General features: G+C 34.6%; 15 protein-coding genes across 23 annotated transcripts; 6 read left to right on the top strand and 9 right to left on the bottom strand.

Annotated features, from left to right (window-relative positions):
* Positions 1–321: 321 nt before the first annotated feature.
* Positions 322–7,187, bottom strand: LOC122401820 (rapamycin-insensitive companion of mTOR). Of its 2 annotated transcripts, XM_043404197.1 has the most exons (10): positions 6,753–7,187; positions 6,490–6,652; positions 6,367–6,414; positions 5,562–5,718; positions 2,289–5,483; positions 2,091–2,220; positions 1,652–2,019; positions 1,096–1,198; positions 903–1,010; positions 322–823 (listed from the first exon to the last, which is right to left on the bottom strand). In XM_043404197.1, the coding sequence occupies exons 2-10, from the start codon at positions 6,539–6,541 to the stop codon at positions 455–457; spliced, it is 4,530 nt and encodes a 1,509-aa protein (XP_043260132.1). In that variant the 5' UTR covers positions 6,542–6,652; positions 6,753–7,187; the 3' UTR covers positions 322–454. The 2 variants fall into 2 exon arrangements, with proteins under 2 accessions (XP_043260132.1, XP_043260131.1); XM_043404196.1 differs by having other exon boundaries at positions 6,490–7,187.
* Positions 7,188–7,376: 189 nt separating this feature from the next.
* LOC122401819 (proteasome subunit beta type-6) lies at positions 7,377–9,160 on the top strand. 2 transcript variants are annotated; one of them, XM_043404194.1, is made up of 5 exons: positions 7,377–7,570; positions 8,211–8,278; positions 8,363–8,494; positions 8,581–8,855; positions 8,931–9,160. In XM_043404194.1, exons 1-5 carry the CDS (start codon positions 7,475–7,477, stop codon positions 9,056–9,058), a joined length of 699 nt encoding a protein of 232 aa, XP_043260129.1. In that variant the 5' UTR covers positions 7,377–7,474; the 3' UTR covers positions 9,059–9,160. The 2 variants fall into 2 exon arrangements, with proteins under 2 accessions (XP_043260129.1, XP_043260130.1); XM_043404195.1 differs by lacking the exon at positions 7,377–7,570 and adding an exon at positions 7,760–7,969.
* A 389-nt stretch (positions 9,161–9,549) lies between these two features.
* LOC122401815 (sodium-coupled monocarboxylate transporter 1-like) lies at positions 9,550–29,163 on the top strand. The gene is made up of 15 exons (XM_043404186.1): positions 9,550–9,867; positions 13,358–13,693; positions 14,688–14,902; positions 15,961–16,012; positions 16,633–16,700; positions 16,807–16,961; positions 18,536–18,676; positions 19,561–19,669; positions 21,200–21,309; positions 21,381–21,567; positions 21,817–21,903; positions 22,533–22,621; positions 24,425–24,538; positions 24,623–24,812; positions 25,044–29,163. The coding sequence occupies exons 2-15, from the start codon at positions 13,435–13,437 to the stop codon at positions 25,119–25,121; spliced, it is 1,854 nt and encodes a 617-aa protein (XP_043260121.1). The 5' UTR covers positions 9,550–9,867; positions 13,358–13,434; the 3' UTR covers positions 25,122–29,163.
* An 892-nt stretch (positions 29,164–30,055) lies between these two features.
* Positions 30,056–93,538, bottom strand: LOC122401814 (period circadian protein). 5 transcript variants are annotated; one of them, XM_043404181.1, is made up of 17 exons: positions 93,112–93,538; positions 75,362–75,445; positions 62,029–62,213; positions 56,458–56,588; positions 53,644–53,842; positions 50,718–50,942; positions 47,504–47,688; positions 46,997–47,281; positions 44,822–44,968; positions 40,132–40,378; positions 38,325–38,713; positions 37,300–37,493; positions 34,987–35,147; positions 34,668–34,912; positions 34,356–34,574; positions 33,383–33,694; positions 30,056–32,022 (listed from the first exon to the last, which is right to left on the bottom strand). In XM_043404181.1, exons 1-17 carry the CDS (start codon positions 93,192–93,194, stop codon positions 31,909–31,911), a joined length of 3,405 nt encoding a protein of 1,134 aa, XP_043260116.1. In that variant the 5' UTR covers positions 93,195–93,538; the 3' UTR covers positions 30,056–31,908. The 5 variants fall into 5 exon arrangements, with proteins under 5 accessions (XP_043260116.1, XP_043260117.1, XP_043260119.1 ...); XM_043404182.1 differs by having other exon boundaries at positions 38,325–38,710; XM_043404184.1 differs by having other exon boundaries at positions 38,325–38,710; positions 40,132–40,354.
* A 593-nt stretch (positions 93,539–94,131) lies between these two features.
* On the bottom strand, positions 94,132–98,644 carry LOC122401800 (RNA-binding protein 45). Of its 3 annotated transcripts, none has more exons than XM_043404161.1 (7): positions 98,499–98,644; positions 97,638–97,907; positions 97,345–97,459; positions 96,461–97,251; positions 96,155–96,387; positions 95,892–96,022; positions 94,132–94,212 (listed from the first exon to the last, which is right to left on the bottom strand). In XM_043404161.1, the coding sequence occupies exons 2-6, from the start codon at positions 97,834–97,836 to the stop codon at positions 95,909–95,911; spliced, it is 1,452 nt and encodes a 483-aa protein (XP_043260096.1). In that variant the 5' UTR covers positions 97,837–97,907; positions 98,499–98,644; the 3' UTR covers positions 94,132–94,212; positions 95,892–95,908. The 3 variants fall into 3 exon arrangements, with proteins under 3 accessions (XP_043260096.1, XP_043260095.1, XP_043260097.1); XM_043404160.1 differs by lacking the exon at positions 94,132–94,212 and adding an exon at positions 95,112–95,742; XM_043404162.1 differs by lacking the exon at positions 94,132–94,212 and adding an exon at positions 95,112–95,742 and having other exon boundaries at positions 96,155–96,381.
* Positions 98,645–98,795: 151 nt separating this feature from the next.
* On the bottom strand, positions 98,796–101,194 carry LOC122401801 (6-phosphogluconate dehydrogenase, decarboxylating). Its single transcript, XM_043404163.1, has 5 exons — positions 101,045–101,194; positions 100,544–100,767; positions 100,101–100,345; positions 99,392–100,017; positions 98,796–99,302 (listed from the first exon to the last, which is right to left on the bottom strand). The coding sequence occupies exons 1-5, from the start codon at positions 101,053–101,055 to the stop codon at positions 98,960–98,962; spliced, it is 1,449 nt and encodes a 482-aa protein (XP_043260098.1). The 5' UTR covers positions 101,056–101,194; the 3' UTR covers positions 98,796–98,959.
* Positions 101,195–101,465: 271 nt separating this feature from the next.
* LOC122401803 (ADP-ribosylation factor-like protein 5B) lies at positions 101,466–106,320 on the top strand. The gene is made up of 4 exons (XM_043404165.1): positions 101,466–101,853; positions 101,938–102,352; positions 103,075–103,519; positions 103,594–106,320. The coding sequence occupies exons 2-4, from the start codon at positions 102,307–102,309 to the stop codon at positions 103,640–103,642; spliced, it is 540 nt and encodes a 179-aa protein (XP_043260100.1). The 5' UTR covers positions 101,466–101,853; positions 101,938–102,306; the 3' UTR covers positions 103,643–106,320.
* On the bottom strand, positions 105,775–132,048 carry LOC122401802 (probable citrate synthase 2, mitochondrial). Its single transcript, XM_043404164.1, has 4 exons — positions 131,898–132,048; positions 109,494–109,649; positions 107,610–108,533; positions 105,775–107,278 (listed from the first exon to the last, which is right to left on the bottom strand). The coding sequence occupies exons 1-4, from the start codon at positions 131,940–131,942 to the stop codon at positions 107,012–107,014; spliced, it is 1,392 nt and encodes a 463-aa protein (XP_043260099.1). The 5' UTR covers positions 131,943–132,048; the 3' UTR covers positions 105,775–107,011.
* A 324-nt stretch (positions 132,049–132,372) lies between these two features.
* LOC122401806 (methylenetetrahydrofolate reductase) lies at positions 132,373–133,938 on the bottom strand. Its single transcript, XM_043404169.1, has 5 exons — positions 133,618–133,938; positions 133,319–133,539; positions 133,003–133,163; positions 132,597–132,919; positions 132,373–132,523 (listed from the first exon to the last, which is right to left on the bottom strand). The coding sequence occupies exons 1-5, from the start codon at positions 133,929–133,931 to the stop codon at positions 132,475–132,477; spliced, it is 1,068 nt and encodes a 355-aa protein (XP_043260104.1). The 5' UTR covers positions 133,932–133,938; the 3' UTR covers positions 132,373–132,474.
* Positions 133,939–134,212: 274 nt separating this feature from the next.
* On the bottom strand, positions 134,213–134,596 carry LOC122401793 (phosphatidylinositol N-acetylglucosaminyltransferase subunit P). Its single transcript, XM_043404149.1, has one exon. It carries the CDS (start codon positions 134,594–134,596, stop codon positions 134,213–134,215), a length of 384 nt encoding a protein of 127 aa, XP_043260084.1.
* A 51-nt stretch (positions 134,597–134,647) lies between these two features.
* On the bottom strand, positions 134,648–135,213 carry LOC122401779 (EKC/KEOPS complex subunit LAGE3). The gene is made up of 3 exons (XM_043404132.1): positions 135,075–135,213; positions 134,868–134,996; positions 134,648–134,788 (listed from the first exon to the last, which is right to left on the bottom strand). Exons 1-3 carry the CDS (start codon positions 135,089–135,091, stop codon positions 134,662–134,664), a joined length of 273 nt encoding a protein of 90 aa, XP_043260067.1. The 5' UTR covers positions 135,092–135,213; the 3' UTR covers positions 134,648–134,661.
* Positions 134,880–135,995, top strand: LOC122401780 (transcription elongation factor 1 homolog). The gene is made up of 3 exons (XM_043404133.1): positions 134,880–134,982; positions 135,437–135,697; positions 135,773–135,995. The coding sequence occupies exons 2-3, from the start codon at positions 135,582–135,584 to the stop codon at positions 135,903–135,905; spliced, it is 249 nt and encodes an 82-aa protein (XP_043260068.1). The 5' UTR covers positions 134,880–134,982; positions 135,437–135,581; the 3' UTR covers positions 135,906–135,995.
* A 2,709-nt stretch (positions 135,996–138,704) lies between these two features.
* On the top strand, positions 138,705–148,674 carry LOC122401777. The gene is made up of 6 exons (XM_043404130.1): positions 138,705–139,101; positions 139,181–144,621; positions 144,692–145,553; positions 145,659–146,033; positions 146,107–147,648; positions 147,723–148,674. Exons 1-6 carry the CDS (start codon positions 138,705–138,707, stop codon positions 147,971–147,973), a joined length of 8,868 nt encoding a protein of 2,955 aa, XP_043260065.1. The 3' UTR covers positions 147,974–148,674.
* A 2,443-nt stretch (positions 148,675–151,117) lies between these two features.
* LOC122401776 (glycine--tRNA ligase) lies at positions 151,118–153,731 on the top strand. The gene is made up of 4 exons (XM_043404129.1): positions 151,118–151,362; positions 151,567–153,247; positions 153,330–153,517; positions 153,595–153,731. Exons 1-4 carry the CDS (start codon positions 151,303–151,305, stop codon positions 153,703–153,705), a joined length of 2,040 nt encoding a protein of 679 aa, XP_043260064.1. The 5' UTR covers positions 151,118–151,302; the 3' UTR covers positions 153,706–153,731.
* A 186-nt stretch (positions 153,732–153,917) lies between these two features.
* LOC122401792 lies at positions 153,918–162,861 on the bottom strand. The gene is made up of 7 exons (XM_043404148.1): positions 162,745–162,861; positions 160,799–160,947; positions 160,150–160,464; positions 155,135–155,298; positions 154,893–155,051; positions 154,149–154,313; positions 153,918–154,072 (listed from the first exon to the last, which is right to left on the bottom strand). The coding sequence occupies exons 1-7, from the start codon at positions 162,859–162,861 to the stop codon at positions 153,918–153,920; spliced, it is 1,224 nt and encodes a 407-aa protein (XP_043260083.1).
* Between the last annotated feature and the right edge of the window lie 80,932 nt (positions 162,862–243,793).

The following is a 243,793-nucleotide window of genomic DNA, read 5'->3' as shown; positions in this document are numbered from 1 at the left end:
GCTGCAATCCGCAACTATGCTATCCGAATAAAAATATAAGTTTTAATCAGTCACATTTAATATGCATAGAAGGTGAAAACTTGAAAACAAATTTTATTTGTCGAACACAGTTACATTATTTTTCCGCAATGAAGTTTGGAGAACACAAAGAAAATTTAGAAATGCAAAATCGAGTGTCGCAAAACATTTTATATCTTTTTTTTTATTACACAAACTCATGTTTATTGTATGTTACATCACAGACGAGGTATAAAAAAAAACGTCTATATTATCCAACAACTTATTTTTACGATAATTTTTAATCGATTAATAAAAGGGGTTTCTTCGATCATCAAAATCTCATAAGCATATCAATTTAATTGGTTTATCATTCAATTTTGGCAGTGTAATTTATTTCATACTTCATTATTATTTTAATACAAAATATTTACAATTGCTTGAGAAATGGAGATTACTAATCGAGGCTGATGGCACTGTTTGTACCTGATACCTTTAACAATTTATCGGAACTCTTTGACACGCGTATCCTTTCTTCCGGTTTTAAAATTTCGGCTATTATTTTCTCATCGCTCTGACGTTCTGGTTTATGCAGAATCTCTTGAGTTTTAATGGATTTTTGCGTTGCACAGGTATCGCCATCTGCCACCTCGACAACGGCGTCCAGTTGAGTTACTTGAATCTCAGAAAAAGTAAGTCTTCCATTGATCTTATTTTCTGAAGGCACGCGGGAATTGGGTTCAGGTGCCGTGGGAATGGGAGATTGCAATGGTTTCTCGTCATTACCATCATTTAATTTTAGAATATTAGCCGGTTCTACATAAAGCTGCATCAGAATGTTTGAATTAAAACTAAAATTTAAATCGTGTTATTCTACTTTCTTCAGAAAATACATATAGACTTACTGCATTGAATTTAGAGTCTAGGAATAATTCTTGCAAAAATCGGCGTGCCGGCATTCTATATGTACCGCTACCTAAACGAGCTGCTATATCCGAAAACAAACAAATATCCTATAACGTAAAACACGATTATGTATTAACAAGACATTTTAATTATACTTTGTTTATATCTTTAAAATTAAATTTCTTGTTATACCTGGAACTTTTCTGAATGAAGTTGTCGTAATCTAAGTAAAGTTTGTCGACTATGCTTATACCATACAGGGTTTGCCAACCGCTGAGCGTGTATAAGTATTATTCTATACAAATAAAGCAATATATTATTAAAATTAATATTATTTAATTCTGTTTATACAGTAATGCATGGTTAACTGACTTAACATTTGAAACTCAACAATGAAAATTACATGTACGGAGTAGCGTATTTTTTCGTAGAAAATGATTATAATAGTAGGAAGCGAGATGAATAGTGATGCCGTAAACATTGGTCGGCATTTAAGGCCAAAATTAACCAAAGTTGAAGAGAGGTAGATCTTTCAGAAAATCCCATCTCTTTTTTCAGAATGTGAGTGAGATAGAGATGCACAACGCGGCACATCAAGAATTGGTAGGACCAGTAACCGACCAATTTCTCTTTCCTTTTTTGCTGGGTCAGGTTTTGTTGAGGTTAAAACGTCAAATGGAAGAATTTTTTTGGGAGGGAGGGGGTCGTGAAAAGTTAACCATGCATTATTGTATTTAATAAATTTTACCTTTGTAATTTCGCGTCTTGGTCTGTAATCGAATCTTTGTTACTAGTTTTTCCGTGATAACATATTAAACATATACGACAATGGTCTGTGTCTACATCATATTCCGAGCAAGACTCTTCATCTACTTCGGTCGATTTTATATTGGATTTAGGTACATCGTCCACTATATTTCGGAGCGACGGTTGTGGCAAATCCGGAAAAATAATTATAAGTCTCTTTGGCAGGGCAATACCCATGTAAAATAAATTATCATTACTATCTTCAGGAGGTGGAGGTGTTGAGGTGAGTACATGTTCCGCAATCCAGCTGCGAGATGAATCGAATTCTAATAAACTTTGCAACGAAAGTCGGCCATCTAAACTATACATCTGAAATCAGACGGTACTATTTTTAATCAAATGCCCCGTGAAATGAAAGTTTAGTTTTGAGATATGATTACCTCTAAGCTACTTTGGGAATAACTTGGCCTACGATGACGTTGGAAGCTACGAAGTTTTGCATATCCTTCAGCATCTTGTTGACTTAATCTTTGAATGCTCGAAACAGGACTTGGTGTTTCTCCTCTTTCTCTGTAAAACCAAGTATAGGATATAAATATGATACAAATACAATTTAAATTAAATGGAAAGTGTCTTACGGTAGAGCATAGCGCCTGGCTTCGAGATCTGTAGCTGCGCTTTCAGATCTGTTTCTGGTTCTCCGAGCTACTGGTTCGGGTAACTCTGGTTTCCCGTCGCTGAGACTTCGATGATGTCGTTGTATAGGAATTGGACTGGGCGCTGGATACGTACTAGTAGGAGGAACGACTGGCCAGTGATCTCCGCGTCTGTGTCTAACACACGGCCAGTCAAAAGTCAATAGTGCGTCAGCACCTGCACGAGTGGTACCGATGAGACTGAGAGTATACATAGCTGTCGCTCGTACCGCATAATATTGACATGTCTCTGCTATAGACGCTATCAGTTCTATAGTGCCTAAATGATTTAATTGTTCAACACCACTAGCCGATGTTCCAGCATGACCGAGCGCCCACAGCGCAGACTTTACTCTTAAAATCTTTTTACTTAAATTAGTACCTTGCTCGTCTCGAGCTTTAAAATCCGATCTCCAACTCCTTTCTGCAGTGGTGCGTCTTGAATCATCTAAGCTTGTTTTTCGACGTATATCGACTAAGGAATCAACTTTTTGCGAACTACATACATCTATTGCTTCTACAGATTCGGAATCCATTATTGTCTCCAACCTATTTGATTCTACCGTCTCATCTGTACCAGACTCCTCTGACATAACATAAACATCGTCGATTACAGAACAATTGGTTTTAGTACATCGTGAGTTTGATTCCGAATCTGTACCACCCATTTCCATTCTAAATCGTTGAACGACTCGAGTAAAGCGTTGTATTACGTTTCGACGTAGCAATAACTGCATACCTAGGTCGTGTTGCGCCAATTGGCCTATCAAGTGCGGGAGAATAAAAATATCGCGAGGTGTCATAGGAATATTAGTTGTTCTTCTATGATAACTTCCAGTTTCATCTCTTTGACGACGCGTTAAAGAATCGTGTATATCACCTTCTATTAAACCGACGTATCGCTCTGCGAAACCACCTGGACAGATCCATTTTTCTAATTCTTCCGTAGGAGATAAAACTGTTGTGAAACCTTGAAGAAGTGAGTACAGTCGAATTTTTAACAAGTACCCCTTGTCACCTAAATCTTCCAGCCATTTATCCCAATCTCGAGATTGGCCTCCTTGTTGCAACAAAGCCTCTAAATACTCTGGTTCTTCGCAGGCTTCGTGCAATATCTCTAAAGCAGTTAATGCTACAGTTTTATTGGAATCTGATAATCGAGCGGACAGTAATATTATCGACCAACGATAGGCATCAGCCATTCTGGCTCTGAGTATCAATCGAAGGAACTGTGTAGCATATAGACGTGTACTATCTGATGTTGCTTCTGTAATAATCTTAGTCATTATTTTTCTATTATATCCATCCCTAGAATAATCTAAACTTGAAACTATCAGTTTAACGTAACAGTCATGATTAGTAGTTAAAGCTAAGTCTTGTAATTTTTCTAATAAATTAAATCCATTCAGAATTACAGTTCCTTTTGCTGAATGGCTCAAATGTCCAAGAAATAGAAAATACTTTTGACAACAAGTGGTAGACATATGACGAGGTGAAAATAAACACTCGTGAGCAGACTGGGCCATCTGAAGACTAGCAATTTGCTCAGCAATATCTCCAATTAATTCGTTTAATAGTTTTGTACCCTCAGGTTCATGAAGTTCCAATAAACAGTTTAATAAATCACAACCAGCTAACGTTGCTTCTCGTGCTAAATTAGCATTTGTTGCTAACTCTATTCTACTATATCCATTTGAACAAGGTTTAAAGTAACGTACAAGCCTTTTCATGAACAACCTGTGATCGGAATCATGGAGTATTCGCATTGTGTCGTCTCGTGATCGTAATATAGATCTTATTACTGGCCAATTCCATGCAAGAGCATCCTTAGAACTGAGTACTTGAGCATCTTTTAAGAGAGGTGTAGTCGGTGATTCTCTACGCAACCAATGTCTGCTTGATGTTCGTTGACGCCTTGGTATGGTTGGCCTTAACCAAGTGCCTGCTTGTAAAATTTTATCTAAGAATAGACTTGCAGGTGCTGGTCTTCGACGCATCATAGTATGCATTCGCTCCAAAATTGTTACAGCAGCTAAGGCCTGGTGCTTTCCAGCACTTGCCTGTTCCAATAAATTCGGTAAAGGTGGTGTCAGATCACACGCTTCGGGGGGTAGTAGAGAATGTGCAAGATGCAATAATGCACCTAAAAGAACAGCTGCACGTACAGAAATAAAGGTATCGCTAGAAATAATAGTTTCCGCAAGAGCACAGTGCAGACCACATTCCAATAAAGTATAAACTAACAATGCTAAATGTATTTCTGTAATATTCGGACAACGTGACGATAAAGATGGTAAAATACATTTTCCTTCAGCTGCAACAAAACCTTCTGACAATTTCCAGGAATAACGTATCCTACTAGGATCTACTGCTGCAAGAGCAACATCTGGTTCATCTGTCCAAGTAGGTAAAGGTAGATTCAACAATTCATAAAGAAGTTCTAAGACAGCACGTCGTACTTCAAGTTGTTCAACATACAATATATCTGCTATAGCTTTCAGTCCTGAATTATCATCAGGTCGACAAAAATGTAAAACGCCGGGATAAGATCTTAGTATGCTCAATAATGCCAACTTACTAGCTACAAATCTTTCTCGTTCGTCTTTTGTTCCATCTATACTCGAAGAATGTAGCTCGCAATACGGAGCCGCGAAACATAAAAGAGAAACGCTGCTCCTGGTTTCAGGAGTATTTAATAATTTTAATAAAACTCCTACAACAGATTCAATTATAGCAGGACTTTGTCCAGTCATAGCAGCTCTTGCTAGGGCACCAAGACCACCGCAACTGATTAACAAATTTGAATTTAAAACACCTAATTCACAAAGAGTTGCCAAGAATGCTCGAAATGCTCCATCCTTTTCTTCAACTCCTCCATTTGTCAAGCTTATTAAAGATCTTGCTAAAATAGGACTAAAGTGTTTTGGAGCTAATACTAAAATTCTTCTAACGAGTCTAAGAGCTTGTAATCCCTCTGTTTCATTTCGTAAATTAATATCCATACTACGAGCAACAAAATATGGATATTGCAATTTATTAATTGCAATAACATCTTGTTCTTTCTTGAGCATATATCGCACTGCTCGCAATGCAGCAGCACGAACTTGTGTTGCTTCGTGGACAAGACCCACACGTAGGCTGGAAAATTGACAAATAGTATAATGATGCCTAATAATAATTGTATATTACTTGTAATGAATATTCTTAACTTCTTACCAGCAAAATATATCATCGATGGTATACCCATAATCTGATGAATCATTTTCACTAATTAACTTAACAATAGCATTAATATATGCTAATTTTTTTATGCTCGAGACATTATGTCGCTGGCAAAGGTTAGTTAAAACTTCTTTTACATTCTCATTCAGTCCTAACAAATAAATAAATTTTTGGTAATTGTTAAAAATGTAAATATATTATATCAAATTTTTAACTATAAATGCAATAAAAAAATATTTATTTATTTCCTATAAAAAAAATAATTCATTTGCTGCTATGTTGAAAGTTTTACAAATCTGTGTAACTCAATTAAATAACAAGGTAATAATGTAATAATATCAAAAACAGATTGAAGGTGAAATAGAAAAATATTGAAGACAATTATTTCAATAAACAATATAATAGTCATAAGATTTGCAGAAATTGTAAAGAAAAAAAAAAGTATATCTGATAAATTATTAACTATAATACATTATAAAATTATACGAACTGTGCCAATAGTTTTGTAAAGTAAAAATATAGATGGAATTATTACAGTTTGTTTTTTTTTTCTGCAATTTTCAAACATAATTTCACTGTTTTATTTTACAGTTTTATTAGTTAAAGATTTAAATTATCTATTTCTTAATAAGAAAACTTTAAAGCTATTTTAATATCCTCTCATTTCGTATATTTCTATCAAATTTTTGTTCGTGCTAATCATTTCATGACTGACTACATATAATTGTAGACCGATGTAAGGTCATGTTATCAAAGTGCTATGGCTAGAAAGTTGCAGATTACAGGTTAGGTTACTAACCTCTTGACAGATCGAGTTGCACGCAGCTGTCTTCACTGTTTTGATGGCCTATAAAAAGAACACATGAATAGAAAACGAGCGTAGTTTTGAAATAAAGAAACTGACAGTCAATGTTCAACGTACGATGGCTCATGCGAAGGTTTCTACCCCAAATCTTCCAACTAGGAATTGCCATTTCTTTACCGGCTGCTACCCACGATCACAATCAACACTTTTTGTCCGATTGTTACTGCAGGTCTTTCGCGTAGTATATGACATTCTCATTGTTAACCCAAAGCTCGAAGCACTATAAATGCACTGCTGATAAATCAAGTGTAACACGAGTCAAGTATTATATGAGAACGTTGTACTCAATGTACCGCACTCTTTGGGAAATTCATAGGTACCTGAGAAAGTTGCAAGGGTCACGACAGATACACGATCGACGAGAGAATACGATTTCTGTTCTTTATTTTTTCATATAATTTACGAAGCGTTACGTTTCGTATTAAGATTCACTTTTAAATAGAATTTTAAACTAAACACAAATTCCATGTAGCAAACGCTTTATTTCGAAGTAGCAATGTATATATTTCCCATCGTCTAAATATACAAGTGAAATACATGCGACATATTCGACTAGTGTAGTCGCTGTTTAAAAGATCGAAATTCTGAAGCACAATGTTGCATCTGGTATTCGTACCTTCCACCGTTCGCTATAGTTACGACCTTATGACGCCTAATTTAACATTTGGTCATGTCTTGTTCGCAGCACAATATTCTTCTAAATTTTGTTATTATTTTTCAAATTGCAAATGAGACTAATCTTTGACAAAATTTCATTCCGTGACGCAAAAATGATTTAAATTGTAAAAAAGAATTTATTATTAAATAATAAGTAACGACAAAATAAAATTTATTTTTCTATATTAAAAGGTAATTATAATGTTCGTAATCTTATTATGTTTATGAAATAATTTATTTTCATCAATTGCGTTTAGAAGGAAACTTCTCATTATCCTTCAATCTTTGTAGATGGACACACTGTAGTCGTGAAGTACACTTCCAATATTCAACAGTCGTGTGCATTAGTCGGCGTAAAGAAATAGTTTTTTGATACTTAAAAATAATGGCTTATTTGGTGGATAATTTAATTCAACCTAATGTGGGTGCAGTTACTGGCAATTTAGTTCCAGACTGGCTTCATTCGGAGCAAAGTACTGGTGTAAGTTTTGACAAAACGTTAATACTGGCATGCTTCTAGGTTAGAATGACAATGCAAACTTAAACAGTTTGCATGATTTGGTGTTTTGAGCGATTCGATCATTTTATCGAAAACTTATATATACTTACTTTCTTGATTTATTTCTTCATTCTGTTATTTACATTTCAAAAAGATGATTAAGACATATTACTGTCGTCGTTCAATTTCTTGAAATCTTCCTTCAGCATGGAACAAATTTGTTGTCATACTGATTTTTTCGTAGTTTTATCTTTGTATAAGTTTAATAATTTATCCCATGTAGCGGGTCTTTGTCTTACAAAACTAATTAGTAGTTCTGAATCCATTTGAACTCTACTATGTGCATACAGGATATTTCAGTAATCATAGTACAACTGGGAAGTGAGTGATTTTTCATAAAAACAAGTTAAAAACATGTGAAACAAAATTATTTTGTAATACCTTCCATTATCAAGAAAAACAAGTTTGAAAAAATAATTCATCGAAATAATATCAAAATAATTTTAATATGCTTGCAACACACATTTATTTTCATGAATTTCGACGTTTCTTTTACATATAATAATTTTATAATTTATAAAAGAAAATTTGTCCTTTGATGGTAAATTATTTGGTTAATTAGACATCAATCATGGCTTGTGAATTCAATGGAGGAGTCGTGATTGGAGCAGATTCTAGAGCAACAGCAGGGTAAGGTGTAAATTGTATTTTAAAACAGCATAACTGACATTTGTAATGTAATAATGCTTGTATAATTGTTGAACATTCTTTTAGAGCTTACATTTCCAATCGGTTTGCCGACAAGTTGACCAAAATAACAGATTATATTTATTGTTGTCGTTCTGGTTCTGCAGCAGATACTCAAGCCATTTCAGACATAGTCGCATATCATTTAGCGCTCCACAAGTAACTAGATTGCATATACAAACCATACATAATTACACTAATTATTATGAATTTATTACATTGTAAGAAACAATAATAATTTTTAGAATGGATTTAGGCACGGAACCGTTAGTAGAAACAGCAGCACATGTATTTCGTGAATTATGTTATAATTATCGAGATTCTTTAATGGCTGGAATCTTGGTAGCAGGATGGGACAACTGTAAGGGAGGTCAAGTTTATAGCGTTCCTCTAGGTGGTATGTGTGTACGGCAACCAATTTCAATTGGAGGCTCTGGCTCCTCATACGTATATGGTTACATGGATTCACAATATAAACCAAACATGTCACAGGAAGAGTGTGTCAAATTAGTAGAAAATAGTAAGTATTTAGCCGACTTTGATCGGTAAGATATGATTAACAATTTGATACTTATAGATCTCTTTAATTTTTTAGCATTGGCATTGGCGATGTCTCGTGACGGTAGCAGCGGTGGTGTAATTCGAATTGGCGTTATTACAGAGAAAGGAATTGAAAGAAAAGTTATATTGGGCAATGAGTTGCCAACTTTTTACGAGGGTTGAACACCTTAATAATTATATATAAATGTTTTACTTGTGTAAACTTTATTTTATAGTTCTAAAAATCTTGTATTGATAATGTCGAGTTTCTTAATTAAATCTAAACGAAAATTATTTTACTATTTCTCTTTAGTGCGTAACCTGTCCCAAAATTAATATTTAGCGAAGATACGGTTTTAAAAATATCGGGTTAATCGTTACAGTTGTAACAATATTAATGAATAATTCATTGATACCCAAAAATCATTCGGGAGCTTTGCTAAATCGCGACCGTCAATGTGATGACCAAACACATCTACACAACTACAACTATATCTAGGTCGTATTATCCACTTACGATTCACTCCGGTATATACCCGGTCGTTTTAACTTCGTACTTAATGTCCATTGTCGGTTTAATGAGAAAATTGTCACAATGGCACAATCATGATGTGTGCAATCGCATCGAGCCGCTTCGAGCTTTTGGCTCTTTTCAGATGAACTGTCACGGTAGTTGTAGTCGGTCTTCCGTGATACCCTCTGCGACCTTCTACGGTCAGCACGCATTACATTGTCCATCGTGTCACAGTCGAAGTCACTTTTTTTTTTTTATCTAGTTCTAATGTAAAACGTAAAAACATTTTTTCATAAGTGTACGTCGTGTGTAGCAGAGCATCGTTCATATATTCCTCCATTAAATTTTATTATACATTTTAATTCACTGTTTTTCTGTAACTGTACACAAGCGGAAGTAGTGGAAGTCCACCGTTGCACGATCTTTCATGATGAAAAAGGTTTAATGGACAAAACAATTATCGAGTACAACAGTTACGGTAAGCACAATTTACAATTATTTCGTCGAAAATGCGTAAAATAAAAAGCACTCGTTTTCATTTGAAACTTCCTCGCGATTTGTGTCGTAACATTTTAAATTAAAGGTACAGCGAGCTCTCTAGTTATGAGATTATGCCCTCGCTCATGCTTGTACACATATTTTTTATACGTATGTGTATTCACATATGAAATTAACTTTTTTTCAATTTTTTTTTATAGATAAATACATATGAATATATTTATCCTGAATTAACTTTTAAGTAAAAAGAAAAATCAATTCTGGCAGGAATTGCTAGTTGCATTGGGTCAGACATTCTTCTTTGTAAATAAGAATTACTTAACATTATTCCAGGGGTGATTCCTTTTTCTCTCTAGTACAATGTTACATTAGTACATTGTGACATTATAATTAAAATAAAGCATACCAGGAATTATAAACGCACAGATACCATAATAAGTAGACGTGATAAAACTTGAACCTGAACAGACATATTAAGTTGAATAGATCTGCTGATGCGATCGAAGTAGTAAATTCACGTACACGTGACAGCGGCCGCCAAAGTATTAAATACAGTTCAAACGAGATCGTGTTTGATCTCATTTTTATTAGTAAAATCTCACTAATTTGTTCATACTACTTTTATGAAAAATAATATGTACATATTGCTTAAAGTTTATTTTAGTACAACCATATCCTGACTTAGTATTCTTGTGTCATACTTACGTCGTTTCTAGTAGCAATACGATAGACGTTTAAACAATCATATTCGTATTTAAGTGCTTAATTTTATATATTTTATTTGTAAGATCAAGTTCTCGATTACCTGCCCTCTCATCGATTTCAATGATTTTCAAAATACGTCATAAATGATAAAATTTCGAACAACTTTTACCTTGGGTAGAATTTTTGGTTTGCTTTAGTTCCCAAAATGTATTTTGCTTGTTTTTGTTTTCTCGTTACAAAAACGATTGAAATAATTGGTATCCTTGAATTCACCTTCGTCGATTAAAAATATTGTATTTTTCGTTGCAGAAGATTCCTTTAAAGTATTTCTTTAAAGTCTGTGGAGGGAATTGTTAAAGAGTTCGGAGAGGGTACACGTGTAGCACTTTTAGCTAATCGGTCTGCAATTTCGTTACCCTGCATTCCAACATGCGATGGTACCCAATAGAATTTGATTTTGTATATCTATGAGATTCATAGAGAATTGAAACACTTTTTTCCTAATCCGGATAATACATGGATTAGATCTTATACTAAGATTTAGAACGATTTTGTTTTAGAGCGAGTAGCGATCTCAAAGAATTTGCAACGTTTGTGAAAAACAATATCTACAGTGTCTCATTTATACTTTTTAGTACTGATCGATTTGACTTTGACTCGAATTGACTCGAATTGACTCGAATTGACTGATCGATACCACTTTCGACTGACACTCTACTTTTGGATATACTCCCATCCGTAAATATAGCATAAGACTCTTTGACTCGAATTGACTTGAAATGACTCGGAATTGACTCGAATTGACTGATCGATACCACTTTCGACTGACACTCTACTTTTGGATATACTCCCATCCGTAAATATAGCATACGACTCTTTGACTCGAATTGACTTGAATTGACTCGGAATTGACACGAATTGACTGATCGATACCACTTTCGACTGACACTCTACTTTTGGATATACTCCCATCCGTAAATATAGCATAAGACTCTTTGACTCGAATTGACTTGAATTGACTCGGAATTGACACGAATTGACTGATCGATACCACTTTCGACTGACACTCTACTTTTGGATATACTCCCATCCGTAAATATATCATAAGACTCTTCTTTTGTTACTAGTTGTTTTATTAAACAATTGCTAGTGTTTGACCGTACGTACTATTAATGTGAATGTTACTTATTAAAGAAAGGTACTTCTGATCATAGATATCGTAATGGGTGGAGAAGTAGATGTTTCACAATATTATTTAAGTCTTCTACATCATAGTAGTCTGTTACTAAACTTGTACTTTCTACTATATTTTACCCTTTTTTGGAACCGAGTAGTGTCGTTTATTAATAGTTTGTTGGAATTTTTGGCGAGATAACTGTTACACAGAATTCTTGACCGTTTTTGTATGAATTGAAATTTCGATTAAGAGTATATTAGTGGGTGTGCTTATTCTAAATTCAAAAGCTAGGACTCGGATTCATAAGTACACAGGGTGTTCGGTCACCGTTGGGAAAAATTTTAATAGGAGATTCTAAAGGCCAAAATAAGACGAAAATCAAGAATATCAATTTCTTGACTGAGGCTTCGTTAAAAAGTTATTAAAAAATTAAATTACAAAATTCCAAATCATTTTGAAAAAATTATTTTTGATTGCGGGGGTTAATTACAATCATTTTTGGTGAATACACATACCCCCGAAATCCTACCCAGTTTCGAGAAAAAAATTCGTTACCGAAAATATAATGTCTGATCATGGATGAATGATTCCCCTGAAATTTCACGTGTTTCAAATCGTTCTAAAAAAATTATTTTTAGTTGCAGGGGTCGATTACAATCATTTTTGGTGAATAGACATACCCTCGAAATCCTGCGCACTTTCGAGAAAAAAATTCCTAAATTCCTAATTTCCTCCGGAAATTTCTCGCAAATTTTTAAAACGTCATAACTTCTGAACGGATTGGACGATTTCAATGTTTCGAAATGCAAACGACGCGTATTTTAGCGAAGAATATGTAGAAAATACAAAAATAATCGAAAAGTTGATCCTTGACCTCGCAAAATGAGGAAAACCCCATAAAAATGGTCCAGTTTTCAAACAGCCATAATTCCTACAATAGTGAATGGATTTGATTGAAATTTTTTTCTGAAGTAGAGCTCATGGATACCTACAAAAAAGTACTAATCAAAATTTATTAAAAATCAAAAACGAATTTTTAAGAAAAATCGACTGGGGTAGTGCTGAAATTTTTCGGTGGAAAAAAAAATTTCAAATCGTTCTGGAAAAATTATTTTCGGTTGCGGGGGTCAATTACAATCGTTTTTGGTCAATAGACATACCTCTGAAATTCTACCCATTTTCTAGAAAAAAATTCGAGAAGTAAAATTTTCGAATAAAATTAAAAAATCTCAAATCGTTCTGGAAAAATTATTTTCGGTTGCGGGGGTCAATTACAATCATTTTAGGTGAATAGACACACCCTCGAAATCCTGCGCATTTTCGAGAAAAAAATTCAGTGTTAGCGGAACTTTAAACGTTAATAACTTTTTAACGAAGCCTGCATCAACAAATTGGTATTCATGATTTTCGTTTTATTTTGGCCTCTGGAATCTCCCATTACAATTTTAGGGGTGGCCGAACACCCTGTATATCGAAGTTGATTCAATCTCTATTGACCGTACTTAAAAAGTTCTGTCGAAATCGACGCGTTAAAACTTTTTATCTTTATCGTTGTTTCTTTTTTTTCTAAAATAAATTCGATCACCAGTTGCTCAGAAGACACGACTCGTGACGCGGAGCGCCTGAAGGCGTTGGATCGATTGCAAAATTCCGTTTTGCAACAAAATGACCGCGGAGAGTTCCTTGGACGACCGACCAACCTGGCTGCAGGATATGCCTACGGTCCAGGAAGTCGGCGAAATGATGCGGAGTTTCGGCATGTGGGACTATTTGGTTTTCGCGTTCATGCTGATGACCTGCGGTTTAGTCGGGATTTACTTTGGCTTCATTAAAAAATCGTCGGGAGAAGACGAGTACCTCGTGGGCGGAAGAAACATGAAGACTTTTCCCGTCAGTTTGAGTCTAATAGCCAGCTTTATATCTGGTACGATTTTGTTTACTCAAAAGTACTGAAATTTGCGCTATTTTTCAAAATAAAATAAATGTCACAATTATCGACACTTTTTTTATTACTAAAACAGGATCAGTTTTTTTCTCTATTTATTTGTTAAATTTTAAATGCAATTCATTTAATTATTCGTTTGAATATGGAAATAGGATAATGGCGAATCCAGTTTTTCATTCATTTTACATGTTTCATTTTTTCATGAGAAAGAAGGTTCAATAATGTATTATCAAGATATGCCATTCCATAAGTTCGTGCTGAGTTTTATATTGCAACTTAAAATGTTGTACAAAGCTGTTATTTAGCACGTTGACATTTTTGAATTGTTTACCGACCAAAAAGCCTGGAGATTATATAAAATCTATTTCACATCTTCAGTTATTAAGCGGTATAGGAAAAGTTCGGTTTTATTTCATACGCGAACAAAAATATTTATGCAATCACCATTTTTACAAATGTCTATGAATCGTTGATGTTAGTATGTTTAACCTTTTGCATTTCGAGAAACTGTATTAATGCGAACAACTAGCAACATCAATCTAATTTTTTGATGCGACTACAAAAAATAAGAAACTATTCTTTTCACCGCAAAAACGTATAAATTCTTATAATTTCAATTTTATTCGTGTAATTTTTAAATTCAATTTGCGTTGCTATAAATGAAACTTGTATTGAGAAATGATACGCCAGAGAAGAGCATAGGATTAAAATTTCAAAAATCTCTAGAACCTATAAATATTGTTTTTCCCGACTAAGTTACGAATTTTATCCTCGTCAATTTGAGAATATCAAATAGCACGGACTTACGGGGTGACCTAATAAATTTCACCCCTCTTACTGCTCCGAGTAAACCTGGATTCGCCCCTGAAAAAGGATAGAATAATCGTAATTCGTTAAGAATCGATAACTGTTATTATTTTAACATTTTTTTTCATCCGATGTACAGAGTTACAAATTATTATTGCGATAACAGGTATTTCGTTATTGGGTACACCGACGGAGGTTTATGTACATGGCACCAGCTACCTTTGTGTCTGCTTCGGCATCATCATCGTCGGTTTCGTGATGTCCGGAATATATTTACCGGTCTTCCATGAACTCAAACTGACAAGTACCTACGAGTATCTCGAGAAACGATTCGATAAAAAGATTCGATTACTGGGATCGGTCCTTTTCTCGATCAGCGTCGTAAGTTACTTTGCTCGTTTTCGCGATAGAAGCTTTTAACAATTTATTTCTTCAAACTATACGATAATTGAGGGACCTGTTGCAATAATGAGGCAGCTTTTAAACACGTTATAAATTTATGGTCAACAAATATTTGTCTTAAGAAATTTTTACACTGAGTTTGAATAGCTCTTTCATTTTTCTAATTTTAAATATTGAATCTCTTTTTTGCACCAAAGTAGGAAAAAGGTAGTGAGTATTCACTAAAAAGATTTATAATATAAATTATAAATTTATTGTCTCAGTATCGTAGACGTAGACATATTAGACCTTCATACTTGTCAGTTTTTAGTGGTAAAATGAGCTCTTGTAAGCTGTCTGAAGATTAGTCATTGCAATGAACGCTTCGCGCCATTTCTGAGTCAAATGAGCTTCATAACAGAACAGTTTATACTTTGTAATCAAATATTTTTTTTCCCCTTTATTATTTGTTGATCTACTGCGAAAAGTCCATACTTTTTACTTGGACCCAACTCCCGTTTATACCAAATGAAAGATCACATTTTTGTTAACGAAATAGAATATGTAACAAAAAATGTGTAGAAAATGGAGCTGCCTCCTCATTGTAGCTAATCTTTCAATTACAATAATTACAACCTACTTCATTATACAGTTAAATTCTTGTGTTATATTTTCAAATTAATACGGTACAGAGAACGATGCTGTCTGAAAAGTATAGCAGAATTTCAAATATCCAGACTTTTAAATTAGACAGGGAATCCCAGTAAAATTATTATCTGTATTGTCTTTTAAACTATGAGAGTAACAGAAAAATTTGTCAAATCAGACTACTTTAGTCGAGTTGCTTGAGGGGACATTCTAGCGTGAAATGTGTTTTTTTAAATTTTCTTGGGGATTTTTTGAGAATTTGGGAATTTTGGGGAAAGAAAAAAAAAGTAGAAATGGCTTTCATACATTTTAAAAAGAGCATCTAGTATGGTTTAACCTTGATAGACTAAATTCAATTCCATTTGCTTCTGTTCCAAACGTCTTTAGAAATACGTTCATTATTCTTTTAGATGACGTGGCTTCCTATCGTTATTTATGTACCTGCGCTTGCTTTCAATCAAGGTACCACACATTGTGTAATTACTGATAAAACGGAGGCACAGGGTGAAAAAAGGTCACGTACGTCAAAAAGACATTTCGAGAAAGTCAATTTCAAACTTTTTATTACGGCGTTATTTAATGAAACAGATGTAATGAGAAGGACTGAATTTTTTAAAGATACAGTAGTATATCCTTAAATGTTTTCTAAATAGATTTGACGATAATACATGTTTTAAAAATTGGTTTATGTGCAAATTTTGCCATAAATGAGATAAAATGTTGCTTGGAGAATGAAACGAAATTAAGTAGAAAAAATTTAATTTCTAAAAATAATTTTTCTGTAGGTTAATATTCTTCTTTCTCGAACGTCGACATAACTAGATCCACATTCTTACGTCCTTTTCTTTACTAGCTTTCAAACCAGGTTTATTGTACATCTTTTTCCAGGATTTGAAAGGTGGAATAACATGGAATCATATAAAGAACATAAAATGTCTCAATTATTATTTATCTCTTTGGAATTTATATATAACATATATTTAAATTAATATAGTCAGTATAAAATGATTTACGGGCGTTTTTCCATCCAGTGTCTCAACCGTACATCAAATGTCTAAACTAATACGTACTGTAACTTACAGTTACCGGGGTGAATGTGCACATAGTAACTCCATTCGTGTGTATCGTGTGCATTTTTTATACTTGCGTGGTAAGCAACAATTTCGTAAATTGAATTCTTTTCCTTTTCCTTTTCTTGTAATTATTATTTCACGTTTCGTCGGAGACACGCGGTAACGTTATGTTATGCCGATTAGGGCGGTTTAAGGGCAGTGGTGTGGACCGATTTCATTCAGACCTTCATAATGTACGGTTCTATGCTGCTGATCGTTATTAAAGGGACAAACGACGTGGGCGGATTGTCGTTGGTATTAAGAAGGAACTTGGAATCTGGAAGGTTGGAGTTTCCCACGTGAGTATCGTAATATCGTAACTGAAATCAAATTGACACTAAACCTACCGACACTTCATGTATAACCATTCTTACAATGGCTGATCAAATAACCAATATTCCTTTTTTTCTTTTATGAGGCAACATACTTCTAATTTTTGCATTATATCTGTAGAAAGTTGTGTGTTTTGAAATTTATTCGTTAGATATCTTTCTCTTTTATGTGGCATATTTTTTCGTAATTTTTTTTTTAAATCTGTACAAATATAGAACAATTTTAATCTAAATGTGTATACTTGGTATTAGCATAATTAGTTCCGGAGATATAACGATTTTTAGGTTTTGGAGCGTTTGTTTACTTTTCATTGTTTACGGGCGCGAGGCCAATAAACTTTCACTACGGCCTTGGCAAGGTCGTTGGCTGCACGTGCACTACGTCACTCACGCGCGTGCGCGAGAGAGAGTGAGAAAGAGGTCCGATGCGGAAAACGGAGACAGAGATAGTTGAATTTAAAAAATTATCCCTTTACATAAATTACGTTATCTCCAAAACGGAAAGTCGTATCGTCAAAAAACAAAAGACACTTCGAAGGGGAGGCCTTACCGTTTCTAACAGTGGTTCAATTATGAATAAAACACTAATAGTTTTGGTATTGCACGCATCTAAAGTTTTATTATTTTTAATGCGCGTTGTTAGACTGTTCTAAGTCAGTGGGAACTGAAGATGCTTTCCTTTTATCTTTGCTACAAATTTCTCATTTATATTGGAAGTTAACCAAAATTTGCTACCAAATTTTATGCGGTTTTTTTTTACAAAAAAATATAAATAATATAAATCGTGGTAGGCAAGACAGGTGCCAAATTTCGCTCAGAAAACAAACAATAAAAATAGAAGTGAAAATTGTGAAATTAAATGGTGCTAAAATAACATTGCATGTTAGAAATTTTAAACGAAATTTTAAAAACGGTCGTTTAACCGGTCGCGGTAGGTTTAGTATTAACATGTTTGCTACCACGCGTGAGTTACATCTATATAACAGCAATTTATATTTAATGTTCATACAAACAAACGAAACAGTTGGCCTATTAACACTATTTCTATCAAAGGTGTTGAATATCAGATCCCCTTGCATAGGAACTGATTAAATAAATATATATAAACAATGTTAAAATGTTAAACACAACCACTTTAATTATTCCTTAAGTATTACGTAGTTTACTGTAAGAAATTACAGTAATGCCGACCATGCAGCTCGAACAAAACGACGCGACTCGACACGAACAAAAGACACGGGAATCCCCGCATGATCTTCAACCTTATAGGTGCCGCCACTTTGGCCGCGTGCTTATTGCCGCGAGATTATGAACGGCTCAACAAAACGTGTCGAACACCTTTCAAAATTTTAACTTGAAATTATTTTCTATGATTAATCATTTCGCTTTGATAATATGATGCATAAAACCACGGTAGTATTAAAGACATTTAATTTGTATATAGTTAAAAGCATGGAATTCTATTAAATACAAAACGGCGGTAGCGAACGTGTTAATTATGTGCACACTGTTCTTAACTTGTATGAATTATCATCTAATAGGACAGATTGGAATCCTCTTACGAGGCACACAATTTGGTCCCTGGTGATTGGCGGTTTCGTCCACTGGTTGCAAATAGCCGCTATCAATCAAAATATGATACAGCGTTATCTCTCGTTGCCCACGTTGCAATCGGCCAGAAGGTACATCAATATTCCGTAGATCTTATTATTCGCGCGTCACGGATCTGGGAAAACTTTATTTGAAATGAAAAGAAAAAATAACTATATGAAACAATATTTCAATCTTTTATTTCCCGCACGGTAATTCTTTTTTTGCTTCTTTATTTATGTTTTACGGTCGTATCAATTGCTTGGCCTTGAAGGTATTTCATTATTTGAAATAGCAGATATTTAAAACGAACATTGAAGTAATAATGTTAAATATTTTACATGGTTATTGATTATACTTTGTAACAAGCTTTTGGAATGAATAATTAAATATGATATGTATTTGTTATACTAATTATTATTAAATTTGCATTTTAAATACATTTGTTAACCCTTAGCCAGCCGATTCCTATTAATATATTATTTATGGAATTATGTTTCATAAATTTTTACTATTCACAGAAGTTAATGTAAATGTTGCGCTAATATTCATTCAAAGTTTATTCAAAATTTGTCTATAGAATATCTATTGTTTTTCTTCAATCTTCGTGCATTGACTGTAAATATTGAAACATGACAATTTTGTATTGTAATTGTCAAATAATAAAATGGCCTTTCTTTTTGGACATAAACATTGACCGAAGCGTCAAACAGAGGATTGAAATATTTCAAAATATCATACTTCCGGGATACGTCAATTGGTTTAGAAAATAATTATTTCAAATACAGAATTATTATTTTCGAAGTTATTTCTTGAAATAAGATGACGTAATTTTATCGCAGAAATTAAATGATCGTGAAAATGAGATAGCAGGTTATTTAAAATAGTGTCCCGGAAGTGCCCAGGTCCAGCGTACGAAATAGAATGTTGCGAATGGTACAGTAAATAAAGCGATGCGTGAAATTGTGCATTCCAGAGCTCTCTGGTGTTTCATAGTCGGAGTCTTGATTTTAATGGGAACATGCGGATACGCGGGAATGTTAATATATGCCTGGTACCATGAGTGTGATCCACTTACGACGAAGGTAATAATCACGCTTCCCTGATAGTCCAATTTCACAATATATCCTGAACTGGAAGTATCAGATTTCATATTCAACGGATATTACCTATATCACTAATATTAAATACTTGTCGTTCAATAGACGTTTGATAATTTATAATGTTACTTTGATCGTCTATCATGTTGGGCTGATTTCTGTTCCCAAAATTAGAATTTTATATTTCATTAACAATTTCTCGTCAATCAAAACATGATAGTTTAACGCCAGAACTACCAAAGTGGTCAAAATGTAAAAAATATACTCGACTGATTTTTTGCAAATTTACCGTGCTTAGTAGAGGAAATAGCCAGACTACTTATAATGAAACGGGAATTACGTCTTATAACGAGACAATACTGTACTGTGCTTTGCTGACTTGAAGTAGTTTAGTCAAGAAACGCTTATGTTCTTTCGTAGCTATTCGGATTTTGAGGCAGAAAATATGCAGGGTTTTCGAAGCAATGAAAAAAAGAAAAAATACTCAAAATGTAAATACTGAAAGGTGCACTGTGCAGAAAGGCAGTTATACTATATTATATGTATACAGGCCACTCCTGGGAAAAATTTTAATGAGAGATTTTAGAGGCCAAAATAAGACGAAAATCAAGGATACTAATTTTTATTGAGGCTTGGTTAAAAAGTTAGAGAAACATTTCCGGCCACACAGTAAATTTTCGGTAAAGAATTTTTTTCTCGAAAGTGCGTAGGATTTCGGAGGTGTGTCCGCTTATAAAGTATGATTGTAATTGACACCCACAGCTAAAAACAATTTTTCCAGAACGATTTGAAATTTTTTAATTTTGTCGAAAAATTTGTCCACCTTCCTGAATTTTTTTTTCGAAAGTGAGTAAGATTTCGGGGTATATGTATTCACCAAAAATGATTTTAATTGACCCCTGCAACTAAAAATAATTTTTTTTGGACGATTTGAAATTTTTTTTTTCGCCGAAAAATTTCAGTACCTACTCGAATTTTTTTCTCGAAAATGCATAGGATTTCGGGGGTATGTCTATTCACCAAAAATGATTGTAATTAACACCCACAACCGAAATTAATTTTCCGTGAATGATTTAAAATTTTTTAATTTAATTTATCAATAACTTTTTAACGAAGCCTCAATAAACAAATTGATATTCTTGATTTTCATCTTATTTTAGCCTCTAGAATCTCCCATTAAAATTTTACCCAGGGATGGCCGAACACCCTATATAGACAAAAACAATTTAAATTGTAGTTTTTAAGGGAAAATAATGATATGCACTGAGATTTATTTGATTACCATGTTATTACAGTATATCATAATAAAGTAACATAAAAGTGGTGTGCGGTGTTTTAGAAACAATGTTTCAAACGTTTCAAAAGTTTGGGAAACGTTGTTTTAGAATATGGTCAACACTAATGCGTTTGGTAAATAAAAAATGAGTAAATATTTCCCTACAAAATATCAACGGATAGTATCAACGGAAATATATTCCGTAAATTCGATGTTTCAAACGAATATTTTTGGTACAGCTAGCAGGTGCAAAGGACCAATTGTTGCCATTGCTCGTAATGAACATATTGAGAGACATGCCTGGTCTTCCAGGCCTCTTCGTCGCTGGTGTATTCAGTGCAGCATTGAGGTAAACTGTTTTGAGAATGTCTTCCGCGGTTCGTGACTAATGATCGAAAATTATCTGTCTCGACGCTTTAGCTCTCTATCAACTGGTTTAAATTCCATGTCCGCGGTAGTGTTGGAAGACTTCGTGAAACCCTTTAGGAAGACACCGTTTACTCCCAGAGTGGCGGACATTTTAATGAAACTCACAGTAGTCGTTTTAGGGATAATCTGCGTGGCTCTCGTGTTCGTCGTTGAGAAAACTGGTTCCCACGTTTTGCAGGTATACCGTGCGACAGAATGGAGGAAATTTTATTCGCGAACAACGAATACAAATTTCAGACTGATCCACACGCTAACTTTTATATACGTTTTATTCGTAAATTCATAGATTAAAATTTATCGACGGTTTTTAAAAAATCAATATTCAATAATTTTATATAATTCATTATTCGGGAATAAAATTTGCCCAACTCTGCCGTGCGAATACACAATTCGAGGGAACTTTTATCTAAAATAGAGTGTGTTTCAGTTATCGATGAGCTTGGCGTCCATTGCCAGTGGACCATCTCTCGGTATATTCAGTATGGGAATCCTGCTGCCCTGGGTGAATGCCAATGTACGCAGAAATTCAATAAATAACTAGTGTCAGTCGGTAACATAAATCCACATACAGCAATACGCACCTAAAATCGTTCATGGCTCAGTTTAAATGGCCATTGGTTTCTTCTGATGAAAGAAGCGTGAATTTTTTTTTTCTGTTACACCTCAAATCGAATGAAAAATGCATTTGAATATGTTTAAAATATCACTTTTAAATTACCTTGAATACCAAAATATTTTATCAATGGAACATTAAATGGTGAAAGATACGCAGAGGCACACGAAAATGCTAGGAATATTATTATAGGGAATTATAAATGTTGGGATACCATAATAATCACACAATATAATATTTGAATCTCAATAAATACGATAAGTTAAATAGATGATGACATGGTGACTGAAACAGTAAAATCACATATGTATTAGAATACACTTTTTATTAAATTAAATTTTCTAATTACACTTACTCGTATACTACATTTGTAAGGTACGCGTATCTATAGAAATATGGTCTCTATAATTTCTAATTTTTATTGTAAAAAATTTTAAAAATTATATATTTCTCTGTTGCTCGTTAAAAATAACCTTTGGATTAATTTACTGATTGTAAACGTAGGCATAACGATATTATACACAATTCAGGGTGCTCTGATCGGTGGTCTTTCTGGTTTGGGCTTTATGGGATGGATCAGCCTTTCAGCCGAAGCAGCGATCGCCAGCGGAAGATTAAAGTAAGATTTTTTTAATCCAGCTATCATGATTTTGTAACTCGTACATACGCACGTCTGTCGAGAGAAATTACTCATATTATTAGTCCATGTAAACGTCCTTTTATTAAAATCAGAGCTTCCTACCAACGTATTTGGGTCATCCAAATCATACAATATTTTTTTTCTTAGGTACATTAAAACGATTTACAGTTGGCCCTCGAACAATGCGGTTTCCAACAACACAGATTTTTCATAAACTTCAATTATTAGTATACAGGGTGTTCGGCCACCTCTAGCAAAAATTTTAATGAGCGATAGTAGAGGCCAAAATAAGACGAAAATCAAGAATACTAATTTGTTGATGGAAGCTTCGTTAAAAAGTTATTAACAATTAAATTCAAAAATTTCAAATCGTTCTGAAAAAATTATTTTCGGTTGCGGGGGTCAACTACAATCATTTTTGGTGAGTACACATACCTCCGAAATCCTATCTACTTTCGAGAAGAAAAATCGAGTAGGTGCTGAAATTTTTCGGCGAAAAAAAATTTTTCAAATCGTTCTAAAAAAATTATTTTCGGTTGCGGGGATCAATTACAATCATTTTTTATCATTACACATACCTCCGAAATTGTACGCACTTTCGAGAAAAAAATTCCTTACTGAAAATCCAATTAGGTGCCTAAATTTTTCAACGGAGAAAAAAAATTGCAAATCGTTGTGGAAAAATTATTTTCGGTTGCGGGGGTCAATTACAATCACTTTTTGTCATTAGACATACCCACGAAATCCTGCCCACTTTCGAGAAAAAAAATAGAGAAGATGTGAAATTATTCGAGAAAATTAAAAAATTGCAAATCGTTATGGAAAAATTATTTTCGGTTGTAGGGTTCAATTACAGTCATTTTTGGTGAATAGATATACCCCCGAAATCTTGCGCATTTTCGAGAAAAAAATTCAGTAAGAGCAGCACTTTAAGCGTTAATAACTTTTTAACGAAGCTTCCACCAACAAATTAGTATTCTTGATTTTTGTCTTATTTTGGCCTCTACTATCGCTCATTAAAATTTTTGCTAGAGGTGGCCGAACACCCTGTATAATAAATATTGTTATCTGTATGTTTTATATGCTACATCATATTATTGCAATATAAAATAAGTTAAAAAAATCAATTAGTAAATTAGCAAATACGTAATATACATTTATTCGTACATATTATAATAACAGAATAAAACTGTATACATAAATGTATATGTATACAGTTATAAATCTATATGTATGTATACAGTTTCATTGTTATTATAATATGTACGAATAAATGTATATTACATATTTGCTAATTTACTAATTGAGTTTTTTAACAATAAATATATACTTAAATTTTCTAATTAATTTCTTAACCATATTTTATGTTGCAAGAATATACAGTACATAGTGTGCATGTACAGAATAATACTTGGTCAAAAGTAGATTATTACACCCAAAATCGAAGGAAGAAGGGATAAACAATTTTACACAGATTTTTAATTGGAAATTGTATGTTAACTTTCATTTTTTTATACATGTATTTCAATTGTTTGATACTATGTATTTTTAATTTTTGCGTAATATACTTACAAAAGCATTCGTGTTTTTCCCCAATAGAAAGGAGGAACTTTCGATTTAAATGGATCACCCTACACATATATATTTATTTATTTATAAAATATTGTTTTCATTCCTTGCCAGATATTATTGTCCAATTCCACCGAAGAGTTTTAATAAAGACAATATTTCTAATTTCTATCATAATTTTGTATTCTCTAATAATGCAAAAATGTTTAATAGATTCGATGAGAAACAAGTCACTACGGAAGGATGCTACTACTCCTTTCCTAAGGTAGAGAATTTGTTGCTGTTCGTCCCTCCAGATACAATCTTGGAAGACGACGAGTTTCTCCCGTAAGCTTTCATTAAAATATTTAACGAAAAAACGAATTTCTGAAACGGTGAACGCTTGGATACACTTTCTAAGGTAATTTTCAGAGAACCTTTGGCGTTGTATCGTCTCAGTTACCTTTGGTACACCGTCACCGGTGCTCTGGTAACAATGAGCGTTGGCCTGGCAGTGAGTCTCATATCGTCAGAAAACGTTGAGAAGCTGGACCCAATGTTGTTGGCCCCGTTTATAAGAAAATTCCTAAAAAAGTCCGACAAGGAAGTTCAATTGGTCGAGGTAATATTCAATAATTGTCCAGCACATAAAAATCTTCTAAAAAGATGCAATCGCGCCTTTGGTATGCTCCGTCCACAAGAAAGAAAAAATAATTTCAAACAAAATAAGTAGAAAAAGTTTGATTGATTTTTTTCGAAAACTTTATAAATTGGGCAATGTTCTACCGGAATGCCAAAGGGCTTAGCATTTTTTAAGGGACTCCATTTGGATGGGTTTCGTTTTTTCGTGCAGATTGGGAGCTCAGAAGTTGGCGTGGAAGTATGGAGAGCCAGAGAGGCGAACGCTTCTGAGAACGTTTCATTGATCTGACCTTGACCGATGGTCATTGATGCTGATCGAATCAGAGGTCGAGAAACTGTGCGCGACGAAGTGTTTGGTTGACAAGCTGAAATATTAAATTAGTCGAGCCCGAAATATAAAATAAATTTAGACCAATCATGGATGTAAGACACGAAACGAACAACCGTCGGAGTACGAACGAGTGTAAAGCGGCCATTGTACGATGAGACTCGCCTCGAACAGTGTCTCGCGACGAGCAACTGGTTTGAGAATTATCTGGAATCAGTTAGAGTCTCTGATTTCTAAATATCTGAGATCAGAAACTTCAAATAATCACAACTTTCTTGCAATACAATTCCATTCAACGAAACAATCAATTCTGCAACCTTTTTCCAACGTTCTACAAGCTTTTAAAAGTTGGGTAGAGGCTATTTTGATATTATCATTGTTTTTTAAATGCTTATTTGTTACAAAAATAGGTTCAAACTGTAGGGAAGACGTGGTATAACTTTCCACTCGTGATACTTTATCCATCAGCAGTTTATTCGCATAATTCTTCATTCCTGATGCCTTGAAAATGACTCGTCTTTTAGCGTTTCATTAATTTTTTTAAATCTTTTGAATTATTTTTATATTATTCTAGTTTTTCAATTGATTTCTTATTTTCCGTTTATTTCGATGTTGCATTCTCTATACAAAGATGGAAACGAAAGTGTGTGTCATTTTTAAATAAATATATTTAAATGAATTTTCATTTATTTAATCTTGCAAACGGTACAAGTTTGCCTTGCTAAGGTCGGAGGCTGAATTCCCAAGTTCTAATTCGTGAAGCAAAAAGACACATTTTCGTTTCCATCTTTATTTTTGTATAGAGAATGCAACATCGAAATAAATGGAAAATAAGAAATCAATTGAAAAACTAGATACCCTGTACTTTCCATTGATGTCAATATTGTTCTTAATAAATAATAGTAATAAAGTAAATTTTTTTCGATACCTAATAGACGTATATCTGGACACCAGTCCCCACATAGTGTTAAGAGAAATATGTTTTTTCGTATGTCACTATTAAAGGAAAGCAAAATAAACCAAAGAATTTTGTTAAATTATTTACGAATGAACGAAGGACGATTTAATTTTATTTTTTAATTGAACCGTTCCAGTGTCAGAAACGATTGTTTGGATTATAAAATAGTTTGTAGAGTTGATCAATTGATTGAATCGTTGAGGCGGTGGCATTGAAGACTCATCGTAGGTGAGTGACCACAATATCCAACCGCGATGAAATCATACGTGACAAGTCTAATAAGATGATTCTAAATGGTCTCAAATCCATCGTTTGTCAGGGGACGTGCCCCGAAGCAAGTCTCATCACTGTAGCGATACGAAGCGACAAAGATCGTTTGATACCAAATATAAACAGGAATAAAAAGAAGACAACACAATGTGTTTGTTTGTTTGTTTTTTGTTTACATTTACCCATAGACGTAGTATATTTCGTACGTGTATTTCAACGTTGACGAAGATGTACAAAGATAATATATGCGACAGTATTCTAATATTATGCTAGCTATCCTTTTAGTGAAGTTGTACTTTCACTTGTAAAACGTGTACTATCCAATACGAAAGGGATGAAATTTTACAAACGTGTTTATTTCACTTTCATCTTTCGTTGTGCAATAATAGAAACGAAAAGGAAAAAGAACAAAAGATACAGTTTCAGGGCGAGCCGCGAATTCTACCCGAAAATGTTTTCTTTTTTTTTTCGCTACGTTAACTCGTTAACAGGTATATATAGTGAATTGTGAAATAACTTTTATTTGCAGAATAGAAACGATATATCAAAATTATACATTATCAGGTGATATACAACGATGACAAATTTTAAGGACCAGAAAATATCCATTTCGAATAATAAACGAATCACTTATGCCTGAAAGGAATGCTAGAAAAATATTCACATTACGATACTGTAATGTTTAATATATTGCTATTACTATTATTACGCCATTACAATACAAGTTTGTCGTGTAACAAATGTTTAAGATCACTTTGACTGACTGTAGATGTATTCGCGATCGTGTGACTCGTGCAGTTTCTATTTATTTATAGAATTGAGCATCAGATTATACAAAGATTTCGATGTTAATATACAAATCGTCTGGAGAATATGTTTGCACGGATTAATCATGTCATGAATTAGGCAGGAATGTGATCAGACACGGCACTCTGATATTTTATGCTTGAGGAAGACGACAAACTGCACGAGTATCGTTCGTTTCCATGAATCGCAAGATGTAATGTAATGTAAACGTGGTCTTTTTTGTATAACAGGCTTTATTAATTACGTGTCAAGTGTATTTGATGATGTCTCATGTCAGATAGTCATAATTACTTTACTACGAAAGTGCTCGTTACACGATTCAACCCAATTAGTCGGTATTAACTTATATTAAACGAGTAACGCGGTAAATTGTACGATTAAGTAACAAAATTGGACGAAAATTCGCCTTTTAAATAACTATAATATGTTTCCCGAATAAACGAACATAGAGTATCGATGAATGATCGATAATTAGGATTTTACTGTAATTCTTACAATATTGCAAGCGAGAATAGAAAGAACGAAACACACACGATACAATAAAGATATAAATTTAAAGTTATCTTCTTATCGTTTTCATTATTTGCAATCATAGTATCTCTTTTCTCTCAAGATTCTGGCACTTGAAATGTTAACGGAACGTATAAAAAAAGAAACAACCACGTTAAAAACTAGGAAAACTATGAATGCGAATAAAGTACGCGCACGGAGAGTATAAAATCTATTTCTTTTTTTTTTTTTTGTACTTATAGAATAAACCATCGTCATTAAATGCTCTCGACGCAAATTATTGTGTTCTCATATAAATCATAAAACGCCATCTTAAATGCAAATATAAAGAAATACATACGCTGTCAATAAAATAAATAAATACACGTTCGTATGCGTGCGCGTGCATTTATTTATTTACACGTACAATTCTTTCAAACGGTCATTTTTGTAAAAAAAATCACAAAAATGTTGTGCTAATGTAACGTGATCCAAATTCTGAAACCATCCAATTATAATTATCGCTATTTCAATGGTAATAATAATCGTTAAATATACTGTACGTTTTAATACTAAAAATGGTAATTAATAAACGATACAAGTTATTGATCGCTTCTATGGATGTTAACGGAATATTAACCAGTCGATAATAGCGCGTTTAAAAAATATACAAATATCTAAATTCGAATGATATCGTAAAAAGAAAAATTATTTAACTCAGTACCGATTACCTCGTTTCTTTGCTCGAGGTGTAGTTAATGTTGAAGATCTCACGTACAAACGAACGATGCCACCTCGAACGACAAGCAAATAAATTACTCCATTATTCATGGTCAAGGTGACGTCGTCGGTTTCTGTCTGAAATTTTCAACGTCAGTCACGCAACTACTTTATACAGTCTGGACTAGATTTCGATTTTTTTTAGGACGATGCAAGCGTAAACGTTCGGTTACTTTTGCATTTACAAAATCAACGCCTCGGCCATTTAAAGGACTGGCCACGTCGTTAGCTCCAAAGAATTATTCATAGATCACTAGTATACAAAATATTTCTTGCACCTTTCGAATTATACGATACATCAACAGGCATATCGATAATAGTAATATATGTTTATGTATACAAATAGATGATATATAAAATATTTTTCGATCGTACAAATGCTAGAATGAAGATTCAAAGACGTTTTCCTCCTATCGCCAAGAGAACGTGCGAGCAATCGTTTCAGTTCTGTGCCGTGATCAAAACGAAATCGCAATCTTTTTGTTCGCGTTTTCATCCGACACATCTGAAGAGATTAGAATTTCCATAGGATAAAAATGTTTGCTGCCTCCTTTTGGAGAACTTCATAGATTCACCGTTGTAAAATTCTACGCGTCTTCGTATGCTGGCTATTGTTAGGGTTGATTTTACATTTCTTTGCATTTTGCACCAACGCACAGAAGATCAGATTCAACATTCAGCGATTTAACGAATTACAAAGAAAAGAAAAGACAATTGAAAAATTCATTGTCCATGTGTTTAGTGTTATGAAACATTTGTTATTGTAAATATAGATGATTGCTTCAAGGATGATGAGTCATGTTTCCTTTTTGATATTTACATTTACCTATCAACGAGTAGTGGAAAAATTTCATGACAAACAATCATTTTGCACTAACTAACTAACGGTTACATATTATGAAAAATGTGTATAAAAATTATATTTGTGAATTTATTAAACGAATAATTCTAAAATATTGCATTTTGGATTCCTCAATTTTGATCGAACAAGAATTATTCAATGTGTGGTAACAAAACGTATCGGAATGTAACGCACACGAGTGAAATACTTGTTGAAAAATGAAAGAAATTTTTAAAAATAAAAGAGACAAAGAATTGCAATTTTATTCTGAAATTTATCGAACACGAAAAACAACGAAAAAAGATTTTACAAGATGTTCCAATAAATTTAAAAAGGAGAATAATTGATATACAAATCAAGAATACCAATTTGTTGATGGAGGCTTCGTTAAAAAGTTATTAACATTTAAAGTTCCGCTCGTACTGAATTTTTTTCTCGAAAACACGCAGGATTTTGGGGATATGTCCATTCACCAAAAATGATTGTAATCGACCCCCGTAACTAAAAATAATTTTTTTAGAACGATTTGAAACACATGAAATTTCAGGGGAATCGTTCATTCATGGTCAGACATTATATTTTCGGTAAGGAATTTTTTTCTCGAGAATGCGTAGGATTTTGGGGGTATGTGTATTCATAAAAAATGATTGCAATTGACCTCCGCATCCAAAAATAATTTTTTCAGAATGATTTGAAATTTTTTAATTTAATTTTTTAATAACTTTTTAACGAAACCTCAGTCAAGAAATTGATATTCTTGATTTTCGTCTTATTTTGGCCTCCAGAATCTCTCATTAAAATTTTTCCCAGGGATGGTCAAACACCCTGCATGTACCATTATAACATTTTTCTTCTAATTAACTGGGTCATGCTACTGCTTTTTTTATAGTTAAGCAGTCAAAGAAATAGTCCAATAATAATTTAAACAGTTGCTCAACTGTCAAATAATGTTTGTAGCTTTCAAACTCAAAAAATTATGTATTGACAATGATTTTTCTAAACATTCATATAAATATAAACGTTTGTATTTATTTTATCAAAGATTGTTAGTCATGAAATTTTATTAAATTGTCCGATATTTTTGCAGAAATCGATACCCAAAATCTTTTTAATCATGAAACTGAGTTACTTATAACAACACGAAGCTTTATCTGAAAGATTAAGTTTATTGTAATATAATACCTGTACCTATTAAAATATCTTAACCAATTTGAGTAGATAAATAATTATATATTTTTATTCTCAATAAAATTTCAAAACAATGAAATTGATTGGGAAGTCTCAATAGCCATAATTGAATTCTGATCTACTGTGGGAATTATCTCGTCGTTTGGTCAACGTTTCGAAACGATAATCTGTACGAAACGTTATCGAGTAAATGATATTTAAAATTAAATCGAGTTTAAAGCGTCCCGTTCTAATTAAATGCCGAACAAAATGAAAAGAAACAACTAACAGTCGATGCATTATAACGGTGAAAACAATCATTCGCAAACTGAGCTCCATTCTATTAATTCTATTCAAGGTAACTAATGTAACAAGGAAAGTCCAATTATACGATAATTGTAAAATAGAATGGAAATTATTGAGTATTCGACAAAGGCTTGTTAAAAGGAGGAAGAAAATTAACGCTTGGATCCAATTCTCCGACCGTATACCGTACCTACTTTAAAATTATACGTTATCAATTCCCTTTATTACTTCCCCCACGACCTCTCATTTACATTAAATCTATATTAATACGTTGTGCAGTCGTCGGACTCTCCAACGGGTATCTCATTTTTCAAACAATGAGATTCTATCCGATAACGTTACGTATGAAAAGTCCATCGTTGAAAAGAATCTCGAATTCAATTAGAGGAAATCACGTGGACGTACATGTACGTCCGATTAGGGGAACCCCGTAACGACGGAAAAGTTCTTTCATCCTCGAAGGACGCATCCGTGGTTACAAATTGTCGTCGATACAACGGCCGTATAAAAATACCATCCTAGGAGACGATAACGTACCGACGAGCCACGCTCGATGAAGCTTCCAAGGAACTTATGTCTCGACAGACTAATCCTAAACGTTATGATTTCGATTCCTTATCGTATTAAATACCCTACTTTTAAACGTCTATTTTTAATCGTACAAATTAGCTCGCATGCCTTGAAGAGAAGAAAGCGCGTCTGAGGCAGTTAAAAATGTATGCGCATCGTTTAGTCAATCGACGAAACTCTGACTCTAATTATGTCATTGATCAAATTATTATCCTCGCTCTACGCGCCTCGAAATATAAAAATATAACAATAATAACGATAGGAGTAATCGCAGTGCATATATGTATGTGTATGCGTACGTAAGAAAAGGTCAAATACATTTTACTAAATAGCTAAAAATATATATTGTGTATATAAAAAAATGTGATGCAGACAATTTTACATGCCTCGAGATTGAAATGTAAACGAGATGACAAAACGGTTCGGATGACGTCAGGACTGTGTGCAGCGACCAATTGCAACTGAAATGCCGGAAAGAAATTCGCGACAGCGCACCACGGACGAATAACTCGAACTCGAAGACACCGTTTTGGTCGCAATTGGTCGTAATTAGATTGTTTCTACAACTGCTGACAGGGTACCGTTTGGGGTGGTAACGCCGGTGGCAATGGCGCGTTCTCTTCGTGAATCATGACGAGCTTACCGTATTTCACCATTCTCCTTCTATGTTTTTGCTGTAAAACAAGACCTTGACCCTTTTAGTACAATCGTCGTTAAAGGGATACTTCTCTCTAGACTCTCATTTTTTCGTCCTTTTTCGCGATTCTTTTTCTAACGACAGGTACACTGTTTTGTACTGAGATATATTTATTCGTCTTACAAGTATGTACAGTATTTTTTTCATCAGAATATATTAAAAATTGTGGGAGTTCTTCTTGTTTAAATGGGATTTTTTTTTAACTGACTTCCATGATATTTTAAGATATGATAGATCGATTTACTTCTTTGGAGGGAATATTCAGCAGACACGCCTTTATCGCTGGAACTAGAGATTTTAATAAATATTGAGTTTTACTATTTTTTTTAATATACTAAAGACAAATGAAAGGTTAAAAGATAGAAATTCGAAACTCGAAGTGCAATCATTCCTTTATTTATCGAGATTTCGACTTTTCCCTAGTTCCTACCTTTTTCAAAAGAGCCATAAAACAAGAAATTATAACTTCAACAATTTTTAATATTTTTTGATGAAAAAAATCTTAGTACAAAACAGACTACCTAGCATTAAAAGAAAATCACAAAAAAGGCCGAAAAAAAATCAGCTCGAAGCTGATAAAAGTAATTCTTTTTATCGAACCATAGTACCGAAATACTTGCATCAGTTCGGTCCATACGTTCGTGTGCATTTTTACGACCGTACACGGAATAAAACAAGAAAATGACTATGTCTACTCTAACATATGCTTAACACGTTGACAGACAAAATTTTAATTATAGACAATTATTAGAAACTACGTAATTAAAAATTTCTCTTAACACTTATTTTTATAATCTTGTTATTGGGCAAATTTTATTCACGAATAACGAATAAAAATGTTAGATTCTAGCTTTTCCCTGTTTTCACCCGATTATTTATTCATCGTATTTGTAACAAAAACACAGATTATTATCGTCAATTCCATACATTATCTATCGTTAACAGATGATCGTTTTAACATCAGTGACGAACTACATAAACACAAGTACAAATGCACACAAATTTACAGACTGGCCCCGATACCTTCTTCCCAGATTTATATATTTATATTAATTACACTCTATGATGATATAAATATTCTCGTTATCGAGTATGATCTTAGATCTAAAATTCTCTGCTGCAATGTCTAATTGATTCAATGAATATTAAATTGAAATTACGTGTATTCAGTGAGATACAACGAAGATAAAGTCAAGGTAAATAAAATAAAAATCCTGTGGTAGGTTTGTGCTTCTCTTTTCTTTTTTTTAAAAAAATAAAATACCTTACACTCGCTGTAAAGTTAACGTGTACATACCTATATAAGCTTAACAGAAAATCTCAAGACAATGTTTTACCTGCGACATTGTTCCAGCAGTCCAACTTTCGTTACTGCTCCCACTGTCACTACCGCTGGACGTGATACCGTCTTCGAGAACAAGTTTCGTTTCAAATCCCTCGACTTCCAAATCCAGATAGAGTTGGCCCAGTTGATCGTTGACCAGGAGAGGTTGATTGAAATTTTTTAAGGCATCCATATCGGCTTGAAGTACTTCGTTCAGGGTCTTCGGGTGTATTTGGTATTCGTATATCAATTCCGGCGTCAATTGGACGCCTTCGAGCCACGGCGGTTCTTTTCTTCGTTTGCCTTGATGCTGCTCCGCGTTATCCTGCCGATCAAACGTTTGTAAACTAATTAACTCACGTGTCTAATGATCGACAAATACTTTTCACTTATAAAAAACATTCACAGCAAATACTGCTTGATAGTTTATTCTATTACAAGCCAGTGAATTTTTCGAAAACTATTCTAATTAGAAAAAAATGAAAGAGAATAAAATTTTACAGTTTTCTTGAAAAATGTAAGTGACTCACAATCTTTAAATTGGAGTGTCATATTCATACATTATGTTTAATAAGAGCTTTTTATTAATGAGATTATACAAGATGTTCAATATGATCTCCTTGTGCACGAAAACGCGTGCTTGTTGTATTTTCATTTGTAAATCATTTATATCTGTAAATACAATGTTATAAAGTAATCAAAGTTATTCTTTCATTCTTGACCTTGAAGGTCACAATACAGGAAGGAATTCATTTTGACAAATACTTTCAGATAACATTTAAAAAACATATGACATTCCATTTAATAAATTGAAGGTCGCCTTTATTTCTAAAAAAATAATGTAAATATTGCAAGATTGATTTACACTGTAGTATTAGTCATAAAAAACTGTGAAACACTATCCTTTTTCATTGTTTTTAGTATAATGAATAATCAGACTCTCTATCCACGTTTTCAACTCTGCCCAATAACTGGTTATCAATTACCTCTGGCATATACTCCGTTGGTTTTTGGTCAGGATTGCAGCTGCTGTCGCTGCTTTTGTACAGAAAACTACTGTAAAAGCTCGACGAGCTCGAATCGTCGACGTTGTAATCGTTTTGTTTGCGCACTTTTGGATTCACCGGTGTCGGTGTGTCTACCAAGCTCGAGCATCCTCCATCGTTGCTCAGGCAGGAAGAAAACAGTTCACCGGGCGATAGAACCTAATCGTCGTTACATGATTTTTCCTCACGTTAAATTTACAATTTATACAAACTTCCACGATTATCTAACGGGACACCAAATGTTCGTTTTACCTTTTTGGAGGATTCAGACATCGCCATGGTGCTTCCGGGTTCAGCTTTGACGCTCGTCGCTTGACTCGCTGGTCGTTTTCGATGGGAACACTGGTCGATGGTGGATTGGTTGTTTTCTCGCGTGATCGGTGTCTGTGTAGGGATTGAAAATGGTCTGTACATCATCCCCATCGGTGGAGCACCCAATACTGGAGGATAAATAACTCCAGCCATCGTTGTCGCGACGTACGAGAGTGGCAAAAACACTGGAAAATAGTTCGAACAATTGTTTTGCTTTTTCATTGAAAACTGTTCTTTATCTCTATCAGTATATACATACTGTAAGGATTCGACTGTGGAGGTTGCATCGATTGAGATGGGCTAAGTTTCTCTTGCTGGGACGATAAAACTGCGGGGTCGTTCGTTTGTGGAGCCGGAACATAATATACTGGTATCATCGATGGCAATATTGGTATTCTGGGTATTGCTTGTGAATGGACACTAAAATTTAAATACGATTGTTACAGATTCGTCTACTAATCAGGTCTGATTAACAAGTTCTTCGAAATTTGGAATTTTATACCAGCGTAATTCTGAAGAAAACAAGGCCAGAACAATATATCCTAGTGACTTCTACGAGTTACAATTAATTAGTCATTATAAGTTAATTTTGTTACTTGCTCAAAAACTGATGAAATATAGAAAGAAATGAAATTCCTTGAAGGCACTGGACAACGTACACAAATTTTTAAAAATGTACATAATTTTTTATTAACGATAAGACCAACTGTTACAGAACGAATTTTTTCTACGTGCTCTTCTATCTAAATTAAAATTAGAAGTAGGATAAATCGTGAACTTCTAGGCATATCTACTTCTGTACTTGAAATACTACTTTTTGAACAAATGAATTTGTATACTTCGTATCCCCTATTTTAATTGTTATAAACTAAACGTATAAACAAATATATGTTAATTATAAAGAAACACATTTTTGTACAATACTCATGGAGCATAGAGATACAATACTCAATAGACCAGCTAGAGCCTACTGTCATTGCTTAGAAACAACCTTTATTAGCGCCTACAAACAATTTAATAGTGACATAAGTAGTGATGTAAATAGAAAATATATCTATAGCAAAGACAAAAGAAGAGAATCTTTAGTTTCCACTGTCTTAAAACAGTTTAACAACGCGTATTAAAAATACTAAAACTTTAAACGCGTGTAGTTCCAAAACTATTAGTGTTTTATGCATTATTGAGCCACCGTTGGAAGCGGCAAACCTTCCTCTTTAAAATGGTTTTTGGTTTTTGGCGATCCGACTTCGCGTTTCGGAGATATCGCAATTTATGTAAAGGGGTAATTTTTCTTTATTCGACTATCGCTGTCTTCGTCTGACGCGTCGCGCCGGACCTCTCTGTCTCGTACGTGACTCGTGACTCGCGTGACCCAGTGACCTAGTTTCTCCGAGCACGTGCCGGTCAACGACCTTGACGAGGCCGTAGTAAGAAAGTAAACAAACGCTTCGGACCCTCATATCTCCAGAACTAGCCACCGCATCGACTTGAAATTAAAATCGCTATATCTCCGGAACTAATAAAGCTATCGATTTGTACAAACGCTCATTTTAAAGGGCTTTTCATCCTCTATCATATGAATATACCAATTACTATAATTTATGCTATCTTCTATGTTTATTTTGACATTTACTTTGACGCTATATACCTAAAAAAGTTTCAACAAGTCCTATTGATTATACGACTGGTGTGCGATAAAACTGAATCATAAATTGTTTATTTAATTGAAAATGAATTTAAATTTGTATACAGGGTATTTGCATAATCACTATACCATTTGTTCGTGAGTAATTGTTTTTCCTGGAATTAATTAATGAAAATTTGTTTTCTGTCCGATGAAAATTACTAATTTACTAATACTATTCAAGTACTAATGCACGTTTAAAGTAAAAGTATTGAATATTTTTGTACAGGTTCTTAGAATTCAATGCTTTGAGAAAAAATATGCGACATAAAAGAGAAGGATATCTTACGAATAAACTTCAAAACACAACTTTCTATACATATGATGCAAAAATTAGAAGTACGTTCCCTCGTAAAAAGGAAAAAGAAAGACTGGTCATTTGACCGGTCATGGTAGGAATGGGTATACATGAAGGGACGATAAGTTTAGTGTTAAGGGGCATTCAAGTGTGAACCTTTGAAAAAATCGTTCTTTTTGCATTTTCTTAAAGAATACAGTTTAGAAAATATATCTGCAAACCTTTATGGTTAATTATAAATATTAAGAATTATTCACGTTTCTTTATTTCAAACAAGAAATTTAAAAATATCACTGAAACATGTATAAATAAATCTTGAAAATTTGACTGCAAAAGTTATTATACTTTATTCGGAAAAGATTTTCCAAGAAAGTCTAAAAAAATGCACTTAACAAATAAAAAATAAATAGAATAACTATATTTCCTTGAAATTGAGAAAGTCTTTAAACGAATACCCTATTTATATTGTTTATATTTATTATATATTATCGCGTGGTGGGGCCATAGAAGTAAACCCACGTTTCTCGAAATTAGGAAGAACTTATCCAAACAACCAAATATCGAGTTATTCACGCTGAAAAGGTACTCACTTTTGCGGCGCATTGCATTGTTGAACAGGTGGTGGTTGGGGCACTGTCACTGATAGGGGCTGCCACAAATTAATGTTAGCACCTGTCTGAATTACAGTTGATTGATCGACGCTCATGCTCGTAACCGTTGTAGCAACGTTCGCTGGAAATTGACCCGCGGTACTTGTCCTCGACACTTCGTCGTGTTTCGACACCTGATAAAATACAATCGAACATACGTTTTTTTATTTCGGGCACTAATTATCAAAAGAAAACGGCGCGAAGTCAACCATAAGCGTAATAACATATCTATCAAATCAAAATAGAATGCAAAGTCACGATTGATTCAGATGTGTTCCTGTACTTCACTACAGGTTTTTATCCATTTTTGTATAAATGATAATGTCGTGATATTTTATAGGAAACAATTTATTTAATTACGTTTAATCAACATCAGCAATCTCATCCACCGAAATTCGTGGATTTTCATGTATTAAATTGTTCTAAATATAATTATCAATGACAGAAGCGGAACTTGTCTTTCAAATAAAAATCACCATGTTTGAATTTAAAAAGCTATCTTCCAAATAAAATTTTTCACAGTGCATATTTTTATTATAACACTCAAATGGTATCTATTGCAGTCCATCTTCAATATTAATTTTTAACAAAATTGTAAAGTCGTGGCAACTTTTGGTCATAAATAACCACCGACGGTAGTTCGTTGCCTCACATACAAAGGATTTTAATGCATTATTTATTATTTTAAACGAAAAGGTCCTGATACAGATGTCTATAAAAAATGTATTAAAATTTTTTCACGCACTCAATGCCTATCAAAATAGATAAAGACCTGTAATAAAGTATAGAAACATATTTACAAATAACAAATTGTCTCCCTCCGGGAACATTTTCAATATATTCTATCCTTTTATTTATTATTACTTTGTCGAAACAAGGAATCCATCGATTTGTGGATCGAAATGAAATACCTAGTTTCCTTTCGCTGAAACTCTACGAATCCTTGAAAATAGCGAAGCACTTACTTTGAAACTATCACCCTTCCAGCTATGGCTTCCGCTTCTCTTGATTCCATGATTCTGATTGATGAAATGCGCGTTAGGGTCCGCTGTTTTGTCGGTGGTAGCTTTTATCCGCGAATCCTTGAGCTTGTCGCTGTTCTTGAAACTTGAACGAAGCTCCCGGTGTTTCTGCATCATCAGCTTCTCCATGTCCTCGTTGTGACGATTGAGCAACGATTCGGTCAAGGTGGGAGGCTTCAAACTTTCCGTAGTGGTGGTGTTGCTGGTGGTATTTGACGTGTTTCCTCTGCTCGCCGAACTTGTCTGGTTGTTGGAACCGCTGCTGAGATTTTCCGCGCTTCCGCTTCCGCTCGCGCCGCTACCGTTTATCGGCGACATGCATTTCCTCGCTGCTACGCGTGATAATATCGTATTAAAATCGATGAAACGGCGCTTGATGGATTGAAACAGTCAGTAAACGTAGCTATTTTATAGAAAGTAATTTGTTTATTTATGAATTTCTCTTCATTAACTGTTCAAAGTATTATATTTTCAGTGATGAATTTTTTTCTCGAAAATGCGTAGAATTTCGAGGATATGTCTATTGACCAAAAATGATTGCAATTGCCCCCTGCAACTGAAAAGAATTTTTTTTACAACGATTTGAAATTTTTTAATTTTGTCGAAAAATTTCACACCTCGAATTTTTTTCTGGAAAGTGTCTAAGATTTCTGGGGTATGTCTATTCACAAAATATGATTGCAATTGCACCACAACTGAAATTATTTTTTTTTTTACGATTTAAAATTCTTTGTTTTCGTCGAAAAATATCAGCTCTGTCGATTTTTCTCAAAAAAACGTTTTTGATTTTTAGTAATTTTGTTTGACGCCCTGTAAAAAAGTTGTCTAATACTTTTTTGCAGGTACCTATGAGCTCTACTTCAGAAAAAAGTTTCGTTGAAATATATTTACTATTGTAGAAGTTATGGCTGTTTGAAAATTGGACCATTTTTATGGGGTATTTCTAAATTTACGGGGTCAAGGAACAACTTTTTCAATATTGTTGAAATTCCTACATATTCTTCTCCAAAATACGCGTTGTTTGCCGTTTGAAACATCGAAATCCTCCAATCCGTTCAGAAGTTACGATGTTTTAAACATACGCTTGAAATTTCGAGGAAGCATTTCTGGCCATACATTGTATTTTCGATTAAGAATTTTTTTCTCGAAATTGCGTAGGATTTCGGGGTTATGTCTATTAACTGAAAATGATTGTAATCAACCCCCGTAATTAACAATAATTTTTTCAGAACGATTTGAAATTTTTCAATTTCGCCAAAAAAGTCCGCCATTCTGAATTTTTTTTCTCGGAAGTGCGTTGGAATCCGGGGGTATGTCTATTCACCAAAAATGATTTTAATTGACCCCCGCAACCGAAAATAATTTTTTCAGAACGATTTGAAACACATGAAATTTCAGGGGAATCATTCATACATGGTCAGACATTATGTTTTCGGTAACGAATTTTTTTTTCGAAAGTGCGTAGGATTTCGAGGATATGTCTATTCACCAAAAATGATTGTAATTGACCCTCGCAACCGGAAATAATTTTTTCGTGAATGATTTGCAATTTTTTAATTTAATTTTTTAATAACTTTTTAACGAAGCCTCAATCAACCAATTGGTATTCTTGATGTTCGTCTTATTTTGGCCTCTAGAATCTCGCATTAAAATTTTTCTCAGGGGTGGCCGAATGCCCCGTATAATCAACTTTACATGCAACAAGCGATAAAACGAAGATGATAGAGAAATGTTAGCAAGGAAATCTCACCTCCTGAATTCGGACTGGTCTTTTCGCCCTCGTCGTTGCTGGAATTAATGTTCTCATCGTCGCTGCCGTACATGGTGGCGACCGGCGGTTTGCTCTTAAAGAACCTTTCAATATTCTCATTGTAGTTGAGCTGATTGTAACTGGGCGGCGTCTCGGTGGACGATTTACTGTCGTAGTACTCGTGATGGGGCGATATCTCACCGAGCATCACGCTGTCGTGCTCCTGTAACAAGGGATTGCGTGATCCCTTTACAAGTATATTGTAGCGACTTAGAAAGAAACGTCACACGATTTTCGTCACTGTCAATTGTTTTGCAAATTTGCATTGCGTTTAGCGGTTCGCGTCGAGCTGTTTTATTATTGTTAGACGTTCTACTTGGCTATTAAAGGGAATAACGAAACAGCCGTGCGTGATAGTCTGCGCCGTGTAAGTTTATCATCGACCTCGTGACCGCGGGAATGCAATATTTACAGGGCACGAGCGACCAATCAACCGATTAATATTTCTCCAGCTCTGTGAAAACGTTAGTTGCTTCGACTACTACTAGCTACCACCTTCTTTTAATCTTCCCTCCCCAACCAAATTCACGGTTCACTCACATTTGCCCCCACTACCCATTCCGAATATGTAACAAATTAACGGATTAACCCATTAACGACCAAATATTATTTTTCGACGTTTTTTTGCGAATTTAGAATCGACGCCTCGACTTATTACTTCGAAATTCTTTTCGAACAAAAATTGAAAATGGGAAAATAAATAATAATATTTTGGTGTAAACTAACGATGATCTAGAAATATTTTTTATAATATAAAACCTCCGGTTAAATTTTGCAAACATAAGATTTAAAAGAAATATATTTAAAAAACTTAGTCCCTTCTGAAATAAATACTTTTGATTGTTTTCGCAGAATAAGTTGTTCAAACTATCATAAAGTGAATCAATAATTAATGTTTCACTTTCGCATCGATGGTAGCTAATGGGTTAATGACGATCGTAAGTCTGCGTTCGATAAATTTAGAAAACAGTGCATCTAAGATTCTCTTAATCTCGTCTTTAGCAGTTTCCTAGTGTTTTTTTATCGATAATACGTAAACGTTAATTATGAAGATACTGCTCGATTCGTGCTTGTCTCGCCGTATCAGAACTCTCGAAATATTAACGTCATTCTTATGTGCTCAGGGGATTTGCCTATCTTGGCCATAAAAGAATAGTTCTTTTTTCTTTTTAAGTTTCAACTCATAAAAAAATCAACAAATTTGGAATGTTATACTTTGAACCGAACTCTGTACAGTAAACCGTATATTCATTTTTTGTTAAACGACATTTTTTTTTAATACCTCGATAATCAATGAATCAATTATAAAAAAACATTTTGCAATTTTTAAAGAGTCGTCACAATTTAACATACAAAAAATCGAATTTTTTTGTTAATACGTATATCATTGTTTTAATTTTCCATATTTTGTATTCTTTTTAGTTTAGACAATGATTACATTTATGCGCAATAAATCTTTGTTTATGATGACCAGAATCGGAGTTCTCGTGCAAAAAATTAATTACTTACGCTTGAAAAAAAAAAATAGAGTCTGGCAAAACAAGATTTCTATAAACGAATTTTAAATATGATCCAATTTTTGAGGGTCCAAAATAGACAAATCCCTTTACCCTTTCGTTCATGATTTTCCACTATTACGGATGAAAATTTGATTTTTAAGACACGTTGAATTATTTCAAATTTTTATAAATTTTTACATCGGCCCGTTCAGCAGTTACAAATTGCGCTAAACCTAGCACACTGTGAGTAAATGATTAAATGGTCACTACATAGAAACTTTGGTTAATAACATTATATTAAAAAAAAATTATTTATCCGGTACTGTATATTTAACGATGAGACAAAAATTATTGAAGCTTAATTAGGATGTTTTATCTCAACTATTGCATTGAGCAGACCTTAACCCATCTGATTTTTACTTCTTTCTTACATTAAAAAATTCTCTCAATTAACAATCGTTCAAAAACACCGTAAAAGTAAATATACATTTTATTGGATTTTATATAATTTAATTGGAAACAAGTACTGAACGTGACTTTAAAGTTACACAACCATTACTTGTATTGTTTAAGTCTGATACAAACAATTAATATAAAACAACTATTTCACAATATCTCACACCAGAGTGAGTACAGTTGAAAATTTGTGTTTACTGAAACATACCCTCCAATTTATATCTGGTTGTTAGTATCTATCAATGGTCATACTGTAACATTATTTTTAGAAGTTAAACATGATTTGAGCTATACAGGGTTAAATTATTCAAAAGACGAAAGAAGATCAAAGAACAAAATGGCAGTATTTAATAATCTTACAATGAAACGCGAACGAACTTATTACACAATGTAATAAAACATTGGAATACCAGAAACTGTTAAAAGTCCTCATTGTTTAAAACCATACAACATTCAGTGTGCTAAATTTAACGTGTCACGATCGAAAGGGTTGTACGTGTTCCTCTTCCAGCCCCGCTCGCGTTGCCTCGTTAGTTTCAAAACCTTGTAAGTGACGAGACATACCGGAACTTTACTCACGAACATCACATTGCAATAATTTATAGATACACTTGTAGCCTTTCGCGTTAACGATCGCGAAACATTTCTCGAACGTGAAGTCGGGGACGATCGAATTCTCGGTTGCATCGTTCGATCGCGAAGGATACGATATTCGGAGTTCCTGGCAGAGAGATCCCTAGCCTTGCGAAAGGAAAGAGACACGACAGAGTCGTTTAGAGCGATTGTTCACGAAAAAATCGGGACAATGGAATGTGCGAAGCGTTCCAATGACGAGGATAGAAAAATTGTAGAACGTGAACAATCTCTTAGCAAAATGCGCATGAAAACGATGAAAAGAAGTGACAAAGCATAAAGAAACATTCTCTTTGAGAGTTAGTAACCGTTCTTCGGACAGAGTACGTTGTGGATCAGATAGAGCAAGGACCATACAATAAGACAGATTGAAACAAACGTGTCTCGATTACGTTATCAGTCCACTAGATTCGCTGGACGTAGAAATCAGTGAATTGTACTAATAAATTCAAAATTCAAGGTCTGGGTTACCAATTAGCTACTGTATGATCCAAACTGTTGCAATCGAGGTTTGTTGTTGTTTATTTTTTCTTTAGGAAAAAAATGAAGTGGAGAAAGATTGAGGTTTACCATCATTAGCGAGTAGTAATATTGAATGGAAATGTAAATAGACTTACCAACAACGTGCCTACAAGGTTTTGAAATTGACGCTATCCATTAGCGGATCTACACAATTTTCACATTGTCCTCCGTCCGTGTCTATGTACAAAACAATTTGGTAGATCGTTCTTTTTCTTTTTATCGTGATCTGTCGTTCTTACTTACGACTAGCCACGCTACAAATTACGGTAGCAGGTGTGCGTGAATACCCTACACTAGCGACAAGTGGCTTTCGAGTTACTTTCAACGCAACCATCCGGTTAGACGTGACACCAGGCTGTAAAATGTTTAATCAATTGCTGTGTACCTTACTCACCTTGCACCTTTAGTTTTCCAAAAGATCTAAACGAATTCCAAGGGCGTATCGTTCGGAAGCAGATCGACGATCTTAACGAAATCGAACTCTTTATCGAACATCTTCGAAAAGTTTAAGGACTGCTTCGCAAACGGATACGTCGGCTCAGAATTTTCCCAGCCCTCTTACTTACGTCATGCTTTTCTGAACGGATCAGCAAAGAAAAAAAAATAAGAAACTCTGCATGGTTGTAACTCGATCGCTGTGAATACTACATCTACGAACGTTACGTCAAAGCGATACTTAGCTGTTCTCAAACTGTGCTTTATGGAGCAAATGATGGAGACGTTTGTCACTTTAATTTTAATCCTTAACTCGTATCTACTTATCATAGGAATTATCCTCTTCTAACACGATAAAAGAAAAATTCAACCAAGTAAAATGTTTGGGCTATAATATTTTTAGCTAAAGCGAGCTCCACGCTTAAAAAAGTTTGGGAACTGCTATTCTAGCGTGTTTTCAAAATACAAGTGCACACAGATATAGTTAAAATATCCGAGTACTGTTTGATCTATAAATAATTTAAATAATTACAAATAACGTAATAATGCAAATTATTTGCGTGAAACATAAATGTTCGAATATCTACATTTAACTGTACGTAAATAGCGACACGAAAGAGTATATTAAGAAGTACACGGATATAATAACTACACGTGTGTACGTGTGCCCGCCAGTAGACAAAATTGCGGTCTCTAACAAAAAGTATCACAAGTAATTACAATGAAAAGGTTGCAAAGTTAACACGTTTACTGTCTTCTGATCCACGGTACGAATATCGTCTAAAAAATTTAAAAACATTGCAAGACAGTCGACGTGTTCACATAGAAGACAGACGCCCGTAGGATTCGTTCGATCGAGTTTCAACTTAAATAATAATAAATCCGTACCAAAAACAATATCGTACAATTCGTGCGTAACAGTAAATTTCGATACCTTCCACGTTGAGTCGCCATAAATTGGAACGTGGCATTATGTACAACGAGACTGTTAAGTATACTTTGCAGCATACCACCATAGCACGTCATAGCGTACTACTAGCAAAATAGATAAGTGTCGGCGATACTAAAACGTAGCTAATAGTCACCGAAAAACTCTTGTCGTCCGCAGCGAGCACATCTTTGCCAAGACCGGATGCCCTCGTCTCTTGCAGCAGATTTTCCATGAAGGACGCGAGGTCCTTGCACCTCTTTGACACGTCGTGCTCGGTAATATCTGACTTTCTTTTGATGTTCTGCGCAGACGTACGATAGAACAAAAGAGAAAAAGTTTGGGTGTGAACGGGCACATTTGTCGCGATTAGCGTTTTCGTAGATACAACGCTACGGTGTGAATCGTTTACTGTAACGTCTCTCACATTTCCCCCCTCTCAACATGGGGCGAAACTCTATTAAAAATGTATTAGGGGATTCTCGTTAACCCCTTGACGTACAGTAAAATTCCAAATTATTTTTCAAACGTTCGCGAAAGGTATGAAAAATAAAATAGATTTGTTTCGCATATACCTGGTGAATGTAAAAATGTGTTGCTGTTAATATAAAAGACTTGGTGACGACTAGATAGATTTATGATTGTGAAACTTGACATTAAGAACTTGTAATGAGGCTCGTCATTGTACGGCAAGGGGTTAAGTGAACATATCAAAACAAAAAAATAGTCTCCAGTCGACTAATTAAAAGAAATTGATTAAGGCTTGATGGAAAATGTTATAAGCGAAATGAAAACGAAAATTTTTCAATGAATTTATCGTCGTCGATCAGATGCTGATTATTAAGAACAATTTATATTACGAATAATTTATAAATAAATGGTTTTTAATAAATGAACTTATACTTTTGTTCAACTTGCGAACAGCATTTCTCTTAAAAAGGCAACTTCATCGTTTATCTGAATGTTGCAAAACTTTTTTCTAAGACATTTTGTGTATTGTTTACGTAATTTTACAAAATAAAGAAAGCAATAATTCTAACCTTAACAATAAACGAATAAAAAATAAACCAAACTTGTGATGTTGACCAAAAGTTTAGTTAAGACGTGCATTTACGACAGCCTCGTGAAATCTAGTAATACTGACAAGGTATACGAGTGGACTTACATTTTTCTGGGGCTCTAGAGCCCCATTACTCCAGTGAAGACCAAGAAAATGTCAAGAGATAGGACTAATGAAATACAGTCACTATTGTAGGAGTTATGGTCGTTTGAAAATTGGACCATGTTTATGGGGTTTTTCTTACTTTACGAGGTTAAGGAACAACTTTTCGACCATTCTTAGATTTTTTAAATATTCTTCACCAAAATACACGTTATTTGCATTTTGAAACTTTAAAATCCTCCAATCCGTTCCGAAGTTATGATTTTTTAAAAATACTCATGAAATTTCAGGGGAATCATTCATTCATAGTCAGACATTATATTTTCGATTAGGAATTTTTTTCTCGAAATTGCGTAGGATTTCGGGGGTATGCCTATTCACCAAAAATGATTGTAATTGACCCCTACAACCGAAAATAATTTTTTTTGAACGATTTGAAATTTTTCAATTTCGCCGAAAAAGTCCATCTTTCTGAATTTGTTTTTCGAAAGTGCGTAGGATTTCGGGGGTATGTCTATTCACCAAAAATGATTATCATTGAAGCCCGCAACCGAAAATAATTTTTTCAGAACCATTTGAAATACATGAAATTTCAGGGGAACCATTCATTCATGGTCAGACATTGTATTTTCGGTATAGAATTTTTTTCTCGAAAGTGCGTAGCAATTTGGGGGTATATGTATTTACGAAAAATGATTGTAATTGAGCCCCACAACTAAAAATAATTTTTTTTAGGACGATTTGAAATTTTTTAATTTCGCCTGTCGATTTTTCTTTAAAATTCGTTTTCGATTTTTAGTAATTTTAACACCCTACATAATAGTTGTCTAATACTTTTTTTGTAGGTGTCTATGAGCTCTACTTCAGAAATAAATTTCAGTAAAATACATTCACTATTGTAGGAGTCGACTACTTCTTCCTCGAACCTCTGAAGCTATATGAAGCGCCAGAACTCATATACGAGGTGGCTATGCATTAGTGTAGTGGCCACGAAAGTCCATAAAGTGTAAGGTCTACTCGTATACCTCGTCTGTGCTAGTACTATGACGATAGATCAAACTGTGTCTATTATAGGGCCATCGTACTATGTTTTACCTTAGAAACACGATCTAGACAAAATCTCGCAAACTATACCGCTGGTTCAAGATGGATCATCGATGGAAAACATACCTCGCTGAGAAGTGTACGTATCTCTCCTTGTATGATCTTGGCCTCTTTGAGCACCTCTTCGCTGATGTTGTCCAGCTGGCCGACCTCCGTGGCACGTGGTACACGGAAGATATCGGGATTCGCCGGACCTTTCAGTACCCTGTGTTGACCTACGACAAACTCTAGTTTTTTCGTCCATGGATTGATAAAGGACGACCACTCGGTTTCGAGGACGACGTAGCCACCGTTCTGCACTCCGAACCTGTAGGGTTTCGATTTGAAGGAGACACCTTCGAGCTTGATCACCTGTTTAACAATATAAATATGAGTAATCGGAGGAATAAGGATTCACACGTCGTTCGACGTTCGGTTGTCGGGACTCGCTTGCTCGCACTTTTTCTGCGGATTACATTCTCATTCATTTTTTTTTTTTTTTTTGCTCTACCATTCTCACGTATCATATTTTTTTTTCTCAAGCGTATACTCGATCGAAACCTAAAGTGTTTCTTTTTCTGGGCGCATGCTCACAGTCTCATAGATGTCTTTGATGAAGGGCAGATCCTCGGGATGGTAGAAGTCAAACAGCGATCGACCGACCATATCCTGAGGTAGATAGCCAAAGTATTGGACTACGTCGGGATCAACATGGGATAAGTGGCACGTCGCTGTGTGGCGGGTCGTGAATATCGAAGATATTATTGTTTCTTCTGGCGCTGCGGATAACGATAATAACAAAGTCGAGTTCATTCTCTCTCTTGCTAGGAGTTTCCTACACAATGAAATTTTTTTTTATTTTTAATGATACGCATTAGCAGCCCGCCGGCGAAGGTGGGTCAATTCTGACCCGCATACTGTCTGCCATCGAACAATTTATACATTGTTTATAGTATCAGAATTGAGTTGAAAACTCAGACTCGCTCTTTATCGATTCTTATCGGTCTCTTGACGTTTTCATTGACTTCGTTTGTCACACAGTAACAGATAAGAAAGTGTTTTAGTGGTCTCTTTAGACTCTAAATTGTAAGACTACAATGAGCTCAGTCATTCTTAATTGAAAAATCGAGCAAAGAACTTCGAGAAAAAATCAAAAAACTACTATGTCTTTTTCTGAAAAGCGTTTTCGGTGTTATGTGTGCATTGTTCAAAAGATAACGAACAATTTGTAAACCTTGTAAAGTCAACCTATCGACTACTTTATGCACAAATCGTGGAAATATATAACAAATAGTTGTATATGTGTGGAATATTTTTTATAAATAAATGCTTCTAATTCGAGGGTAAATCGTAAATTCATACTGCATAAATATATGGATTTTATTATAAGTGTGGATAGAAGTGACCCAGCTCCGTCGTCCGACCATCTGCCATTCGATTGTTACTAGCGACAGCTTGATCCGCAGAAAAGCCTGCGCAACTTTCGCATAATACGAGACAATTTTGCGAAACGCAGGACGAAGACATTGCATAAACATCTCGAGCATTTTGGCATTTTCTACGAGAACCTTTCGAACAGGTTTCTCTCAAGATTTGTACAAGCTGTAAAATCAAAGATACATACAAAGAAATGATGAAAAAATTATACGTTACGATCACCACGGAGATCTACCAAAAATTGTCAATAACTAACTATTTCAAAGTAAAATTCTTTTGATGATTGCATAGCATTGCACTAATTATAAATAACCATATGACGCAACTCGATCGTTCTCTTGAAAGATTATATTACAGTTTTATTAATTTATACATTTCTCACATTTTAAAGAAAAAACTGAATCGTTAAGATTAAATCTGTAATGGTCTTCGTATTTACAAATGTGAATTAGTCATCACTGAGCTGGTTTTGTTTATATTGCAAAGTCAGCTTGACTTGAGATTCTAAATAGTGTAATTGTTATCGTCTTAGTCTATTACTGGTATTTGAACTAACAGTTTATCATGGTTCGACGACGATATAAAAGCATGTAAGAAATAATGGAAGACCAATTTTTAGATTTGACGTTTGTAAATACAAAACTATTAGACTCGACATTAATGATCCAGTTGTTTCTTTAAAATCCAGAAAATGTAAATTTATAAATTATTCAAATTTTAATATAACTTTTTCCTTATAATTAGTACAATACGATGCAATCATAACGTAGTTTAATCTTGAAAAAATCGGTCAAGAACAATTTTGCGGGCAGAAGTTTTAGTAGATCACCGATTCAGAGGTGTAAACTCATACTGTGGTGATCGTGATAATTTTAGGACACCCTGTACAGTAGTGGACAAAAATTTGCAACGACAACACATATTATAGGTATTAAATAGCCAACAATTAATAGTTGATTTTCCAGTCATATATACACTAAAATTTTATCTGTTACCGATTTAACAATTCTCAGAACATAAACAGTACGTGGCATAAAGATAACAAAATATTCAATGCTCTGTTTGCTGAGGACTTTAATGTAAGACTATATTTACAGTATGTTTCACAAGAGCGTTGGCTTAAATATCTAAGAAAGTAACAAGTATTTTTGAAAAATTCAAAAATAAGTTTAAAGTACACATATACTTCCTTTAATCTAGAGTAAATGTATACTTTAAACGTATTTTTTAATTTTTCAAAAATACTTATTGCTTTCTTAGATATCAAGCCAATGCTCTTGTGAAACATACTGTAAATTAGCACAAGTAATAAAAATGTTTTAAAAAGCTAATATTTTGCGGAATAACGTATTTTAATTAATTGTAGCATTAATTTTGCACAGTATTCTGTTAAAATGTTGCTTCACTGTGTTTCATTCTCAATGCAAAACTCGGCGAAGATAAAATATCATACCTCTTATCAACTGTTTCAGATTTTCGAATAATATTTGCTAATTCAATATTTTTTTCTTCTTACATGGTGGTACAACAATGTCTCTATATTCTGGTCCGCTACTGTAAGTGATAATATCGAGGCAAGGATACAATAAAGCAATAAGTGAATTTCGGTCTGTCGTCGACAGGAAGATAACATAAACAAGCTTTAAAGCGAATTAACAATCACTGTGCGACTTAAATTTATTTTAGTTTACAATTCCAATGCAACGTTACAAAAATTGGGATTGGCATTTAATATTATTCATCAATATAAAGACACATGACTAGAAAGAGAAAGAAAAATGTTTGGCAGGATTGTTAGTAGTACTGTTTGTAGGATTAGTCAGCTATTTCTCTTCCTCTTTTTATTAAAACACAAAATAAGCAATGTTAACGATAAAATATCGCTACGTGTTTAACAAGCAAAGCATAGTAAGCTGTTATCTATTCGTGAAAAATGACGAATGAATTGTTATGTTGTTTCTTTTTTTTGTTTCTCGTTTAAATGAATAATCGAAACAGTGGTCTCCAAACTGAACGAAAACGATACACTGGCCAGATGATAAGAAAACGAATAAATGAAAAAACGACAAAGATGAGGAACTATCAACATCGTTGCGATTTTCGTGTGAACGTTTCTAATTTATTAAAAATTACCTTCTGTTTAAGGCACGTCGCCATGGAAACCACCGAGTCATTTAGTATCGCTGAGAAGACAGGACCAACAAAATGACTCGATCGTAGTTTCTTAGTGAAAATTGTTTGTTCCCCGATCGTTTACATTTTATCTGTATTCAGCTTATCGCGGGCTTGAAAATTTACCGATCAATTTCAAAGAGAATTTATCGAGTCTTTTTGTCAGTCAGATCTCCTCAAAGATCTTCGATCGTACTACCTTTATATGCAGAATGAACAGGTTGTGCTGTGACCACCAGGAAGATTGCTTTATGTTGTTGATCGGTCACGCGATCTCGGAAATCTCTGAACGACAGGGTCAAGTGGAACGGAAGGTACAAATTCGACCTTGCTTCTTTGTGCTGACAGATCGAGTGATGGTGAACGGCGGATCTAATATATTTCCGCAATCCGCAAAATAAACTTGCTCTTCTGCCATTAATACCTGAAAAAGAGATTGTTCCTCGATAATTTTACGACTAACCGTATGACAATATTGCGTTATCATGCATACACGTGACACGAAATAATATATTGAATATATTAAATGCATAGTTATTATAGACCACTTCTACAGTCTAGCGAAATAATTTTCTGTCGATCACGAACACTCAAACATCGTATATGGTACTATGGTATTCTGCAACGCGTGGTACAACAGACACGGATCGTTAGTCTATGTTCAACAATAAATCGTAAACATAAAATAAATTTTGGGAAAATTACCTTAACACGTAAATTACATACAGATTTCCATTCAATGAGGAAAATTGTCATGGAAAATTTAATTAATCGAGAACAGATACGAAGCACAGATGCTTACGATAATAGGAGAATTATTAGGGAAATACTACGTAATACATCAACAACATATTTTTAAAATCTTTTATTTATACTTTTTTTTATGTATTACAGAGTCAGTTTCTTTTTGATTTGATTACTCATTCCAAAAATTTTAATGGGAGATTCTAGACGCCAAAATAAGACGAAAATCAAGGATACTAATTTGTTAATTGAGGTTTCGTTAAAAAGTTATTGAAAAATTAAATTAAAAAATTTCAAAACATTCACGAAAAAATTATTTTCAGTTGCGAGTGTCAATTACAATCATTTTTGGTGAATAGACATACCCCCGAAATCCCACGCACTTTCGAGAAAAAAATTCCTTACCGAAAATATAATGTCTGACCATGAATGAATGATTCCCCTGAAATTTCATGTATTTCAAGTGAGTCTAAAAAAATTGTTTTTAGTTGCAAGGGTTAATTACAATCATTTTTGGTGAATACACACACCTCCGAAATCTTACGTATTTTCGAGAAAAAAATTCTTTACTGAAAATATAGTGTGTAGCCAGAAATGTTTTTATAACTTTTTAACGAAGACTCAATCAACAAATTAGTATCCTTGATTTTCGTCTCATTTTGGCCTCTAGAATCTTCCATTAAAATTTTTCCCAAGGGTGGCCGAACACCCTGTATATTCATTCAAACCAAAAAGAAACTGATTCTGTAATACGTTTCTATGTCATCGGATTTGGAAATTTCGAAAACTCGGATTTACAAATAAATAAAACATATAGACGACCAAGGTGAGATCTTAAGAGGACTGCAGACAGAAAAGTAATATTTTTTCTTAGATATCGCTAAAGTTAACCACCTGTATACTTACTATAGTAACGACTACGAGCTCGATACTTACGCCCCCTGGATTGGAGCAACTCGATACCGACAACTCTTGCGTCGCATGACTCGATACAGACAATCCTGGACCAATGGAATATAATACAGACGAGCCCGAACTCATACAATTTAATATAAATAACCCTGGTCTCGTAAGACCTGGTATCGACCACATCGGACACGTGAGACCCGTACTCACGATACCGGGTCTCACGTGATACAATGTCACCGATACCGAATTCTGAGACCCAATACAAACGATCCCGAACTCGTGAAAGTCAGTACCAACAACATCAAGAGCAATGCCCCCGCAACACAGATATCGCAGGACTTGTATGAGCCGATGCAAACGACCCCAAACACGTGGGGAAACGATCAAATGAAAAATACCAGGCCCATGGAATTTGACCTAAACTTACCTAAAGTCTTCATGGTTCAACAAACTAACGAGAGAAGTCAGAATCAGACACGAGGCTTATTGATTTTAATAAAACTTGGCAGGGTGATAGACTTATAACTACAATGAATGTAACCATAATTACAGCCGTAGATGGTTATCCAATTTTGAGAAATTTGTTAACAGTAGAATAATCTGAGTTGAAAATAGAGCGATAAATCGTAAATGTAGAATAATTTGGGAACGCGTGAACTAAAGTACGACTTGAATATCGGTGCAAGTAGAACAAGCAAAGCATGAACAGACGTACCAGACAGATATTCGAATGTTCAATTCAATTAGCTCAAAAAACGAAACACTCTACGAACAAATTTTATCGAACATTTTATAAATACGTTTCTCAAAACTGGTTGGTCACATAGTATAATTTTGTACCAAATTTTGTTAAAATTAAAGACCAGCATGGCTACCTAAAACCATCGTGACGTCATATCATCGATCTTTGAGTTCAATAGCGAGTTTTTCGATTTCGGGGTTCTTGTGTAAATAAAGACTCTTGCTAATTTTACAGTCGTCTGTACCAAGTCGTTGTCAGGAGTAATTTCTAACGATACCCTTGAAAATCGTCGGTATCGAGTTTCGTGGGCGTTTGTGCTGAGTGTCATATTGCTGGAGTTACCTGAATCAGATCGTGTGCGTCTTGTGTCGTCAGTATTAGGACCCACGAAACCGAAATTAACGGTATCAAGTTGCACGTGGCCAGTGTTGTTTACATCGTATCGTACAAGTCCAGGATCATCTGTGTCGCGTCCTACAAGATCATGACCGTCTATATCGATTCATACGAGTCTTGTGTGGTCGGTAGCGATTCCTACGTGTTCAGGCACGTCTGTGCTGTGTCCCACGGGTTGCGCTAGTTATGCGAGCCTCCTTTTCCATGAACACATCTTTCGTTCGTTTTAAGCGCTTCGATTATCTCTCGCGTCTTTCACGTTGTGTCAAAGCGAACGCTAACAGTCTCATCGCGTGCTATGTCTATTGTTGGAAAGGAGGACTTTAAATCATACCTTTCGGCCTGTCTTCTTGGGGCGATGCTACTCCGCGGGTGATCTGATCAGCCAAGGTAGCCTTATCTTTAGGATGCACGTAGTCGATGAAGGAACGGCCAATCCACGCGTCCTTTGGGTATCCTAGAGCTGTGCATATCGAGGAGGTCGTGTATAACACGAGGCCGTCGTGCATCGAAATCACTGCGCAAAATCCCTCCTATAGGATACAATATCAATATCAAGTTTAGTTTTCGATAGATTCGCAAGCAATAGTAATCCGTGAAATTATTCAGATCGAATTTAAATCTCGTCAATGTACAGCGAAGATAACTGTGTTGATAACAGCTTCTTTATAGCGTCAAGGTTTGCAAAAAATAAACGTAATAGAAACATTACATCTTTGTATGTAACAAGAAATATTGGCTGATGCAGTGTTAACCCTTAAATGGACTCTCAATCTCAACTGAATTATTTTACTTAGTAAATGAAATTAGTAAATGAAGATCAACTTTACTTTAGAGCATTTAAAAAATAATGAACTAATTGGGGATTACATAAATTTTCAAATAATTACATTGACATATATTAAACAATTATTAGTTTAAACTTCAGAAGGGCCGCAGAGACCCCAGCAATCCACTTAAGGGTTAAAGTTACACTCAGTGTTTCGAATGTAAATATTTATTTATACAATGCCTTATGTCCGTAATAAATTTTGAAACGGAAAAGTACAAAAGTGCTAAAAGATAAAAAATGAAATCAATATTTCTTGCTAATGTTACTGCAAAGGAGTAAAGTTTGTAATACTTTAAACACTCCTTTAAAATAAATTGAATTTAATCGAATGTTGGAAGAATCCAAATTGAATGTTAGAAAAATCCATAAAAAGCATCAAATGTATACAGCTTCCGAGTGGGAATAAGTTATGTGACCAAAACATTGAACACACTGCATAAAGTCTACAAAGTTGGATGAAAGCACAAAGACTTTATAGACATTCTTAAAACGTACAGTGTAAACTTCTTGACCTGCATAGTGGACCAGTAAGTTATAAAATTGCACAATTTTATTGCTAGAAGTATGGTATAAAATTGTATCAGTGAATATTTCTTGTTATAGGCAAAAGAAAAAATCTTGACAACTTTAAAACATTGCTTTTGACACCTTTGTATGTTCCCTGTTATGTTTATTTTCGTGAACCTTAACGCTGATAGCAACAAAAAATGAATTATAAGAAATTGGTTATTGGTACAGTTATGCTCTTTACTGTAGATCGTCACGAAGCTCGTAGAAACAACTCGTCCCTACTTTATTCTATTATACGTGTATTTTGCTGACTTTTACCAAGACTATCACGCAAAGCATCATCTTCGTTCGATGAATGTCATAAGCATAGCAAACTACATAGTTCGTAGATTTTGAGCTTCCTGTAGAGGATTATGATAGAGTTTCGTTTTACAAAATTATTGGTTTTGAGATACTTCGTAATTATAACAATTCTGAACGAAATGTAATTTAGTTCCATTAATTTTTTTTTTAAAACGTACTCAATAATTTACTCAATAATTTATAATATAACTACAAAATTCTGTTTATCATACTTTTTACAAGATTTTTAATCGTACTTTCTTCGATGGTATTCTAAGTTTCGTTGAATGTAATTTTCAGTTCTTTCGCGATTTGAAATTAATGATTATTAATACAAATCTATCAAACTAATTTTCCCATAAATTTTTCATTGGATTCTAGTTTCAAGTCTCAATTTAAAATAATGTGCTACAAATGGTTTGGTAATAATAATTTGGTAATATTTATAAATTATATTCGATAAACTTTCTTTCTTCATACGCAACATTGCTATAATCTGCAAACAAGAGTACTACCATATTTTGTATCCTCGTTCAGAAAGTCATATTACAAATAAAATAAATGTATGTATCTATGAATCGTTTATTACGAGAATGGTGTAAGTTCATTTATCTTTCCTTCGATATACGAGATTTGCAATTCTATTCACTGAGGAATATTGATAAACACTAATTGACTAGTTGTATATTTGACATTTGACGATCATTGATAAATAATTTTATTTTTTTTTTCTTATTTTTCTTTTTAAATTGAGATTTTTCATTCAGTATTATATCATATAAACTATATTCCATTATCATAAACAAATTTTTGACAAGTGTCGTGAATTAATGAAATGAATATTGTTATGAAATAACTATTAATTTTGAAAGTGGCATAGATTACTCAGAATACACACTTTTGTGCATTCATGAAATTTAAATGATCTTAGATAAATTTCTCATTAGCAAAACATTTATTTTAGTATCAGATTTGAATCACGATGGAAAGAGAGCGTTTAAATATCTTGAAACTAGAAATATAAATATAAAAAGCGACACAATTATTGATTCTCAAAGCGTAGATTTATGCCAAAGTTCTCTTTAGGGCTCTTTGAACGTTGCTTGCAAAAGCTCCAATTTAAAAGAGAAAATCGGCTTCCATCATTTTCGTAACTAACGGCTCGTATAAACATGACACGTAATAAGGCTATAATTGTAAATAGGCAGCGTGATGTTTCTCCGAGCATGGTCATATCCAGAACCACCCTGAAATGGGGAGTTCCTCGATCGATCACAGCCGAGAGAGTAGCGAGTGACATACATAATTGCACTAAAAGAGAAAGAATCGCGTCCTGTTGGACGAGTGCTTCGAGCAATTGAATAGTCTGTCAATGAGCGAGTACGCTCGATTGAAAACAAATCGTAAGGAAAGGGGTTAAAGTAATTTCTTCCTCCCCCCGGTTGCTTTGTAACGAATACTAACATTGGCTTGAGAGATGGAATCGTCCAGACAATTCGGACGGGTAGTAAGTCCTGTTTTCACATCTGTGATGGTATCGCCGTTGTGCTCGCTCGGATCCGTTGCGTCCACCAATTCTACAATGGCTATTTCTTCTTGTACAAAATCAATAGAAATTCTTTCGTTAAATTGCGTTCTTTGCGGATGGTTCCATGCACGCTCATTTTCAGGGAAGAAAGCAAAAGTTTCGCAAAGATTCTTATTTTCAAGGATGGAACTATATTAAATCGACGAAACGTTTCTTTAACTTGCAACAGATTAGTTGATTGATACCAATGGCTACAAATATCCATTAAAATTTTATTATACACATGTTATTATGTAGCAAGACGAGAACGAACTTCAAACAAATTTTCTAAAAAAAAACTGGGATGCATCTAAATTAAAGATATTATTTTCACTCTTCTTGCGAAATTTAATCGTTAAAATTAAATACAGAATTATGTTTGGGGCACTATATTTGAATAAGAGCAAATACTGAAATTTTGTATAAAATAATTTAGTGCATAGTGTTAAAATAATTAAGGTTTGATATAAAAATAAATATATGTATACTCTACTATCCGAATATTTTTGTTATTTATTTGCATTCAATATTGAAATAAAAAAGTAAAGGTAAGGAGAGTTAAAAACTGAAAATATTATTGTCTACAGTCTGCTCTATGAATTATAATCTTATATTAATCTAATATATGCTCTAAAAAATTATAATAATAATCAGTTTTTTCTTTATCTTCTCTAATAAAGTTTTACGAAATTATTAAAAATGCAGTGCATTCGTATCTGTTAATTTTTAGTTGGGACTAGAGCATAAGTAACATTATATTTTTTTTATTGAAATACTGCTGCTATAAAGTCTGATCCTGTTGCATATTTTTCCAATCTGCCGCAAACATCCTATCCTGAACAAATTGAATGCCCCAAACAGACGGATTGAAGCAAATTTTTATTGAAATAATAAACAACAAACGAAAATAAAATTTCAGTTCTAAATGGCAATTGAATTTTGTATGTAAAAAATGTTTATTTGCATAATGTCATTAATCGTTGTCTGCAAAAGAAATTATTTCTTTACGTTTCTAATTCTCCTATAATTTATAATCATAATGAATTATTATATGGTTTTCTTATATTTAGTATCTAGTATTCTTTCTCAGGCGTAAATAATAATTAATTTAAACTGTAAAGTAATAAATAATTTAATTAAATAAAAATTCAGTGTAACAATGTTAATTTGTAACGAAATCGTCTCATAATCTGATTCTTCGCTCGTATATCTTGAATTTTGTACAGCTGAAGTGATTTCAGACGTCAGAGTATTTTTATTCGGTGCTTAAAACTTTACACTCAGCTTTTTTACACCACACGAAGTGAAAAAGCATTACTGAATGAGCAGGAACGCAGGAAGAGATAAGAGGCGTCCAAGGAACGCGTAAAACACAAAGTGCTGCATGAGTGGTAATGAATTATCGGAGGCTACAAGGTGGGAATGTTACCTTAGTCCAACAGGACGACAAGTGCTGCGAGGATAATAAAATACTAGATAAAAGAACGATGTAAAAATAGAAATTGAGCCTCGAGATTCGTGGGTGTGTCGTTGAATAATGCTAAGGCGATCTTTGTCGTGGCTTCATTCATCAATAAATCTACGCTAGTAGCACAAAATATTGTATACACATTCATATAATATTAAAAATTGATTCAATCTTTTTTTAATATTCAAATATACATACAATATTTATTTTATATTAAGTAACAAATATTTTTTTTTAAATATGCAGGAAATATCTATTTCATGTTACGAGAAAAATATGTTTTTCTGAATATTAAATGAATCTTTATTCCATATTAGAAATAGAATATTTATCCCTAATATACAGATAATATTTATTTCATATCATGGAAAATATATGTTTTCTCATTATAAAATGAATCTTTATGTAATATTTGAAGTAGAATATTTATTTTTAAATATTTAGGAAATATTTTATGTTTATCATGAATGAATATTTGTTCCAGAATATGATGCGAAGTAAAATGTTTACTTTTAATTTACATTAATTCGTGTATGTCGCTTAATCGACATGTATTTATATTATAAGAACATTAATGCAACAAAGTTGTGTATGAAAAATAATCGTGTAGCTCTTACGTCTTACGTAATATGATTGAACTGTAAGATTAAACATTCTTTTAATTATTATTAATTTTTTCTATGTGTTAATAAAATAAATGAATTAACAAATAATCAAAATATTATTTTGTTAATTGGATAAAATTTATTGTAGTATTATAAAATAAATTTAAATTATTAGAAAATGGTGAACTTGGATCTTGAAAAGAAAATATATTCGCAATTGTAGTACAATTAACAAATATATTGTATGTGTTTCGATGCTTACCTACGATGGAAGTACTTGAGGAAATATATATCTGTATGTCGTTAACATACTAATAATAATATGCGTCATTAAACAAAAGTAGTTTGATTTTTAACTAAACAATTTTTTTAACAGAAGTTTATCTCTTCTAATAATTATATGATTTGATACGAGATATGTATATATATATATATTTTATTTTTATTTTATATATTTGAGCCTCTATAAGTCTAAAAAGTAATAAATGTAACAACGTAGGTTCGCATGGCTCAGCGAGGAAGCACATCACACAGTTAACGGTAGGTCCCGAGTTCAAATCCCGCCCCAGCAGTATAAAAATTTCTGAATGTAACAAGGTTTTTTCGAAGACAAAGTACAATATTTCCTGAAGCAGTGTACAGAAAGTAGTTGATATATATATAGAGATTAATTTTTGTATAACTTTTTCTTAAATTTAAAGATTTTATTGAATGTTATTTAAATATCTATTTTCTATTCTCCGATTATTTAGCTTATATGTTCTAAACATTCAATTTATATTTCTTGAACATGTATACAATATTACATCTAATGTTTATCTAATATGAAAAAGTGTGGCTCAAAAAATATTTTTCCAATATTCGAAAAAAATATATATCCAATATTTTTGTGCTACTAGGGTATGTTGCCGCTGCGTTAACTGTTCATTGCGTTACCATTGTACAGAAGAGATATTTTTGCAAAACGTGCTTCTGATCTTATCGTGACCTCGTTGACTCGTATCCTAACGTGCGTATGGATAACAAACGTGCAACAAACTAGCAGCCGAGCATCGTTATTACGCAACGGAATCTATTCTCGTTCTGGAACGTGTCCTGTTAGAGGACCAGACGTAAGGGCTCGTAACAGGGCGAATCGGGTCCCGACTCGTAACGATCGACGAAAAAAGCCTGTGCGAGAATCGATTCGTTCGAGATGGATTAATAAAAATTATGTAAATAATTACGTAAATCGGAGGCGCTTCTCGACGTTATATAAAGCCCCCGGCTCGATTCGAGCGCTGTATCTGAACTAACCGAGTGCTCGATCCTACCCTTTTATTCGTGGAATAGTATCGCACAATTATACATATAAAACGAAGCGAAAGAGAGTCGATGTTTAAAATATTTCGGGTTTGTCGGGTCGCGTGGCAACTGTCGTCCTCGAACGAAACGTCTTTGCGCAACGGAGATTAATATCGGTATTTTTAGATGATGCTTCGATATTATACCGGTGAATATTCTATAGGAAAGAAGCAGGAATCGTGAATGAAATTTAAAAAGATACGAAGAACATGATTTTAGAATTAGTATTATTAACTTCGGAACCTCAGAGCTAACTTTTGTCGGATCCAACATCAATTACCTAATTTTCTATATTAGATTGTGTTATGTAAATGAAAAAGAACAGTAAGATGGTACATGTGGCCCGATTTCGTGAGCGGTGAACCCGACACAGTCTAATTCTGGAGTCCACATTTTTAAATGTAGAAATAATAAGAAAAATACTATTTAAAAGAATTCTCTCTTTTAATTTATTATTTTTATTTTAATTTCTTGCCAATATTAGTTTCCTACATTGACTTTTGTAACATATTTATTTTTCTTTAAAATATGTCATTTCCAAGTACTTTAGCGTCGATTATAAATTTTTATTAAAACTCTCATACCTAACCCAAAACCTAAACAAAATTGAATCGATTGCGATTTATAAAAAGAAAAAATTATATTTGAATTGAAAGTCAACCTTCTGTAACAGATTCAAATAATTTTGTAATAAATTTAAGAACTCTTTATCGTTATATCGATTTATTTAAATTTTTGAAATAAGAAATTCCTATACTTTTTTAAGATTGCTATAAATTGCTATAAACTTTTTATAACATTTTACACAATTTAGCGGGTTTTTACACTACCAGCACTTGACAAGCTGTATATCTTAGGCGCGCCAAGTACAGTGCTCCGCTGATTAGAAATCTCCTGAGACAAGCGAACCTGCATTAAAATCAGAGGATTTCTTGTCAGCGAAGCACATTACCGCGTTGAAATATTACATAACGTCGATTATGTACACTACGCGCTGGATAATTGTCTGTAATCTTGGTTAACATTGCTGACAATTAGTTGCAAATTGTACTTCTAGCGTGCAAGTACATCGTCGTGCAAGCAGTGCCGAATACATAGTTGCTAAAAAAGCGCATTTAAACTGGCTTCCATGATATTTCAAGATCTAACAGACCGATTTACTTCAAACTTGGAGAGAATATTCAGCAGACACGACTTTATCGCTGAAAGTAGAGATTTTTAAAAGTATTGAGTTTTACTATTTTTTTTTACATATGTTAAAGACAAATGAAAGGTTAAGAAATAGATATTCGAATCTCGAAGTGCAATCATTATTTATTTATTGAGATTTCGACTTTTCCCTAGTTTCTGCTATAACTATGCTCTTCTTAATAAAGATACTTCAACCCCCTCTGTTTCAGATTAGCGGAGCACCTTTTTCAGAAGAGTCATTAAACAAGAAATTATAACTCCCGCAATGTTTAATATTTTATTATGAAAAAAAATACTGTACATGCTTATAAGATGAATAAATATATCTGCAAAATCTCAATACAAAACAGCCTACCTATCATTAAAAAAAATCACAAAAATGACAGTTTAGACAGCAATCCTTAGGATTCGATCGAAGTTTTGGTGGACTAAGGTAACCATGAAGTTCAGGTGGGTCATACGAAGGCTTCGATTATGAAGTGAACGAAATCTAACTGATGGAACGAACGCACGAAACTAAATTGTTACGCAAAAACATTGATCGTCTTCTCATTTCGCATTAAAAGAACATTGCGTTATTAATTTCATCTTTAATCTACTGAGAATAATAAATAACAAAGAAAGTAACATAGTAACGAAAATAAACAATTTTGCGGTTCGAATGAATCTTGAAATCGCGATCGAAAGGATTGGATTCGTCGAACTCGCCAGAATCAGTAGTACGAACAAATAATTGGTCGGACGGTGAAAATTTGCTTGTTCTCGTACGTACACGAGACTAAATTACTTTGACGATTAATAAATTTGAACAATATAGTGAACGTGCGCTTCTTCCCGCCTGTTTCTAGATCGCAACCAACCTGGTTTCTTTTCGAGTATAGGCTTCGATGGAACGACGACGTTGTAGGACACAACTTCCGGCGGCGCGCCAACGCTTTTCAAGGCAATATTCGCCTCGGTGTTAACAGCCAAAATCGTTTTCGACTTCTTCTTCTTGTGCTCTTTGTCCTTTCTTTTGCTGATTGGCTGCGGTAGGGCTTCATTGCTACGTTCGTATAAACATTACATGTACACATGAAAATAAATCATGCTTTACAGCTTTAGAATTCGTCGAAGAGTATTACCTTGGGTTAGTTATGTTTAAGAGGAAAAAAGAGAGAGGGCTTTCATTTCACAAATAAAGCAATCACGATCCACGAAATTGATTAACGCATTGACTGTTGTGGTGAAATTAGAAATACTACGAAATAGCAAGTACTCCATTAAACTATTGAATATTTCCATTTGTTACTCTATAATTTAAGAACTGATATAGCAGTCGACGTGTTAAATTCTATTTTGTTGTTCGTTTGTGGCAATTTTTAATAAAACTTCGATTATCGATGGACTTATAGTGGAGCGAGTTTAATGCTTTCAGCAAAGTTTCAATTTGCACTTTGAATGGCCAGATTTATTCTTACTATTTATTATTATAAACCTCGAGTAGAATAGCAATAATACGACACGGGAAACGTTGATATTTGTTATATAGAATACTGTTGTCAAGACCGATATCAACCATAAACGTTCTAAAATTAAACATGATTTTAGCTGAGTCAACGAACGAGGAACTTGCTGGACACTCATACAAACATGAGTTTTAAGTTGGCTCGTTGCATAAAGGCCACTACTATTAAATAATCAGAGCTTCATTAGAGTAATTAATACACTTTTCCGTTTTTCGATTCATTTTACTTATATGTGTAATATATCATTCTAAAGATTTCGAAATTCTCTTTGGTGTTCTACGTTACTTATATGCTGTCTTAAAAGAAAGCAGCATGGAAAAGTTGAATATTATAACACTTTTACGTCGTTGAAAGAGTTGAATGAAAGACGAAGGGATTATATCTATAGCGTAAAGAAAGAAAAAAAATAATAAGTAAAGAAGATGCAATATATATGTAATAATTTTCGAGAAAAAGCTAAGAAACAAACGAACCAACTTAATACAAGGAAGCGGTACTGCCGGTCGGCGTAGGAGTAAATTGCACCCAGACTTCGTGAGATAACTTTCTCCAGGAAAAGCATCGACGATAAACACGCCGTACATAACAAACGTTTCAGAATGTAGAATTGTGACTGCATTCGTTACGTAAGGTGAAAGTGCATTTGAAAGTGCATTTCTCTAACGATCATTCTAAGCTTCCTAGTACATAAGATCGATCGCTTAACGCGAGCATTTCCGGCTTCAAGATAAAGGTCCCTAAATGGCAAACTTACATCACACGTATTATATAAAAGCTTATTCATAGAAGTTCATAATGTATCTAATTTTTAGACTAAAATAGAAAATAATTTTCTTACTACGCGTGTTTTGAATTAACGATTCATTTCGATTGATACAAATTGATAGAATTTTATTATTGTTAGCAATTCATTCGCGGTAAACATAATTATCCGAGCTAAATTTATCCGAAAATCTGTATCGAACAGCGTGTTTTTGAGCGTCTAAGAGGATTCAATCATTTTCATTTGTATCCAAATAGGGAAATGAAACCCTTTATCTATTTTTAGAATACGTGGAGCTTGTGTTATATAAATAAGACAGCATAGTTATGTAGAACATGTTATATTTAAACGTTTTAGACTAAATTTATCGGTTCTTTTCACGAAGGAAATTATAATTTGTAAATCTAAATTAGAAATAAATATATAGTGAAGCGAATATGAATTCTGTGAAAGCTTAGTCATTGTTATCTGTGGTGTTCGTGTGGTGGATAAAATTATAAAAAATCTTGTGTATATAATATGGTTACAATCTTAATGTTACATTTCCAAAAATGTTAAAACTTCCAGAAAAGAATATTCGAAATCGAATAGAAGTTAGTAAACGATAAACCGTTCGTAGGTAGGGGCAATTTATATTATAGATCTTGCAACTCCAACGATCCATATTCTTTGTACAGATTAATCTAAATTCCACTGGAATATGACTTTGAATCACGTACCAAGTTTAAGTAACTTCACGGTCTGTGAGTAAATCTGTATACTAATGATATTTGATGTATTATTAAATTATAAAATACATTTATTATTAAGTTATAAAGTACATAAAACAATTTCTCAAACTTAGTACTTGACTTAAAATCACAATCCTGTAGGATTAGTGTTAAAAAAAAATTGATCAACCTAAGAAATGTAATTTTAAGACTGTAATATTATTATGCACACAAGAATTTTTATATAACACCATTTTAATTAATTATGACAATTTCGCTTACTTTGACACGTATATATGTCTTTCTAATTTGAGGCTAAAAATCATAACTCCCTTCTTGGAGGAGACGTAACAACCTTGGTTGAAAACATTTAAATGCAACGTGTTTGACATAACTGTCTATGAGTGTACGCAGTACCTATTATGAACACGGTTCTCTGCCTATTGTTTCAAAACCAATAGGAAGTTGTGTGTAGCTAATTCAATCATATCCTCTGGTACGTATTACCCAACTCTTCTTATCTACACCGTAGCCAAAACGGGCTCTTATAGAGGTTAGCTGAAATAATTCTAAATATATCAACGCGTTTAAGTTAATATTAGAAACCTCTAATTGTGTCATACGAATAATTTCGACCATCATCGACTCGAACTATAACAAAATTTCCATAACCAGTACTTCGTCACGTTTTCTTGCAGAATCTTACAGACTGTGCCAAAATCATGCGACAGCGGTGATCGTCGATTGGGATCACAGCACTTTTTTTATTCTCAGTACTTTTCTATTGAGCTTTACCATTGAAATTACTCGAAAAACGAAAGGAACGTTTTTCAAATGCATCGCAAGGCAAAGTCACGTAAAAAATATTACAAAAACATTCGTATCTTCCGATTCTAGCATTTATGAGACAAGTGATAAGTCGAAAATATCTTTCTACAATTATTAAGTATTATAATTTATTATTATTATTATAATTATTGTATTCAAATTGATCTGTGTTAAAAATTTTCTTTAGGGAGCAATTTGGAATTGTAAAACGTCCTTCTTAAAAATTGCAACCTCCATTTTGGAGAACATTGATTTAGATCGTAGGCAAATAAAATTCCTAACTAGATTTTAATCCTTCATGTATTAAATAATAATTGGAATTTTAATGGAATAAAAACTTGGGCATACGATTATATTTTTATTCCATATCTACTGTTGGAATTTCATTCATCTTTGATTTTGATGTGTACAAGTGCAAAAATTTTATTTTATTTTCTTGGCAACATCAGAAATAGACTCCGTTGTAATTTATGGCTTTAGTTTATCGTCACGCTGCACGAAGATTGGTTTATATCTGATTTAGACACGGAAAAATGCGTAGAACGACTGTTTTTCTGTTTCGACAACGAACATTGGAAAAATCATAAGTGGACCGATTTATCGTTGTAATTTACAGATTGGACGTGGATTTATTATTACAACGCGACTGGCCATCCGAATTATGCAACAATACGTGGGGATATCTCATGCCACGTAGGCCGACGCCAATGGCGACATTGCTAGGCACGTGGCAAGGCACATGCACCAATGTTTACAGCCGCGGTTGCCCGACAGTTGTGTGCGCTTTCTCGTAACTGAGTGCAATCGTTCCGTGTACGTAGATGCGTGACGCGATGCTAAAAATCCACGTACGTGCGAGTGTGTGCGTCATGCGGTGTCACCTTAACAAACGTGGTAATCATGGAACGGCTGCATTACTCGCGCACGTACCTACGTACCGCGGAAATAAAAAGCCGCGACGATAAAATAAACGAACGGTGCCATTATGCGGGGACATACCGAGAGACGGACGCTTAATCCCTCGAGGCATTGAATGAACACCAGAACTACTCGACAATTATAGTGTATTTAGTTCTACGAAAGAAATTAAAACGATAGATACGCGAAGAAAAGCTTAAAGACAAAAATTCTGCCGTGTATTAATTTCAGAATTTTTATTCGAGATTATAAATGAGTCATTTTTACTGCTTTGGTAGTTCTAGTGTTAATATATTCGAGGTGAGGCGCGAATTTGTCCTCACGAAACAAATGTATCGAGGTTAATCAGTATTTAACCGATAGGAAACTGCAGTTGCATTAATTTAAAAATAAATTGATTTTCGATAAAGAAATTGAGGTCGCTATTTTTAAATGAAACTAGGTATTTTTGGTTTCGTAGTATTGTGACGAATTCGAAGACCTGCTACACTATGACCTTCGGAATAATTGTCATAGACCGATTGCCACAATATTTAAAATTATTTGGCGATACGTGACACCAAGGCCTCGCATTTAGATGTAAATAATGCTCATTTATTCAACTTCAGAACTTAACACACAATAGAAAAGGAAAACATTATACAAAATGTGTGGGAATGTACAAAGAAATTCTCTAATTGAACCTGTACATAAGACTTTATTACGAAGAATAGAACATTGTATCGTAGAAGGTGGAATGCAGTTCGAACATTTAATTACTAATTACATGCAACCTTTCAACATGCGTGTTTTCAGTTTGGTTTTGTATAAATTTTTACTTTATTTTGTGTGCTAAGTTCTGAAGTTGAATAAATAAGCATTCATAAGGTTTAGGTTCATTTGTTTACGTCTAAATGCGAGGCCTTGGTATTATGTATTGTGGCAATCGATTTATGGCAATTTTTCTTTCAATCTGAAGGCCATAGTCTAGCAGGTCACTGAATTCGTCTAGACGTCTCCTACGATACTATGAAGTTAAAAATACTTCATTCCATTTAAATATATAACAGTGATCTTAATTCTTTATTGAAAATCAATTTGTTTTTAAATTTAAGCAGCTGCAATTTCTTATCAATTAAATACTGATTAACTTCGATAGGAAATATTTTGTTGTCAGACCATCGAAAAGGGCTGAAAAATCGTACCTCACCCTGTATATAGGGTGCTCGGCCAGCCCTGGGAAAAATTTTAATGGGGAATTCTAGAGGCCAAAATAAGACAAAAATCAAGAATACCAATTTTGATGGAGTCTTCGTTAAAAAGTTATTAACGTTTAAAGTTCCGCCCGTACTGAATTTTTTTCTCGAAAATGTGCAGGATTTCGGGGGTATGTCTATTCACCAAAAATGATTGTGATTGACCTCCATAACAGAAAATAGTTTTTCCAGAACGATTTGAGATTTTTTAATTTATGTCGAAACATTTTACACATTCTCGAATTTTTTTCTAGGAAGTAGGTAGGATTTCAGGGGTTATGTCTATTGACGAAAAATGATTGTAATTGGCCCTTAAAGCCAAAAATATTTTTTTCAGAACGATTTGGAAGACATAAAATTTGAGGGGAATCATTCATTCATGGTCAGACATTATATTTTCGGTAAGGAATTTTTTTCTCGAAAGTGTGTAGGATTTCGGGGGCATGTCTATTCACTAAAAATGTTTGTAATTGCCCCCTGAAGCCATAAATATTTTTTTTAGAACGATTTGAAATTGTTTTTTTCGCCGAAAAATTTAGGCACCCCTGTCGATTTTTCTTAAAAATTCGTTTCTCATTTTTAATCAATTTGTTTTCCACTCTACGGAAATGTTGTCTAAGACTTTTTTGTAGGTATCCATGAGCTCTATTTCGGAAAAAAGTTTCATTGAAATATATTCACTATTGTAGGAGTTATGGCTGTTTGAATATTGGACCATTTTTATGGGGTTTTTCTCATTTTACGGGGTGAAGGAACAACTTTTCGAATATTTTTAGAATTTCTACCTAATCTTCACCAAAATACGCGTTGTTTGCCGTTTGAAACATTAAAATACTCCAATCCGTTCAGAAGTTATGGTATTTTAAACATTTGCATGAAATTTCGAGGAAGCCATTCATTATATTTTCGATTAGGAATTGTTTTCTCGAAATTGCGTAGGATTTCGGGGGTATATCTATTGACCAAAAATAATTGTAATCAACCCCCACAATTAAAAATAATTTTTTCAGAACGATTTGAAATTTTTTAATTTCGCCAAAAAAGTCCACCTTCCTGAATTTTTTTCTCGAAAGTGCGTTTGATTTGGGGCGTATGACTATTGACCAAAAATGATTGTAATCAACCTCCGCAATTAAAAATAATTTTTTCAGAACGATTTGAAACACATGAAATTTGAAGGGAATCATTCATTCATAGTCAGACATTATAGATAAGGAATTTTTTTCTCGAAAGTGCATAAGATTTCGAGAGTATGTCTATTCACCAAAAATGATTATTATCGACCGCTGCAACTAAAAATAATTTTTTCAGAATGATTTGAAATTTTTCAATTTAATTTTTCAATAACTTTTTAACGAATCCTCAATCAACAAATTGATATTCTTGATTTTCGTCTTATTTTAGCCTCTAGAATCTCCCATTAAAATTTTTCCCAGGGGTGGCCGAACACCCTGTATACAGGGTGGTCTGTGCAACTTGTGAACCACTATAGCTCCCAAAGTATGCGTTGCCCAAAAAAATTTTATACAAAAAAGTTGCATGGTTTGAAGGTGTACACTATATAGTGCATTTGTATTTTTTATAAATGAAGGTGTCTCGGAAATTCAAAGGTCAACTTTGTTTTTCTAAATGAAATACTGTACTTTTTATACCAAAATATGGAAGAATATCAAGTTTCGAGTAAAAAAGTGTTGATCTTTATTAACCTTAAATCTAATAAATAATGAGTAATTTTACTTTATTTTTTGACAATTTTCTTCACGTAATATCAAATTGGAGACTCAGCCTTATCACAGATTTCTGCAGAACAATGAAAATTCAAGCCAAACGAGATCTGCTGAAGCAAAAATTCAAAAAGTGCTTAAAACCGTAATATATTGTGGCGGCCAAGGCACCACATACGCCTTAGCCGTTCGAAGCCGCTACAATGTATGGTTGCACACGAGACGATGGTTGCACACGAGACGATGGTTGCACACGAGACGACCAGAGCCGCGTGAGCCGAAAAGCCGTTGTCGTCGTCTCTGACCGTCTTTTGTTTTTGAAGGCCTCTTGGTACGGTGGCGATGATCGTACCAGAGAGTCGAGCGTAACCCGCACCACGAGTCACGTCGTTGTACGACAGCAACAATAAAATTGTGCGGAACGGAACAGAGCGGAGTCATTATCTTCCCGATCCCACATTGGTGACCCCGACGTGATCTCGCCGCGCAAGTAAAGTTTTTTTAAGAAAATTTGGACATTTTTCGTATACGGACAATATTAGTTAGGGTAGAGAAATAAGTGTATAGTGTTAAGGACATAAGAAAAGGACACGGTCTGACAAATAGTAAGCGCGGTGTGTGTGTGCGGTGAAACTATTTTTTTTTGTGACCAAGACTGGTAAAATGACTGACCCTAACGTTAACGCAGGGACATCCGCGAGTGTGCCGTTGGCAGTTGATCGCGTCGCTGTACGAATACCCGAGTTTTGTCCGGGAGACCCGGAGATGTGGTTTTCAATGGTAGAGAGAAGTTTTGAGGTATCCAATGTAACGTCGGAGACCACGAAATTCGGGTACATTCTCGGCGCGTTAAGTGCGCGACACGCCGCGGAAGTAAGAGACATTATCATGAATCCTCCGGCCACGGATCCGTACACGACGCTCAAAAATGAGTTTATTCGCCGGCTTAGTGCTTCGCAGGAACAGAAAACGCGACGGTTATTGGAACACGAGGAAATCGGGGACAGAAAACCGTCCCAATTTCTTCGTCACCTGCACGGATTGGCCGGTACGGCTTTTTCGGACGGTGTATTGCGGACGCTTTGGATGGGCCGACTACCTGCTAATATGCAGGTGATTTTATCCACGCAGCGGGACACCCCGCTGGATAAGGTAGCAGAGTTGGCAGACGCTGTCGCGGATACGATGACACCGCGGGTACACGTCACGGAGGCCGCGATTACGAGCGTATCTGCATCCTGCCAAATACCCCCGCCGGGCCCGAGCATCGAGGCCATGTTAAACATTAAGATGTCACAATTGGCTCTTTCCTTGAGGCAGGAAATTTCTGCCATCCGTGAATCCTTGGTGGACCAGGGGCAATCTTCCCGTCGCAGGTGGACCCACCGAAATCATCCAAACTCGCGCTACCGCAGACGATCTCTATCGCGATCGCGAGAGCGGCCCGCGGGAGGACAAATGGACCATCAAGGGAAATGCTGGTACCATTGGCGGTTCGGTCCGGCCGCGCAGAGGTGCGTTGCACCGTGCAATTGGAACGCCACGGATCAGGGAAACGACCTGGGGAGTCGTTGATGGCGGCCAGCGACACAAATCCAGCATCACGCCGCCTCTTCATCTTAGACAACAGCTCGAAGACGGAATTTTTAGTGGATACCGGGGCCGATTTGTGCGTTTTTCCGCGCCGCCTGCTAGGCGGATTGCGAGAAAGATCGGAGTACCAGCTGGCGGCGGCGAATGGGAGTGTAATTAACACCTACGGGACAGTGTCGTTAAACCTGCACCTCGGCCTACGACGGGATTTCGTGTGGCGATTCGTGGTTGCGGATGTTACAAAACCCATAATCGGGGTAGACTTTCTCGATCACTTCGATCTTATGGTGGACATCCGCAATCGTCGCCTCGTCGATCGGACCACGTCGTTAACGGTCCGCGGAACACGAGCCGAGGATGAAACGCCGTCGGTGAAGACAGTAGCAGGGACTACCGTTTACCACCAGCTCCTGATGCAGATGCCGGAACTTACACGGCCTAGCGGCACCCCGATGAGGACTACGCACCAAACGGTGCATTACATCGAGACAACCCCTGGACCACCCGTTTCCAGCAAGCCGCGGCGGCTTGCACCGGACCGGCTCAGGGCTGCCCAGAAGGAGTTCGACGCGATGGTGAAGATGGGCATCGCTTGTCCTTCGAAGAGCGCGTGGTCAGCACCCCTTCATATGGTTCCGAAGAAGGGCGAAGAAGCTTGGAGGCCTTGCGGTGACTATAGAGCGTTAAACGCACGGACAATTCCCGACCGATACCCCGTGCGTCACATTGAGGATTTTGCGCAACAACTGAGTGGCAAAAAGGTATTTTCCACAATAGATCTCGTCCGAGCTTATAATCAGATTCCGGTTGCGTCGGAAGACGTCGGAAAAACGGCCATTACAACGCCGTTCGGGCTTTTTGAATTCCCGTACATGTCGTTCGGGTTACGAAATGCCGCGCAAACATTTCAGCGCTTTATCGACGAAATTTTACGCGGTTTCGATTTTTGTTACGCGTATATAGACGACATTTTGGTCGCCTCAGAATCCCAAGCCGATCACCTGCGCCATTTAGAATTATTATTTAAACGATTAAAAGATTATGGCATTGTTGTTAATCCGAATAAATGCACGTTCGGACAGGAAGAAGTTAAATTTCTAGGCTATCGGGTAAATGAAAGCGGCACTCAACCTTTGCCCGGCAAGGTACAAGCCATAAAGTCATTTCCCCTTCCGAAAAACGCGAAGGATTTGAGGCAGTACTTGGGAATGCTTAATTTTTACCGCCGTTTTATCCTGGATGCCGCTCGCTTTCAAGCACCCTTGAACGATCTTCTAGCCGGCAATTTAAAGGGCAAGACCCCGATAGCCTGGACTTCGGAAGCGCGTCAGGCTTTCGAAAATACTAAAAATAGTTTAGCAAACGCAACCCTGCTTTCTCATCCTGCGGTCAACGCTCCGTTGTCGGTTACCTGCGATGCTTCTGATTACACCGTAGGAGCTGTTTTACATCAGTACGTCGGCAACGAACGACAACCATTAGCATTCTTTTCTAAGAAATTAGGATCTGCCGAAAAGAAGTATTCAGCTTACGACCGGGAACTACTTTCTATCTATTTAGCAATAAAACATTTCAAACATATGCTCGAAGGCAGACATTTCACGATTTTTACAGACCATAAACCCATAACTTTCGCTTTCAAACAGAAATTAGATAAATGCTCTCCTCGACAATTCCGATACCTAGATTACATTGCGCAATTCTCTACAGATATTCAACATATTTCCGGTAAAGACAACGTCGTTGCCGATGCACTGTCCAGAGTGGAAACGGTTAACCACTCGATTAATTTCGAAGAATTGGCAAAATCGCAAGCCCAGGATGAGGAGTTGCAGCGGTTGTTGAATAGCGAATCTAGCCTGCGATTACGTAAAGTCTCGTTGCCTGGCACGTCTTCCGAAATTTTTTGCGATATTTCGACTAAGAATGTAAGACCTTATGTCACCCCTCCTTTCCGACGCGCAGTTTTTAATATGTTACATGTATTATCACATCCAGGTATTAACGCGACGATCAAGCTCATAACGCAACGTTATGTTTGGCCGTCGATTAAAAGAGATGTTCGCACGTGGACACGTTGCTGTATACCGTGCCAAAGATCAAAAATTCCCCGTCATGTGACTGCACCATTGGCTACATTTGTTAAACCTTCTGCGCGATTCGAACACATTCATTTAGACATAGTAATTTTACCGGTGTCCGAAGGTTTCAGGTATTGTCTGACCTGTGTAGACAGATATACGCGGTGGCCGGAAGCCTTCCCCATGGTCGATCAGGAGGCCCAAACCGTAGCTCGAACCTTTTATGACGGTTGGGTAGCGCGGTTTGGTGCTCCCGTACGGATTACCACCGATCAGGGTAGGCAATTCGAATCCAAATTATTTTTTGCGCTGAACAATTTAATTGGATCCACACGCCTTCGCACAACGGCGTATCACCCAGCGGCCAATGGGATGGTAGAGCGTTTTCACCGACAGCTCAAGTCGGCTATAAGGTGCCACGGATCCGACAAGTGGACAGAAATACTTCCGACGGTTCTACTCGGTATTCGTTCCGCCTGGAAAGAAGACCTCGGCGCTACCTCAGCGGAATTAGTTTATGGCGAGCCATTAAGATTACCGGGAGAGTTCTTGTCTTCGCATTCAGCGGAAAGCACAGAAAATGCTTCCGATTTTACTAATAGACTACGCAACCATTTTTCTAAATTGAGTCCCTCTAATGCATCACGCCATTCCGTTAATCGTACATTCGTTTTCAAAGATCTTAGCAGTTCAACACATGTTTTCATCCGAACAGATTCAGCCAAAACTATTTTACAACCCGCTTATGAAGGTCCATACGCCGTAGTGCGCCGAGGCGAAAAAACATTTACAATAAACATTAGAGGTAAGGAAATAAATATATCAATTGAAAGGCTAAAGCCTGCTTATATGCTAGCAGAAAACAGACCGGATCCCGTGAGCATAGAAAATCAGCCGGTCACACAAACAAACGTACCTGACAATGCGCCGGTTATACAACAACGTGTCACGCGTTCAGGTAGACGCGTACGTTTTCCCGAGCGATTTCAAATTACGCGGTAGTACTTAAGGCTTGCGCATTATTATAATAAGTATCATATACCATTTATTTTTTTCCATCACTTTTATGTACTTTCATGTATTTTTAGGTATTACGTATTATATATTAAACTCCATGTAAATTCCTTTTTTTTTCAACTCTGTTCAAATACTGTAATGTAAATCTTAGTTAGGATAACGTATTTTATATAATAGAGTAAATGGTAGTGGTAATGTAGTCGGTCAATTTTTCGTAATTGTGCCAATTACTGGCAGGGGGGTAGTGTGGCGGCCAAGGCACCACATACGCCTTAGCCGTTCGAAGCCGCTACAATGTATGGTTGCACACGAGACGATGGTTGCACACGAGACGATGGTTGCACACGAGACGACCAGAGCCGCGTGAGCCGAAAAGCCGTTGTCGTCGTCTCTGACCGTCTTTTGTTTTTGAAGGCCTCTTGGTACGGTGGCGATGATCGTACCAGAGAGTCGAGCGTAACCCGCACCACGAGTCACGTCGTTGTACGACAGCAACAATAAAATTGTGCGGAACGGAACAGAGCGGAGTCATTATCTTCCCGATCCCACAATATTCTCTAGGGATTGACGTTCGAAAAATTTGGTTTTTGTGAAAATTGTCAAAATGGCAACTATTTGTATTTGAAAAGTCGAATTTGGACGAAAAATTTGTATGTTTTCCAAAATAATTAAGATTTTTAAAAAATGGCTACGTCATTCTTGAGTAAATGTTATAGTAAAGATATCTATAAAATTTCAAAGTAATCGATTGGGTAGATTTCGAGATATCTTAACGCCTTATATCAATCAAATGTTTATTTTCGTTTCTGCAATTGTGTCTTATTGCAAAATTACATTTTACCCAAATACTGATCTCACCATATCTTATATTTTATATCTAATGCAGAATTCAACATTCATAATGTAAGATTATCGTACAAAACTCGTAAATATACCGTTTGTTTTGTCACTGGTATAGTGACGTAACTCCTTAAGCACAAAGAGAAAGATAAAAATTCCTTCGATGACCGACCGTGAAGAAAAGCATTCACCGATCGTAATCTGAATGGAGTAAGTCTTACGTAACCGTTTCTAAAAATTGATCGTAATTATATGCAGAAGTAATCTCAGGTGAGCCCTCTATTATAGTTCTGTTATCGTTGTTGACTCGTTATGCAAATTATAACGTTCTTTCTCTTCTATTGGAGACTACGTTTCGCTTGACTAGTTCACGTTAACGTGCAATGTCGATCCACTGTTATTACAGTTATTACATTGCCTTTTTTTTATTATCTCCTCGAGATGGGCAAAATTCTTATTTTTCGATATAAATTTCGAATAACGATTAACAGATAAACGTTTATCCGTTTCCAACAAACAGACACAAATTCAACTGTTCGGTCGAATAAATTATTATACGTTGGTTTTGTCGATTATCTATTATTCGAATTAAACTTTTCCCACAGTCTACTTATGATATTAAATAGTCTTATCTATCTTTTCTGAATGTTATGCGACAAAAACGTGATCGGGAACTCTTTCTTAGTTGCCCCTTACGTAAAGCTAGTCGACAGCAGAGACAAAGTAACTTTCCACTGGATTCCTTGCTCTTATTTTCTACAATCGAAGTCGTAATTAAATCGTCAATTATTTGTGTTGTTGGATTCGCTCGTTGGCGATGATCAACGCGAACTTTTACTCTGCCGAGGGAAAGTCGAGGAAGGCTTTGCACGCAATAATCAACCAGCATCGCGATTGCTTTTCTCGCGACAAGTGTGCCCCTTTTCTCGAGTGATCGGCGATAGGTAATTTGAAGGTAATTTGAACGATGTGTTACCTGGATCCAAATGTCGAAGGACGCCGTCCGCAATAACCGCTACTTGCGGAATGGTTGCTGTTTCTCGAGATTGAGCTGTCACTGCTGAAACATACGATAAATATGGAACATTAATTCACTGTTGGCTCTTTGTGGTCTTATGGACATTATATTTCGTTCGAGCCAATCTTACAACTCGTAACATTATGATGTCAACATCTCATAATTATTTAGTTAGTATTTTTAATATAATATAGTTGAGACAATATTACGTCGTTCAGTCTTTATACTAGACACTTGAAATTGATTTTCGTCCGATCAGCAACATTTAGACAAGAAACGACTTAGAAAGGTTAGATATAATTATTCAACGTTCGAATGAAAAATATAAAGATTGTGCAGTATGGCTTAATTGCAATAAAGTGCAAGGAAAAAAAAGGGAATAAAGCCTGAGAGGCAGGCTTAAATAATGGGTAAAGCATATTATTCCAAGTTATTGCACATTGCTTCATTTATATTAAATTTATTATTGTAAATTAACATTTCATTATTACAATAAGGGAAAATATAAATGTAATTAAACAGCCATCAAACTTTATTAATGTTGTTATAATTATAAATATTATTAATGTTACTAATGTTTTGGGACTAAAATGTCAATTGCAAATGTGTTGAGAATTTGAGAATATGTTACAGCCCCATTAATGATCCAAGAGCATTCTCTCGGGCTTTCTAGTAGAAAAGCGTCCATAATGTCTGACCATAATTTGACGAAACTACTATATATGCTTATCCAGTCACGTTAATTGCCCTCCTGCACTGGCTTAGCTTTTATGCAATACATACGTCATGCATATGAGTATCTCTATACAGAAAGTTTCTGAATTTGGATCATTTCACAGATGTTCAATCATATGTGGAAAATAAAGTATATTTAAGAATTGGTAAGGAGAAAACTAAATTGGCCATCATGTATTTCTTCAAGTAATTAATTCTTCAAAAAACATCACAGAACATTGGAGAAATGATAAACTGAATAGTAAATAGTAGAACCAATTGAATTTTTTTAAGAAAAATAACGAAAAATTCAAATATAAGACAAATCAAACGACATTAAACACAACTATTTGAGATGACAACTGAGTCCTACATAGGAGAAAGAGTTAATGTTTCAATTATTTGTTACTTAAACAATTTTCATTTATCAAAGTTCAAAAACAAATTTAACCAAATAACTGAAAATACGTGATCCAGTATTGGTTTTAGAGAATAATTTTAAAACGGGAACATCTTGTAGGTTAACAAATGAATTTTCTAAGACAATGTAATAATTAGACTGCGGATCTTTATGCAAATTCATATTTTTATTAATAAAATTAATGAAATGGAAGCCCCCTAAATATAATAATTCGTATCTTACTTTAAGTATTTCTTATATTTTTGCATATTAAATGCATTCTGTAGTTTTTTGAGGATTAAAATTTCCCATAAATGCATAAACATCCGCAGTCTAGTAATAATTCATTGTTTACAGCAGAATTGCTTTGGACTTTTCAAATTGTTCAAATATTTAACCATTAATATCTCCAAATATAGAATGATATCTTCAAAACAAACATCGTTGATGAGTCACTAATTGAAACTGTGTTTATTATAAATTAATATTGTTTTTAATTAGAAAGACGTAAGTTGCGCTAGTATTCAATGTATGGTTTTCAACTTCCAAATAAATAAATTGTGTTCAATATTAAGTGTAGAATACACTATTAAAATATAGTAATTTGTGGGATACGCGTCTGTTCATTATTTACTATTTCTACTTATACTGATATCTAATTCGTGTTTTATTGCACGTGTGCCCCACGAATCTTCAAACTTGATTTTCTCGAAAACAAAGTCCCGTATGAAAAAAATTTATTTCAAATTTCTGACTCATTTTTTGACGTAGAATCAGCCCTCTGTCGGTTGCACCACGATGTACTGAAACACCCTGTGGAGAGTGCTCGATTTTAATCTATAAGTGTAAACTATACAGGATGTTCGGCCACCCCTGGGAAAAATTGTAATAGGAGAATCTAGAGGCCAAAGTAGGACGAAAATCAAGAATACCAATTTGTTGATTGAGGCTTCGTTAAAAAGTTATTAACGTTTAAAGTTCCGCCCGTACTAAATTTTTTTCTCGAAAATGGATAGGATTTCGGGAGTGTGGCTCTTCACCAAAAATGATTGTAATTGACCCCTGCAACTGAAAAGAATTTTTTTAGAACGATTTTAAATTTTTTAATTTTGTCGAAAAATTTCACACCTTGAATTTTTTTCTCGAAAATGGGTAAAATTTCAAGGGTATGTCTAATGACCAAAAATGATTGTAATTGACCCCCACAACCGAAAATAATTTTTCCAGAACGATTTGAAATTTTTTTTTTCACCAAAAGATTTCAGCACTACGCCCGGGTCGATTTTTCTTAAAAATTCGTTTTTGATTTTTAGTAATTTTATTTGACGTCCTGTGGAAAAGTTGTCTAATACTTTTTTGTAGGTACCTATAAACTCTACTTCAGACAAAAGTTTCATTGAAATATATTCACTATTGTCGAAGTTATGGCTGTTTGAAAATTGGACCATTTTTATGGGGTTTTCATCATTTTGCGAGATCAAGGATCAATATTTCGATTATTTTTGGATTTTCTACATATTCTTCACTAAAATACGCATCATTTGCATTTTGAAACATTAAAATCGTCCAATCCATTCAGGACTTATGATATTTTAAAGATTTGCAAGAAATTTCCGGGGTACATTTCTGGCCATACATCATTATATTTTCGTTTAGGAATTTTTTTCTCGAAAGTGCGGAGGATTTCGAGGGTATGTCTATGCACCAAAAATGATTGTAATCGACTGCTGCAACTAAAAATAATTTTTTTAGAACGATTTGGAACACATGAAATTTCAGAGGAATCATTCATTCATGATCAGACATTATATTTCCGGTAACGAATTTTTTTCTCGAGACTGGGTAGGATTTTGGAGGTATGTGTATTTACCAAAAATGATTGTAATTGACCCCCGCAACCAAAAATAATTTTTTGTTAAAGTAATATTGGAAAGCTTGCTTTAAATAAAAATTCGACCAATATAAGATGCAATATTTGGAAACTGTATCATTATTCTTGTTACAATAAAATACAACCACAGTTAAAATAATATTGGAAAACTTGCTTTAAAAAGACAAAAATTCAACTAATATAATAAGCAATACTTGGAAATTGAGAAATTGTCATGATTATGATAAAATACAACCACACTTGTGATAATATTGGAATGCTTTTGATAGATATCATAATCATTAGAGTATATAAAATAAATTTAAGGAAGTATTTTCCGTTGTTCTGAACCTTTTCTAATAGTTTGCAATACAAATTAATAGATCAGGCGTTGCATCACAGTATGTGACGGTGCAGACCTATTGCAACGACACGAATCTACCTCCTCCACGGGAGACGTGTTCGCCTAAACCGTGTCATGCGTCTAACCAGACCCTTCTGTTATGTTCACTTCCCCCTAGCGACTGCATAACGCTGCGCGTAATTGCAAAAGTGCATTTCATTTTTAATTATGCTAATGGATTCCATAAAAAAATATTTAGCTATTTATGTTGAAAAACCATTAGTTTAGAAGATATTTTAATCTCGATGATCTAATTCATGTAATTTATGTATTATACATGTATAAATAGTATATCAATTATGATGATATTATACAAAAAGAATATTCGAAATTTCGATCTAATCGTTTGGAAATACATTTCAAATTCCAAAAGTCTCCATGAAAGAACAAGGAAACTTCAGAGTCCGATGAGACTTGCATTCCTGAAACGTTCATGACGTAGTTTTCGCGTTTAAATTCGACGCAGGTGAATTCTAAAAGAGAAAAAAAATTCCAAAACCAACAGTAGGATAACGGTAAACGTGTAGTAAATAAAATTTTATCTCCACCGACCAATATACATAAGACCGAATGCAACGAAACGAGTCTACCTCCTCCGCGAGAGACGTGTTCGCCTAAACTGTGTCATGCGTCTTACCAGACCCTTCTGTTATGTTCACTTCCCTGGTAAGCGGCTGCATAACGCTGCACGTAATTGCAAAAGCGCATTTCTCAAACGGCCTCGGCCCATTGGCCGATTAAACCATCGTCGAGAAAGTCATGCGATTTGCTGACACAAAATCTGCGAAACCAGTCATGGTGCAGAAACAGAGGAGAGGAGGGGGAAAAAAGGTCCGATCACATGTTCGGCAAACGTGACTACCGCGATCGGCCCTTACGTCGGGGTTCTTTCTGGCCTTTCACTGGCCTCATTATTTGCCAGGGAACAGGCACGGGGCTCCTACATTTGTTGCACCTCGATTTGTAGGAAAAATTATTGCATAAGGTCTGCTTCACGCTCGTGGCCCCGTGACTAGAACCGTCGAACGGGACCGTGATCCGGCTATCGATTCCGTTCAGGGCTCCGCGTCGAATGGTGCCAAGGAAACCAAGCGTATTAACCAAATATTAAATAAACGAAAACTATCATTCTGGCAAATTCTACTCGGTTTCCAAATGATATAAAAAATGGTATTTCACCATTTTACCGTTACAGTATACTAAATTGTTTTTCTAATCACGGGAAAGTTATTTATAGTTTGCTCGTCGTCTTCGTGGTAATAGACGAACAATCGTTAAGCAAATTTTAATTACTATCAAATAAATATATTTTATTTTCCAGAAGGATTTTCTATCAGTGGAAATCGATCGAACTAATGATCTAATAAATACTCATCCAATAACACATTCTACTCGGTTTCCAAATAATATAAAAAATGGCATTTCACCGTTTTACCATTACGGTATACTAAATTGTTTTTCTAATCAAGGGAAAGTTATTTATAGTTTGATCGACGTCTTCGTGGTAATAGACGAACAATCGTTAAGCAAATTTTAATTACTATCAAATAAATATATTTTATTTTCCAGAAGGATTTTCTATCAGTGGAAATCGATCGAACTAATGATCTAATAAATACTCATCCAATAACACATTCTACTCGGTTTCCAAATAATATAAAAAATGGCATTTCAACGTTTTACCGTTACGGTATACTAAATTGTTTTTCTAATCACGGGAAAGTTATTTATAGTTTGATCGTTGTCTTCGTGGTAATACACGAATAGTTGCTTTAACAGTAGAATTATCGACAATTATAGTGTATTTATTTGTACCAAAAGAAATACACGATGAAGTATACAGGGTGTTCGGCCACCTCTAGCAAAAATTTTAATGAGCGATAGTAGAGGCCAAAATAAGACAAAAATCAAGAATACTAATTTGTTGGTGGAAGCTTCGTTAAAAAGTTATTAACGTTTAAAGTGCCGCTCTTACTGAATTTTTTTCTCGAAAATGCGCAAGATTTCGGGGGTATGTCTATTCACCAAAAATGACTATAATTGAACCCTACAACCGAAAATAATTTTTCCACAACGATTTGCAATTTTTTAATTTTCTCGAATAATTTCACACCTTCTCTATTTTTTTTCTCGAAAGTGGGCAGGATTTCGTGGGTATGTCTAATGACAAAAACTGATTGTAATTGACCCCCGCAACCGAAAATAATTTTTCCACAACGATTTGCAATTTTTTTTCTCCGTTGAAAAATTTAGGCACCTAATTGGATTTTCAGTAAGGAATTTTTTTCTCGAAAGTGCGTACGATTTCGGAGGTATGTGTAATGATAAAAAAAATGATTGTAATTGATCCCCGCAACCGAAAATAATTTTTTTAAAACGATTTGACAAAATTTTTTTTCGCCGAAAAATTTCAGCACCTACTCGATTTTTTTTCTCGAAAGTAGATAGGATTTCGGAGGTATGTGTACTCACCAAAAATGATTGTAGTTGACCCCCGCAACCGAAAATAATTTTTCCAGAACGATTTGAAATTTTTGAATTTAATTGTTAATAACTTTTTAACGAAGCTTCCATCAACAAATTAGTATTCTTGATTTTCGTCTTATTTTGGCCTCTACTATCGCTCATTAAAATTTTTGCTAGAGGTGGCCGAACACCCTGTATAATGCAATGGAAATAAGTGTTTGTTCTCAGTCTCTTATGGAAAACCGCGGTAAATATTCATAAATTCAATCCAACAAATTTTTTACAAGTTTTATTAGAAATTACACATGGGTCATTTTGACTGCTTTTTGATAGTTCTACTGTTAAAAAAAAAATGCAAAATAATATGCAATACTTGGAAATTGTAAAATTGTCATGGTCATAATAAAATACAACCACAGTTGTGATACGTAATATTGAAAAGCTTACGTTTAAAAAAAAATTTTTGACCAAAATAATATGCAATACTTCGAGATTGTAACATTATTGTTGTTATAATAAAATACAACCATAGTTATGATAATATTGGAAAGCTTGCATTTAAAAAAAAATACTTGACCAAAAAATATGCAATACTTCGAGATTGTAACATTATTGTTGTTACAATAAAATACAACCATAATTATGACAATATTGGAAAGGTTGCCTTAAAAAAAAAAATTCGACCAAAATAATATGCAATAGTCGGAAATTGTAAAATTGTCATGGTTATAATAAAATACAATCATAGTTATGATAATATTAGAAAGCTTGCGTTTAAAAAAAAGTATTTGACCAAAATAATGTATAATAAAGTAGATATAATAAAATGAAACCACAGTTGTGATAATATTGGAACCCTTATGTTTAAAAAAAAGCAATTTAATCAAAGAAATAGACATATAATACATGGAAATTCTAACACAATGTTGTAACTGCAATAAAATACAACTACAATAAAACCTACATTGTCTATATTCCCGTAAAAATAAACAATGAAAGAAAATAAATTAGTAAGAAATTTTAATCTGTATCTTGATCAACTGTCTTAAATTTTTAATCTAATAGTCTACTTTGCTACCTTCTTTTAATTTGTACATTTCTAGCCTCAAATATTGGAAAAATGTTAAGAAAGCTAAGAAGTTAACAAGTGTGTGGATAGGACGATTGAAAATGAAATGGATTATAATCGATTATCCGTGGTTTTAAAACCCTCGATTAGCACGGACGATAGAGGCTCTATTATATTGCAAAATTTGAAACAATTCAATAATTGCGATAACGAGGAGCGTGTAGATCACAAAAGAAAATGAACAAAAAATTACTCGTCTCATTGAACGACATAGCTATTTAATTGAACCCCTAATTACTTACAAAGAGGTATTATAAGTCTCTAAAACGACGATTTACAAAGGATATCAATTTATCATAATTTATTTCTACAATCTTCTTAGAATTTGTAGTAAATGTTTCGTAATGGATCTCAAATTATGCCAATACAATCCTCATCGTTAAGTCTCAACGTTTCAATGTTGTATGTCGACTACAGATTTTAATTACGTTTCAAATCAAATTCCAGAAGCAATAAGCTCGAATTAAGGTTTCCACTGTATATTCCAGAAATCCAGTCTCTTTATTTGACTTACCATTTGTTTACATTTATTGAAAATAATTGCTAATGGGAAACTGTAAATGAACAAAATGGTGTATCGTCAATTAATTGTTAAGCAAATTCTAATTACTACGAAATAAATATGTTTCATTTTCCAGAAGGATTTTCTATCGATCGAACATCGAGTTTGAAAAGACTCCCGGTTTAATCTTGTATAGAGAACGAGCCCCGTCGTGTTACGCAGTTAAAATGTGAGAAAGTAATAAAATACGTTCGCCAAACATGTGAGGCTATGTCTGGACTTTTTGTTCATCGCGTTTTAGTCTTTACCGAGCATTTGTACTGTACGCGATTTTGTTTGAAAAGCAACACGTGAGAATTCAGAATCTGCATGCCTATAATTATCAGCATGTGTCTTTTGTCCGAGTGAAATCCAGCCAGATCGCCCACGATGCCCGTTGTAATTACTGGAGAATCCTATTATCTATAGCACTCGGAATGTTAACGAAGCGTCCAGATCATCGAAATACGTCGTACACTTTGGATTCATCGAACGACAAATTTGAAACAAACTTTTCTCAAATTTCGTGTACAGAACGTATGAAAAGGAATTTTATTAAAAAATCCTTCGTTAGTTGTTAACACTCGCCCGGTAGAAATCGAGACCATTTGAGCCCATTTGACTTTTTTCAAAATTATAAAATATTCGAACAATTTCCTATGTATAATTACAAGTGTCTCTCCTATATATCCTGTTGTTAATTTAATTCCACTCTCACTCTTTTCATTTTATGTTAGTACGTATTTATATAGTACTCAAATTTAGTTTTAGATATAACTATAGTTTTTTTAATTAGATTTAACAACAGCTTACATTTGTGTTTGCACTAAAGACTTCTGCACAACAAATTCTGCATGATCAAATAGACATGCAACGAAGCCAAGTGTTATTGATGTGCTTCTGTGTTTAAGTATAATGATGCAGAGCTCCGTATGGGCACGTTGCATATGGATGCACGTTGCAAATAGGGAAACAGTTACATGTTTCAGAAACGTGCAGACATGTTATATCTGGGTTGGTGACGATGAAAATTGTATGCAGATATGCGACGAACGTCTGAAACAGATTTGTAATAATCGCATAATAAAGGAATCGAATAACGGCTGCGTATTGTTCAGAAACGGAGTAAGTATCGTCTAATTGCATTGTATTCCACAAATATGTATACTTCTTCTTCTTTTCAACCGTTATGTGCTACCACTGCAATTTTAAATCTCCTACTAGTTTCGTATCGTTTAAAGATACCTAAAAAAATGTATATTTTTTTAAAGATATTTATTAAAATTAATATATTTCTTTTCTAATAAAGATGACTTAACACTTTTTGTATTTTATCGTAAAGCGTATTGTATTTTATATAAAGAAAAATAAAAAATACAAAGTAAACTTAATTTCATTTATTTAAATATATTTAATTCATAATTAAAACAGTATTCAATTTTCTTTTTAATTTGTTGTTTATTCGTGAAGTGTTTCCCTCCTTAAATGTTATATATAAATGTACAATAACAACATTTGTCGAAAAATATAATAATGATTAAGTAAACGTTGACCCCTACCTCTCTAGAAATACAAATAATCGTTATTTAGTTCATTATAAGACAAGGGGTTCCTCTCGTCACGTTGTAAAATTATATATTCGGACACGTGTTGAGCGACATGTTACGATCGACCAAAACACGTGTACGAATATAATTTTACAACGTGACAAAAGGAAACCTTATCTTATAATGAACCAAATAACAGTCGTTGAATGTTACGTATCTGAAAATGGAGGCAATATTGATTTCATCTTACAATGTCCTCAGACATTTATTATTACTTTTATTAAAATTTATTATTATTATTATTATTAGAATTTACAAAATATGTTATTTTAAAGGATAGTTGAAAATTAGAAGTCTATAAACATTAAAAAAACTAATTTTAACACTATTTCTATCAAAGGTGTCAAGGGGCACCTTTTCAAATTTTAACTTGGAATTATATTCTAGCAATAAGTTTGATCAGATTTTCTCAAATGACTTTTTAACTTTTCCTGTAATGATTATTCATTTTTTTTAAACAATTATTTTCACAGTTATTTGTATCCAAATGCAAAGGTGTCGACAGACATGGTATTAAATAAAGTTACTCTGTATGATCTAATAAATACTCATCCAATAACACATTATCAGTGATGTCCAAAAGAGCAATAAATTAATTCAATCTATCTTTTGAAAATATAAACATTTAAATGGTTTCTTTATGGTTATTTTTTATGGGAAATAAAATTAGTAAAAAGTTAATAAGACAATCGGAAAATCATTTTCTCCAGCTGTATGCTCAACATTTTTGAAAAGACCCTATGCTGAACTATTTTTATTTTTAATTCACAATTAACTGTAAGCAACTATATTTTGAGATAACGTTGCAAACATTGTTAGGGATTCTTAACGAACCTTAACATCATTTTTGAGGATCAGAATTTAGAGACATTTCTTTGGCAAATTACGTTATGGTCGTTTAAAGAATCTCCAAACTCCACACGAGACTTGGAGTCCTTGGATCTCTTCCTCGTCTCAATAGCGATTAACGTACCGTAAACCCGTCTTGGGGAGCCTTGGACGACCTTCCCCTAATTGTTATTAAAAAGACAACGTTCTCTAACTTTATTAATAAATCATTGCCTTTACGAAACTAATATATCATTTGTTGTAAACCTCAATTTTAATCGCTTTAATTCAATGGCATGGTTACATGTCTTCAAGTGATTTCGAATCAACTAAAATTAAATAATTGAGATCTGGGTTAGGTTCAATGTCCCACGTGGTAGTTTATATATTCAACATACCAATACGAACACACGAATTATTAATTTATATTTTTATGGAATAAATTCAATTGACGTGTATATTTTCAGTTACTTATTTACGAAGCACATGAAAATGTATGTACCTATATTTTTTATTTGACATATTATACACCTCAACGTACATAAGTACATTAAGGCCAAATTTTGTTAAATGGTCGAAACGTGATTAGGTGGTTTTAAAATTAGGGTTGAGACTAATCCGAATTTTTTCCCCAAAGCGCTATATCTTTTTCTTTAAGTAAAAGTGTAATTGTGTAAATCTTATTTAACAACGCAAATTGTATTCTAAACTCAGACTTACGATCATGCACAAATTTATTTGTATTTAATTTTAGGATTATATTATATTTGTCTCTGAAACGTAGTATCGCGATAAGATTTAAGTCATTCTTTTTCCTTATTATTCCAGATCGTACGTACAGCCCCACTTGAGACGTATATTTTCCTAAAAAAAAAATTTTCGAAATTAAAAATTGCTCGATCGTGTCTAAGGGTGAAATCAGGAACTTTCGATAATGCGGTAACCGGCAATCTCGAACACGTCATGTATTCAGCCGACCTGTTTTCACTGAGTTTTGTAATCTGTTAGAGTATGGGTGTATTAAATGCGAACGTGGAAATGCAACCGGTATGCTTCGCTGAGAAACTAGTTAGCCTTAACCGCAGTGTCCGAGTTTCCATCTTTCTCGTTCGACGAGCTTTCCGTCTGCCTCTCACCTGACCATTACCATTAACAAAGCGTGTCAATGCCAAGCATCCTGTACTACTGTGTGCCAGAGGTTTGCTAGATATCCTAGCGCCTTGCAAAGTTTTTAGATCGCCTCACTTGTGACGCCCCTTTAGTCCAAATGTAACAAAAATTAAACTAATTTTCGAATGACGACTATTTTTAAGATATTAAATAAAACAGGATTGTCTGTAGATTCTCTGAATAGTTTGAGAAACTAAAACCAACATTTCTCTTCCTAGAATTTTCAAAATTTTAATTTACACCCCTCGTTTCTGTACAGTTACTTTGTCGAGTTATTTGGAGATTCAAATATTGCAAATAAAGAAATTTGTTCGGTCGTCGGAAAAGTTTTTAGATCGCCTCACTTACGACGTCCCTTTAGTCCAAATGTAACAAAAATTAAACTAATTTTCGAATGGCGACTATTTTTAAAATATTAAATAAAACAGGATCGTCTGTAGATTCCCTGAATAGCTTGAGAAACTAAATAAAACCAATATTTCTCTTCCTAGAATTTTCAAAATTTTAATTTACACCCCTCGTTTCTGTACTGTTACTTTGTCGAGTTATTTGGAGTTTCAAATATTGCAAAAAAAGAAATAAAGCAGAAATTTGTTCAGTCGTCGGAAAAGTTTTTAGATCGCCTGACTTGCGACGCCCCTTTAGTCCAAATGTAACAAAAATTAAACTGATTTTCGAATGGCGACTATTTTTAAGATATTAAATAAAACAGGATTGTCTGTAGATTCTCTGAATAGTTTGAGAAACTAAAATCAATGTTTCTCTTCCTAGAATTTTCAAAATTTTAATTTACACCCCTCGTTTCTGTACATTTACATAAAGGGATAATTTCATTCTAATTTGTACAATTTTGTTAGTTTTATACACCATCTCAGGATTCTCCTAATTCCTCCTAATGATTATTTACACGAAAATTAATTAAAATAGCTTCTTATAACTCCTTCCTTGAAAAGGATCACCTATAGTGACCAAAATGGCGGAATTATTACGTAGTCTCGGCAAAATTATTGCGACGACAAAGCAAATTTCTGCTTTATTTGGAACTCCAAATAACTCGACAAAGAAATAAAGCAGAAATTTGCTCGGTCGTCGGAACGATTTTACCGAGACTACGTAATAATTCCGCCATTTTGGTCGATATAGGTGATCCTCTTCCAAGGAAGGAGTTACAAGAAGCTGCTTGAATTACTTTCGAAGAATGAGGAGAATCTTGGGGTGGTGTATAAAACTATAAAAATTAGAATGAAACTGTCCCTTTATGCTACAAAATATTATTAGATAGAAACGTGCAGGACTCTAAAATACGCATGTCATAATCACGGATAAGAGAAACAATGGATGTCTTCTGCAGATGGTTGAAATATTGTAGATGTTCGCCTTTTTGTATCCAATCAGAAATATTATACTAATGGCTTACGTATCATATCTCCCATAATAATAATCCTGAAGAGAAAGAATTCAATTGTCCAGAATTCGAATTATTATCTGATATATTCCAGTTACGACACGCTAAATATTGTTCAAAAGGTATTTTCGAATATTAGAATGAAAATGCCTACATCAGCAGACTCCGAGTTCGATGCAAAGTGTTTTTTTTTGCTTCGTGAAGTTTTGATTTTTAATAAATAATAACGACATTAATATAGAAAAAATATACAAATACGATAACAAAAAAATTCAATCAGAAACCTTGTACTGGTATGCGAAATAATAAAATTCAAATTTGGATCAAACTAGACCCAAAGTCAAGAAACTCCAAATAACTTATTTATGCGATCTTCTTGAACTACGATCCACGAATGGGGATACTTTTTATTTAAAAAGATAGAGAAACGATATATATTCTTACGGTTGTTGAATTTTGATAATTAATGTATTAATAGTAAAAAATATTTAAGTCGTCTGTATGTTTTTATATGAAAAATTTACTTTTGCGCCCTTTTCGGATAAGTTTCTTTTGTTTCTAATAAAAACCACTTTTTTGTATGGAAGGTTGTTAAAAAGAAACCGTTCTCTATCGTGTATGAGAAACATTCGCGATAAGTTGAAGATGATTAAAAGTTTCTTAAACTAAACAGAGTATACGAGACTTTCTAAAACCTTTCGTCAGATTTTGGGTCACGATGAAAAGTCGCAAAACTTCTAACATACCGAAACGTCAGATTTTCTATCGTATAAAATGATTCACAATCCATCGCCACCGTATACGAATTTCATAAACGTTTAATTGAAAGTTGCCCAATTAATATGTAAAGACGTATCTTCTTTATTTATTCTCAGGCATATTATTATGAATTAAATAATCATTCTTTGGTATACACGGTGTTCAGCCACCCCTGGGAAAAATTTTAATGGGGGATTCTAGAGGCCAAAATAAGACGAAAATCAAGAATACCAATTTGTTGATGGAGGCTTCGTTAAAAAGTTATTAACGTTTAAAGTTCCACCCGTACAGAATTTTTTTCTCGAAAATGCGCAGAATTTCGGGAGTATGTCTATTGACCAAAAATGATTGTAATTGACCCCCGCATCCGAAAATAATTTTTCCAGAACGATTTGAAACTTTTTTTTCCGTCGAGAAATTTCACACATTCTCGAATTTTTTTCTAAAAAGTGGTAGGATTTCGGGGATATGTCTATTGACCAAAAATGATTGTAATTGACCCCCGCATCCGAAAATAATTTTTCCAGAACGTTTTGAAATTGTTTTTTTCCGTCGAGAAATTGCACACCTTCTCGAATTTTTTTCTCGAAAGTGGGTAGGAATTCGAGAGTATGACTAATGACCAAAAGTGATTGTAATTGACCCCCGCAACCGAAAATAATTTTTCGAGAACGATTTGAAATTTTTGAATGTAATTGTTAATAACATTTTAACGAAGCCTCCATCAACAAATTGGTATTCTTGATTTTCGTCTTATTTTGGCCTCTAGAATCCCCCATTAAAATTTTTCCCAGGGGTGGCCTAATACCCTGTATAAGAACAACTAAAATTCCAGACGTAAAAAGGACGATTCCAACATTTCATTCTCTATGATTTTTATAGAATTTTTTGTGAACATGTCTTATTACCAAAGCAGACCAAATCTCTAGTGAAAATAATTAAATTTAATTTGTAGTCGCGAAAAGTATGAGAATTTGGTCGAAACGTTGATTAGTTGTTTTTATGAATCAAAGAATATTTATGTTTAATTCGTGCTGCTCAATTAACTTCGAACGTCCATTTGTAATGGATGTTAACACTTTGACGGCCGCTGTCACGTATACGTGATTTTGCGAACTAGCAGATGTTGGCCACTGTCACGTGTTCGTGATCTACTGTATCAGTCACCATTTCATCATACATTCAACTTATTACGTTTGTTGAGGGTACATTTATAATTCCTTATAATAATATTTCTAGCATCTTCGTGTATCTCACTTTGGTCTACGATATCAGTGGTGACGGACAACGGTCTTCGCGTGATACGTGCGGCCATTAAAGTGTTAAGTAGAAAAGGGGTTACAACGAGAAATACATATATGCAAATGTTCCAAGTTGTTACAAAAATAAAACAGAAGTTAAAATTGGAATCGATCGATTGAAAACCAAGGCAAACTGCATCTCGAGATCGCGAGAAAGATCATGTACCGCAAGGTCTACCCGTCATTTGTCTCATACGTTATCAAAAATAGCACCATAATTAGCATTCGCGATATACTTCTCAGCTCCACCTATTGTGCAAAAGCAATCAGTGTGCGTGATCTAAGGTAAACGCTCATTAAACGTTCGCATTCCACGTAATTGGATAAGAACAAATTAATGAAGCATTTAAATAGAATGTTATACGGTCATCTTAACAATTTGGTTTGTTATTTCATACAAGATATTCTCGTTTCGCTGCTTATCCTTATATTTAGTAATAATGGAATATTCCAAAAATATTTTCACGTAAGATTTGAAATATTTTATCAAATATTTCTCAGATGTTATTACAAATATATATTAACATCACATGTAAATATATTACAATATCACGCAATATGCTGAAACACTACAAAAACGTTGCAGGAAAATTTTCAACGTATTTGAAAAATATGCACATTTTTATTATTTTTAAATGCACGTAATTATGTCTTGGCCACTTTCTATAAAAAGAACTTATGTTATGACATTAACAATGTATTTTTATGTAATGGAATATTATGTACATTATAATATTACTCTTAATATAATTCATATTTGAATTACGTATGCGTGTTTTAAATTATAGAAAACACTGTATACTGGTATAATGGTTATTATTATGTGTATACGTTATTAATATATATTGCAACACCATAGTTGCAATATTGCTAGAATGTTTTCAAACTATTCTCAACCAGAAGAAAAACAAATATATTATTTAGTGAAATAAATAACTGCGTCCTAGTATTTTACTTTTATTTTTATTGTCAATAGTAAAAATATCAAGAAAAACACTGAAGACTGAAAAGCTGTTTGGAATAGCTGAAATTTTCTGTATATTCTAATTAATATTGTGTTATACTTATTATATGTTTCTGTTGAAAATGATAAAAGAGCAACCTATATTGAATTTTTCTTTTTCAGTAAGACACTTGAATGCAAAGTAATAAAGATCTTTTAATAATATTCGATACAAAAAATTAATTAATTCATTATTAAATAGTATTACATAAATAAAAAATTGTTGAGTAATGGTACATTTTCCTGAACAGTATGACTTGCACTCTCCTTGTTAATTATGCTTTCACAGAGAACGTATAAAAAGTTCAAATTACGAAACACAAACCTATGCAAAATAAAATAAAAACATTTTTAAATATTGCATGAATTTTATTTGATCTTTTATCATTTGCAACTGTTGTAAAAATTCCTTAACAAACTTTTACAAAATTCTTTTCCTAAATTTCCAATCAAGGGAGTACATTCTACTGCAAAACAAATATTTTTAAGTCTTTCTAATCATTTTTAAAAAATTAAATTAAAAAATTTCAAAGCATTCTGAAAAAATTATTTTTGATTGTGGGGCTTAATTACAATCATATTTGGTGAATACACATATCCCTGAAATCCTACCCAATTTCGAGAAAAAAATTCGAGTAGGTGCTGAAATTTTTCGGCGAAAAAAAATTTTTCAAATCGTTCTAAAAAAATTATTTTCGGCTGCAGGGATCGATTGCAATCATTTTTGGTCATTACATATACACCTGTAATCCTACGCATTTTCAAGAAAAAAATTCCTTACCGAAAATCTAATGTGAGGCAAGAAATGCTTCCCTGAAATTTCATGCGAATCTTTAAAATGTGATAACTCCCGAACGGATTGGGGGATTTTAATGTTTAAAAATGCAAACAACTCGTGTTTCGGTGTAGACTATGTAGAAATTGTAAGAAATTCCGACAAGTTGTTCCTTAACACCAAAAAATGAGAAAAACTCCCAAAAAAAGGGTCAATTTTCAAACAGCCATAACTCCAATAATAGTGAACATATTTCAATGAAACATTTTTCTGAAGTAGTGCTCATGGGCACCTACAAAAAAGTATTAGACAACTTTTCTGTAGGGCGTCAAATAAAATTACAAAAAATCAAAAACGAATTTTTAAGATAAATCGACCACAGGGGTAGGTGCCTAAATTTTTCGACGAAAAAAAAATTCAAATCGTTCTAAAAAAATTATTTTCCGTTGCAGGGGTCAATTACAATAATTTTTGGTGAATAGACATATACCCGAAATCCTACGCACTTTCGAGAAAAAAATTCGAGAAAGTGTGAAATTTTTCGACAAAAGTAAAAACTTTCAAATCGTTCTAAAAAAATTCTTGTCAGTTGCAGGGGTCAATTACAATCATTTTTGGTGAATAAACATACCCCCGAAATCCTGCGCATTTTTTAGAAAAAAATTCAGAACTTTAAACGTTAATACTTTTTTAACAAAGCCTCCATCAACAAATTGGTATTCTTAATTTTCGTCTTATTTTGGCCTCTAGAATCTCCCATTAAAATTTTTCCCAGGAATTAATAATTGACTATTTTATACGTTCTAGAAAATAGAAAAATGTTATGTTTTCAGCCGTTCTACACATTTTAAACGAAAAATGAAAAGAAATTTTCAGTTAGAATAAAAAGTTTCGCTATAGCAGGTGGCGTTTCAAACTTGCAACGTATCTTCAAACCCCCTAACAATAAATGAGCTTTGATACTTGCAAATCTGTGAATAATATCATTGACATTGAGAATACCATAAAATAACAAGTACTCCATTGAATTGTTGAATATTTGTTATAATTTGAAAAAATATTGAGAATATCCCTAAAGAGGGGAAAATAATGTGACGTGGTGACGCGCACAACCTGTGGATCATATTGACGAAATGTATAGTGTAACGCGAATCTATCGATCAGAATCAATGTTGAAAAAAATTTGTAATTCGAAATCGAAGGCGGTAGTTTCAAACTATTTATAAATTAAATTAAATAAATTTTTTTTTTTTATCATTTAGTAATTTTTTTGTTAGTATGACAGAAAAACTAGTTCGACGTTCAAACACAACAAACGAAATAAATTCGACACGTACCTCCGTTGCGACTGACAATTGCTGCAGGTATTAGAATATCCGGAATCTGACACCTTAGCATTTTCAGTGGATACCTCTTCCATTGTTTTCTTTCCGGGGTAGCGTTCCTTTGGGGCGATATCCGTTTGGTCACAAGCACTTACTGCTAAATTAAACGAACTCGCTGTTCTCGCGACATGTTTACAGTTCTTAGTAATAAAGTGGTTAAAACCGGTTAGAAAAATCGCGGCGGCAAAATGACCGCAATATCGTAAAAAAGGGACTAAAGTTTTAAATATATCGTGTACCACCGTCAACAATTTATAATTTAAAATGACGTGCCGTCCGATTAATTATAATAGAACAATACGGTTAGATTAGCGAAGAAACAGGTGCTGTTACTAAGTTAGCCGTTGGTTCATAGTAAATATAAACACTCTATGCTACGTTCCAGTCGCCGATATCTATGAAGACTGAAACCGCACCGAACATCACATATCTTTCGCGTGTAGCGGCTGTTCCGCATTACACAGCACGTTTGGTAACACGTGAGCGCTATCCCCTCTATTTCTCTGTTAACCTATATCGATGCAAAACGTGCCCCACTTAAGCCTCTCGGACGCCGAACGCGATTAAAATAGTCTCCTCCCAATAAATTCGCGTTGGTATTCGCGGTGGAAAAAAAATTTACTGGGCGCGAAAATTTTACTTCACGCACAATTCCGACATCTACTGGTAAATAAATAGTTCGGTGAACGGCCGAAATTATTTAGCGTCCATGAGCCTACGAATAGGAACCGGGAAGAATTTTAATATAACGTGTCGCTTTTTATGTAAAGATTTATTGTACAGATTTTTATGAATATATAAAAAAAATAATTGAAAATTAATAAATTATAAATATCGTGTACTTTAAAAGCACATTATAAAAATGAATCAAGTACAAGTACAACTGTTTCCTAATTAATGTAACATTTTTAGTCTAGCAATAAAAAGGGGAAACAATATAAAATTGTAATTTATTATTTTGTATCTTATGCGTCTGATATACATAATATCAGAAATATCTTACTCTGCTATATCACAGTCATCAGGTACACATCTTTGAATGCTTCAGGTATCCTGCAAGCGAAAGAAAAAAATACATGTCAGATTAGTAAGTAATATACGTGTATAGCAGGACACTCTGTTCAGTGTATAAGTGAAAGTCAGTGTGAGGTTTTGAATACTTAATGTGTATTTAAAATCATCAAACAAGTCAGTTACAGTCTCCTAAAACATCATTGCGTATGGTCATTAAGTAATACAGTCTAACACACGTACAAAAGTGTCCATCATAAAACGTTCATGTTGTGCGTCAATCATTGGTGTTTGACGAAGTTGTGATTATGGACGTAATATTAATTGCCTAAGAAAACGTATTTCTCTTAATCACATTCAACCTAATTGTAGAAAATAACATAGTGATATATTTTATGCAAATATATCTATACATGTAAACATACATAAAGCGAAGTATTTTCAAAACAAGATGTACTCGCATCTGAATGAAAAATTTGATAGTTTACTTTTCCTTTTGTTACTTATAGTTGCCAGTTTCTTATAGACTAATTTTATGTCTAAGGACATAATAAAATATTGTTAAACTTGCATGTATCATTAAAACAATTACTGCGTCCTTTGATAAAATGTAGCAAATAAACTGCAGAACTTTAATTTTAAGTCTGATTTATATAATTTCAATGCACATAAATATTTTCTTTGAAAAATGTGTTCCGCATTATATATTTTTCATCAAATAACCTTTATTAAATGTAAAACTATATCTGCAAAGTGTCAAAAAGTAAATAATACTTTGAGAATATATCTTGTTTTGGAATAAATTCTACGAGATTTATTGTTATGGAGATTCTTGAAATATATGCAAGAAATAAATTACTTTACGTTTTCTTCAAAATTCAATATAGCTAATAAAAGAATAGTACAGAACTATTAAATATAAATTATAAACAAAAGTTGGTTTTATTAACTCTAAAGTACAGGTTGTGTTTCAAAGCCTGCGCGAACAGTTAAAAAATAACTACTATTTTCTGTTCGCAAACAAGAACATAAAATTTTGAGAAACATCTTCTGTTTTCTCCTTTAAATTTTCTCACTTCTCGTAATCTATAGAGGATATATCTTTTTTCAAGAATTTAGCGGGAAAAACTTTCATCTGAATATGATTTTGATATAAAAGTATAGATATATAGAAATCCTCTTACCTCTGGTCTAATACCTGTAGTATATTAATATAACAACAGTGAACGCCTCAAGTATATTGCGTCATATAACTTCTTTATGCTAAAGGAAGAAGTTTCAAATTTATCTAGTTTTGTGTGTTCTACATATTCCTAAATCGAATCTTTAAGATTACTTTTCGCACAGGCCTCTTAAAATAATAAAATCAGGAAGTCAGGTGTATGTGTAACGATATGTAAGGATAAAGTAAAGTATCGTTAAAGTTTCAGTAACGTTGAAATCGCGAACGTAAGCGATAGTTAAAAGTAGGTAGTTGGAGTAGTTTCCTTGGATGCGGGCCCGACGTGGTCAAGTGAGTCTTAAAATTCGTCTCTTTTATTGCGTGCGTCCAGCTTGTGTATACCAGTCAGTCTGTGAAGACAAATAGAAAAATTACATTTTCTCCTGTTTTCCGAGTATGGTAATCGTCAGTTACAACGTCAGGATGTTAATATTTAAATGCCTCTCCTTTTCTCTCCTCACTTTCTTTCTCTTTGCCATGTGCTCAGCGATGTACTTACGAGGTATACAAAAATATTTAATTTTCATCTTCATCCATTCGTAGTCGTTTTCTACGATCTTCACCGACGTTACGCTCTTCAGCTTCTAGCACTTTCAGTCGAGAACCACAAATTTCTTGTCCGTGCAGAACCTATCGTGAAAATGTATCATTTCACGATCAAACTGATTTCTTAAATGTAGTTTCCACTTAGTAAACTTCGTTATTAAAAGTGTATCTTAAAATATAGCTTGAACGTAGGAGTAAAAATATTACAACACATACCTCGATTGCTTCATTCGCGCTTTCTACGCTAGCATACTTTGCGTAACCACAATTTTTCCCTGGCAGCATATAAACGTCTATAAGGTTTCCAAACCTGCAGAAAGCATCCTTCATGGCATATATAGGTGGTACCGGAGGCCCACATACAATGAAGCATCTTTTAGCAACCTCTGCGTCTATACTAGCCATTGGTTGTGCAGGTGGTAACTTATCACACATTGAATGTTCTAGACCTAATTATAAAGAAACATAATTATGCAATAAAATTAAATATTACCATATTACATAGATAAGGTAAGCCCTCACTTGGTGCAGTTAGTCCTGCAGCTTGAATTAAAGATGTAGCTTGAGCAATTGTTTCTGCCAAATGAGCTAAATCTGTCCTAGCATTAGCTATTCCGCCAGTAGAACTTCCAGGTTTTACAACACTTTTTGGAGGCACACTAGACAAATCTGGTTTAACTATCATTCTGTGACCAGGAGGATATTCAAAACCATGAAATTTTTCTCTTGCATACGCTGCTGCGCTAGGATTTGAGTACACTACAACTGCCTGACCCCTTGGCATTCTATATCTGACATCATTCTTTAAATGACAATAATCTAAGCCAGGTACGATATCGAACAATTTCCATAATTGATCTTGATTTAATGCTGGATGAGCAATTACTTGCAAGTGCGTATATCCTTCAGAATTAGGATAATTCGTAGCAATTTCTAAACTAATACTACTCTTTCCAAAATTAGATGAACTATAACCTCCGCCAATGCCATCGTAATGAGAAGATAGTTCATTATTATATTTTACATCGATGTGTTCAGGTTTTGGTTTTTTAGGTTCTGCAAATACAGCTCTGTATTTTCTATCGCATTCTTCAAATGCACTCGCGGCACTTGATACTTTTTTAAATTTCACATAACCAAAACCTTTTGATTCATTTGTATTTCTATCTTTGACCACAGTCGCGTATTCAATAGGTCCAAATTTGGAAAATTCTTGTTGAAGTTCATTGTCTGTCATAGACTTTGGTAATACGCAAAACAGACGAACCCACCTTTCTTCTTCGTTAGTTTCTCTCACAGAGCCCTGATCTCGACTAGAAAGAATATATACATGAGCATGTTAACATAGAAATAGAATATCAAATTAATGTTTAAAAGACAATTAAATTAATACTTGACATCCTTACTTCGAAGCAATCATTACTTTGATAGGTCTCCCAACTGAACCCAACATTTTTCCATTCATTTCTTCAAGAGCAAAAGCTGCCTCTGATGTTTTCGAAAACTTAATGTATGTAACTCCTATATAAACAATACGTATGACTTAATAAATATTTCGAATAATGTATAAGAAATGTGTGAATAGTGTAAAGCCACAAAAGAAATATATTGATAAACTAAAAATGCAAAAGACATGTATAAGCTAAATTAAAAAACAGTAAAAAGATTATTGATTTTGTCTCTAGATACGAGAAATTACCTTTATTTTCGCCTGTATTCCGGTCTTTAACTACCCAAATATCTTCGATTTTTCCAAATGTTTCGAAAGCTTTCCTGAGATCATCTTCTTCTAAACTTTTGTGGCATATAACGAATAAACGTGAATTCGGTGGATCATCATTTTTCGATCGTAAATCCGTTTGCGAATAATATGAATCCCTTTCCTTGTGGTCAGCCATTTTGCAAATGAACGCTGCAGAGACTAAGTCGCCCGTCTACGGTCAGTAAAACCAAAACGTTCCAGGGACGGCTTAAAAAGAGTTCCATGCTATCAATTTTCAAATGTTATTTTCTTTATATTTATTTTGCAAGAAAACAAATCTAACAATTTTACGTATGTTCTTAATATCCTTGAAAATTTGTTTTCATGCAAGTACAAGCAAAAAACTTTTTTTTTAAATTCTACACAATTCTAACTAGTTTTGGAATAAATCAATTTCTATGTTACCTTACAATATTAATAGCTCGAATAATTTTCTAGTATAATTATACCAATTAATTATGTTTTTGTATTTAAAAGAAAACAATACTTAATAAAGTTAGATACGTATATTTCTTAGTTTTCTAAAGTTTTATTTAACTTTTGGTGACTCATGGCGCGAAATTATTTTTACTCAGATTTCTATTTTAGTCGATGCAGATACTATTGTTCGTGCATTGTTTCCCCGTTAAATTGTATTAATAAAAAATATGTTTTCTAAGTTTTATTATTACATGAAAGGAAGTATTTAAACGCATGAATATATATATGTATATATCACAATTTTATTAAAAATGTGATATAAGTAATCATAACAAAAGGTAGGTTAGTTTGGATTACTTCCGCATTAATTTCACGTACCCATTACTCAGCAACTTAACAAGTCATGCTCTAGTCATTTTCTCGCAATAACTTTCTCGACATATAGGCAATGAAACATTTCACCTTTTACCTTCTTGTAAAAATAGGTTAATCATTACATCTACATTCATCATCTATACTACATTGACTTTCATTTATATTAATACCAATAATGAGCAAAGAAAAAATATAAAAGAAATAAATATAAATCAGTGATTCAACAATGTTACTTTCCTTTTCCATATATTAAAGTAAGATAATCATATATACAGTAATACACTTAATATATATTTTTAAACAAAACTGTGTGTTTTCAACATAAATATTTTTTATCAATTTTTCATAATTCATACATTATGATATATAACATGTATTAAACTATCTTTTAACCATAATAGTAACCTTAATATCGCACCATATATACAATCTCTTATAAAATGTTACAAAAAATGTTTTGATTGTTATACATCGTACGTGGAAGCAGAGACATTACCACCATGTCCTGTCCAATTTGTGTGTACAAATTTTCCTTCTTGATTAAGTAATTCATAAGTGTGAGCTCCAAAATAATCCCGTTGAGCTTGAAGTAAATTGGCTGGTAGTCGAGCAGTTCTATAGCCATCATAGAAAGCAAGAGCAGTTGACAAAGCAGGAGTTGGTATACCAAGTGTTACGGCAGTGGACACTACTACTCTAGCACTGGCTTGACATTCCTTCATCGCGTTAGCGAAGAAATCGTCGAGCAATAGATTGGAAAGTTTTGGATTTTTGTCAAATGCTGATTTTATATTTCCCAAAAATGCACTAAAAGTTAAAATTACAGGTTATTTTGAAATGTTAACAAACAAATCATTATTTGAATAGCTATAGGATTTAATAAAATAGAGATGTACCTTCTTATAATACATCCTCCCCTCCACATAAGAGCTATACCACCATAATTCAAATTCCAATTATGAACTTTTGCAGCTTCCCGTAGTAACATAAATCCTTGTGCGTAGGAAATAATTTTGGATGCATACAGAGCATTCTTTAAATGCACCAAGAACTGTGTTTTATCACCTTGAAATACAGCATCTGGACCCTTTAATATGCTACTTGCATCTATTCTCTCACTTTGCAGTGCAGAAAGACATCTGGCAAAAACTGATTCACCAATTAGCGTTACAGGAACTCCATACTCTAATGCAGCAATAGCTGTCCATTTGCCAGTTCCTTTTTGACCAGCTGTATCTCTAATTCGCTCAAGCAAATAACCTTTCGCGTCCTTGTATTTAAGAATGTCTCGAGTGATCTCAATTAAGAATGAATCTAGTTCTCCTTTGTTCCATTCATCAAAGACTTTACTCATCTCGTCTGGTTTAAGGTTCAAACCATTCCTCAAAATATGGTATGCTTCACAAATAAGTTGCATATCACCATATTCAATACCATTGTGTACCATTTTTACAAAGTGCCCTGCACCTGTTTCTCCAACCCAATCGCAACACGGTTCTCCATTAGATTTTGCAGATATCGACTAAAAAATGAATATTATATCGGTTTAAGATATAATATAATTGTCTCATAAATTTATTAAACAAACGATCATATTTTACGCACCTGAAAGATGTGTTTAATATGTGGCCAAGCTTTTGGATTTCCACCTGGCATCAAAGACGGTCCATACCTAGCACCATCTTCACCGCCACTAACTCCACTACCAACAAATAAAATTCCTATCTGTTCTAAATCTTTAGTTCGTCTTTCAGTATCTTGGTATTCAGAATTACCGCCATCAATAATAATATCTCCGGGGGATAGTAAAGGAACCAACTGTTCAATAAATGCATCCACGGCAGCACCAGCTTTTAATATGATAAATAAGTATATATTATTTCCATTATGTAAAAACAAAATAAAACCTTGTCATATTAAGAACTTTTATGTATCTTATATAAACTAAATCTTATCAAATATAGATTTCCAATACTACAGGATAAAGAATATACTACAAGGTCAAACTTCAAATGTCCTATGATACATGGTACATAACCATAACTTACCTTTAACTAAAAGCATTACTCTCCTTGGAGATTTTAATTTATCTACCATTTCTTTTAAGGAATATGCACCAATGACTTTTGTGCCTTTAGCTTCATTTTGTAGGAAAGATTTTACTTTATCCGTTGTACGATTATATGCACAAACAACAAATCCATGATCGTTCATATTTAGGATTAAATTTTGCCCCATGACGGCTAAGCCAATGAGGGCAATATCTGCAACTCTATAAAATAAAATTGCATGGGCATCGACAATTATATATTACATAATCACATATAATTACATGAAAAATGCAATAACGTAAAGTACAAGACATTACATGATGAAATCTTCACAAACCAATTCTGATGATGTAATATTGCTTTATAAATCAATGTAAATGCATACATATTTGATTTACTTTCACAAAAAAGAAGAGTGAAAAATGAATTTTGTAAAAGTATAATTTTAAGTATAAATTTAATTAAAACTTTACTAAATATAATAGGAAAATTACTTACGGTTTGCTCATTTTAATGAATAGTAAATGCCGATGAAATGGAATGCGAGAAATTCGTTCTCTTTAGCGTAATGTGAAAGAGCAACAAGTGGTCAAACGTTTTTACCGGGAAGATCGAGAATGAGCATTCATTCTCAAGTATCTTCGGCATCAGCCGACGTCTCGCTGACCAATCACAACGCACCCAAGGTCAGCATGGGAGTCAACACTATGTGAACACCATTACTCACACACATATAAAAATTTCATAACTTCACTACTACAAAAATATACCTTAAACGCCATATAATATTATACAATGATTTAACACAAATTCGAATTTTTACGTACTTTGTTACACAATTTTCCTAAAAACTTTATTGGTATGTCGACAGTTCCGTTTTACATTATAAATAAAAATGAGAAAATTTTACATAAAGTTTACACCATAATTTAGGGGCATCTAATTAAACGTAATTAATTTCATTGAATTTTATAATCGTTTATAAAGAAATTATATATTTTAAAGTCCAGATTACATTTTATCTTATGCAACATAGGTTCTTTTCTTAGTAAAGGAAGTATGAGGACAGTTAAATGAACGACTATATTGCAATAAGTACTCGTAATTTATTCTAATGTAATGCCACATGAAGTATTTGCAATTTATTAATATTTATTGCCAGATAAACGTAATACTAAGGTTAAGAAGTATGCATCTAAATAGTTACTTATTTTTTCATTGTAGAAATAATGAGAATCTACAATGATTCAGCAAAATCAACTAGATAATCTTAATCTTGCACGACTGTGCACTAACAATTTTAAAGGGTGACATTATTTTACGCGCGCTTGATCAGAAATTCTTTACCTCCAATCATTGTATAGTAGATACAAGACTGACGTCATTTTCAGGTATTGCCGAAAGATGATTGGACCGATCGGACGTATGGATGTTTTAATTGGAAACGCAACATGTCGCGATTTGCTTGATTAGATTAGGGAAGGTCCTCGTATATTTCTTTCATATTAGTATTACTTAGTGACTTTTCAGCAGTTCGCAGCGATTCTCAAGTATATTTTTTACACATTAATGCGCCAATAATGACGCTAATTTCTCAAAAACATGTTGGAAAAAAACTTCATGGAAAGGTGAACATAACCCTACGACAATGAGATGCCCTAATTCTGAAGTCAAATACATCATTTTTATCGAGAATAAGACTGTGCAGTGATACAACTAAATAAATATTATCGTCCGAATTATTTAGTGCTTCTAGCAATATGGGACTATTATTCGCAAAATTGTGGAGTCTTTTTGGCAATGAAGGTAAATTTAGCAAATGTACTAACAGTATTGTGTCACAATTATTCTATTGCTTTGTGTTGTCATATGAAAAATGTTACTGAAATTTATTCGTGTTTAATAATTCGTAAAAACGATACACGTTTTTTTCAAACATGTTAAATATTTATGAATAGTAACTGTATATTTATTGTTTTCAGTCTTCATAAAATATATAAAAAAATGATTCATAAATTTTACAAATTTTATGAATCATTTTTGTTAAATGTAATTTATGATATGTAATAATATTGATAGTAAGTCTAATATAGATTACATTCTGTTGTTTTCATGATTGTTTTCTATAAAGTTTACACCTTAAAAATAAAGTGAAAGTCTATTCCAATCACTAAGATCACTAAGAAATTTATATAATATTTGCAATAGAAAATTTAAAACAAACATTTGTACTTCTAATGCATGCTCTAATAAATTATTTAAAAAAATAGAATTATGTTTTATGTTTAATATAACTGATTTCATATGTAATATGAAATATTTGGTTAAACCCTATGTTATCCTACTTTAAACATATGCTAACATATGTTTTTTCCGTTACTTCTTATATAATATTTTATGCAGTCTTTTTACAGTACAAAAACGTTGTTTATAGAATATACATTTGAATTTTATTACAAATCATACAATAGTACTAATACTTTTTGTTGATAATTAAATAATTATAAATATGTTGTTTTATTTTTCAGAACATAAAATAGTTATGGTAGGCTTGGATAATGCTGGTAAGACAACTATATTGTACCAGTTTCTAACAAATGAAGTTGTTCACACATCACCAACTATTGGATCTAATGTTGAAGAAATAATTTGGAAAAATATCCATTTCATAATGTGGGATTTGGGTGGGCAGCAAAGTCTAAGAGCTGCATGGTCCACTTACTACACTAACACCGAATTTATAATTATGGTCATAGATAGTACAGATAGGGAAAGACTTGGTGTAATCAGAGAAGAATTATACTCGATGCTAAATCATGAAGAATTAAGTAAAGCAAATGTTTTAGTTTATGCTAATAAGCAAGATTTAAGAGACAGCATGACAGCTGCTGAAATTTCTAGACAGCTGGATTTGACATCGATTAAAAAACATCAGTGGCACATACAAAGTTGTTGTGCACTTACTGGAGAAGGGTAAGATTATAACTTGTTGTTGTAATTCCATTAGTTTGTATGGCAACACAGTTTAATTGTCTACAATATTTTAGGCTTTATCCAGGTCTCGAATGGATTGTTGGACATTTAAAGAAAACATGACGTACATTATGAGAACTCATTTTAAATGTAATAAGATATCTAAAATGTAAAGTATATGTTCATTGTAAGTTACTGTGCCACTTTAACGATTGTACAAATGAAATGAGAATGAATGATCATTTTTCAAATGGTACACTAGCTTCATGCATAACTTAAAGTGTAACTGCATATGTTGATTACAATTTTTGCTGCAGACACTTAACGTATCAAATGGTGGACGGGTAAATTTTGTCTTATCTATTAATGTGATATGAAAATATAATGGGAAATGATTGTATCTATAATATAAGAGTAAAATAATGTTTTAACTATTATTTATGTAAAAGATATATAAAGAAATCGTATTGTAAAAGAAATGGAAAAGATTTAGAATGGCAGGAGTCCTTTATGGAGGGTATTGTATTAAGAGGAGTATGTATAGAGAATACTTTTTTTTAATCTGTGTGTAGAAAGATGTGTATTTGAACATTCTATAGCAGAGATGCTAAATTGAATACATTACCTACAAGTTTATTATATTTTGCTACTTTTATCTATAAATGCTGCATTTAAATCAAATATTATTATTGATTTAATAACAAATTTTAATGAAAATTCTGCATGCTGTGTGAAAAATATAAAGTTTAATCTTGATCCCGTCCACCTATGTTTATAGTAAAAGAAGACTAGATAATTTATTCATTCTATTTGATTGATATGCGGACAGAAATTGTTTGGCCTGTGCGACTTCCAAAACTATACCTATGTACATAGTTTTTTATACTCCGCATTAATAGTAAACAATTGTAAAAAGTAAAATCCGATTTAGCACCAATTAAACCACATATTTTTCAAATTTCTGTGTGAGAGTTTCAACATTTTTTTTAGTGCTTGATACAGCAAACATCTTGTAAAATTTCATGGCTAGGTTATTCAACCAATCTAACTAAACATTTAAAAGCAGACTATTAACTACTCTGTGATATGTGGATTCAACAGTGAGACGGTTGTTTGTTGGGAACATTGACTCTGTGTTCTGTAGAAGAATGGTAACTATGTATTAAAAAGTGTACTTCACATACGTACATAAGAGATTATTTTGTTGAAAAAGAAAACTGATCGTCTCATTGTAAATATTATGAATCGTTTTAATGCTTCAATCCATGAGTATCCAATTAACAGCTGTCTCATTTATTTTATTTACTTCATAATTAGAATGACTAACTTTTGTGTAGCTAGAAATACTCCAATATTTAATATCTATTAAAATTTAAAATATTAATAGCATATGCAAAAATCATTATAGAAATTGTTAAGATCATTGTATGAAAGATAAATGCCGTCTAAAGCCAGAGTGAGATAATACATTTAAAGTTTCATAAAAACAAACAGTAGTTTTCTCATATTGAGAAACAAAGCAATGAATTGTCTTGTATATGATATAATACTGCAAATTATACTTAATACTATTATATATTCTCATTAATAGTTTTTGTTATATAATAATTCAAAAATATGCAGTACAAGTTACAGGTTGTTTTATTTCATCAGAGTTGTACACAAGTCACATGAGTCTGATATGCTTGTGCACATTTAAATTTCACAAATGGCTCAAATTTAATTCTAATTAAAAGATGCAGAAAAATGTTTACTTCTAATTATTCTGTCATTGTTAATGAATTTATGTAATAGAAATTGAATAATTGCGTACAAGGTTGTTATTTAACTAAGGACTGAAATTAATGTAAAATAAATTTACCAAATTTTCTTTTGCAGGAAATAGGCAAAGAATCATGTATTGTAATTTCTTTAATACACAGTTTCCTATTTTCTTTAATTATTTTTTTGTTTCTAATCATCTTATATTGTTAAATCTTGTTGACGACGAACGCGGTGTAATAACATTGAACTATGATAAAGATTATGTACATGCTCCATTAGCTAGTTACTTCATATAAAAGACTCGAGAAATTTTTCAATTTTTGTAATGAAATCTTTTAAATTATAATAAATATATTTTATCGTATTTTGTTTTTTTCTTCAATATTAACATAATAAGTACTTGCTAAAAAATTTTTATTCATTCTTTTAAAAAAGTACTTATATGAAAAAAAACAATGCACTAAGTCATGGAAAAAAGGAATAGATAAGTATAATTTTCAATGATCTATTTATTTTTACGTTCGTTATAAATGAAGTATCGCACACACTCACTCATTCTTTTAACAATGGATCTACCACTGGTCATATTTTTTAATTTACATAAATTGTAATGACTCTGCAATTGGGCCATAGTTTTCTTTTAGCATATTCGCAGAATTTAAAACCAATAACTGGTGCGCTAACACTTGCAATATTGTTTACATATTTCATTAGCCCTATACATTTTATTTTCTATTTTACGTAGTTTACTAAGAGCAGTTGCGTTTCGCGAATATTCTGCTGGAGAAATTGATTTAATTCACGCAATGTCTTTTTACTACAATAGTAGAAGTAAAGATGTTTATTGCGATTCAATTGTATTCTAAAAATTTTGATACTTTTTGGCAGTGTCTGTTTAATTTTAAGACATTGTCTATCTAATGTTGACTACGCACACAGCTAACCTTTTTGCCGAATATTTCAGTGAATTAACTAGTTTTTATTACAACGATTATTATTATTTTTTTACTTCTAAAATTGTCACTATTTAAGTTAAACATAAAGCGACAAATATATTTACAATGAACCGTGTCTACTGTTAACGCATGGTATTATGTTCTTATTTAAGGGCTTGGCAGTTGAAACTATGTATACTGGACCAATATATATTTCTCATACGTGGTTTCTTATATCACAAAAAGTTTATCTCATTTATGTATACAGTATTTACATCGTTAGCGGATGAAAAAAATGTAGATTAACATTTTTACGATACAATGTACCACGAACTTTTATTTTAGAATGTCTACGTTTGAACAATATATCATTAGGTGATATGATTATGTATTGTTTCTAATACCTAGCCTCGTATCTTCTTAATAAGACTCGGCAGTTAACTCTTTCGATACGAACAATGACTATAGTTGGTATTCAGAAATTATTCGTAGTGGACGAGTGGCCCATATGCTGTAGAAAACGTAATGGCCGACTGACGCCTCGGCCACTGGGATCACTGCGCGATTTAATCGACTCAAATCGAAAGAGTTAAAACGACTTCCTTGAAGTCAATCAAAATGAATTCGAAATGAGTTCGAGATTAACATTTTTTCCGTGCATCGATAACGTTCGTAACATGATACAAAGCAGTCAGTTCCTTGTTGCTGAAGGTTATGATGATGGTGTGACACGAATTAAGAGATTTCAGTGATTCTGATATTCTTTTCTTTTTTTCATAAATAAAGTTGTCGTTTAAGCTTTGCAAGCTTTCATAAGGAGGTCGGTGCTAAGAGATTTGGGCCTTTCGATCGGAAGTCCAAGAGCACGGTCCCAGACCAGGGAAGCGAGGACACCAAGAGCACGCGATACTCCGAAAAGGACGGTGTAGTAATTCATTTCCTTCATTCCATAGTATTGCAACAAAACTCCCGAATGAGCATCTACGTTCGGCCACGGGTTCTTTACCTTGCCAGTTTCCAAGAGTACAGGGGGAACAATTTTGTATACTTGAGCAACGAGCTGAAAATAGAAATAGCAACGGTTATTCAAATATTATTAGGACATTATCGAACAAAATACTGGACAAAATGATAAGACACTTTATATATTGTGTCACTCGAAACGGTTCCACATATTTCAATATTTTATTCGTAGCTATCGAGTGAGACTTAAAAGCAGCAATTCGTTCTTACTAATACGTTTTTGCTTATTTTTATGAGTGCTATGTGTACCTAAAGGTTGTACTATAAAGTTTAGAACAGCTCTATATCCAGTAAGAATAATTAATTTTTAGTTTCTTAGCATTGTGTCCTGAATTGTAGTTTCGACTAAACTGTATAAAAATTTTTACCTTGAACAGTTTGTCGTCCGGCAAATGTTTCATCGCGAACTCTCTCTGGCAAGTGTACCTAGGATCAGTCTTTCTGAGTACAGCGTGGCCGTATCCGGGAACGACTTGGCCGCTCTTCAAAGTGTTCCAAATGAATTCTTTAAGTTTGTCGTCGCTGGGGCTGTCTCCAACTTGAGAGCGGAGTTTCTCCAGCCATACAAGCACTTCTTGATTCGCGAGACCGTGAAGAGGTCCGGCTAGGCCGTTCATACCAGCTGCGAACGACAGATAGGGGTCGGACAACGCCGAACCCACCAAGTGGGTCGTGTGCGCCGAAACATTTCCACCTTCGTGGTCGGAGTGGATCGTCAGGTATAAGCGCATCAGTTCGATGAATTGGGGGTTATCGTAGCCAAGCATGCTCGCGAAATTCCAGGACCAATCTTTGCCAGCATCGACGGATCCCAAACCTTTGCCACCCTTATAAATGTTTCTGTAGATCGTGGCGGCCACTACTGGCAATTTAGCGATCAAATTCATCGAATCCTCGTAGACGGTCTCCCAGTATTTGGTCTTGTGTACACCTTTGGTGTAGGCCTTTACAAATTCACTTTCGCTGTTTAACAGAGTGATGGCCGCAGAGAATTGAGTCATAGGATGAACCGATTTTGGGAAGTTGTTCAGTGCTTTGACCACATGGTCGGGCAGCGCGCTCCTCGACGCCCATTCTTGGGAAAGAGCTTTCGCTTGGGCGTCGGTGGGAACGTCACCGGTGATCAACAGCCAGAAGAGACCTTCTGGAAGAGGCTCTGCGCCACCGGAAGCTTTCGGCAATAGCTTCTGACATTCGGGGATTGATTTTCCTCGGAATCTGATACCTTCTTCCGGGTCCAAGACGGATGGTTCCCATACGAGACCTTTGATTCCACGCATACCGCCATACATCTACAAAGTAATGATATTTGAATATATCATATTGGGACAATTAAATTGCAAATAATATGACACAAGAGAATATAACAGGATTGGCTTTACGTAGGAAAGACTTTTTAACGTGAAAGATAAAAGGAAATTTCAAAAAAACTTTATTACAAAAAATATAATATCATATTTGAGTAATTGTGTAATTGCAATACTTACACGTACAATTATTAAGAAATTTAATTACTCTCAATCCTAAGTTTTTTTTATTTGCATTTTAAAATCATTTTTTGTCATTAATTGCGAATACTTAATTGGATAAACCAAAATTCGCTTTTTAAATTAATTGCAATAAAAATGAAACTTTTAGGTTTACAATTTTATTACGTACTGGTTGAGAGATATTGAATAAATAAGGATATGGATTTTTCATTTAGACTATTTTTTTTTCTCAAAACGATTGAAAAAAATTGTTTTTAAAATGACTAATTTTCAAACTTTTTATTTTAAAACCTACTACTACATAAGTACCTATGATTGGGTAAGTAATCGCACGAAAGACTTTGCGCACTTGAAAAATGCATTAAGATGTTTAGATAAATTACGTCCAACGATTTTGTATTAACATTTATTGCCACAAATATTATTTCTACACTTAATATTAAATAAAAAGACTATTTATAATGGACAGTTTGTATCATGTGCTTTCAATAAGTTGAAGTATCGCAGCAAATTAATGATATGCGTATTCGTGATAAGCGATCACATGATAAGCACGCAACGACGTATGATCATTCCACGTTACGGTTCTTGTCAATCTTAAAAAAAGTAACTCGTTACACTATATTTGCTATAAAAAGTCTTTCCTTCGTGATGAGAGGCTCACGTAACGTCGTATACTATGCTATTTCTTTGTCGAAACGATCTATTACCGATTACGATACACGCGATGCATCTGAAATTGCATAACGATAATGTGCATACCATGTCAACGGTAACTTCGCCAACTTTGGTAGATCCATGCTGTTTACGGAAATTCTTGACGCGTTCTTGTTCCTTCGGGATCTTTTCGGTTAAAACTTTCTTCAGATCGGTGGAGCTATCGGATAATTGTCTCAAGAAGACTGTGGAAGTTAATTTCTGAAAAAGAAATGCGGACAATTAATCGATGATCGAATGGATTTAAAATTGTTATATCGCTTCATCTACAATTCTTTGTATGAAAAATTAACAAGTTACGTGGCTGCTTACAATAGGAATGTTTGAATTGAAATGGAGCATTGAATTTTTTATTTTCTATTATGCGCCAATAAATCGAAATTCAAGTATAATCCACCAGCTAAATATTATTATCATCTAATATTTTAGTTTTTCATCATTGAAAATAATGAACTGGTAATTTATATAATATTGGAAATAATTTTACATTGCCTGCAACTATATAACAAATGATTTTGTTAAGAAAAGAGCGACACGCAATCTATAACTTTATGCAAGTTTTTGCATTGTAGATTAATATATAATTTCCAGTAATATAAATATACCAACTCGTATTTCTTTTACATCTTTTTGTTTCTATTCACTGTTAATAATTTTCATTTGTTTTTTTTTTTATAACAACGGAGGACGTAATAATACGTTCTGTTTAGAGCGGATGAACGTCATTAATTTCGATAAAAAATCACTTGTAATTGACTTTTGATTATTTCGATAAAAGTCAATTATGATATTGTTTTGATCAGCAGAGGCTATCTGGTAATGAAAGTTCTGCGCTTCATGCTCTGGTAAGTTCATTATTCCATAAATTAAATTAGTAACGAGATACTTTCTTGTGCTTTCAAACGTTGTGTTTGGAATAATAATAAAACGAGTATGCATTTCATTTTTCCAATTCGTGATAATAAATTAAAATTATTTGTTTAGTTTGTTATAATTTGTGAAAGAAAAGAATTAGTACCTATTTAAATTAATAAATAAAAATACAGATGAATTCTCGTTATGAATCTACCAACTATCGTCGTATTGCTTTTCGACGACAATTGTGTGTCATTGCTAGATTACGTAAATTTTACGTCGTAAAATAAAGGAATAACACATAATGATCATTTGATTAATAGAGCTTACACGCGAAGGACATCAAATGAATTCTATCTGGAAGTACAAAAATCCCAACGTAGAGTATTTTAATAATAATAATAAGAAAAAAACCTTCTGTTGTTAATACAAATTATCTATTATATTTACGTATTTATATTATAATTATATTTTAGTTATTTATCTATAATATTCATAGTATTTAATTCTATCAATTTTTTATACATTTTTTTAAATAATTCATACGAAACTAGATTCGATAATATTACATAATGCGAATAATTATAAATGCTGAGCGAAAGTTATAATTCAGAATGTATGATTCGAAGCACACTCGAATATTCAAATGCTGTAGATATCGTTTTCTTTATCGGAGAGCATCGAAGACCATGAGAACTCTAATAAATCATGAGCTTCACCTCGAGGTTACGGGGTCACGCGTTAAAGTTCATTATCAGAATGCAGACCTTGGGGAAAATCACCGTAAAACTTGAATTACAAAAAATTATTGTGATTGACATCTTCATGCAAACCAGTTATTGTTGTATTCGCGAGTCTCGTGCGATAGATCTGCAATAGAAAGATGCACGGTAATAACTTTTCAAATATCTCTTCCCAAGGACGGATTTATTTTTGGCAGAGTATTTTGTGGTTATTACATCGATAAACTCAGTTCAACGATAGCGTGTCGAAATTAGGCCTATATTCATACCATTTGAATAATATATTGTAGATTATACACGTTTTTTTTTAATTCTTCGTTCTTCTTAATTTCGTTCTCAATTAAAGTATCTTATTAACGACGTGTTATACAATCTGGGACAAGAGGGACACGTTTTTCAAAATAAAAGAATTAAATTAACTATTGTAACGCTATACCTATTATTTCTAAAAATAATATCTTAATAATCAATTCATCTGTTATGATCCAAAACTTTTGAGTTATGTTTTCTACTTTTCTACCTTTTTATTTTCAAGTCATTATGTTCTCAGAGAGAGAGACATTAGACAGACCCAGCGAAAATAGCTTTACCCACTGAGAATAGATCGAAAATATGTATTAAAATTATTAGTTTGTACGACTGCGTAAAACTTTTTCTTCGGTGTTTTCAGAACACCGTGGTATTTCACGTATTATTCCACTATCTATTGTTTCTATCCGACCAGATGACTGATTGTTTACCTAGCGATACAGAAGTGTCTAGATACATAGCGCTAAGCTTGTGGGTGAAGCTTGGTGCAAACATCGATGTGCGACCGCGTTTTGCGACGTATATGAGGAATTAGGTCGAGGTGAAATCTCTACAGAAAAAGGTAAAGGGAACACTGACCGAGATGGTCCTGTTCCATTTCGATATTCATCGTTATTTGAAATACGGGAGAATCTGCCAAAATCGTGTTTCGAGACAATCAAAGTTAACACTCTTTTCTTTATGGAGGAACGATATCGATGTGAAGCCTATGTAATCAATACTCTGTATAGACCTCATTCTTAATAAATAGAGTATTCGACAGAACGGAGGCAAGCTAAAACGCTTGTAGATAGAGAAAAATGTCATAGGACGAAGTTAACATTAGAACTACTGCAGAGGTTAAATTGGCTCGTTCGTAACTTTTAATAAAAATAGTAAAAAATTTACTCGACTAGATTTCTGAAAATTTACAGTAGTTTTCTATAAGAGAATGAATAAAAATTTATTTATTAATTTAATGGAATAGAAAACGCGTCACTAGCTTTTAGAAAGGGTGCACTGTAATTAAATAAATTTTGAAAATTTACAATAAAGCTTTGAATGTGAACAGAGTTCTTTTTATTGGAAAGTTAAAGTTTCTTCTATCTTACACACATGCGGTTGTCACACGTAACGTAATGCTACTCAAGTTCATACAAGGTCAAGAATAGAAAGAATCATTTGATAGACTATTTAACGTAGGAGCAATAATCGATGTAACAATTTTGTAATTCAAATGTTCGTTAAGAGTTTGAAGACCGCAAATTGAGAGTAAACGATTACTAATAAGTAATACATTCGACTAGTTAACCAATCAAAAACGGCATTTCAAACGATCAATGCTGATTGTTCTGTTCTTACTGATTGAAAACATTTTTTAAACTAAAGTATCATTTAGATAAATATTTATTGCGACCTGTACTGATTCAACTCGAATTTATTTCGATAATTATTCTTCCGAGTTATAATGCAATAGGGCGAACTTTTCTAATGAAAGATGATTAAAAAAATATTATTATTGCTTAGATAATAAAAGAAATATTTTTAATAAATGATCAAATGTTTGGATATTCTTTAAATATAAAATTTAGTTAAAAAAACGTTCACTTTATCCTATTTGCTGGTATCATTCTCTGTTAAATGATACGGTTTCGATCAGCGCTATTTTTACATAAGTGTAATAGTGTATAGTCATACAGAACTCCGGACGAAACTGTCTTTAGTGTACAATATGCTCTTGAATATAAATTGCAAGTGGCCTTAACCTTTCCAATGAATATGCCATTCATCGGTACACGTATTACGAATTTTACAGATTACTATGGTCGAAATATTAAATTGGTCCAAAAGTACATAATACGTTTCTCCGGCGACTATGAAATAAAGCAATAAAATTTTATATACAAGTGTTAGAATTTATTATGGAACTTTGTTAATACGTTCTACTTAAATAGAATTAATGGAACAAAGTTTGACGATTGCAAATCTTTCGCTTATTTTAAAAGCTTAAATTGCAAATTATAAGCGATGAAAGTATACATTCAACACGTTTTACTGAATTTATGTACGAATGAAAAAAAGGAAGTAATGTAATTGCAGTGACAAAAAATGTATATAATATATACATAGAGAATGCAATTAGATAGACAAAATCAGCATTGCAAATCGGTTAAACAATTTCGAAGAAGGTCGCATTATTTATGAAAACACTAAATATTTAAATTTTAATCATCTACTTCCCTTCGTGAAATATTCAAAATTCTAACCAAAATATACGAATGCTCAATTCTCTTATATAACAGCGTGATCTGTAAGTATCATTAGGAACACGTAATCATAGACAGATAAAAAACAGTTAAAGTAGTTACTTATCCGTCCAATGCTTTATAAAAGGTTACTTAATAATTTTCGGAGCACAGTCTATTATTAGACAAAGAGAATGCCACGTGTTACATCAATGCTTTAGTATAACGTATGCTCTTTCCTGATCAGTACCTTATTTACGAACCAGAAATGCAAAAATATGTTCAGAACGCTATTTGATATGTACCTAGATTATTTCATATTTGGAAAACGGCCAGAGCTTCAAACGATCCGTCGACTATAAATAAATAATTTCACGTGTTGTTTAATTTAAACTACATAATGCACTTGTAACAAGAAAATTGCATCCTTTGTATTACTGTGACATTCAATGTTACAAAAGAAGATTACATTCAATTTGAAACAATTTGGAAATTAGCCAGTGAATTATATTTATTAGACTCGACGCGTACGATATTACCTAACAAATTAAAAAGTATATATATTTAAATGAAGAACGTGCACTGCTTGGAATAATTAAGTATTCATGAGTGAGAATAATTCAACAGATTAGATCAAACGTGTATTTAATATGTAGCAATTTTTTACTGAATATCTAACGCATGTTCCGTACAGATTGTGATCGTTTATAATAGTTTTTGCTACACAATTAAAAATTCTGAAAATACTTCTGTTCGTATTTCCAGGTTCAATGGAGTCTTTCGCGCGGCAGACAGGGTATTGTTAACGAATTCCTAGAAACAGAACGTCAGCTCGTTTCTTTTTTTTACGCTCATTAAACTTTCATGAAACGTTTTAATCTATTGTCGTTTCGGAATTAAAAAAGCAATTTTTACTGTTTCCATTATTATTGGAGTAATGAACTGGTACAGTATGTAGGACATCTTGTGTAACATGCTGGAGTTTTTGCTCCAACTTTCATTTCAACAATGCCCATTTACTTTCTTGGGAAGGAAATTCATTTAAGTATTGGGTTGGCTAAAAGGTTCGTGCAAATTTTAGCGATTATTTCGACCCTCTGAAATGCAACTAACATAAAATGTATAAAATCACGTATTTATTTGATAGATAATATTTAAGGGAGTCTTCTAGAACCTCTGAACCTTTGAAAAAATCGATTTTTAACCATTTCTTAGAGAATATAGTCTGGAAAATATATTTGTAAAACCTTATGCCTTTCTTTAGGGCCCTGAAATTGAAAAAAAGTTTTTATTCTACTACCACTTATAGCCAAACTCATACTAATTAAGAATCTTTTACATTTTTCCATTTCAAATAATTATTGGAATTATAAACATCGTGAGACAACCCTTTTTAAAAACGACTACGTTTGAGAGTACGTAGGGCCACCAATTTCAACTTTTTTTCGCCCAAAAAATTTTAAAATATCACTGAAACATATAGAAATAAACGTTGTAAATATGATCGCAAAAGGTGATTTAGTTCCCCGAGAAAGTCTAAAAAATGCACTTCATACTAGAAGATTCCCCTAATCGTATATTTAAAAATTGATAAAAAGATGGATAGATATCCAAGAAGAAGTATTTTTGGCATACATTGCATTAATTTTTTACAAAGAGATGAATTTTTAAGAATGCTCAATTATGAAGCCGATTAAAAAATGAAGAAAAAGTTATATTTAAATTAAAATAGAAACCGCATTATACTAAGAAAAACATCACTTTCTATTGACGTGTTGAGAATTGTACGAACTTTTTGTCCAACCCAATATATGATTCCCTAATTACTTCGAGCAGTGTACGAGTATTATTATCGTTGAATAATATTTGCCAAGAATAGCAATTAATTATACGCGTTATAGCATCTGTCATCGGATTTCAACGTGAAAGTAATATAAGAATATATCTCACGCGCTGAGTGTCGCGGCACGACGAGTTAATGTCGGGAATTTATCGTTTGAAATGCAGGTAACAATATACTTGAAATGTAACGTAAGACGGATCTCAAGTTGTATCAGCAACGATGTAACAAAATACTAATTGAACAGATTGACGGTGACTTTTATTCCTGTTGCGGGTATCGTTGCAAATCAAATAGAGATTTAACCTTTTCTGATTCAATTCATTTACTCAGCGCGGACTCATCGAATCTAATTAGCATTTGAACGATATTGTCGGTTCTACCTCTCCTCGTTTCTCTTGCTCGTAAGGAGAGTCACTGAAATATGACGTGAACACAGTTTGCCTCGTGGAATTAATTCTGTTAACATTCATATTTGTTCACTAATGAATTGGATCTACCAGAAAGTTCTGGCCGTTCACCATACATTTCAATTACAGGCATAGAAAAGTATCTTATGAAAAGTTCTTTTTCTCCATCAAGATGGGAAGAAGTTGTTAATATTAATAATCAGTGTACAAATTTATTATTTGTTTTTACTTCAAAGAAAAGATCACAACTTTCTGGTAGACCTAATATGTATAAGCATATCGACGGCTTACAGTACAAACATTATATAACAGGGTGTTCGGCCACCCTTGGGAAAAATTTTAATGGAAAATTCTAAAGGCCAAAATGAGACGAAAATCAAAAATATCGATTTCTTGATTGTGGCTTCGTTAAAAAGTTATTAAAAAATTAAATTAAAAAATTTCAAATCATTCTGGAAAAATTATTTTTGGTTGCAGGGGTCAATTACAATCATTTTAGGTCAATACACATACCCCCGAAATCCTACACATTTTCGAGAAAAAAATTCCTTACCGAAAATCTAATGTGAGGCCAGAAATGGTTCCCCGAAAATTACATGCGAATCTTTAAAACGTCATAACTTCTGAACGGTTTAGACAATTTTAATTTTTCAAATAGCAAACTACGCGTATTTTAGTGAAGAATATGTGAAAATCGCAAAAATATTCGAAAAGTTGATCCTTGACCTCGCAAAATGAGGAAAACCCCATAAAAATGGTCCAATTTTCAAACAGCCATAACTCATACAATAGTGAATATATTTCAATGAAACTTTTTTCTGAAGTAGAGCTTATGGGTAGCTATAAAAAAGTATTAGACAACTTTTCTGTACAGCGTCAAACAAATTTATTAAAAATGAAAAACGAATTTTGAAGGAAAATCGACAAGGTGCCTAAATTCAGCGAAAAAAAAAATTTCAAATCGTTCTAAAAAAATTATTTTCAGTTGCAGAGGTCAATTACAATAATTTTTGGTGAATTGACATACCCTCGAAATCCTATCCACTTTCGAGAAAAAAATTCAGGAAGGTGGACAAGTTTTTTAATTTAATTTTTTAATAACTTTTTAACGAAGGCCCAATCAACAAATTAGTATTCTTAATTTTTGTTTTATTTTGGCTTCTAGAATCTCTCGTTAAAATTTTTATTACATTTACGTTTTTATATGCTACAAACAGTTTTTGTCGCTGTTTTTATGCCGTATAAATATTATAACTTCATATGATGTATAAATTTGTTATAACTAGACTGCGGATGTTTATGCATTTATGGGAAATTTTAATTTTCAAAAAACTACAGAGTGCACTTAATTTGCAAAAATATAAGGAATACTTAAAGCAAGATACGAATTAATATATTTAGGGATTGAAACAACCCTCTACAAAGCTCTCATTCCGTTAATTTTATTAATCAAAGTATGAATTTGCATAAAAATCCGCAGTCTAGTTATAACGAATATTTCTGTTTACTGCATGTCCCTGCAGTCATTATTATTGTTTTTTGTAATTTATTTAGACGGTTTTGAAGTGTAAATTTATTACAATCATGCGTATAGTACAATAGTTTCATAAAATGTAAGGAAGTGTTTAGATGTGCATTCAGTACACAAAAATAATAAAGAAATTCGTTCAAACATCTAATACTGTAATCGTTCGCCCGCCTCTCTAGAAAGTGGAATTGTAAATGTTTGCTACGTACTTTAAGAGGAGAATGGATTGAAACGATTCAATGGATATTACGAAATCGTTCCATGTATTTCAAATCCATGTATTTACACACATAAAACGCAGTCTCGTTCGTTACTGCGTCATAAGAAATGGCTGGAACGATTGTAATAATAGTTTGAGCGAATTTGTGGATAGATCGATTTAAAATTTAAGTTAAGTCTCAGAAAATAAAACGAAAAATATGTATCAAAAAGCGGTAAAATGAGTTTTGCATTCTAATAATATTTCCTATCTCGGATAATCTTAGATACAGAATACAATTGGAAGTGAACAAGATCATGTTAAAAGGTACTGAATAGGATATCTGAATAGAACGAGCTATGCTTTGAACTATTGGAACATTCATTTGGTAACAAGGTCAGATATGAGCTTTACTAATTTTGTACGACGATTCAGCCTCGAAGGTATGTCCATATTTTATGTACAGACTTGAACTCTCGGCCATTTATAGACGAATATAAAACCAGTGAAGTTAGACATGGAAATACCTGAATATAAAAAAATTATTTTGTCCAGAAAAAAATACAGCATTGTCAGGAGCTGATATTAAATGAAATAAACTCAAATCCAACCATAACACCACATGGATTCCTTATAACAAGTTATTTTTTTCTTGACGATATAATTTTCTCCACCTGCAATGCCTATTTCGACTGAGCTATAAAGGTAAAATGGCAGAATCGTTAGAAAGAAAAAAAAGGAAGGCGAAAGAGGGGCGTCGACTCGTAAATAGCAATAACCAATATAATTTTTACAGTCTGAGCTTTTTATGATGCGCGATAATTAGTCGGTTACGAACAAAGTTCAACACGCGTTGTAGCTAATATAGAATACGACCCATGGTATCGTGTAATTAATAAGTGGTATAACGTAGTACATATTAATTAACTCGCACGAGCTCGTAAGTTAATCGCTGCGTAATTATTATTCAAACAATATAATGAAGAGAGTGTCAAATTTTCACGAAATGATTAATCAACTATTTACGAATAAATACGTTTCCGTTTCAACTTGTTATATTATTACTTGAATGAACAAACTGATATACTGATACTACTGTCAAAGTATGTTAATATAAATAATTGCCATGATTAAAATTATTGACCTTTCGAAATAAATACTAGTACAGTTTTGTGTCTAGATTGTTTATGAGCTATTTATGGTAATAAGCCATTTAAAAATAAGAGTCGTATGCACGTGTATAATTTCTAAATTACACAGTGAAACCAAGAATTCTAATAGAATTATATACAAATTGTTTAAAAATAAATTTACCCATATTTAATGTTCACTTTGGTAATAATCTAATTAAATATTTGATCGAATCGCTTCGTATAGAATTAACCCTCAAAAGATCAGGGAGAGATATATCGAACCCACCAATCAGAAGTTCTTAAAAATATGCTGTTTATTTCGTAGAAAAAAATTTCCAAAAAGTTATTTATTGTATTTAGGATTGATATTTAAAAGTCGATTTTGGTTTAACGAGAGCACTGCTGTATAAAAAAAAAAAGGAAAGAAAAAGCGATAGAGTATAATAGTTACGTATGCAAGCAAGTTGATTTTCCAAAAATCTCGACTTTTTATTTTGTTGAAACAAAATAATGATAGAAAAGCTATCTAATATTTTTATCTTGTTTTTTTAAATAGGCCCTACGCGACTGAACGCGCGTGCGGCCAGCAATGGGTTCAAGTTACGACGCGACGACCCCGTTGCACTCTATTCGAATTTTATTTTCGCTGCGATACCAGCCGCTCGACGTTCGACAGATCCGACAATCATTATCAATAGTGCGTACGCTGCAAATGAACTAAGTTCAAAGGGACAAAATTACTCTCGAGAGAAGAAAATATAGTATAGAGTGTAACGGGGTCGACGCGTCGTAACTTGAACCCATCGCTAGCCCGTAGTATCGTGTAGGGCCAACTTTCAAGTTGGAAAGATTTCTCGAACGATCGACTAACGAGGTCCAATTTGATGTGTTAGCAGTTTTATTCCAACCATTAAACTTTTCCTTTAGTTTTTTTCGCGATGACATGCGACTTTGGTTTTTTTTTAACGTTAGGAACATGTGTAGAAAAAAACATACAAGTGGAAATTGTAATGGCACAATAGCAAACGATAAGGGTTTTTAATGACTAGACAACGTTTATATCTACATAAAACTAATGGCATAGATATGATATACACATTATTATATACTCAAGAATACGTAACATCGCAATTTTTATATCATCGCGTACATGTTACTTTTTCCATCGTCTATATTTAAAAGAATTTTTAATCGTCGCAAGAGTGATTGAATATGACATGCGAAACTTTTATCGAGCGATACAATTCGAATCGATACGTAAAATCTTGATCATGCGATTCAAGTCGTAGATAAAATTCCTGCGTCAACAAACAGTGCAAAAGCAATGATCTACCACAATTTAATTAACACGTTGGTAAACAGAAAGCATCGTATTTTTTGATAAAACTGAACTTCCCGATGAAATCAAACGCGAGTCGTTGAACGAATTTTGTTTACGAGTTGAACGTACATATGGTATATTGATAAGATCAGAGATTTAAAGAAACAATTATTTTTTTGTTTAATGAAGAGCAATATACAGGGTGTTCGGCCACCTCTAGCAAAAATTTTAATGAGCGACAGTAGAGGCCAAAATAAGACGAAAATCAAGAATACTAATTTGTTGATGGAAGCTTCGTTAAAAAGTTATTAACAATTAAATTCAAAAATTTCAAATCGTTCTGGAAAAATTATTTTCGGTTGCGGGGGTCAACTACAATCATTTTTGGTGAGTATACATACCTCCGAAATCCTATCTACTTTCGAGAAAAAAAAATCGAGTAGGTGCTGAAATTTTTCGGCGAAAAAAAATTTTTCAAATCGTTTTAAAAAAATTATTTTCGGTTGCGGGGATCAATTACAATCATTTTTTATCATTACACATACCTCCGAAATCGTACGCACTTTCGAGAAAAAAATTCCTTACTGAAAATCCAATTAGGTGCCTAAATTTTTCAACGGAGAAAAAAAATTGCAAATCGTTGTGGAAAAATTATTTTCGGTTGCGGGGGTCAATTACAATCAGTTTTTGTCATTAGACATACCCACGAAATCCTGCCCACTTTCGAGAAAAAAAATAGAGAAGGTGTGAAATTATTCGAGAAAATTAAAAAATTGCAAATCGTTGTGGAAAAATTATTTTCGGTTCTAGGGTTCAATTACAGTCATTTTTGGTGAATAGACATACCCCCGAAATCTTGCGCATTTTCGAGAAAAAAATTCAGTAAGAGCGGCACTTTAAACGTTAATAACTTTTTAACGAAGCTTCCACCAACAAATTAGTATTCTTGATTTTCGTCTTATTTTGGCCTCTACTATCGCTCATTAAAATTTTTGCTAGAGGTGGCCGAACACCCTGTATATAGGAATATTATAATTCACCGTAAACACAACTAGGCCTCAAGAATTTCCTTTCCGGAAACACAATCGTATCTCAGATAAATTTTAATAATAATGATTTCCGGGTTTGTAACTTTGAAACTCAATATTATTAAAACTTCTTGTAGACATGATTGTGCGTTTGGAATGAAAATTTTGAAGTCGTAGTTATGTTTTCGATAAATTATCCGATAACCCATTAATTAAAATTTTTTATTTATTCGTTAAAGAAGCAATGATCTTCGACGTTTGCACTGTTCTTATATTTCTTGTTTAAAAGAGATTTTTATTATTAAAAATTATTTTAAAAATTGTTTTCGTGGAACAGATATTTTACAATTTGTATAATGCAAGTTACAACGTTTCTATCATACCATATTTATAATATATTATTATAGTTTTATTTGACAACGAAGTATCATATTATACACAATTTAATAATAAATTATTAATATGTTTATTTTGAATAAATGACACGAAGATAATAAGTAGATTTAATTCATGCAACTTTTTTGGAATAGACGAACAAAACATCTGCTCTCGTGATAGAAAAATTTTAATTTTTATATCGCATAAATTCTATTCGAACTAAGATTTGTGATTTATCTGTTCTCGCCGAAACTTATAATGTAAGAACTTTTATTTAAAAAATATTCCATTTAAGATGTTTCATAACTGTTTCGACCATTAGATAAAATTATTCACATCGAAATAACGAAGGTAATGTTTGCAAGCAGTGTTTACCAGTCGCACATTATTCAAGAGTAGAAGTGACGTTGATTTATGCAGTCGTCTGATGGAATCTACACCGGAAAGATTGTTTCAGTGACGAGGTTGATATCAAATACTTCACAAGAAATTTATCGTCAGCGATTATCGATTAGAAATCTTTGTATCAATATTTATTCAAATGATAAACGAAATCAACGTCTCCAATCTGAATTGTTGTTCCAATTTATTACGTACGATGCATGTATCAAAATTTACAAAGACGATAATCCAAATATTAAAGTAAGTAACGATACTGGAGGCTCAATTAAATTTAAAATCAATGAGCATGTTCTGTCGCAGTGAACTGACGTACTGTACTGACTTACGTCAGAGTATTGACGTTATTCTGATTGCAGCGTTACCTGCACGCTCACCGTAATCGTTTAAATTCCCCTTAATTTTTGATGATTTGTGTGTATTGTTTCTGGCTTTCAGTGTAATTTCAACGAATCCTCACCAAAGGGTCCTATTAGCCTTATTAAAGGCTTTCCTATTGAGTACACCTCGTGGTATTTGCGTCAAAAGCAACGCAATTCGATATGTTTTTCAAAAAGATATTCTGGAATATTCCGTTCACTGAAATGTAAATTTAGCTCGTACGAAATTTCGTTTTCGTTCTTCTCTTTCATGATATATTTTTCACAATAATAACGATTATTATTTAGTAAACATTTTGCACGTACGTATTAATTACTTTGTTCAATTCTTTTTAATTACTATACAGGGTGTTCGGCCACCTCTAGCAAAAATTTTAATGAGCGATAGTAGAGGCCAAAATAAGACGAAAATCAAGAATACTAATTTGTTGATGGAAGCTTCGTTAAAAAGTTATTAACAATTAAATTCAAAAATTTCAAATCGTTCTGGAAAAATTATTTTCGGTTGCGGGGGTCAACTACAATCATTTTTGGTGAGTATACATACCTCCGAAATCCTATCTACTTTCGAGAAAAAAAATCGAGTAGGTGCTGAAATTTTTCGGCGAAAAAAAATTTTTCAAATCGTTTTAAAAAAATTATTTTCGGTTGCGGGGATCAATTACAATCATTTTTTATCATTACACATACCTCCGAAATCGTACGCACTTTCGAGAAAAAAATTCTTTACTGAAAATCCAATTAGGTGCCTAAATTTTTCAACGGAGAAAAAAAATTGCAAATCGTTGTGGAAAAATTATTTTCGGTTGCGGGGGTCAATTACAATCAGTTTTTGTCATTAGACATACCCACGAAATCCTGCCCACTTTCGAGAAAAAAAATAGAGAAGGTGTGAAATTATTCGAGAAAATTAAAAAATTGCAAATCGTTGTGGAAAAATTATTTTCGGTTCTAGGGTTCAATTACAGTCATTTTTGGTGAATAGACATACCCCCGAAATCTTGCGCATTTTCGAGAAAAAAATTCAGTAAGAGCGGCACTTTAAACGTTAATAACTTTTTAACGAAGCTTCCACCAACAAATTAGTATTCTTGATTTTTGTCTTATTTTGGCCTCTACTATAGCTCATTAAAATTTTTGCTAGAGGTGGCCGAACACCCTGTATACCTAATAGCTTTTTTTGCATATTTACTATGCATAATATAATCATTCCAATTTTGAGTACATGTTTTCACCGACTGCTTTTAATTCAAGATCGACTTTTGATATTTTGAATCAATAAATAGACATTTATTTCAAGAATGATTTTTTTTAAATATACTTAACCAAAATAGTTTTTATGGGAATTTAGTCATAAGCTTCTCGAATAATTACATTATAATTTCTAAAGTCAAAATTTATTTTGTAAGCAATGATTCAGAAACAAAATAATAAAATTAGAGGAATAAGGTAGGTTCGATAAAATGCTCGTGTCATCATCCTTAGTACTCGAGTACCTGCGTTATCGTAAAAGCTTTGCACAATATATTTCGTAAAAGTATTATTCTGACAGGGAAAAAGCTGTCTTATCAGTTAAACCTAATGTATACGTGTGCATAAGATACATCTTTTCGAAATATCATTTAAAGTACACACAAGATTAAAGCCATAATTTGACAAATTGCCCAAATTGAATACAATCTTGCAAGTTTATTTGTTACCAGTTTGCTGGCTGATCATTATCTAAAGCATCCATTATCGTTAAAATCTCGCGTTCGAAAAATATTGTCGCGTATCACTGTTTCCTGCGATCGACAGGCCTGCCAGTATCATTAAAAATTCACGAAAGCGTGACCTCGAGCAAACGTCACTGCATTTCTCATCCGCATCACTATGTCATCGTTGAACTTTGGGTGCACGCGTCAATGGTTTCACGTTGTCTGTGTGTACTGGGTCAATCGTATCGCTCATTACTCTATTATCACCATTATAATTCAATTTCCTATTGAGCTTTCGACAAAAATTCAAAGAAACAATGAACTTTCGTCTCTGCCTAAGAATATAATTATTAACGAGCAACATAGATATTTGCCTACTAGATCTACTACCACAAATCTAACGAATCATCATTATTTAATACATATAACTATCTATTAGTTGAACGATAGAAGTCATTTTTGCTAATAGTTTTTTTGTCAGTAGTGACTGCGTATTGAAAAAATCGTTTAATTTAACTTCTAACAAATTATATCGTACACTTTATAATTAACATAATTATACGATGCTATATAGCTAACATTTTAACTTAATTTATTTTAGGAATACGTTATAAATTTCGTTAAGTAGGTGTTTACAAAAATTAATTTTAATATTTAAAAAATGAGGCTCCTTGGATGTTGAAGCTAGGAGCTCCAGCCTCCTCTTTAATTAATGCCTGGTCACAAGTCCATGTCCAAATTATCACTGAATAAATGTAGAATCATAACTGATTTATTATCATCACACAAATTAATTTTCTACCATGTTACGTGTCTTAATAATTTACAATAAATTACATTCTGTATGCCAAATACAAGTCTGAGACACGTCCTTGATTATTTTATATAGAACATTGAATATTATTAGGTAAATAAATTAATGCTAACAAATTTTTTTTGTAACTACATCGATCTTTTCAATCCTTCCTACGACTCTTTCAGACTATTCGTTATTAATAATACAGATGACTGTATCGCAGCATCCATTTTTATTCTATCTATTCTTAACATAATTTTTATGTATCTGTATACTTTTATCATATGTTCTCTTTCCTTTTGTACATACACGTTTCTTTTTATTCATTTTACTTTATTTTAAATTATTTGTGGACGTAGATTGAATTCTTTAATCGAATTCCTTTCAAATAATATAATCGTATAAAATTTGCAAACAAATCGTTAAATGTTGTTTTGGTTTCATTATTTAGGAACAAAAATGTTGATCTCGATCAGCTTTTCAAGAAGAATTCTGGTTCTTACACTCGAGGAACGAGCTCGGGATTTTTCCTCGAGGCACGATGACGTAACACAACATCGTTCCCCTTTTACTCGTTTCATGAAAACAAGCGAACGATACTTTCTATGGTCCGCGGGGAAATGATATCAAATATATTATGTCAAAAGCCGAGCTGTGATCACTTCCGTGCATACGCATATTTCAGCGACATAAACGATCTTTGACCTTATTTCCTTTCTTGGCCAAATGCTCGCTGGCATAATCGAAATCTTCGCTACGAGAAAGGATTCCTTTCTTCGTTTCATTAATTCCCATTAATTTCCGACCTTCTGACGCATTTGCTTAGGAATTTCAACTTTCTGCGCCTCCGTCGAAGTTAAGTGGAGTAAGTTCTTTACATAACAACTTTATTTTACTATATAAGAACTTACTCCGCTTAACTTCGATGGCGGCGCAGAAAGTTGAAATTCCTAATCAAATACGTCAGAAGGTCGGAAATTAATGGGAGTTCATGAAAGGAAGAAGGGAATGATTTCTCGTAGCATTAAAAAGCAATAAAAAGCAATTGGAGTACTAAATGTATTTTTATTATACTTACGAACAGTACAAAGTTGTTGTTTAAGAACAGAAGAAAGAACAGCAAAAGAAGAAATTGATATATAATAATACTGTTTATGTTTTTAAACAACTTCATACTGTTCGTAAGTATAATAAAAATACATTTGGTACTCCAATTGCTTTTTCTCAACTTGACCGACGATTCAGATCAACGAATCAATCTATATCAATATAATATGTTACTATTTCCATGCCGGTATAATAATATTCAAAAAATATCGAGAGGTACCACGTTTACGTAACGCATTTTAGAATGGAACATTTTGTTACAAATTATTCCGGAGCAACAATGGCCGTCAACAACTTAACAATATAATTGAATATCTTGAAATTTTACAGGCAATGACATAACACGCAACTTAAAAAACCGAGTTATTTAAAATAAGAGTAATATAACTTTAAATAAGTTGAAGAAAGTTATCGTGATGATCTTGATCTTGATCAAATATCACAATTTAACCCTTCTCTGCATAATTTTGCAGAAATCCAAAAATATAACGAACGTGAAATAAGCTATATATATCAGAAATAATAATAAACGAAATCTGTCCAGCAAAACTCTGTTTATTTCTCAAACGAAAATTGTTGTAAATAAACAACTATATGAAAATTTCAACAAATGGAAATAAACTCCAAATTATATACTCCACTAGTATGTTATGTTGCACACATTTACACAATTTCGTTCATACGTTTAAAACCTTGTATTTTACCTCTCCATGCATTGAAAAGCTAAACGTTAATATTTTTTAACGAAATTTAGAGATCCAATTACGGAATCGTGAGTTTGAATAATTTTCGAGAGCAAACAAACTATGAAGAACAAAAAAAGAATACTGTGTTTTAAATTTGAACTATAGCAACGGCAGAATATCATTTTTTTAAATTCATAAAATGAATTTCGTTTATACAGTACTGGCTCGTACAATATACGTTAGGGATGCGTGCCATGGAATCACCCTAACTGCTCCCCGTGATTCTTCAGCTCAATTATCCGTAGACTCGAGTGGCTGGCGCGTAATTAAAATCCCCATTTGGTCGGTCATTTTGATTGTAAAAAAAGAGCTAGTGCTATATTCATTTAAAAACGGTAATAACACACTGTACGTTAATTATTTCTACAGAACCTACATTTTTCAATTATCGACTACTCGATTGAGAAGACGTCACGAACGAATTTCTATACCATGGTCTTATTGGTTGTCGAATAAAATTTTTAAGTTTGATTATGAGTGACGAGGCAATTTTCGAAATGAAGGCGCTTCCGCTTACAAATTCGAAACAACTCTTTCTCGAGACCTACTCTAGAAAGTAAAACTCTCTAGTGAACACCAAGAATAATATGGAGAATGTATACACGGTGAACCTCAGTAATCGTAATACAGCCGGGAAGTAAGTGATTTTGTATGCAAAAACAGGTCAAAAATATAGAAATAAATTTGTTTAACCCCTCAGGTATGGGGATTCGTACTTAAAACTTTTGTCCATCGTTCAGCTACTATACCGTAGCTGTACTATACGTATATCGTAGGTTTTGCTTAATTGTATCCTCAGAGTATACACACCAGCGTAAAATTCCGAGAGGAATCATATTATGAGATAAGCTAGCCGGAATTAGAGACAGGAAATTATTCTGTGCGAATGTATGGGGGACAGTGGCGTTTGAAGAAACTATAGTATATGTATACAACGTAAAGACTCCGTCTTTCAAACTTGTTCTAAAATTTTCAAGGTACATAACTTGTTGGTCCAATTTTTGCCATATCTGAGGGATTAAACGTCCTTCTGTAATCGAGAAAACACATAATTATGAGCCCCGATATGACGAATTTCAATATAGACTGCGTTTAATTAGGATGATTCTGTAAACCAAAACAAGACCTTCTAAGGTTAATTCTGTTAGAACTATTAGCCAAAATGCTGCCACATTGCTATGTACAGAGTTGTGTACACTATATCCCACAGGATTCAAAGTTGTTTTCTTTAGGTAACAGAAGGTCATATCAAGTATTTTATTTTATATTTTCGACTTGCTTTTGTATAAGCAATCATTCATTTCCCGGTTATACTACGATTACTAGGATGGATATCCTGCATGTAGATACCTACTGTTAAAGTTCTGGCTAACCAGTAATTCAGAAGACTAATTTAATGTTTTATTGAATACGTTGATACGTTGAATGTCATGACAACCGGATATGGGTGACAAATTCATAGGGGACCACATCGAACGAATATGACTAACGCTTGTATTTTACCACGCCACGAATGATACTAGCCCGCATTCCTACCAAAATGTAAGAAGACTAATAAAATGATCAAGTTAATTTATTATTAACGCTAATTTTGTTTCACATTTTGTTTTTAGCGTTGCATTGGTAAACAACAAATAAAAAGTTTAAATTCACTTTGTCTTCGACGAAATTAAATTTTGACCGACTCTGTAAATTCATTTTTTTTAAAGCAGTTTAAAAATATACTAAATTCTACTCCAAGAAATTTACACAAAAATTTTTTAAAATTTAAAGAAACACTGTACTAAGATATTTAGAGGATCACTCCTAGCCCTTAATAATTGGATACTGTAGAAATCGGACTGTGTGAAACCGACCTTTGCACTAGAAAGTGCACTGCACTACGTAACACGTTTCAAAGATGTGTGGAGATTCCAACTATTAGACGGGAGGACTTGGCGACCTCAGAGTAAATAATAGCAAACAGGGGTGTAATCATTTGTAGCCTAAGAGCATATTTTGCCGTCCGTTTCAATGACGTTCAAACGTCTAAGCATTATGTAGATGTTTTGGCACGTGAAACATCGACTTCATAACTTATTAGTATTTTGTCTAGAAAACCGTAAACTAGTGTATTTCATACGCAAATTTAACATGGGTCAATATGTTAAAATATTACATTCCTTACGAACGATAAAACCATCCAAATAAGTAAACTTCTAATTGTTCTTAATAGCGACGAAACAACATTTTTTCGTTAAAGTAACGTTAGAATTTGCGAACGTAGAAGCTTAGCGCTAATCCCGGTCAGATCAGAGGACAAGCTTTTTGATTAATTGTTCGCAGCTTCATATATACCAGACAACGCTCGTTATCTCTGATTACATAACTATCAAGCTTGTGAAGGGCATTACCAGATAGCATATACTCACGATCCACAATTATCTAATTGATTTCGCGCCATATAATCATCAAATGGCGCTAAAATGACCGAAGAGGGTGTCACGCGTGATCCAGTCTTTATTAACACTGAAATGCAACAGTCTACTAGTCGACGACTGAAGATTATAATTAAAGTAGAAAATTGAATTGAAGGTTCCTGGCCAACCGTATTCGTAGATGCCCATTAAGTCCCATCAACTCTGTTAACGCATACGGTTTCAGTGATTTTCACTTAAAACGTATTAGAATCCAGCTTTTATTCTTTAACATACAGTTATTAAAAGAAAATCAAAAATTCATAATTCAATTGAATTAAACTTATTTCCAAACAAAATTGGAGACTTTTATAATAGTTACTCATCTAATAAAGCTTAATAGCAACGTTTAGTAATAAACGAATTCATTGAACACATCTTACGTTGCACGAAGTGTAGAAACTCCGTAAAGATAATAAAAAAGAATATAAAAATAAAACCAAGGAGCACGAGACACAACGCGGCTATCATCGGTGTTTTGATTGTATCTAAAAACAAGCGTTGTTTATTCCTGGCAAAAGGTATCGAGTATAGCGTTCTATTATTCAATTCTTCTTATTATTTATAGCAATTGCAACAATAGACGTTCCGACGAATAGGTAATCGATGAACTTCTAGTAAGCTTTGGTAACAATTGAACATATTAGGCGAAGCAAATGTTAATAATAAACTGTTCTGTTCTATAAAGAAAAAAAAATGGGCGCTACTGGGACAGAGTGTTACGCGATCCGAAGGTCGCGTTCATATATCTATGATATTAGGTAACCAACGTGCCATATATATAAGTTGGGCGAAAAGTTTTCGAATCTGCCAAAAATTACAGCGGATATACGTAGACTGTACGTACTATACGTGCACCAATTCATCTCAACCAACTGAGGGATTTAAATAAAACGAACAATGCGATTAATCATTGAACGACCGATATTTACTCGTTTATTGTCTATAAAATAATATCACGATACGATTAACACGTCTAAAATTGTAGATTAGCTTAGAATTCTATTTTAATTATTTTCATCTATTTCGTATCTTTAGATATGATATTTAGAATTGTTTCGATAACGAAGTAAAACCAAATTTGTTGAGAAGAATCTGTTTGAACGAAAACTATTAAGCTGTCCCAGTAAATAATTTCACATTTCAAAACCTTAATTTATGAACTGACAATTATAGCAAAATATAATCTTTAAAAAGATGTTTCAAGATTCAGATTGATTTATTTTCAATAATGGCGCAAAAGCAACATTAATCTTTTTAAAACTCGTTGAAAAAGAATAAACGAAACAAAAACTGAAAACACAAGCAAATAGAAGATATATTTTTGTAATCAGCACAATAAAAGCTTTTCAACGATATATTAATACAAATACTTCATTTTAGTAGACGCTTCAAAAAGAATCAGGAAGCAACGTGATTGATACGTATAATATTTGTAGGACACTCTAATATGTGACCGGTTCAAAGTTCGATCGGTAAGCAGGTGTCTGCCAAGAACAGGTCACGACCAATATGGATCAAGAGGATGGAACAGATTTTGACCTCGAATTCGTTCTAAAATTATCGTGTCTTACGAAATTGTAATGCCGTCCACTCTTCAATGGGCATCTCTGTATTTGTACCGCTGAAGGAGATTCTCTCTCGAAAGTATTTTGCTCGCAGTGTGTACTTGTGACCTACAAACGTGTGTTCGTGACCTCATAATTCGACAAGATACCATTTTGGTTAGTGATTCGTGTTTGGCTAGGTAAACACGCATCACAAGAATCCATCGTAATAGAACACGACTGACAGCTCTCGATTTCAGGCGAACCAACCGACCTTTTATTTTTAGTGTCGATGAATGAAGCCAACACTCGTGATCGGTCTCCCTGACAGATCCGCGGTCATGAGAAATTCCGCATTTCGGACGAAAGGAGATCTACTGTTAGTTTATACACTTTACACCCCCAATGCAATTTATAAAATTTCAAGTGCACACCTTTGCACGAATTGTTCCGCGGTACAAATATATCTTCGAATGTGCAAGGCAGTTTTCATTTTCTCTCGATACTATGGTGGACAGAAATATTAAAAAATTGTGTTTTCATTTCAATACTGTTTAAATCTGCAAATCGTTTATCACGATCACTAAATTATTATTTGTCTGATCTGTAATTTACAGTGGATAATAGCGATTATGTGCCTCTTATAAATTTATTACGTAACTACTATTAAGCTTGGCTAAATTAATACGAAGTTCTATTGATCAGGTGAATCTTATATGGTTCAATATACAATTTTATGTAAACTTTTTTTCAAAATTAAATAGTATTTATTCGGTCTAGTAATCTTTACGTGAAATACTTTATGTCATTTGTGAATGTCACGAATCAATTCAGTATGATGTTTATAAATTATATGTATTTGTCTGTAATAATGTGCATTGCTAGAGCTTCGCAAAGCTACTCCTGGGACCACGCTCGATACATTAGAAAACTTTTGATCACAAAATATTCTTTTATTCGATTTACTAATAAATCCCTTTCAATGTAAGTGATGCGCACAATTAATCGCGTGTTTTCGAATTTGCATACCTACAGACTCAATCGTGTTATAAAATAAGTTGTTAAGCCATCGGTCGATAGAACACCTACTTCGTATCTAGAACTCGCGGCGTCTTAACTCTGAACGGTGTGCAAAGTTCTGGTAACGAACAAATGATGTAACGTATGTATGCCCGGATGATTATAGGGTTAAAATCATCCCACCAGAATTGAGAAAATTAATGATACACGTCAAACATCTGCTCACCGTTCGAATTCCGCACCGGAACAACGTGTACTGGTTTAGGAATCATTCAAACATCATATTGCGATTTAAGACCGATCATTTTTCGGTAAATTTGTTTGTCACATACCTGGACTTCCAAACAGCGTTTTGGACTGAAACGGAAGAGTGCCATTGTTCTGTATATCCTGGCTTACGGATCCTTCCTCTTTCTTGTTACCGTCAAACCAACTGCTCAACTGACCACGCGGAGCTCTGGCGCCCAACTCAACTAACTCCTCTGCTAGTTCGTCATGGATATACCAACAGCGCATGCGCACAGTAGCAGGTATCCTCAAAGGATCATCTGTAGCTATAAATTTGCCACGTTACGTTCATGACAAATCTCAAAAAATGTTGACTATACTACCGTTGTCACAAATATATCAAGAAAGTATAGAGCAACAATTAGCTGTATTGTTGTAATCGACCGTTCTAATTTAGCGCAATTTTAATGAATGTTTATACTATTCGTTGATGTATAAATTAAATATTTTTATGTTTTAGTAGTACATCATTATAGGGAATTTTAACGATTGGTAAAAGCTCTTTAATTTGGCGGGTAATACGATTATGTTTATTTCTTGAATTTACACAAGTTTAATATACAAGCTCTTGTAATTTCCATTTTCTCTTTCATCGTAATCATTTTTTCTATTTTCGAAAAATTATTGGAAAATATTTAATTTGTTACATATTTCCGTTGATAATAAAGTCCTACAAATAAAAAATACATGAATATATGCTTTGTATATTACACCTTAATTAAGTAACAAAACCAAATGTTTACCTGTTTAATGTGAACAAATGAAAGCCATAAGTAGTTTCACTTGCAAAGATATCGTTAATAATGTTCGTAACTAGTTTTATTCCATAGTTATGTACTTCATCGTTATTGTCTTTTATAGGTTGTAAAATATCTAAAATATTCTGTGGTACTTTAAAATTACAAATTTTTGACATTTTTTCGAGAGAGGCATAATTAGGGATTGATAAAATACCAGGAATAATCGGAACATTGATTCCAATTTCTTTACAATCATTTACGAACTTAATAAAAACATTTGCTTCAAAAACGACTTGAGTTATAATGAAATCAGCGCCAGCATCAATCTTTAAACAAAATTATTGTTAACATATGTACATATTCACTATAAATATTTAAATTGAAAACAAAATACAGATAAAGTAAATACTTTTTCTTTCAAATGTAACAAATCTAATTCCTTAGACGACGAATTTGGATGCATTTCAGGATAGCCAGCAACACATATACAAAATATATCCCCAAATTCACTTCTTATAAAACGCACTAAATCTACGGCATGTGGAAAGTCAGTATTTACGATTGTAGAATCTGAAAATTCAGTTTTACGAATTAGTCGAAAAACAATCTAAATTTGTAATCAATAGTTATTTAAAAACTAACTTCTAAATTAAGAAAGTAGCAATCATTTTTATTGCAATTACAAAATTTGATTTTCAAATATTTTTATAAAAACGTTTTATTACCTCCCTTTAATGCAAAAATATTGGTCACGCCACATTTTAATATTTTCTTTAGAATAATTAGTACTTCGGTGCGAGTCATGTTACCAACAATTAGATGCAAAATTGTATTACTTGGAAATTGATCAATCGACTTTAAAGATAGACAATCTTTTGTCGTATTTTCCATATGCCATGTTAGCGCATAAAAAAGTGGGTGATAATTATTCATTTCTGTAAAAAACCTAGTAGGGCAAAGTATTATAAAAAGAAAATGCATTATGTAATGCATAATAGTATAATAACCTCTGAATAAATCGAACCTCTGATAAAAATCATTATTTTTTACCGGCGAGAGCTCAAAACTACAGAACCTAACTTTTGCATCGAATGTATTCTTTAGTAATTCTCTCAAGTTAACAATATCGCCTCCAGCTTCTTTGGACCGGAAATAATTCGTAACCTTATTTTGTTCACTATCGCTAATCGATTTTTCACGTGGTTCATTTCTCGGATGAAATATTTGCATTGTATCACTGTGAAAAGCACTACTGATAATTACGTATTTTGTTTTAATCTTCTGAACTATATAAGAGTGAGTTTGATAATATCGAATTATGCAACAAACGAGATTCATAACTGGAATCGTATTAGTATCATAAAAAAATTACTAACTAAATAAAAATGTACCATAATATTCACATAGGATATATTAATCTTGTATCTATATGAATAGCTAAAAACAGTTATAAATTAATTACTGTATTTAGAATAAAATAATATTTTACAGAAAAAAAATTTAAATATACTTGTTTTAATGTACACAAATTTTTATCATATACTTACCAGATTATTATATTATTGTATTTTAATTAAAATGTTCTACTATACTACTAAAGTTTATAACACAATTTATTCTTATTTCTTTTTTGGTAAATATAATTTTCTGCAAACTTCAGTTATTGGAATGTCAAAGACAGGAGGTATACCACCTGAAACAGTTTCTTTTTTGGGACGCGAATGTTTGTCCATAATAGTTGTAATATCATCTATATTGGGTGTCATTAATAAATTTATAGCTGGGTAAATAATAAACGCAAAGGTAGCAAGAGCAGTTAAGGCCCAAATTGGAATCGCTACTGCCCAATACTTGGAAGGCCAATAGGTTAATCCTAAATTAATTAAAATTTGATCTGGTACTATTGCCCAAACCAAGAATAAGAAAAAGAGCATATTTGAACCTATGTACAAAGCATATCCATAAATAGATCTAGGTCCGTACGGAGCAGGCGTATGCTCCATTTTATATAATATTTAAATTATTTTTTAAAAGGAATGTACAATGGAGGACAATAAAGAATATTTACTTAATAATAATTATAAGTTGGCGCAGGTGGACCAAATTGTTGAATAGTTTCTGTTACTAAAATTACACTATCAAAAAATGATGTCAGTGCCACTCTGACTTTTCGTGCCTCTGTTCCAGAAATGGATCTATAAAATACAATTCAATAATACAATTAAACAAACATAATTAATTATTAGAAATTGAGATGAATATATATAAACTTACACTTGTAAAATATCATTATCTAAAGTCAAGTTTTTTGAAACACTGCTTCTTGAAGGTTCCTTATCAACTCGAAGGACTTGATAAGCAATTTCTGCTTCCCTTGCAGATGGGAAAGGTATGGATAGATTTCTGTTTCAAATTAAGGCTAATTGTGCAAAACTTCATTAAAAGAAATAAATATCAAAAATTTTCTTCTTTAAAGGATACACACTTAAAGCATTCATAGCATTAGAAGGTCGATATAAAAATCATTTAATTCATTTGTATTAAAGTATTTTCTAAACTACAATTAAGAAAATAATTTTTCAATAATTTATGAATGGGCATTGTTTACACGTGTTCATTGTAAACGTAACTGATATGATTTTGATATATTTAATCATTCATAGACCATGTTTGATCGCCAACCTTTAAGAAACAAATTAACTAGTTCAGTATTTCGAATATTTTTAAAAAGCAACAATCGTAAATTACAAATTATTTATTTAATGTATATGCCGTTAATGTAAGTGTGTATTTCTTGTGTAAACGTATGCGTAAATTTAGTAATTTTTTTATGAACTTTACAGTTTACAGTATTTTCTCGTGTCCGGCTGATTGTCGACACACCACACACAACAAACACAAATAGTACCAAAGCTTGGTACAGGCCACTATATGTTGAATGCAAATTTTTTAATCAAAATACACGTAATTTCGTATACTTGAAGCGTAATGGGACGAAGGAAAAGTAAACGAAAGCCTCCAAGTAAAAAAAAAGCTATTCAACCTTTAGATACACAATTCAATTGCCCGTTTTGTAATCACGAAAAATCATGTGAGGTTAAAATGTGGGTATAACAAATTTGCTTCTGATTTCTATGACATTTAAATCGTATATCTTAACGTTTCTTTTTTATTTACAGGGATAAGTCAAGAAATACGGCAAGAATTACTTGTAGAGTCTGTTTGGAAGATTTTCAAACTACAATAAACTTGCTTTCTGAACCTCTTGATGTGTACAATGATTGGATTGATGCATGTGAAAGTGCAAATTGAAGTTTTGTTACTCCTGCATATCAAAGTGCTGACAGACTTTTCTTTTCTTTTACTGATATGTCAGTATGTTGCAATGTGAATCAACATCAAATTGTGTGCAATGTGAGAATTATTTTGTTTTATATATTTTATGTCAATGAAAGACATATTATATATACATATAATTTTTTTAGTTTAGAATAATAGAATTTTACATGCATCCTATTATATTACACTATGCTATATTAAATCGTACTAATTTTAGTCATATACGTATACCTATAGTTTAAGGTAAATCATAGTTACTTGTTAAGTATATTTAAAAATAACAGAAAATGAAGCAATTATTATAATCTGCATATATTTATAAAGAGGACGAAAACATGTAATGTTTTATACTGAATGTTTTTATTACATCAATTGTTATGTTATTATAATATAATGACAGTATGAATAAAATGATTTCTACCATAATTCTAGATACAAATGTTCTCAATTGTGATTAAACTATTTGTTAAAAAATTCAGGTATTTTGATCAATGTTTTTAAATTAATCAATAATATTATTTATAATGCACAAAAGGTAATTATATAAATTGTTATATATGTTCACACGGATTATGTTTCTATTATAACAATTATTTTAAATATAAAACCATGGCTGATAACTGATAACTAAAGATACAATGTATTTAGAATCATTATAGTTGAATAAAATTTGGAACAGAAGTAGTAAAGTATGCAGCCTTCAAGAGCCTTAAAACCTGAAGATGTGTTCATATTTTTTTACACATTTTTGAAACCTACTGTCTGAAAGTACAATAAGCTGTAGCCTAAATTCAAACTTTTAACATCCCAGAGTGAAATAAAAACTACATTTTTCATATTGGTATTCTATGAGACATTTATATTTCAAATTTTATATACTTTACCCTAATCTACATTCTATTTCAGTTCTATTTTTATTGTGACAAGTATTTCAAATATTTGTATATTTTTTTTTTAATTTTTAAACTATTTTATTTCTTAAATATCCATATTACATTTAAAATTTTACTTTATTTGCTTGATTTAACATTTACTATTTAAAGTAATATTTCATATTGTATTCAGATATAGATTTGTTTATATCAAATAAATTAGTCCAAATTAGATCATAAATCTATTTTCACGACAATGCAAATGTAGGTAATAGTATTTCTAAATACAATTTCGGAAACTTGACATAAATAATACAGTATTTTATTTGGATAATTATAAATTAGATTTTAAATCAAATTAATTATTTACTATTTACTATTTGAAAGGCATATTTTACCCAGCTGTGGGTGTCGTTCCCTCGCGATCACTCAGCGGATGTGTTTTATAGCGCAGCCAAGATGGCGTTTCACCGAGTGGAATATACTTGTTAGAAAAAGTGCGTGAAAAAAAATGCCGCGGAAAGCTTGAGAGCGACGCGTGCGAACTTAAGTGAACTTTTGGTGGTAAAGTGAATTCTCGTAACCTCGTCATGCAACTTAGGTGAAAAGGATTCGGGTGCCAAGGTCGAAACGATGCGTGCATTAACCCGAGTGACAAGGCTTGTTCGCTGATCTTCGGACATTGCGGAGAACCGTGATCGTCGAGCGGCGAACAACGACGCTATGGCGTCCATCAGACGTGTGTATGTGTGTGTCATTATTTTTAATCCGTAATTAACGACTAATTAAGCAGTCGTAAACGCGGATCACTGGTAAAATTTGACGTGTGCAAGAGACGTGACGACGCCGGTTGCAAAACGACGCGACTTCCTAGTGTCAATCGTCGAGTCGGATCGGCTCGTTCGAAAACAAACATTCTGAGCTGCTGCTTTCGTTCTCTCTGTTTGACAGTTTCTGCCTTAAATAACTCGGAACATTATGAATACCTTAACGCGGCTTCCTCGGTTATGTTATCACAAATTATGTTGTGCGTGTACTGTAACCCTTCCGTTAAACAGTACGGGCCCGATTCGTTACTGTTAGGGTTTGTTCGTGAGCTCGAGAATGTGACTAGCTGATCTCTCAACAAGTGTGTTTAATTGCAAGTGTTCTAGAATGATTCATAGTTTATATTCTATTTCGAAACACTTTGCTTTTTTAAATCTGTGTATACCTCAATAATATGTCAACGCATGCAATCTTCTATGTAAACATTTCTATATAAGCTCATAATTATTCATTTTTATTCTGAGATTTAGACATTTTAATTTCAATATTGTTAAGTGTTTATTTGTGTTGCTTCATACGTAACAAAGTAAACTTTATGTTGTTTTACTTTTATAGGAAACACAAATGTTTTTATTATAGATCTTTGTTGTTTAAGACAATTGTACGTGATATAGCAATGTATTCCATGAATATATAGTGACTTATTATCCATTTAAAATTATTGTATACAATGTTTTGATATTGAGAATATAATAAATTATTGAAATCGATGCATAATAAGTGCATGCATAAGGTACAATAGTTTTATTTTGTAATGTATGTGTTGCATTATTTGTGTCAGTTTTTGGTTTTCTCTATTTTTTTATTATTTTTAGATTAAAATTTTTTAATGCTGTAGTTGTTTTTATTCAATTTATTAATGGAGTGGATTTTAATGTTTCTTAATATTAAACTTACAAAGGAATACATTTCTTATTACAGGCATGAGAGGATATAAAATTATGGGTAAATAATGTAAGCGATACACAAAATAATATAAATATTAGTGTTACACAGAAAAGTGTCAAGACATTCCATGATTTCATATAAAATTTTACTAAATCTCATTGTGACTTAATGAACTGTACGCATCATGTCTAATAGTTTGGACAGTTTTTTAACACGTATTGGGGATGTCACTATAGAACGCGTGACTCCTCGTTCAGGCTCTAAGCCTAATGAAGCATTAATTTCAAATGAAATTTCAACAAATGCAAACATGAACAATATAGAACCTCAAACAGGAAATGATGAAAGTTCAGAGGAGTCTAGTGGTGAAACATCTGATGGAGAACACGAAAAGAAAAATGATACATTACAGTCAGAGGAGATAGAAGAAATACGTTCTGAAGGTTCAGGAGATGATATGGATTTAGATGAAACAATTGATTCCCAAATTGGGGTACGAATGGAATCAGAACGACATCATTCTCAACCCGAAGAAGATGACGAGGAACCAGTTAATATATTGGATACTTTACCATTAGAAGGTTTGTATAATATTGTATTTTATAATTAGAACTCACAGTAATATTAGGTCATTTTCATAATTTTTAATTATATTAAAAGGAGCTCCAATAGAAGGCCAAGAAGTATCCGAGGCTGATTTGCTTGGAAAACCAATTTCAAAAGATACAGACGATGAAGAGAGCATAGAACATGAAAGTGACAAACACGAAGGTCATTCCATGGAGGATGAAGGGGCTGAAAGTAATAAGAGGCATGCTGATTCAGAGCTTTCTGATACAGCCAAAAAGAAACAAAGAAAGGATGATGGGACTGAAGGAAGTGCATCGGAATGTGAAACAAAGGTAGAAAAGAAACTAGCAAATATGAGAAGAAATATTCGAGAAGTAATGGATGAGAACCAACTTGATGAAGCTACTTTGTCTGCCCAACGACAAGAAATGGAACGTTTGCGAAGGGTACAGGAACAACAAAGAATTATTCGTGAAGTTCAACGTCAGATAGCAATAAATAGGCAGAATAATAAAACGCAAACAAGAGTAATCAGTCTTCTACAGGGAAAGCAAAATCAAGCAGGAACTACTATTTCACAATCATCATCATCATCATTTTCACCCACACCAGTTCGTTTACCAAATACCGTGCTTCTTAAAGTAAATTCTGGATCTGGGACTGGATCTCAGACCACTTCTAGTATGCAAGCAAATCAATTGCAAAGAAGGTCGATAGATGGATCGCGTTGGCAAAAGAGTAGGGGTGTCTATCAAGGGGTACAGACATCAATTTCTCGAGTTCCAAGTCGTCCTATTGGTCCCAATATGTTACAGCAAAGAATTAGAATGATGACACCTTCTGTGAGCATATCACCCGTAGTTCCTAAAAAGGAACCTATGGATAGATCTGAATATTATTCAGATTCTGAACTCTCAGACATAGAAGCTGAAGAAGCATTACGTGAAAAACAGATGCATATTACTAAAAAAATATCTGCTGGGCTAAAATCTCAAAAAACGGCTAAGGGTAAAGACGTGGTAACAATATCTAGTTCTAGCGAAAGTTCAGACGATGACTGTATAGTTTTAAGCGATCCAAGTGGAGAAGAAGAAACGGACAACGAAGATGATCCATCCAATTCTGGTATGCATACCAATGATAGATATAACATTCCAGATGAACATGGTAGAGTGTTAATTAATGTGGGTCATCCGGAAACTGAGCCTGATGTGTTTTTAGCGCCCCAGGTCGCTCGTATTATTAAACCTCATCAGATTGGTGGTATTCGTTTTCTTTATGACAATATTGTTGAAAGCATTGAAAGGTACAAAACTAGTTCTGGTTTTGGATGTATACTTGCTCACAGTATGGGTTTAGGGAAGACTCTCCAAGTTGCTAGCTTTTGTGATATTTTTTTTCGATGCACTACAGCTAAAACAGTTCTCTGTATCATGCCTATTAATACACTGCAAAATTGGTTAGCAGAATTTAATATGTGGTTACCATATGAGGATCCTAATGCTCCCGAAAAACATAACAAAGGTTTAAATGTCAAATCTGAACCTGGTGTAGAGCTTAAACAAGAGATTAAAGATGATTGTGGAAATCAAAGTGACATGTCAAATCTGTCAAGGCCTATTAGTACAGAATCAGCTCATCGTTTTGGGCAAGAAAATACACCCCAACCTATGAATATTATGCCAGAAAACCCATATACTCATCAGGGATATGAAACTCATAACATGATACCTGGCTATGTGCAGGATAATATATTAAATAAAAATATGTCAGATTCACAAGTACACACGAATGAAAATTATCAGAGCGATATTTCTCAAAATACAATCTATAATACAAACTCTAATCCAATATCTAATTTTGATTCAATGAAGTCAGAAGCAAATTGTCACGGCATGCAACAGAGATCAAGTATGCCAGATACAAAATTTGGAGTGGAAAATCAGAACCCTGGTAACATGTATTCTGGTTTAGAAAACCAGTCACAAACTTCTATATATTCAAATATAGAAACACGAAATCCTAGTGCTTTGTATCCTAGCACAGAAAGTCATCACACTGGATCAGTCTATCCAAATTATGATAACTCTACTAATACTTTTTCTAATTATACAAATCGAACACCTCAAGAAGCTGATCAAGAATCTAGAAAAGAATGTTTTAAGAATGCTTTGTCTTCTGTAAATACAGAAATTAACGTGAAAAAAGAACCAGAAGAAATCATTAAGAAGGAGGAAGGCACTTGCACGACAAAAGACGAAATAGTGAATGATGAGAAAAAGGAAATAGAAAAAGTTCAAACTCCATTCAGTGTAGATGCTCCTATTGGTATGGAATTAAGACCAAGACATTTTCGACTGCATATCTTAAATGATTCTCATAAAACCATGACTGCAAGAGCCAAAGTAATTCAAGATTGGCAATTTGGAGGTGGTGTGTTGTTAATTGGATATGAATTATATAGACAGTTATCTTTAAAAAAGCCAAATAAAGCAAAAAGAAAACGTGGACAACCTTTCAAAGACACTGTTGATGTTGAGGAAGAAGATAAGAATAAAGGCTTATTAAATGAAATGCATTCGGCTCTAGTTAATCCAGGACCTGATTTAGTTATATGTGATGAAGGTCATCGAATAAAAAATTCTCATGCTAGCATTAGTATGGCTTTGAAACAAATGCGCACAAAACGTAGAATTGTATTGACTGGTTATCCATTGCAAAATAACCTCTTGGAATATTGGTGTATGGTTGATTTTGTCAGACCTAATTATTTAGGAACTAAAAGTGAGTTCTGTAATATGTTTGAAAGACCAATTCAGAATGGGCAATGTATTGACTCAACACCACAAGACATACGATTAATGAGGTACCGTGCACACGTACTGCATGCTTTATTAGAAGGTTTTGTACAAAGAAGATCCCATTCTGTATTGCAAGTTTCTTTACCGCGTAAAGAGGAATATATTCTTCTGGTTAGGATGACACCGCATCAACGCCAGTTATATGATACATTTATGAATCAAGTTGTTAAAACACGCGCTGTTCCCAATCCGTTAAAGGCTTTTGCTGTATGTTGTAAAATTTGGAATCATCCTGATATTTTATATCATTTTCTCCGCAAGCGTCAAGCCAATGAAGAAGATGATTTAGATTTGGAAGAAACAATTGGTGAAAAGCCTACTACTGCTGGTGGAAAACGTTCAAAGGCTCGTCAACCGAAAGGAGAATCTAAAAAGGGAAAGAAAACGAACACAACTATAAAAAATAAACCTGCAGCTAGTGTGCAACCTAATGCTTCTTCATCATCTAACACTGATAACATAGAATCTGACAACTCGCATACAACTCCAAAACAAAACAATTATTCCAATTATTCTATGCCCATGAATAATTCAGGATATTCAAATTCTATACCACAAAATTCTTATCCTCATGGTTATCAGAATTACAGGCCAAATGACCAAAATGTGTATTACAGAAACGATAATAACCATGGAGAATATAATGAATTTTACAATAATCAAGGGCCACAAAGATATGGAAATCAATCATTCCAAACATATACGCAATCTCCGGGATACAGTACTTCGCAAAACTATCCAAATCAGTCACAAAATTATATACCAAATAATGAACAGTCTGCAAACAACCATTCGCAAAGGTATCCGAATACTCCTAATTCAGAATTTCGTTCAGACCAAAATCAAGGAAACAATTATGAAGTATCAGGGATGTTTTCACGCCAGGCTTATCCTTATCAAGATCATGGACGTAATTATGCATCAAACTTAAATCAAGGATCTAGTAATTATCCTCAAGTTCCAAACCAATCTTCTTTTCAATCACAAATGCCAAATCAGTCAACAAACATACCAATACCGGATTATTCTCCCTATACACCTAACCAGACCCCAAATTATAATTCTGCACCAGGCCAGACCACTTCAATGTATTCACGAAATGAAAGTCAACCATTACAAAACTCTACATTAGGGTATGGTGCTAATCAGTCAAGTCAAAATTCGACCTCTCAAACTTCAACAGCTGGATATCTTCCAAATCAACAAGGTCAGGGTACAGCACCCAGTCAAAATCGCGGCTTTTCCCCTAATCAACAAAATCAAAGTCTTACTTTACAAAGTTCTTCCCACACTTATACTGGCACACAGTCACAAAATATGCCACTATCTAATCAGTCCCATAATTATCCTACTCAAGTAAATAGTAACCCTTCATCGCAAACGTCTCTTTCTTTTAATCAACAGTCGCCAAATCCAATGTCACAAAATCAATCTCATCCATATATGGCGAATCCATCAAATCAAACATCAGTTCCACAGAGTCAAATGCGTGGATATCCTACAACGGCTCAAAATCAAATTAACGTGCCACAAAATTCATCTTCATATCCCTCAGGGCAATCAGCTTCAAATGCCCCTACTCAAACACATGGATATCCTCAAGATCAACAAGGGCCAGTTGCAAATGCACAGAATACTATACATGGATATTCACATCTTGTGTCTTCATCAGCACCACAAAATCAGTCTTCGTATCCACCTACTGCCCAAAATCAAACAGGAGCTTCTTCAGGTTCAAATCATGCATATGGTTCTAATCATCAGGGTTCAACATCAATGCCACAGACTCCGACTCATAGGTATGGTAGTTCTCAGCAAGGACAAGTACAACAATCTCAGAGTCAGTCTCTTACATATCCACAAAATCAACAAGCACCAGCCTCGTCATTAAATCAAAATGATCAAGTCTATCCCAGATCAGATAGTCAACAACAAGCTCAAAATTATACGACAACGTCCAATACACCTCATGAATTTTCAACCGATCGTCAAGGTGGAAGCTCTACTAATTCGACAAATAACTATCCAGTAAACCAAACTCAACAGAATATAAGTTACTCATCAGATGGTACGCATCAAAATCAAGTAGGTCAAATGAAGGGACCAGAAGATCCTTATTGGCAAAGAAATTATTCTCAACCATTTAGATCTGATCAGTGTAACGATCCATATTATCGGGATGTAAATCCTAACGTGAATCGATATCAAAATAATTACTTTCCATCACAAAATTATCAGAATCAATCTTATGATTATAGTAACAATCATAATTCAGATGTGAATTCACGATCAGATGATTCAAAACCACAGCAGTCTACTACTCATATTCAAAACTCAGGTTCTTGTGATAAAAGTAATAAAGAAATGACTGCAAGTGTCGGCGTACAGAGCCAACCAATACATCAGAGTAATGTTTCTACAAGCTCAAATTATAGTTCTGAATCGAGCTGTCAAACACCAGTGTCCAGATCTGTGCAAAATCTTGGTTCATCACACAGTCCTCGACTAAACCAAAATGATATAGTAAAGGAAGATGATCGAGAAAAAGAGGATTTGTTAGATAAAGATAAAGAAGATAAGTCAGACGATGACATTCTTACAAAAGATGAAGAAAAAGACTCTAAAAGTTTTTCAGGAGGAAAAGAAGATCCTGGAATTCCATATGATTGGGTAAATATAATATAAATGAAACATGTACAATATTAATTTATAAGTAGCTAATTAAGTTTGTTATTTACAGGCAACGGAATTAATGAAGGGCTATGTACCAGGATTAATTGACGCGTCTGCAAAAATGACAATTTTCTTTTGTATTTTGGAAGAAGCAATCACGCTTGGTGATCGTGTTTTAGCATTTTCTCAATCATTGTTTACATTGAATCTCATCGAAGATTTTTTAGCTAGAAATAGTTTGAAACATCCAGATGGACAAATAGATGCTTGGATTAAAAATGTAAATTATTATAGACTAGATGGAAGCACTAGTGCTTTAGAAAGAGAAAAACTTATCAATGAATTTAATAATAATTCAAAAATTCATCTTTTTCTCGTTTCAACACGTGCTGGTTCATTAGGCATTAATCTTGTTGGCGCAAATCGTGCTATCGTGTTTGACGCTTCTTGGAATCCCTGTCATGACACGCAGGCTGTCTGTAGGGTTTATAGATACGGTCAACAAAAACCGTGTTTCGTTTACCGATTAGTTACCGATAATTGCCTAGAAAGAAAAATATACGACAGGCAAATTAGTAAGCAAGGAATGGCTGATCGCGTTGTTGATCAGTGTAATCCAGATGCTCATCTTTCATTAAAAGAAGCGACTACATTGTCTTGGGATTGGGAAGAGGATAGTCAAGTACAAGATTTTTCACAAACGAAAGACAGTTATTCAGATGAAGTCATGCATCGTGTGTTAGAACGATATTCGTCTTTGCTTACGAAGCAGCCATTCCATCATGAGAGTCTTCTTGTAGACCGAAAAGATAAAAAGCTCAGTCAAGCAGAAAAGCGATTAGCCCGTCGTGGATACGAACTTGAAAAAATGGCTGCCAATTGTTCGAGACCTAGTTACAATTATGTACCCGGAAATACTGCTACACGGGGTACGATTTATTTTAGAGTTTCATTTTCTTTTAACACTTGCACTTAAATTGTTTACATTCATTTTTAGTGAAAATATTGACATTTTATATAATGTATTATTGTAGCAGGCGGATTACAAATTAGAGCAATTCGCGGCGGTGATAGTAGTACTACATCCAAACCAGTGGCTTCGGTTAGGCCAATGCAACAACGTGGTGCCGAGGGTTTAGGCTCACGTGGTGTGACTGGGAGTCGGTGGATACCGGCGGAAGTATGGCAAAGACAAGGAATGAGCGCACAAGAAATGACATTACCTTTAGATGTTGTTATTCCTACCAATTCGCCTGATAAAGGAAGTATTGTACTAAAAGCTGGTCAACGAGTGATGGTACTGAAGAGTCCGAAAGGCATTTATATGCAATTAGAATCTGGAAAAATTATAGCAATTCGAACAGCTCTTAAATTAAATCAACAGAAACGGGAGGAAGAACCAAAAAAAGGTACGCTATGATCTCAATGCTACTAAAATTGTGTTTTTACTTTTAAAAATAAATGTATTTATATTTGTTATAGGTGTATCTTCAATGACACAGAGAAATTCCAAACCAGAAGTCGGATTTCCATTGAGAAATAATTCAGCCATTTCTATAATACCGAAATCATCTTCAAGTAACCAAATAAGTGGTCGTTCAGTCAATAAACCAGGTGGTCCTAATTATAGGCCGTTCGCCGACAAAGAAATTTCGAAAAGACCAAAACTTGTTGCTACCGCAACCGCCAAACCTTATTTGAGTCAAGTTAATTTAACAAATCAAGTTTCTCTTTCAAGGTTACCAAAAGTAAAGCAAGAACCAGTTGATCATTCAACTCTGGGAGAAAATTCGAATTCTTCTGATGGTCAGGTCAGAACGGAACAAAGGGTCGAAGAAGTAAGATTGGAGGATGTGGTTGCGGAAGTAAGTTCAAACACAGATTATAGCCCTTCTAACCATAATCGTGTATCCAATTCGGATACTGATACGTCTCTACAAAAGTCATCCGAAGAAAATAGTCAAGTATATACTTCGGATACCGTAACGGCGCAAGGTGTTCAAACGCAACACGATCAAATAGAAACGGAATTGACATCAAAAATTAATAAACAATGTTCTCCTTCGATCGAGAAGCAAGTTACAAAAATAAATGAGACGTTAACAAATTATGGACATGCTTTTCAAACTCAACAAGAAAAGAGAGACACGTCTAACGAGGAAATTATAATTGAAGACCCACCGCAAGTATCGCCTCAAATACAGCCTCAATTACCATCTCAGATACCATCTCAGGTATCGTCGCAGCAAGTCTCATCTCAAGTACCATCGCAAGTACAACCACAGGTACCAACACAGGTACTTCCACAGATATCATCTCAATTGTCATCGCAAGTTGGAACACAGTCAACGGTATCCGCACCATTGCCATTATCATTAACACAACCTACTCCATCGACTATGCAAGTGCCACCAACATCTACGTTACGAGGTACAGAAGGTTCTAAAGGTATGACAGATATTATTGGCTCTACTGCTGCATCCATGGGTACTGGAACTAATGCCATGACTTCACCAAAAACGGTAGAACCAAGTATGCGCGAAACATCTGTACAGGGCGAACTTAATGTACCACAAGGTTACCCGTATGCCCAGTATCCTCGGTACTACGATTATAGCGATCCACGATCACGATCGTTATCCACTCCTTATGGTACATATTTCCCTGGCGTTCCACCTCATGCAACAAATCCCAGATTACCAATAGACACCGCAAAAACACAACCAGACTTAGGAAAGCCTGTGGAAGAGAGAGCAACGATGAATGTGCCTCCTACATATTCGCAAGTACCACCGAATACTACTGCTAAAACGTTAGCAAATGCAACAGAAACTAAAAGTGCAGAAGCGATGGTAACCACAACTGTTGCTTCTACTCCGACAAGGGATGATACACACATACCCACTGCGTTCAGTCATCCGACAAGCAGTCGTTATCCTGGACCCTATCCACCGGGACCGTATGATCCATATTCACAGCATTATCCTCCAGCACCTGGTTCTTCAGCAGCTTATCCACCGAGTGGTATGTTTGAATCTTCTATATGACATTATTCTTGTATATAATAAACCTGTGTTGACATTAAATTTGTGATTTAGGTGCACCTGGATATCCAGCATACGGCGGGCCGACTTACAATACCGAGTACGCACGCATGTATACGGCATTTCATGGTCCTCCTCCACCAACAGATCCTTATATACATAGAGGTTACGCACCTCCTTCATCACACCCGCCTAATTATTATCCTCCATTCCCACATCCTCCTCCACCTTATCCAAATTATTCGTTTTTATCGCCATATCCGAATCCTAATATGCCTAGTGAGCCGCAACCACCTGCTCAGTAAGAAAGTTCAGTGGCACTTCGAGACACGATTAGTTTAATAATAATTTCAAGAAATGTCGCATATTGCGAAAGTTTGAAGGCTGTCGCGGTTCAGAAGCTTAATAGACTGAAGCTGTAAAACGCATTGATGTAAATATTTAGTCACAAGTATTGTATTAAGATATTCAATTTACTTAGGTACTTTTCCAAAGTACCAACTCTATGTCAAGGGAGATGAGATAATCTCTTTTAACTTTGAACTGTGCAATTTGTTAAAATGTTCAAAATATTTAGCCTGGAATGCTATGCCGTTTTACGATGCGTCTATTCAACTAAATAATGTCAATGTTTAAAAGTGTACAAGTGATCCCTCTACTTAATATTTTATAGTTTCATTGACACCATGACGTTTTTTACACTTCGGGGACACTGACTGTATGCGTTTACCAAGTGCTTCATTAAACTGCGATTATAAAAGTAAAAAAATATTTTAGATGTACAAATTTGTACAAACGTTTGTTATTCGTCATTTTTTTATTCAATTTTAGTCAAATTGAGATTAATTTATGTAGATGATACTGGGAATATTGAGTCAGAAAGAAGTTTGTACCTTTTAAACAAGTAACGTAAAAAAAGGAAGGAATGCTGTAACTATCGTTCAACTTTGTGCATAAATGCTACACTCATCACTTTTATATATAGGTACTATAAGAATAAAAAAAGAGGAAGAAAATCATTCTGATCAAGCACAATGCTCGGAAAAATATAAAGTTTAAGAAAAAAGTAAAATATATTGTTCATAAAATTTTATACATCAGCATTCCATCTTCGATTTTATATATACTTAAAATAGAAGTATGCATCGCGTTGAAATCTGATTCTTCCTCCTAAGTTATTATAAGAAGAGTGATGGATATTTATAAGTTATATACAAAATTATATTATTTGATATATCGAAGAATTTACATTTTGAAAATAATAGTATAATATGTATAACCATAGAATTTAATACTTTCAATACTTCGATTGAATTATGAGGTACATTCTATATAATAATAATACTTTTTTAATTATATTTTTATCATTATTCATCACTCTTCTATAGAAATAAATTGCAGACTACGCATCGTTATTTCGGTTTTCATAACTTTAGCCATTAATTCTTAAACAATGAAATTAGGCTTCATTTACACAATATGCTCTGAATCTGTGTGTAACCTTTGACTTTTTACATACATTATACGTACAGTATTCACATGGAACATTTAGCAGCCAGTATACAGTTTACAGCATCCTTAGCAAGTTGTATATGACTATGTATCACTACTAAACGTTACGATTTCTGAAATAGATAATCTCATAGTAGCATGTAGGTTTGTTGTTAACTAGGATGTCTTACAGTTCATGACTGTCTTGGAATATAGATAAAAGAAGGACAGGGAGAGCCATGATTTTCAGAAGCGACTTTTCAAACTCGGAACTGTGATATTTTGTCATATTCTCGTGTGACAATTTTTGCTTATATATTTTTATTTGGAATCGAAGTTTAACTTTGATTCTTGCGTGAAACTAAGCGAGAAGTTATAACTGTGGTAAGTGTACTGGATCGGAATTGCGCATTTATGTTAACGTAAGTTAATCGAGAGTATGAACACGAGATTTTTAATCAATTTTCCAAGTGCGATATAGAGTCGCATATGTGTTTATCATGGTACTCCCTTTAAATATTATAGACGAATTATTATAGAAAATAAGCACTCATGCTGGATACTATTAGTATGTGTTTCACATCGAATCTGTCACGTGTTTGCTATATGCAAGAAACACACGCATCTTACATGTTAGTACGTGGTTATGGCTGCACGTTCTTTAGGTTTTAAGTGTACAGGTATTACATGACGCGATATTAATGTAAGATGTAGTTTTGCAAACAAGCGACAGAATCTATTGCAAAATACATACGAGATTATATTTACGGAAGATGAAACAATTATTTTGTCTCTGTTATAGCTTTTTTGCCATTTACATACTTGTAAATACCCATTATTTACATTTCATACTTTATTTATTACTATACATTATCCATTATTATCGCTTTTTTGATGTCAGAGTATTGCTCTTATGTAAAATAAATTGTTTACACTGATCAAGAGATTGTTTTTGATTGTAGTGTTGTTATACAGAGAAATTGAAGCATATACATATATAATTGTTTGTATAACGTTTACCCTTATGTCTGACCAACTGTTTAACTTGGAATTAACACATGGTGCATGTAAATGCGTAGAATTAAGAACTTATTACTTATATGTCAAACTGATAAGATTGTAATTAAGAAATGAATCTACCCACAAAAATTTTAACATCCCTGTGGTAGCACAAACAAAACACTCTTGAGTACACACTTTCCTCTATGCACATTACGTGATTCAATGTGTCACACGAAAGCTGGTTTTATTGAAAAGTTATAATTAACGAATAAATTTCTAGGAGTAAAATATCATATTCATCTCAGTTTTTTAAATAATTCATTTTTCTCTAATTGTAATTTTTCTATAAGCCCTGCTATGGTGTACAAGGAAAATAAAATAATTCGAAATTAAGAGAAACAATTTTTTTTTGTAACAAGTAAGTTGGTTTGGTGATACTTCACTAATTTAATAAAAAAAAAATGAGAAACTTATAACTGCGTATAATGTGCGTCATATTTTGTATTTTTTATTTTTTTCATTAGGAACTTTTTAGTTGTATCTATAACATGTTATTTGTTTTGGAATATATTCTTTATGAAAAAAATATAAGAATATCGTTATAGATAATAAATGTTCTTTATTTATAGTGTTAATATTACATATTACAAGAGTTCAAAAAGTAATATTACAAAGTGTTTAAAAGCATATATTATTTATTTCGTACGTTTTACTAACACTATGTTATTTGAAATATATTATACAGAAAGCAATTAAAAGCAAATTAATTAGCTGTAATAAATCACTAGTTTAATCTGCTTTTCTAACTTTTATTTTACATCAATTATTTGAAATTATATCAAATATTGCCGCTAACAGTATCGTATTATTAGAAATCTGTACCTGGGATACTTTCGAGTAAGAGATACTGTGGAAATCGTATATTCATCAAACATCAAAGTAGAAAGCATTCTGAATGCAGTGCATTTCGTGTAATATACTCTTTTATTCCAGAAGAACTGCACCGGCCATATGCAAGACTATTATAATAAATAATAAACAGGCTTTTCGAAGATTTTCTGTTACCTCTAGGTTAGCCGATTTTAGTAAGTGGGGTACGAATAAAAAAGATCGAAAAGTGAAAATACAAATTTTCTCCGATATGTCTAATCCAAAAATTGAAGAAATCCTGTCACCTCTTCGAGCTAGTGTCAAGGAACAAGTAAGTGCCATATGGATACTAATTATTTACTGTTAAGTTTATTTACACGTGATTATTGACAATCAATTTCAATTACCATTAATGTTAAAAGTATGTTGAGATAAGAAATTAAATTTTGTATTTTCTTTGAATCATTTTTAACTAATTTTTTAAAGTTTTTGCTTAAAATTATCTATATATCATAAATTATTATTTTGTTTAAAGGGTGATCATGTCAGAAAACTTAAATCTGATGGTGCTCCAGAATTGGACATCAAGAAAGCAGTTGCAGAGCTTAAACTTCGAAAAAAGTTATTGGAGGATAAAGAGTTGTCTCTTTCGGAATCATCAACATTCGATAGGGCAAGAATGGAAGATCTTTTAAAGCGTAGATTTTTCTTGGATCAGTCATTTGCCATTTATGGTGGTATTACTGGTCAATTTGACTTTGGCCCCATGGGTTGTGCATTTAAAACAAATTTGTTAAATAACTGGAGAAATTTCTTTGTCTTGGAGGAACAAATGTTAGAAGTTGATTGCTCTATTTTAACACCGGAGTCTGTACTTAAAGCATCTGGACACGTTGAAAGATTTGCAGACTTGATGGTGAAGGATGTAAAGACTGGAGAGTGTTTCAGATTAGACCATTTAATCAAAGCGCATTTAGAAAAAATCATTAGTGATAAGAAAACTAATGAAAATACACGGGCAGAATGTAAAGATATTATTATTAAATTAGACGGGATGACAAAAGATGAAATGGCTGCAGTTTTATCCAAATTCAAAATAAATTCTCCAATCTCTGGGAATGATCTTTCACCGCCAATAGAGTTTAATTTAATGTTTGGAACTCAAATTGGTCCATCAGGTCTTGTAAAAGGATTTTTGAGACCAGAAACTGCCCAAGGTATTTTTGTAAATTTTAAAAGATTACTCGCATTTAATCAAGAAAGACTGCCATTCGCCGCGGCTCAAATTGGAAATGCATTCCGTAATGAAATATCTCCAAGGTCTGGGCTGATAAGAGTGAGAGAGTTCACTATGGCAGAAATAGAACATTTTTGCGACCCTTGTGATAAAAGTCATTCCAAATTTGAAGCAGTTAAAGATTTAAGTTTACTTTTATATTCTGCTTGCAATCAGATGGATGGAAAGAGTGCACAATATATGACTTTAGGTGATGCTGTGTTAACAAACCTTATAGCTAATGAAACATTAGGATACTTTATGGGTAGAATTTATGAATTTTTAATTAAAGTTGGAGTTGATCCAAAAAAATTACGTTTCCGTCAACATATGGGAAATGAAATGGCTCATTATGCATGTGATTGTTGGGATGCTGAATGTTTAACTTCTTATGGTTGGATTGAATGTGTTGGTTGCGCAGATCGTTCTGCTTATGATCTTACCCAACACACTAAAGCCACTGGAGTGAAACTTGTAGCAGAGAAAAAGTTACCAGCACCAAAAAATGTTGATGTGTGTGAAATAGTACCAAATAAAGTTATAATTGGTAAAACGTTTAAAAAAGATAGCAAGTTCGTCCAAGATGCATTAGCAGCCTTAACCGAGACTGAGGTTAATACTATGGAAGCTGATCTAAATGAAAATGGAGAACATGTTTTGATACTCTCTAATGGTACTGAAGTAAAAATTACAAAAGATATGGTTCAAGTAAAACGATATCAGAAAACTGTACATGTAGAAGAAATAGTTCCTTCTGTAATTGAACCTTCCTTTGGTATTGGTCGCATAATGTATGCTGCTTTTGAACATAACTTTAGAACAAGAGATGGAGATGAGAAACGAACATACTTTAGTTTGCCACCAGTTGTAGCGCCTTTAAAGTGTTCTGTATTACCACTAAGTGGTAATGATGAATTTGTACCATTTGTAAAACAATTATGTACGTGTACTGATTTTTAAAAGTATATTGAAGCTCAAAATGTTTCAAAAGTACTTATTTAAGTATTTTTTATTATTTACAGCTCAGAATCTCACAAAAGTAGACGTTTCTCATAAAGTAGATGATTCTTCTGGGAGTATTGGGCGTAGATACGCACGAACAGATGAGATTGCAATACCATTTGGTATTACTATAGACTTTGATACTTTGAAATCACCTCATAGTGCTACACTACGTGAAAGAGATAGTATGGGACAAGTAAGAATAAACGTGAGTAAATATTTTTGAAAGTTTGTAACAGAAGGATGAATAATTCTAGAAAAAATAAATTACTGTTTTAATTGTAGTTGGATGAACTTCCAACTGTAGTAAGAGACTTATCTAATGGTAAGATTACGTGGACCGAAGTTGAAGCAAAGTATCTTAAATTTGAACAACAAGAATCAACTGAATCGTAATAATGTATTTAAAAAGCCTGCCGAATAACTTATTTGTAATATAAAAGTACAAATACATTGCTATAATTGCAATTTTTATTTTACATCAATATAATTTGCATTTTTTTAAAGTATTTACTCGTCCGACTTTTTCACAAAAGCTTTGTCTATTATAACGATAATAAAACTTGTGCTTTCACAATACCTTTATCTTGATATCGTATGTATATTATTCAGAACTTGTAGAAGCTAATGTCAAATTTAACATCCATCCTGTCAAAATCATGTTTAAAACAAACCATTAAGCACTTTATACTTTTTATCCATTTTTCCTTATCGATGTCATCGTGTATAACTTCTTGAAGTTGCATATTAACACGATAAACGTCTGAAATATTTAACGATCGTTAGTATCGATATATGCATATTAAAGGTAAGTGATAGATTAGTCATTAGATAATTACTGCAACTGCCGGAACATATTTGACAACACATAGCGCAAAGTGTTTTTAACATCCGAATTTCGCCGATAAACTCGAAAATTTGAAGTGACGGTAAATTAAGAAATAGCTTTCTTAGTTGGTTATCCAAGTTCTCCCGATTATGCCACAATTGTAGGCACAAATATACTGGATAGTGTGAAAATCGATATTATTCACTTAACTAATTTTTCAGATTAATACAAAGTTAATTTTTTTTTAAAAAAATATTTTCGTATTTAATTCTTTACGAACAAAATTAAAAACGAAACATTAATTTTAACGCTGTTAAATGTAACCCCCTTAATCTGTCGAACAGTGTAATCAGTGGTGGTGTTTAAATTTCATTTATGTTGTATAATTTTAAATAGAACACACAGTATATTTCACAAGAGCGTTGGTTAATATCTAAAAAAGTAGTAAGTATTTTCGGAAAATTCAGAAATAGGTTTAAAGTGCACATAAAATAGTAGAACACAATTACCTAATATTGTGTGGAATCTCCTTTATTTTTTAGTATAGCCTCGCAACGTGTTGGCATGTTTTTGACAAGCTTTTAAACCTATTTTTGAATTTTTCAAAAATACTTATTATTTTCTGCGATATCAAGCTAACGTTCTTGTGAAACATACTGTAATGGAAGTATAGTTCCGACTTAAAATAGAAAAAGGAATTCTTATTAATGAATAAATGTACTTTGTACGTCAATTATTTCGTCGCTTAGTTTACCTAAAGTATTCGAATACCACGAACAGAGTGTTTTGATCGTGCAATCGAGAAACCAGGGTTGCCGAAATTTCAGATCGATACTTGTCGATAATGCGAAGGTATGTACCTGGGTGTTTTTTGTAAAAAATCTTTTATGAATATCATACTCTGGTATTCCAACTGAAAAATGAAATTAATTAACATGTGCCATGTACGAGTTTAATATGAAGCATATTGCTGGTTAATATAGGATTGTTTTATACTAATAGCGTATTGTATTTTCAATGCTGGTGCCAAAAGGTGAGCTTTCTTCCAAGCTTTGTCAGGTATCAGGATTATTTCTCTATTATTTGCAGATTCAGAATTCCGATAAATTTCTTCCTCTAGGCACAACAATTGTAACCACTGCCAATTTCGTTGAAGTTTCCTTAGATTGAAATTAAACATATTTTTGACGGTAGATTTGTTTTCCATAGTACGTTAATAAAATAACAGATTTGCGGAAATGGAACAAATTTAATCACAGACGAAGTATAGGCACATTAGAGGTATAAAATTTCTAAACTGATAAGCATTTAAGTAACGTTGTAATATTACAAAAAAAAACGAAACATCTTCTAAATGAATTAACACTAAACCTACCGTGACCGGCCAAATGATCGTTTTTAAAATTTCGTTTAGAATTTCTAACACACAATTTCTTTTAGCGCCATTTAACTTCACGACTTTTCTTATAGTAGGTATACGTACAATGAATTTCACAATATTCACTTCTATTCTTATTGTTTATTTTCTGAGAAAAGTATGTAGTCTGTCTGCCTACCACGACCGGTCACTTGACCGGTTGAACGATTTATATTTTTTTGTAAAAAACTGGACAAAATTTGATACCAAATTCTGGTTAGCTTCCAATGTAAATAGGAAATATATGTATAACATAGACGACAAGAGAGAATCTACAGTTTCCACTGTCTTAGAACAGTCTAACAACGCGTATTAAAAATAGTTAAAGTTTAGACCCGTGCAGTTTCGAAATTACTCATGTTTTCTGCATAATTGAGCCTTTGTTGGAAGCGGTAAACTTTCCCCTTTAAAATGGTTTTTGGTTTTTGTCGATCCGACTTTTCGTTTCGGAGATATCATAATTTATGTAAAAGGTAATTTTTTCAATTCCGCTGTCTCTTGCTTTCCGTCTCAGAAAAGGCTATTAATGCGTATTAAAAATACTAAAGGTTTAGACGCGTGCAGTTCCAAAACTGTTAGTATTTTATTAATTATTGAGGCATTGTTAGAAGCGGCAAAGCCTCTCCTTTAAAATGGTTTTTGGTTTCTGTCGATCCGACTTTCCGTTTCGGAGATATCGTAATTTATGTAAATGGTAATTTTTTTTAATTCGACTATCTCTGTCTTCGTCTAACGGAGTCGGGCCTCTTTGTCTTACGTGCGTGGTGCTGACCTACTCCGCGTACGTGACTGTCGTGACCTACTTTTGACCTAGTATTTCTAAGAATTTACTACGCACTGTTTACTATTGTCACGCGCGCGAGATCAATGAACTCGCGAGCGCAACAACGAAACGTAAACAAACCCTATCTTCGAAACTAGCCACCCCATCGACTTGAAATTAAAATCGCTATATCTCCGGAACTAATAAAGCTACCGACTTGTTCGAACGCTCATTTTAAAGGGCATTTCATCCTCTATCCAATGACTATACCAGATACTATAATTTTTGCTGTCTTCTATGTTTATTTTGAAATTTACTTTGACGCTATATACCTAAAAAAGTTTCAACAATTCCTATTGATTGTACAACTGGTGTTCGATAAAACTGGATCATAAATTGTTTATTTAATTGAAAATGAATTTAAATACAGGATGTTTGCGTAATTACTAGCCAGCACTTTTTCTTAAATAGTTGTTTTCTCTAGAACTAACTACGATATCGACTTGGAACAAAATTCGTTTTCAAGGGTGTTTTATCTTCTATCCGATGAAAATTAAAAAATTTTTTAACATAAAAGAGAAGGATGTCTTACGAATAAACATCAAAACACAACTTTCTTCTTTTTTAAAAGAGAAAAAGAAAGACTGGTCATTTGACCGGTTATGGTAGGAATGGCTATACGAAGTGCCGGTAGGTTTAGTGTTAAAAATACAATGTATTTAAAAAAATCAATAAATCCTATTAAAATGACTATAATCACACTTTGCAACTACACTGGTGTATTTAAACAGTGCACAATTTTCCTTTTTTTTCTATTTTCATTTGGAACAGAGTGAAAAAGATTTTGATTAAGTCAAAGTATACATCATTCTTTTCATTAAATTCCCTCCATTTACTCAAAAAATATGATGTTACATTTATTGTATAAGAAGAATTTTCGCGTCGTGTAGATTATTGAGCCAAATTAACGAAGCTTTGAAAATACTTTTTTTATGTTTTAAAAAATTTACTCCGACGATGAAGTTGTCTGAGGTTAATGTATTATTTGTTAAATTGTCAACTTAAATTATTACATTATATAACGTATTTAATTCAACTTTTAATTTTTTGTTAGTTACCTACCTCAATTATTAATCTTCAATTAATTATCTTTAGTAATTCATACTTAACTAGAATTTTTTTTTGATGGTAATTAAATACTTTCATATTAATGCATGTTTAAGGTTCCTTCTGAACGTTTACAAATATGTACAATGTTGAATCATTTTGAATGAAAATGAAACTGAAAAGAACGGAAGCATACCACCTCGTTAGACGCTAGGCGTAAATTAAAATTTTTAGTTTAGGATATCTAGGATAATTATTCCGTGTTCATTGGCTAGCTTACACACGTTCACGCGTCTAGGTGCTACCCGTGTAAGCGAAGGCAATGGGCACGATGACTTTGTAAGATTTATGATTAATAGTCTATGTGTGTTCGGTTGACATTGCGTTAGTGTACGCATGGTGCACATCTCATATGTACGAGTGTGTGTGGTAAGGCCTTTGAAATTGCGATTCGAAAATATATCAAACAGTCTATAAACTAAATGACACTTTGTAATAACATATTATTATTCATAGAAATGACCTTATTAAAGTTCTCCTTGCCATCACATTTATGTGACAACTGTTCACATTTTATGCACATATTCCTTTGCATATACAATGAATATGGTATATATTTTATGGAATATGTGCGAGTAACATCTTCATCTCAAGTCTTCAATTGAATGTATCTATAGGAGAAAATTGAACTCTGTAAACTTTTATAAAGTTCAATAATATATAGAACTTGGAATTTTTGTAATCAATTTACAATTATATCACAATTGGAAAATGTAGTCAGATTACATTTTGTTCAATTGTGCCTGAAAGCCGAGGGTTTTTAAATTTTTAACTGATTTTAGTGGTTGAGTTGGTTATTATAGTTTTAATCACTGATTTCTTAATTGGTATTTCAGTCCGTGTAACATCAAATTTCGTAAGATGAAATGTTTATTCTATATCTTGCCTATGATCGTGCGAACAAAACTTTATGCGAATGTTTGATCTATCCTATGACTTCATCTGTGATATAATTTTACAATAAGATGTTCGATTTTCGTGTTAATTAGTCTGCAATTGATAATTTGCTACGTTTCCATCTTTACTTCATTAGATGGCTACGAGCATTATTTAATTTCGAGAAGTGAAACTGATACGAAATTATTATACATGGAAATTATTTACAGACATATTAATGTTTAACGTAGTAGATTAGAAACATTTTGCTATTAAAATTAATAGTATTTCCCAAATTGCTCCCATGAACCAATTTACTTTTACCAATTATATGATTTAATACCGAAGGACTATCGAACTACTTGTCAATCTTAAAAGAATATATGTACTAGAGCAGTGGTTCTTAACCCGTGGTCCTTGGACACCAAGGGAATTTTAAATATTTATTATGCCTAAAAATATCAATTTTATGTTTTCAATGCTTTGACATTAGGATAGTTATTAGACTAAAATAAACCTTTCAATTTAGTGTCTTGAAACATTATGTTTTGTACAAAGAAATTACTAGCTTTCTTAGCTAAACTGCTGATATACAGGGTGTTCGGCCACCTCTAGCAAAAATTTTAATGAGCAATAGTAGAGGCCAAAATAAGACGAAAATCAAGAATACTAATTTGTTGATGGAAGCTTCGTTAAAAAGTTATTAACAATTAAATTCAAAAATTTCAAATCGTTCTGGAAAAATTATTTTCGGTTGCGGGGGTCAACTACAATCATTTTTGGTGAGTACACATACCTCCGAATTCCTATCTACTTTCGAGAAAAAAAATCGAGTAGGTGCTGAAATTTTTCGGCGAAAAAAAATTTTTCAAATCGTTCTAAAAAAATTATTTTCGGTTGCGGGGATCAATTACAATTATTTTTTATCATTACACATACCTCCGAAATTGTACGCACTTTCGAGAAAAAAATTCCTTACTGAAAATCCAATTAGGTGCCTAAATTTTTCAAAGGAGAATAAAAATTGCAAATCGTTGTGGAAAAATTATTTTCGGTTGCGGGGGTCAATTACAATCAGTTTTTGTCATTAGACATACCCACGAAATCCTGCCCACTGTCGAGAAAAAAAATAGAGAAGGTGTGAAATTATTCGAGAAAATTAAAAAATTACAAATCGTTGTGGAAAAATTATTTTCGGTTGTAGGGTTCAATTACAGTCATTTTTGGTGAATAGACATACCCTCGAAATCTTGCGCATTTTCGAGAAAAAAATTCAGTAAGGGCGGCACTTTAAACGTTAATAACTTTTTAACGAAGCTTCCATCAACAAATTGGTATTCTTGATTTTCGTCTTATTTTGGCCTCTACTATCGCTCATTAAAATTTTTGCTAGAGGTGGCCGAACACCCTGTATAAGAAAAGCATAGAAGTTAACGACTTTGAAAACTTTTAAATATCGATAGAATTATTTTGTTAAGACAGAGTTGATATTCAAAATTCTCTGATAATATCTTTTTAAGAAACGAATTTTGCAAAAACCTGAAAACACTCCAGAACTCTTTCAACAATTATTTTTATCGCGATAATGCTAAAATCGAACGTTGAATTCAGACTAAAATAGTTTCTGGAGGATTATGGTGTTCGTTAGCTGATCTTTGTCTTGTAGAGCGATCTGTGCAAGTTTTTATCCTATTTGAAAGAGGTCCGTGAAAAAAAAGATTAAGAATAACTGCAGTAGTGCATATAACGTATTAAAAGTAAGAAAAAGATTAAGTAGTCAAATCATACTTAGCCAGATTGATAAGTAGATCTCCTGTGGGTGTCGCTATATATGCGTAGTTTATAGATAAGGTGGTGAGATACTCTAAACAACTGATTGCTCGGAACCAATCGCATTTCTTGATCTTTTTATTTTCATAAAATCTTGATCCAACGCGATCGTCAGTTTCCACCGAGATGCTTACCATTTTCTCAAATGCGCGCCAACAATACACGTATTTCATTGTTTTACGAGAATTATACAATGCCAATAGGAGCCGTACACCTTCGTCTGGCGTTAATGACAAACCTTCCAGACAAATAGATTCTAGGCTATTCTGTTTACTAGAATACACGGTATAACTTTAAAATGAGATCAAGAGTTTCACTATATTTAAACAATTGTCTGCTATTTCACAGCGATTTTACTATTTTATCTATATATTGATTCTTTGCAATATTAACGATATAACTAAAAATTTGATAGATATAACGTTTTAGCCACAGATTCGTAAAATTTGTATTCTTTGATCGGTATGCATAATCAGTTTCAGTTGAGGACTCTTATGTTTTGTGTAAATAGAAACACTTTATACAGATTACACAAATTGGTGACTAAAACACACTTTTATTTATATTATTTGATTTCTTGTACCTATTTAGCGTATAGTTTACTTACTAAATGAGCTGTGCGAGATTGTTTATTAGGTTTTCCCGGCCAATCTGATCAAACGTTTTTAGACGTATCAGTTGATCCCAAATGCTGATGCCCTTTTTGCGTCTTTGGCTACGTACGAGTCTGTAGAAATGTATAAATATCTTTGAATACTGTGAGTTGTAAAGTGTAAACGCGAAGATTGAAGGACGTTTCAAACAAAATGTCATGAATTACTTATTAGATAAAAAACTCGTGAGATCCGATATCTGTGTGCAGGGTACATGGGTAGCGATGGGCACAATTTTTATTCGAATAATAGAAAAGTTATTTTTTTATTTTCTCATTTTTATTTTTACTTAATAATTAGCAAATAAACATTAGTTTATTTTTTATTTGCTATTCGAAATTTTGATTTGGATAAGAAGTTTGCTCATTTCTACACATTGGACAAAATGCTAACGATACTGAATTCGTAAGACCCGATATCAGCAATTCAAACTCGTGGGAAGTACAGTATTCTTTGGATAACTGAAATAATTTTTTCTCGGATAACTATAAAATGAGTAATAAATAGATATGAAAGGAAAGTTTTTTTCTTTGAAATTTAAATAAAAGCGGTTACGAAAAGTCAGTGTCTGTCGAATCTTTTGTTTAGTCGTGTTTAGGACAAGATTTTCTGAGTTAGATAAGCATACATAAATGAAACTAACTGCGATTCCAGTTCTTTAACTCGAATTCCAGTGAATTACGAATATTGATTAGCTAAATTCAATCAATTTACTCCAATTAATTAGGTGATAATTAATTTCTATGATTATGGACTGGTTGAAGTGGTTGATACATGTGTGACATTGCTTTCAAGCTTTGATCATCGTGCGCTTATAACGTGACGCTCGTTTGCTATTGCATTTTGCCCACAGTCATGGTTTTAATGGTGAATCCACCAACCAAACCTGAACGATCGCTTTTGATTGAAAATTTTAAATACTGAACAACTAATGTAATTTATTGGAAGTTTGTGGGCACAGTCGAAGTTCTGTACAAGAGCTGATTATGTCACTAATAAAATTATTCTTTTACCACTAGATCTACCAAGTGAGTCAAACAATTAAAAAATCCTTTACCAACTGGCAGATCGAAACAAAGGAAGTAACTTTTGTTTGAAAACTTTTTCCTATCTCGCACAGTTTGGAAATTATAGTAATAAAATCAAAATTAGCCGAATATTTCAAGGTTAATGTCCACCCCTCGAAGTAATACATATCTACATATGTACTATGTATCCCCAAAGTTTCCAAATTGTTTGAATTTCCGAGTTGGGTATGTTCTCTTGTTAGTTATGGTGCTAAACCATTCCTTTAAGCTGTCTGATTACTTATTCCTATACTGCTAATGTTTATGCATTTAGGGGAAATTTTAATTCTCAATAAAGTACAGAATGCACTTAATATACAAAAATATAAGGAATACATAAAATAAAATACAAATTTAGGGGTTGAGACAACCCTCTACAAAGCTTCCATTTCATTAATAAAAATATGAACTTGTATAAAGATCCGCAATCTACTTATTGCAGACAACATTGGTTTCCAATTTCGCATTATTCTAGCTAAATAATAAACTTTCGGATCAACCTAATTTTTGGTTATCCGAAGAGTACTGTCGCACGCGTGACCCACGACCGAGGAAGACCATTCAAATCTTTTCTAAGTTACCGTGCTGTACGATTCTCACTTGGCCAGTGTCACGAGGAGGGCATGATTTACATCTTTCTGGTAGAAGCGTGAGTTTCTTGCGGCGGTTGAATACAAGTGCCAGTAGAAACGGGCCTGGGCATAATAACTTTTTAATTACCAACCACAGCACGTTCCCGCCGACCGACATCCATAATTGAGTTCTAGCCGTTTGGGTTAATTGAGTTCTCTCGGCTTACGGATTCACCGGGTTTCCTCCAGTGATATACGTACCTCCCTCGAGGGCAAAGGCAAATTCGACGCCGCCCTTGGAAATGCGGCCCTCTCGCAGTGCAGCATCATTTCCCAGTGTCTACGAGATTCGTCCGCGTGTCGCGTTCTAAGCAGCATTGTTCAGACCTTTTACTTTTCTCTCAGTTATCTTATTTTCATTCGTCTTTCCTTGTCATTATCATAATGCAAACATTACCTGGGAAGCTGTCCGAGCATTTCCTCGATGACAGGGTTTAGCATTTCCATTATATTATAGCACATTGAATAGTTACCACACGTACAGTCGTACAAAGTCTTGCTTCTCTCGAGATTTCCATTAAGAAATAAGTAGATCAGAGAGGTGGAATGTTAGATTTTTACTTAAGCATCATGCTATAGTCATTTTTAATATTTTCACTACCGAGGAGGAGACATCTACTATTAGGAGCTGAGATCTTGAGACACCTAATCCCTTCCACTTTTCAGGTACTTAGTTATTAATGATTAAGTCGATCGCGTAACGAAGAACGCGAACGAAACAAAATGCGATAGAATGAGATACGGCAACAGTGAATGACACTGGTGAAGGTATAAACACAAAACATTAGCTATTAATGACAAAAATATTTCCTGTATTTATAATAATTATTGAGAATGAATATTAAAAGTAAATACAAAATTTTCAACTATCTTGTATATTTAATGTTCGATTCTCCATAGCTGTTTCTAACAAACTATCTGTTCCGCAATATTTTCCTTCTATTTCCTCGGTATGTTTGCAAAATTTATCCATTCGTTATGATACAATAATTGTTACAATTATAAAAAAAGTTTTTTGTCCGGATCTTTGTATTAAAGACGTTTTTAATTTTATTTAACATTACATTTTATTAATGTAATAAAATTCTAGATATCTCAATCTCGGTAGTGAAAGGAATAATACTATGGTTTTATAATTATAGGTATTACCTAATACAAGGTTGTGGGAAATCTTCGTTGGATGAAGTAGAATCATCCGATGCATTGTCACACACTGATTGGTTTACACAAACAGGAGTTGTCTTTTCTCTTTAAAAACAATCAATTAAACGGTATACAGGACGCGAAAGTATAAAACAGGTCACTTGAATAATTTGCTTTCTTTTGACGATAGAAAATGAAATGCATTCGATCAATCTTTAACGGTTCGAAGGTGTAATCGTTATACTATACAAAAAAATTTTCTCAAGGTAACATATTTTAAGGTCATGGATATTTTAAAAAATGGGACCATATATTTTTATCGTTGCAGTGTTACAACAGAATAGACAAATACAATGATGACACATTTACAAAAATACGTAGTCCGCTATAAAAAAATATCGAAAAATTGTTTGTGTTATATTTGTCTTTTCGAACCAAGCAAACCTAGTTTAATGCATTTTTTTCTATCGTCAAAAGTAGACAAGTTATTTAGATGATTTACTTGATACAATATGAGATCAATTATCAAGTTTTTTGTATATAATTGTAAATATTACCTAGCGCATTGTTTCTGGGACACATCGCTAGACGAACTGGATTCGTTTGATACATCAACACACACTATCGGGTTTTCGCAAACTAAAATAATCTTTCCTCTGTAAATAATTAAAATAGTAAAAAATACAAATTTGATATTATATGATATTATGTTAAATTTTACATTTTGTTCCGTGCAATTTAGAAACTCACTCGGTATATGACTTTTGGAAGTTTGTAGCGTATGATTGGGATTCGTTTGATGCATCATAACTCGCTATGCTGTCTCCACAAACAAGACTTAGTTTTTTTCTGTAAAATATATAACATTAAACTGTACATAGTATTATAGAGATTTTGTATTTTCTTCTTTCGAATTACAGTTACATGTTACCTATTACACGGCTTTTGGGAATTGTCGGTAGTTGAACTTGAGGTGTTTGTATCACTATGACACACAGACCGGGTTTTACAAATGCTGAATTTCTTTACTCTAAAATAAATGAAATCGGTAAAAAGATTTTTATTCCACACCGTACGTGATGTTATACTTATTTCTGATATTAAACTGATTTTTATTGTTTTCTTGATTATTGCAAACAGTACTTAAAACACGGTTTTTCGTAACACTTGGCGGTAGAATTTAACTCGTCCGAAGTATTGCGACACACTGATTGGTTTATACAAACGGATGTTATCTTTTCTCTGTAAAAAATAAAAATGTAACCTTATACAATATTATAGCTATTATTAAATGTTTTTGAAACAATGTACTACTTGGAACATGGTGTTTGGACACATTCAGTAGTTGAATTCAAGTCTTCTGAGGGCGTGGGACATGTGGATTGGTTTCTACAAACACATAAATATTTCATATCATATATGTTATACCGATATTTAATTTTCTTTTACAGAATTATAAATGTTACCTAGAATTTGAATTTTGGAGACTTTTAGTAGAAGATGCATTGCAACGTACTGACTTGTTCGTACAAATAGACTTTGTCAGTTCTCTTAAAAAGTGAAAATTTTATTGTATGTTTGATATTACACTGATTTCTAATTATTCTTGATATAATTACACTTGTTACCTAATACATGTCTTTTGGAAGTCTGCAATACATACATTGGATTTGTCCGATACGTTGTTATAAATTAAGGGGCTCCCACAATCAGAGACACTTTCTTTTCTTTTAAAAATTAAAGTAATGAAAAAAGGCATAGGTCTTGCAATTATATTAGAATTTATTTTAATTTTCTTCTTTATGATCATAAATTTACCTACATAGGTTTGTGCTTTTGGAGTTCTTTGGTGGATGAATCTGATTCGTCCGATGCATTGCAACACGCTGAATGGGTTGCACAAACAAAAAAGTCATTCTTTTCTCTATTAAAATAATAATTAATTTAAAAACCGACACATTTGGTACATATCAGAATATAATATTTTAAATTCAAAATGTAACTTTTTATTCATATATTTGATTGCTTATTATATAATGCATTTTTTAATTATTTTAAATACAAGTCTTCGTAACGTTTCCTCTATTAGATGAAAGCATTAGAAAAATATTTCATTTGAATAATTTCATTAAACTTCTATTATTTTTTACAACCAGAATTAAATTTTTACTTGGAATGTTCCATCTTTGATTTTTTAACGCAGGTATTTGATTTCGGTCTATGATCAGAAGCGTTTAGAACCATTTTTTATATTAAAGTAAAATAAATAAGTAATTTAATATTACGAAGAAAAAAGGTAATATTGTAACCGTCACATTAGGTAGTGTCATATTACGATTTAGGTTAAAAGTATCCACGATTCGTAAATGTTTTCTATTCCATACTTGTAAGATGAATGAATAGATGTTCTGACCCCTACATAATCCCTGCAATGGGAATGATGGAGTAACTTCCTTTTAAGTAGGAACGATCAGCATCTGATACACTCGTAAATCAATGTGACGTTTCAAAGAAATTTTAATAGACTATCGGAGGAAAGCCTATTGGTACGTATGTTTCGGCGAAAAAAGAACTTTCAAATCGTCGTGGAAAAATTATTTTCTGTTTCAGGGGTCACTTACAATCATTTTTGGTGAATAGACATACCCCTGAAATCCTACTCGGTTTTGAGAAAAAAATCCCTTACCGAAAATATAATTTCAGGCCAGAAATGTCACCTTGAAATTTCATGAGTATCTTTAAAACGTCATAACTTCTGAACGGATAGGAGGATTTTAATGTTTTAAAATGTAAACAACGCGTATTTTGGCGAAGAAAATTTATAAATTCTAAGAATGTTGGAGAAATTGTTTATTAATCCCATAAAGTGAGATAAACCCCATAAAAATAGTCCAATTGTCAAACGACCATAACTTTTACAGTACTGAATTTATATCTACCTCCTGGCATTTTCTTGGTCTTTACTGGATCGCTGACAGTGATGTCAACCTCATTATTCATCATTTATGACCATAATCCGACCGTTGTTAACCGTGGAATAATCAAGGACTCATTAAAACCATCACGAAGTTGAAGATTAAAGCCTTCTTACAAGGATCCCCTTTCCTTTTTCTGCCTTCCTACGATCTTTCTTATTTCCTAAACAAGCGAAGTAACGCCACAATAGTATAACATTTTCGTGCTTTGTTTCCCAGCCGATCAAGATCTCATCAATTATACTCTGCGCTACTTTTATAGCTTGTGTATGTCCGTCACGTGTGCTCGTTTAGAAAAAAAGGTAAGAAAGTTTTAATAACGTCTGCCAATCGAGCGGTTCGTTACAAGAAACTTTCGGACAAGCCAAACGATCCTCTTTGAAAGAGAAAATTCTTTGGAGCACTGCTCCCTCGTATAGAACCATCCTTTGCTTCGCCAATTACACCGTGACTAATGCCTCGTGGCCGCGGGCTGCTTTTTGAAATTCGTCAAAATAAAATCAGTAGACCACCGAGGAGGTAATTCATTGGCTCTGCGTATGTTCGGGACTCGGTATTCTAGACTGGCATTTTTTACAGGATCAAATCGCGTAGCGAACGGCCAAGGAATCAAATTGACGCGCAGCTGTACGTTCGCTAAATTAGCATATCTTTCTTTTAAGAAGGTTACAAAACAAAAAGGAAAAGGAATGAAGACGCGTGCAGAAAGGCCCGTCGCACTTTCTTGGCCTCGTTTGATATTCGAAAAGGCAGAAAGACAAGCACCTTATTGACGTCCCGCTTCGAAAAATGCGAGGAAATAATACATACGTCGTTTCTTTTTCTTTTTCTCCCCCGAACTTGATTCTTCCCTTCGGTCGCGAGTTCCCGTTGTGGTCGTACTTAACCCGAAGATTAATCAAGCTTATTAAATTAATTGCCAATTAGAAGACCTCGCAAACTTTCTGATACACGAACCAGCCGCGACCGCTGGGGATTTGATGTCCGCAATAAAATAAAGATTCGATACCCGTATCGAAGGTGTTTACGGCGTATAAAGCGAACGGGGAAAAGTGGGAACGTCGATGACAGAACGCGGACGAACACGTTCGAGAAGAAAATGAAACTCGAGAAAGGGTTCTACCTTTCTTATCGTTATTTCCGGGATTATTGGTCGAAGTGATCGAGCGTCGAATCTTAAATTACCGGCATTAAATTAACTCTAAAACACCAACATGACAAAAGTTGAGTAAACTCAAACGAGAGTGATACACACCCACGGCTTTTCAAATCATCGTACCTTTTTTAGAATATCACGAATAGTAAGTTACACGAATTGTAAGACCATTTTCTGAGAAAATTAGTATATTTTAAAAATATTTTGAAATATTAATAGTGTAATACCATTATAGGCAATAATTAAATGCAACATTCATGTCCCAAACAAACGCAATTCCCATGAATGGAGTTTCCACCTGTACTTACAATTACTACGACTGGAAACAATTAAATATCAAGGAGGGAAGGGAAAAAGTGACAACATCGTTTTTATTACGCGCACTAATCGTCTTCCTGTTCGAACAGCTGCGTAGGAGCGAGAAAGCTATTTGGTCGGAAACGAGAACGGACGATAAATTATGTAAATATAGAAGGGTCACGTTTGGACAATACATGTCACTCGAACGATACCAGGATGACATTAATGAAATAATAACGAAGCGGTCCTGCTCGTTTTTCACGCAAGCCCTCGCAGCGTGACCCGCGTCGTGCAGCACGGACAATAACTTTCTTGCTAATTATGAAATAGTGATACGAGCGCTGTGTGCATATAAACATCGTAACACTCCGAAAAACACGAAGCCAATTATCTGCCGCCCGGTGAGAACGGACGTACGCCCTCTCATAAAGTGGCCGCCGTGCGAATGCGCAGCGAACAATGAGCAAAAATCAACAATGGACCTGACCGGGACCTCTAGCTGAAACAATGCGTTACACGACGTGCCATTAAAATTTTCTAAACTTTGAACCGCGATTTACAATCGCACGAATTGTCTAATTCTGTTAACTTTTTTACGTTTATTTCCTCGTACTTGTATATACGAGAACTTGTTCGATGTAGACGCACGATCGCCTAATCACGCGACATTGTTGATAAAAATAATATCATTACAAACTATATCAGTTGAGAACGTAGACAAAATATTACCGTTTCAAGTATACAATATTTTGTTCGTTCATCTTTCGTAACGATACAAATATGAAATAAAGATAGGAATAAGAAAAACAAATCTTCAGTAGTGTAGTCTAGTATATCATCTTGATATAAAACGTTATAAAAGGTTGTTTCCTTTGTAAATAGGAAAAAATTTGACTATTCATCTTGCATTACAAAAGTATGAATTTATAATTTTTTACGAAATTTACGAACTGTGTTCACTATCTCTCGTAAGGTTTAATTCCTGCCTTTGGATTGTAGGTTTCCGAATTTCTTCATTTCATTATAAGAAAAATATAGAAAAACGAGGCGTTATATTATGTTGAGTTTAATATCTTGACGTTAATTATCATTTTATAATTAACTTTATGTTCCTTATAATTAGCTAATGACTTAAGTAATTTTTTAAACGCTTCGCTAATTAGCAGAATTCGACTGTTGCAGTCATTAAAGTGACATAAAGTAACAGAATGTGACTTTCTGGCGACTATTGTACCGTCATTACGCTCTTGCGATTGTGTGAGTGGAATGTGTGTAAGGGTAACTATAACTTTCCATTTTTGCAGGATCTCGTTTTATTATATACTTTCGCCCGTTCTAGCTTTCTTCGCGTATCTGTTTTTCATCTTCGATTTTTTATCTCTATTTTCTGCATCTTTCCTTTTTCACTTCTTTTAAGGGTTTTGTATTGTTATGGATTTATTTACTATATTTGGATTCATTTCAATATTTTTAACAATTTAAACATATTTTCCATGCTGTTCGCAAAAAAATTGTACAATTTTTGTTCTCCATTTTATGCACAAATATGTAGTTGATTTTTTCCATATTATTTGGTCCATTTCAGAAAAAGTTTACCGATTCTTGGATTACACTATACAGCGCTTAAGAATTCCGGTAAAATAATATTAATTGTAAATGGTACGAATAATTTCGGCGTTTAAATTTTGGTAATAATTAGGTTTAACGAAACAACATTCCTTAAGGGAGGCACGCACATTCGTAGCGAATATCGTCAATTAAGGTCGTGCTTTTCTTCCGTGAAAATATACAAGCATTTTGACGGGTACGGAGCCCGCAATTTCGGCACCAGGCCCATTAATATTGTTACGCGGGTGGCGGTGTTGTCCGGCACGAGAACCATAAGATCGCTTGACTTTAATTTTAATTTAAAATCGTTGCGTCCGACGAAGAGGACCACCTACGATCAGGAAGGAGGTCGTCTCACTTCCCAAGAAGAGAGCTCGCCGCTGAACCGACCGGACTGCTAGCAGTTCACTTGGATTTCGTTTGAACACGATCAACAGCTTGGAGTTCAACTCGAGTCGATCAATGCAACGAAAAGAAAACAAACACCGTCGAATTTGTTCACGATGGGGAACGCGCGGAGAGTAGACGACGCAGCTAGCGATGAAAACGAGTCTCGGACAAACGACGAAAGCCGTTCGAATTTTATCTATTTTACTTCCATTTGCATTTGCAATAAAAAAAATACGAAAATAAGTGGGAGGCGAAGATAAATTAAAACCTTAACCTCGAATCTCTTAGAAATATAAGTTTGTATTAACTAGAAACAGATTTCAAATATTAGAAATGTTTAGCAGTAACTTAAATTAAATTACATTCAACAAATTCTCTTAACATATTACCGACGGGAAACGAGTGTTCTCGTTTTACAACAAGTTTATGTTTTTCTAGTAATGTCTTCGATAACACAAAAAAAGTTCTTATATTATCCACATGTAACTCTTGAAAATTTCAATAAAATATATTAATTACAAAAATACTTATCACATTTTTAGTATACAGATGTTGAAGGAATTCTGTATCATTAAAATCACCGGTTGTGTAAGAAAGTTTTAATAAAAATGCCTCGTCGTTAATGTGTTAAAACGGCAAGTACACGTCAGATTGCAGCACAGCATTTCCATTCCCCGACCCGATGTCATAGACCACTTAAGAGTGTAAATTTAAAAAGTTGAAACTCGATGTAGTTTTATTGGCCGTATATGTTTTTAGCACGAAGAGTCCCGTTTGAACGAATCTCAAGAGCGATCGGGTGCCATCAGTAGGGGAGCCACGAGCCGAGGTGCTCCAGGTAGCGGCGTAGCCGAGTCGGAGGCGGATGGTCATTGTTAAGACCTCCCACTGGGACCGCGACTCCTTGTCATCGCTCACATCGTCTGTGGCGAAGAAACAGTCACAACACGAACGCGAGTGACGAGGAAATGCGTAATTACTTTGTCGTAAATGCGCTTGCGCGTCCTACAGTGGCTCGTTTCCCCCTTGCTTCCTCCATAAGGTAATAGGCGCCCGTTTAAACGACGTCTAGGAGCCACGAAGCAATTGAATAAGAATCACCGTGGATATAGAATCGAGTACGACAATTAAGCACGGACACGAGCCAACGCGACCATGTTTGGCGCACCGCAACGAAACAACCCGTGGCGTTCTTTTTGTACTAGGTCTAATATATTATCACTTATTAATATACTAAAGGAACGGAGACAAATACGGAGTAGCGGCACTAATGCGGTATACAAAGATTTATCGTCTTACACGTGCCTCGATTTATCAAGAACCACAGCGGCTACTTCCACGCACGCCGTTGAGTCACGTGAACGGAAGAAATATGATCAGCTTCGCGAAGCCGCGTATACGTTTCGTAAATCTTGTCGATTCGTTAAGTTAAGCCTGTTGTATTAACCAGAAGGGCGATAAACGTCCTGCTAAGCGTCCTACTAACATAGTCGAACAGATCGTCCCGCGGTTGGCGAGAATCGAAAGAAAACAAAAAAAAGTACCAATCGGCGCAACGCCCAAGATAATATCCGCGAAGATACACGCGATAGCGGAGTAATGACTATAATAATAAGCACAATTTATAAAGCAGTTGCCGAGAGATTTCCATAAATCGTCGTATCAACGTGCGGCTTAAAACCTCACGAATTCTATTCCGGCCCCCATTGTACGGCCACGCACGCAACAAGAACAAAATTCCCAGTGTCACCTAGCCGCGGAGACGTTAGCCTTCCCTTACCTGTGCTCGTAGGCACCGGAACCCACGATTCATCGTCGGATATAAATCGACATCCTCGCGGCGTGTCGTGCGACTACGCGCGTGGACGCGTCGCAGCGCCACCTACTGCAGTGGCATATACAGTTGCTTACAAAATTGAACGTGCACCAATATTGGCAACGAAAGTGGACGATGAAATCATTAAAAACAGTCGCATTGGAAAATAAAAACACAATATACAGGGTGGGTCACTACATATTGCCATTATTCCTGGACGTATCGTAAAATGTTTCAGATGAATTCGAATGGTTTCGAGAGGGGCATATTCTGATGATACTAGTTTTCTTGTAGGTGGCCGTGTAGAGGACATATGAAGGTCATCAACGATTTTTTAAATGGAACTTTGGAGGCCCTGTGGATTACATGGAAACAAAAGGGATAGGAAGAGGCGTTTCCGTTCCGAGTCTGCTAAGCTGATTCATTGGTAAGGCATCCTAGCAGATCCTGCCTTAGACACCGGGGTATTGGGAATCGGTCGAGGATTGTATATTTGCAGACGGAAGGTTGGTCGAGTGCTTGCGAGAGGAACAGTAGTCCCTCTGACGGCGAGTACGGGAAGCGATGGACCCCACAGAATTATATATTTTTTACTGCATCACTTGATGTTCCTTGATATTCTTTATAAAGAAGGACTAATCTATTTATGATAAAAAATCAGTAGTTTAGGAGATATTTTAATTTTAATGTTATTAGGAAATTATGACTCATTTGTTAATGTTGTAATGGTTTTATTTACAGAAAAGGTTTAATGTGACGATCATTTGCACTCATTGTCAGTGATGATATGATCGTTCATATTGACCATGGTATTCAGCATATAACTTATTTTTCAAGTCGAACTATTCTCAAATGTTTACATATCATAACGCCGTCGAATAAAATCGTAAACAAAGCATTAGGTAAGAAGGCAAGTATTATCCATGCAGAAACTGTCGTGTAATGTATATTAAATTCATAATATTGATGAAAGAGTCAAGATTCTTTAACGACATTAAAATTAAAATATCTCCTAAACTAATGATTTTTTAACATAAATAAATTAATACTTTTTTGTAAATAATATCAAGGAGCATCAATTGATGCAATAAAAAATATATGATTCCATTTAAAAATTTGTTGATGACCTACATATGTTCTCTATACGTCCATCTACAAGAAAACTAGTATTACCAGAATGTGCTCCTCTCGAAACCATTCAACATCATCTGAAACATTCTTCACTACGTGTAATAATAGTGACGTAATTCTAGATGGCAATATGTAGTGATCCACCCTGTATTGTATATCACTTGTACATTTTAATACATGAATCGTACAAAAAGTTTTAAGTAAGAAAGACTAGTTATTTATATTTAATAATAAACGCAAAAATATTAATTTTTCAAATTACACGATTCTGCATAAGCGGAATGACAATATTATTGAAGGTAAAGCCCCACGCAACATTTTTAGATATGCGGTTGCTAAGAAACTAAAAACAAATGCTTATTTGTTAATTCTTAGGTGAGTATTAGTGACAATATGTTTGGTCAGAGAAAAAAAACAAATATTTCAACACGAAAACTAATTATAAAATTGTATTACGAAGGAAAATCTTCACGCAAAGTGGTTAGAATTGTTAGCAGAACTCACTCAACAATACAAAAAATTGTAAACAATTATCGATACGAACACTTCGTAATAAACCTGGACGAGGAAGAAAAGAACTTAAAACAAACTTAAAACAAATTAAAATCAATTCAAAAATAAATGTGAACAATTTAACTATAGATATTTCAAAACGAATAAAAAATAAAAAAAGTTCTATATTTAAAAAACGAATAGAGAGAAACGTTTAGAATTTCTTAAAATGTACATAAATTCTGACGAAAATTTTTGGAAATCTGTTGTATTTTTCGACGAAACAGAAATAAATTTATTTAGTATAGATGGAAAAAATATAAATTGCCTGATTTAAACCCGATAGAGCATGTGTGGGGAGAACTCAAGTCAAAACTGTTTAATCACGAAATTACAAATCTAGAACAGTTAAAAGAAAAAATATGCCAATAATGGGAAAATATTTCACCTTCCTTTGTCCAAAAATTAATTGAATCAATGCAAAGACGGTTGCAGGCAGTTATTGAATCCAGAGGCTATGCAACAAAGTATTAAAACTCATTTTTCATTATATTATAATGTTGAAATAGATAATATATGCTCAATTTTGTGTACCTAAAATAAGTCTACTTTTACGTTTATTCTTAAATATAAATAAATTTTCTTATTTGAAACTTTTTATATGATTCGTGCGTTAAAATGTAGAAATAAATGTTTTTATATTCCAGTACGACTATTTTTAATGATTTTATCGTTCATTTTCGTTGCCAACATAGATGAACGTTCAGTTTTGTGAGTAACTGTACATACTATGTGTCCCGGAACGAGCAGCACCGTGTGCGGCCTCCTGACATCGCCACCGCAACGATTTGTGTGAATCTCCCTCCGTCGTCCAACCTTCATGCCGACCTCTATCAAATCGCAATTTTCCACGCATAATTCCGCGCACAGCATCCACAAACGAACACCCTACGCCGATAAACTTGACCCGCGTTGGTATTCGATCATGGACGGAGTCAACCAGAGCAGGGGCAAGGTTACCGAAGCGCGTTTGAATAATTTTCTAATTGAAATCAAGGGCGGATCCGAGAAATAATATTTTATTAACAATTTATATTCTGCTTTTATACAAATAAATGCATATCTCGCTTTTTGCAATTACCAGGTATATTCATAAAATGTTTGATAACATCATTGACTAAATCAATTGATTCAAATAAAGATAATTCGACCTATCTTTTCCATAGCTTTTGGTAATATTTGGAAGTAACTTTTAATAAATATCCACATTGCAACGGTTCTTTTCTCGATTTAATTGACCACGCCTCTTCTTCATTAAAGGATTCAATAATTTGTTTGATCTTTTCCATGTGCAATGTACAAAAAAACGCTACTTCCGACCTGGCCCCCCACTTTATTAAAATGGGTTCTGGTGGTAATGGAATGTTTTCTAACTTATTTTTATAAACTTCCAAATAAATATTATTCATTCCAACCATAAAACTGTACACGAATTAATTAGAGAATCGCACCTGTGCTATCTTTTTGGCTGAAAGAATAAAAACACTGTGACAACCCCGAACCAGGGTACAGAACAGAAAAATCGGTGCTCGAGAAATCGCCGGAAGTCTCTCGGATTCGCTTCTTCGTCGAGGATCTCGCCACGTATTCGTACAGCGGAATCTAAATCGAAGGTATCGCAATAACAGACGCACCTGCCGAGATCCTGCTTCCATTTCGCCTACCTTTCTACCGCGGTTTCTTATTTTCCATGGTAGCGTGGGCCTTTTATCGCGGGGGCAGCTCTATAAAATAGATCGCGCCGGTGTGGCGCGCCTCGAGGAACCGACCAACATCCCCAGATTCTGCTTTAAGCGGATTTATTTTATCGGCCATACGAACACGTGCGTCTTACCCTGACGACTTTCATCGGAAACTTCTTCCCGCGATACCTTCGCGTCCTCGTACGAATGCCTCCCACCACCGTTCCAACGGCCACCTCCACCCTCGCGATCACGCGCCACTTTCGAAGCCGAGGGAAGCGGATTTTGCCCACGTGTGCACCGTCGTCCACCCACGGGGGCCGATACAATGAGAACCGGGATTTATGCCGCGACTCGTGCTAATATAAAGGCCAATTTATTTCGTGCGCGATGGAGGAAGAGAGAACGTACCGCGTTCCATCCCTTTCCACTCCCGTACCCTTCTTTTTGTTTTCACTCCGGTTTACAACACAGCAGCGAAATTTATACATGATAACTTTGTACAATGGTTGAATTTATCGCGAAAACAATGCCGGGCATCGGATTGCTAATGCACGACTCTCTGGTCAGTCTCGACGAGTTAACAGCCGTAAACGAGTGCAATAGTTCCTCGACGTTCACATTTTCTTTTGTTTACTTGTACCAAAAAAGTGAAAAAAATGGTCTATTTTCAAACCATCTGAAATTGATATTGTCGTTTGTAATTGTTTTCTTTTCAACTTAAATAATGAACGACAGAATTTGATATACTTAGTACGTACTTAAATTAATTTAAATTATACTTTTTATTACAGTTTTAATATGTTTCTTAATTATCAGTTCAGTGGAGCTCAGTATTTATTTTGTTTTTCATTCAAAATGGTACCTAAAAGGGACCATAGTCGACATTGTATTCTGTTGACTTTTAGTTGAAAGAAAAAAAATGATTTATCGAAGAGGCTTATGGTGAAAATATTATACTTGCAGATGTGAAAATGATAGCTTAGCTATACATATGTGGACCGTGGTTTAAGCAATTCGAAAGAGGCGATTTTGATTAAAACGACAAAAAACGGAGTAAAAATCACCAAAAATAGAAACAGGTGACTTATTACTGTTGTTTAAATTAGACCCGGACTATGAGCTTGCAAAGTATCTTGAGATAAGCAAAATTGTCATTTGGAATCGATTCTAATAATCAAGGAAATTGGGTTTCATATAATTTATCCAAAAGTGCAACTTTGAACTGGTACAATGTTTGAGGTGATTTTTAAGTAGGAATGAAAAGTTCTTCGTTGGGCACACTTTAATTATCACATGTGTCGATCAATGAACCAGTGTTTCAGAGGGCAAAAAAATTGGGCTGACGTAAATCCCCATTTAAATCAGTTATTTGAATGAAAAAAAATATATAATAACATTAATTTCTTAAAAATTCTAAAATAAAAAAATTCGTATAACTTAATGAACGATTTAATATTTACAAGAGTATTTATACTAATTACTCTAAATCGAAGGTAATATCAAAGCAACGAACGGTAATGTAATTGAATTCGAACGAAGGGAAACATAGACGTGATCGACTGGTCACAACAAAGAGGACAAGAATGGAATTCCCGAGTCAAGGGACGATAAAGGGATTGAATAGAAATCGTAAAGAATTCCGAAGCGCGGTGGGTCTTCGAGCAACGAATGCAGAGTCGTTTTCTCTCTTACCTACGTCCCATTCACTGCAGTCAGGTTCCAAGGGTGCCTCGGTAATTTATTTTCACCGCATCGGGATCCCAGCATAACGACTGCAGTATTTGGTTAATATGATTTCCCGAAGTGGTAGTTAAATCTAAACGGGGGTCTTAACGCGGTGCTTTCGAGTGTTATGTAAATAGAGACTCCAATGGAAAAGGGGTAACAGCTAAATAGTTGGACACGGACTACAATATGACTAACTATGTCTAGATACTTCGAAATTCAAGAAATATCTATTTTCGTGAAACGGACTTGCTTGCGGAGAAAAGGCGGGAAATACGTATATTTTTTTATGTCCTTTCCTCGTAGCGTACAGTGTTTTAAAACGCGCGTTTGACTGCGAAAAAGTCATAATTTTGATCATATTTTATTACATAGCATTCAATTTTTGTATGTTTTTAAGTCTCCAAGGATTGAAAATTTCACTATTATTTATTACATACCAGTTGTCGTCTATTATTAATACGACAGTGTTATTATACTAAAATTAAATCTACGTACTCGTAAAAGCAAATTTTCACATTTATTGCTAAATTATTAACAAAATAAGATAATTCAATTTTTTGTTACAAATATTTCAAAGTAAGGAAAATTGTATTATAGCGTTATAACAGTCAATAATACGACCTTTCTCCAATGATTTATACGTTTTTATGTTGATTTAGAGTTCTTTTCAATTACACGGCAGTTTTAAACCTTGTGTGACGTATTAAATTTAGTAAATACATTGAATTTCATATACTTTGAAACAGAATGGAAGGCAATTATATGCGTTGTCTCACATTTTTGTACATCTGGTACGTGTATACTAACCACGTTACATGTTATAACTGCCATGTCCCTCGAATTCAAGTAACACGTTGAATCCACAGGGGTTCGCGTTACTCGTATTCGAGGGACGACAGTGTTTACTCGATTAAAAATGATATTAGTATTGTCCAATATTATAAGTTCACTACATTTTTGTCTCGTTTATTGTGATAGTTAAAGCTATTATTTTTTCTTTTTGCAGTATTATGTAAAAATACACGAAAGATAAAACTACGAAAAGAAATTTTGCAATATTTACATAAAAGATGACTTGTTAACTTTTTTAAGAAAAATGCTGTTTGCAGGATGGACAGGAGTATAAGTTCAATTGTAAAGAAACATGTATTTATAAATTAATTACAATGAAAATTGTTTCCAATAATTATTTAATCCTTTATTATGATTAATTAGTTGAAAAATTCTCGTTTTTATGCTGACTAATGAGTTTTCCATCAAATTCTATTTATTTTATTTGAAAACACAAAAGAAACTAAATGTACGATGGATCATTTGTTTTGAACTCGCTTGAAATGAACTGTTTAAAATTTGTTGTATACATAACAGCAAAGTTGTGATGCACTTTTCATTTCTTTTGCTGCAGACCTTAATAATAACGATTGTTATCTCTGTCAATTTTTTATTTCTACCTGTAAGGTCTTTCTTTGCATATGCTTCGCCCTTTATGTAATTACCTACCACAGCACGTGGCCTATTAATTTTAATCGCAATAGTTCGATTAGCATATCCCATATTTTTATAAGCATCAGTGGATGTTTTCTCTTCAGTTGTTAATAACTTGCCTTGTGGCATTTTAATAAAAGTAAATTAAAAAATAATATATGCACAATTTTTATAAATTTAGATATCAATTTTAGGTCGAACACTAGCGTCTTAAATGCAAATAAAGTCCTTTGATCGAGTCTCGCTATTCCTATTCGCACGATATGAAGACGTAAACTAAACAGCTTTATAGAAATTTCGCTCATTCGTTCCGCGGTTCTCAACGAAAGCGTGAACAGATTTAAGACTCGGTAGAAAGTATTATATATAAAATCATAGATATTTATACAATAATACAATTCTCAATTTTTTTTTAAATACATACAAATGTAGGTAACTTTATGAAAATTTCGGGCAGATTTAACGTCAAAAGACCTTATTTGACGTATCCCCAATCGCTAATGGTGGGGATTATACTTACTACTAATTAAATACGTATTAGATTTTTAAATGTACTTTTGATTTACATGGAACTTTATAAAATGAATTTCGTGCTCTTGTAATACAGACTGTAAACCCGCACCTTAGAGTAAAGTAGGGTTTTACCCTCAATCGTGGAACTGATTCTCACTGTGACCATCTGAAAAAAGACAGCAGAAATTTGTAAAGTATTGTCACCATCGAAGTCTTGATACCCCTTACACAAAGTCGTCCTGGTTCGTTGCACACGGTCTAACGAAGCGAACAGTCACTCTCCGTCTAACTAACGACCCGAGTACTTTAAACTGTAACTTGTTCCGAACGTGTTGCCTGGCCTACGTGGGCATCGAAACAATGCGCCTGATGGACAATACTTATTAGTTTCGGAGGTGGGCGAGCATGCTCTTCCTCTTTCTCCACGTCGTTGTACCCCATTGTACAAGTTGAAGGTATGAAGCGAGGCAGGCGAAACGCCTACAAGTCTGACAAGGTGCCAGCGCATCACTCCTGAAGTACACGAAACCGTCTGGAAGGGAACAGCTCTTCCCCCCTTCACCGAATAAAAATCCGACAACGGATTTCCCGACTCACCGTGACTAATTCAGACCCCCCGCCCCCGTTACACCAGGCTTACCACCCGCCTATTTGGAGCGACACACGGTGTTCCTTTTTCGAGGCGTTCGCGACGCGCTACCGCGACCGAAAATTACTTATTTAATAAACCTAGCGCAGACGTTCCCGTACCCTCGGTGTATTATTAAGGAAATCGTTCTCTCTCTTTCGTACAGCTTATTGATAACCCTAATTTTACTATTAACGTGTTTAAGATTCATAGTGACGTCGCCGCGTCGGCGAGACAATAAGAGAGCATAGAGTTCGCCGCAGGATCGAGAACGCGCAGGGATTAAATCCAGGACAACAAAGTCGATACCGCCGATCGATAAATCAGTACTTGCGACCGGTTCGAGAGTGGTATTAAGCCCCTATCGCATTACGCGGAAAATAGGCCGTCCCGACGAATATTTGGTCCGCGACCAGTCGGACCAGTCCCCGGTGGGGTCCTGCTAAGGATGCGTCCGCGGTACCGAATCATGAATAAATTTTAACGAGATTGCACGCGGCGAGAGCACCATAGCCTGGCCACTAGCTATACGGGAAGATAAATCAAGCTGCCTAATCAGACCGCTTCATCGAGCCTACTTTTTGGGAAGTTATAAGAAGGGCTCGAGAAACGGGGGAACCGATAGCCTAGCGAAAAATCATCGGTATGAAATTGAATAATGATAGCGTTGGAATTCGGGCGAGAGAACCGCATATGCCTACACTGCGGAACACAACTATAGCATCACTGACATTTTTACATTTTTATAATTTAAAAAAAATATTCAAAGAAACATATTGAATTGATTTGCGTATGTAGGAGGACGTAAAAAGAAATTGTTTCCCCGTACTGAGAAAGAAATTGTTGAAGTTGGAAGCAATTTTTTAAAAAGTTGTCAAGAACTTCTACAAGAATGTGAACTTGACGCGTCTCGTTGAACTATTCTTACATCTTCTAAACGCCACAAAATAGCGAAAATGGAATACCTATATGAGTAAAAATTAAGGTTATGACATTATATTATTGTTTTTCATTTAACGTCCTTTATTAAGTAATATTTTTTAAGGAGAAAAACTTCAACTTCGACGGTTTAATTCTTATTGGAGAGAGCTAAGATAAGAATCAAAATACTTTTCCAAACGCAAGTAACGTGGTTCAATTTAAAAAGTCTTTATAATATACTAAATGAATCTACATAAATATTTTTCTGTCATTTTGCGAAATTTGTATGTTGTATTGTTTTCTATTTCACCATGAATCGTTATACATCTGAACAACGGATCGAAATAGTTTAAATGTATCGCTAAAATTTGCTTTCAATTCGTGAAACATCGAAACGCATTTTCTCACAGAACACATTTTCAAGGATGCACCTCTTCAAAATTCGATCTAAAAAGTTTTTAACGTTTCTAATGAGAAATTCCCCTAAAGTACTAAAATAGTTCGTAGAAAACAAAAACAAAATAGTCTTGGATAACCTGAAAACAGAGTTGGACGTTTAATACTACAAGAGTGGAGGACACTGTAAAGCATAGATTCTCGAACAGTCAAAAAGCTTCTTTAAAAATGAATATGAAAGAGCTTCCAGAACGTTGAATAAAATGAAGGGAATCCCAAGTAAAATATTTTTAATCGCGAAATAAATGCTAATTACCGCTTTCTGCGATAAAGTATTTCTTTTTTTTTCTTTGTTAATTCGGTCTCGTTTATATTCGAATAATCAAGTGTCTAACATTGGTTAGCAGTGTAGTACATTAAAGTGACAGAAGAATTCGTGATAAAATCGTGCTCGAAGAAAGTCATATAAGATTATTGTCAGCGAACTGACGAAAGGTTGGCCAACCTGTGTGGTCTAATGCGACGAACACGATACCGACGGCCTAATCGGTGCTTTTGGTGAACATTCGAGCCAATTTCGGCTACCAAGGCGCGCGACCAAGCCTAATGAATAGCATTTAATTAAAGCCTATAAATCCGCACCCTGCCGACCGTGGACTGCTCGAAGCGGAACACACGGTTTCACGGTCAGCAGAAACACAGCCGTACGATCGAAAAGCTGTCGCGAGATGGCCGAACAAGATTTCCGACCATGCAATAAAATTTCAGGAATGTGTTGCGCTCGTTTAGGGACATCAGAGCGCGACGACGCGGTAACTTAGAATTCTGTTAATGTCCTACGGTACCATGTAAACGACTAAGTCTTCGATTAATTGGAAACGTTACGTCGCCAATGGGAGGGGGAAAAAGGGTTTCGATCCGGAAATAAATGCAAATATTCGCCAATGTATCTTTAATAGCGTCGAGTACTCGAGCACTTTACGATGATTACGCGCGCTAAAAACGTCTTCGAATTTGAATCGCGCTAAAACGCCGTTCGCTACGCGTTTAGCTGAATTGCCGGGAATTAAATCAGCGTTTAAATTTATAATAGCGAAACGGCATTAATTACCCGCCTATCATCTTATCGACAATTTATTTGATAACCTTCTACAAGCGAATGCACTTAATGAACCGGGATGTTTAACAATTTTTTACGCGAACGGAAACCGGATGGAGCGAGTTTAGAACACCTCGCCCAATCGTAAAATCCTACACAAAGTCTCGGTAGCGAACGTGATGACGCAATATGGGATTCCTGGGAAAAACAAAAGTGAACGGTTCGAATAAATTGTAGCGAAACGGAGGGCCGAGTTCGCGCGGGTAACGGGCGTCCAGGCTCTGAAACTCAAATAAGAACGCGAGCACCGAAGAATATTTATGCAAATGAAAGCGTAAAACGCTCGTGATACAATTTACTCCGTCGTTATGTTGCTCTTTTACTATCGTACGGCTCCCCGATGTACCAAGTAGACAGTTAGCGCGCCTTCTCATGGGACTGCAACGAGGAAGCGACTTTTAATTGCAACCGATGTACGCAACTGATGACGCGATCAATCTTCGCTCTCATGCTTTGACAATTCGGTAACTGAACTCGTCGCGCGTTACACGCAAATGACTATAATTTAACTCTTTATGAAAAACTTTGGAATAATTTCCGAAACATCAACAGAGGAAGTTTATGCAGTAAGCCATCTATTAACCAGAGTCGGACAATTTTTTTTTATTAAACATTCCTGCTTTTCTGGATCCTCCTCAGTGCACGATTGGTTCAACGTTTGCATGATAGAACGATCAAGAAAAATAATGTATTCGTATAAGAAGAATGAATAAAATAAGAAATTATAGTTCCTAAAGTTAGTAATAAATATTTTCATGATTTTCAAATCGACCATTTTTCTAGTTATTCTCAGAAATTGAATCGAAATTATTTTGTGAATATTTTTCTTCGAAACTATCAACTATATTGGATTATTAATATTTTGTTAGATTACAAAATTATAATTAAATATTTAGTTTGCAAACTTCGTATCGCTGTCTCCTTATGAAAGTCCGAAAAGATATTAGCGTATTTATCGAAACTTTCTCTGCAAAGCAAGGTTATTTGTAGAACGAACGTTTTATTATTGACACCATAATGAGCCGTTAAAAGCCAAGGTGTGGCCTGTTTCACGTAATCGACTCACGCGCCCAGCTGCTACGTCAACGACCCAAATTTACGTTATATTATTATTTAAACTAAGTCCATGAACGAAATTAACATATATCATAACGGTTTTAATGACGTCTTTATATCATTTTAGCAGTTTTACTGACTTACTCCTCTATGCGATTGATACATTTTCCATTATTATTATTGAATAATACAATTAAACGAGCAATGCTCTTTTTTACCAACTTATACAGCTAGAACAGATTCGTACATATAAAATTAACAGACATACGTTACTCCTTCGCTATTCATAAGACTTGTTGCAGGTTCTTTTTGAGGGTGGCTGCCGATACATTAACACTAGAACTATTAAACTGGTCAAAATGATCCATTCGTAATTTCTAATAAAAATTGTTACAAATTTACTCGACTGGATTTTTTCAAATTCATCGTGGTTTCCTATAACAGAATGAATAAGCATTTATTTCCATTCCATTATACATTTCTCCAAGTACCTATCGTTTTAATTTCTTTGGTACAAATAAATACACTATAATTGTTGGTAATTCTAGTGTTAAAAGAATCTATTTTATCCATATGAGTATCGTATAATGCAAAAATGCGATTTACTGGGTCATATATGCATACTGTATTTCGATTTGTATGTAGAAAGTCGCTCTACTTCTTAACTGTCTAGATGGTCCGTAGAAATTTGCAGATGCCAATAACGATGGACAATCTATGTTACTATTTACTAATTTGAACAAAAGATTAACATCGAGAATTATTCTACGGTTTTTAAGCATGTCTAGACGAAGCTTCTTCAGCCAAGATGCATAATTATGATCATCATATTTCATCGGACGTTGTAACTTATATGCACAAAATCTCAAGAAATTATATTGGACACCCTCAATCATTTTAATATAGTTGCACACATTGGTGGTGACCGAAGTAATATAGAGCAAACGAACTTAACGATACACAAAACTGTATAGAAACTGTGCATAAAAACGAAGAAAAACGAATTACAAGAATAATGCACCAAATTTTGCACACACCATTTTTTCATACAGTGGCACAATTCTAGAGGATGTCGCCAAAAAAATTCTATGATCGAAAAATAAGGTCCACCCTGAAGATCATGCGTAGAAGCAAACGCAGGAAAAAAGGGGATAATGATCGCGCGATTCTTTTTTTCGGAGTCGTCCGATACCTGGAACATTGGAGAAACCCTCCGCTCACCTACGCAGGTAGCTGTCCCCTGTAACTTGAAGAGAGCGGGACTTATTTGAGAGACTCGTACTCGTCGAGTGACTTTTCGTTTACAAACCAGCAGTTGTTGGCCAGGGTTCTTCAGACACGCTCCAGTAAGCGTTTTCACGAGAACTGTTTGTGGACCATTGGGACGCACGCCGAACTCGCGTTAAAGCAACAACAACGCCGCGGACCTACCGCGAATACGCAAATAGAGCCGGTCTTCTTCCTGGTCGGAGCTATTTTCGGGATCGTCGACGCGGCAAAAAGTTATGCTTTCACGACGAACAGGATGCACTGTCACGTCAACGGGTTCTAATCGAATAAGCCTCGAGCAAGAAATAGACGGAGTATAAGAAGAAAAGGAACGAAAGAATTCCTCGTGGATTGTCTGAATGATTTCAAGAACCAGGCCACGGCTAGTACGACGAAAACGTGCACGCGTTGTACATTGCACATCGATCATCGCTCGCTCGCGATGTATACTACTTTGGATCATCATCGCGGATGATTATTATAAAGAGTTATAAGTATAAACATTGCTTTCATCTGCACTTCATCCAAAGTGAGCATCGAGAGTGAACGGATGGTTCATCTGTATACGTAGCAATATGTACACCGAGTAATTAATAAGCTTGCACAAGTCAAAATTTAGTACTTGAATTTGATGCTTTTTGCAACAGCTTATGTATACAAGGTGTTCGGTTATCTCTGGGAAAAATTTGAATGGAAGATTCTAAAGGCCAAAATAAGATGAAAATTAAGAATACCAATTTGTTGATTGAGGCTTTGTTAAAAAGTTATTAACGTTTAAAGTTCCATACTGATCGGAAAATTGTTCAGCGAAATTAAAAAATTTCAAATGATTCTGAAAAAATTATTTCTGGTTAAGGGGGTCAATTACAATCATATTTGGTCAATACACACATCCCCGAAATCCTACGCGCTTTCGAGAAAAAAATTCATTACCGAAAATATAATTTCAGGCTAGAAATGTCACACCAAAATTACATGCGTATTTTAAAAACGTCATAACTTCTGAACGGATTGAAGGATTTTAATGTTTCAAAATGCAAATAACGCGTATTTTAGTGGAGAATATATAGTAATTTTAAAAATATTGGAAAAGTTGTTCCTTGATTCCGTACAATGAGAAAAATCTCATAAAAGTAGTCCAATTTTCAAATGACCATAACTTCCACAATAGTGAATATATTTCAATGAAATTTTTTTCTGAAGTAATACTCATGAGCACCTGCAAAAAAGTATTAAACAACATTTCCGTACAGCGCCAACCAAATTTATTAAAAATGAAAAACGAATTTGTAAGAAAAATCGACAAGGGGTAGGTGCCTAAATTTTTCGTCGGAATTGAAATGTTCCAAATCATTCTGGAAAAATTATTTTCGGTTGCGGGGGTCAATTACAATCATTTTTGGTGAATAGACATACCCCCGAAATCCTACACACTTTTGAGAAAAAAATTGATGTAGGTGGACAAATTTTATTAATAAATTGTAACAATAATTTTGTTAATAATTTTTTAACGAAACCTCAATCAACAAATTGATATTCTTGATTTTTGTTTTAATTTGGCCTCTGGAATCTCGCATTAAAATTTTCCCAGGAGTGGCCGAACACCCTGTACATACATATACAGTTCAAGAAAATGCCTTTTCGACAGACACTTATTTGCCAATAGAAATTACAAATGGTAATAATATATATGTAGATACATTTATCCTATTAACTTGCATGTTCTTATTTTTTCTTTTTCTTTTTCGAACCTCGGCAAATAATAATGTAAATGAAGAAGAAACTGAACATGTCTTAAGACAAGCAATTTGTAGCATGGGTTGTTATGACAAATACTATATAAAGAATAAACTTCAGGAATTGGAATTGATATGCTACAAGTTAGTATTGTATTGTATAAAGAGCACTTAAAGTACGAAAACACGACCCTGTAGCTAGATAAATTAGGCTTACTTCAAATTTAAGTTTTTCAAGTAAAGCTGATCTCACGAAGGTATCGGCCTTGTGTATTAGAGGAGCAACCTTGTATAATAGAAAGTCAAACTGAGTTTTGTTCATTATGAAATTATTCTGATAACATTTAAAGCAAGTTTTTTTAATAATTGTGTTGATGCATTCGATTGTTCACACCGTTGCAACTACAATTTTATCCATCATTTATGAGGTCGATGTTCTTTTCTGTTTACTAATATTTTGCGACACTCCTTTGCAAGGGCCAAGCTTATTAACTCAATTCCAACACTCGCTACTTCATTCATTGACATTTTGAAAATAAATATAATCATTTGTGCGACCATCGAACAGGTGCGAATAATGCAGCTTTCATATTTCACATTTACTGTGGATGATCATCCGCGATAATCATGTAAACGATATACTGCAAATCACTGTAAATTACATAGAGAGTGGAAAATGGAACGATGTTATTCTGGCTTGAAATCGTACGGGAGAATTATGATCGAAATCGATTCTGTCCCTCCTGAAATGAAAGTATCATGAGTGACCGGAGGAATGCTCGAATGAATGCAAAATATTTAAATCGGGGGGGAAAAAATGATTATTCGCGGCGACCACGTATCCGGTATGTCACTCGCTGGACGGCTTGCAAACGAGTCGTGGAGAATCGATTCGACACGACCTCCGGTGAGGGTTGAATGAAGAAACAGGAAGAAAAGGGAATGTTGGGACCCCACCCTTTTTACGGCCTAGGGGCTCCAGTGGTTCTTTTTCCTTTCTGAGAGCCACTGTGGATAATTGGAACCGCACCCACGAACTCGTGCTCGGTCCTCGCGATTGTCTCGCTTTTTCTTTCTCGCCTTTCTTCCTACGTTTTGCGTCATTCCTCGGCTCCATATGAAATCGTAAAACAACGCATGAGTCGTCAACTTTCGTGGGAATCGAGTTTCCTAGAAAAATCTAGTTTATAAATCTCTTACCAAGATACTTCGAATATTCGAATAGAAAAGATACTTTCAGACGTCTGAGGTGGCTTACTTCGCGATGAACACGTGGGCGGTCTCCGCGATTCGAAGAACGTTTTTGCAAAACGTGTACACTTGGCACGACGATTGATCGAACCAATGCTCGTTTCAATTTAAATTAATACGCTATACCTAAAGACTACAGAGTGTTCTCGCATCAAACCATTAATTCGTACTTTAATTTTCTCCAGACGGAGAGCGACAGAGAAAGTAAGCAAAGGATCGCATCATTTTTCAACGAAAGTCTGCGAGAGAAGAAGCTACGCTCAGCTGCCGTGCTCGCGATAACGATTTCGGCCGTGCTCTTTGAAGCATGGAAAAGGAAATCTTCCTTTTTCAGAGGGATAAGCGTCCTGTGAAACTGAGCTGGGATCATCGGCGGTCCTTACTGTTCCGACTCTCTTCGTATGCCTCATAAAAAGTCATCCGATAAAGATCCACGCCTGTTTTCGTCCGAGTCCCGCGAATGCTGAATGGTTTTCAGAACCGGAGTGATACACTGATCGTAATCGCTAGGAGCAACCGTCTAGAGTGCTCTACTCATTGTCAGAGGGAACAATAACCTGGGATAACAGGTGTATCTAATTCGATGTTTGTGAATACATTTTTCAGTATGCGTAGATAGTAGCTCTTGACAGGCGCTAAACCACGCCTTTGCGGGGAAATAATCTCATATTAGGTAGCCAAAAATTGGCTACAATACGCTGGTATATACTCGAAAATTTCGGATATCAGAAATAGATATCAAGTCGAATTGGGAGCTCGAAAATTTATAACGTTCGGGTATTTGAAACTTATGTCGCGGGTGAGATGATTTTTCAATCAGATTTCGCAGTTATTCTTTTAGATTTATAAATGTTTTCGTATTCTATGTAAGTAAAATTGGATTGTGGAAAATTTCCAAGCAAACGGTTGATAATATGTTGTGTGACAACTGTATACAGGTTATACAACTGAGGAGGGGATGATTTTACGTGTAAAAACAAATAGAAAATAAAGAATCAAATTTTTTCATTTGAGGTTTCGTTGCCGAGATAATTGACTTTGAATATTCATTAAGTACGCATGGATTTAGATTGGATTTAAATGAAAATAAGACATTTAATTTGTATATCTACGCACTGTGAAGAATTGATAGAAACTGTTAGACAAAATCGAAGATAACATATCACCAAATGAAACTGTGATAAGTCCATTTTCTCGACCACGAAGTAGCAAACGAAAAAATTTTATTCTTTATTATCAATTTGTTTTTTCATGTAGGGCGATGATGGTTGTAACACTGTAAATATCTCAAAATATATAATAAATATTAAAACTTTCAAAATGACATTTGGAACACGCTCATCTATTATACTTAGATATCATGATATGAAACAATCGTATAACGAAGAAAATAACTTTTCGACGCTCGAAAGTTAACTTTTCCTACTTTTTTAAAATTATAATTAAATGTTCTTTTAGAACATTGTATCACTTCTTTCTTGCTTTAAGTCTTCAATTTGGTGTTTCATAAAGAAATGCTGATAGTTACAGAGCATTCATAAGCGTACCGTTAATGAGAACTAACAATTGTAACAATAAGATAAAGAATATTATTGCATTGTGTGTAAGGAATCCTATAGCACAAGTAAAACTAATGAAAAATGAGTTCAATGTTCTAATTGTCAGGATTGGGCATATGAGGAATGACCAAAATGATTTATATATTTGTCACATTTGTGACGCCTAATAAAAAATTCACCTTTCTATGTATCAAAATACTAATTTTGTCTTCTTTCATTATATTTTCTTCTAATAAATATCTTCATTTTCTAAAATTAAACTTGCGCTACTGTTGTCTCCATGGAATTATTGAATTCAGCTATTTTATTCAATAACTTAGATATTCGTTGACATGTAATAAAATAGAATTATTGTAATCCAATAATCCCAGATAAGTAGGTAACATGTTCGTAGAAAGCATTATGGTGTAAAGTGCAATAGTTTTGATGTAATCTTATTTTAAAGTTCAAGCGTTACAACCGTCATCGGTCCACCCTATTTTATTATCATGTCGAGGGATGATGTTCAAGGATTTAATTAGCATAGCGTTATAAAATGTCAAAGGTAAACGTTTCGCGGTAAGGGTGATTCGACTCGGATCTCTACGGGAATATCGCGGCCGCGGGCAATTATCTGTCCCGCGGATTATTCATCGTGGCTCATCGTATTTGCATACACGCCCAATATATTTGTCGATTTCTCGTACGCTGTTTTCTATCGGTGTTTACACCGTATTTCACAGGATACGAAATACCGTCGTATCAATTACACGTGTGTATCTTGGATAAAAAAAGAAAGAAGGAGAGTCACAACTGGTAAAAATGTCGATGTGGCGCCACGATGTTCTCGAAGTGGTCGATTTCTCACGGAGTCGATCCACGACGCGAATACCACGTCCCACACGTTTCCATGGTTTTCAGTTTTGCTGGCGGTGGTCCCCGACACGTTTTTTCCGCAACTCATTCTTTCCTGTCTCGCTTCCACTATCGTCCTTTTCGTCCCGTCGCCTCCCGCCTTATCCGAGGTTCTTTAATTTGCGCGCGTGGGCGCGAATGGGCCGCGAAGCATCGGTTTCTGTCCTTTTTCCACGGCTTCGAATTCACCGCTGGGACCTTGTCCCGTTTCCACTCGCCGGCGGTTCCCGTGGGAGCGCCAAAAGCACGCGCTTTTAAACGCTATACTCGCGTGGCCCTTTGGAAGCTAATGCATTCGATCGTTGATTTATGCACTATCCGCGTCGAATATATTGGGACTCACTCCGTGTATGAAATTAATTTCGTACATGCCCCGCTGGCCTCGCGGTCGTGTAACTATCAATAATAAAACGTGGGCCTTACTCGTCTAAGGATCTTTCTTCAACGCGCCCTTTCTCTGCGACGTCGTTCTCTTTTATTTTTCCCGCTCGATCTATTCGTTGTTCCGTTCTTTCGTAGTTTCACTTATACCCAATTAGAATGAGTAATTATCATAATATCTATCCGTCACGAAACAAACAGCCCGCGAACTCGCCTTTGGTGCAACATTTTTCTTCAGTTTTCGTATACGACTGTTAGACCGTCGCGTTTATAATCTTATCGTATCGCGTGATATTCGCATTTGGCTTTATCCGGTTTATTCAGGTTGTTGTCGATGTCACGATATTTCTGCATCCACTCGGGTGTCCGAGTACTTATCCGAGTACTTGACTCAGATCAATAGCATTGCACGAAACAACGTTCGTGGAGTTTCTGAATCTCTTCAAAGGTAGACGCATAGGTTGCCGATTAAGATTAGCGATTAGAGGGAAGCTGGTAAAAATGCCGGAGCTCCGATAAGGATACCGTTCGTTTCCCTTCCCACACGATCGAGCAAAGAGACACATAAAATGCATTCGTGTTAGATGGGCGGGAGAAAGGCTGCGCCGCGCGGAAGCATCCAAGTTCCAGAGACCCGATACATATGTCGCGTTATTAATATTGGCTACACTCCGACAGCGTCAGAATTCAGAAATTCCCCCCCTCTGTTCTCGCTTCTCGTTTTTTTACGCCCTGGAATCTCGTCCCGAAGTGTATAATCTTGCACGCGAAGTTCGGGGACACGCCGCCACCCAGCAATCTGCATACGCTTATGTTGCTATACTCCGACAGCCGAAACCCTCCACCGAAAAAGACCAAATAGGGGAAGCCCGTCGATAACGCGAGCTGTCGTCGACCTTCCTCGTTTTTCGTAGAAAACTATCCTTTTTTTCGGGCCGCAAACTCGTTTCGACGCTAGTGGAAACGTTAGGAACATCGGTGATTAGTCGAACGTGAAAGCATTCGTGTCTTGAACAATCCGTCGAATACTAAGCGTGTCCTGTTAAATTACATCGGTGACGAGGCACAGGTTTAATTATAAATAGTACTTTAACGAACTTTTAAATCAAATTTTTCTTTTATCTGAAAATCTACATTGATGTTATGAAGAGATAGAGATTACGAGTGTTTATATTAGGTGGTCCTATATGTTCGTGCCGAGTTTTGTACTACAACTTAACGCAATATTTTAAAAATATAATAGAATTTTATGAAAATAATTTCCTTTGGCAAAGCTATTGTATCGTCGCTACAAAAATGTAGTTTAAAATTTTTCATTAAAACGTTGACATTTTCAAATTGTTTACCCATTGATAAATCTGGAGATTGTTGTATTTTATTTCTTATATGTAAACTGCGGATATTGACATATTTATGGAAAATTTCAATTCCCAAAAAATTACAGAATGCACTTAACATGCAAAAGTATAAGAAATACTTAATGTAAGATACGAGTTATTATACAGGGGTTGAGACAAAGTTGTTTCTACAAAGCTTTCATTTCATTAATTCGATTAATAAAAATATGAATTTACATAAAGAGTAGTAGTCTACTTATAAGGTTTGGAGTTTTTATATGATAATAAAAATATTCACGCAATCAGGTTCAAGCATGATCAAGAAAATTTCGTTACGTAAGCCAGTGTAGATTTCAAAGTTCGAGTTTTGACACAGTATTTATTTCTTTTAAATTTGTATGAATTGAATAGCATGTTTAAAATTTGAAAAATCCCCTGAACTGACAAATTATGTTTGTTTTCTATTAAATTACAAATCTTATCCTCGTCAATTTTAGAATATCGAACGGCACGAACTTCTGGGACGACCTTATTTGATGTTTTATGAAACCACTGGATCGATTTGCTTGAAATTTTTGTTTGTTGATTTCTTATAATTTGTGAAATGCCATAGGATATGTATCACCAGTGAATCATTAGACCAAGTCGGAGAAAAATGAGCCCGTTTTACTTGGAATTGCATACGCTAGTTAGTTCACTAAAGATAAGGTAAAGTGCCCTAATTTCCTCCCGCGCTTAATTTGTAACATGTTGGTTCCAATTGGAATTTATAACAGAAATTCAGCTAATGAGATGGCGGGGGTCTTTAGAACTCAAGTGTACCAGTCAAGAGGTAAACAACTTTTTAAAAGAAGTCAATTTTCTTGATTCAGAAATTTAAAAAAATAATCTTCAAACGTCACATAATTTAGAATATAAGTTTTCTCTACAAATGAAACTCCTTGAACAGACTCACTTCACGAGCAGATGCTTTGATTCAAAAAGAGTACGTTGTTCAAAAATTGTTTCTCTTAAGAAATCGTGTTGTTACTTCCATCTGAGGTAAAAACTGATATTTTCTGTATCGCAACCCGGCATTTTATGCTCGAACGTGCAATTAACACCTGTAGCCAAGAAATTATTCGGTTCATCCTTCGAGTCCCCGTAATATAAATATTATGGGTTACCGTGTCACGTTCTTGACGTCGATCATAAAATAACCATCATCCGCGCCTGATGACCCGCGATCGATCTGACGATACCTCTAAAAAGGGGATATTCACGACCGAGCGACGAGCGTTCGATCACGCGAGATACCGTGTCTTCCTTGTCGGATTAAAAGCTCCTCTCACGAGTATCGAGTAAGTGCTGATTACTGGCCACGCTCTTTACATCATGTTTGAGATTCACAGTACCGTCGTCGACCGAGAAAGTAATCCTATTCTGTACTCGTCGTTAACTATTGGACAAGAGATGACAGATCCAGGTGGATCAGGATTATATTTAATCTATGATAACGTTTCCTATCTACATAGACGTATGAAAATAAACATTTTTATCTAATTTTTATCTCGATACTTTAAACTATATTTTTCAAGAATATTTTATTTGAAGTATTGCTGGTAATTAACTCACATAAAGCTATTTCCTTATTCTTCGTTTGAGTGTGATTAAATGTTTACTGGAAATGGGTACTAAAAAACAAAAATATTTGGTATCTTTACTAGCTCTGTATTGTCAATTATTGACAAACTTTTTCAACATTTCCTCAGAGAAGTTTGATGTAACTTTTTGGAGGGGCATAGTTTAAGAAGCTCTGCTTTAAAGTATTTAAAACAAAATTGCAACAGCAAAAGTGTTATCAACGGATCATTTGGTGGCGAATATAGGAACTAGAGAAATGTTTATTTCTATTAAATAACCACTTTCTTATATACCATTTTCAACCCTATAATACTGAATCGAAGAAAATTGGGTAAACTCGAACTTGGATGATATACACCCAACGTACAATCGAATTATTTTAAATTTCTAGAAACATCGTGGATTTTAACTTAACGTTAGTAGGAATAGTTTTGTCCCCCAAACCTTACAGATGACCAGCACTGGGTAGAAAAATATTTTCAACGAATTAAAACAAATAGTATTACAAATAAAATGGTGAATACGCGAATAAAATTAACTGAATTATAATTGCTGATTCATAATTTTTGTATAAAATTGACCTCGCTACGCCGGAGGGCGGTCGACGACAGCGTCAAACCATAATCCATCGCGGCTGTTCGTAATTTCAATCCACCCACCGTCAACGGCCACGCTTCCCCGAAACGCGTTCGCGTCTTCTACGCGGAAAACGAGCTCCCACGAGCGCGGCGCGTTATTATTTTTCCCACCCTTGTAACGCCCGGCCTCGGGACCTCGAGATGGATCAGAGTGGTCCAACCACGGTGAAGTAGGATGTTTTTCTCATGAGCTCACGATGCATCGCGGAGACTCGTTTGGATCGCGTTTGGAAGACTTTACCTCCGCCTTCCATATATGTAATGACCGGGCTCTCGGCGTGGGGGAGAAGGAGAGGGAGAGGGGAGGCGAAGAGGCGAAGGGAGAAAGAGGACCCGGGCCCCTGGAAAGCGGGACCGAGAGGGGACGATAAAGAAACGAGCGAAGAAAGAAGGCGAAAGAAAAAGATGAACGGTGAGCGAGGAAGACGGAATCACGGTGAACACGAGCGGCGAGGCCCGGGAGTATGGGCCCCACCTAGACGCGTGGGACCGACACCCACGATCCTTGCATCAACGTACCGACTCTCATCGCGCACACGCGGCACTTACATATAGCAGGGTTTTACGACGGGGAGACAGCCTGTCGTAGTAATAAGAGGGGCCCTGGCCACGCGCACCAAGACTGCCAACCACTTGGAACGCAGGCCTCGATCTACCGAGCTCATACAAATGTTGCTCTTTCGTCTGTGATCTCGCCGATAAGAGAACTGATCTAGGAGAACCGATCGACCGATCGCGGCGGAAGATAGATTACCGCTGCGAGAGTCAGACAATTTCTGTGGGAAATGGCTGGCAGTGGTCTGGTCCGGTAGGTGGTCCGGGAAAGACTTTTGGTCCTCCGTTGGTTTTTCTCGAACGGTTGTTATCTTAACGACGATTGAAATTACGTTCTATCAGATCGTCACGATTTACGTCGATCGAGCAGTCGTAAAATCATCCCCGACACTTCCTGGAACTGCTTCAATGGAACGAGCTTGTTTTCGGTATGTTCGATGCATCGCAAACCCAGGTGCTCTGTCAGGGTTTATCTTAAGTCTGGTCTAGAAGTTTGTAAATATCAACATTTTCTTCATTTTCTTAAAATATATATTTTTTCTCTGCAACTATAACAGGCTTAGAGGGAGCCTTCCAGTAAATTTGATAAGTGAGATATTATCGTGAGCATGTAAAACTCTCAGTAGTCTTCTTTCTTCTTCCGTTGATTTCCTTGCGGAAGTCATTAGTCTGTTTTAGATCATTTGTTTTAGTCCTCTTAAGTTCTTAAAATATATGACTTCGAAATTGTGTCTTCAGTAGGATTTGTTTGAAGAATTGCTGCATACAACTTTAAACGTGTTTTTCTCAAAACCTCATTTCTTTAACTAGTGTGTACGATATTTCATGTTCTTGTTTCGAATTACTAGAATCTTCAGCAAGCATAATGCTATCATACGATAATAAATATAAATAATGCTTTAAGGTTATTATTGAAACTTATTTACCTTGCGTGCTTTGCAGTTACCTATTAGTATATTTTCATAAATCTATTAAGCGATTTGGGAGTGGGATGGAAAGAGTGGGGAGACTTGTCCTGCATCTGAACGAGATGGAGATAATAGTGTTTCAATCTGTCTAACTCTTAGATTGTCGTAGTGCGGTCTCAGAACCCGTGACAACCTTATAGACAGTTCTGTATTTACAGTTGGCACGTCGTCGGTATGTTTTCACATTGAGAAAGTTGTTTTGACGAGAATAGGTGGTTGTAATACGAGCAACCGAGGAGAGTGTATCGGTTTTCAGTTCCCTGAAATTCCTGCGGTAAAGTTCTACTCGACTCGTGCACCACTTATTATTCAAGCCTGAAAGCCGATATTCTGGGTCTTACACATGTTACCTGTTAGCAATACGAGCTTACCGATAGGCAAGACAGATCACCTCGCAAGAATCGGACGTGAATTTGCAGGAAACGAGTAGGTGGTAGACAGTGGTTAACGGGCATTAGAAAGGGAGGACTTCACGAAATAATGCCTCGTCCATTAGCAGCACGGTGAATAATCGCACGAAGGAAATTGGCTATTAATTAAACAACGAAGGCAATAATTAATGGGACCAGAGGTGTCGAATCGAATTTGAATGCACGGACGGGATGGTACTGTGTCCTCCTTATCGGCGCGTCATTGTTTGAGATCATTTTTAAAACAGTGACGAGTCAATGCGAAGACAAATCGTAATTATGCCGTTCGATGGACGCCCCGATAAAAGGTCCACATTAATCACGAATCGTGTTCCCCAAGTCGTCCCAAAGACCGTGTAAGATTAATTTCGTGCTTCTAAATGCGTACAGCTGATTGATCTTAATCCTGTCCCCTCTATTTTGTTCTTTATCTGCTGCTGAATATCTCCTAACCGTTCAGGCCCACCATAATTTGGACAAGTAAATCCGTGCTTCGAAGACAATTCGACGCTACCAGACCACACGTAGCCGTAATATAAAGATCCTGTTTTCGTTCGAGACCTTCGAGGTTCCGAAGACTTGCGCGGAAATAACGTATCGGTGATAAATCATAAGTTTTCCGTGTAAAATATACAATTTATGGAAACAGATACACGAAACGTTTAAATATAACTGTTCATATATCATAATTAAACGTCAAAGAAATGCACTGAACTCGGACAACCATAACTCTCCCCGTGACTTCGAAAACCGGCTGAGTTGACCGTCCCACCCCCGCAATCGTGTTTATACATCGCTGCAATCTTAGGAAATTATTAGATATCGATGTATCACTAGTGCGTCGGTCCATAACGGTGCAACGACTAATAATAATAATAATATGTCTTTACTGCACTGAAATTGTATATAAATTGAAAAGAAATATCTGATGAAAAAGAAAATTATATATACGTTGTTGTACAAAAGCAAGGTGTATGCTGTTATCAACTTACCGAAGAGGGGGATACGAATATTAATGATATTAAAAATGTTATTAGGAAAAGTTGAAGTTTTTTCGATTTAATTTTCTTCTTTGTATGTGAAAATATTTTTCAAAAACTTAATTGTTAGAGACAATTGGTAATATCAGTGTATGTTTCAAATTTTAAGAATTACTATTTTGGTGTTACCTTGGTTTAGAAGACGGTTGCTGTTAAAAATTCCAATAAAGTCAAAAAGTCAATCGTGAAAAAGAAACTATTTTCCAGTGTAAATTTTAACAAGCGTTTTTTTACACTTTTAACAGAAATAGTGTTGATTTAGGCAAAATGAATTTAGATACAAAAAGACCAAGTACCTAATAAAGTTTAAATTGTAAAAAGAAAAATACATTTTGATGCCGTCCACGATGTCTTAAAAATAATATTAGGGAAAGATTAAGCGTCGCTGGCAAAAAGGAAGAACGCGTTGCGTGTAAACAGTAGGGCAGCTCTGGTTGGAGCTCGCAACAAAGATGCAACCGGTGTTCCTCAAGGCCGTTCTTACAAATCGTAACAGCAGCTCGCGGACCAACCAGAAGAGACGACTGATTCACGCCAGTAGATCCCACGGTCAGATTATTCATGCATTTCGTTTCAAACTCCAAAGAAGCATCTCGATACCGCGTTAATAAATCTGCCTAATACAAGGGGCGCGGCCCTCGGGGTTCCACGGTTAAAGGTTCGTTCACACCGCTGACGTTACTGAACGCGTTTTATCGCGCAGCCTCGAATAAATCTCTACTTGCCGTCGATTGTGCCTTCTTCTTTTCATTCTTCGTCTTCCTCTGCGTCTCCTTCTTCCATCCCTAACCTCCTCGTCCTTCCTTCTTCTTCTTCCCCCTTTAAAGCTGTCCGTTGGACAAGATCGCGACTCGTTGTTGCCGAAGATGCGCCGCCCGGTGCATCGGCTCGAGTTTCCGGTTCTCCATTGTGCACGCCTTTGCGCGCGCGCGCGCCCCTCCTTTTACATCTTTCCGTCTTCCTTCTGTCTTTCGTTTCCCTTCGCCTTTGTCTTTGTCCTTCCATCTTCTCTTTAGCTCCGAACGGAGGATTATATAAAGACTAGATTGTAAGCGAGACGGCTCTCTTGTATCAAGTTGTTCTTCCAGGCGTGGGCGCGCCCCTTGTTCTTTCGCTTTGGCCCTAGAACAGTGTTTCCCAAAGTGCGTCCCGCCGGGTATCCTGTTACCAGCACTCTTTCATCGTTTAAGACCAATTCATACGTGCGGCGTATTTTCACCGGAATCCTTTCGAACTTACCGATTTCGTTCCGGCACGATCGTTCGAGAAAGCGACGCCCGATATTCTGTTTGCATTCAAGGTGCTATGTGGTTGCATCGTATGCACCGACGTTCCCAAACTATGGAAATTGTACGATCCTAATACCAGAGATTCTTATAATGAAATATAAAATACCGATATTATACCTGCAATTTTCGGTTATACCTTCCGTAACCCTTATACAAACTAAAGTACGAAAATACCTGTATATTTACCTATATTTGTCGGTTATTTTTTAAACAGAAACATAAAACAAGTATTATGTACCTGTTTGAAACAATCATACCGAAACTGATAGAGTACTAAAATCGTTATAACGTAATCGAATAGGTTTTGTAAATTATTTATTATCTTAAATAGAGTATGAAGCGTAGAATGGGTCGCGGAAAATAATTGAATGGAACTTAAAAAAAAAACTAAAAATGAGTTTGTAATTTGTTTCTCTTAATACGGAAAATCATGTACTGTATTTTTGTAAATAATTTGAAACTAGGAAAGTACCGTAAGCTTAAATCGAACACTACGACTCCTTCCCTGTATTTTCGCTGAATTTTTCTACGGGCGAGAAAATAGACCCTCGCGTCAAGAAGTTCGACCTTAATCGGAAGAACGAAACCGAATTTACTGAAGTACACGTTCGTACGGTGTACGAAATAAAAGGATGAAATGGTCCGGGGTTACTCGTTTATCTTGAAATACTTCGGGCTGAACACAGTTTGTCCGCTACCTCGTTTCTCAATCCTTTCGCCTTTTGTTTTTCGATACGATATCGACACAGGGTATCGAAGAATCTGAAGGTATTACTTTAAATCGTGTAACTACTCTTTTTATAGTATTTTAAATTGAATGTTCGAATAAATATAATAATACTGCTCTTATATACTGGATATCTGATACAATACAGAATTTTATTTACTTTCTTCTGTATTGCTGGAGATTGCTTTGTCGAATGATGTCCTTCAGCCACCTAACTTCCCCGACGCTTTCTTATGTAAGTCCTTCGATATATCGCTGATCCTCGGTGGCTCTTGAAGAAACGATCTTAAAGTATCATATAATGCTACCACCGCGTCTCGGATACGTCCCCGGGCGTGACGTATTTTCGAAAAATCAATTTTGCAGTCCCTTCCGGGCAACGCGGCGTTATTACCTGCCGAATTTTGTTTCCACGTCGGCCATGAAATCGTTCCCTTTTCAGAATCGTTTCAGCCTGTTAGCACGAATAGCCTGTAATCTGCACGTTCAAAAACGGGGGTTTGGCTTTCTTGCGCGATGGGTAATAAATATCGCGCCTACTCTTCTTATTAGCGCGATCCACCATTTTCGGCATCTCCCTTTTGACGCACGATTACCGCTTCGCAGCGTCTTCGAGTTCGACCACGTTGATGCATCTTTTCTGAATTACTTACTACATAAATATGCATCTTCTCAATAAAAAAAGAACGATAGACACTTTGTTCTTAACGAAATTTATCCTCCTATTATGCTCTATCGAGCGAATTTTATTTTTATCTTTTCAACAAGAAATTATTTCTTCGAGTTAACCCGCTGTATGCATAACTTAAATTACGTTTCGTTTCTAAACAAAATTATACGATCATTGATAAACAATAATAATGAGATATAAATTGAAAGATGAATTTCAATAAATATACATTTTACTTTATCCATCCTAGCATGAGAGGATACCAGATTGGTTTTTTTTTATTATAGAATGTTTATTATTTTCTTATAGCTAGTTCTCCGTGTATTTTTTTAAAAAGTATATGACACATACATTTCTTTGAAGTGACAAGAGACAAATGAGTATTTAAAACAATATGAGAAAAATATATATTTCTACATCTGTTAAATTGAGATGATCAGTGTACCTAGCGATAGAAAGTGATGTTCAAGATATTCACATTTATTTATATTAAAATTTTTTTCGGCCTATAAGGCGGTTCCCTTAGAAATTAACCCCCCTCCCTTACAAATTAAAAAATTAAACGCGATCCCAGTGATCGTCTAGAAATCACGTTGGTCATCTTTAAAGCAATGACACAAATATTCCGAAGTAAAATAATGGAGCAAAATGGAGCGTGCACGACGAAGATAAAGTCGCAACATTTGTACGTCCATCGTGACGTTTCCACGCAGCAAGAGTGCACACGATATGCGCTCACAGATGCACACGAGCAGCCAAGAAGAACCGAGAAACCGACTGGCGCCCAATCGATCGATTCCTCCGTTCCCTGTTCGGCTCGAAACCACCACGAAGAACCGAGCCGAAGGCGGCTTTCGTTCTGGACCGACTGGTTCTGTTTCTCTCTCGCCGTCGATCGGCCACATTAATCATATTGCGAACGACGCCGCGCCTCTCTTTATTTATTCACCCTCTCCCTCGCTCTCCCGCCGCTTTTTCTTTCCTCGGTATCGTCTTCGTGCCTTGAACCGCTCGATATTCGTCGCAAGTCTGCAGTTCAGCGACTTCGACTCGACGCGGGATCATCCCTATCGTTCGACTCCACCGTGCGAAAGGATCGGCGCGTTTCGTTCGCGTCTCGATGAAAGGAAAAAAAAGATTTCTTACGCGAGGGACACGTTCCAAAAATAAAACTGTCACCGTCGAACTGGTAACTTCGCGTCACTGTGATAGATTAGGTAAATATGCTAGTAATCGGACGCTTAAGGGGGGATTCTCGTGTAACAGCGTTAAAATTAAAGTTTCTTTTTTAATTCTTTTTCGCAAAGAATTAAAAGTCTCAGTGTACTAGACTTTTAGGAGCACGAAGAGAGACCCTTAAACTCTACGAAAATGTTTTTTTAGTCTATTTTTTATTATCTTGTATTAAATAGTAGTTAAGTTTTTTAACCCTTAAGTGGATTGTCAGGACATAATATAATTATGTTATCCCCCATTAGTTCATTATTTTTTAAATGCTTTTAAGGAAAGTTGATTTCCATTTACCAATTTGGTGAAAATCAACATTAAGTAAAATAATTCAGTTGAGATTAAGAATCCACTTAAGAGGGTCTCCTACTGAAAATGCATTTTTTTATGTTCTCTTTGATATTTTTTTATAAAGAAACTATGCAAGTTCTTGCATCGACGTTTTGCATATAATATGTATATTGGTCTTTCGATAATATACACAAATTTTTACAACGAGAAATAGTCAAAATTAATGGCAGCACAGAGCCTCTTATGCAGTCGTGCAATAGTTGTACAACTATTTTGTTACAACAAAAAAGTTAGTGGCCGAAAAAGTACTGTTATATCAGAATTAATTAAAAATTTTAACACTTTCATCCGACTCCCGCAAAGAAGTTAAGGGGATCACTTCTGAGATGTTTTGAAACAGGTACAAAAGGACCTGGAAACTGGAAAGCAATCGAAACTAGTCGATTTAAATGTGTAATGATAAAATAACGACTTTTTAAAATCTAGTTTTCATTAGGTATTATTTTGTTAATTGTTTATTTTATATTCGTTAAATTCAATAAATACGAGAGTCGCGTTAATTGTAAAAAGTGAGGCAAAATGTAATCTGATTACATTTGCTACGATACGGTTCAATGCAATGACATTGTAATTGCACAGTAATTATGCGATAATTACAGAATAATTAAATAGTCCGTCCACACTTTAAGGATACGCGACTATGATTGCACTGCATTTATACGATAATTATCGTGCGATTACATATTATATAATCGTATTATGGCAAATGTAATCAGATTTTATTCCACTCTGCTTTATATGCTGTTGCCCGTACATTGGGATGCTCTATTTATTTAAACAGAGACGGGCAAAATTTTGTTCGAGTAATAAATGAAAAATAGAAATTGTGTTTAATGATTTATTTGCTATGTTTATTCGATTTATATTTTTTATTTGTAATATTATTTAACCTGAATAATGAACAATCATTTTAAATAAAATTTATTTTACATTGAAAAGTAAATTTTTCAAGATCTTTTAGTTTTTGGTATCGACACCTTGAAATTTACCGCTACTATATCGTTGGGCCTGATCAAGCGCGGGGTTGGGTGTAGTTGCACATCTTATACAGGGTGAGGCATTTTAAACAGGTCACCTGAATAACTCGCTTGTTTTTGAAGATAGGAGAAAATGCATTAGACCAAACTTACTTGGTATCGGGGGGCTCATAATCTGGTATTACCAATTTTTTTGTAGATGGAGGCGTCAAGGAGATATGAAGGTCAACTTTGTTTTTTTAAATGGAACAGTATATTTTATTACTTACATTCTGATAGAGTGTTTCAAGGCGAATACAATGACCTATTATTAAGGTCATTCAAGGTCACCCAAAGTCAACTGCAATAGAAAATAAATTGTGTCAGAGTACATTTCGAATACTTGTGTATCACGTGTGTGTATTGCGTGACACGGGTCACAAAAGATAAACAAACATTCAATCACATTGTACGCTTATCCGTATCCTCAAACATTATTGGTAATTTTACTACCGACTAGAGCACAGCTTCGTAACATTTATTCAGTCTAAGTGTTTAGTTTTCTAAAATGCGTTACACGATAGCAGAGAAAGTAGAAATGGTTCTTATTTATGGTGAATGTCATAGAATTATGAGGGAAGCGGTACGTGTGTATAGTGAAAGATTTCCCGATCGTAATAATAGACCTTCACTTTCTGTCTTTACAAACATTATAAAAAAGTTCCAAGAAACTGGAACTGTGGATAACAAAACACGTAATCTTGCCAAACGAGCAACTGATGATGGAAACTCGATAAATATTGTAGCAGCTGTAATACAAGATCCACATGTTAGTACAAGACAACTGGAACGCGAAAGTGGCATCAGTCAACGAAGTATTTTACGAATATTACACATTAACAAATTTCATCCGTTCCACATATCACTTCATCAACAATTAACTGAAAATGATTATACAAAACGTTTACAATTTTGTGAATGGGGCTTACAAAAACTACAAGACGATGAAATGTTCTTGAGTAAATTGTTATTTACCGATGAGGCCACATTTACAAACCATGGAGCAATTAACCGTCACAACATGCACTACTGGTCGGTAGATAATCCACGATGGTTGAGAGAAGTCGACAAACAGAGACCTTGGTCTGTAAACGTCTGGTGCGGTCTTCTTCATAATAAAATAATTGGTCCATATTTTATTGATGGCACGCTAAATAGTAGTAAGTACCTGAGAATCTTAGAAGACGTTTTGCCAGAATTGTTAGAAGACACTTCACTGGACATACGACAATCCATGTGGTTCCAGCAAGACGGATGCCCTGCTCATTCAGCACGCAATGTTACAGAATTTCTAAATAGAAAATTTGGAGATTCTTGGGTAGGTCGATCAGGAAGTAACAAATGGCCGGCACGATCCCCAGACCTGACACCTCTCGATTTTTATTTGTGGGGAAAATTAAAGGCAGAAGTGTACCGCGAAAAACCAACTACCAAACTTGACATGCAAGAACGTATAAGAAGAGCTTGCTCTGTAATAGATACAAATGAAATTTGCCAGGCAGTGTCATCAGTATTGCAACGATTTAGACTATGTATCCATGTTCAAGGTCGCCATTTTGAACACTTGTAATAGCAGTATCAAAGTATCCAAGTGTTCGAAGAGTGCTATGAGACAATTTATTTTCTATTGCAGTTGACTTTGGGTGACCTTGAATGACCTTGATAATAGGTCATTGTATTCGCCTTGAAACACTCTATCAGATTGTAAGTAAAAAAATATACTGTTCCATTTAAAAAAACAAAGTTGACCTTCATATCTCCTTGACGCCTCCATCTACAAAAAAATTGGTAATACCAGATTATGAGCCCCCCGATACCAAGTAAGTTTGGTCTAATGCATTTTCTCCTATCTTCAAAAACAAGCGAGTTATTCAGGTGACCTGTTTAAAATGCCTCACCCTGTATATTTTTCGAGATGGCCCTGATTGCAAATTGATCGAGTGTACGTAGACTTTTGCGACCGACTGTATTATAAAAACGAGTCGACTTATCTCGTTGAATGGGGTGTTAATACTTGTTCTTCGGATCTACATTTGCTTCGCACGTTATCTGAACTGAGGTTTGTTTGAAGAGATTATACCATAAACCGTTAAAACGACATTGTCCAGATTTTTCCAGGTAGTTGGTCCCACTTTTCTGTCGCCTTTATCCGAGTAACTGCCTTTAAGATTCGACTTCTCACACTTAGGCCCGTTTACTCGTCGAAAGGCCCGGCTTTTATTTCGTTGGTCGATCACCACGCTCCTCTTTCTCTTAATCCTCTCTATACCAGAGGTCCAGCTCGTTTGTTCGCATCATTAGAGGCTCGCGTGCGGCAATTTGCCACGCCCAGATACAAGAATTCGCACCTTCGACCGGCGTGGATGGACCAAAAACGTACGACTCGTACGGGGTCTTTTCTTATCAACCGTTGAGAAAGTACCACCACCTCTGCCTCTGCATTCCTTCTCCCGAGTTCTTCATTTGGAACATCCTTGAATAATGTACCAGAGATGTCCCTTGACCTTCACGCCATAAAACGGACCGACAATGAGACCTTTTCGGAGTCACGCGAGCAAAGAACTTTTCAACCGACGCGTCCTGAACAGTCTCCAAGCACGGATACGCGTTTCGTGTCACAAAGTTGTATCAAATTGTAACATATGAAACGTCCATTTAAATGTCCCTCGTTTTTTAAAGGTATTGTACGAGGATCATTTAAAAAGTTCGAGGCTCGAAGACATAAACGTACCATTTTCAGTTTTAAATTGTTTTTATCTTTCAAGATATCCTCTTTCGACCATAATGCGTTTCATTCAATAATCTTCTAAAGTTTTTATTTTAAGTAGCTGTTTACAGTATCCGTAGGTTCATCATCTGACAAAAATTGTCGACTATCAAAGTTTACAAATTTCAAAAAATAATCTTTCCTCATAAGCCTCGTCTTTTTTCATGAACACTCAAATAATTATTTGACTTTTGAAGATAGTGCGTTTCCGAAGGAAAGTCTTTGAAGATCCAATTCTAATTCATGTTGAGCCAGTCAAATTATTTAAAGAGGGGAATGGCGTGATCAAATTTATGACTATTGTATAGGTATATGTAAATCCAAGACAAGAATTCGACCAGCATTTTTCTCGCAAACGTATAAGAAAAAAACAAAATCAGCCTATTTTTACCATCCTCCTTTAACGCGACTAAATGCTACAAAAATTCCAACATCTTCCTAAACAAGAGAGTATCAGTTTTATCCGCTGGAAAAGCTATGGCTTCGATTCTTTGTGATGCTAAAGGAATATTACTGATCGACTAAATCGATCCCAAAGGTGAGACAATTACTGAAGAGTAATATTCTAATCTTTTATATCGCCCGAATGAAGCTGTTCACGAAAGAAGTCACACACTGTGACTACGACGAAAATCGCTAACTCAAATTTCGATTTCTTTCTATATCCTGTTTATTCGCCAGATTTGGCACCATCAGACTTTCATTTGTTTCCAACAATGAAAAAGTTCCTTTGAGATCGAGTTTAGAACATCGCTGGGTAAAATGCGTCTAAATTGAAAGATACGAGCAATTTAAAACTCGAAATACAAAGTACGTTTTCGTTTAGAAGTCTGAAACTTTTCAAACGAGTCTCGCGGCTTGATTATCGTTTGCACGGGAACGTGGTCGTTTCACTGTGTCGGGAACGAAATTGAAGCGAGCGGCGCATCGAAGTACATATCATTTTCTCGGGAGACAAAGAGTAATGGCTTTCCTTCGACGTTTCTTCTTATACGGTGCTCGTGCCCGTTACCCTTTCGTGGACGCGAGATTCGGCTGACTGTGTTTCTCACGTGATTTGTTACCCACCCACGTCACTCTTTCACGAGGTAAAAGCAATTATCCCGACAATTCGTCCACGTTAGACGGAATTTCATTGTCCGTGGCGGAAAGGTATCGGGCCCGTCAAATATTTTGACGGTCCCTATATATCGTTCGCGGCAACGCGATATAAATATTCGACAGTCCCGTATAATAAATCAGTTCCGTTCGACTTCGCGACTCGGTCGGGCTCTTTTTTGTGTCGGTCGAAGCGCGGCATCGTCGGCGCTAATGAATTTTGAGCGGCATAAAAATAGGGGCCCACTTTTGCCCGAGCGTGCAGCGTCGTTCCGTCAAGGGGAAAAGTGGTCCGTGCCGCACAATGTCGTTGCTTAATTAATTCGTAAGCTTTATCCTACGCGGAGACATATTAACGATAAGACTCGTGTTCCCAATATATCCTTATCGACGGCCAGATTGAATATTAATTTGACTGCGTTTTGATGGCGAGTCGCTTCGAAGAAACTGTGGACCGGATTGAAGATCGATCCGATCGAGTTCGAGGCACCGTGCAACCTTGATGATGCGAGACGAACAGGTACTGGACATCGGTAAATTTGTTGTGACTCTCTGCGGCATAAATCGATTTGCGTAAGTATATGCGCGCTACGAGGCCGTTCGATTTTACAATATTATATCAAATGAATGCATAATGGGCCCTTCAGGATGTTCAGGGGAACTGAGTTTATGATACGAACAGGTCTAGTTCGCTATTTTTCTGAAAACCAAGTGTGTTTGTGGTTAATCAGGATTTACTGAAGGCTCGCTTCGTCTGCTCAATAGCGATCGATGTACCATAATTTCATCTTCAAGATCGACCATTATCATTGGAATAACGTAAGATCAACCGTAACTGTTTCAAGATTAACGAGCTGATAAAAATTAGTGAAAGGTTGGCTTCCTCTTACTACATATTCACTCTCAAGATCGACCATCGTTATACAAATTATTTAAGAATGATCGTAACGATTTTAGCGACGACCCTAACGTTTATTAATATTTTTAAATGGAAATTTTGTTACTGGATATTCAATCGTTCACGTTTTTCTTGACTCGATCTACCATGGGACGGATACCTCTACAGTACACCCTTAGCCAGAAGAGTTCGCTATAAATATTGTTGAATAAACGATAGTGTCTTATATGCCTTTATTTTGTAGGTAGGACATGATGGTTTTAGAGCAGATGACAAGATCTTATATCGTACCTCTAAAATTACTTCATTGAATGTATACATTTTATTTTGATATAATAAACTGTTATAATCACATTAAGTCTAAAATGACCATTTTAAATAATAAACTTGTACTATACAGCTATGCATACAAAAAAACAGCATTCTATTTAAAGAAACTAATTTTTTCACTAACAGAAAAATTGTTTCTGTCACATTATGCCTCCTTTCACACAAAACAATTTGTATTAAAACTTGTTTATGAGATATTCCAGATTACCAAAGAAAACGGGCACGCTGCATATAAGGACATCCTTGAATAAAGGGAACTCTTTTTATACGAAGGTGTTCAATTTACCTATGCTAGCTACAACAAAAATATTTCTTTCCACCCGGTACACTGAAAAGTCTTATCGTGAGAAAGACGCTGCGTGTTCGAACGTCGTGCATTCGGTAGCCACAGTGCCAGGAATTTTAAGACATTTAGGTAACTCGTGACCAAGAAGAGAACGGTGGCTCTCGTGGAATACCAAAAAGCGAATATTTATCAAGGATAAATTTGAAGTGATCCGAAAATCTGCGGTTTGGAGGGTAGCTTGACTACTTCTTCGAGTTTGTGTGTTTAAGGACGAGCGTGCAAATATTTGCTCGCGAAAGCAAGATATACTCCGAGCAAACCGAATGCGGGGTATGGCGAAACCAATAAGCGAACTAGAAACGACGAGGTTGCTGGGAACGTTTTCACATTCGTCGTGTTCCTCGATTGTGACCAGCGCGAGGCACGAGGTTGGAGTGGGACTTTCTGGCTTCGGTCGGGTCGAAAACCCCGATGAAGCTGATGTTCATCTTATACCTGGGCTACTACCGAGGTAGTAGCGGAGAATTTCGGGGAAGTTGGCGGGCACACTTTGGTCAAATTCTGCACCGCCTTGTTCGGTGCAGAGTGAGAAAGTGTCAGTGATTTTTTTTTAGATAGAAGTTAAAAACCGGACCATGAACCTAGTTACTCAGCCAGAATGAAAAAGACCCAAGAGAAAATGTTCTCACATGTAATTGTACTTGGAGTCAAGATGGGCCGAGTACTTATCTTTGGTAATACGTGGTATGTCTAAAAAGTGTGAGACTGATTTCTTTTCTCGGAATTTGGCAGCACTATATGAGTGTCGCTTTGCTATTTGAGATGTATAGATCTAGTCTATCTCTAGTATAAGTTTCAGTTCGAATGAGACGACACAAGACATTCCCCAGCGATTTTTAAAAGAACAGCATTGTCTGTAAATGAGTTTTTGGCGAAAAGAGGCATTCCTGTGGTTTCACAGCTTCCATACTCCCCAGATTTGAGTCCATGTAAATTTCTTCTCTTTCCAAACATTAAAAATCATCTCAAGATCGTCATTTTGAAACCGTAATCAATGTTCAAAAGATTGTAACCAATCAACTGGAAACAGTTTCAATAGAGAAGTTTCAAAATTGTTTCTAGGAGTGCAAACAACGCCTTTGATGGCGTATATTTCTCAAGAGAAATATTTTAAAGAAGATAATGTAAATTTATCGTAATTTATAAACATTTTTATAAAACCAATCTCATTACTTTCTAGACACACCACGTATAGAAATCGTTGAGAGGGCTGATAATTCTTGACCCCTGATGTGGTACAATCAATTCAAACTTTTCCTGCTTTTGTGATCTTTGGATTTTTGTGGTTGTAAGTTATAGGCCTCAGAGCCTCGGTAAACTTAGGAAAATTGAAAATAACACTCGATACTCGACGTTCGCTAAACGGGGACACGTAATTCACGGTTCGCAACACGAGGTGACACGAACACTGGTTTCAGATGGTCAGCTGAGACATTTACCGCCGTTCCCGATGTTTGTATTTCTCATCTACCAGTTTCGCCACCCACACTATCCGCCAGTGTGAATTCTTCATCCTTTTTCTCGTGCTTTTGCTCACCGGTGACTAACGCGCCGTGACGAATGAAATATCTGATTTACACAACCGATGCCGTGTCTTGTTCGGATATTTCGCGCTAATGACTTTTCGAGGATGGGCTGTGGGAAAAAAATAATTTTGGGACTTGGTCGAACGATTCTTAGGTATGTACTGCACGGAGTACATTGGGAATAATTATTCACAGGAATTTTTTAAGACGAGTTGTTAATTTTGAGGCTCATTTAATTCGTTGATGAAAACAAGCTATAAAATCTATGCCACAGATAATCGTATGGGCAATTGTACTGTTATACAGTAGTATTCTGGAAATTTCATTTTAGATCGTCTTGTAATATAATATATAAAATGAAAGTTACTACAGTCGTTAGAGTCAATATAGTGCCAGATCGATGTTAACTTAAAAATAATTTATTATAGTTGTATATTTTGAGCGAATCCTAGACTAACGAAGACATTATATTAGTGACGCGAACACCTGTGAGACTTTGTAGACCCGTGACACCTCAGGAAACACGATCGTGCCATTCCATACTACTCTTACGGGATCAGCTTCCTTGCCTACCTCTCCTATGGCTTTATACTGCCTTTCTGCCGCTTCTTGCCACTCCAGAAGCTATCTTAGAAAAGACGTTATCTAACTGAGCGTAACAAATGTCCGCGATTAAAAGTCACAGCGGTGTAGAAACGTGAATGGTGTTACTCGATATCCAATCTTGATCTAACGTTTTATTGTTTCACCGAGCAATGAGGTTTTGTATTAAAGCGATCTTAATAAAATCTGATCGCGATGCTACACGTACAGAGATTTTAACTGGATTTTTCGTTTTCAAAAAATTGAATTTTTTTAACTCTTTGACATATTACTGATTTCAAGTAATAGTACAGCACAAATTCGATAAATATCCAAAAATATTGAATTTGACACAGCATCAAGTTCGTCGACGAAATGAGATAACATTTTAACGTGACCGCTTCAACATTCGAAACTTCATAGCCTTAAAATCTTGGAATCATTTCAAAGCTGGGATTCAAACAGTCCACCACCACAGGTTAAAAACTGTTGGTATATGGAAATTCGAGGCTAATCGCAACCTCTGTTATCATAGAATAGACATTGTATTGGTGCCATCTAGGCTTTATAAAAGTGCTGTGCACGTTGTCTGATTTGTTTCCTAAGAAAGTGTTGCGTTTCATTTTTCGAGACACAAGTCAAAAGAGTGCAGCCGTGTCCCTTCCTTGGCTTATTTAGACAATGAATAGAACCGACTGGGTCAGTGGGTGACTAATTTTTCGTCACTGGCCTTTCTTCATTCTGGCAGTTTCTTCCGAACTGAACAGACGTGAACTTCCAAGTGTTTTAAATAAAGACAAAGTTCAGTTTAAAAAAATATTTGAACCGTATGTTTTATTTTTATTCCACCACCTATTTCCAATATCGAGCGTCCGGTAACTTCATCCCCGTGCAAGTAGCATTCGAAACGAGCCATTATCGGTGGCCACGATACGGCTCGCGTTTCCGTGCATCCACGGTACGTATTCCAGAAAAATACGCGTTAGATCCCTGATGAATCCGACGACCTTAGGGGAGGCGCGTGCGCACGCGAGACGCGATACGTTATTTTGACAAGGCGCGCGTGCAGCATCAGCGGCATTGTGCTTGGACGTACGGAAGAGCGTGAATATTCAAATGCACGTTGCCTTGGGACCGCGATCCGTCGGTGCCATCGTCTCTCGCTACGTGGAAGTCATGAAGCAGGGCCCGTAGCTCCGAGCAGCGAACAACACGACGAAACCCGTTCGGTCGCGTGGCGCGCCCACGCGTTGCGCGTGTATACGAGCGCTGGGCTGCCTTACGCCGCTCCTCGTGGATGGCTCGCAAGGTCTTCGATCTTAACGATGAACCGCCGACAGGAACGCGTCTATGTCTCTTCGTCGTCGTCGTTCGCCCCACGGTGCAGCCTTATCTCTCCTCGTCGATGAGCCTTATTATTGGCCGGCTGCTGCGAGCTGTCTAATGCACCGGTGCGGCGGATCGGCACTTACGTTTGCGACCATACGTCGAGGCGCGATAATACGGTAGGCGGCATTCGACCGATAGAGTCGTATTCGCATAGAGTTCCGACGTGCTCCTTTCAATCGGCTCGTCTTCATTCTTTTTGCAACACTTTCCTTTTTATTCGATCGTGCTTGACATCACGATCTCACGTGTTCATATTATGGGATTGCAAATTCAAGAGAATTCGAATTCTCTACGCTACGGAGCATAACTATAACACTACAATTTTCGAGAGTTTCGGAGCATTTGTTAGGAACTTGGTCATTTATAGGGCTCCAGTTTACACCCCGACTGGTGGGCGGTAATCTGGGCTTGGCGTATTTCTGAAATCCAACCCCCGAGAAAATAGGTCAACCGATTGGTTAGTTTAGTTACGCCTCATCGGCAATTTTAGTATTTAAGAAGAACTTTGGAAGAACTTTTGTTTTAAATTACTTAGTTTGGTCATCTGCCAATTGTACCTTTTTTGACAATAGAAATTGCCGTACCCTAAAGCCATTCAGCATACTTAATTAGTTTCACCGTAATTTGGGCTCATTTACTTGCCCCTTGGGACCGCGGACGCCCACCCCCGTATAACCCTCAGTGGGTGGGATTTGGAATCTCGGGAGGACTAGCCCAATAGGGATGGGCAAACTTGGGATTTGTTAATAGAATCTCCTCCTATTTTGGAAATTAGTATATAATCACGGAACAGAACTCAGCGACACCCAGACACTTCCAGGTTACAGTCAGAACCCTTAAGAACATTTATAAGTTACAGAGCAGAACTAAGTTACAGACAGATACACAGAACAAGTTACAAGTAACAATCAGAACATTGAAAAGTTACAGTCAGAACACTTGACAAGTTACAATAGAACAGAGAACAGTTGCAGATACATAGTACACAAGAGTGTAATAGAATAAAATTTGTAGAAATTAGATGTCAAGAAATCTACGAACCATTTATATATGTATAATTGTTAACACGTGTATATATATTTGTTAATAAATTTAAGGTGTTTGTAAATAGTTCTTGTATTTATCTATGTACTAAATAACTCGGCTCCACGAATTTTGTGGGAGCCAACAACTTTGTTAGATTATCATCGGAATTGTACTTAGAACGTTAATATAGCGTTAATATGTTGAGTTTAATAAACACCATACGAAAACATTAGTTTCCTTATAAGAAGGTGGTTCTTCGAATTAGTATTCGTACATAGGGTAACTGTTCTAGTAGTCGGCCCCTATCCAGTGTCAGCCTCTTTAGTAATAAATTACTTAGAAATAAGAAATAATAGTAAAATCACGTTTAGGAATAAGCTAATAGCGAACCTATACTTCTATTCCTAATGTTCAGTTTCATATCTTTGAAGACAATAGTATGTAGGGCAATATTTTGCATTCTGAGAGCGATTGTACCTATGACAGACATCTAGTGAACAGAGGAATTGTGTGAAAAGTTATAAAAAACACAAAAAAAACAAAAAATTCTTAAACTGTTTAGAAAAATATTGTAAAAAATGATTAGAAAAATTCTTGTTACTCAACACGGATTATACAAGTAGTTAGATTTCTAATCTGCTTGTAATAATTTCACGCAGACATCGAATTGAAGCTTCTAACTCTGGACACGTTACTATTTTTTACAGTGTTAGTTGTAATTGTAGTTGCCTATGGCAGTTTATCAAGCAGAGAAATGATAAGGGAATTAAGTGTAGCGAGTTTGAAATTAATGGTAGAGCAATTAAATACAGATTTCTAATTAGTTTTCTCGGCAGCAATGCGGAACTATTTCTTAGGTATGCTCTTTATATCACGACACAGAATAAAGCGAAGTAGTGATTGAGGTTTAGGAATAAGCGAAGAGTATATCAGAGAGTGATTACCGATATGACTTATATTAAATATGCCCGAGATAACAGTAATCAAATTACTACTGATTAATATTAAGTACAAGAAGGTATCAACCGAATAAGAATCAAACTGTTCAGGAATCAACTGAATAAGAAAGGGAATCAACTGCTCATTATACAGTGTGAAGTCGAACAAGTCTCCGTTGATAACGTATTGCTTTATTCCTAAGGATGAAAAATAGGGGGTATAACTTTTTCGACCAAATTAAACAATTTCAAATCGTTCTGGAATAATTGTTTTCGGTTGCGGAGGTCAATTACAATTATTTTTTGTGAATAGACATACCCCCCAAATCGTTCACATTTTCGAGAAAAAAATTCGAATAGGTGAACAAATTTTTCGACAAAATTAAAAGATTTCAAATCGTTTTGAAAAAATTATTTTTGGTCCCGGGGGATTATTTGCAACTGTAACAAGGCAAAGAAACGCGAATAATTCGTACTTCGCAACGCTAATAGCAAACCGCTATCATTTCTTATTCGCGACAGTACTCTGAAAGAAAACGCGAAAAATATTTCTCGTTCGCAACTCTAACATTAAACATGACATATTTATATTAGTTGCAACACTATCCTAGAAGCAAACGCGATTATTTGTATTTCGCAACACTAATGCAAACTGCGATTTGTCCAAAAAAGCTGATCGTTGTGGTACAAGTACCATCTGAAAAACTACAACTACTACAACAAATACTAATACTACAATTACAGACGAATACAGTGACACAGTAGAACCAAATAATGATTCCCCATTTTCATCCGAAGATGAAGATGAAGAACCATTCGTTGCAGCCCACTCTTGCGACAGTTTGTCAGGGCCTCTTCGACTCATCGAGTCTTTTCTTTCTTCGGCGGTCCTGCCAAAGCCTGAAACTTAAACCTAGACTCGAGATTTCGTGCAATACACAGTCCCCCAACGATTCTACGAATCGTTATCGGAACAAGTGTAGAGAAACTCGAGCGGGACGAGCGTTTCGAGAAACCTACCGCGAACGAACGCGACCGCGAAGAGCGACTGTAAAGCCCCGCGATTCCAAAAATCGAAAGTAAAACCAAAACAAACGGTACAATCCGTTTAGATCTACTAACGTTTCGATTCTTTGAATCGAACTACAGGTATAGGGCCTGTAGTAGCCCTCCCCTGACCCTACCTACTTATGTCTAAACACACACACCAGAAAGTAAGTTACCTACCTACCTAATCCTATATTTAAAAAATAGCAAAAAGCATTCTCTCAAACACACACTCCACGGTTCTCATACAAAATGTTCGGGCGCGGCCTAAACTAGGGAGGACGCCCCGGGGTTCCTCCGACACCCGAACACTGCAAACTTTCACACTCTAAGGTACGTACCATTTGCTGAAATCGGCTGACAAAAACTAGTGCTCATTGCGTATGCCTATTATATGTATAATGTTTTAATACATGTAATATAGACTTTAATAAAATATAATATATGCAAAATTGAGAAGTTAATTAGGCATTTTCTAATATTACGGTCGTGTATGTAATATCAACTATTTGAAATTTGAAATTACTATTATAATTAATAAGAATCTAGTGTTACAAAGTTCTGAACCACAAAATAATGAACTTTTCAAACGACGCACTACCTCCGCCTAACCACACACACACATGTGAAAGTACGTCGTGCACGATACACTAGCATTGTCAGCCGCACACATATAGATTGTTATTACAATTCTTACAGTCTAAATCATCGTGCCCATTGCCTTTGCTCTTCCACGTAACACCTGGGCACGTGGATGAGTTCAGGCAACAAACACGGCAAATTATGCTGAAAATCCTCAACTAGAAAGACTGATTAGTAAATAATAACGAGATAATATTACTTTTTTTTGTTTTTTTTCGTATTTCATTCTCAATTGCAATGAATGGACTTTTTATTTGTAATAAATGAAGAGCAATAATTTGGTGTATATTAATATTAAAAAATGTTAGTATTAAAGAACATTTCTATGATCAAAATTTAATTATTTGAAAGAAAAAATTTTAATGAAGACTTTAAGACAAAATAAATTACTTTGGAAAAAGATAATTCTTTGAAGTAAATTTATTGAATTATTAATTAAAATATTTAGCTACCCTTGGGTCGATTTCGTTGTCGAAGTGATTTACTTAAAAGATGAGAATAGTAAACAATGCATGCTACTTCAACTTGGAAATCTACCTGCCGCGAACTGCCTTCCTGTATATGAAATGCAACATCATAACTTTAAACGACTAACAAACGCATGTAATATCTTCGATAGACAGTCATCACATTGTATTCTAACATAAAATAAGAAAAATATAAAGAACGATCAATATTCAATACATGTATTGATATAATAATAAATGTAATAAAAAGTAAAATACATCCAATTTCTTCATATTTACTGTTCATCTGTTAACATTACTCAGTTAATGCTCAGTAAATGCTCATATTAATTTAATATGCAGCATTTATCATATTAAAACACGCGGAATACATGAAGGCCCTAGCCAGAGCTAAATAATAAAATAGTACAAGTTACTACTCACGGGTATGATCTATACCCGCGGTCACTGTATTCGTCAAAGATTGCACGTATACAACTGGTCACCCGCGTCGATTAGGACATTTTTGTCCTACGACGTGATTGGGGACCAGAGGAATCAAAATTGGCATGCAACTCACCAATTGTAGAATGCAAGCACCTGGACGACAAGGTTGGCTAGTAGGAGTCACCGGCGAAGTCAACAACGTAGTAGTCACCAGCGAAGTCATTCAAGAAGTTCTGTGGATTTGGATGATGATCGGGATCCTGTAAAAAGGAACAACAATTATAACATCCTATTTGTTAAATCATAGAGATTTTAATTTTAATAAAAAATCTTCTTCTGATATTGAAAATTTAATGTAACAAAATTTGAAACAAACAATTTTTTTCTAACGTACTCGGAACAAAATACTTACATTCTTTGCTCGTGGGCATCGTCAAACAATTCTGTTCAGTGATGCACTGTCTCTACTATCGCGATTCAGAAAGCAAAGAGAGCTCCGATGCTCTCAACAAAATTGACGAGCGCGTAATAAACACAGACTCGACCTCCGGGTGCCCCTAAAATCGAAACGATAATCAACTAGAATCTACTGTGCTTCGAAACCAAGAAACCATACTACGAAACAACCACTGATTCTACCGACCGCTTTGCACGCGGTCATCAACATTTCTGAAAAAAAAACTGAAATTAGAAATAAAAAATGATTAAGTAATCACACAGACCTGTCTATTTTTCGATTTAGTATTAAATTTAATCGATAAAAAGACAAAAACATGTAAACATATTATAGGCACATACTCACTTATTACCGTAAAGTAGATTGTACCCACATTGAATTACAAATTTTCGATTTTCCGACAACATGGCGTCCATGGCATGCCGGTAGAGTCCCCTCCAGTTGAATTGCAACAAAGTCTGTAACAGAAATAAAACAATAATTACGACTCAGTGCGTTAAAATGAATGTATCTATACCTTAATGAAACATCATCTGAACCCGAAATATGGTCTATGAATTGATAATTACGTTTACAGATGTAATTAAGGTCGATTAGACGTGTAAGGAAACGCACGAAATTTACTGGACTTTTTTCGTGATTCCGGTTGAATTTCTAATAGACACGTGTTAATATTATATGAAAACGTCAACAGAGAGTAACGGAAAGTACTTCGAGCGATTTTGAACACTAAGATGTCAATAATTAAAAATTACGTACCTCATTAGACTCGAAGCCTATCTCTGCACCTCATCACACCAGTTTTCAGCGAACGAATGGCGAACCTAAACGGCGGTTGACTTTAACCGTTGGGTGGGGGGGACGGGGTCCAACGTCTCGACTCTCAATCTTATTTCCGAGGGAAATATTAAATCTTATATCTCGAATAACTGAAAATAAATAAAATAAATACACAAAATAAATAAAATAAATATTAAAAGATACCGAACCATCAATTAATTACTTAATGATTTATTGTCGTTATACTCTTATGACGTCACAATGCAAGCCGGTCATTGGCTCTGCTTGAACATTGAATACCGATCTGGTATTGGATGCACAAGTTACTAGATCGATTGAAATATATTAATTAGAATCGAAGAAACATGTAATGTGTAAATATTAACTTTCAACGTAAATTTTAATCAGTTTCTTTTAAAAAAGGTTCTTTTGTTACTACTAAATTTTCTAAAGATATTTATTTTAATTGTCACTAGATTTACATACCAATCTTTTTTGACGCGGTGTCGATAACATTGAACTTGACACAGTAATGGTAAGGAGGCTGGTGCAAGCATAGATGAAGTGTGGAGTAGACGTCACACGCAATATTTTTTACGTAACACACGGATTAAGGGCACAGACAATGCATAGTGGAGATGTGTAAAGCAATCCTTTTTCGTGTGACTCGAACAAGGAATTCGTGAGCCCAGCTTCAAGGTGAAGACGAGAGGCCTGCGTCCGAGAATATAAACACAGCGTAACCAAGCGTTCAAAAGATAACAAGCGTATCGGATTACTGACCCTGGCTTACGAATGTTAGCAATGGTAAGAATAAAATTTTACAAAATACTGTAGAATACAAAAGAAATTGATACAGACAGGTAATAGATTAGGACAATATTTATTGGGAGTCAGAGTCCTATGACGCAAAGGAAAAATATCATAAAATTTAATGTCTTCTGTATTCTATATATATTATTTGTCTATTGTTGTTGCATTCACAAAATTTGTATAAAAAGCATTGATCAAAATAGTGCTAATGAATGTATTTCAATCGATCTAGTTACTTATGTGTCGATTAGCAGATCGATATTCGATGTTCAAGCAGCGCATGTGATTGGCTGTTACTTATTGTGACGTCACAAGAATATAAAGGCAATAAATCATTAATTAATTGTTTGTCTGATATCTTTTTGTATTTATTTTATTTATTTTACGTATTTACTCTATTTGTTTTCAGTTATTCGAGATATAAAGCTTAACCTTTCCTTCGGAAATAAGAACGAGAGTCGAGACGTTGGACCGTACTACCTCACCCCACTCCCCGCTCAGAGTGCGCATCGGTTAACGGTCATTCTGCTTTGTGACCGTCATTCGTCTGGAAAAATTGGTGCGGTTAGGTGCGTTGACAGGTTCGCGTCTAATTATGTAAGTATTTTTTAATTATTGTCATCTTAGTGTTCCGAATCTCTAGAAGTTCACTCCGTTACTCTCTGTTGGCGTTTTCATATAATATTAACACGTGTCTATTAGAAATTCAACCGAAATCGCGAAAAAAGTCCAGTAAGATTCGTGCGTTTCCTTACACGTCTAATCGACATTAATTACATCTGTAAACGTAATTATCAATTCATAGACCATATTTCGGGTTCAGATGATGTTTAATTAAGGTATAGATACATTCATTTTAACGCACTGAGTCGTAATTATTGTTTTATTTCTGTTCCCCCCCACCCAACGGTTAAAGTCAACCGCCGTTTGGGTTCGCCATTCGTTCGCTGAAAACTGGTGTGATGAGGTGCAGAGACAAGCTTCGAGTCTAATGAGGTACGTAATTTTTAATTATTGTCATCTTAGTGTTCAAAATCGCTCGAAGTACTTTCCGTTACTCTCTGTTGGCGTTTTCATATAATATTAACACGTGTCTATTAGAAATTCAATCGGAATCACGAAAAAAGTCCAGTAAATTTCGTGCGTTTCCTTACACGTCTAATCGATCTTAATTACATCTGTAAACGTAATTATCAATTCATAGACCGTATTTCGGGTTCAGATGATGTTTCATTAAGGTATAGATACATTCATTTTAACGCACTGAGTCGTAATTATTGTTTTATTTCTGTTACAGACTTTGTTGCAATTCAACTGGAGGGGACTCTACCGGCATGCCATGGACGCCATGTTGTCGGAAAATCGAAAATTTGTAATTCAATGTGGGTACAATCTACTTTACGGTAATAAGTGAGTATGTGCCTATAATATGTTTACATGTTTTTGTCTTTTTATCGATTAAATTTAATACTAAATCGAAAAATAGACCGGTCTGCGTGATTACTTAATTATTTTTTATTTCTAATTTCAGTTTTTTTTTCAGAAATGTTGATGACCGCGCGCAAGGCGGTCGATAGAATCAGTGGTTGTTTCGTAGTATGGTTTCTTGGTTTTCGAAGCACAGTAGATTCTAGTAGATTATCGTTTCGATTTTAGGGGCACCCGTAGGTCGAGTCTGTGTTTATTACGCGCTCGTCAATTTTGTTGAGAGCATCGGAGCTCTCTTTGCTTTCTGAATCACGATAGTAGAGACAGTGCATCACTGAACAAAATTGTTTGACGATACCCACGAGCAAAGAATGTAAGTATTTTGTTCCGAATACGTTAGAAAAAAATTGTTTGTTTCAAATGTTGCTACATTAAATTTTCAAAATTAGAAGAAGATTTTTTATTCAAATTAAAATCTCTATAATTTAACAAATAGGATGTTATAATTGTTATAACAGAACTTCTTGGATGACTTCGCTGCTGACTACTACGTTGCTGACTTCGCCGGTGATTCCTACTAGCCAACCTCGTCGCCCAGGTGCTTGCATTCTACAGTTGGTGAGTTGCATGCCAATTTTGATTCCTCTGGTCGCCAATCACGTCGTAGGACAAAAATGTCCTAATCGACGCGGGTGACCAGTTGTATACGTGCAATCTTTGACGAATACAGTGACCGCGGGTATAGATCATACCCGTGAGTAGTAACTTGTACTATTTTATTATTTAGCTCAGGCTAGGGCCTTCATGTATCCCGCGTGTTTTAATATGATAAATGCTGCATATTAAATTAATATGAGCATGTAACTGAGTAATGTTAAAAGATGAACAGTAACTATGAGGAAATTGGATGTTTTTTACTTTTTATTATATTTATTATTATATCAATACATGTATTGAATATTGATCGTTCTTTATATTTTTCTTATTTCATGTTAGAATATAATTTGATGACTGTCTATCGAAGATACTACTTACGTTTGTTAGTCGTTTAAAGTTATGATGTTGCATTTCATATACAGGAAGGCAGTTCGCGGCAGGTAGATTTCCAAGTTGAAGTAGCATGCATTATTTACTATTCTTATCTTTTAAATAAATCACTTCGACAACGAAATCGACCCAAGGGTAGCTAAATATTTTAATTAATAATTCAATAAATTTACACCAAAGAATTATCTTTTCCCAAAGTAATTTATTTTGTCTTAAAGTCTTCATTAAAATTTTTTCTTTTAAATAATTAAATTTTGATCATAGAAATGTTCTTTAATACTAACATTTTTTAATATTAATATACACCAAATTTTTGCTCTTCATTTATTACAAATAAAAAGTCCATTCATTGCAATTGACAATAAAATATGAAAAAAAACAAATAAAAGTAGTATTATCTCGTTATTATTTACTAATCAGTCTTTCTAGTTGAGGATTTTCAGCATAATTTTCCGTGTTTGTTGCCTGAACTCATTCCACGTGCCCAGGTGTTACGTGGAAGAGCAAAGGCAATGGGCACGATGATTTAGACTGTAAGAATTGTAATAACAATCTACATGTGTGCGGCTGACATTGCTAGTGTATCGTGCACGACGTACTTTCACATGTGTGTGTGTGGTTAGGCGGTGGTAGTGCGTCGTTTGAAAAGTTCATTATTTTGTGGTTCAGAACTTTGTAACACTAGATTCTTATTAATTATAATAGTAATTTCAAATTTCAAATAGTTGATATTACATACACGACCGTAATATTAGAAAATGCCTAATTAACTTCTCAATTTTGCATATATTATATTTTATTAAAGTCTATATTACATATATTAAAACATTATACATATAATAGGCATACGCAATGAGCACTAGTTTTTGTCAGCCGATTTCAGCAAATGGTACGTACCTTAGAGTGTGAAAGTTTGCAATGATCGGGTGTCGGAGGAACCCCGGGGCGTCCTCCCTAGTTTAGGCCGCGCCCGAACATTTTGTATGAGAACCGTGGAGTGTGTGTTTGAGAGAATGCTTTTTGCTATTTTTTAAATATAGGATTAGGTAGGTAGGTAACTTACTTTCTGGTGTGTGTGTTTAGACATAAGTAGGTAGGGTCAGGGGAGGGCTACTACAGGCCCTATACCTGTAGTTCGATTCAAAGAATCGAAACGTTAGTAGATCCAAACGGATTGTACCGTTTGTTTTGGTTTTACTTTCGATTTTTGGAATCGCGCGGCTTTACAGTCGCTCTTCGCGGTCGCGTTCGTTCGCGGTAGGTTTCTCGAAACGCTCGTCCCGCTCGAGTTTCTCTACACTTGTTCCAATAACGATTCGTAGAATCGTTGGGGGACTGTGTGTTGCACGAAATCTCGAGTCTAGGTTTAAGTTTCAGGCTTTGGCAGGACCGCCGAAGAAAGAAAAGACTCGATGAGTCGAAGAGGCCCTGACAAACTGTCGCAAGAGTGGGCTGCAACGAATGGTTCTTCATCTTCATCTTCGGATGAAAATGGGGAATCATTATTTGGTTCTACTGTGTCACTGTATTCGTCTGTAATTGTAGTATTAGTATTTGTTGTAGTAGTTGTAGTTTTTCAGATGGTACTTGTACCACAACGATCAGCTTTTTTGGACAAATCGCAGTTTGCATTAGTGTTGCGAAATACAAATAATCGCGTTTGCTTCTAGGATAGTGTTGCAACTAATATAAATATGTCATGTTTAATGTTAGAGTTGCGAACGAGAAATATTTTTCGCGTTTTCTTTCAGAGTACTATCGCGAATAAGAAATGATAGCGGTTTGCTATTAGCGTTGCGAAGTTACGAATTATTCGCGTTTTTTTGCCTTGTTACGGATACAAATAATTTGCATTAATTGTACAGTTCTATTTAGTGTTGCGAGCAATGAGAATTTTTCGAGTTTGCTTTTCTAGATTAGAGTAGCATGTAAATACTAATCGCGATTTGTAAATATAATAATATGAATTTGATCGCGATTGTTTTTAGTGTTGCGATTATTTTTTCGTATTCACTTTCCAATGTATTGTCCAGCAATTTCGAAGCAGCTGAATTAGCTGTATCAACTGTCTGGGATGGCTGTTCCTAATTATTAATCGTGATTTAATTCTGGTGGTCAAATTTTCGGTCGCATAAAACTTAAATGTAAAGTTTCGTTGAAATTCATTCAGCCGTTTAGACGCAATCATGTTAATAGCATACGTACGTGTACATAATTTCTTTTTTTTAATCGTCATAATGTAATCAAGAGGTCTTAAAACGTGTATTTTTGAAATATAGAGTATTCTTAAATATTCGATTTTATTTAGCGGAAAATTTTCGAAATCTGTTTTTCATTATGGTACTTTCCTTATACCTACATACATCGGAAAGTAAAAATGCTGGTTAATAACTTTTTAACATAGCCTCAATCAACAAATTAGTATTCTTGATTTTCGTCTTATTTTAGCCTCTAGAATCTCCCATTAAGATTTTTCCCAGGGGTGGTCGAACACCCTGTATATTAAACACAAGAAAGAAAGCTTGTACTGCACATTAAAGAATGTTTTAAAAGATACCATACGATGTATTACTGTAAATTGGGTTTTCATTACTACAATAAGAAAGTACACGCCCCTCTTAGGGTATAGATAAAACCAGCTAAATTGCTCATTGACCTTTTGGAACGAAATATCAAAAATGCTTTGGACCACGATTGAAATGATCCATCATAAGTAAATCGAGTTTATATTCTGGGAAGAAAAGTCTTTTCGGACTTACTTGCATATAACTTTTTCCATCTTTAGGAAGAGTAGACGAGCTATTGAAATGGTACTCCTGTTTTGGCATTACCGTGTATAGAACGCTTTGCGATCACGAACGTTGCCAAAATCAACATTAAAATCGCCCATACATATTGAATCGACCGCATGGCAAGAGTTATTACGCAGAAAAGGCTCTAAAGCATTGTGAATTGTCGATCGAGCAGACCGCTCGCCGAAGATAATAAGCAATTATCAGCGCATAGATCGTGTCCTGACAAACAACACTGGCTGCGGCTGTTACCGCGTGACATTTACTGTTAGAATTCATCGGTTCTCGATAGGAGTTCGCGGGGAACTCGTGCACGGCCCGGAGGCATATCGGTAGACAGCGCGACTCGTCGATAGTTATACGGACTGGGCCCGTTGCTCCATATAGAAAAGCGACAAACGGTGATCATCACGACGGCAATAAAATCCGGCAATATGTGCGCTGTACGTACCGGGACGATCATTTTCGCGGTGCTGATATATACTGGTACGGTTTACTACCGCGGTAGCAATATTATAGCTTATAAATTCCTACGTGCCTGCTGCTACGTTATTCGAGATATAAATGGGCCACTTAAGAGGTCTCTCTACTGTAGAAGCTTCAAAAAATCGAGTTTACCTTTTTCCCATTTTTCCAGTAGCTATAATCTGGAATGTACGAGTGTAAAATATTTTAGTCAAATTCGCAAGCTTGATGGTGTAATACAAGTTTAAATGCGACGGTGCACGAATTTTAAAACTGTCGGTATTTGGCTTGCGAGGGTGGGGTAAAGACACACATCTATTTGAAATCATGTAAAACTTAATGTAATTACAAAATTCATTTTAGTACAAATTATACCTACAATTGGTACTGATTCATTGGGCTGGAATTCGTATTGAGAATGATTACTGTAATACCAGGTGTTAAACAAAAATCGCATCTATGCTTCGTGCCACAAAAAGTTTCGACATTAAATACCCTCTGTATTTATACTTGTTTATGATTTTGAACAGATACTCTCTAAGTTTTTAAAATTAATATTGGTGAGTTTTATTGCAATCTTTAATTGATTTACTTTTTAGCAGTATTACAGTTTATTAATATTAAAATTAAATAGTGTTTGTGGAATAGAAAAATTAATCAGCCAAATAAATTGAAATAGTTTGATATTTCACTATACAGAAAATATAGTGCAAATATCAGAGATTACTGTTTTCAATTGGTTTCATTATGTATCAGTCTCATTCTTTGTTTGAAATCACTTTAGATATTCTTCGCGTAGTAATAATGATAATCAAAGAAAGAAGACCGGAAACGTTGTAAGCAAATAATATATAGAAACAAAGAGGTTACTTGAATCGATTAAACAGTTATTAATTTTATTACATTAAGTATCCGATTTTTTACTATGAATTTAAAAATAGGAACACTCATTTACTACAATTAAACGAGCGGAAGTATTTTCATAGAGTGAAAACAGTGTTCCTGATGCTTGATAGTTATTTCTTTGGTACTATCTCGTGTCGCGTATTGCAAATTATTGCATTTTGTTTCGATTTCTATCTTGCATATTCAAGTCGTCATTTCTAAACGTTCTACAAGACTTTGTTATATTGTGTTCGTATATCATACTGTCACTGTAAACGCTAAAAAATACTTGTAAATATCTTTCGAAACATCTTTAAAGCAGGAAGTGGCTATTTTATTTATAGTCAAACGAAATTGACTTCGAGATATTTCTAATCAAGACTGACTAATTCCGTATGCAAAAGCTCTCGTCCATCACTTGTAATTTGATCGGTATATTACATATATGTAAATCGACTGTTGCCAGCAATGTTTCATTTTACGACTCCATTTAAAACTCGAACTAATTTACTACTCAATCTTTTATTATCAAAATTTGTATTTCTACGAAATTGAAGAATATCTATAAAGATGAAACATAGTGTACACAGCCTGTTGTTCGATACTTATAAAGAATCTTTTTTCTTATTGAAATCATCTTTCGTAACTACTAACATTAATTATTACAATAATTTAGTACGAATAATAGTGATATTAAAGTGATATAACGAGATTTAATAGATCGAAAAATAACATTGAAGAATAAAAATGTCTTTATTACTAATCTTCTAAACATTTATCATATATGTATAGGATCTACTAGAAAAAGGGCTTAGTTGGTTTAAATTAATAATTATTTAATACTATATGTCAGTGTATTTATTTGAAAATTTATGTAATCCTTCGTTACTTCATTATTTTTTAAATGCTTTAAAGAAAAGTTGGTTTCCATTTTTCAATTAGGTAAAAGTCAACATTAAGTAAAACCATTCAGTTGAGATTGAGAGTCCACTTAAAGAGAGTGCACGAAAGGATTGTTATATAGTGATAAATTTAAAAAACTTGCAGGACGTAGACAGCAAACAAGAAGAAAATTGTTTGTTTGTTTTTTAATACAGTTTCAGAATTTATTTCTCAGAAAAGTAATGCTTTCTCATATTTTGCATCAATTTAGAAAAAGCGAAAAATTCATAAGTTTTGAAAGGTCTGGTAGGCAAAATTTTTTAATTTTGACTATTCTAAGGGTCTCTAGATTAAAAGATAAAAAAGGTATCTCACATTTCTACCATTTCTTCTATAGTTTCAGTCACATATAATTAAATATATTTACATCATTTAGTAATAATTTCGATAACCTTTCTCATTATCGAATATTTTCAATAAACGAAATGAAATGTAACGTATAAAATTACGTCAAATAAAGTGAATGAATTTTAGTAAGAACTTTCTGTCCAATCTTATATTATATTTTATTGTTCTATTAAAAGTTCAAACTAAAATACTCTGTGAGATATACGCGTCTAACAACTATCGTATTCATACCTATCTATATATATTTATAATGAAGTACAATTATTATACATTATTGTCTTTTGTTCGTGTAATATTTTTACTCGTACCGTGTCATATTTTTCGTAGAATTTTTGTATACAATCGTAACAAATCAAGTCTAAATTGAATGTTATATACAGGCACGAAGACTCATACTATCGATCGTCGAAAAATGAATAACACTATCATTTCGGAGCGTTCTAAGTACATAAATACCCGCGGGAGATTCACCGTTCAACGGGCTGCTAAAATGTTGCTCCATTGCTCTCCATTCGGGTCTCGAAATTCACTGTTAAGCGTCGAATAACAAACAAGGTCCAGTTACTAGCGGTACGAGAGCATTTTTACGAGTATTGCTTTGTGCTTAACCGAGACAATTGACGCGCCGCTTCGGGGCAAAAGCGTTAGTTTTACGACGGCTAAGGGCGGGGACGCGCTTCCGTCGAATGCATCCCCGCGTAGATTATGATTTCTGGCAACGAAGTGGCTTTAGGTTCGCGGCCGTGGAATGGAAAAGAAGACGGACAGCGACGGTCCGTGGGGAACAGAACGAGACAGACAGAGTAAAAAGAAAGCGAAAAGCAACGTATGCGGTCCGTTATCTCGGAGCCGCGTCGTAAAAGACACAGGAGTTACGACGCGAGCGCGCATCCAGCGGTTGGCCAATTGGAAAATTTCTTTTCGGTCAGGATCTCTCTTCTTCCCGCACTTTCGCCTTTGTTCGTATTCTCGTTTTCTTCGTCGCCCTCCACCCACGAGCGATTTACGAGCGAAGTGAAAGAGACTCGTCTCTCCGTTGCCAGTTTCGTACCAAAATGACCATTGACTATACATATTTAATGGAATTCTTTGGAAGGTCCCATCGGCCTTCGATCGTCCTCGACCCGTTACGGTTTGCTCAAAACGCTGGCCAAAAGTGTTTCCCTCTGATTCAAATAGAGAAAGCTGCGGTCAGATGAAGCAGAAATATAAATAAAATGAAATATGTTGCACATATTATATTTGTCGAAGCATTTATATGTCGACAAGCATTTGTTTTCAAAGTTAAGTAACGAAACTGGGATTCCAAAAATGAAAAACTTAAATAAACAACTGTTTTTTTAATAATTACATTTCCTCATCTTACCTCGTATATGGAGCATAATGGGACATTTATTGGGGCACGGTCTAGCGCAAATTTTTTTAATTCAAAATTGTAACTAATCTTTTCCAGATGTACGCGAAACTTCGTTAGAATTATTCTATTTTTCGTTTCTAACTCTGTAGTATTAACACCAAACAATCATCATTTTTCCATATCGTTTATGAGATAAACTAATTCTGTTTCCTATTTTAAAGAAAAAATTGAGTATATAGATCAAAAAGGTGTATCCAATTTCATTTCTCCATTCTTCTTGATTTATTTTATTCGTCTGTATACAGACTGTATAATCGAATTTTGTACTCTATACCCCTTGAAGCCTTTAGATAACTCATTTTCATTTCTAATACATCATTAATTTTTATGTGTTCGTATAAGAATCCATCTTGTCCCAATACATACCTCATACATCATTTTATTTGTCCAACTCAACGTTAATCATTTCGCACTAAAAATTATACATTTATGAATATCGTTAAAACTATACGAGGCATTTCAGCTGTCAAAAAATCTTCCCGGTGTTTTGGTTTATAGTTTCTTTTTTATATTTTTACTATTGACGATAAAAAACTGCCCTGTTTAATGCTCGATTTTAATAACACTAAAGTACTAAAAAATGCATTCCTTTTATTCCATCACATAATATGTTTCTTTTCTTCTTCTGAAATCTTATGGACCCTTACGGGTCCACGGGCCATAATTTGAGAAATGCTGTAAACAGAGTTGGACGCTTTTCATTTTAACAATAATTGATAAATATTGCATGGAATAATAAATTGTTCGAAATAAGGTGCGATTTTTCGTGTCAAGATAGCTAATTATTTAAATTGACCTAAAACAATCATTTCTATCAATGATATTTTTACATTCATTTTTGCAACATGTAACTTTTACATATATAAAATCTTTCTATTTAACAAATTTATTTTAATTAAGTACCAAAATGTTCCAGTAACGCGGATTTTTGAAATTTAAAAAGATTCATAGTAATCATTTTTTTTTTAGGTTTAACCAAAGAAATAAATAAAATTAAATATTTTTATTGCAACATATCCATCTTCACAGCTGAATGTGTTGCAATAAAGACTACTATTGACCTTACGTCTAAATCTTCACAGAATAACATTTATATCTATTAAAGACAAGAAAGAAAATATGATTATATTGGATTCCTGAACATTATGATATTTAGTCCAACGAAAAAGTAGATTCCTTGGCAAAAGAGGCTGCTCACTCCACACCCTCCCCTAAATTATTGATTCCTTATTTGAATTTCGTACAAAGCTTTACAGCACAAGCTAAAATTAAGATAAAGAAACATATTATCAAGGAAGCTAGCTACAAAGAAATTAAGTTCTTTGAGTATCTTTTTAACTCAGGTTTCAAATCATGTTTGCTCATAGGAATCTTCCAAGGGAATTTATATTTTGGGTTAACCGATTCCAAGCGAATCATAACCACTTAGCCGCCTCTGAATCATGTACTGTGGCAATGTCCACTGTTTGAAGAAAATAGAAATAAACTTGTTCGTAATCTTTGCAAAAATAAATTTTTTCCTCCTCATACTATTTATGTCTTCTTGGCTAAACCACATATTGCATTGTTACTTATTATTCATAATTATCTTAAAAAGCATTATCTGTACCTTTAATTGAACTTGACGCGTAAGAACTCTGTATTTGTAATGTTAGTATGATCAGCTGAATGCATAGTGGTAATAACCTTCCGAGTGGTTCCTAATATAAATAAATAAAAAAAAATAATCTTTTATAATTATAAAAATTAATTATTACAATAATTTAGTACGAATGACAGTGATATTAAAGTGATATAACGATATTTAATAAATTGAAGATTAAGATTGAAGAATAAAAATGTCATTAGGAATCTTCTAAACATTTATCATATATAGAATCTACTAGAAAAAGGGCTTAGTTGGTTTAAATTAATAATTGTTTAATATATGTCAGCGTAATTATTTAAAAATCTATGTAGTCCTCCGTTCGTTCATTATTTTTTAAATGCTTCAAAGAAAAGTTGGTTTCCATTTACCAATTTGGTACAAATCAATATTAAGAAAAATAATTCAGTCGAGATTGAGAGTCCACTTAAGGGTTAAAGCACGAAAGGAATGTTATATAATGATAAATTTAAAAAACTTGCGGGCCGTAGAAAGCAAAGAAGAAGAAAATTGTTTGTTTTTTAACACAGTTTCAGAACTTATTTCTCAGAACAGTAATGCTGTCTCATATTTTGCATCAATTTAGAAAAAGCGAAAAGTTTATAAGTTTGGTAAGGTCTGGTAGGCAAAATTTGTTAATTTTGACTTTCTAAGGGGTTCCTAACACAAATAAATACAGAGATCAACTAAAAGGTGGCTTTTTCGGAATTTCCGAGCATTCTGGTCGCGGCGCGTACGATCGTTCCTTTTTCTCTTTTCATCTGAGACTGTCGCTTTTGTAGCTTAATAAGCCGTAAAATGTTCTCCGCGCAGCGGTGATCGTCGGTCGTCTCTATTGTTCGGGGCGGTTCGTAAAACAGGATACCGAAACCGGGGGTTCCGGGGCTCGATCCAGAAATTATTCGCGGCCGCGATCGTATCTGCCGCTCTCGGGAAATTTACGGGACGACCGAGCCAGCTCGAGCTTGAATGTCTTCATCGGGCAGCGAAGCGATTGCGCGGCATGAGACGATCCTTGGATCTCCGACGACGCAACGGTTTCTCGTTCTTCCATTGCCACGAATAACGATCGAAGGTATCGTCGGTCGCGGCTGATAAACGAGACGGTTCGCTCGCTAGCTGTTCGCCGTATTCGTAGCACGCGTCGTTACTCGTGCAATTGTGAATGCATCCTCGGCCTCGGGCAAGATTTTAATACCGGCTCGCGAATCGGTTCCGCGTAAGAGCGGTTTACGTTTTCTTTTATTTCTTTTTTTCTTTTTTTTTTAAACTGGTCGCGAGTCGAGCGTAAAATTTCCGGCGATCCGCGCGCGGGAATCCGTGGCGTTGTTTACTCGTTCGAGCGTTTTAATTTTATTACGGCCCCGTTGGCCGGGGGAAATTAAGGGCGGCGAGATTCCTACCGGATACTTGTGCGACCGCAACGATTGCAATAAATTCAAGCCGCGAAGGGCAACTTTCTCCACAGGGGTACGTGTAGGTGGTTGTCGAATATCGCTTCGATACTGGTTTGAAACGAGCAGGAAGCATTCGTTTCGAACGCGAGCCTCGATTTAAGTTTCTTTCTCGAATAGCGCCGCGTCTCGGTCGAACACGGGCCGCGTTAAAAACGCGAAAAAAAGCATTAATACGTCTGTGTTTTCATAAATTTCACGCTGGTTCGAGCTGGTCGGAGAGGTACTCGCGAGCTCAGCACGATCGGCTCTGCAAGAAATCCCTCTGATGGCCAGGGAGTCTTCCGGGCATCCGGCTCGTGAGCCCACGAATCAGATAATTTCGCGCGCCAATTACGTTATCGCGAAAACGGGGCAAGAAAAGTCGGACGAAACGAGATTGAGATAAGGGTGGGGGGAGGCTGAAAACTTCATCGACGCGGGAGAAAAATCTGGCGGGGAAAAATGGCAGCAGATAACCGCGAAGTAATAGAGCCGTGTACTCGTCGTGGATATTATCTGATGGGAATTTGCATCTTCTCTCTTGCCTCGCTATAAATACATAGCGTACATTGCCGTTCGTGGATGAACCGACTGGATTCGACTGGACACGACTTTAAGCGGACGTGACTTTACCAGATTTACAGTTCTGGACAAAATTAAGTGGACAGGTAAAGGAAATAAGTATAAATTAAATTTAACCAAAGTAGTATAACTATTATGCACTTAAGTTTCATATATTATACACCTTTATGGTACATAGATTATTTAACGTGTGATTAGAAAAACAGCAGAACAAGAACAATTGCTTTAAATATTTACGATTGGTATTTGAGAATATTGATAAAAATTACATTGCAAATCTAATAAATAGCATTCTATGATGTTTAAATGCTATTATTGCAGCAAAGGGTGGTTGTACTAAATATTGACTTTATATTTTTGTATATTTTATACAGGGTGTTCGGCCACCCTTGGGGAAAATTTTAATGGGAGATTCTAGAGGCCAAAATATCAATTTCTTGACTGAGGCTTCGTTAAAAAGTTATTAAAAAATTAAATTAAAAAATTTCAAATCATTCTGTAAATATTATTTTTGATTGCGGGGCTCAATTACAATCATTTTTTGTGAATACATATACCCCTGAAATCCTACCCACTTTCGAGAAAAAAATTCTTTACCAAAAATCTAATGTGAGGCCAGAATGCTTCCCTGACATGCATATCTTTAAAACGTCATAACTTCTGAACGGATTGGACGATTTTAATATTTCAAAAAGCAATCAACGCGTACTTTAGTGAAAAATATGTAGAAATTCTAAAAATATTGGAAAAGTTGCCCCTTGACCCCGTAAAGTGAGAAAAACCCCCTAAAACTGGTTCAATTTTCAAACGGCCATAACTCTTACAATAGTAAAGGCATCTCATTGAAATTTTTTTCTGAAGCAGAGCCCATAGGTACCTACAAGAAAGTATTAGACAACTTTTTCATACAGCGCCAACCAAATTTATTAAAAATCAAAAACGAATTTTTAAGAAAAATTGACCACAGGGGGTAGGTGCCTAAATTTTTCGGCGAAAAAAAAGTTTCAAATCATTCTGGAAAAATTATTTCCGGTTGAGAGGATCAATTACAATAATTTTTGGTGAATAGACCTACCCCCAAAATTCTGCCCAGTTTCTAGAAAAAAATTCAGTACGGGCGGAACTTTACATGTTAATAACTTTTTAACGAAGCCTTCGTCAACAAACTAATATTTTTGATTTTCGTCTTATTTTGACCTCTAGAATCTCCTATTAAACTTTTTTCCCAGGTGTGGCCGAACACACTGTATATTTTATCCCTCAACAATTAACTAACATTTTCGTTAAGTATACCTCATTTCAACACAAATATAAATATTAATTTCAATTATTTGCTAAATAATCTATGTACTATAAAGATATATAATATATAAAACTTAAGTGCGTAATAGTTATAACGCTTTGATTAATTCATACCTATTTTCCCTACCTGTCCACTTAATTTTGTCCGCAACTATAACTCCAATCAACGCCATAGTGAATTCTAATTGCTCGCATTTTAATACATTCTAAAGTAAACGCCATACATTGATTTCAGCAAAAGGTCATTTTCGTAAATATATTTTATTTTATCACGATTTGAATATATCAATATACAGGGTGTTCGGCCACCGCTAGCAAAAATTTTAATGAGCGATAGTAGAGGCCAAAATAAGACGAAAATCAAGAATACTAATTTGTTGATGGAAGCTTCGTTAAAAAGTTATTAACAATTAAATTCAAAAATTTCAAATCGTTCTGGAAAAATTATTTTCGGTTGCGGGGGTCAACTACAATCATTTTTGGTGAGTACGCATACCTCCGAAATCCTATCTACTTTCGAGAAAAAAAATCGAGTAGGTGCTGAAATTTTTCGGCGAAAAAAAATTTTTCAAATCGTTCTAAAAAAATTATTTTCGGTTGCGGGGATCAATTGCAATCATTTTTTATCATTACACATACCTCCAAAATCGTACGCACTTTCGAGAAAAAAATTCCTTACTGAAAATCCAATTAGGTGCCTAAATTTTTCAACGGAGAAAAAAAATTGCAAATCATTGTGGAAAAATTATTTTCGGTTGTAGGGTTCAATTACAGTCATTTTTGGTGAATAGACATACCCCCGAAATCTTGCGCATTTTCGAGAAAAAAATTCAGTAAGGGCGGCACTTTAACCGTTAATAACTTTTTAACGAAGCTTCCATCAACAAATTGGTATCCTTGATTTTTGTCTTATTTTGGCCTCTACTATCGCTCATTAAAATTTTTGCTAGAGGTGGCCGAACACCCTGTATATAGTTTCCCAGGAAATTTTTAATAAAATTAATGCACAGTGTGTATACAAATTATATGTCACGACGACCACAGCGTGATTCTATATCTTTGGATCGGTGGAGATCTGATAAAAACATATTCTGCTCATTAAGAGGGTAGAAGGTATCAATGAAACCAGAGATCAAAACTCAATCGTTCTCCCGAAAAATGGTGTTAAAGTTTCGCTTAAATGCTGGAAAAATTTCACTGTTGCAATATACACAATAAAACACGAAAAATGAATAATATGTATGCATATTTTGGGATGAGTTTTTTAAATGGCAGTACATCTCTGTCCCACGAGAAACGTGTTATGTAGATAGCATCGAAACAAAATCAACAACTTTAAATTAATTGGTCTGTCAAATGATCTTTGGTCGATTTGTCATACATTAATCTTGATGCAGTTCCGCATTGTTGCATCAAATCATGTTTAGATTAGACCGGTGACATCACCTGTTGCACATGCATTGCTAATTCGTTTCGTCTTCTTCTAATTGCACGAGGTGCCTGAGAAACCAAGACGATATTAATGCATCATTTATGTTTCAATATATTCGTCGATTGAATTTGTTTAGAGATTGATTACATAATTTAACACTATTCACTTTGTTTTAATATTATTTGAAAGTAATTTGAATAATAATATAATCTAAATAAAAGTGATTCATCGTGTGAAAGTAAATGGAAAATTTGCAATAAAAACTTTTTTGTATTTGACTATGACGAGACAACCAGGATAGTAGTTATAGCTATTTTGCTTTTATAGCTTTTTAAACGATTTTTTGGTCAATTATTTCAGAAACAGTGAAAGCAGTGTTCAGGATGCTTGATGGTTATTTCTTTGGTACTATTTCGTGTCGCGTATTGCAAATTATTGCATTTTGTTTCGATTTCTATCTGGCATATTGAAGTTACCATTTGTAAACATTTTACAAAAACTAGATTTAGCTAGGTAAACATTACTTACAATAAAAGTCGAATCACAACATTATCGATGACATCAAATTAAGATTAATCGTGTCATTAAATATCCAGGAAAAGTCAATATATCGATATTGGAGCTTTCAGTGTGTAATTCATAGTAAAACATAATATTTGCTCGTACCGTAGTAAATTAAACTACAAAAAACTTATATCAACCAAACGTCTATTTTCGTCTCTGCAGTTAGTTGTAATACGCTTTACTTTTAAACGCGTCGAAGAGTCCTGCCCCCTTAATTTGGTCAGTGTGTCACCTCGTAAGCTACTATCTTTGCTGAATCTTTGCTGAAACTTTCCTGAAAAGTTGCACGCGTACACGCGGAGGGTAGAGCGAGACGACGAGAGGAACGAAAAGCCAAGAACCCGCGCCAGGGGCGTCGTCGTAACGTAACTCAGTGCCGAGTCCGTTTCCTCCAGGACGATGTAGCCACGTATCAAATATGCAAATGCGAGTACATAATTTGTCGTTTGCGCGGTCGCGAGCCACACCGACTGAAAGAGCGCGCGGAAAAAGGAGTACACAATGCAATTGCGTTCCGCGCGCACCGGTGGAGGAGGCCCACTCGCGGACAACCGAGTCCGAGTCGAGCAGGGTCCGGTCCACCTCGTGGCGAATCGAGTCAAGTCCGATCGAATCCAGTCAGTTCAACCGCGCTATGTATTTATAGCGAGCCAACAGAGACGATGCAAATTCCCATCAGATAACGTCCAAGACGGGCGCACGGCTTTATTACTTCGCGGTTACCCGCCGACATTTTTCTCACGAGCGAACGAAGCTTCTGATACCGCGGGTCCATCCTTTCGACCGGGGCTTTAATTTTTTAATTACCTAATTGTATTTGTAACCATTTGAAATTAATTGCTTAATTAATTAATCGATTAAAATGCAATTGATTAGTGCCCAATACAGTTTCAGAGTGGCATCCACGAGCTCCAAATGCCTGTGAGTGTAGATCTTCTCATAAAATTCGACCTTTTTAAAGGGTCTCAGCGGGGTTTTGGGCGCGTATTGAATACACTAACATTCAAAAGTTTAAGCCCCAGTCAGTTGTGGCGACCTCTTTTCAGAGCACGCACTTGCTTCTTTTATTTCGTTTTAACCTCCAAAGATTCTAAACATATTGAAATTTACGAATATATTTTAGTTTTCGCTAAAATTACAATTTAAATAGCAAATGGTAATTAAATTTTACGCATGACGGATATAGTCGTCATGACACAAAATACTGTCATTTCTCCATGACGGATATAGTCGTCAAATGACTGATTAATAAAAATTACATGAATGGATGTTTGATTTTTTATATATTTCAAGTTAATATATGTAAGTTTGGGGAATACTTTTATTTAAAGCTGAATTCAATAGGTGACTATCTACTTTTATATATTCTTTATAAATATAGTGTCACGAAACTTATTTTTCAAAAAGGAAATAGATAATGTTAGTCAAAGGAATTTTTTTTCGGAAAAAACCTTTATCCTTGCTCGTGTTTCCATTATGAAAATTGTTTTTTCAAACGCGAGTGTGTATTGCGCAAAGATTATAAGTTGCCAACGAATCAAATTGCCTGTACCATCTGTAGACATGAATAGTTATTATTGGTTAAGTCGAAGGTTGCAAAGAAGAAACATCGAGTCAGTGTGATTGTTAATAATCTAAAGGTAGAGATTTTTGGGGCGGATTAGGTGAAGCGAGTGATCTGTCTTCTTATTCCTGTACCAAGAAATTTGTGAATACTTGACAATTTATGATTTTTTGCACAGTACTGTATAAAATTAAAAAAATGATTAGCATGACGGCACAGGCTCAAAAGAGGGGTATAACCACTACCATTCGGCGTAAAAGTAGTTCTGGGTTAACCCTTTGCAGTTCAATATTTTTAATATTCCGTTTCAGAAGGTCCACGCGCGTTCCATTCATTTATTTCCACTTATACGGTTCGATATAAAGTTAATAGATGCAATCGCTTCGACCAATAATAAACGATGAACGAAAATGTGTATGCGTAGAAGCGTGACTAATCCAGTATAGCCATACGTACTAGCATTCCTTCCGCTTGTCATCTTGTCAGCAATGTACAGTACGTTGGAATAGTAATCCTTTAACACGATTCAAACGATCGAATAGATTTCAATGAAACTTTATATTTAACGTCCTCTTTCTCGTTTCTATATCTGATTAGATATATTACCAAAATCGATCTACGAATAATGGATGATGAATACGTTTTGTGGTTTCAAATATTTTACATGAGAGAAAATTAAATGAAATTCTATTCCACGCATACTGAAACCACAATTAATAAAGCACATCATAAATGTTGTAATTAACATATTTCTAAAAATATTGTTTTCTTTAGAAAATTATTACGTTCAATTAAAGTATTATTAAAGCGCTGTGTCGGAAGTATTGCGTCGTATTTGTCTTTCTGAATTAATTTTATACGTAGTTTTCTTTCGTGAATCGTGAATGCAACAAGTGATTCGAAACTTTTGAGCGGTAGTGTATGCATTCGTAGTGACTTTAGTTGCGCGGGGCCTGCCCGTGTTCGCGGAGCGTTGTTGCATATGTCTGGATCCAGCCTAATAATTCGCGCGAGTAGGTTTCTTGGTCGGCGCACGGACGTACGAAATTATTGAAATCGCCGCGAAGAGAATTTATGTAACGACGAAACGGGTGAAAAGAGCGTTTCGTTTCGATTCGTAGATACGATATCTACACGTGTTAACTTGAGTCGGTCGCCGGTCGCGCGTCTGGTATCGATTAATTTTCGTGTTCCAGTTAATCTAGCTTTCTAGCGCCGCGTAAATGCGTCGTCGAATGAACACGCTCCTCATCTTGTTACCGGCAATTACGTAATTACGGGAGCCGCGAAGTCACCAGCTGTTTTCGCGCTGCTCGTCGATTTCTTTAATCCCTCGCGTTTACGAGTCACGGCGATGATGCAGTGAGATTATAACGACGATACGAAATCGGACTTGTAATTCAGGTAGCGGTCCGGGGTGGATGCGCGTGTATCTTAAGTCGATCGATGTCGTTTCGCGTCGCGTTTTACAAATGGAGCGGCCGTCTTCGCGCCGCGTTTCCCTCGGCTATCGTCGATCGCGATACGCCGCGATTTTTCGTAACCGTGGATCTCAGCGGCGATCTCGGCCGACAGCGATCGAGAGGAACGACAAATTGTTGTCGTATAGTCGCGTATCAAACGCGTGCCCTGCATGGGTTCCCGGCGAAACAAACTAGTCCAATCAAGGTAGCTCGAATGAAAAGAATAGATAGAAAACGTTTCGAAATTTGGCAGAAATGTTTTATTAAGCGTGGAGAAAGTGCAATGTTGTGTTTCTTTTTATTCATAAGCGTAACTGTTCTTTCATCAATGGCTCTTATATATTTTCAAAGCTATTAACATTACGCAATATTCTTTATCTTATTTTAATAAAAAAGTATCGATATTCTTTGAAAAATTGTTTTCTAAATCAAATAATTACATTTATGACAAAAATAAATAAATTTTCATTTTACCAATTTTAATTCAAAATAATAACTCTAATCTTTTAAGTTAGAATCAGTTCTCTTAAAGAGTCGTTTGCTAAACTAGAAGTTTAAAAATGTAGCATTCGTTGTTAAAACTGTCGATTAATGAATTATTAATGATCGCAACGCGATCTATTTTACTTGAGAGGTCACGAGAGGCCACCTTGATAGGTTCAAAACGAACGGTATTTTTACGAATCTTTTACAGGAAATGTAAATAAATAACTGTTTTTTTGCCATTCACTACCAATTTATTTATAAAAATATAAATAAAATAATTTTTGTAGAAAATTGTATACCCTTAAATTTTGATAAATGTTTTTCATTTTTTATAAAATCAATAGTTTACGAGCCATTTGTGACAAACCATAAAACTGTTTATACTTTCCCGATCCTACAGGGTTGTAAATTTCAAAACTTTCCCTTCTATTTTTGTTATTTGCTGAAATTGGAGCTTCGTTGGTTACGCTTAAACGTCGAGTACGTGAATTACGAGCGGTCTAAGCGTGTTAGATCATATTTGGAAAACCGGTATGAACCGTGCAGGATAGAGCGTTACGTACAAAAGGGAAAGAAACGCGATTTCTCGCGATTACGAGTCATTCATTCACCTCGTCCGCATAACGTTCGACACGTGAGACGCGCTGGTTAAAATACGTACGATTTTTGCGCCGAGCCATTGTGCTCTCTCTTTCTCTTTGCCCTCGGAATACAGCCCGTAAAAAGGACAGATCATATACCTGCATTTGCATAATTCACACGTGGGTACAGGATGCGCCGCGTTTACCAGAGAGGGCCGAATATTATTTTTTCCTGTTTATCCACTCGCTCTCGCGGCTCGACTCTTTTTTGTTTTAGTTTGTTTCATCCGCGTGTACTTTGCGTTGTTTAATATCGCCGATACAGTCTTCCTCGATACGTTCACCGCGGAACTCGTTCAAACCAGGATGCTCTCTAAGGTGGACCTTAATTTTTCATTCACTTTCTAACATTAGACCCATTTTATTCAAAAAGAAAACGGCGGAAGGAAAGAGAAATACAATGTAACAAACAAGACAAATAATATAGACTAAACGTAGATATTATGGAATTTCGCAATATCTCGATAAAGAACTTTATCAATAATCATATACAGAGTGTTCGACTACCCCTGGGAAAAATTATAATCGGAGATTTTAGAAGCCAAAATAAGACGAAAATTAAGGATACTAATTTGTTGATCGAGGCTTCGTTAAAAAGTTATAGAAACATTTTCAGTCACACAGTATATTTTCGGTAAAGAATTTCTTTCTCGAAAGTATGTAGGATTTGGGGGGTATGTTGATTCACCAAAAATTATTGTAATTGACCCCTACAACTACAAATAATTTTTTTTAAACGATTTGAAATTTTTTAATTTCGTTGAATTTATCCACTTATTGAATTTTTTTCTCGAAACTGGGTAGGATTTCGAAGGTAAGTCTGTTCCCCAAAAATGATTATAATTGACCCTCCGAACCAAAAACAATTTTTTTATAACGATTTGAAATTTATTTTTTGGCCGAAAAATTTAAGCAGCTGTCGATTTTTCTTAAGAATTCGTTTTCCATTTTCAACAAATTTGTTTGACGCTGTACGAAAATGTTGTCTAATACTTTTTTGTAGGTACCGATGAGCTCTACTTCACAAAAAAGTTTCATTGCAATATATTCACTATTGCAGGAGTTATGGCTGTTTGAAAATTGGACTATTTTTATGGGGTTTGTCTTATTTTACGGGATTAAGGAACAACTTTTCGAATATTTTTGGAATTTATATATATTCTTGATTAAAATACGCGTCGTTTGCATTTTTAAAAATTAAAATCCTCCAATCCGTTCAGAAGTTATGATGCTTTAAAGATAAGCATGAAATTTCGGGGTACTATTTCTGGCCTCTCATCATATTTTCGGAAACGAATTTTTTTCTCGGAAGTGAGTAGGATTTCTGGAGTATGTCGATTCATCAATAATGATTGTAATTGTCCCCTACAACTAATAATATTTTTTTTCAAATGATTTGAAATTTTTTAATTTCGTCCAAAAATTTATCCACTTATTGAATTTTTTTCTCGAAACTGGGTAGGATTTCGAAGGTATGTCTATTCACCAAAAATGATTGTAATGGACCCCCGGAACCAAACATAATTCTTTTAAAATGATTTGAATTGAAATTTAATGTTTTAATAACTTTTTTAACGAAGTCTCAATCAAGAAATTGATATTTTTGATTTTCGTCTTATTTTGGCCTCTATTTTTTTCTCATTAAAATTTTTCCCAGGGTTGGTCGAACATCCTGTATATCTACATTTAGATTATTTGTACCCACTTATCGACAAAAAATTATACATTACAGGAGGACAGCAGCTGGCTTAGATTAAATATATGTATATACAATGCTTCTTTAGAAATATTAAAATAACCATTAGGAAGGAGATATTTGGTTGAAAAAGAAAAGTATACGTTGGGTTTGTAACCAAGAAAACTAAGAAACAGAGAACTTTGGTGCGTGTCAACATACTTTCCGAGCGTATATTTATGAGATTACAATGAGATAGAAAAACATATGGATATTTGTGAAAACGACGGTCTTTAGGACACGTTCTTCGAATAATCGATCTCCGATGTCGCAGAAGAAATCGGCGCGGTCGTTAAGGCGTGAGATTATCCTTCTTATCTGTCGTTATCGCCCGTTCGTTGCTCCATTATTCCGACTGGATCGTTGTTATGATCGGCGTTATTAATATCACCGATACCGCGTAATATTCATACTCGTTAACTTCGGATTAGAGGAGGGTTGGATATATTCCCCGGTTGTAGCGTGAATACCCAGATAAATTCAATCTCGAGAATCCATTAAGTGCGACGCACTTCTCGGGGCCCGCGTTACCCTGGCGCGCGTGGGTGCCCGGTAATGGGAAGTGCACATAGAAACCGTCCTGCCCATATTTGTCTACCATTCGTCTTTTTCAACCTCGGCCTCCTTCCTTCGCTCCGCGCGCTCCCCACAAACCGGAGATTTCGTGACCAGGTATACGCCGCGTATGTGCACGGGTGCGCGCGGTCTGCGTAGGTCGTGCATTCCTGAATGTCCTTTGGGGAATCAGCGGCATTAGTCCTTCGGGATACTAGGCCGACATCGAGTGCGCACACTCTCGTCACGTCTTACGGACGTGACGAATGGGGACCGACGATCGCGCCGTTTGATAAACATATTAAGCCACGTTAAGCCTGCCTACGAGCAAACGGGGTAGATCCGAATCGATTTCACCACGGGCACCCGCTCGCCTCGCGGTGGAATTCATTCGGTTTTTTGGACCGTAATCTGCCTAGTGGGATACCGTACGTGTAACTTGCCCGGGCCGTTCGCGTACCGTCGCGCGATCGATGCTATCGGCCGAATTAATACCGTGTAACTTTAGAGACGTCCGGAGGTGGAACATCTGTCCTGTGACATGTATATTAAACTCGGTGAAATCCTTGCTCGCGTACCGGGCACACCGAACATTCCACCATCGAATGTCGAACCGTGGAAGATAATAGCCTTAACACATTAACGGAAACAGATACCAGTGTACAAAGAAAAATAAGTAGAAGGCGAAGATAACATTAAAATCTGAATCTCGAATCTCTTAGAAATGTGAGTTTGTATTACCTAAAAACAGATCTAGTACACTTAAATTAAATTGATTATATTCAACAGCCCATACAAATATATTCGTATGCGACCAAATAAATTCTCTTCACACATTAACGATAGGGCATTTTTATTAAAACTTTCTCATACGACGAGTGATTTTAATGATATAAAATTCCTTCAACATGTGTATAAAAATGTGATAAGTATTTTTGTAAGTAATATATTTCATTGAAATTTTCAGTAGTTACATGTGGGTAATATTACAATTTTTTCTGGTGTTATCGGAGAAATTACTAGTAAAATACAGACTTGTTGTAAAACGAAAATACTCATTTCCCATTGGTTATGTGTTAATTCTAACCCGAGATAACGTCTCACTCTTATAGGTTTTCGAATAACTTCGTGTATCACCATTCTTTCTAACTATAGTACGCTATTGAATTCTTACGATCGCGTTAAAATTGTTAGAGAAACTGCAGCATACAGCCGCCTTGGAACGTAGAGTAACTGTACTAATAGTCGGTCGTCTAGAGTGATCCGTTTAGATAATGAAAATTCGTAGCATTATATTGTTTTCGACTACTGGTTTTATATAAATTCTGAAAAATATCGCGTGTGTTATTTAGATAAGTCTCTTGTCTTTGGAGCATTATACTACGCTACATACTTGAACAGAAACGCATTCGTTCGATTCGTGTAATCGTTACGAAGTAAACATTCGCTTCCGGAGTCTCGAATGAGTTGGTCATCGTCTCTCGACGGTTTCAAAGACGTTCTTCCGATTTTATTGAGTCTTCTTACGATCGATCTAAAGTGACGATGAGGCAGCGTCATACGCGCGACTCGCTATAAATATTAGCTCAGGCTCCGAACTCTGCCTGCCGTACGTAAACGTTTGCAATTCGAAACATGGCCGACGGTGTGCACGACGTGGCAGTAAATTTCGCGTTAAGCCGAAGTCAAGGTGGGTGATTTACGTGAGTACGAAGAGCAGGAGAGATGGGCAGTCCCTTTCGCTACGGACCGACAGAATCCAAATCTTATTAGCTGTCGTTTGGCTTTACGAATTTCGGTTGACGTCGTTGCGACGTCGGAATGTTCCAACAGTGGTGCCCTGGGGATCGAGCGGATCGATATTGATGATCTAGGGGATGTCGAATCAGACAGTTGGGAATACGATGACTCTGGGATTATAGAATTCAGTAACGTCTGGTTTTAGAAATCCTGAGACGCTTAACGAAGGCTGATTTTACTATACTAGTTTTATATGATTTCTGTTGAATTTCATACGAAGTAAACTTGCTACAAGGATCAAACATAAATTCTTACTTCCTGTAGGTGTAGCCATAGGTTCTGGGAAAAAGTGTTTATTAGGGATTTAGATAAGAGTTTAGATGGAGAACCACATTTCATTTTCTTACATCCAGAAGGGAAACATCAGGATTGGAAGAATACTCAGAGATAAAAGAGAAACTAATTTTTTTGTGAAACGTGCAAAAGAAAACCAGATCTGCATCCTGAAAATTATTTCAAACGAAACATTTGAATAAAACATGTTTTTATATGTATTTTGTTTTTCCTTTATCAATTGAAATTGTCGTATATTTTAGTTAAAAAATTTAGAAGTTCCAACTAATATAAATTACAATTTTGAGTGCTGTTTTTAGTATAAGTAGTAAAAAAATTGTTCAAAATAAGTAGCAGTCAGAGAACTGTCCTTCGAAGCAAATTTAAAATAAAACACTTAAAATACTAGGGAGATTATTGACAACAAAATTGCAAAATAATTCGGAGTGCAAAGGGTTAAGAGAATTTGTTCAATCATTTTGGAATCATCGTCAGAAGTACAACCATAATATTTTTTTTAAAGGAGCATAAAGAAATTATAAATGACATAAAAGTTAGCTAGGTAAACATTACTTGCAATAAAAGTCGAATCACAACATTATCGATGACATAAAATGAAGATTAATTGTGACATTAAATGTCCGGGAAGAGTCAATATATCGATGTTGGAGCTTTCAGTGTGTAATTCATAGTAAAACATAAAGTTGTATCACATAAGCGGGAAAAACCATCGCGTAAATTAAACAACAAAGGCCTATTAAAAATTTTTAAAAAAACATTTTTACGAGCATTATTTCTGCAAGGAAAACATTGCGAATATTTGTTTTATCCATTCTTCACTTTAATTTTTCACTTTACGTACTCATAATTGTGGCTGATTTCTTCATTTTATTTCTGAAAATTGATAGGAACCTTGACTATTTTTTTTTTTTATTTCTATTTTTGTATGTAACTTAACAAATTAAATAAAACTGTAAGCGTGTCCTTTGACCGTGTACCATACCAAATATGTATATTTTCACGACAGAAGTTAATGCTTGTATCATTAAAATGAATTGATAAATCGTTAGCCGGTTTAGCCTGTGTATTTTCGCCATGTTTGTGCTAGGTACCGCGTGTATAACTTTTTGCAACATTTTTTTGCAGTATTACCAAAATCCAAGATATCTAATTGCCTCCTCTGGAGAATAATGTTGTGTATCCTTTCGCGAAAGCTGAGGGTATAAGGAATGGGAATAAAGGTGCTAGTGCATTTGCCACGCAGCACGCGACGCCTTCGTAACAATAGGATTTTAGGATGCGTGGGTGGGCTGCGCGTTTATTTCGCGCAAGA

Source organism: Colletes gigas, unplaced genomic scaffold (assembly GCF_013123115.1).
Source record: "Colletes gigas isolate AHSC1104 unplaced genomic scaffold, ASM1312311v1 Colletes_gigas_Sc00028, whole genome shotgun sequence".
Classification (NCBI taxonomy): Eukaryota; Metazoa; Arthropoda; class Insecta; order Hymenoptera; family Colletidae; genus Colletes; species Colletes gigas.
Note: the sequence above shows the minus strand (reverse complement) of the source record. Positions and strands in the feature narration are given on the sequence as shown.

Coding starts and splice junctions, on each gene's coding strand:
- LOC122401820 (XM_043404196.1), bottom strand. CDS start 6,541: ATGGCAATTCCTAGTTGGAAGATTTGGGGTAGAAACCTTCGCATGAGC. Junction 2,221..2,288: donor GCCAGGCGCTATGCTCTACC/GTAAGACACTTT, acceptor TTGGTTTTACAG/AGAAAGAGGAGAAACACCAA. Junction 1,011..1,095: donor TTCATTCAGAAAAGTTCCAG/GTATAACAAGAA, acceptor TTTACGTTATAG/GATATTTGTTTGTTTTCGGA.
- LOC122401819 (XM_043404194.1), top strand. CDS start 7,475: ATGGCTTATTTGGTGGATAATTTAATTCAACCTAATGTGGGTGCAGTT. Junction 7,571..8,210: donor ATTCGGAGCAAAGTACTGGT/GTAAGTTTTGAC, acceptor TTGGTTAATTAG/ACATCAATCATGGCTTGTGA. Junction 8,856..8,930: donor TGTCAAATTAGTAGAAAATA/GTAAGTATTTAG, acceptor TTAATTTTTTAG/CATTGGCATTGGCGATGTCT.
- LOC122401815 (XM_043404186.1), top strand. CDS start 13,435: ATGACCGCGGAGAGTTCCTTGGACGACCGACCAACCTGGCTGCAGGAT. Junction 16,013..16,632: donor TGCGCTTGCTTTCAATCAAG/GTACCACACATT, acceptor TGTAACTTACAG/TTACCGGGGTGAATGTGCAC. Junction 24,813..25,043: donor AGGAAGTTCAATTGGTCGAG/GTAATATTCAAT, acceptor TTTTTCGTGCAG/ATTGGGAGCTCAGAAGTTGG.
- LOC122401814 (XM_043404181.1), bottom strand. CDS start 93,194: ATGGAAGAGGTATCCACTGAAAATGCTAAGGTGTCAGATTCCGGATAT. Junction 75,446..93,111: donor AATTGTCAGTCGCAACGGAG/GTACGTGTCGAA, acceptor CGTATGTTTCAG/CAGTGACAGCTCAATCTCGA. Junction 50,943..53,643: donor CCAAGAAGACAGGCCGAAAG/GTATGATTTAAA, acceptor TCTCTTTTTCAG/GTATTAATGGCAGAAGAGCA.
- LOC122401800 (XM_043404161.1), bottom strand. CDS start 97,836: ATGGCTGACCACAAGGAAAGGGATTCATATTATTCGCAAACGGATTTA. Junction 97,252..97,344: donor AAAGTAATGATTGCTTCGAA/GTAAGGATGTCA, acceptor TATTCTTTCTAG/TCGAGATCAGGGCTCTGTGA. Junction 96,023..96,154: donor GCGCGAATGAAGCAATCGAG/GTATGTGTTGTA, acceptor TTTTCACGATAG/GTTCTGCACGGACAAGAAAT.
- LOC122401801 (XM_043404163.1), bottom strand. Junction 100,346..100,543: donor AGTAATGCTTTTAGTTAAAG/GTAAGTTATGGT, acceptor TCATATTAAAAG/CTGGTGCTGCCGTGGATGCA. Junction 99,303..99,391: donor GGAGGATGTATTATAAGAAG/GTACATCTCTAT, acceptor TTTAACTTTTAG/TGCATTTTTGGGAAATATAA.
- LOC122401803 (XM_043404165.1), top strand. CDS start 102,307: ATGGGACTATTATTCGCAAAATTGTGGAGTCTTTTTGGCAATGAAG. Junction 102,353..103,074: donor GAGTCTTTTTGGCAATGAAG/GTAAATTTAGCA, acceptor TTTATTTTTCAG/AACATAAAATAGTTATGGTA. Junction 103,520..103,593: donor TGTGCACTTACTGGAGAAGG/GTAAGATTATAA, acceptor ACAATATTTTAG/GCTTTATCCAGGTCTCGAAT.
- LOC122401802 (XM_043404164.1), bottom strand. CDS start 131,942: ATGGCACTCTTCCGTTTCAGTCCAAAACGCTGTTTGGAAGTCCAG. Junction 108,534..109,493: donor GCGAAGTTACCGTTGACATG/GTATGCACATTA, acceptor ATTACTTTGTAG/ATGTATGGCGGTATGCGTGG. Junction 107,279..107,609: donor CGGACGACAAACTGTTCAAG/GTAAAAATTTTT, acceptor TTCTATTTTCAG/CTCGTTGCTCAAGTATACAA.
- LOC122401806 (XM_043404169.1), bottom strand. CDS start 133,931: ATGAATCTCGTTTGTTGCATAATTCGATATTATCAAACTCACTCTTAT. Junction 133,540..133,617: donor AATAATGATTTTTATCAGAG/GTTCGATTTATT, acceptor TTGCCCTACTAG/GTTTTTTACAGAAATGAATA. Junction 132,920..133,002: donor TGTTACATTTGAAAGAAAAA/GTATTTACTTTA, acceptor TTTTGTTTAAAG/ATTGATGCTGGCGCTGATTT.
- LOC122401793 (XM_043404149.1), bottom strand. CDS start 134,596: ATGGAGCATACGCCTGCTCCGTACGGACCTAGATCTATTTATGGATAT.
- LOC122401779 (XM_043404132.1), bottom strand. Junction 134,789..134,867: donor GATAATGATATTTTACAAGT/GTAAGTTTATAT, acceptor TGTATTTTATAG/ATCCATTTCTGGAACAGAGG.
- LOC122401780 (XM_043404133.1), top strand. CDS start 135,582: ATGGGACGAAGGAAAAGTAAACGAAAGCCTCCAAGTAAAAAAAAAGCT. Junction 135,698..135,772: donor AAATCATGTGAGGTTAAAAT/GTGGGTATAACA, acceptor TTTTATTTACAG/GGATAAGTCAAGAAATACGG.
- LOC122401777 (XM_043404130.1), top strand. CDS start 138,705: ATGTCTAATAGTTTGGACAGTTTTTTAACACGTATTGGGGATGTCACT. Junction 139,102..139,180: donor GGATACTTTACCATTAGAAG/GTTTGTATAATA, acceptor TTATATTAAAAG/GAGCTCCAATAGAAGGCCAA. Junction 145,554..145,658: donor CGGAAATACTGCTACACGGG/GTACGATTTATT, acceptor GTATTATTGTAG/CAGGCGGATTACAAATTAGA.
- LOC122401776 (XM_043404129.1), top strand. CDS start 151,303: ATGTCTAATCCAAAAATTGAAGAAATCCTGTCACCTCTTCGAGCTAGT. Junction 153,248..153,329: donor ACCATTTGTAAAACAATTAT/GTACGTGTACTG, acceptor TATTATTTACAG/CTCAGAATCTCACAAAAGTA. Junction 153,518..153,594: donor TGGGACAAGTAAGAATAAAC/GTGAGTAAATAT, acceptor TTTTAATTGTAG/TTGGATGAACTTCCAACTGT.
- LOC122401792 (XM_043404148.1), bottom strand. CDS start 162,861: ATGCTGCTTAGAACGCGACACGCGGACGAATCTCGTAGACACTGGGAA. Junction 160,948..162,744: donor TGCCTTTGCCCTCGAGGGAG/GTACGTATATCA, acceptor TACAACTCACAG/TATTCAAAGATATTTATACA. Junction 160,465..160,798: donor AATCTCGCACAGCTCATTTA/GTAAGTAAACTA, acceptor CGTGTATTCTAG/TAAACAGAATAGCCTAGAAT.